The sequence below is a fragment of the Eubalaena glacialis genome, chromosome 2 (assembly GCF_028564815.1).
Source record: "Eubalaena glacialis isolate mEubGla1 chromosome 2, mEubGla1.1.hap2.+ XY, whole genome shotgun sequence".
NCBI lineage: Eukaryota > Metazoa > Chordata > Mammalia > Artiodactyla > Balaenidae > Eubalaena > Eubalaena glacialis.
Window position 1 is genome coordinate 110,820,922 of NC_083717.1, and position 243,793 is coordinate 111,064,714.

A 243,793-nucleotide genomic window follows, 5' to 3' on the forward strand; every position below is an offset into this window, starting at 1 on the left:
TTCCATCCCACCCCCAATCTCTACCGCTTCCCCTTACTATCTGAAATTTATTTTTGTTTACATACTTGTCTACTGGCTCTCAGCCCCTTTAGACCTCTGTAGGGTGGAGATCTTTGTCCTGTTCACGTTTGTATCCTTAGCACCTTGGGCGGTGCAGGATGCGAAGTTGGGGTTTGACATTTACTGCACAAATGATTGGGTGATGCTTCTGGAAGTCCCGCTGAGGAGTTTCCACAATTCCTTTCACCACCTAAAGCAGGGTGAGACACCTTCAAAGTTACAAGTTCTTTCCTAGATCTAATGAAAATCCACTGTGTTATAGTTTGCATTCATTTTTTTTTTCTGCTGGGTATCGTGGTCCTTACTCAAAGACCACCCACCCCGTTCACCAGCTGAGCTCTCTTGCCTCAGGCTCTCCTCATAGATTCTCTTCCTGGAGTCCCTTGCTCCTCTAGGGAAGGGTACCCCAATTGTCAGCTGTGACGGTTGCGGCTCGAACACAAATGAAACAACATGGCCTGGACCACACAGTCCTCAGCTATCCGTGTACCCTCACTGGCCAAGCTAAGTGCTCTGGGCTTCCGCTCTGGACTTGGCCTTCTCCATCCCTCGCTTCTTTGGAGCCCTGACATTGCCTCCTTGCCTTCTCTTTAAAAATCTCAGCCTGGTGGGAAAACAGGCTTTTTCATACATTGCTGATGGGAATGAATACGGCACAACCTCTATGTAAGACAGTTTGCAAGGTGTCTCTAAATTACAAATGCCCCAACCCTTGGACCCTGTGCACCTGTGCGCATCTGGAAGGACAGATCCCGCACTGTCTGACAGCAAAAGATTAGAGACTGACCACCTAGTGCCATCAACAGAGGACTGGTTTAGAACAAGGAACACTTCGCAGCTGTAAGAGAAAATGGACAACCCTCTATGTGTGGATATGGAACAATCCCCAGCACATAGTGTCAAGAAAAACCATGATTATAGTAAACTATCTATAGAATAATAATGAGGAAAACCAAGAAAATATACTTACATAAAGAAATACTGGAAGGATATAAAAATTTTTTTTTTTTTATATCGGGGATGAGAACTGTTAGGAAAAAATTAGGAGGAAGAGTTCTCACTGAGATCTTTATGTCGTTTTTGTATTTGAACCATGTGACTGTAATTACATATTTAAAATAAAATAACAAAATATATTGAAAGATCACAGTCCTATTTGGGGGGTTCTTGCCTTCTAAGGACTCTAAGATTTTTCTTTCAGGAAACTGAAAGTGCTCAGCAGTCATGGTTGGGTACAGATAGTAACCCCCTGTGATGCTGGCTGTGACGTCTGGGGTGTGGCCAAGGACGGGCCTTGTTTTATTCATCAGGGTGTCCCCAACACCAGCACAATGAATCACTCAGAGCAGGCACTCACTAAGTATTCGTTGACTGAAATACAGATAAAAGCATGAATAGAAAGATTCCTAACTCAATAATGGAGCATTTCAATCTTGGTGAAGGGTCCATACTGTTATAAAATTGTCGAGATGGGTGAATCTGAGCAAGGAGGAAAAGGACAATGCTGTTTAAGTCAGAAATGAGAAGGTGGCATTCTGGACACGGGCTGTAGCTCTCCCAGACACAGATTTACTGGAATTTTCTTGACACATGGGGTCTGGACAACCGCAATGAGTAAATGCCCGCGATAGTGTAAGAACAGCAATAAAGCAAAAATACGTAAATCAGTAGCCCAGTGTAGGCAGGCTCACCTCATCACGGGCTTCCTCCCCTAGGCCCCTCTTCTCAGGAGCTCAAAGTTCTTTCACGGGGCTTTGCCTCCGTACACCTGAGGGCAAACGGAATCAGCAGTGACTCCCAGCCAGAGCTCTGTGCTTGCAGCCACAAGGCACCGCTGCAAACCAGCCAAGCACAAGTCTGGAGTTCACAGTGGACTCCTGGCACTGGCCAGGGTGGCTGGGATCGGCCCTACCCGCCTAGGGGTATCAGGTTAGGCAGGAGCGAGGACCGAAGCTTGCCCGGTGCCCTCCCAGCGTGCACCCTCCCCTCCTCCAGGCCTGGCTGCCACCCTGCAGTTGTCCTCGTCCTGAGCCAGAGGAGCGAGGACGGAATCTGTGGCTTTTGCTGGGTCCTCTCTCTCCCTCCTCCCCACATCTGACGCAGGGGTTTCTGCAGATGGGTAGCTCTGTTTCCTTTCAAGCCTCCTTTGCCAGATCGCCCTCCCTCTTCTTATCCTGGGTAGGGGAGTTGACTCTGAGTGGTAGCTGGGCTTTTTCTGCAGACTGGAGGCCACAGAAGCCCTGAGCCTGAGGCCATAAGGCCTCACAGGGAAAGTGTTGAACTGAAGCAATTTGCCTGGAGCTGGACGTGAGATAAGCCAGAGCCCTGGGCCCTGTCACCGCCTGTACCTGTCAGACCCCGACCTTCCCATCCCTCCATCTACCAAGCCTCTGGACCCAACTGAACCTCCCTCGGCTGGGACTCGGGCGGAGCACCTCGTGTGGCACCAGCCAGATGTCCCCCTGGGATCTGGGTGCAAGCCCAGCGGCCGAGGGCGGCGCAGCGGGCAGGCTGCTAGCCATGGGCTGATCCTCTGGACCTCGCTCACTGGTCCTGGGGAAGTGTCTCAGCAGGAAAGCTTCCACATTTTTTTGCTTCATTGCCTGAGAGTGAGTAGTGTTCCGAGGTGTCCCTTGAGCACATTTGGCCCAGAGGGCAACTGGGTATCCACCCAGGCTCTGTAGCAACCTGCTCTTTTCTAGGTGAGACAGAGAACAGAGCCTGCCAGAGTCTAGCGTTGTGGGTTCAAGGCTGCCTTGACCAGCAGCGGCCTGGCCCTGCCAAGTCTCACTTCCCCCTCTTCCTTCCCATCCATCCCACTCACCTCTCACACTCAACTCACCCTCTGCTTCAGGAACTCCCCTCCCTCCCCTCCCCCGGGGGGATGCCGAGCCCACCCTAAAGACCCCACCAGCTTCTTCCAGAAGTCAGTGGAGTGGAGCCGGGGAAGAGCTGAGAGGCTCTGTGGAGAGGGTGTGTGGTCATCTCCAAAACGGCAGCCCCTGCCTTTGGCTTCAGGGGGAAGCCGGCAGTCCTCTCCCAGGTTTGGTCAGTCAGCCAGAGCGCTCCCTGTGGCAGGTCCAGGTCAAAGGACTTGTAAGACCCTCCTGTGTGAGGCTGAGGAGCCCCTCCCAGGAGCCTCAGGCCTGGGGCCTCTCAGGTTCCCTCTGAGGGAGGGAGGGAGCTGCCACAGGGCCAGCTGCATCTGTGGGAAACCACACACCGCAGCCTGCAGGTGCAAGGGGCCTGGGGGAAGGGGAGAGGATTAATTAACCATTTCTTGGAAGCAGGCCTTCTCCATTCCTTCCATTCCCAAACTGTGGCTTCCCTAAGACGCCAGGTACCACACTCGGTGGTGTAGAGTGGGTCCGGGGCCAAAGAAAAATCAAAGGACTTGTGACCCAGGGATGCAAGAGACAGGTCTCCGCCCGAGAGGCCCTGAAGCCTGCAGAGAGAGGCCAGGGGACCGTCACTGACTCTCGGCCGGCTTTGGAGGCCACTGAGAAACCTTGGGTGTCATGTCCCTTTTCATGGCTGGTGACCGGTTCCCTGGGACAATTCCACGTCATGGGACACTGCCTGGGGGGAGGTGGTCAGGAGCCCCCTCCTCACGGATGGCACTCATCCCTGCCCGGTCTGTCCACTGAGGACCCCTCAGAGGGCTGCCTCAGGGGGCAGTAGGCCTGGCCTTGGAGGAAGGACTGATGGCCGAGCAGGCCTGCTCCCACTCAGCCAGGGGCCTTGGGGTGGTAACCATTAGTGTCAAGTAAACTGTGGCTTGGACATTGCTCTGGGGTTTCCAGGGGCTGGAAGCCATTCAAGCGGAAAGCTTTCACACAGTCCCCGGAAAGGGCTCCTTTCTGCTAGACTTGCCCCCAGAGGTTAGTGTTGTTCTTACGGCTGCCCATCTGCCCACCTGCCTGCCCAGGTTGTTCTGACTTCTCATCCTGCCCGTCCACCTGCCTGCCGTGGAGCACCCACCAAGAGCAGTCTTCTGGGCAGGAGGCCTGGAAAGTGCAGGACCCTGTGGAAAAGGGCAGCCTTGCCCTTGTTTTAGCGCACCCCACTCATTCTTCCCAGTATAAGTCATAAATCGTCCCCCTACTCTCCTGATCTTTCCTAAATGTGAGAAAGGTTACATTTTCTAGGAGGAACTGAGTTCATTCTGCACATGTCTGAGCACCCACTGCTTGGCAGGCTGTGTGAACGCTTGGAATATAGAGACATGTCCTTGTCCTGGAGGAGCTCACAGTCTGGCGGGATAGACATTCACACTCTATTCAGAGAGATAGGACTCTTCAAGGGAAGGCACCACATTCTTCAGGGACAGGAGGGGCCGATGATAATCATGGATGTCTGCAGAGAGCTCACAAACGTTATACAAAATGTTACACACAGTGCTGGTTGTTCGAATGAAGCAGAAAGGGGTAAGGCAAGGAGCTTCGGACCAAACTGGGGAGATAAGAATATGAGTCACAACACAGGGCAAGAGTGAACTGACTGACCCAAAGGGCTTTTGGAATTCAGAGCAGAATAACTTCCCACTGGGGTAATCAGGGAAGGCTTCCAGAAGGAAGTGGTATTTGAGCTGGGGGAATGTCAATAGATAGACCTGAATCAGGGGGGCCTTGGTGCCAAAGCAGAGACTGGGGGGTGCCTCCTCCTTCTGGATGAAACACCTGGGGGAAAAGTGAACAAACAGGATGAAAGATTCTACCAAGATACCAAAGTGAGGGAGTTGTCTCTACTACTTTTCCTCTGCCTCCACTTCCTTGGGAGGGAGGGGGTGATTGCCTATCAGTTTCTGACCTTATAAATTAGCCCCATCCTATCTTTCCATCCTCAGCTCCCTCCTTTTTGCCATACAGGGAACATCCATTACAACTGTGGTATAATACAAAAATCTATTTGGCCTTTGTCCCCCTTACCTGGTACAGAGCTTTAAAAAATGCATTTTATTTCCTAAGTAATAGGAATGTCTTTTGTTATTCACAACCAGCCCTTTCTGCCACAACTGAGTTTATGCTAATGAGGTGACCAGTGGTAGGTCCTTAGGTGGTTTGAAGGGGGGCAAGGGGGTGAGGCGGGACTGGCCCTGCTAGAAAGAAGGTGGGAAACTTCATCCCCACCCCACTTCCAACCTCTGTGGAGAGGTGGATGACTGGAGATGGAGTTCAAGCACGTGGTCAGTGGTTTAATCAACTGTGCCTATTGTGTGAAACCCCACATAAAAATTCTGGACACTGAAGCTCGGAGGAACTTCCTCACCTGAACACACCAGGTGAGGTGACACCCCTGATCTGTGAGGAGAGGGCACGGAATCTCTGCACTTTGCCCCCCAGACCTTCCCTATTATGGATCTTCCCTTTGTTCTAGAATTATATTTTATAATAAAACTCTAAGTATAGCACATTTAGTGAGTTCTATGAGTCATTCTAGCAAATTATTGAACCTGAAGCGGGGTAGTGCGAACTATTGTATGAATTTGTAGCCAAGTCAGACAGAAGTATGGGTAGCCTGGGGACTCCATCTGCACCTGTCATCTGAAGTAAGGGCAGTCTTCTGGGGGAATCTGCCCTTTAACTTGTGGGATCTGAAGCTAAGCCTGAGGAGTTAGTGTCAGAACTGACCCTGAACTGAATTGCGGGACTCCCGGTTGGTGTCAGAGATGTGTCAGAAGTACAACCAAAGAGGCTTCCTTACAACCTTCCCTATAAATCACACGCATTCCTAACCTGTCCTCCTGTCTGAAATGTCTCTCTAGCCTCCCACGCTCACTAGTCCACTAGTTTCAGCTTTTCCAAATCCTTCCCGTCCTTCAAAGCCCACTGCCTTTACAACTTGGTACTATAAGGGCTGTCCTGAAGCCTTTCCTCATATGCAGAAATCTGGCCCTCCTGCCAGGTAGCATGTTTGGAGGAAAGGGATCTGGCGGTAGGAGGGTGCCCCAGGCAAAGGAGCTGCCCATTAAATGCTCCTGGACAAATAGAAGGAGAGGGCTGCATTGCAGCGAGGAGGGCTGCTGGCCTGGCTGAACTCTCCTTGAAGAAGCAGCCTCTGCTGCAGGCCTCTCCACCTCTCTCCTTCCTCTGTTCCTGCGAGAAGCAATGTCTTGGGGTAGGCAGGGGCTGGGGCGTTGTGGCTCTGCAGGTCCCAGCCCCACTGGCCCTGATGGTAAACACAGAGTTTTGGCATCTTCTCTGTAGTGATGGGCAGTGTTCACCCAGGCCAACAAACACACACCTTCTTGGGCATGTACATTTGTGTGTGTGCATACACACACACACACACACACACACACAGAGGCAGGAGCATGCCAAGCCCATGTCTGCATTACTCTGGGCTGCAGTTGGGAAGTGCCCCACATCGGCGTGTTCTGGCCGATGGTCTGGTCCTCTCCCCCTTTGTTTTTTGCCAACACTGGTCTTGGCAGCGTGCGGTCCTGCAGACTAAAGGCCAACAGAGACAAGCGTGTTCCCCTCTCCCGCACCCTCTAGGCTCCCTTCCACCCCACACACTCTGTCCCGTGCTGAAGCTGCCTCCAAGAGCCTAGGGTTGTGGCTCCTTTTTAAACAACTCAGACAGCGTCTAAGCCACGTGGGTGACCTGGTGGGAGGCCAGAGAGCAGCGTCACCCCGCCCCCCACACCACTGGACGATGAGCAGGTAGTAGATGGATGGGAGCTAAACTGGACTCCTCCCTCAGGGGTTGCTGAGGCCTGTGAGGCAAACATGGAGGGTTGCAGAAAGTGACCCAGAAGGCATTTAGGAAGCCCAAGGCCTTCTGCCACATCATTGCCCACAGGGAACTGGTCTGAGCTACCAGGCCTAGATCAGGCTTCAGAAAAAGCACAGCTCCTGTGATATCCAGATTGCCCCTTTCTCTCCCTTTTCCAGTCCCCTTTCCCTCCGAAAGCCTCTCCCAGTATACCCTAGGTCCTAGGAAGGCAGAATCTTAGCCGTTTATTTTTAGCTTAACTGTGGCCTGAAAGGCTTGGTCCCCAGGTAAAGGCATTTTAAGGAGCAGCTTATATGGGGAAGAGCATTTGGAGGGCTGGGCTCTTTCTTTCCTTGCATTACTGCACCCCACTCTCTGCTCTCAGGCGTGTCCCTTCTCCCAGCTCATTGCAAATTGGGGGTGGGCAGCTGTGACTGAGGGATGACCTCAAACTATTTAGAAGGATTATAGCTCTTCACCAAGCGTTGGGGAACCTTCTATAAAATTAGCTCCTCTTGAGGTGTTCTCAGTCCGACAGACCCAATTCTATTTATCATGGGGATCTGGGGAAATAAAACCCTACCATCTCAGGTCCTAAATTGAATCCCATTCCATTTTATCTAGCCCTCAATCATACGCTCATCCTAATTTCTCTCCCAGCTACCTGAGCACCAGTTACCACAGCAACCCCAAAGCTCCCTCAGAGGACTGGACTCTCACATTTTAAACTGGAAGTCACCCTAGAGCTCATCAGTCCCAACTTCCCATGTTACAAGGAAGGAGACTGAAGTCCACCCATGGGAAGTGACTTGTCCAAGGTCACACAGCTTTTTAGTGGCAGAATTAAGATGAAAACGCTGCACTTTGACTTCCAATCCAGTGCTCTTTCTGCAAAGCCACACCACTTAGCATCCCCACTGAGCTCAGAGTTTAGGTCCTATTTCTAGAGACATCGTGGGAAATTCTAGGATGAGGTCTGCATGAAGAGTCAGCACCTGTTTTCCCCCTGAAGCTCTTGTCTTGTGTTACATTGCCTCAGGCAAGGCGGGGATGAGGGGGGCTGCTGGGCCATGGTGCGCCTCTGCTGGGCTCCCGGCTTGTCCAAACCGACCTGGGGAGCAGGTGTGGGCCCTCTGTCCCCAGAGCTTCTTGAAGAACAGTTTGTTCTGCAGGGGCTGCAGCCGGGGTAGAAGGAGAGTGACAGACACCAGCACAGCCCTGGAACCTGCTACAGCTGCTTCCTGTTGTCAGATGGCTCTCCGGCTGAGGGGCTGAGCTCCCTGGCACCCCGCTCGCCCCTGCCTAGCTCTCCACCGGGACCACCTGCCTGCCTAGGCCAGCGACCTCCCGCAGATACAGAGGAAGACCAAGTTCAAGGAGTGAGAGGTCAGAGGAAGGAAGCAGCCCAGGGCCAGGCACACTTCCAGCCTCATTCTGTGCAAACGGGATCCCGTCCCCTGAATGTGCATGTTCACTCCTGCCTCGCCTCCCCTTCCCCATCGGGAAGACTTTCCCACCATGCCCGTAAACCTTCTCCCTGTTCTCCGGGCCCCCTCGTCCTTGTGCATGGTGACACCCCTGCCCCCTCGATTGGCCATACTGGACCGTCCAGTATGAGTGTGTGGGCCCCAACCTCACACTGCCTTGTTTTGTGGTTTGACAGTTCACCTGGGTTTGTTTTGTCTCCTCTTTAAGACTTAAAGACGGGAGAACTTGGGTCCCTAACCACTGCCTCCTATTTCAGACAAGATCCCTTACAGAGCTCAGCTCAGAGCTGACCCTGTGGTAGGGACACAATAAATCCTCGTTGAATGTCCCAACGTCTCTGTCCTGGTTCCTGTGTGAACTGCAGTCACCCCAGACTGGGGCATGTGGGGAGGAGAAGGAGAACAACTTGGGCTTCCCTGCCCGGAATTTTCTGCCTGGTAGTCATGATGCCTCATTATGGGAAGCTGTTCAAGGCCTTGCCCCTCTCCAAGCTTCCTTCCAGATTTCCCTCTGACTAATAATGAGACTATTATGGGGCTGGCCTGAGTGGACCCCCTCCCGTCTACACAGGATTCCCCCAGTGTGAACGCTTGCAGGTAGATGGCCAGGGAAAGGGGAGAGTGGTGGGCGCCTGCAAGGAGGCCGCTATCCACCCCAGGGCACCGCTCAGAACACTCCCAGTATGGGCTCTCCAGCCTCCATCTCCCTAGGGACTAGCTCATTGTCCCCAGGGGGTCTTAGAGGGTCTGGGGTAGAGGTGGAGGGAACACTAACCTCGCACTCTCAGCCCAGCGCTCTTCCCCCCATTGTGAAATGGCCTTGGATGAGGGCCAAGCAGGAAGCCGCCTCCTATAGGCTCTTAACTCAATTCCTGGCACCTGGGGTGTGAAGATGGGCCCCAGGCTCTTCCCTTCCCAAGGGAGGCCTGAGCTTGACACTGAGCCTGCCTGCTAGGAGACAGCCTGAGCTGCCCTTGGCTCATCGAGAGGGCCCTATGCCTCCCCGACAGCTATGTGGGACATTCAGAGGGGTGTGAAGGGCAGTGGAAAGTGCATGGGCCTGGAGCTCAGGGTTTCCAGCCTCTACTCTGCCATTATGAGCTTTGTGACCTTGGGCAAGTCACTTTCCCTCTCTGGGCCTCACTCAGTTTTCTTACTTGTGACTAACTAGAAGGTAAAGCATCAGGCTAGAAAGATCTTGCAGGCCTCTCGAAGCTTGATATAATGACTCACTGAAGTCAGTGCTTCATTGATGTTATTACCAGGACTTGGCTCTGGTCTGGCAGGGAGTCTGTTCACTATGTCTGTCTAGGTTTCCCCATATAAATCTGCAACGGCTGGTCTCTCAGAGCCGTGGAGTGGGCTTCCCTGGACAATCAAGGATGAATGATGACAGAGGCCAAGAGATGAAGAGCATCTGTTACTTTGGGGAGTTAGGACACCTGGGTAATTTGTACAGAAACTCTGGCTACATAATTTCCTGTCCTTCAATTCCAGGCAGGAAATTTAAAAATTTGGGATCCCTAATCATCATGAATAAAGGGACCCCTTCTCCCACGCACTAAACTCTTTTTTTTTTTAACATCTTTATTGAAGTATAATTGCTTTACAATGGTGTGTTAGTTTCTGTTTTATAACAAAGTGAATCAGTTATACATATACATATGTCCCCAAATCTCTTCGCTCTTGCGTCTCCCTCCCTCCCACCCTCCCTATCCCACCCTCTAGGTGGTCACAAAGCACCAAGCTGATCTCCCTGTACTATGAGACTGCTTCCCACTAGCTATCTATTTTACATTTGGTAGTGTATATATGTCCATGCCACTCTCTCACTTTGTCACAGCTTACCCTTCCCCCTCCCCATATCCTCAAGTCCATTCTCTAGTAGGTCTGTGTCTTTATTCCCATCTTGCCACTAGGCTCTTCATGACCTCTTTTTTTTTTTTTTTTTTTCCCTTAGATTCCATATATATGTGTTAGCATACTGTATTTGTTTTTCTCTTTCTGACTTACTTCACTCTGTATGACAGACTCTAACTCCATCCACCTCACTACAAATAACTCAATTTCGTTTCTTTTTATGGCTGAGTAATATTCCATTGTATATATGTGCCACATCTTCTTTATCCATTCATCCGATGATGGACACTTAGGTTGCTTCCATGTCCTGGCTATTGTAAATAGAGCTGCAATGAACATTTTGGTACATGACTCTTTTTGAATTATGGTTTAAAAGTAGGGGGAGGAGGAAGGCAGGAAGAGGACAGCGGTCTTCACACTCCAGACCTCTAGCCAGCCTGGGACGACTTGAGCGATAACCACGCCTGCTTTTCTTGGTCTCAGTTTCTCCTCGTACAACCTGGGGTGTGGTGGCCCTCCCCTTCCTGAGCTTCAGCAAGGAAGGAAGCCATCGATGAGAAGGGGAGACCCTGTTAAAGCTCACACGTGTTTCATGAGTGCCGCCACCCCAATTCTACACACAGCTGACCTTCCAGGCGAGGGGGGCCAAGGTGCCCGTGGGGTGTAGTCTGTGGGGTACTGGGAATTTCTTTGAAGTTCCCCAGAGCCACAGCACCTGAAATCCCACCATTAGAGTCTTTTCTTTGTTTAATATTGCCTAAGTTGCCTCCAAAAATGGAGTGAGTGTGACGTATCTAACCATCTGTCATGAACATATTAGCATGATTTAGCTACCAGATGGGTGGCCTCTGCACACCTAGCTGAGGTTAGTGAGAGATTGGGGTTTGGTGGAGGTGGAGCGGAAGGTGTTTCGGAGGACTGAGAGCTTGTACTCAGGGCACTGCTTGAGTAGGAGGGGAAAAGAACAATGAAACCCGGCCTTTCTGCCGTGCTTTCTCACGTACCACTCCACCAAAGCAGTGTGAGCAGAATATTCCCATTTTACAGTTGAGGAAATGGAGGCTCACAGGGATTAAAGAAGTGACTTTTCAAAAAAAAAAAAAAAAAAAAAAAGAAGTGACTTTTCTTCAGAAACACAGCCAGAAGGTGCTGAATTGGGCCTAGAGTCCAAGAATTGAGAACCCAGGAGGCAGGATTTTGCCTGTGTTGGGGGATGGAGGTGGGGTGGGGGAACAGGGGCTTGGGAGGGAGGAGGGGAAAGATGCCAGGTGGAGAGCAGAGCCCCAGGTTTTTCGACTGTGCCCAGAGCTGGCCTCTCTTCTGACTTCCCTCCCTTCTCACCGTCTCCTACCCCTTTCCCACCACCTTTTTGGACACCTGAAAGCCCTGCCTCCAGTCTGGGCTGCCCTCAGCCTGAGCCATTTGCCTGTTCTCCCCGTCAGGGACAGCGCAGCATGGCGGTTGGCTCTGAAGTCCGTGGGCCCAGGTTCAGATCTCCACTCCACCTCTTACTGGGGGTGTGACCAAAGCACATCTTTCCACCTCTTGGTGCCTCAGCGTCTTCCGCCAGAAAGTGGACGTCAAACAACATTCACCTCACAAGACTACTAGGAGGTTTTAACTGTATAGTTAAAACCAGAAAATGGTTAAAGCAACCAGAAATGAGCCTGGCACTAGTCATTTCTCAATAAATATAAGCCAGGTATTCTTTGAGAAAAAAGGAGTCTCTCCTCTAACACAGAACTTGGTCCACTTCCCGTGACCCCAGCACCTCGAACAGTGCCGGCATGAGTGGGTGCTCGTTTAGTCTATGCTCAGTGATTGAATGAATGATAATGTCCATTACAGAGAAACTCCTGGCCTCAGCAGAAGTGATTCTGAAAAATGATGTTAACAATCTTGGATATTTTTATGGTCTAAGGTCATGGGACAAGACCTGGGAAGGCTAGGGCTGCCTGCGGCCGCACTTGTCTGACAAGGTCAGGGCGTCCCCTGCCGGCCCCAAGTAATGCTGCAGGCAGGGCCCAGCGGGGCGCTCTCACTCCTGAGGTGCCTGCCTGGAGGGGGGCCTAGTGGCACTGCCTACTTTCCCTACCTCGCCGCGAGCAAAGGGAAGGCCAGTGCTAACCACTGGCACTCATGGGCTCTGGACATTTCCCTAGGACTCTCAAGTGGGGCTGGGGGGAGAGAAGCAGTAGCTCATAAATTTGTTCGTGGGAGAGACTTCGGCAATCTAGTCCAAGTCCTTAACATAATGATGAAAAAAAAATTAAATACATCTATTGGGCACTTACTGTGACCGCTTTACATGGATTAGCTCATTGAAACCTGAAAACAACCCTTCGAGGTAGGTACTACACAGAGGAAACTATAGATAGGTGCCTCTATCAAGGTCCCACACAAAGTAAGGGACCAGCGGCAAACCCAGGGCCCCTGACACCCAGTCCAGTGCTCTCGTGCTGTCTCTCCAGGACACTGAATCCAGGACTACATCCTGGGGGCACAGGCAGGGGCAGAAGTCCCTGGAGGCTTGAGTCTCCCAAGAAGACACACAGTGAACATTTGTTGATTGACTGACAGAAAGAATAAAGGAACTGGTAGTTCCAAGCGTCTGGTTGTATTCAGCCCAGGGAATGTGTTGCCATGGCGATCAGGAGGTTATTCTCTCTCTCTGGGGACCCAGACTTCTAGAACACTTCTAGGATATGTGTGGCCACCTCCCTCTGGCCATCCCTCTGCCTTCTCTCAGATGTCTCCACCCGACCTAACCACCTCCCAAGACTCAGGAGGGCTCCCCGGCCTTAGGACCTCACTCCTGTCACCCTGAACCCAAACCCACCCAACACCATTTTCTGCTGCGTTTTGCTGATACCTTCCCTCCTTCCTTCATCCTTAGCTGATCTTAAAGTCAGCACACTGGGCTACATACAGTGAGGCAGGTCAGAACCTGAGGTGTGGTCCCCCTCAGAAACTGGAAACCGTCAAACCAGCACAATATCTGACAAGATGGGCACTGATCCATGCTTGTTGTCATGATCTGCTTCTGTAGAATAAATCTATTATACCTTGACAAACAGCAAAGGGGAACAGCCAACTGCAGTCCAGTGACTAAGGTGCAGTAATGCACACCTTAGCTCATTTCCTCCTTCCCATGACACAGTGAGGGAGGCGCTTGGATGACATCTCCATTTTATGAGGAAATTGAGGCACAGAAGGATTTAAGTAGATTTGCAATAAGCAAAAAAAGATTAGTGGGTGTTTCCAATGGAAAACTTGGCAGTGTTTAGAGCACATCCTCTGTGTTATCTGATTAGAGCCTTTCATTGCCTTTTTTTAAAAAAATCAATCAATTAATTAATTAATTAATTTTTGGCTGTGTTGGGTCTTCGTTTCTGTGCGAGGGCTTTCTCTAGTTGCGGCGAGCGGGGGCCACTCTTCATCGCGGTGCACGGGCCTCTCACTGTCGCGGCCTCTCTTGTTGCGGAGCACAGGCTCCAGACGCGCAGGCTCAGTAGTTGTGGCTCACGGGCCTAGTTGCTCCGCGGCATGTGGGATCCTCCCAGACCAGGGCTCGAACCTGTGTCCCCCGCATTGGCAGGCAGATTCTCAACCACTGCGCCACCAGGGAAGCCCCCCCCTTTCATTGCCTTTGAGCTTGTTTGCAACTCTGCACTGTACAGAACAGACGGCAGTGCAGTGATCCTGTCTATGGATACTCAAATTCTGTTTGTTCGAGGGACAACAGTCTCCTCTTGTGGAAAAGTCATTTGCTTCTGTTTACAAGTTGATCTCAATATTCCTGTTCTATATATGTGTCTGTTCTTTGGAGTCTCCTTTGAATGACTTGTAGCATCTACCTGGTTCCCTCATTAATGATAAGGTAAATAGATCTTGAATATGTGTATGAGAGTCATGATTTAACCTTTTAATGTTTTTAATTATCTTTTAACAGGGGTAACAGGTAATTTGCCTCCGGTTGCTTAGACAAGGAGAGGTAGACCTGGGGTTCGAACCCAGGCAGCTAGGATGCAGCATCTGTGTTTATAACCATCACCCTATGTTCCAGGTACTGCATAGCTTGATTGCATTAGAGTGGCTGCAGCTGTAAATAAATTAGACCCTTGATCCTACTTCAAACCCTATAGCTCTAATTAAAAGCTAATAAACTAAATGGTGGACACGTGTGACCACAGCATTTGGGAGCGAGAGCTTTGGGTGGTATAAGCAGGACACTCCTCCAGGCCCTTGGGCCACTACGGCTGAGGAGCGCTGGGTGTTTCTTTCTCCCAGGCCTTCCGGTGGTGGCCCTGCACTTGGGCTCAAGTAGATGCCGGTGCTGTGGGCTGAGGGGCTCTGTGTTGCCCTTGGTTCTGCGCAGCCCTTTGCTGAAGGCCCAGATGAGGGAGGAGATTTGGGGGCCATTTTCCATTCCCCAGGTCTCCTGGGGTGAGGGAGAAGGAGCCGGGAGCCGTGTGGGCCGCGTGGCTGGGAGACAGTGACCCAGCTGCCTGCTGCACGTACTCCTCTGCTCCAGGCACCAAAAGGTAAGATTTCAGGTGCTTGACAACATTAGAATTTAACCACATCTTGGGGACTTCCCTGGTGGCGCAGTGGTTAAGAATCCGCCTGCCAATGCAGGGCACACGGGTTCGAGCCCTGGTCCGCGAAGATCCCACATGCCGCGGAGCAACTAAGCCCGTGCGCGCAACTACTGAGCCTGTGCTCTAGAGCCCGCGAGCCACAACTACTGAAGCCCGCGCTCGTAGAGCCCGTGCTCCGCAACAAGAGAAGCCACTACAACGAGAAGCCCGCGCACCACAGCAAAGAGTAGCCCCCGCTTACTACAGCTAGAGAAAGCCTGTGTGCAGCAACGAAGACCCAACACAGCTAAAAATAAATAAATAAATAAATAAATTAATTAAAAAAAAAAGAATTTAACCACATCTTATTGACAGAGACTTTCAATATCTTTGTTCACTGAGCTACCTTTACTCCTGACTGATCATAAACAATTCCACTTTTTCTTATCGGGGAATTTATTTTCAGATGTATATTTTTATAAACTGATTCACTTCCTTGTTGCTTTTATTCATTGTTTTTAATTTTTAAATCTAAAATTTTAAAATGTAGCCACATTAATTTGTTTCATAGTACTTCTTTTTATCATTCTTTTATTTATGGCAGAAATACTGGTTTTCCATTTATGATAATGATATTAAATAAACTTGTTTAAGTATAAAACGAGTCAACTTAAAACTGTTAACTGATAGTGCAGGTGGTATTTGGATAATGGCAGAAATCAAGATGGTGGTGTCCAAATGATGGAATTTATATATTATTATAAATGATAGCACTGTTTCTCTTTATTGAGCACTTATTACTTGTCAGCCTCAATGCCATCCACATAATGCTGTCCAATAGAATCTGTGCTAATGGAAATGCTCTATATCTGCACTATCCAAGCCACACGGGGTTACTGGGTCCTTGAAATGTGGCTAGTGAAACTAAATAATTGAATGTTTTCTTTTATCTAATTTTAATTAATTTAAATTTAAGTATCCATGTTTACCATATTTGAGCAAGCGTAAGGGTCTTAAATATAAACTCTTTATAACATCTGTGAACTATTATTATTGCCATTTTGCTGATGAAGAGATTTAGACTTTGAGAGGTTGCCTGAGGTCACATAAGTAGCAGAGGTGGCATCTGAACCCAGACCCACTGAACTACAGTACAGGTGCTCTTAATCACTTCCCACAGAAAAAGCCCAAAGAACATTCTGTCAGTAGTTGAATTGTACTGGGCCATGTGTGACGCTAAAACTGGCAGACTTGTGTATTTCTTTTACTAGAGTGGCTTGTTCTGTCATGGGATGGTCTTGAGGTATCACACAGGGTGGCTGGCATGACTGTTGATTTTTGAGTGGAACTGAGGTGTGACTGAGACCGTGGGAAGCAGTGAGATGTGTCCACATTGAGGGCTAATCCTGACAAGGCCCCAGATGAATCATGGCCTCCAGGCTCTGTGCTCCTCGAGCCCAGGGCCATTTCCTTCACCCTACTGTCGCCAGTACCAAGCCCATGGCTCTAAAGAACATTGGTCAACGTTCAATGAATAATAGAGGCTTAGAGCACAACGGTCATCATTTAGGCCAACCTTTGGATCACACAACTCTGTAACTGGTTTCACTTAAATTCATGACCATAAATATCAAGTGAGCCCTCACATTCCCTGGCAGTCTGACAACACATCTTAAATATGTTCAGTCTCTGATGATTTCACACTTTCTTCCAAATGTCCAGCACCATGATTATCTTGTGGCTTTTGGTTCTCCAGGATCTGTACCTGTTTGTGATCCTCCGTTGTGTGGGTCTTGGTGAAAGGCAAGGAATATAAAAGGGTCAGAGGGTCACTCCCTCACCTACCCCAGGACTTGGGCTCAAGCATATGATCTAGGATTGGCCAATCTGGGGCTTGCAACTAGGACTCTGACTGCTGAGCTAGTGAGACCAAGGCCCAGGGCTCTTTAGAGGCTATTCATAGTGGTAGTCATTGCAGGGTGGTCTTGTGCTGGCAGCCCTATAGGAGGAGTTTTCACCAGACCGTTCCAGTCTGTGCTAGTTCCATGGGCATATGAAGATGACGCCCCAGTTTGTAGTTATAACTTTTACCTCTCCTCTGAGCTCCAAACTTGTATATGCACTTGCTTACTTAATAGTTCCACTTGGATATGTAATAGGCATCTCAGATATTACAAGACCAAAAAAACTCTTTTCATCTTCTTATAAAACTATTTACTTCTCATGTCTTTCCTATCTTAGTAAATGGCACCACCATCCACCCAACTGCTCAAATTCAAAAACCTGTGAGTCATCCCCGATTTCTCTTTTCCTCTTAATGTCCACAGTCAGTTGAGTACGAGTCCTGTTGACTCTACCTTCAAAGTATACACTAACCTGATCGCAAATGTTGCTAGCACCTGGACTTTTGCAATAACCTCTGCGGTAGCCCCCAACCCTGCACCAAGATATCTATGTTGCAATACCTGGAACCTGTGACTATGTTACCTTACATGTTTAAAGGACTTTGTGATTAAATTAAGGATCTTGAGATGGGGAGATTATCCTGGATTATCCAGGAAGGTCCAATATAACCACAAGGTTCTTATAAGAGGGAGGCAGGAGGATCAAAGTCAGTAGTAGGAGATGTGACAATGGAAGCAAGAGGTGGTAATGATGTGAGGAAGGGGTCATAAGCCAAGGAATGCAGGTGGCTTCTAGAAGGGCAAGGAAACAGATTTTTCCCCTGAAGCTTGCAGATGGAATGCAGCCCTGCAGACACATTGATTTTAGACTTCTGACCTCCAGACCTGTAAAAGAATAAATTCATGTTTTTTTAAGCCACTAAGTGTGTGCAGATTTGTTACAGCAGCAATAGGAAACTAATACAACCCTCTAATTGGTCTCCCCATTTCCCGCCCTGTCTCTACAATGCCTTATCTACACCACAGACTGAGGATCTCTAAAAAAGCTAAATTGGATTGTCACCGTTCTGTTTAAAACTTCCTTACCAAGAAGCTTTTCTTTGTATTTGAAACAAAATCCAAATTTACCAGGGCCGTCGGCCCTATATGAGCTGGTCAGTGGATACCTCTCCAAGCTCTCCATACTCCTTCACCCCTCCTTCCACATGCTGCCTCCACCCCACCCCCCAAGGCTTGTGGACATCGGGCAACTTGTTTCCCCATTGGGGCCCTTGTTCTAGCCATTCCCTGTGTCTGGAACACTCTGTCCCCAGATATTTGAATGGCTAGTCCCTTTAGCTTTCAGCTCAAAGTTCTCCTCTTCAGAGGGATTTCCCTGACCCCAACCTAAAGTAGTCCCCCTGTCACTCTCATTTGTATCATCCTGTTTAGTTGTCCGCACAGCACTCTTTATCTGAAGCTATATTTACTAGTTGACTGTTTATTTCCTCACTACTCCTTTAACCCAAGTTTCAGGAAACCAGAAACTTGTATCCTGCTGTAGCCCCCTCTCCTACAACAGTGCCTGGCATAGGCTAAGAGACCCTCAGTGAAAACCATTGCATGATTTCATGCTTGACTTTTCCAAGACCTAGGGTTCAAGTTGGCTACTGGCAGAGCAGGGCCTACACCCCAGGTCTCCAGACTGAACCCAGAGGTGAAACTGAGACCTGGCTCCAGGCCCTCTTACTAGAGCGGGGGCCACCCAGCCTGGTCAGAGAAGAGGGAGAGTTCAGAGGGAACTCATGGAGAGTTCCCGCCATGGGAACTTATTACAATGACAGTGGTAATGAAAACAGCTAACGTTATGGAGCACCCTCTATGAGCCAGACACTGTTGTAGGTGTTTAATATAAGTTCATTTCCTCTTCACAACCACACAGTGAAGTGGATACTATTATTATAGGTTGAGGAAATTGAAGCACGGAACAACAGTACAGCTGAATATACACAACTATAGGTTTCCATCAGATCCTTCCGGTGCTCTCTCACTCTCTCCCACTGCTTGGGTGAGAGTATTTGCTTGTCTATGAAACTGCGCACAGCCCAAGGTCCTCGGGGTCGTTGCCTTCCCGGGACTGGAGGGGGCGCCCCAGAGCGCAGGCGCGGGGCGGGGCGGGCGGGCAGAGGGCGGAAGCAGGGATTGGGTGGAAGAGAGCTGAAACCTAATAGCGGAAGTCCCGCGCAGCCCGGGTGAAACTTCCGGCTGCAACTTCCGGCTGCAACGGCTTGGGGCTTATGCTGACGGAGCGGAGCCAGCAGCGCTAGGATGGTGCTGCTGGAGAGTGAGCAGGTATAGCCAGAGCTGGCCGGCTGAGGGACCGATACTGTTTGGGGCTTAGCTCGGGACCTCTGTCTCCTTCTGCGGGAGGGACTGGGGCTTGACGAGGCGGGGGGCGGGGTGGGGGTTTGGAGTTGCCTAACGGGGTCGGGCTTCTTGTGTTCCAGTTCCTGACGGAGCTGACCAGGCTCTTCCAGAAGTGCCGGTTGTCGGGCAGCGTGTTCATCACCCTGAAGAAGTGTAAGCAGCTGTGGATGCAGCAAGGCCGGAAGGGAGCTGGGAGGCCGAGCGATGCCTCGGCCCGGGTGCCCAGTGACTGGGAGCCACAGGCAGAGTCTGTCTGCCGCGCATCCCCGCCTTCCCGTACTTTCCTCCACCTGGTACTGGCACATTCAGGGCTGAGGGGCCGGAGAGTATTGGGGATTGTGGCTGGTGCGGCCCCCAGCACTTAGCCACCTAAGTCAGTTCCGGTTCCAGTGGGCCCCAAGCATGTCAGGGCTCGTATTTTTGTCAAGGATCCCCAACCGCGCCGTGATTGGTGAGATTTAGTCTGCTTTGATATTACAGTGTTCCCATCGTGGAAGTGGCAAGTAGGTTCCCAAAGTGTGGGCAAGGCGTAATAGCAGATAATGTGGTTAACAGAACTAGATCAGTGGAGGTGGATTAGGTATCCTCTTGGAATCTTTCTCCTACTTTTTAACTCTTCGTCTACCTGTTAACCACGTCTGTGGCTGTGTTCACCAGGATGTATTTTTCATGCAGATGATGGTCGAACTAAACCCATTCCAAGGAAGGGTTCTGTGGAGGGCTTTGAGCCCTCAGACAACAAGTGTCTGTTAAGAGCTACTGACGGGAAAAAGAAGATCAGCACTGTGGTGAGTTGGATTCCTAATACTCTTAATTTTGGAGTTTAAAGACTTGAATTTAACTTGAGGGGTATATCTGAACCAGTTTTTTTTTTTTTTTTTTTTTTAAGTTATTAAATAAAGCCTAGTGTGTAGCTCCCCATCTGTTTTGGGATCAGGGTCTTCTTTTATTACCTTAGTAATAGAAAACCCAAAAGCAAAATTAAAACGAAGAAGGTAGAAGCCAAACACTTGTTAGAAATAAAATTAGCATATTGGTCCTTACTCAGAGTAGCACGGTAAGGAGCAGTTGGCATATTTGATTCCTTATTCCTTTACTGTGCTGGGCCTTCAGTGAACAGTTTCTTGGTATCAGATGCTTTTACTTTTAAGCTGATTGTTCACTTATCTTTGTGGTTCATGTACCAAACATGTATTATATTAGGCTTTGTATTTGAGAGCATATGATTTAGTCAAGAGTCCTAGTATTATTCCCTTTCAAAGTGGAGGTTGAATATGGCAAAGCAAGAGACTGCTTGGATTCCAAATGAATACTTCTTTATTCTGCTGGGGCAGAACCAGACTGCCCTCTAATCACATCAGCATAGGATATTCATGAGAATGTATGCCGTAATTAGTTGATGTCTCCCATTACCAGTTATCTTGAGAAGACTTTTACAGTAAAGCAAGCTTATGTGGCTTTTAAAAATAAAGTTGGGTGTCATGAAATACGGAAAACTAAGGAGTCTTCAGAGGTAGAATTTCTTTTGTTGTGGTAGCTTGCATTTTGCTTAAATGCGCCTGAATTAATGGTAGGTTTAAAATAAGATGGGGAGGGAGTAATTTAAAAGTATCTTGCACAAAAGATTAAATCCTTTGACGTCTCTCAGAACCCTGAGAAAAAGTCAGTGCCATGTGTGTAAGAGATTTCAACAGAGGCAAGAAGCATAGCTTCTTAAGGAGCCCACTTCTGCCTCTTTCCCATCTTGGTACAATTCTCAAAGTGCAGAGCTACTTTGCTTGTTCCTCAGGCAGAGCAAAGTGGAGTAGAAAAATAGCTTTTAGTGTATTATGACCCCTGCAATTGGGAAGAAATATTTTTAAAGATTAGGATGTTGTCTTCACGAGGCTTTTGAGTTGTTATTGGGTGAGGCAGATGATTCCTATGTGGATAACAGGGGTGACCTTTTCCCCAATCTTTTCCAGGTGAGCTCCAAAGAAGTGAATAAGTTTCAGATGGTGAGTGTCTGGTGTTCTCTGCGTCTCATTTCTCAGGGCAAGAGTCAGCATAATAATTAACACTGGCCTAAGATTGCTATTTAGGTTCACTGCTCTCCTGTGATGTCTTACCAGTAGTTTACAAGTAAAAGCTGCCAGGCTGTGAAGTCTACTTTCAACGCTGATAGTCTTTTTTAGCTAGATTTTGTTGTCTTAGGCTTCAGATATGCTCTATGTATAGCATAGCTGAATAAGAAGTTGCCTGTAGTTTTCCATTTTTGCTTAAAAAAGAAGTAAAAAACGTGCAACTCACTAGTGGGTGTTGCAGAAGCTGCTATGACGTGAGGGTGTTTTCCTTACACCATTTTCCTTAGGATACAAGTATCCCCATGGTATTATATGCTTTATCAGATAGGCTTTCTGATTTTGGCTACCCTAAATCCATTATGGAAGCACAGCAGATGCTCCACCAATGTGCAACTCTTCCCACTAAGGTCATGCTCTTTGTCTTTTAGGCTTACTCAAACCTACTGAGAGCTAACATGGATGGGCTGAAGAAGAGGGACAAAAAGAGCAAGAGTAAGAAGAGCAAAGCAGCGCAGTGAAGGGCACCAGCTTCCCGCATTCACCAGTTAACCACTGAATTGCTATTTTTCCTTTGGTTTTTCCTTTTGGCCACAAAGCTGGGTTTCTGATTCCCCTACAATAACTGTTTTCATGTGAGATTAGGGTCATTTTTGGATGGAAGAAGGGCTGCAGTGTTTACAGGGTAGTTACAAGAAGCCAGTTTATTTTATATCTGGCTAAGTGGTCTGTGTTGTGTGGTTGTATGTTTCTGGATAATAGTTTACAGTCTCTGTAGCCGTCTGTGAAGAGCACTGTATCATTAAACTTGTATTTATCAGTACTGACCATCTTTTATTCCTTTTCCCATCCCATAAGAAGTTTCTGGCAATAGCGCCTCATTCTGGAATGACTGATTATGAATAGGCTTTAAGCCCTGTCTTATGAGTTACTGGAATTGAAACCTGACAATTTTATAAAAAGTTGTGTTATTTCATGGGTATTTTTCCCAACTTGGCTGTATAATTTTATCATCATAGTTCCTTTAGCAAATTTGAATGAGTGAGTTCTCATAGCCAAATGAGAGTTTGCTTAACCAAACTAAGGATAAGCCTATTACAAAATCATCAAGAATAAAGATTCCAAGTTAATGATGATATTTGATTTCTTTATGCCCTTTATTTTGGACATTTTCATGTGCTCCAGTATATAGGGCTGAGAAGAACAAGGCTGTTTTCTTGTGTTCTAGCTCCACAAAACCTTTAGTGCTAATAGATTTGCAACTAAAAAGCAAGAGATATATGAAAACATTTATTATATTCAAAAGATAAATTTATTTATAATATATTACACATGAAAAACCTACAAAGCTCAACTCTGTAGGACAGCTTCTTAGAACGTAAAGCTAATTTAAAATTACAGTGAATGTACAACATTTTATAGTATAAGCTCCTGTCTGTTTGAACAATGTAATGATCGTTCTTTAGGATTAAAATAAGATTCTGTAGTAGTCATCTCTGTAGCTATACAGGAATAGCACAGACACCCTGCAAAAGAAGGGAGAAGACAGGATCAGTATAATGGTAGAGAACAGAGTTGATAAATTATTTTTAGAACACTTAACCGTAGGAGTTTTGTGTAATCAACAACAATATGGAAGGCCAGTCACTAAAAACATTACATAAGTTTTACAGAAGCTGTGACTGGCAAGGGTCCAGTTTAGACAGTATAAGGGTCTACACAAGGAGCCCACCATTCACCTCACAGGCTTTGTTGTTTCCTTTTAAGTGGATGATAACATGAACAACTGGCAAGGGGACATAAAACAAAGTAGTCACACTTGTTTTCGTTCATTTAAATGTTTCTAGGAGTTACCTGGGTGATTAAAAATTATAACTGGTGCAGAAAAAGCATTTGAAAAAACTCATACCCATTCGTAATTGTAAAAAAAGAAAAAAAAAAACCCTTCAGAAAATGAGTAATTAAAAAAAAAATTATAACTGGGATAGCTGCTACTGGGACCACTGCGTTTTGTTATTGACAAGATCATGACTGTGATTCACAGTCCTGATTACCAGTTGCAGTTCTAATGTAGCAGCTTATTAGCCATCTGACCTCAACATGACAATAAGATATTTGTCAGTCACTTTAAAACCCCTCCTTGGGAAAAAGACCGAAAAAAACAAAAAAACCCTCTTTGAGTTTTAACCCATGTTGAAACCTGCAATGCCTAAGTGATAACTTACTTTTTTTCTACTTTGATGTTATAAATTTCATCACAGACTAATTTGAGGTATCTTTGCTTTGGCAGGCGTGACAGCAGCTGCTTCACAGTTGTGTTAAATGCCTGTTCATCAGCGTCCCACTAGGAAAAAAATAGATAAACCCTAGTATCTGTTAAGTCTTATTAAAACTGGTTTTTTCTGGGTGACTGATGGAATGTCAATGCCATTCCCCCCTTTAAGTATACTGAAGAGATCAGTTACAGGGAGAGAGAACTAATGGGGAGACTGCTAGGGTTCTTCCTTTGAAGCATCGAGTTTCTTTACAAGACCAGTTTACTAGATCCTGACTAACAATGCTGCAGCCCCAGTGTGCTCATGTGACTATACCAGTTATTTCTGCCAACTGTTGACTTTCTGTGAAATGGAGATACCACCTCTGATATACAGCCATTTGAGTGGCTCATAAAGCACTAAATTCCCAGTATATGCTTATTTACCAGACAACAGAATACTAGTGGTGAGGGGAAACAGGGAAGGGGGAAGTCAGCTTATAAAAGAAGCTACAAGGATATATTGTACAGCACAGGGAATACAGCCAATATTTTATATAAATGGAGAATAACCTTTTAAAAAAAAAACCAAAATGTAGTATGAGATTGTTAGCTCTGGGGCAAAGTTCATTTTTCATCTAACTTAATCTGTGACTAAACACTCTGGATAGACAAAAGCATTCTTTGGTATAACGTTGCAGAAATCACCTGTAGTTATTCTTACAGTTGAACATTCTTATAGCAAAGGTAAGTATTTACATTTTTTTGAAGTTCAATTAGGCTATTCGATAATAAGGGTATGTACCTGTTAAAAAAAAAAGCATATGAAAAAGGACCTAAATTTAATTTTTATGAAAAGATCTTCCATGTAGTTCTAGTTCTGCAAATGAGCTTCCCTAGTTGGAATGAAGGTTTGTAGAAGCGGCATAGTATAGTGGGTAAGAACATAGATTCTACTAGTCTGCCTAAGTTCATATCCTGGCTCTGCAACTTCCTAGTTAGGTGAATTTGAGTAAGATATCTAACCTGTCTGCCTCCCATTCTCCATAAAATGTAAAATGATTCCATTTGTCTGTAAAATGGGGATCTGTAAGAAGGTAACGTATGTATCCCTTGGGGCTGTTGTGATTAAATGAGTTAATATTTGTAAAGTGCTTAGAACAAGGCCTGCCAGAGCCTGACACACAGTAAAAGCACTAGATGTTTGTTAAAATCATCTCTGAAATTTAAAAGAAAGTCACTAGAAAAGTGTGATTCCCTCAAAATTTGATTTAGTAATAAATACATATGTCACATAAAAGGAACAATGTTACCAAATTCCTGGAACTGCCAGAAAAATACCTAATATCACTAAGAAAATAATGCCATTTTCAACTTTCTTTTGGTAACTCAACAGCTTTGGGATTTTAAAGGCCATAATGCAGAAGAGTTCATCTTGCTTACCTCTAATGATAGAAACTGTAAGATTGTTTCTTTGGGTAGATCCACCTGTTGATACACAAAAATGTACGTCATGTCAGGGAACCTAGGCAGCACATACTGACTTGTGCCTATGGTGTCACTTTGGATGGAGCAACATGAATGGGATGCTCCCGTGCTTATTGAACTGGGCAGTGATGCGATCTCAGCACTGGTGAACTAATACTCCCAGGCCCCACACATCACACCCCAAAGGTTTGACACTGCTATCTGCGAAGGCCTGAAACATTTAGAAAAATGATGATTTTCGTGTTCAGTCCCCTTCCCCCCAATCTTTCAGAGGAAGAAACTAGGAGAAACGGGCCTGCATCCCAATGCTGCTAACACTGAGCAAAAAAAAAGCCCTGACCTCTGAGGAAACTACTTTGACAGTACAGACAAAAGCCATCCTCAAAAAGTTAAAGAAAGTGACTTACAGCCAAAATTTCAATTTCACTGCTTTTCTGATGCAAGTTAGCAAGGGAGGTCTGAAGTCGGGTTTGTACCTAACAAGAAGAAAGCGTGTTAGAATTCAGAACCTGTCAAACCAAGCCATCTTTCTTGCCATTTCATTTCTTATTCTAGGAAACAATCACAGGTGACAAACCAAAGCCTAGAAGGGATCCCAAATATTATATAAGGACTTGCTCTTAATCCACCTCAGTAAGATGAGTGTCTAACCTATTATAATCTCAGGGGAAATGAGATTTTTATAGTCTATCTTGATCATTTGCTTACTCATCCATCTAGCTGCTTATTTCTTTATAATTTTGAAACGAACCTAATAAAAGCTCAGTACTGTGAAATAGTGCATGTGGAAGCAGGGAGATTTTAGTATTAAGCTAAATTTAGAAAAAGGGGACAGTGACAGCAATGAGAACGTGGAACTTAAATATGGTAGAAAGATAGGAAAAACAAGTTTCTACCCAACATCCTGAGAAACAGCCAGGAAAGCTAACAAAATGGGGTAACGTGATCTTTTGTATTTCAATCTAATTACATTCCCAGATAATGACTGCTCTCTTCATACCCTCTTCCCAGATGAGGCCAGTGTGCCACCCGTGCTCATTAGCCTTGTCCTGCTCTTCCCTTCCCACCGTCCCTCCCATTTGGAACACCCTCACCTTCCCTCCCCGCCTATTTAAATCCTTCCGGGATCACCTCCACGAAGCCTTTCTTGATCCATGCAAACACTGATCTTTGTCTCTCCCCCATGTCTGTAGCACACTCTGACACTCATTCAGTGTACTTATTAATTCAGCATCCTATTACTGATTTCCTTCTATTTTCCAACTATATAATACATATGCTTCGGAGGTTATAAACTCTTCAAGGACTGGGGCCCTGTCACGTCTTTTCTATTTTACCTGGCACTTAGCACAGAATCAGGCAAAGAGCAGATATCAAAAACATGTATGCAGTGAGAAACCTGCCCTAAGTCTTGTGGTAGATCTCTTCTGCTTTGTTATTTACAACAAAACCAAACAAACCCCATCTGCTATTAGAGCCGGATCAGAAAGTTTTTGTTTGGATCCAGTAATTCTGACAACAGCTGCATCTAGGTGCCCACAGTGTACACTGACGCCTCTTTGGAGGACAAATGGGGCAGAATCCTGGCACCAGAGATGCTTTGTGTTGATGGAATTTTCAGAAGTCACCAAGTTCAGGAAGTGGGAAGAAAAACATTTCCAGGAAACTGTTTCTTTTCCTCTTCTGTTCTCTTCCTCCTTTGTAGCTCACATTAGAAAGCCAAGGAAACGCTGACCATATACCTGAGTTTCATACCGCCTCCTAGCACTGGCTGACAGCTTCTCTGGGGCTACCACGCTCACAATGGGAACAACTGTTGTTCCATGGATTTCAAACAAACCTGAAACAGAGAGTTTTAGCTGTTATGGCCTCATCTGGTCCCACTTTCTATAACACACCACAGAGACGGCGGAGATGATTAGAATCCACTCGGGAGTGATTCTATGGACTGGATTGTGTCTGAGCTTTGTGTTCTATCTTGCAACTGCCTGCACTTGACCAGAAGGAGTCCAGAACCCCACCCAACCCCCAGCAGTTCTGATACTTCTGTCAAGATCACCAGCCTTCTCTCCTCAGGTGGGAGGTGACAAAGGCATAGAGAGGCAGTATGAGCCAAACCTCATGAACCTAAGAAAAAAATCAAACTGTATTTCCCAAACTCTAATACTTCTTTAAATTCCTCAAAGCATTTGAAATCTGATGGTGGCACAAAGTCTGCTAACAGAAATGAACCCAGAAGACCCAATTCTGTTAGAAGCCAAGTATGTCTTCTCGTGGACTTCACTGGGACATTTCTTTTTCAGTCAGGTTGACGGATGTGGTGAAACTAAAGGCGTAACTATCACCACTGTTCCCTCTCGGCTTTCATGAAAACAAATGTATATAGTGTCTTTCTCCAAGGCATTTCAAAATGCTTTTCTTCAATCTTCCATATGGGGAAAATGTATCCACATTTGACCTATATAATAAACTGAATCAAAAGAAGATTAAACCACTTGTAAAAATAAGACAGAGATATATCAGGACCAAAAGAGTCACCAAACTCCCAGTGGTTTTATCATTTTCTAGAATGTGGGTTTCAAAGGGATAAATTCCATTTGGTATAACTAACTGTGTATATGTTACTTTAAGAGTATATTTCTGATGCAGTGAGTTAGCCACAGTCATAGTGTTTAGAGCAAACACATACACACACACACACACACACACACACACACAAGCATTATTATGTTTAGGTTACAATTAGTAATTATACCTGAAGCATTAGAAAATGACCCCTTCAGATTTTGTACTGCAAGATTATCGGAAGCTTCTCTAAAAACAAGCAAACAAAAACAATTAGAATAAACAGTCATTAAGACAAAACAACACATAATTTACAGTGAGCTATACTTAGAGGGAGGCTTTTTTCTACTAAATATAAAAATATTTAATAAATATTGGTTATTAGTGGAGGAAAAACAAAAACAAAAAAATTTGTACTTAATTATGCTTTTGGTTCAGAGCAAATAAAAATTATCAAGGCTGTCACTTCAAATTAACATTCTAGAGACAACATTCTGATTTATTCAGCTGGGTGTGAAGTACTGGCTCAACGTAAGAAGCTAATTTCAATGAAATATAATGGGTGTTCTTTCTGCTCCCCTCACAATACAAGGAAACATTAGCAATGCCCCGCCTTCATTATGGCAGCAACCTTGGTGATCACCCACAGGAGAACATTTAGTAAATGAGATTCTTTCAAAAGCTGTTGAATGGATGTTCTTTCAAAGACTGAATTAATTTATAGCCTTTGAGAGACATAATAGCACTCTATCTTGGGAAAACAGGGAAATAAACATTCACATGGAGGAAAGATTTTAAACCTTTCCCTGCTAAAACTAAATCCCATCTGGCCTGTTAAGCGTCTTAATGATGTTTGCCTGTACTATTACTAATAGTCACTATTAATTAGTTGACTATTTTTTGTTTTTCCTTCTAAACCTCTGCCTTTGATTTGGATTCTTAATCCTAATACCTAGTGACTTCAAGAATATTATATTCTCTTAGAAAAAGCTTGATGGTGAATGTAGTCAAGCTAGGTGCATATGGGCAGGGTCAGGGGCCGGGGACAGAGAAGCAAGCAGGAACATTTATTTTATATAAGCCAGGATTTCTCTGTCTTGGCACTATTGACATTTTGGGCCAGGTAACTCTTTGTTGGGGTGGGGGCGTCAGTCCTCTGCACTACAGGATGTTTAACAGCATCCCTGGTCCCTGCTAGATACCAGCAGCACCTCCCGTTTAACAACCAAAAATGCTGTCTCCAAACATGGCCAAATGTCCCCTGAAGGGCAAAACTGCTGCTGGTTGAGAATCACGGATATAAGCCAAAAAAAGTAGAGTACTGTATTTTCTGATTATGAGCATAAATACAGGAGTTACAAATATATAGAAAAGCTTAAGGGAAATTAAGATCCCTTGTTATCCCACTAACCAGAAATAACTATAATTTAAAAATTTGGTCCATCATTCCACACATTTTTCTATGTATGGGCTATATATTTTGGTTGAAACAAAAATGGGATCATATCATACATCTTATTTGTGGACATCCTTCCTTGTAATAAACTCAGCTTTACCATAATAATCATTTTTAAAGGCTGCACAGTATTTCACTGTATTTACTGTAATTGGAACAGTCTTCTATAATATTGTGATATTATAAGTGAGATTCTCAAAGTGTGGTCCGGAGACCCCTGGAAGCCCCTGAGATCCTTTCACAGGGTATCTGCAACGTCAAAACTATTTTCGCAATAATCCTAAAATGTTAACTATCCTTTTTATTCTTATCCTCTCATTAATGTGTGATGGACTTTTCCAGAGACTACAGGATGTGTGATATCACAACAGACTGAATGCAGAAACAGACAAGACAATATAGTTTCTTCTACTAAAGCATTAGAGATTACAAAAATGTAAAACAATGCATTAACAACATCTGCAAAAATGTGAAACAATGCCACTCTTTCTTACATTTATTTTGTTTTGGAAAACAGTTATTTTCCATTAAAAAATGTTATGTAGGTTTGCATGTAATGAGTTAGTTATTTTAAAATAAGTTTTTAAAATGTTTACATTTTAATTTCTAACATAGAAATTATTGATATAATCCACATAAACAAAGCTCTTTGGGGTCCTCAAATAATTTTTAAGGGTATAAAGGGGTTCTGAAACCAAAAAGTTTGAGAACTGCTATTATAAACAGTGCCTTGATAGACATCTTTGCACATATCCCTATGGAATAATTTTACTATAAATTCCTAAAGTGGAATTGCTGGGTCAATTTTTTTTTTTTAAGTTTTAGTTTTTAGGCTTTTAACTTTGTTAAATTCCTATCCAGAGAGTTGAACCAATTTGCATTCCTATGATGAGTATGTGAGATCTTTTCCTAGAATATTATAATTTCCCAGAATATTAGATCTTTCAAAACCACTGACAAAACACTACTGAAATTCACTGATTAACAGACCAAATAAGATAATGGCAGATAGATTTTGGTTCCTTAGGCTTTTCAAAATGATAAAATTTTTTTTGACATGTTATGAAGGACAAACGAAAGTCAGTTATGACTAGTCTTACGTAGGGGGTCATATACTTAAACTGCTGAGTTATTCAGAAGCAATAGAATGGTTCAATAAAAGTTATCCTGACCCATCTTTATTTCCCAAAAGGATCAAACTGACTTTTAAAATAAATGTATGGTAATTCTAGATAGGCAGTTGCAGCTGGTTTTCTGGGCTTTTGTTTACTAAGTTACCTGATAGTCCTCTCATCACTGACTTTAGTCCTCAGTTTCTGCACAACATGGTCCACGAGATCAGACTCCAGCACACGTTTCTCTGTTTGCCTTTCCTTCTCAAAAGACTTAACCTTAAAAAGAATGAAACAGATCCATCATTTCTGAAGCCAACAGGCTGAAGAGTACTATAGTAAGTCTACTAAGTCAACAGTTTAGGTTGATGGCTCTTAACCAGGGGTGATTTTGCTCCCCACAGGACATCTGGCAATGATTAGAGACACCTGTGGTTGTGACAGCTGAGGGGGGCGCTACTGGCATCTAGTGGGTAGACGCTAGGGATGCTGCTAAACATCCTACAATGCACAAGACAGGAGCCCCAAAAAGAAGTATCTAGCCCCAAATGTCAAAATGTGGCTGCTGAGGAACCCTGGTCTAGATCAGAATAGCTTATTATAGATGACAGAATAAAAAAAAAAAAAAAAAAAAAAAGGCCAAGACGAACCAGCTCCTATTTCATTTGATTCTTTCACATATTTTCCCTCTTAAACATCCTCGGGTCAGTCACCAAGGTTTCTACAACCGCTTGCCCCCTCCTTTCCAAACCCTAGTCCAGTCATCCCACTTTTACAGTGCCTATCTTTTCATCTTCACTCCCATGGCCAACACCCTGCCTTGGCTTGGGATAGCCTGATATTCTGCCCTCAGCTACCCCATCTCCAATTTTCCCTCACTCCATTCCATGCTACATATCCCTGCAGATGAATTTTTCTCACATACACCCTGATGTCCCCTTCTGTCCAAAAACATACACTGGCTCCCCCACTAACTGCTAAATCAAGTCCAAATTCCTTGGTTGGGCATTTTGGCTCTCCTTGATCTAGCTAGAACCATTCTCTCCTGCTGAAGTGCCCTCCTCCACAATCCTGCTTCACCCCAAATGCTTCACCCCTTCACTAATCAGGGTAATAACAGAAGAGTTCTCTGCTGGCCTGCCTCTATCTTTGGGACAATTCTACTGAAAGAACTACCATTACCATTGCTATTCCTTTGCTTAAAAGGCCTTTTTAGCACGTACCTATATCCTGCCCATCCATGAGGGTCCAGCATTAATCCCACCTCCATTCTGAAGACTTCCCTGCTACCTCTGTAGTAACCTCTCAGGCTGATGAAACCTCAGAGAACTTTCTTGTTGGACTCTCATGGCATTGAGCATTTTTGAGCTCACAATCGTGCATGAATGTCTTCTGTTCCCTGCTGGATTATAGGAGCCTTGACAGCAGGGCCTGTGGCTTAAATGTCCCTGCATCCATGGTGGCCCTAAATTCAATCCCTCCTACACTGTGAATGCTTAATAATGCACTTGCTAAGTGGGTGAATGAAGTGGTGTCTTTCTCTTCAAATATGAAGATGATGCTATTGACCCACCACTAACAGAGGCAGAAGAGTCAAAAAAGAGCTGGATGGGCTGGAACAATGTACTAAAATGAACAACATCACATTTAACAGCGATAAATATGAAGTCCTGTCATCAAGCCTCATTGTAGAAGGCTGGTCAGACATGGTGAGGACTGTGAAAAGGCCAGTGGGTTTTAGCTGATGATAAATTCAGGATGAGCCAAAAGAACTGCAGGGTTGCTAAAGTTAGTCCGCTTGTAGGCTGTATTAGGAGAAATATGTTATCTAGATTGAGGGAGGGCACAGACCCTCCTCATGTAGTCAGAACATGCTTAGAGCACTCTGTAGAGCTCTAGTATCACATTTAAGGACAGACATTGCCAAAGTTAAGTGTGTCTAGAGGAGGTTAACTAGGAGGGTCAAGGATTTGGAAATCACATTATGAGGAATGGCTTAAGTAACTGGAATGTTTAAACCAGAAAAGAGGACACTTAAAGTGGCATGGCAGTGGTCTCCTAAAATTTATGTGATGGTAGTAAGAGAAGGAGGAAGAATTAGACTTGCTATTTTGACCATTCTGGAGGGCAGAACTAGGACCAGTGAATGTAAATTTGGGGAAGCAGATTCTGATTCAAGTTTTTAAAATTTGCTAATCATTATAGCAGTGGGTTACGATGCTGGAATTATCCAGCAGAGGCTAGACGATCATCTATTGGTAATATTACAGGAACAATCACTGCTCTGGAAGGGGCTTGATCGGTAGGACTTAGGGTCATTTATGATTTTGTGACTAACAAGCAGACTAGTAGTAGGGACTTAACAAATCTTCCCATGAAGAAGTAACTACTGTAACAACTGCCTTTCTGCCTTAAACAACTAGAAAACCAGACAAAATATATAAACAATGTTTTTCAGACATTGGACAACAGTGGAGGACTGTTATCCCGAGAGGAGGGAAACAAACAAAGTGAGTCTGCAAGTGCCCCAGATTACCGTGCTGAGGAAGTCTGCAGATGGCAGGGCAGGGAGGAGGAAGCTAAACAGAGGCCAGGAGTCTTGCCGAGCTGGGGAGACTGTAGTTTAGGGAGGCCACGATGGCCAGAAACTGTGGGGCAGAGGACTGAAGAGGAGAGAGCTACACACAGAGAAAGAAAGATTTCTGAAGCTCTGCAGAGAAGTCCACTCACATCTTTGAAAGAGAAGTGATCTGTGCATGGGTGAGAGGGAACTATCCAAGGCTGGGGAAACAACCAGCAGACATGAGTAGGCATAATAATTTCTGAAATTCACAGGGCCAGGAATAGATCTTGTTCTTACCAGAGCAGAGAAACCTCATAACACATGGGGCCTCAGGCAGAATCCTCCAAAGGGCACTGCCTTAGGAGTGGGGCTAAATTAGACCTAGACTAAAGGCTGCCCAGGCCCTGCCCTAACAAAACTTAAAGTCAAGCCTAGAAAGGGTCAAACAGAATCCAAGGATCTTAACTACATCCCAGAACAGAGTCCAACAGTATTTACAGGAACATAAGAAAACCCAGCACCAAAAAATGTAAAATTCATAATGTCCAACAACCAACCAAAAATTACTGGGCATACAAAGTAGAAGGAAAATACAACTCATAACCAGGAGAAACATCAATAGACAGAAACAGACCAGAAATGTCAAGATGATGGAATTAAAAATGACTATTATAAATCTTATAAAGAATATAAAGGAAACCAGAACCATGATGAGGAAAGAAATGGAAGACATTAAAAAAAAAAAAAGACACAGGGCTTCCCTGGTGGCGCAGTGGTTGAGAATCTGCCTGCTAATGCAGGGGACATGGGTTCGAGCCCTGGTCTGGGAAGATCCCACATGCCACGGAGCAACTAGGCCCGTGAGCCACAACTACTGAGCCTGCGCGTCTGGAGCCTATGCTCCGCAACAAGAGAGGCCACAATAGCGAGAGGCCCGCGCACCGCGATGAAGAGTGGCCCCCGCTTGCCACAACTAGAGAAAGCCCTCACACAGAAACGAGGACCCAACACAGCCAAAAATAATAAATAAATTAATTAATTTTAAAAAAAAAGACACAAATGTAACTTGTACAGATGAAAAAACTACAATATCTGAAATAAGAAATGCACTGGATGGGATTAATAGCAGATAAGATACTGCAGAAAACATAAGTGAATGATCCAGAATAAAGCATAGAGAGCGAGAAAAAACAAACAAAACCCACCAAAAATGGAGCCTCAATGAGGTGTGGGGCAAGAGCAAATGATTAACATACTGTAATCAGAGTCCCAGAAGGAAAAGGGACAGAACAATATTTGAAGAAATAATGTCTGAAAAGTTTCCAAATTTGATGAAAACTATAAATCTACAGTTCAAATCTACAGTTCTAATACCAAGTATTAGAACATAAAGAGTATCACACTGAGGCACGTCATATTCAAATTGCAGTAAACCAGTGACAAAAGAAAATCTTAAAAAGGTGCCAGAAAATAAAAAGAAACATTATATACAGAGATCAAAGCAGACTTTTAAACTATCAGGTCAGAAAACAATAAAACCCGTGTTCAAAGTGCAAAAAGAAAAAAATGTAAATTGTGAATTCTATACACAGAAAAATTACCTCTCAAAAATGAAGGTAAAATGAAGACTTTCTCAGACCAGTAACAGTTGAGAGAATTCACTACCAGCACTAATCAGAAATATTAGGAAATTCTTCAGGCATAAAGAAAATGAAATCAGAATATCTGGCTGAACACAAAGGAATAAACAGTTCTAGAAATGGTAAATATAAAGGACATTCCTCCCTTATTTTAAAACCTCTTTAAAAGATAACTGACTAATTAAAAGCAAAATACTTACAATGTACTATGAAGTTAATAACATATGTAGAAAAATATTGGCAACAATAGCACAAAGGATGAGAGAGGGGAAATGGAAATATTGTTTTAAGGGTCTTACAACAATATATGAAGGCATATAATATTTTTGAAGGTAGAATGTGATATGTTAAAGATGTATACTATAAACCCTAGAGAAGTCTCTAAAAAAAATCCCACCAAAAATAAGAGTTATAGTTAGTAAACCAATAGTAGAGATAAAATGGAATAAAAGCTATTCAATCTAAAAAGAAGGCATGAAAAGAGAAAAAAATGGAAAAAAAGAACAGTTGGAACAAACAGAAAACAAATAGTAAAATGGTAGATTTAAACCCAACCATTTCAATAACTGCACCTCATATTAATGGTCTAACCACTTCAATTAAAAGGCAGGATTGTCAGAGTGGATACAAAGCAAACTTCAATTAGTGACTGTCTCTAAATCCAAATTTAGCAGATTGAAGAAAAAAAAAAAAAGAATGGAAATCAATAAAATAGGAAACGAATGAACAAAAAATAGAGAAAAGTCAATGACATCAAAAGCTAGTTTTCTGAAAAGACAAAATTGATAAATCTCTAGCCAGAGTGATCAGGGGAGAAAAAGGGAAGACATAAATTACCAATATCAGGAATGAAAGAGGGGATATCACTATAGATCCTACAGATAGTGAAAGGGAATATCTGACAATTTAGGTGAAATGGAAACATTCTGAGAAAGATACAAACTACCAAAACTCATTTAAGGAGAAAGAGGCAATCTGATAGCTCTTTATCTAGGCCCCTGTGGTTTTACCAAATATTCGAGGAACTCTACCAAATATTTGAGGATGAAATAATGCCAATTCTACACAAAGTTATCCAGAGAACAGAAGATCCTACTAATTTATGAAGCCAACATCACTCTGCTATAAAAACCAGACAAAGACGTTATAAGAGAAAAACAAGGGGAAAATATGTTGATTTTTTTCCTTTAAAAATAGAAATAAAGGTTATGAGGTGATATATTTATGAGCACTTTTATTTATTTATTTATTTTTGGTTGGGTATTTTTTTTTTAACATCTTTATTGGAGTATAATTGCTTTATAATGGTGTGTTAGCTTCTGCTGTATAACAAAGTGAATCAGCTATATGTATACATATATCCCCATATCCCCTCCCTTTTGCATCTCCCTCCCACCCTCCGTATCCCACCCCTCTAGGTGGTCACAAAGCACCAAGCTGATCTCCCTGTGCTATGTGGCTCCTTCCCACTAGCTATCTATTTTACATTTGGTAGTGTATATATGTCCATGCCACTCTCTCACTTCGTCCCAGCTTACCCTTCTCCCTCCCTGTGTCCTCAAGTCCATTCTCTACATCTGCGTCTTTATTCCTGTCCTGCCCCTAGATTCGTCAGAACCTTTTTTTTTTTTTTAGATTCCATATATATGTGTTAGCACATGGTATCTGTTTTTCTTTCTGACTTCCCTCTGTATGACAGACTCTAGGTCCATCCACCTCACTACAAACAACTCAATTTCGTTTCTTTTTATGGCTGAGTAATATTCCATTGTATATATGTGCCACATCTTCTTTATCCATTCATCTGTCAATGGACACTTAGGTTGCTTCCATGTCCTGGCTATTGTAAATAGTGCTGCAATGAACATTGTGGCACATGACTCTTTTTGAATTATGGTTTTCTCAGGGTATATGCCCAGTAGTGGGATGAGCATTTTTAAATGCAACATAGTAGAACTGGTTAGGAAGTAGCCAGAGGATATGCCAACCAGCAGGTATCAGCTATAGTTATTATTATTATTTTCTTAGATGGTCAAAGGGAACAAGGGGGAAAAAGTAGGGAAAAAACCTAGCCATAGTTTTTTAATTTTTATTTTTTTTGAGTTCAAAGAAAAGTGTTTAGATTCAGATCCTCTCTTCCTTATTTTATACACGTTCTCCAAAAACAGGCCTAGCAATTCAAAAGGAGAATGAAATAATGTAATTCCACCCCACAACCAAGGGCAGGACCTCAGTGGGAAGGTCGGGTGTTCCACGGTTAATACTGTTTGGGAAATCTGACTGTTGAATTGTGAAAGATTTCCTCTGGTCTTTACCTTGACATGGTTTCCTTCTTTATCTGAGACAAGGGCCACATAGGTGATTTCATGATGTCTGCAGTACTCCTGTAATTCCTCTTGGGACTGAAACAAATAAACACAGAGCAGCTAGAACAGCTTCAAGTAATTAACGAGAATGAAAACACTGTGTTCAGTGGATTCTCCAAGTGAATAACTAAACATGCTGATTTCAGGGCTTATATAAATATTAAATATATAAATATTAAGCAAGAAGACTACAGAATTCAAACGAGGAATAAGATTTCTTTTGCTTTCCTTGCTTTCACTGTTGTTCTAAGGGGCCATGCCATTCAACGTGGTCAGGACACAGTAAGAGGTTTTCAGAAGCTTCATATCTTGATAGAAGGTGCCAAAAATTACACACACACACACACACACACACACAGAGTGAAAAGGCCTTTGGGGAAAGCAAAGGCAACAAAAGAAATAGTAGAAGGTGAAAAGCAGAACTGAAGCATAAAGCAAAGAAGCATCAGAGCAGAGAAGCCTGCAGGGGATGCCCCTGTGCAGGGCTGAAGTCACCATTACTGAGCTTATAATTTTACTTTAGGACAGAACACTTCTCTAACAATTTATGAAACAAGTAAACAAATGGCATAGGATACTGTTCTGTCAAATGACTATAATTTATTGCTCCGCATACCTCTGATATCAATTTTTACGTAACACACACAAAAATGGACAGCAGCAGCTCTTGGCAGGTAATGTGGAAGAAGCAGGTGGGAAGGTGGGGTTCTGTTTCCCTGGGCATATCTTCACTCTCTGGGGCACCACGAGTGTGGGTGAACATGTGTACAACTCGGAGGACCACCTGGGAGTGCAGCCCCTTCTGTGATCTGCTTGTACAAAAGTTAGTCATCTAAAGGCCCCCCTTTCTAAAGGGTAGGCAGGTGCTCAGTGGTGCCATTTTCCTCACCTCCACACCCAGAGCAAGTGTTAGGCCTGCTGTGGGAGGTCTGAAGATATAAAGCTACAAATACACTAAACACTGAATGCCTTTGGGAAGTGTGCTAGGCTGGATAATGGCCCCACAAAGATGTCCACATCCTAATCCCTGGGAACCTGTGACTATGTTACCTTATATGGTAAAAGGGACTTTGCAGATTGATTAAAGTTAAAGATCTTGAGATGGGGAGATTATCCTGGGTTATCTGGATGGGCCCAGTATAATCAAGGGTCCTGGTAAAAGGGAGACAGGAGGGTCAGTTAGAGATGGAAGGACAGAAGCATAGCGTAGAGAGGAAAGAAGATGCTACCCTGCTGAGTTTGAAGATGGAGGAAGGGGCCATGAGCAGGAATGCAGGAGGCTTCTAGGAGCTGGAAAAGGCAAGGAAGTGGATTCTCCTCCTAAAGCCTTCAGGAGGAACCAGCCTTATCAGACACCTTGATTTTAACCCAGTGAAACTGATTTCAGCCTTCTGAATTCCAGAAATGTAACATAATAAATAAGTGTTGTTTTAGACCACTAAGTTTATGGTAATTTGTTACGGCAACAATCAGAAACTCATAGAGGAAGCAACTGAAACCACAGAGATAAAGAGTTTGGTAGAAACTAAAGCCGTGGAGGATGATTTGCTATTGAAGCCATGACTATGTGCACTCCACTCACAGGTGCTTTTTGTCTCATTACCTGTGACCAGTCATACATGATTTCTGCTGTGATTCCTGCTGACCAGAGTTTCTGGGTTAGGTTGATGGCCCTGGACATGGACATCTGGCCAACACTTACAACAAGGAGGTCACAAGAGCTTACTGTAACCTGCATCAGAAACAGAGTGATTACATTGAGAGGAGGGAGACTGTGGGCATGTATGTGAGGCCAAGGAGGCAGCGCTCATGTGAAAACAGGCATCTTAAAATTGTGTACAGCTACATAAATGCAAAAGTCTTCGCTTCAAATGACATGGTTAAAAAAAAGACACAGTCAAAAAACTTTTATATTAGTCTTTTAAGATAGGGTAGTTGAAATTATTTCTAAGTCATCAGAAAGACATTCTTTTTCTCTGGGAAAACTAATCTTGCCTGAAACATAGGGAAAAAACCATTTCTAGCTTTGTAGAGTACAGCAGTATTTATGAACAAAGGGCTTTGATATGAGTCTGCTAACAAGTGTAATATCTCACATTTACATAGCATATTACAGATGAGGAGAGTAAGGCTAGTGGACTAAGGTCCCCCAGCTAAAAGCAGAGGCTAAGTACTCACACCAAGATTTAGGCTTGTCTCTCACGGCAAAGGTAATCTCCCAAAACCTCAGTCTATAGCTACCACATCTGAGGCTCCATGTGAATGACTACAAAATTAAAGACATCTCAAAGCACACTGGAAAGCAAAGCTGGAACTTACAGGTTCTTCCATGTTGAGGACAGCAGCAGTTATCTTGTCTATGGCTATGCTGACCCCAATGGCAGTAGGAACTGGCCCCAGAGCCTGTGGTCCTCTAAACAGGGGAATCTGTGGAGAGAGACACACAGCTCTGGTTATGAAATGGAGACGAAAGTGTGATTATAGGAAAAGCAATGATTTGCACTCTAACAGCAACTTATCAAAGGGTTCAACAAAATAAAGTGTGTGTGTGTGTAGCAAGAGAGAAGAGCAAGCACACATGTCACTTCATGAATGCTGATAAATGTTGCATCTAGCTCTGCACTGTTCAATCTGGCAGCCACTAACCACATGGGGCTTGAGCATTTGAAATGTCTAATCCGAATTCACATGTGCTGTATATGTAAAACATACTGGTTGCAAAGACTCAGAATGGAAGTAAATTAGCTCCTTAATAATTTTTAAATGTTTGATTACACGTTGAAATAGTATTTTGGGTATACTGGGTTAAATAAATGCTAATTATAAAGATGTAGAAAAAAATGTAAAATAATTCCTTAATAATTAAAAGAATTTTGATTACATGCTTACATATTATTTTGGATATATTGGGTTAAATAAAATATATTATTACAATTAATTCCACCTTTTTCTTTTTACTTACTTTATGTTACTAGACAATTTAAAGTTGCATACATAGGTTCTAGACCAAGATGGGTAGGTACATTTCTCCCTATTCCTCCTGCTAAGCTAAAGCCCCTGGACATTACATATAAAACAAACATAAGACAACTCTGAAAGTGGAGAGAAGATGGCAGGCTGACCGGGGACCATGGGATCTGAGGAACGACATGTGGTGAGTTCCCTGGGTTTGGCTTTTGCCTCATATACTCTGGACTGGGTGCTGGAGAAACTGTCAACCCAGAAATGCCAAGGAGAACAAACAAGAGAGCCCCAAGGAAAACCTGCTGTCTCTGGTCAAAAGACCCAGAAAGGGGCAACCCAGCAAGACAGAAAACTTTTAGACAAGATCTGCCCTGCTCCAGTCAAACATCACAGCAAAAGCACAGACACTCCCACTCACAAAGGCTGAGTGAGGGCCAACACATTCACCCTTTCCCAGATATAAGGAGGCCCCCGCCAAGTCCCAGCAGGGCGGCATCTGAGAAAACTAAATGGGGAGCCAGGGCTTTCGTATCTGCCTGGGAGTAGTGCTTCCCCCAGCGGTGTCAGTGGAGACCAGGACCCCTAGGATCCCCGACTTCCACCCACACCCAAGCAGTAACAAGGCCCTCCTCCCCTCTGGGGTGGTGCCGGAGGAGGCTGAGTGGGAAGCTGAACCTTCACCACTATCCAGCGGTAGCAAGGCCACCTGCCAACTCCCCCATCCCTCCACCCCTCCACTATACTCTCAGTGGAGGCGTGTGGGAAGTGGTAACAAGGCACCCGTCCCACGCTCTGGATGTAGAGGAAGGCTGAGTGAGAAACATGGATCTTCATCCCCAACCGACATCAGCAAAGTGCCTCCCCCCGCCCCCGCCCCGGTACAGTGTCAGAGGAGGCCTCCTAAACCAGAAGATCTAGGGAAGTTCCAGAATCTCATAACATAAGACTCAAAATGTCCAGAATACAACTGAAAATCACGTATCATAACAGGAACCAGGATCTCAAAGTGAATGAGAAAATCAACAGGCACTAACAAGATGACATAGATGTTGGAGTTATCTGGCAAGGATTTTAAAGCGACCAGCATAAAAATGCTACAACAAGCATTATAAATAGGCTCGAAACAAATAAAAAAAATGGAAAGTCTCAGCAAAGAAGCAGAAGACAAAAAATTCACTGGATTGGCCCAATAGCATAAATGCAGATAACAGTGGAAACAGAGAAATTGAAGGTAAAAATCAATCTAAACAACAGAGAAAACAGACTGTAAAGCAGAATGTCCCAGAACCACAGGAGCATAACATTTGTGTCATCAGAGTCCTAGAAGGAGAGAAAAAAGAAGGTAAAGCTGAAAAAATTGTAAAAGAAATAATGCCTGCAACACTTCTCCTCTGATACTATGCTGGATAGTGGTCTAAGTTCCAGCTTCCCACTCAGCCTCCTCCGGCACCACCCCAGCAGGGAGGGGGACCTTGTTTCTGCTTGGGTGCGGGTAGAAGTCGGGGATCCTGGCCTCCACTGACTCTGCTGGTGGGGGCGTGGGGGGCACTGCCCCCAGGCAGATATGAAAATCCTGGCTCCCCATTTAGCCTTCTCTGATACCTGCTGGGGCTTGGTGGGGGACCCACATTAGCAAAAGACAAACCTATAGATTCAAGAAGTTGAGAAAATCCAAAACAAGACAAATCCAAAGAAAGTCATGCCAAGATACATCATAATTAAACTTCAAACTTAAGACAGACAAAAAAAAAAATCTTAAAAGCATCGAGTGAGAATCATCTTTCCTATACGGGAAAAATAATTCAAATAACAGCAGATTTCTCATCACAACCCAAAAATTTTGGGTAAATACAGTAGACTTTCTTGAGTTCCTCAGAGTTTGACATTGGAAGCAAAAAGCGCAACACTGTCTGATGTGGACCTCAATGTATGCTGAGGAAATATTTAAGACACTTACAAATGGGGGATGGGGTAAGGGACACAGAGGGAGGAAAGGTTCTATATTCCATTTGTACTGTATCTCAGTTGTGGTGGTGGTTATGGGAATCTACACATGTGATAAAAATGGCACAGAATTAGACACATACAGTGTATGGATGTCCACTTCCTGGGTTTGGTATTTTATTATGGTTATGCCAGCTTTTTGGAAGCAACTGGGTAAAATGTATACAAGACCTCTCCGTACTATCTTTGCAACATCCTGTAAACCTATAGTTATTTACATGAAAGTTGAAAACATTACAAATGTAGTTCACAAGACATTTCTATTCCTAGGTGAAATATATATAGGTGTTCAATTATACCAGTGGTTCAATTTTTCTGTGGTTTTGAAAAATTTCAAAATAACGAGTCGAGGAGGAAATGAAATCAAGTCAGAACAAATCAACAAACACAGGGCAAGCCCTCACCAGCAGGTCATATCTGCCACCAGCTGCAAGGATTTCAGATACAGCCCTTTGCCTCCGTCTGATGAATGCCACAAACTGGAAGATGATTCCGCTGTGCTGCTGCACTTTGTAAACCAAGCCCAAATTGATCAAGACCTGTCAAGGGAAATGCCATACAAACGTGTCAGGGGCTCGAGATTTAGAATGTGCAATGCTGAAGACACCATTTTCCATCATCGGCATCAGAACAATCTATTTAGTATAAACAAAATATTCAGTAAGATCTGGCACACGGTCTGTTTAAACTATAGCCTGCCAAGTAAGAGAAGCTCTGTTCTCTTCAAGAATAACCACTTCTCTGAGGCTGACGTAATAAGGATTGCCGCACAATAGGAATTGTGATGCTTGCAAAGAAATTCTGATCCAAGCCAAAATTATTACCAGATATCAAATGTTCCAAAATGTAGAAAGCAGCGTTCTTCTGGAAAAATAAAACTTACTAGCAATTACAAAATAAAACCCATTTCCTCCTTGTGCTATTATTAATGCTACAAATCTGTGCTGCCAGAATCAAACAGTTGCCAAACCTGTAACTTTATGCCAAGTTTCTTCAACAGTCCCACAACCTCCTCTAGATCCTTTAAGCCATACTGCACCAACTGGGCAACACCCGTTTTCTGTTTTATTAATGAATTTATTGTTGGTGTCAGATCTTGCAGCTCTCCCTTCTGCTCAATAAATTTGTAGAGTCGACACAGCTGGAAAGCAAAGAGGCACAGTTAGCTTCCAAAATCCACGGCAAGAAAGACTCACTTTGCAGTGTGTTTCCTACGCACAGGGGAGCATGGCAGAGCTTTTGCACCTCCGAAAGGGTGGATTTTGTGGTCAAGGGTAATTTTAATCTTTCCCACAATCCCGACTAAGGATTGTCCTTTTCCAACAACTCTAAAGCACCTCGCAGAAGTGCTTTAGGTACCTACTCACAGTTAATTTTTAGTCACACACACTTATAGCAAATGCTGACCCCAGCAGAGCAGACCCTGGTACTAGCAGATCCTCCATTACATATTTCTAGGCTAGTATGCTCCGCTTTGTCTTCCTCATGCTCATGAATTTCCATTACCACAGGCACGTCAATGGGGGACAGGAAGGCAAAGTCTGACTCGTTCTAATACTACACTGAATTAGCCAGGAATTCCCTGTCCTCGCTTTGAATAATTCCTATTTGTAGCCTTGAGATGCAATTTGGATACTGTCTCCTAGAGGCAGCCCCTGATTCTTCCTTCTCTCTGGCTCAGAGCTCACCCCAGATCCCAGCTCTCACCAGCTGTACTCCTCGTCTTCCCCAGGAGGGGGCAGTGGCTAATAATGACCCTGGCGCACAGCAGGTGAAAGAGGAAATAACTATGATCATAAAACCAGAAAAAAAGAATCCCAGGGGCTAAAGTAGAAACTAAGAAACAAAATTATAGCTACTTTGAGACTACAGGCAGGCAGAACCTAGTTCATCTATAAGTTGGCACGTGGAACCAAAGAGCTGAATGAAGACTTTGTTTAATAATCATAAATCACTTGTATTTTAAAAAAATCTGAAAGTGTTAAAATCTATAATTTCTTTACTATATTAAAGATAAAAATTTTTAATTTTAAAATTACATCTTTGATTTTAAATTATTTTTTTCTTCTTAATAAAAAATTGTTTCTTTTCAATAAATGTTAACATTATATCACCCCATTAATAAACTACCAGAAGGGCTTCCCTGGTGGCGCAGTGGTTGAGAATCTGCCTGCCAATGCAGGGGACACGGGTTCGAGCCCTGGTCTGGGAAGATCCCACATGCCACAGAGCAAATGGGCCCGTGAGCCACAACTACTGAGCCTGCGCGTATGGAGCCTGTGCTCCGCAACAAGAGGCCGTGACAGTGAGAGGCCCGCGCACCGTGATGAAGAGTGGCCCCCGCTTGCCGCAACTAGAGAAAGCCCTCGCACAGAAACGAAGACCCAACACACCCAAAAATAAATAAATAAATAAATAAATAAAAATTTTTTAAAAAAATAAATAAATAAACTACCAGAAGCACTAGAGTTAACACCCCCAGATTCTGGTTCTCACCCTATCGTCAACTAACTCCATGTGACTTGGGATAAGTCACACATCTCTTTGGACCTTAGGTGCCTCATCTGTAAAATACGAAGACTGGGCCAGATATTTGAAACTCTCCTGCAATATTTCTCCTCCCTTTTCTAGTATCCTTAGAGTTCCCTTTTAAAATAATGAGAGTACCAAATGCCTATATTAGATACTAATTTTTCCATTTTGAACTAATCACACACACAACTTCAAATTAATGCTTAATATCAAATGACTAGTGGGTAGAGATTTAGCAAAAAGCAAAGAAGCTGACATTTTAGCAACCAATGCAGCTATCATGAGCAAGTGTGAAATATTTTGAAATGTGACATTAGTTCAAAGAACCTTTTGGGCTTGAACCTTTGGTTGGGCAAGGAGTCACTGAACTGGGCAGTTTCTTGGGCAGATCCTTTGTGTCATTTATACACAGGACTATTTCTGCACAGGCTATGTGCTGTGTACACATCTAGGGTATTATGTAAATACTGTTCTTCATATTAGAATATTATACCATTGGGTCACTTTGTAATTGTTAAGATCTCCTCTAATATTTAACATTTAAAATGTAATCTGGTTTAATTTCTAGAGCTCCTAGTGCTATGTATCTGGTTTACTTTCCCAACCTGCAAACTATCTGAGTGATTTCTTTAAACCACGGTGCCTGTGAAAGTTGTTTTAAAGAGCTGAGGGTAGACACATGCTGTATGGGTCCCCTCATGGCTTTTAAAGGCCAATATGAATGAAGAAGTTGAAAGCAGTCTGTGGACTCTTCAACTGACTCCTCTTTATATCCCTAGCACTGTGCCTGACACACTGTAGGTGTCCCAAAATCTGAATGACTCTGCCTGGCCTGCGTACGATAATGTATATATATATTTTTAAGTCTTTATTGAATTTGTTACAATATTGTTTCTGTTTTATGTTTTTGGTTTTTTGGCCACAAGGCATGTGGGACCCTAGCTCCCCGACCAGGGATCGAACCCTCACCCAACCCCCGCCCCCACATTGGAAGGCAAAGTCCTAACCACTGGACCACCAGGGAAGTCCCCATACGATCATATTTTAATCTACCCCATAAGTGAATTTTGCTCATCACCACAGGATTATGTAATTGAGTGTCAGACCAAGGTCTAGAAGGGTTCTGGGAAAGCAAAAAAAAAAAAAAAAAAAAATCTTCTCTTATATAAATATTCAGGAAAATGTAAGAAATCCCTGTTGTCTTCTGCTTTTCAGGGACTGAGTTAAGTGTGGGTGACTGTGTCAAAGATCTGGGCCCAACCTGATGCCTATAGAGAGAAATGACAAATCTGTTTACCCCATGAGATTTTCCTCATTGCCAATGAGAGCAAATGAACAATTTTAGGAGTAGGAAATGCCCAGAAAAGCAAGAGCTTTAATGCAGCTCTGAGGTGTTAGAAGACCAGGGGGCGGGGGGGAAGCATGGGAGGTGGACAACCAAATGACTTGGCAGAGCTCTGTGCCTCAAACTAGTCCTGAAGCATCTGTTTCAGAAGAGGCCAAGCAGTATGAGGTCTCCTCAGCAGGAGGCTCCACCAAGCACGGCCTTTACGAGGGGTGTGAGAAAGAAGGGTCTGGTGATCATGGAGAAACAGGGTGATTACAGCACATTAAGGGGCAGCATGGAGAGGCATTCTTTGATCATGACGCTGGCTTCTCTTCCCCTAATCCCAGACGTTGCCATGGCACTTATCAACACTCAAGGGGAAAACTGTCTGAGGCAGTCGGGGGCACTGCTGCCTTACTGCAGCGAGAATTTGGTGGCATTTTCTGGTACCACAAAATTACAGAGAGAGCTGTAATCACATTGTTAAAATGTACTTACACTATTCGATGACAAAGACAGATTACAAAATTTAGCTTCCACTTCTCTCCTCGTCAGCTTTTCGGTCTAATGGGGCAGAAAAAGGTACCAATGAGAGTCCCAAATTTGGCGCTGAACAAGATACAATTTCCAGGCTAATTCTGACAGCTGTATCCTTCATTTTGGACAAATGGCTCCTCATCATGAAGGATGGATTAACTCTGATTAAAAAACATTTTTTCCCTCCACAATTCACATAAACTATAACTAACATTGTTTTAAAATGTGAATACCCCTGACATAAAAGAATTAATAAGGGGAGAGCTGCACTTGCTGAATGGTGAGGTGACCCAGAGGTGGACAGGCTTAACCAGGGTGCTTATGTTGGGCTGGGAGGGAGTCAACTGATCCACGTCCCCTAATGAAAGCCATGTGCGGACAGGCTCTGCACGCCATCCCACGCTGGCAAGCAGGCTGCAGGATATGAACAAGAGTGATGGGAAGCCCTCTGCACCATCCCCGGGGGTTTCCGCCAGCGTCTCTCTGACACTATGTTGTATCTGTCCCTGCCAAACAGCAGCAGCACTTTGGGAGGAGAAAAGAACCACGAAGAAGCAAACAGTAAAGTTAGGGCCCTTGATGTGTCCCTGGCAGACGAAAGAAAAGCGAGTTGAGCTTTTGAGTGTACAAAAAACAGTAAGCCGTTATGGACTTCCCCTGCTCGTCCTGCCTTAAGCATAGGCTGTCTGGCACTGTTAGCTATTGAATCTCCTGGATGTTCTTATTTTATAATAAATAGGATAATAATAAATAATATTTAACATGAAAAGAAATTAGAAAAGATAAGAAGGATTCAATTCCATCCAGGTGCCATAATATATAATAATGTTTAAGCTTTTCACTGTTTCCCCTCCAGGCTTTGCACACATACTAGAGAGTAACGAACACTGCGATGTGGCTAAATGAGGAAGAGTAACAGGAGGTGATGCTGCCCTAGTCCCACAGGAAGGAGGTGATAAACGAGGCCCCAAGAGAGGTCTAAACCAGTCTCCCCCAGTTCAACCAATCCAAATCTATAAATGACTTTACTGATAAGCTCAGACAGGTTGGAAGAAATAAGGGCAGGGCATAAGTCTTTTACTCTCAAAACTAACACTTCCCTTTCTTGGTCTCTCTAAAGGACAGTAACAGTGCTTGTGAGATTAGAGCGAGTTAATCCATGTAAAGGGCTTAGAACAATGCTTGGCACATAAATATTGAGCATGGCATATGTTCAATAAAGGTTAACTCTTTTTAAAAATTATTACTGGCAAGTTTCGGGACCAACTACTGAGTGATTTTTTTGCCTCAAGAAGTAGGTTAGTGAAGAACTCTATTATATTTTAAATTAAATAAGATAATTCAATCTTCAGAAGTTACCCTTAAAAAAACACCCTGGAGGTCACTAGTAGCACAAGACTTAGTACAGTATAAAAGCTCAACCAACGCTTGTTAACTGTTGACAGAATCAAAGCCAGTCGGTTCTTTTACCTTAGAGCAATAAGGGAAGGAGATAAAAGTCCCAGTTCAGTTTCATGGTTACATCACTAAGAAAATACCCATGAACTATTATTATTATCCTTCAATATCAACTCAAAGTAATTAAATGCTTACCACAGCATCATACAGAATAACATAGACTTGACTGAGTTTATCTTCTGGGATCCCACAGTGTAAGAGTATTGCTTTCAGTAACATGGTATGGTTCAAGTAAATACTGTAGTTTCTTTCCTAGGATAGAGAAATTATTATTATTTTCATTATAAAAGCAATACATTCACATGACCAAATCTAGAATCTTATCACCAATTTACCAACCTGACACAATGGAAGGACTGAATTTTAGCATATTGCCTTCTAGTTTACTTTTTCATATACATTCTTCTTGCACTGCTGTGGTCAGAGTATAATATAATTTAATACTTTATTATACGCATCAGAAATACTTTGGTCTCCAGCTATGTTCAAAAGCCTGAGCGAGCCGACACAGATTTCAAAGAGGGAGAGGACCTGGTTCAATAGTGACTGACCTATAAGCCCGGCTGGTGGAATATAAGCACACAAGTCAATCAATGAGCATCTGCAGGGTGGCGAGCCGTGTGCTGAGCCAGGTGCAGTGGGAGAAAGGGCCCCAACCGCAGCTGGATGGAGAGGTCCTTCTGGACAGGGGCACACCGTGACTGACAGGTGTTCACGGTGGCGGGGTGAACAGGGCGTGTGTGCGGGATGGAGAGGAAAGGCGGAGGAGAGCCACCACTTGCTCACAGCAGCCTCCACTGGCTGGGTAGTCCACAGAGACTATGCAAAGTGAAGCTGCTTGTTAAGAGCCTGGGTGTAGGAGGGAGCTGAGGGGTCTCAACATGCTCAAAGCATCCTAGGAATCTTAGGCTAATTCCTCAAATTTTGGAAGAATGGATGGAGAAACAACACCCTCCCCCCAACCAAAGAGACAAAAACAAAACCCGTTCTGGTCAAGGCAGAGGTAAGAGCCTGAGACAAGTCTCAAAAGCTACATCAGACTTTCCCGGGGACTTGAGTAACAATGTGATTCACCGCCAGCACCATCTGAGGGGCAGTCCTGCGGTCGTGGCTTTCCCACGGCACTCGGCAGAGGACTCTATCTAGCGGGATAACCTTGGGATGTTAGGATACGGGAAGGAACCTGAAGTGCTGGAAACTCCTGGATGATTTCATAGATGGTGTAGATGATTTCAGCGGTGGGCAGAGAGCTGTTGGTGGTAGAGGTGACGATATCAAACGCACATTCCAGAAGTTCTTTGGGATGAAATCGGTCTAATTTGCGAGGTCTGAACACGCGTTCTATGCAGTATCTGGAGAGAGAAACCCACATTTCTAAGGTCATTGCTTACCGCAGGGGTCCCCAGCCGGGCGGCACAGCAGCAGGTGAGGAGCCGGTGAGTGAGCAAAGCTTCATCGGCCGCTCCCCGTCGCTCCCGTTACCGCCTGAATCATCCCCCCCATCACCCACCCCCTGTCCGTGGAAAAACTGTCTTCTATGAGACAGGCTCCTGGTGCCAAAAAGGTTGGGGACTGCTGGTTTACTGCAATTAAATATGTGTAAGACATTGTTGAATAAGATAAAATAAACAAATGTGAAAAAATTAATCAGTAGTATGATTAAGAAAACATAAAGATAGATGTGCCCAGAATAGTCTTGCCTTGTGATCTAGGTTCCAATTCCCGGTGTTGCCACTATTAAACTACTTAATTTTTTTTTTTTTTAAATGTCTGAAATAGAGATGAAATTACAAACAAAAATAATTTTATCTAAGTGTTTGCTTTCTACACAGTGATCCCCACACCTTAGGACTTACGAATATTAACTGTTCACTTGGAACTGAGAATAGAAGCATGTAAAGAGCTTTGATTTTGTTTAGGAAAGGAGCTGCAAAGTCGGCTGCCTCGTTGACAGGAATATTGCTCCAATTTATGAAGCTCTTGGTGTTTGACTCCTGTGGTATTTGAATGTACACCAAACCTTTCCCCAGCAGTAAGTGCCTGGAGGTCCTTGGTGTTCAGCATTCCCGCTGGGTTTACTCTACTTCTCCAGAAGCAGCTTTCATGCAGTTACCTTTGTAGGCAGTTTTCACACAGAGACCATTGGCCACTTGTCCCTTCAATTAAATTTTAAAAGGGGCCATCTGCGATCAAGAACAGCCAGATGTTTTTCCAAGCAACTGGTTGTGAAAATAATTAGTCATGTGACTTGGGGACATTTAGAAGGCACAGAATAGACTGTGGGAGCTTCAGGTACCTACCCAACTGCTACATTCCTTCAAAGGGGAGGCTGCCGGTCCTGATCATAGAAAGGGGGTACTGGGGCTGGGCTTTTTGACCATTTTCCAAGCTCAGTACTTTAAACTCCAAATTCTTTACTGTGTAAGGATCACAGAAGATGAAACATTCTTCCTTGGTTTCTTTCCCACATCCACCAAATGAACCCCCATTGTTTCTTACCGTTTTAAATTCAATATATTATTTCTTGCCACGTATCTTGCAAAAGGAACCTGAAAAATAAAGTTTCAAAGGTCAATGTCAACATGTGCCAACCACCTTTTGTTTTTTTAATAACAGCTTTGAGTTGTAACTCACATACCACAGAGTTCTCCCTTCTAAAGTTTACAATTCAGTGGTTTGTAGAATATTCACAAAGTTGTGCACTGCTTGCCATTCACACCCCTTGGAATGTTCCTGAGTTGGTCAGTCAGCAGCCGACTGCACTGCTGGATGTACCGCCAACCTTATTCACTGTGCATTTCTTAGGTTTTTGAATTTGAGAAAAATTCTCTATTAAACACACTCTAAATTTTTTATCATGCCAAATTAAAATCAGTGCAAGTTATTTGATTGTGAATTTTTTAAGTGTCACTTATAATAATGCAATCAACATGGGTATTACCTCTTTTTTTTTTAAAAATAAATTTATTTATTTATTTATTTTTGGCTGAGTCTGGTCTTTGTTGCTGCGCATGGGCTTTCTCCAGTTGTGGTGAGCGGGGGCTACTCTTTGTCGCAGCACGCAGGCTTCTCATTGCGGTGGCTTCTCTTGTTGCGAAGCACGGGCTCTAGGCATGCGGGCTTCAGTAGTTGTGGCACGCGGGCTCTAGAGTGCAGGCTCAGTAGTTGTGGCGCACGGGCTTAGTTGCTCCGCGGCATGTGGGATCTTCCTGGACTAGGGCTTGAATCCGTGTCCCCTGCATTGGCAGGCAGATTCTTAACCACTGCGCCACCAGGGAAGCCCGGGTATTACCTCTTATGGTGAATTTACTGACTTTCCTGTAGATCTTACAGAAGAAATTCTTTTTTTTTTTTTAAAACATCTTTATTGAAGTATAATTGCTTTACAATGGTGTGCTAGCTTCTGCTTTACAACAAAGTGAATCAGTTACACATATACATATGTTGCCATATCTCTTCCCTCTTGCATCTCCCTCCCAGAAGAAATTCTTAATAACCACTCACTAATAATCACCACAACTTATAAAACCATTATCAGATTGCCTCAAGAGATCTGACATGGTATCATTAATCAATGGGTCAAATTCTCAAAGGGCAATTACTTTTTATTTTGGGGGACTGAATATATCAGCTCACAGAAAGAGAGCTGATGTTGAAAAATCTGCATTTTAGTGTCCTAATGTCTAGAGAAGAAGAAGCCAGTTTTAAGTATAGCTATGTAAAGGTTTGCCCTTCTATCCTTTCTTCAACAGAGCCCAAGTGTCTGATATGCTACCTACTTACCTCTCACTCAAAATAATCCCAAATCACTTGACTTACTATAAAAGAAAAACTAAATCTGAGGGTATGGAAGGAATTTCTTCTTAAACCATAAAACAAAACACAGATATGCAAAAAAGACAATGCCCTGATTCCAGACCTCCCTCCAGAGAAATACAGTCAAAAGTTCGAGTCTTTGACACTTCACTCTGGTGATACAAACAAGCTGGTATGTGTCATTGTTCACACGCATGTGGGAACATGTATTTACCTCACACATACTGGGTACACGCAAACACACAGTGCACCTTATGCACACGCTCAGTTGTGCTTTTTTAAACTTTTTTCTTTCTCTATATAATAAAAATGGAATCATATTAGAGTTCCTTTGAAACATACTTCTTTTCAGCTAACAATATACCATGGACATTTCTACAGATCAAATATAGATATGGATCTATCTAAATATATATGTATTTTGATCTTTTACTTCCTTAATATTCCATAATAAATTATTCAACCATTTTCCTATTGGTGAACATGCAGTTTTCAGTTTTTGAGCACTATGATAAATTGTCAATGGACGTCCTTTTAAGGTTCGTATACTGATGTGTTATTTCTTTAAGTAAATCTCTCAAAGTGGGATTGCTAGCTCAAAGGGTATAGTATGTGCATGTATTTTATTAAATACTTTCAGATTATTTTTCTAAAGGTTTAGCAACTTACATTCCCATCAGCAACATATGAAAGTACCCATTTTCCTAAACCCTTGTCATCTGTGGACAATTAAACATTTTTAACAGTCTGATGGGTGAAGTTCAGATACCTTTGCTTTGCATTTCCTTATTAGTGAGGCTGAACATCCTTCAGAAGTTTATCAGCCCTGTGCATTTTCTCTTCGGAGAACTGCCTGGTTATAGCCTTTGCTCATCTCTCTACCTGTAAGTGCTTTCTGTACATTAGGGATATTAACCTCTTGTCTGTTACATGCATGTACAGTACAGATGGGCTTGTTAGCAGCCAACACCATGTGAGTGAGCAACTGGTAAGAGTATGGCTGTCAAAAGGGAACCCTGGGGATAAGAAAGCAAGCATGAGCAAAATTCAGCACACATAATTAACAGAGATGCTTGCTGTTACAAGAATTTAATTGTTCTAGACATTAGCATGTTAGAAAGCTACTGAAGACCTAGCCAAGAAATAAAGAAAAAAACTCCATTTATGTGTCTAAGTTGGCCAGGTTAGCCTGCTGTGGTCACCTGGCGAAGCTCAACACTGACATGCAGACGTGACACCTGCAATACAGGGCTCAGGTTTCTAGGGTCATAAGCACAAAGGTGGATGTACACAGGGTCAAATGTTTACCAAGTTCCCATAATGCTCTCACCCTGATAACTCCTTTAAGATTATGTTTCCTAAAGGTGACGTTAAGAATATAAGCCTAGGGGGAGATGGTGGGGGTCATCCTTTAATACAGGTGCCACCCCTGGGACCAGGCATGGCACACGCACTGACAGCAGAGTGTTCCCAGCCTCACCCGCAGGTCGAAAGGAAGCATCACCAGCATCCCGCTGTGGTCCATGAATAAGGCAGCTTCATTGTGCTCGTATATTTGCTTATTTCGGGGAAGCAGCAGTGGGGTACACAACTGGACAGCTCCTACAGCAAATGAGAAAAAATAACTAATCATCAGGTTCTCATTCTTTCCAGACGCAACTTAAAATGAACACAGACCTGACAGTTGAGTAATCTGCTACTGGGACTGTTGAAAGCAGTTTATCTTCAATTCTCTAAATGGAAAGCTCACCTAAGGTTAAGTTTGTTAATTCAGTCCTATTTCTGACTCCACAAACCAACTGTATTTTAGCGGCAAGGTTGTAATATTCAAATTTGTTTCTCCTCAGCAAGCTGAATAATAAAAATAAGCTTAAATTTCACAGGTGTCAACAACTTAGAACTGAATATAAAAGTAAAATATGGTTGCACCCAAATCCATTCATAGTACTTTCTGATGAGGAAACAAAACATCTTTTGAGAAGGCATATAATTTTTTAAAAAGGACATACCATGTCTTTTGAAGATGCGGATAATGGTTTCACCCACGTGTTGCTGTATCTTGGCTGTACGGATGGAGAAGCTGCCCTAAGATATGACCAATTGAAATGTCATCAAAGCCTAATCAAGGGATCCCCTACCATACTTTTCTGTGGCTTGCAGTAGGCATTACATTGCTTATTCCCAAGATCAAAAAGAGGTCTCAACAAGTCATTCCCCTTTTCAACATATTCAGGAGAGAAGAAACCACATGTCTTGCAACACGTCCTACTTTAGGAAGGCTGCCTAGGTTTAAAGTCCAAGCTCTTACGTTGATGTATGCCTTTCAGAGAGAGCCAGGCATATAGTACTACACAGTTCTCTCCGAGGACTTTCAGGGATACTGCAGCAGTCAAACACCTAACAGCGTCAAACCCCCTCCCATATTCTAAGGTAATTCATAGTGGGTCTCTTGAAAGCTTCAAGGCCTTTGTGTATTTTGTAAATAACTGTCTTTTTCATTTGTTTCGTATTATAAAAGTAGTACTATTTCACTATAGAAAATTTAGAAATAATAGATAAGCAAAAAACCCAAAAATTAAAAAGTCAGCCATAATCCTGCAAATGTCTAATATTGCCAGCAAAGAAAAACTGGCCCCTGAAATCTATACTGATTTTTCCACAAACCTTACCACTGCTTTCTCTACTACTCTTTTAAATTCTATTTTAAGCATACAGAAACAGAGAGAGAATATAACAAATATATGTTATTCACTCACCCACCTTTATCAAATTTTAACATTTTGCTATACTGTTTCAGACCGTTTTTGTTTTTAAACAAGAAAATGTTGAAGGCATTTGAATGTTATGTTGAACATAGATGTTGAATGTTAAACCTGCCTGTGCTTCAGAAACCACCTGGGAGCTCTGAGATTCTTGAAGTGCCTCACACTTAGATTCCAAGTCACTAGATCGGATGTAGGGCCTGAGCCTCTGTATCGTCAAAGGGCCTCACAGGTGACTTTGACGTGCAGCCAGCATTGGGAGCTATTGGCTACCGGATCTGGATCTGAGCTGGTTGGGTATTTTTGGCACTGGGCAGCTGGGCCAGGGCTCAGTCTCTAAAAGCACCGCTTCTTAATCTCTTTAGTAGGCGGTGGGTCAGGAACTCCTTCAAGTTAAGTGATTAAAAAAAGTGTGGCTCTTCCTGGAATAATGCATATGCACACATTTTGCATATACAGACCTCAGATTAAGAGCTTACGTTGGAGAAGGACCTACTGTAGAGCACAGGGAACTACATTCAATATCTTGTAATAACCCATAATGGAAAAGAATCTGAAAAAAAGAATCATATATATCCATATGAATCACTTTGCAGTACACCTGACACTAACACAACTTTGTACATCAACTGCAGTTCAATTAGAAAAAAAAAAAGAACTTATGTTGGAGACATTAAAGGACTGCATGAAAATCGAGGAAGTGACTCCACCCTTTTGTGGACCAGGTGAAGCTCTCTCGAGGCGCGGCTCAGGCCCACCTTCAGTATGTCGCTGTCGTAGGTGTAATCGACGGCGGGGGAGATGCGCTGGGAGAAGGTCTGGGCCATCACGGTGCGGTAGGCCTTCCCGCCCACGTTGGCCAGGGTGCGCTGCAGCACCTCGTGCAGCTCCGACTCCTCCATCTGGGGCGGAGGCAGCAGTTCGCTCCTGAGCAGCTCTGTGGCCGTGGGCCGCTCTGCCGGGTCGTGGTTCAACAGCCAGGAGATGACAGATTTCTACAACGAAACCCAGGCACCCCGGGGACGGGTGCAGTGGAAGGTGCTCAGGGATTCTCCTGACAAGCGGTGGTTGGTTCAGGTCCAAAAGAGACACACTTCTTCCACTTAGTTGGTGCATGTTAACTGGTATTTCTGAAATCTCTGAATTCGTCATTCTCCCCCTGTAGTTCACTATGGTCACAGAATTGTGCAACAATGTAATATGAGTCTTTCTTAAAAGAGGCCCTTCTTATACTTCCCTGCCATAAAGGACCAAAATACCCTCAACTCAACAACTACATAGAAGCAGAAGTTAGACCTTCTAAACACTGTATCTAAACTACTGTATCAAAAACGATACAAGAATATAAAGCAAGTATTTTTAGGTGCTTAATTTTAGTATAAACTATAACGCGTAGGAGCTTCTAGAATCTCTAAAGCAGTATAAAACAGCTTTTCATTTTTCATTCTCCATTTATGTTATCTGTATTGATACCACTCCCTTGAATTCTCTTATGTTACTGGTTTATTATACCTTCACAGCTATTACCTGATTAAGCAGGGAACTATTTGAAGGCAATGTAAACCTTTGAAAGGCTCCATAATGATTCTGTAACTCTTTTGTTTATAATGAAGATTTATAAGGAGTTAGAGGAATACCTGAGATCAGAAAATCTCAATTTTTAATGAACCTCATTAAGCATTTTCTAATCACGTAACTTTAAAATACCCTCCCCCAAATCCCTACCCTTGGTTTTAGGCTAAAATAAAAACACAGGTAATTATTTTTCACATAAAGAAGGGAACTGACATGATATAACTTTATGAAAATTTATGTTAAATTAAACTGGTAAAAATAATATCCTATTCAGCAAAACAGACTGTATGTAATACTGCTTAATTTCTGTATGTGGCAACAACTGTGTTATACTCAGTCTACAAGCATTTTCTATGCTGCCCCCTTTCAGATAAAAAGCAACAATGTGACATGGGAGGTGGCTGTGGCACTGCTTGTGGTGCTAAGTTTATACAGCCCAAATGCAAATGCTCAAGGGTGCCCGGTAAGTCCCTGTGACAGGAGGGCAATCACTGTCGTGACAAATGGTGTGTATAGTTGCACTTGTGTCTGTGGTTTAAGTTCCTACACCACCACAGCTGCCAACATGAGGAAATAATGAATAAGACTGACCTTGTTACAGGGAAAGGCTGGGATATGAATATTTACTTATGACACCCCAAAACATGGGGAACAATTCAGTTCGAATCAATGGTAACAGCTAACAAAAGAAGTAGAAACACAACTCAATGTATTTTCTAATGGTTCTTTACTAATTCAATAGTTGAGGCAGAATGGGTCCCTCGAGCCATAAACAAATGTCACATTAAACGCTACTGAATTACAGGATGTTAGTGCTAATATAAATAAAGGGTACTTAATACCTTTATTTTACAGGGGAGGAAAATTAAAGTCTAGAAAAGTTAAGTGACTTGTCCATCCAGATACATAACCAATAATCAAGAAACAGCAAATTAATGCAATGTTCTAGCTAGGTTTCTGTTCTCAACATTAATAATTTAAATAAGGGATTTTGCCTTGATTATAATTGTTAAGAAGTCAGTTTAAGGAATAAACTTCTACATGACAAGAGTATTAACCATGGAAGGCTTCACTAAGACAAAAAGCCAGCATTAAGAAGAAAGGTACACCAGAAGCACTATAATAAATTCACTAATGATTCTTTCATATTAGCCAGATGCCAATATTTACTATGACATGAGTTATACACACACACACACACACACACACACACACACACACTTGCAGTATGGAAGAGAAATTATTTTGTTTTAAATTACTGTAACGTCTGGCTGTCTAGTCTTCCCCTTTACAATTTGAGCTACTTTACCATAAGACAGAACAAAATTGTAGTTTTAAGATATATTCTTCTTTTCTTAAAGTTCCAAGCTTTATCTAAAACAATGAGCTGTAAGAGCATTCTCTTTTTTTCAGTAGCTAAGCCAAGGGTCCAAACAGTACTTCAAAAGCATCATGAATCACAAAAAAGAACCCTGTAGTTTGTTAATTTTCTATGTCAGCCCTTGGCATTTTTATGGTGTATTTCAAGTCTAAATACATTTTAAGTACTCCATCTTTCGATATTTTTTCCCCACGTTGTTCCCATGACACAAGAGAATGAGTGGCAGAAGATTACTAATTGAAGAAGAAGAAAAAGAGTAATTAAAACCCAAGAGTGAGAACACAGTAATTAAAGCATCAGAAAATTACCTGCTTTGTATGCTCTCCATCATCGAAGTCTTCTGGAAACTTAGGCGAAGTAGGCTAAAAAAAATATTATATTCAAATCAGCAAGTGCTTGGCAGACTGCCACAGTGCCACATTTTATTCACCAGAGGTAAGAAAATCAAATACAGAATGAAAATTTGCTAACAAGGGAAGACGGATGTGAAACTCATCATGAAACCCAACGCCCATCCTTCCAAGGACATTCGTATTATCTTAATACTTACTTCACCCAAATGACAGCCTAGGTGACAGAAAGCACCTCATTTGAGGACAAAGTATTTAAAATCGAATGGCTTCAGGGAAAGACAAAGTAGCTTTATTAAACAAACAGATTAAAAAAGGGTTGAAATACCAAACCATCAATACCGAGTAAGAGAAAAACAACACAAAAACCTCTAGCCCCAAATTTCTCACCTTTCTGGTAAATAAGACCTCAGTCGTAACATTAACTTGGCAGCTGAGATATTCTTGAAATGAGGGAACAAACATGAATTTTAGACTAAGGAAAGGCACTCCACCAAGGACATAGTCCATGAAGAGCATTCCAAGTCAAGGCAAGGACACAGTAATCACTTCATTTCCTCTGATACATTTTGATACATTATGAACACAGCTGCCCTCTGATACATTATGAACACAGCTGCCCACGCTGTTCTGGCAGTTAAACCATTAAACTCTTTTCCAAGATATCTAGTGGAGTATTCTTAGTTACGCTGTATGTGATTTACCCTAACAGACATGCCTGCTTGGCTCTGCTCAGAAAGGAAGAGGAAGACTCTCCGTATCTCTTGCTCATGAATATGTGAATCTAAATCACCCTCACTCAAACCTTATTCTCCACTGTCATCTTAATGCCATTTCCAATAGGCATCCTGGACCTCGCACACTAACATGAGTCCCTTTTAGTTTGGGCAATGACAGTTTAGTTTGGGCCAATTGATCCTTTGGGCAAGGATCAATCCCAAGAACACAAATGGAGATCTCACTGGGAAAAAAATTCAAGTGGCTGACATTTTCCCCAGACCCCGTTTACCTTCTGGTCATGGTGGTATTCTTTAGGCATTACTACACCAGGTCCATTCAGCTGGAACCTTTAATTTCTAGAGCTAAATATCCATTATCCTTATAACCCATTCCCACTGCTGTAACTATATTGATATTATGCAAAATTTTTGGATTCCTCCTTTGCTTTAAAATCAAGAGTAGAGATAGCCTCATCCACCAGAGGGCAGACAGCAGAAGCAAGAAGAACTACAGTCCTGCAGCCTGTGGAACAAAAACCACATTCACAGAAAGACAGACAAGATGAAAAGGCAGAGGGCTATGTACCAGAGGAAGGAACAAGATAAAACCCCAGAAAAACAACTAAATGAAGTGGAGATAGGCAACCTTCCAGAAAAAGAATTCAGAATAATGATAGTGAAGATGATCCAGGACCTCGGAAAAAGAATGGAGGCAAAGATCGAGAAGATGCAAGAAATGTTTAACAAAGACCTAGACGAATTAAAGAACAAACAGAGAATTAAAGAACAAACAGAGATGAATACAATAACTGAAATGAAACCTACACTAGAAGGAATCAACAGCAGAATAACTGAGGCAGAAGAACGGATAAGTGACCTGGAAGACAGAATGGTGGAATTCACTATAAAGGAGACAAGCATATACAATGGAGAAAAGACAGTCTCTTCAATAAGTCATGCTGGGAAAACTGGACAGCTACATGTAAAAGAATGAAATTAGAACACTCCCTAACACCATACACAAAAATAAACTCAAAATGGATTCGAGACCTAAATGTAAGACTGGACACTATCAAACTCTTAGAGGAAAATATAGGAAGAACACTCTTTGACATAAATCACAGCAAGATCTTTTTTGATCCACCTCCTAGAGTAATGGAAACAAAAACAAAAATAAACAAATGGGACCTAATGAAACTTAAAAGCTTTTGCACAGCAAAGGAAACCATAAACAAGACGAAAAGACAACCCCCAGAATGGGAGAAAATATTTGCAAACGAATCAACGGAAAAAGAATTAATCCCCAAAATATATAAACAGCTCATGCAGCTCAATATTAAAGAAACAAACAACCCAATCCAAAAATGGGCAAAAGACCTAAATAGACATTTCTCCAAAGAAGACATAGAGATGGCCAAGAAGCACATGAAAAGCTGCTCAACATCACTAATTATTAGAGAAACGCAAATCAAAACTACAATGAGGTATCACCTCACACCAGTTAGAATGGGCATCATCAGAAAATCTACAAACAACAAATGCTGGAGAGGGTGTGGAGAAAAGGGAACCCTCTTGCACTGTCGGTGGGAATGTAAATTGATACAGCCACTATGGAGAATAGTATGGAAGTGTCTTAAAAAACTAAAAAGAGAATTACCATATGACCCAGCAATCCCACTACTGGGCATATACCCAGAGAAAACCATAATTCAAAAAGACACATGCACCCCAATGTTCACTGCAGCGCTATAGCCAGCGCTATAGCCAGCGCTATAGCCAGCGCTATAGCCAGGTCGTGGAAGCAACCTAAATGCCCATCGACAGATGAATGGATAAAGAAGTTGTGGTACATATATACAATGGAATATTACTCAGCCATAAAAAGGAACGAAATTGAGTCATTTGTTGAGACGTGGATGGATCTAGAGACTGTCATACAGAGTGAAGTAAGTCAGAAGGAGAAAAACAGATACCGTATATTAACGCATGTATGTGGAACCTAGAAAAATGGTAGAGATGAACTGGTCTCCAGGGCAGAAGTTGAGACACAGATGTAGAGAACAAACGTATGGACACCAAGGGGGAAAAAAGCGGAGGGGTGGGGATGGTGGTGTGCTGAATTGGGCGATTGGGATTGACATGTATACACTGATGTGTATAAAATTGATGACTGATAAGAACCTGCTGTATAAAAAAATAAATTAAATAAAATTAAAAAATTAAAAAAAAAATCAAGAGTAATCTCAAAATATTTTTAAAAAGGATAACCTAGCAATATCTTCAAGTATGATTCCAAAAATAAATAAAACTGGGGTAAGTTTCTTATCATTGTAAGTGCATAAGCAGAGGTGGATTTCCATTTACTAGAAATATAGAAAATTATAGTAGGACCACTTCTTTCTATATTATAAATACCAGAAAAATACCCTGCATCAAATTCTAATGTCCATGCTAAGATTCAGGTTATTGGAAACTGAGGCATTAAAACATCTGATACATACATCTCTGAGTTGGTTGAGAACAAAGATCCTTTCTGAGGCTGTGATCATGGGATGATAGCACATCTCAAAGAAGATAATTCCCAGGCTGAAGAGATCCACTTTCTGAGGAGGAAAAAGAATTTTATTTAGAGCCTAGATATGAAAGCATAATCCACTAGGGAATTATAGGATGAGCACTGTTAGTTGGGATGTTTGCATAAGTGAAAATAAGCCACACTAGAAAAAATTCGCTTTGTTCTAAAAAAAAAAATTATAGGTGTAAAATATAGATGAGAGACATATTTACTTTTAGATGATAAAATATTTGGCATGACTTCAATGTTTTTCTTAAAAATTAATTGTAACCGGTTTAGCTATACACATAGACATAGATAACCACTGGCCACACGCTGAGGATAATCACTACAGAGCAAGGACAACCGAGATCTGTTGAAAGAATTTGCTTTGCATCTTTACTAATCATTGCAAAAGAGAAACACAGACCGCACTCTGCAGCTGATAGCAAAGGTCAGCTACTGATTGCAAAGCCATACCAACAAGGTCAGAAGCACAGCACAACAGAAATATCGTGACGACTCCTAACAAAATATGGAAGTGTAAGTAAAGAAGGTAAAAGGGCAAGTCAGTGCAGAGTCTCAAGTAGGGAGCTGTCGAGGGGAAGAAGGAGGTCAGAAGGCCCTGTGCCTGCGGCAGCTGAGCACAAGCCGGCTGAACAGGAGACTGCTCGTGGTAAACTGCACACAGGCACAGGAGCCACTTTCAAGGAAAACGTCAATGAATTTGGACTCAAGGATTAGTAGGAGAGCCTCTGCAACCAGTGACCTCCAAAGTCTTAAAAACAAACATTCATTGTGTCATTTCCTACACACGTTAGCGGTAGAAAAATGTACATACTGAACGGAACATACCGAAAAGCACCAAGAATACAATAGCAACCACCCATAATCCCACTGCTTAAGGATATTTACAATTGATGGCTAAGATACGCTCTTTCGGTGGGTTTTTTTAAATGTCTACACGCACACACACACTATAAAACTAGAACCACACTGTCGTTTGTAACTTTTATTCCCTTAATATAGCAAGAATATTTTTATACTATAATGTCATTTTTCTAAAACCGGCCTCTGATATTTTAATGACATATTCAATTACATGGATGTCCCATAATTTATTTAACCAGTTCCCTATTTTTTAAATGCTTGTTATTTTTCATTGTTATAAACAACGCTGTGACAAACCCCTTTTACACCAATCTTTTTGAATGTCCCTGGTTGTTTCCTTACGATACGTTTCAAAAGGTGGACGTGCTGGGCCAAAGGGTAAGGTCCTTTTAAGGATTTCATTATACTCTTACAAACCAAACGCAGAAAGATGACACTAAAGGTGCCTCCCCCTCCCTCAGGGTGGGCGTGTCCATCTCCACACACCCTCACCCTCACCGGGTATTTGGAGGTCTGCTTCAACTCTGTCACTACCAAGTGCTCCCTGTCAGAACCAAAACCCAGGCTTCAGTTGCCACTGCTAGCTTGAAAATATGCTTTAATGTGAATTCCCTGCCTCATGTATTTTAAAAATTTAGCTCTACAGTCTTGCCTGAAGTGATCTCATCCAGTCTCATGGCTTTAAATCCCATCTGTGTGCTAGTGGCTCTCAAATTTATACCTCTGACTCTGATCTTTCTTCTGAACTCAAGTCTTGAGTCCCTAACAGCTGACTGGAGCTCTCTAATCGGATTTCTCATCAGGCATTTCAAATTAAACATGCCCTAGACGGAATATTCCTGCCGTCTTCTCCTCCATCTCCCAGGTCTTTCCTCATGGTTCCTTAGCTCAGTCAACTTCCCTTCCCCCAGCCACTCCAGGCAGAAACCTGAGCACTGTCCTGTTTTCCTTTCTTTTCCTCACCCAACACCCACTCCATTAGGAAAACCTGTCAATTCCCCCCCAACATGTATTTCATATCTGCACACTTCTCCCCGTCTCTACTGCCACCACTCTGGTCCCAGCTCAGCCGCCCCACCTGGACTCCTGCCAAGCCTCCGGCAGCAGCTAGAGTGAACTCTCTCGCTCAACATCCTTCAGGCGCTGCCCGTGCACATCGCTTCTCATGGCTAAGCTGGCCCTGCATCATCTGACCCTGGCCTTCCCTTCAGCTTCGCTTCGTGCCTCTCGCCCTCATAGCTCTCACCACGCTGCAGCCACATTGACCTTCTCTCTGACTGTCCTAAGTGCGCCACGCTACCTCTCAGCCACAGTCTTCTCTCTGTGCATGCTATTTCCTCTGCTTACCCCTCTTCTCTCCCAGCCAAGCTCCAGCCCCCAACTTTGCATGGCTTCTCCCCCCTTTCCTCCTTTATCCTGAAACCCATCCTCTTGGGGAGGCTTTCTCTAGTCAGTCGACCTAAAGATGATGTCTTTCACTGTTCTCTGGTCACTGGACTCCATTTCTTTTCTTCTTAGTTCCTACAGAGTTTGTGATTTAAAATTTTTTTATTTGTTTACTGTCTGTTTCATCCACCATCATCCACCAATGGACAAGCTCCTGGAGGGCTGGAATAAGATGTCTTATTACTTGATTGCCTTGTTCCCTGTGTTCCTGGGGCCTGGCCCAGGACCAGTTAGTTCAAATCTTCTTTAGATGGATGGAGGGACTGTAAGCTCCTTGGCAAGAACAGTGCCAGCTTCAGACACTGTCCTTGGGCGTCACGTGTCCTATTTGGAGCAGTTGCTCAATAGACACGTGGATATATATTGAGTGCATGAATGTTCCTGACTATTTCAGCTGGTAACTAAACCCCAAATGCTGTAATCTTGATATTCTTACTATTACCTCTCTCTTGAGATCTTTCCTTTTCCCCAAAAGCCTTCCTCTTTACCTGGTTGTATGCAGATTTGGTGCTGCCTTGGACCTCTGGGCTTACATATAAAGCAGTGCCAACCATCCCAGTCAAATGACCTGCATGGAAGAAGGAAGAGGGAAGGATTTCCAATAACAGGACTTAGAGATAAGGCAAATTTTTAACAAAACAAAACAAAAAAAGTTTCTTAAGAGTGAGATATGGTCTGTTAATTGTTTACACTATTCACAGGAAGAAGCAGCATGCATTTCACCAAGCTATTAACCCTAAATCGTGGATGGCCGCACACTTTGTTCCACACAGGATGGCTTTGCTGTGGTAAAGGGGCAGTGCCAGGCAGGAAGACCCCAGATGGCCCAGGTCATGAGGTAACCTCCTATTACCACCTGGGGTCAAAGTATAACTGCCTACCCAGAGGAGTAAATTATTCTAATTGAAAGTCTAATTTCTTAGAGTTCTGAAGAACAATCTATATAGAGAAAAGGGAAAAAAATGAAAGCATTTTCATAATTTTGTTAATTTAATGAATAATTATAATTTGCTTTAGAATAAAATCTTCACAAATGAAAAAAAGGTTTCACTTTGAGAAATTTTATTCTGTACTGCATATTTAAAATTTTCCTGGACTTCCCTGGCGGTCCAGTGGTTAAGACTCTGCACTTCCACTGCAGGGGGCACGGGTTTGAACCCTGGTCAGGGAACTAAGATCCCTACATGCTGCATGGCGTGCTCCCCCCCAAAAAAATAATAATAAAATGAAATTTTCCTAAGAGGGTAGATCTTATGCTAAGTGTTCTTATCACAAAATTAATAATAATAGTAATAATAAATAAGAGGGCAGGAAGAAACTTGGAGGTGATGGATATGTTTATGGCATAGATTGTGGTGATGCTTTCTTAGGTGTGTATGTACCTCTAAACTCCTCAGGTTGTATACATTACATATGTAAAGTTTTTGTATGTTAAAAAAAGATAAAAGAGAAAAAAAGAAATTTTGTGGATTGCTTGTTAACACACTAATTAAATATACAGTCTTCTGGATTTACCTGAAGGGTCTGATTTAATCAAGTGATCTCCTGATGTATCCTCTTGTTTGCCGTCAGCCTAAAAATTCAAGTAAGCCAAATAACAAATTAAAATGTTATATTATTCCACAGGAATGGATTATCATTTCTAAATGAAGACTGACTGAAAAATATTACGCAGAAACCAGAATAACTATAATAATGCTTTTTTGAGCTTTAAATTTTTTTTAGTTTAGTTAGCCTACTAATGCAGGGCTCACTGGAAACCCCAATGAGATCAAGGAGAAGGGCAATTCACCGCAGAACTCCTTCATGGCAGAACCCCCTGAAAACTTACCTAAACTAATTTATTTTCATATTTCAAATGCCAAAACAATCTATTTACTGGGAAGAGTAAAGGTATATTAATAACAACAAACTCACTTTCTAACTTTTCTAATTTTCCCACTGGGTCAATTTTTACTCTTTTTTCCAAGAGGCTGGTCACCAAATATGTTCCACTGTCACTGCTAATACCTCTTAGGTAGCCTCACTTCTTCCACTGTATCTGTGACAGCCCTGTTTCCTGCATTCCCCCAAATCACTATTTTTTGGACATCTCTCCACAGATTCCTATCACGAGCACTGCCATCAATAACAAGAGCTCTAATATTCGTAGAGCCAGGCAATGTTCCAGGGCTTTACCTATATTCTTATTTTATCCTGGTGACAACTTTGAAGCTGGTACTTGTATTAGGCACATTTTATGGAAAGAATATTAAGAGGTTAAGTAACGTGCCCAAGGATTCTAGCCCAGGGCAGTGGGCCTCCAGAGTCTGTGCTCTTATCTACCTCCTTACTATTACAGCCTACAGATATCAAGTTACATTTGTTAGTTTGGGGATCAAATCCCCATAGAGCCCTTCCTTGGTCTTAGCACTCTTCAAATTCCCCAGTGCTCTGGTCAGGACCATGTCCTTACTGTCCCCCTTCCATTTCCTCCCTCTCTGCTCCTTCTAACCTCACCTTCTACTTTAACCCCTGAGGTTTTTCTCACCATTAATCCAAATCCTAGTTTCTTTTTTTGACCACCCTTATAATTAACTGCATTTACCACAGATTTTGGTGCCTAATCTCTGGCTTATGATGTTAAGTAAAACTCTTCCCCCAGCACTCAAGGCCTGACACCTCCAAGAATCCCCAACCTTCAAGCATCTTCTCTCACTGCTCCCCTACACCTCATAGTTTCAACCAACCAGACAACATGCTGGCCTTCAACAATCATGTCTGCTTACCCCAGGGCCTTTGCTTATGCTGTTCTTTCTCTCGGGAACCCCCTACCCTGGCGTCACCAAGCCCTGCCCTCAGTCTCAGCCTACTGGACTCCCACCATCCTTTAAGGCTCATCTGAAATACTGTTTTCTTTATACAGCCCTTCTTGATCCTCATAACCAAATGCAAATTTTCTCCTGTTTTTAAGTCTTATATGACAATTTCTCTCACCTCACATTATTTTAGCTTTGTATGTTTAACAACTACTCTACAGTGTTGTGAAGAAGAGCATCAATACTTTCCGATTTATGTTGTCTAGAATTCATTCTTCTGATGTTTTACGGTTTTTGAGCCTTATTTCCTTAAGCTAACTAAAAGCCCATTGAGTGTAAAGCATCTAGCCCAGTGCCTGGCATGGTAGACCAAAACACCAAATTGTTTCATAAAGTATTTCATGCCTTTGACCTAAATATCACCCACAAACTAATAATTGTATGTCTCTCAAGTGGAACGCACTCACTAAAACGTATTCACAATTTCAAAGCCTGCAGGATCATTTGCAGCTGCTCCTTCAGACTTGTATACTTTCCTGGGGATTACACAGCAGAGTTCAGGGAACTCATAGTCATGAGAATGTTAGAAGACAGGATAATTAAGGCACATGGGTCCATTTTCAGGCACACTTGAATTAAAAAAATACTCACAGCAAAGGCTAGATGGTCTGTCGCCAAACCAAAATCACCTATTTTTACATGGTCATCAGAATCCAAAAAAATGTTGACAGGCTTCAAATCTCGGTGAATCATTCCCTGATGGAAAAGAGCAAAGAAACCAACAATTTTTTCCCAAACATAACTTATATCATACCTGTTTCCTCATTTGAAAGGCCAACCTAGTGATGAAAACTGGATGAGGTCTTCTCATGCAGACCATGCTAGTCCAGGCTGTCTGACCTCCGCAATGTCTCCCAAATGTCCTGCCAATGACCTTGCCACCCTCTCCCAATCTACCTGCTGGTGGTCCTGATCAGGTCCAATCCAAATGGTTCCCTTTGGCATCCAAGACCACTGTCTATCAGGTTCACCGTGATCTTTCTCTCTATTGTATCACAAAACCCTTGCTCTGGTCAGGGAGACACACACCATTTTCATTCCTTCTTCTACTCCTTTCTTCAGGCTACCCGCCCTGCCCAGGCTTTTCTCCACTCATTGGAACTGTATCAATATTTACAAGTGCCAACTCATTCATGAAGACTTCCACAGTAATTCTAATAATTCAACTTTGCATTCCCAGCACACCAGGTAAGTGCTCAATGATTACTTGTTACGTGAACACTACTTTCTCCCCTTCCTAATAGCATCCTCATCATGCTTACTGTTTCCGGTACTATAATACAGGAAATAAATGTAATAAAAACACTTTATGGTGTGATCTCTCTCACTGTTACATGAAGGTAAATTTCGGCTCCCTCAAAAAAACAGGAAGTCCCTCTCAAGTATGGGGTTTGTCATACACTTGTGCCTTTCTCTATTTCTAGGTTTGGCACAGTGTTAGACACCCAACAAATGGTTGGCAGGTACTGAGCAGATTAGATGGCAAGGAAGACAGTGCACGGAGCACGGTTCTAGGACCCCAGGATGCTAGCACAGTAATAGAGCTCTAATGACCTTCATTAGAGCTCATTTTTATGTCCAACCTTGCAAATTCCACTTCCATCAAATCATTTATAAACTAGACATCTGTAAATTATAGTCCTGGCTTTTTAGTACAAATATGGTACAGTATAAATATTTTAAGGTTAAAGAAAATTGAGGCAAAGGAAAAAACGTATTTACACTAACACATTAGACAATCCCATTTTTAAAATGTAAGAAGTGTTTCATCTTGAAGCTAGGTCCATTAGCATTTACATCGTGATGACAATTTCTAGCTCTACAGTGACATTTTATACATGTGGCAAACTATGTTAGTCTCATCTCTACCCTTGCTAGATGACTTTCTAATTTTCCCATGTTCCTAGGAAAGGTAGCACTGAGTCAGAATCACATATCTTGGCAGGTATTAATCACACTCTCACTTTATCTAAACCACTCAAGGAATCATCCCCATGTTCCATACATGTTCAATTATTTCCACCTAACCTGGAGGCTGGCAAACTTTTTCTGTAAAGGGCCAGACAGTAAATCTTTTAGGCTTTATGGGCCACACAGTCTCTGCCACAACTACTCAACTCCACAGTGGCAGCACAAGAACAGCCACAGGCAACACATAAACTGGTATGGCCCTGTTCCAATACAACGTTATTTATGGACACATTTGAATTTCATAGAATGTTCAGGTATCATGAAATATTACCCTTCTTTCAATTTTTTACAACCATTTAAAAATGTAAAGGCCAGTCTTAGCTCACAGGCTGAACAGAAGCAGGTAGGGAGTTAGATTTGACCCATGGGCTATAGTTTGCTGACCCCTCTTCTATCCTTCAATGCTTTCTTTGAACTTTGATGCTTTATACTATTTTCTCGTCTTTTGATATGTTCTATTTCCTATAAAAATAGATTATTTCAACATACCCATAATTTTCCCTCTATTTTAGGTTTTCTCAAATCTCACAATATTTGATTTTGTCATAAATTTTATGTAAACGTAAGTTTTTCAGATATAAAATGTGGCAAAGTTTACTTTTTCATGGATATAAGCCAATCCATCCAGAATCTCTCGGAAAAGCCTCCAGAGCCTGACGGTGTCTCGATATAGTCCCTGGTCAATGGTGTCACGTAAAGTGCTCTTTTCACAGTACTCCATCTATGGACAAGAACAAACCAGGCAGGATTTGATGGTGTAGAGTTTCAATTAAGGAGGACAATGGCAATTAATGTAATCCCCAATTTTAAAACGTGTACCACGGATTTTAAATACTTATGGAAAAGGCTTATTTTTTTTTAATTAAAAAAAGAAACCAACGGTATTAAAAAAAATTGGGAAGAAATATGCATAATCTTAGCACCCCAACAAAATCATTTTTATTTTTTATATTATTGTTCATTAAAAAAATAAGACTTTAAAATCCTTGTCACATATAATATGAAAACACTTAGAATTAAGTAAAATTTTATTTTTTGTTTTACAAGATTGTTTCCAAACCCAAATTTCCAAGAAGGGCTAATTAATAATCCAATGATGTCATTAGCCTTTCTCATTTGCATGTTAAATTAATGACAATGACCTTCAAGTCTAGAGCAAAACATTGTAAATATCAAAACATTTAAGAAAGGGCTCTATCTCATCCTTCTCAAGTGTATTTATCTATCAGAAAACAATGCAATATCATTTAAACCTTAGAGCAACAGGCATTTGATTTATGAAACTAGCCTATGTTTCAAACCAGTGCCACAGTTGAGATTTCTCATGAAGAAGGACGTTCTTGTTTTCAAAGAGGGGAACATGTCATTTTAAATGAGAGGAATATCCTCTCATGCTCAGAATAACATCTACAAACTCTGACTCATCCTCCAGGCCTCCCTCCCACACCAAGATCCTACCACACCTCACGTACCTCTGCTAGGTACTTCTGTCTCACTGTAACTGTTTACAGCGTAATGGCATGTAGTAGATACTCAACAGTTAGCGGTTTGGGGGACAAATGCTTTATCATGTGTATGAGTGGTTTATGTTTAGGGAAAACCTAAAACCCGCTGCAACCCCAGGAAAGCAACCACCTAACTAGACTCTTTTGAAACGTTACATTTGTCTGAGGGCTCCTTCTTGGGCATAGAACTGTATCTCACATTTAAAGATCTGCCTCCATGCAGATGTGACTGAAAACACTAATAATGACTCACGGTCCTGTTCACTTGGGCCAGAGGCAAGTTTTCCGCTTCGGTTTGTGGCTGTCCCTCTGACCACTGTCCAGAATGCGTCCCTCGGGAGCATGAGCAGGACAAAGCCTATAAGCTTCCCTTTAGCAATGCCTCACTGGAGCTGGTTCTCCTGTCCCTCAGGGGTTCCAGGACAAGCCACCTTCCTAAAACCAGGTTGGTGTTTCTTCTGTACACACGAGGATGTATGTGCCTCGTACCTTGCTTGTCCAGATTTAACTTGTTAGACAAAGTAGAGTTTCTGTACGTGCACAGTCTAGTGCTTATGGAACTCAGGTGGGTTCTAATTACTTCGCATATGTTATTTCGTTTATTCTGCACAAGCCATTGAGGTAACTGCTACTGTTTAATTTACAGGTGGGGAACCTGGGACATAGAATGCTGAAGAACCGTGCCTGAGCTCACAAAGCTGTGACCGGTGGATCCAGGATGTGAACTTACACAGCGTAAGTAAGTCCAGAGCTGGAACCACTGCCCTGTGCCATCTCCTGCTACGGTACAGGAGAGCATGGGTTAAAGGCAGGGGGAAAGGGCCTCCATGCTATAATCCTCTCTGGCCAATTAATCTCTGGCAGTGCGGTGAGCCCTCTTTGCTCGCTCTCTTGCTCTCATCTCCCGAAACCTACCCACCAGCAACTACTGGGAGTTGCCGTGTCACTGAGCTGCATGCCAGGGCCTCACCTGGATGTAGAGGTAGTGCACAGCCTCAGTGGCTGCCGGTGGCTCCCTTTCATGGCAACTGTTCTTTCCATTGCAATCTTCATCCTAACCCAAGAGGAACACACGAGAGCTCAAAATGAGGCTGAATGAAACAAGATCATCACCACCACCAAGTCGTTTGTTCCTGCCCCTACCACATACATAGTTATCCTGCTGCCTTAGAGGGAAGGTGAGAGAGCAGAATAACAACCACTGTCCTTTAGATGCTTACAGCATTTAAAAGGCAATTCTACCAATACCAGAATCTAATGCACAGTTTACAGGTCTGTTACTGTACAGAACAATGATGGGGACAATAGGAAACAGGTGGGTATTAAAGGTAATCCACAGAAAGGCTCTCAGTCAATTCCTTCTCACCACTTGCTATCTTTCTATGGATAAGAAGGGTAGAATGTATACAGGCTAATATTTTAAGGCTTCAGTTTTATTGGAATGCCTACCTTTGATGGTAGGCTTACTTTGGAAACAGAAGATGAGAAATCCATCTTTAGCTAAAACAATTTAAATGCGATCACATTACCAGACGGCACACTGCCCTCGGCTACAGCACTGAAGAACCACCACCCAGCTGCCACTTAGGGTGACCGATCCTCTACACTACTTTTCCACGTGGTTAGTCTGCTAGACCCCTACAGCTGTTTTTCTAACTCATGTCCCTTAAAAAAAAATTCTTTCTTCTTCTAATAGACATATTTAAATACTCCCTCCTACCCCCAAGTATGGGAAAGCATTAGGTAGCATTTGACTGTTTCTGATCTGCACTTTTTGTGTGGAAACATTTTTTCAACATTTTATCTTTATTGAAGGAAAAAAACTGCTCTGGAAACAACCAAATTCTACTCTTTTTTTTGGCCACACAGCGCGGCTTGTGGGATCTTAGTTCCCCGAACAGGGATTGAACCCGGGCCCTCCGTAGTGGAACCTCGGAGTCCTAACCACTGGACAGCCAAGGAATTCCCTCAATTCTACTCTTGAATCATTTATTTATTCTGGGGATTATCTGTACAAGATTGTTAATCTCTTAGAGGCTTCTACCATCAATTAGAATGTCCATGGGATAGCTCCCTTAATTGAGAAAAACCAGAATTGTAAATTTGGTGCCCCCATAATAATTATATGCATAACTAATGCTAAAACCAAAGCAGTTGGTTTAGACTACTTATGCTATTATTCCTTAAACTTCCTCAGGGGTTAAGGGGATTTTAATAGAAGAGGGAAGTACTTTTAAAAAATGCTGGGACTTCCCTGGCAATCCAATGGTTAAGACTCCGTGTTTCCACTGCAGGGGGCACAGATTCGATGTCTGGTTGGGGAACTAAGATCCTGCATACTGCGCAGCGCAGCCAAAAAAAAAAGTGCTGGCTAAAGCATTCAAACCTCATTCAAACCAATTTAACTGCTTATCTAAGAGAGTCTATGTGTAGACTTTTTTTTATCTGCTATGAATGCACCCTGCTTGTAATTATATTTTTATTCCTGGTAATAAAGTCACTGCATCCAATCCCCAGCTGCAGAAGGTTTCTCTAGCATTAACTGACAGCCCTGGAAATTACAAAGTTTCACACTGAACTCCAAGCCATCAGCACTGAGGGGCTCTGCTGGCCTGGATGCAGGAAGATACAGAATTGAGTGGGGTCCAAGGCTTAGAGCAGTGTTTCTCAAATCTTTCAGACCATGTTGTATTTTATATTACACCTAATACATATACTCATAAGAGACAAGTTCTACGAACAGAGTTTACCTTTACTAGTGTGATACATTTTGGTATTCTTTACTCTTTTCTACAGCATTAAAAATAAAATGAAGCTGGTTGTAACCCTTGAAACTGATTTCATAACCCATTACAGGATCATAACCCACAGTGTTAAAACACTGTTCCAGAGGATGGTTTATGAGAGTAAGTCATCAAGATTAATTGATGTGAGAAAGACCTACATAACTCCACAATTAGGTTGTTTAGTTACTCAATTAATTTGCATTCAACCCTCATCCCCAACCACATAATGTTTCCTAAAATCCTCTAGGAAGTGGTTTTCACTAAAAGCAAAACAAAACAAAAAAACCCAGCATGTCAATTTATTCTTCTCTTTTTATTATGTGGATAAATTAAGACCTATAAGTAACCATATGAGTAGCATATTTTAAAAAATCATGTTTTAAAATCATGTTTCTATATCTGCATATTAGATTAAGGCTTTACTATTTTACCTGAGGTTTATAACATCAAACATTTGCTTAGGTACCCATCCCATGATGAATAAAAAGGTGTAACTTCTATTTATATATTTACCTGATTCTGACTTTTACTGTTCTCATCTTCATTGTCAAAGATGATATCACTGTCAGAATCTGAAGCAGGTCTTAAAAAGAGAAATAGAGAAAGACTAAAGAAACCAAATTCCTGTTATAATTCAATAGCTCAGAGTTATGATAAACTGTATCCAAATGGATACAATGAAACAAAACCATGAATGTAAATGACCAGGGTGGATTCTGAGATGCGTTAAACTTTAAACTTTATTTTAGGATCATAATTATTGGTTTGGTAACCCTTTTTAGAACTGCAGTAGGTCCTATGTCAAGACTCCAAATTAGTTCCTTTATGTTCCACAGAGTCGGAAGCCCTTATCTAAAAAGAATGCTCTTTTAAAAATCCTATTAAATGTATTAAGAGGAGGGACTGGAAAAAGTTTCTATTTTTCCTTCCTCCAGGGCTTGGATTTTGGAGATCTCTTGAAGATATCAAAGGGAAAAAACTCTTGGACTGAATGAATTTGGTTACTCTCTAAAAATGAGTTGCATATACATGTATTTCATCATGGTCCACAGGACTGGATTTCTAACCAAGTCCCTCCCCTTCCCCGGCCTGGGCTTGGCGGGGACGAGCCAGCAGCGCCCGGGAACTCTTACAGGAAGGACTGTGAGAAGACGCCGTCGTGTTCCTCGTCGTCATCCTCGTCGCTGCTGGAGTCCGGGCCGGCGGCGGGGAAGCGGGCGCTGGCCGAGCGCTCACCCGATGTGCTCCACTCCACCGAGCTGCTGAGGATGGGCGGCGGCGCGGCCGCCTCCACGCTGCCCGGGCCGTCCGTGTCGCTATCGCTGACGGGCGGCCGGGGCAAGGCTCGCCAGTCCAGGGCCTGGGGCCCCGCGTCCGGGGGCGGCGTCGTGGGGCCCGCCGGCCGCTCGTGCCTCTCGATCCAGGCGTTGTAGTAGCGCACGATGTTCTCGTGGTGCAGGCGCGACAGCAGCGTCACCTCGCCCTTGATCCTGCGGAAGTGCCTGCTGGCCGGGTTGATGGGGATGCGCTTCACCGCGTAGCAGCAGCCGTCCAGCTTGTTCTGCACCTGCCGCGAGAAAGGAGAGGGGTCCGGCAGGTCAGCCACTCCAAACCCTGTACCGACTGGCATTCCTACTGTGTCAGCCCATCCCCTCCCAAGGAGAACCCCGAGTTCTGAGTCAGAACCCACAGCTACAGTCGAGGACCACGTGTCTGAAGTTCTTAAGGTGAAGAAAGTCGTGACTGCCAAAAACAGAAAACATTTCACCCCAAGCTAAATGTATAGAGCCTGCTAAGAGACTCTGGGGAAAACATAATCTCCATTTTAATCATTCATTTTATTGACAATTACATCCCTGCTTTTCCAATATCACATCTGCTATCTACATTTCCAAGTAAACCTTGTTGCTTTTTTAACCTTGTTTTTAAAAAATTACTTTCCAAACTCAGTGTAAATTTTTAGAAGGTGATTTTAGTTTCTCTCCACTTGTTTTTTTTAAACTTAAAGTCACTAAACATAAACTAAGCAACAGTTTTAACAGACCTGCATGCAAATTCTAATTCTCAACTTACAAAGAACTTGGGCAAATGACTTAATTTCCTTGAAACTCGATTTTTTAATCTATAAAATGGCATTTATGCCACTTCCCTTACCTCAAAGGTGACTGTGAGGATTAAATGAAATGATGTGAGTAAAGCACCTGTATCAAGGTGTCACAGAGAAAGGTGTTCAGTAAATAAAAGGGATTGGCATTAACACAATTACTGCCCATCGATTTTATTACTAAGATTGAAGATTTACAATTGATGTTATGTAAGGAAACTAGAACAATACAATTAAGAATAAAAGAAAAACACAAGAAAAATACAAGAAAATGTTTCAAAGGCCAAATCTCCATATCTTACATAGAGGCATCCTTATCCCAGGCAGTCTTGCTATGCAATTGGGTTGACTGAAGTATTTTTTATAAAACTTTGTTTTATGAACCTTCCAGTCCCAACCATGCAGGGCAACTGAAGTGACGGAAACTAACAACTTGCCCATCGCAGAGGGAGAAACTAGTTGGTTACAAAAGAGAGCATCATTCTCTTATTTGGCTCATAGGCTTCTATGCCAAAAACTACTTTTAGGAATGAGAAAGGAATACTATAAGAATGAGTTTCAGATTTTCTTTTTGGGGGTACAGAAATAGTGGTACAAAGTACGTTTTTGAGTAAAACAGGTGTCAGTCTGAATGCTGGTTGAAATGTCTTAGTGATGTATGTGACCTCAGGCAAATGACATAACTTCTCTGAGCATCAGTTCCCTCTCCTGCGAAATGGGATAATACCTATTTCATAAGAATGTTGTGAGATTAAAAGACAAGGTTCATGAGCCACTTGGCACACAGCCTCAACTAGGAAATGTGCTCCAAAAAAATGACAGCGCTGTGTTCTTTTACTGCCACGTTAATAGAGTGGAGGACTGTGGGAAGTTTTGGCACTGTCTTTCAACCTCATGTCTCAGTACATATCACATACGCTATTGTAACCAAGCAGGACCCTATGGGGCCTTCCCGGGACAAATCACCCACCATGTCCTCTGCCTGTGTCTTGTTTGTAGAAAAGCTTTAGTCTCCCAGGCCTCCCGAGTCATAAAAGGCTGCTCAATAATGACTGAAAGAATGTGAACATGTAGTGACAAAAAAATAGCAGTTGGGCCAGGAGAATTGGTAACAATTTAAAAAGTGAATCAGCCATACAACAGTCACAGAATCTTTAGTTTTTTCCTGAAGGACATAGATAACATGTCTGATGCACATTCCTGAGTTGTTTTACAGATACTAAAACTAAAACCTCCACCAGATAGAAGAATCTAACTGCATGATGAGCATAAGCATGTAGCCCCCAGACCAGCTGGAACCCAAGGACTGATGATGTTAACCCCTGTGACACCACCCTCTTACCTCACTGTCACCCAATCAGAGAATGGTACATGAGCTGATCATGCATCCTGCAACTCTCTCCCTCGCCTTGCCTTTAAAAATGCTTCCCTGGAATCCACTGGGGAGTTTGAGTCTCTTGGTTATTAGCTGCCCTTACTCCTTGCTTGGTGCCTGCAATAAATGCTGCACTTTCCTCTACCAAATCCTAGTGTCAGTAAGTTGGCTTTACTGTGAGTGGGTGAGCTGACCCAATTTTGGTTTGGTAACACTATGTGTCACTGACTGGGGTGTGGGGCTTGCTACACTAGAACTCCTAGGAATTCATTTATTAAAATGCAAAGGTGCATTAACAGTAATGGGTCCAATTGCTAATGAAATTCCAGATCTCTGAGGAGATGGCCCTACCTTAACCTGAAAATAGATATGGGGTGTGAGGGCTGTTGGGTTCTTATAGGGAGAAACCACAGGAAAAACATGGGGGATTAAGTTACTAAGATGTTTTTGTTATATGAGCTTACTAATCATTTTTAAGTAATTGTAAGGAAATGAAGTTTGATCATGTTTGGAATTCAAGAATCTAAAATATAAAGAAGTTAAAGGAGTTGATCAAAATTACAGTGTGAGTTAAAGGGATAATATAAACTTCAATCATCCACTCCTCTTAAAGATAACCATGATTACCTAATCAGGATATCTGTCTGCCCAAAGTAGAACTATTTAATCACCTAAACGTAATATCTATACTTTCAAGAAGAAAGTTGAAAATTTCCCATGATATTACGACTTTCTTTTGGAAAACCTGCTTAAGTTTGTCTTTCTGTAGAAAAACTAATGTAATTCTTTTTTCAGTGTAAAAGGGCTTCCACAGTGATACAGGTAATGCTTCCTAATAATACTCTCAGAATCCTAAACAGACTCATGCCCTATTGATGGTGGGCTACCGTCTTATGGGTAAGATGACATATCTCATATGGATTTGATAACAGTAATCTGGGACTCTTAAAATCAAACAAAATACTTAAATTACACAAAAAGAGTTGAAAACTCTCTCTTAAGGGGCAGATGATAATAAAAGTTGCCCAAATAGCCTGGAATAAGGAAGGGAAGACCTAACAGCAGCACACCTTAATAATGCATCACAGAGGAGCTTCAAGATGGCAGAAGAGTAAGACGTGGAGATCACCTTCCTCCCCACAAATACATCAGAAATACATCTACATGTGGAACAACTCCTACAGAACACCTACTGAATGCTGGCAGAAGACCTCAGACCTCCCAAAAGGCAAGAAACTCCCCACGTACCTGGGTAGGGCAAAAGAAAAAAGAAAAAACAGAGACAAAAGTATAGGGACGGGACCTGCACCAGTGGGAGGGAGCTGTGAAGGAGGAAAGGTTTCCACACACTAGGAAGCCCCTTCGCGGGCAGAGACTGTGGGTGGCGGAGGGGAGAAGCTTCGGAGCCACGGAGGAGAGCACAGCAACAGGGGTGCAGAGGGCAAAGAGGAGAGATTCCCGCACGGAGGATGGGTGCCGACCAGCACTCACCATCCCGAGAGGCTTGTCTGCTCACCCACTGGGGCGGGTGGGGGCTGGGAGCTGAGGCTCGGGCTTTGTTCGGATCCCAGGGAGAGGACTGGGGTTGGCTGCGTGAACACAGCCTGAAGGGGGCTAGTGCACCACAGCTAGCCGGGAGGGAGTCCAGGAAAAAGTCTGGAGCTGTGGAAGAGGCAAGAGACTTTTTCTTGCCTCTGTTTCCTGGTACGCAAGGAGAAGGGATTCAGAGCACTGCTTAAAGGAGCTCCAGAGACGGGCGCGAGCCGCGGCTATCAGCGTGGACCCCAGAGACGGGCATGAGATGCTAAGGCTGCTGCTGCTGCCACCAAGAAGCCTGTGTGCAAGCACAGGTCACTATCTACAACTCCCCTTCCGGGAGCCTGTGCAGCCCGCCACTGCCAGGGTCCTGTGATCCAGGGCCAACTTCCCTGGGAGAACACATGGTGCGCCTCAGGCTGGTGCAATATCATACTGGCCTCTGCTGACGCAGGCTCACCCCGCACTCCATAACCCTCCCTCCCCCCGGCCTGAGTGAGCCAGAGCCCCCAAATCAGCTGCTCCTTTAACCCCGTCCTGTCTGAGTGAAGAACAGACGCCCTCAGGCGACCTACCCACACAGGCGGGGCCAAATCCAAAGCTGAACCCCAGGAGCTGTGCGAACAAGGAAGAGAAAGGGAAATCTCTCCCAGCAGCCTCAGGAGCAGCGGAGTAAATCCTCACAATCAACTTGATGTACCCTGCATCTGTGGAATACCTGAATAGACAACGAATCATCCCAAATTGAGGAGGTGGACTTTGGGAGCAATGATATATATATCTTTTTCCCGTTTTCTCTTTTTGTGAGTGTGTATGTGTATGCGTCTGTGTATGATTTTGTCTGTATAGCTTTGCTTTTACCATTTGTCCTAGGGTTCAATCTGTCCTTTGTTTTTTTTTTTTTTTTTTTCAGTATAGTTTTTAGTGCTTGTTATCATTGGTGGATTTGTTTTGTGGTTTGGTTGCTCTCTTCTTTCTTTCTTTTTTGTTTCGTATTACTTAAAAAGATTTTTTTTAAATAATTATTTTTTATTTTAATAACTTTTTAATTTAATTTAATTTAATTTTATTTTATCTTCCTCTTTCTTTCTTTCTTTTTTTTCCTCCCTTTTATTCTGAGCCGGGTGGATGACAGGCTCTTGGTGCTCCAGCCAGGCGTCAGGGCTGTGCCTCTGAGGTGGGAGAGCCAAGTTCAGGACACTGGTCCACAAGAGACCTCCCAGCTCCACGTAATACCAAACGGCAAAAATCTCTCAGAGATCTCCATCTCAACATCAAGACCCAGCTTCACACAATGACGAGCAAGCTTCAGCGCTGGACACCCCATGCCAAACAACTAGCAACAGAGGAACACAACCCCACCCATTAGCAGAGAAGCTGCCTAAAATCATAATAAGGCCACACACACCCCAAAACACACCACCAGATGTGGACCTGCCCACCAGAAAGACAAGATCCAGCCTCATCCACCAGAACACAGGCACTAGTCCCCTCCACCAGGAAGCCTACACAACACACTGAACCAACCTTAATCACTGGGGACAGACACCAAAAACAATGGGAACTACGAACCTGCAGCCTGCAAAAAGAAGACCCCAAACACAGTAAGTTAAGCAAAATGAGAAGACAGTGAAACACACAGAAGATGAAGGAGGAAGGTAAAAACCCACCAGACCTAACAAATGAAGAGGAAATAGGCAGTCTACCTGAAAAAGAATTCAGAATAATGATAGTAAAGATGATCCAAAATCTTGGAAATAGAATGGAGAAAATACAAGAAAGGTTTAACAAGGACCTAGAAGAACTAAAGAGCAAACAAACAGTGATGAACAACACAATAAATGAAATTAAAAATTCTCTAGAAGGGATCAATAGCAGAATAACTGAGGCAGAAGAACGGATAAGTGACCTGGAAGATAAAATAGTGGAAATAACTACTGCAGAGCAGAATAAAGAAAAAAGAATGAAAAGAATTGAGGACAGTCTCAGAGACCTCTGGGACAATATTAAATGCACCAACATTCGAATTATAGGGGTCCCAGAAGAAGAGAAAAAGAAAGGGACTGAGAAAATATTTGAAGAGATTATAGTTGAAAACTTCCCTAATATGGGAAAGGAAATAGTTAAGTCCAGGAAGCACAGAGAGTCCCATACAGGATAAGTCCAAGGAGAAACAAGCAAAGACACATATTAATCAAACTATAAAAAATTAAATACACAGAAAAAATATTAAAAGCAGCAAGGGAAAAACAACAAATAACATATAAGGGAATTCCCATAAGGTCAACAGCTGATCTTTCAGCAGAAACTCTGCAAGCCAGAAGGGAGTGGCAGGACATATTTAAAGTGATGGGGAAAAACCTACAACCAAGATTACTCTACCCAGCAAGGATCTCATTCAGATTTGACAGAGAAATTAAAACCTTTACAGACAAGCAAAAGCTAAGAGAATTTGGCACCACCAAACCGGCTTTACAACAAATGCTAAAGGAACTTCTCTAGGCAGGAAACACAAGAGAAGGAAAAGACCTACAATAACAAACCCAAAACAATTAAGAAAATGGAAATAGGAACATACATATCGATAATTACCTTAAATGTAAATGGGTTAAATGCTCCAACCAAAAGACACAGACTGGCTGAATGGATACAAAAACAAGACCCGTATATATGCTGTCTACAAGAGACCCACTTCAGACCTAGGGACACATACAGACTGAAAGTGAGGGGATGGAAAAAGATATTCCATGCAAATGGAAATCAAAAGAAAGCTGGAGTAGCAATTCTCATATCAGACAAAACAGACTTTAAAATAAAGACTATTACAAGAGACAAAGAAGGACACTACATAATGATCAAGGGATTGATTCAAGAAGAAGATATAACAATTGTAAATATTTATGCACCCAACATAGGAGCACCTCAATACATAAGGCAAATACTAACAGCCATAAAAGGGGAAATCGACAGCAACACAATCATAGTAGGGGACTTTAACACCCCACTTTCACCAATGGACAAATCATCCAAAATGAAAATAAATAAGGAAACACAAGCTTTAAATGATACGTTAAACAAGATGGACTTAATTGATATTTATAGGACATTCCACCCAAAAACAACAGAATACACATTTTTCTCAAGTGCTCATGGAACATTCTCCAGGATAGATCATATCGTGGGTCACAAATCAAGCCTTGGTAAATTTAAGAAAATTGAAATCGTATCAAGTATCTTTTCCAACCACAATGCTATGAGACTAGATATCAATTACAGGAAAAGATCTGTAAAAAATACAAACACATGGAGGCTACACAATACACTACTTAATAACGAAGTGATCACTGAAGAAATCAAAGGGGAAATCAAAAAATACCTAGAAACAAATGACAATGGAGACACGACAACCCAAAACCTATGGGATGCAGCAAAACCAGTTCTAAGAGGGAAGTTTATAGCAATACAAGCCTACCTCAAGAAACAGGAAACATCTCGAATAAACAACCTAACCTTGCACCTAAAGCAATTAGAGAAAGAAGAACAAAAAAACCCCAAAGTTAGCAGAAGGAAAGAAATCATAAAGATCAGATCAGAAATAAATGAAAAAGAAATGAAGGAAACAATAGCAAAGATCAATAAAACTAAAAGCTGGTTCTTTGAGACGATAAACAAAATTGATAAACCATTAGCCAGACTCATCAAGAAAAAAAGGGAGAAGACTCAAATCAATAGAATTAGAAATGAAAAAGGAGAAGTAACAACTGACACTGTAGAAATACAAACAATCATGAGAGATTACTACAAGCAACTCTATGCCAATAAAATGGACAACCTGGAAGAAATGGACAAATTCTTAGAAATGCACAACCTGCCGAGACTGAACCAGGAAGAAATAGAAAATATGAACAGACCAATCACAAGCACTGAAATTGAAACTGTGATTCAAAATCTTCCAACACACAAAAGCCCAGGACCAGATGGCTTCACAGGCGAATTCTATCAAACATTTAGAGAAGAGCTAACACCTATCCTTCTCAAACTCTTCCAAAATATTGCAGAGGGAGGAACACTCCCCAACTCATTCTACGAGGCCACCATCACCCTGATACCAGAAACAGACAAAGATGTCACAAGGAAAGAAAACTACGGGCCAATATCACTGATGAACATAGATGCAAAAATCCTCAACAAAATACTAGCAAACAGAATCCAACAGCACATTAAAAGGATCATACACCATGGTCAAGTGGGATTTATCCCAGGAATGTAAGGATTCTTCAGTATACGCAAATCAATCAATGTGATACACCGTGTTAACAAATTGAAGGAGAAAAACCATATGATCATCTCAATAGACAGAGAAAGCTTTCGACAAAATTCAACACCCATTTTTGATAAAAACCCTCCAGAAAGTAGGCATAAAGGGAACTTACCTCAACATAATAAAGGCCATATATGACAAACCCACAGCCAACATTGTCCTCAATGGTGAAAAAGTGAAACCATTTCCACTAAGATCAGGAACAAGACAAGGTTGCCCACTCTCACCACTATTATTCAACATAGTTTTTGAAGTTTTAGGCACGGCGATCAGAGAAGAAAAAGAAATAAAAGGAATCCAAAACAGAAAAGAAGATGACATGATACTATACATAGAGAATCCTAAAGATGCTACCAGAAAACTACTAGAGCTAATCAATGAATTTGGTAAAGTAGCAGGATACAAAATTAATGCACAGAAATCTCTTGCATTCCTATACACTAATGATGAAAAATCTCAAAGTGAAATTAAGAAAACACTCTCATTTACCACTGCAACAAAATAAAATATCTAGGAATAAACCTACCTAAGGAGACAAAAGACCTGTATGCAGAAAATTATAAGACATTGATGAAAGAAATTAAAGATGATACAAAAAGATGGAGAGATATACCATGTTCTTGGATTGGAAGAATCAACAGTGTGAAAATGACTATACTACCCAAAGCAATCTACAGATTCAATGCAATCCCTATCAAAGTACCACTGGCATTTTCACAGAACTAGAACAAAAAATTTCACAATTTGTATGGAAACACAAAAGACCCCGAATAGCCAAAGCAATCTTGAGAAAGAAAAACGGAGCTGGAGGAATCAGGCTCCTGGACTTCAGACTATACTACAAAGCTACAGTAATCAAGACAGTATGGTACTGGCACAAAAACAGAAATATAGATCAATGGAACAGGATAGAAAGCTCAGAGATAAACCCACGCACATATGGTCGCCTTATCTTTGATAAAGGAGGCAAGAATATACAGTGGAGAAAAGACAGCCTCTTCAATAAGTGGTGCTGGGAAAAATGGACAGCTACATGTAAAAGAATGAAATTAGAACACTCCCTAACCGCATACACAAAAATAAACTCAAAATGGATTAAAGACCTAAATGTAAGGTCAGACACTATCAAACTCTTAGAGGAAAACATAGGCAGAACACTCTATGACATAAATCACAGCAAGATCCTTTTTGACCCACCTCCTAGAGAAATGGAAATAAAAACACAAATAAACAAATGGGACCTAATGAAACTTAAAAGCTTTTGCACAACAAAGGAAACCATAAACAAGACGAAAAGACAACCCTCAGAATGGGAGAAAATATTTGCAAATGAAGCAACTGACAAAGGATTAATCTCCAAAATTTACAAGCAGTTCATGCAGCTCAATGTCAAAAAAACAAACAACCCAATCCAAAAATGGGCAGAAGACCTAAATAGACATTTCTCCAAAGAAGATATACAGATTGCCAACAAACACATGAAAGAATGCTCAACATCATTAATCATTAGAGAAATGCAAATCAAAACTACAATGAGATATCATCTCACACCGGTCAGAATGGCCATCATCAAAAAATCTACAAACAATAAATGCTGGAGAGGGTGTGGAGAAAAGGGAACCCTCTTGCACTGTTGGTGGGAATGTAAATTGATACAGCCACTATGGAGAACAGTATGGAGGTTCCTTAAAAAACTAAAAATAGAACTACCATATGACCCAGCAATCCCACTACTGGGCATATACCCTGAGAAAACTATAATTCAAAAAGAGTCATGTACCACAATGTTCACTGCAGCTCTATTTACAATAGCCAGGACATGGAAGCAACCTAAGTGCCCATCAACAGATGAATGGATAAAGAAGATGTGGCACATATATAAATGGAATATTACTCAGCCATAAAAAGAAATGAAATTGAGTTATTTGTAGTGAGGTGGTGGACCTAGAGTCTGTCATACAGAGTGAAGTAAGTCAGAAAGATAAAAACAAATACCGTATGCTAACACATATACATGGAATCTAAAAAACAAAAAAAAAAATGGTCATAAAGAACCTAGGGGCAAGATGGGAATAAAGACGCAGACCTACTAGAGAACGGACTTGAGGATATGGGGAGGGGGAAGGGTAAGATGGGACAAAGTGAGAGAGTGGCATGGACATATATACACTACCAAATGTAAAATAGATAGCTAGTGGGAAGCAGCCGCATAGCACAGGGAGATCAGCTCGGTGCTTTGTGACCACCTAGAGGGGTGGGATAGAGAGAGTGGGAGGGAGGGAGATGCAAGAGGGAAGAGATATGGGGATATATGTATATGTATAACTGATTCACTCTGTTATAAAGCAGAAACTAACACACCATTGTAAAGCAATTATACTCCAATAAAGATGTTAAAAAAAAAAGTTTAAAAAAAATCCTTACAAAGAAACAAACAACAACAAAATAACGCATCACTAGTTTTCCATCTCAGTAATAGCTGGAAAATAAAAGCCATCAAGACCATCTGGGGCCATTTCCCGTTTGAATTCCATCTCAATTCTAACCCTGTAACCCTCTTAGCTACAGCAACTCTAAAAGCAAATGGGAGAAAAAGAGAACAATTTTCTTTCTAAACCAAAGCACACAAAAACGTTCTTCATGCAGAGGTCTTGACTCAACTTGAAGTGCAGTTATAATCATGTGGTTTTCACGTTAACGCACTACATCAAGCAAAGGAAGAGCAATGATGTGTTCTCAATGTGTCTAGTGTAACTTTAAATAAAGCCTTTAACTCCACGAAGGGGAAGATGATTATTGTTTCAAATGGTCATATTCACTTCCTTCCCTACTCTCAAAATAGAAGTCCTTAAGTATGCAGAAATGGAACAGGGAAAGAGCTTTAAAAGGGACTGGGGACAACTCTATCGCACCTTGATGACAGCTCCAAAAGCTCCTTTGCCGAGAAGCTGTAATTCTTCAAACTCAATGAAGTAGCGGGAAAACTGTCTCTGGGTCTCACTGAAGAATGCAGCACTGGGTAGCTGGTTGCTAGGAATAACAGTCTCCACGTAATCTTGTCCTCCAGAATCTGAGATAAAACAAAAGGTAAGAGGCAACTGAGGCTTTAAAAACAGAGGAAGAGCTGCAACATCCAACGACAATGCAAGCACGGAAGGAAAGGGCCCCAACCAAGGAGTTTTAAAAAGTACCTTTTACCTGGCAGACCCTTTAATACTTTCCTCACCTTGTCCTCCTTAAAGTAGGTAGAAATATACAGTTAGCCCAAGTTTACAGGTAGGGGTAACTGAGAGTAAACAAATGATCGAACGACAGAGCCAGAAGCCAAACCCAGGTCTCTTGATCATCCCAGTCTCTGTTGAGGCTCCTGCATCTGCTACTTGAGTAACAGCAGGGAAATCTAGTTCCAAGGCAGTAATAAGGGTGACATGATGAGCCGGGTTACCCCACACTAAGAGGCTCCACCACCAGACACTCCATCAGAAGAGGCGGGAAAAACCAGGATGGCAAAACACCTCCACGTAGACAGGACACACTGAATGAATGGATTTATGTATAGCTTAGCATAAAACAGATAAAATAAATGACCCATGCAGTCCTTTCCAGTCTTAGGTTTATGTATACCTTCAAAATAATTTACGTTAAATAGGCTATCAGAAAAGAGCAGTAACAGACTCACCTTCGGGACTTTGCTCCAGTAAAGGTATTTTTGGCTGAGGATTTATAAAGCTGTGTTTTAACAACTGCTGAGGACTCCATCTTTCCTTGTCATCTAAGCAGACACACCTCAGTGAGAGGAAAAAAGAATCTCAGTGATGCACAAAATAAATGCTAAACTAATTAATCCAAGGCTTTTAACTATGGGTTTATTTTTAAAAAATACACATTAGAGAATTCATGTTACTATGGGCCAAAATGTGCTCATAAGTGAATTTAATTTAATAAACATGCTTGCAGGATTTACATGCTGAGCACCAGGCTGCATATAAGTGGGGGAATTAAAAAAAAAAAAGTACAGTCTCTAGAGGCAAGAAGACTGATGCTCATGGAACAATATATTTTTTTTTTTATTTTTTTATTTTTTTTGGAACAATATTTTTTAAAGTCTAGGATAAGATAGCACAAGTAGGTCATGAATTTTCACTCCCACTAACAGCTTAATGAATTGCCATGCTAAGCTAAGCATTTCTGGGGAACAGTCATAAATAAAAGTTCCCAAAGGAAAAGCAAATCAGATAGCTGATGCAGGGCTGGGGCCCAATATGATAAACTTTAGATGAAGCCTGTTCATCACAGTTTGAAGTACATTGGTAACAATTAAGAACAACCTTTTAAAAGCCCCACATTTTATCACCTAGTTTCTTTTAATTATCATTCCTTGAGCCTACTAACTTTCTGTTTAATCTTCTAACAAACAATTTGTTTAATGAATGAAAACAAGCCATACCTTTAACCCAGTGTTTTTCAAAGTGGGGTCGCAGACCAGCAGCATCAGTTATCACCTGAGAATTTGTTAGAAATACAAATTCTCCACCCCAGTCCTAGTAAATCAGCAACTCTGGGGTTTTTTGCAGTAATCTGTGCTTTAACAAGCTCTCCAGGTGGTTTCAATACACAAGAAAGTCTGAGAATCACTGTTCTAACTAATCTAATAAGCTGGTTGGCTTTCGTAACAATGACCCAAGTAGCACCTGACCCTAATTATAAAAAAGTATTTAAAACAATCAACCATCACTGTGAATTATGGACTTAAATCTACACCTATAAATTGGTGACAGCAACTATCATAAAGGGTAACATTTAATTTTTTCATGTCACAGCACTAAAAAGTAAAGCACTCCTAATTTCATACTTGGAGAGGGCAAGACTGCAATAAAAGCATTTGTATAAGATACTGTATTTTCCCCTAAATTGAAAATTAATTTTTATTTATTTATTTTAACATCTTTATTGGAGTATAATTGCTTTACAATGGTGTGTTAGTTTCTGCTTTATAACAAAGTGAATCAGCTATACATATACATATATCCCCATATCTCCTCCCTCTTGCGTCTCCCTCCCACCCTCCCTATCACACCCCTCTAGGTGGTCACAAACCACCGAGCTGATCTCCCTGTGCTATGCCTTTTTGGCTTTTAATGGAGGCTTCACTACAAAGGCATGATTGATTAACTCACTGGCCACTGGTGATCATTCAATCTCCAGCCCCTCCCCTCTCCACAGAGGCTGGGGGTGGGACTGACAGTTCCAAACCCCTAAATCATGTGGTTGGTTCTCTTGGCAACCAGCCCCGCCCTTAGGTACTTTCCAAAGCCACCCCATTAACATAACAAGAGACAACTTTGCTGTTATCTCCATTTTTCAGAGGAGGAAACTCAGGGTAGGGAGTTTAAGTCACTCGCCAGAAGGGATAAAGGTGGGATATGAACCCAGCTGTTTGGCTCCGAGTCTGGGCTCTTTTCCATCACAGAGACTGATGTGAAACAAACCTTTCTCCAAAGGATGTTCACCAATAAGTAAAAATATAACTACAAATGAAATGCTGCTATACTTGTCTGGGAATGATTTTTTTTTCCTTTGTTAACTGGGGCTGGACAGCAAAGGTAGTAAAACAATACTGTACAGCTGCTTCTAAACCAAGCACAGTCTATCAAACCACTCTATGAAGAGAGAAATATGCGAATCAATCTAAAGGCAACCATATTATTAACAGAATAAAAAATAGTGCTGATCTCAAGTTCAAAACTGACAGAGCAGGCTTCCCTGGTGGCACAGTGGTTAAGAATCCGCCTGTCAATGCAGGGGACACAGGTTCAAGCCCTGGTCCAGGAAGGTCCCACATGCCGTGGAGCAACTAAGCCCATGTGGCACAACTACTGAGCCCACGTGCCACAACTACTGAAGCCCGCGTGCCTAGAGCCCGTGCTCCACAACAAGAGAAGCCACCGCAATGAGAAGCCTGCGCACCGCAACGAAGAGTAGCCCCCACTCGCCGCAACCAGAGAAAAGCCCGTGCGCAGCAACAAAGACCCAACGCAGCCAAAAATAAATGAATAAATAAATAATAAAATAAATAAATTAAAAAAAAACCTGACAGCACAGAGCTATTCTCTAAGAGGAAAACTAGGAAAGTTTTACCTACTGAGTCCTTCCTTTTACTGTTAAATGTGAAGAGATAGGTTCTACTTAAAGTTTGCAGTGTTGTTTGTGAAAATACATAATGCTACTGCTAACCTTTACTAAGTTATTCTTGACCAATGAGGAAGGGCAGAAAGCTAAAGGTGACATTTTGAAGAATGAAATCAGGGAATTCCCTGGCAGTCCATTGGTTAGGACTCCGCACTTCTACTGCTGAGAGCCCGGGTTCAATCCCTGGTTGGGGAACTAAGATCCCACAAGCCAGGGGTCCCTAACCCCCGGTACCCATCCGTGGCCTGTTAGGAACTGGGCTGCACAGCAGGAGATGAACAGAGGGCGAGCAAGCGAAGCTTCATCTTCATTTACAGCCGCTCCCTACTGCTCACATTAATGCCCCTTAAGCTGTTTTCTAAATGGGAGGCCTTGTCTTTGACCCCTTAGGAACCAGCAGCAAAGGTGGACAGAGAGGTATTCCATTTGGAATACCTGGGGCATTTCTCCTCCTAGCAATCCCTACTGACTTCCTAGGGTATAACAGGCAGTCCCCAAAAAGTAGTTTGAAAATCTATTATTAAGAGCCCAGGTGAATTTAGAAGAATGTAGGAGTTACGGGAATGATAAATATAAGTGAGAAAACAGAACATATGTGGGTGGAAAAGGATTGGGAGAACAAAGAATTAACTCTAATCCTGTTCTTCACCCTTCAGCTTATACACATGACTTAGATATTTAGCACATTCAAGCACAACCAAAAGTATAGGAGTAAAGTGCAATTAGAGAGAAATCCCAATGATACTCACTTCTTTAGAAAATCTTGAAAGTCAGCTGGTAAGTCACTAGGGATGGTCACGGGGTACTCTTCACACTCTTGTCCTTGGCTGAGGGAGAGCAGCAGAAGGCCAAAACGCCAAACATCCCCTTTCTTCCCCGTTTTATAAGGTAGGGCACTGTCACTAAAACGAACCCGGGTTTGCTCAAACACGTCCTCCTTGCAAATGTCTGCTAGGCGCTTAGAAATGCTGTAGTCCGTAATCTTGATGGTGCCCTCTGCGTCCACTAAGACATTCGATGCACTCAGAACCTTGTGCACCACGGAATTGCTGTGCAAATAATCAAGGCCTGACAAGAGCTGAGTCGCGTACCTGCGAAGCTGATGCCCGGGGATGGGGCCCGAGTGGCTTAGGTGGGCCAAGAGGGAGACCCCATTAGTGTGCTCCACTAAAATGTCCACCACAATGGAATCGTCTTGCTCTTTGAGATTCATTGCAAAGTAGCGTACTATGTTTGGATGGCTCAATTTTACCAGTGAGTTGAATTCCGTTTCTGCCCCTTGAATCTGGTATGGAAAAAACCAGTAAGATGATAACTGGGTTGGTAGGCATTAACTAATGTTTCACTTTAAAAGTGAAATATTTAATAGAAAATGTACTTTCAAAGGAGAGGAGAAGGAATATGCCCTGAACTGAGTCATCTCCTAAACCACATGGTCAACCTACAAGTTCATAAAGATGGACAAGTTTCAAAAGCAACTTCTTTTGTGATACGCCCACCAGAAAAAAGAAACATTAATTTAAAAATAAGTTTTCCTGATTATAAAGATTCACTGTCAAAACTTTAATAAGTACTAATACAAAAGAAAAACCCCACAATTTATCTATATGGTCACTACCCAAAGACAACTGTTAAGATTGCAGTGTCTTTACTTCCAGTTTTTTTTTTTTTGGGTCATAAATACACATACATTTCCAAACACAACGCTTTACCTACTGTTTTATAACCTTTGTTTATTATGTAACACTGCAATATGCAATATTAAATGTTCTCCTTAAGCTCAGTATTATAAAGAACTATAAAATTCTCCAGTCCCCGAAAATTCAGTTGTGAAGCAGCATTTCAAAAAACTGAGAAAATGCAAATGATTGCAAATAGCACAGTTATGAAGTACTCTTTAATCCCAGTTGGAGAGACAGCTATTAATGGAATAATAAGGGCTGAGAAAGGAGGTTGAGAAGCAGCTGCAAAAGTTTTGACCGTGTTGTGAAAGTTCTGAAAGAGGCAGCAGGGGCTGAGAAAACCTATGGTCTTCCACCATCCCCTCTGGTTAAACAGATCTCATAGCATTTTGGGTCATCTTTGGTGGCCAATCAAATGCAGAGCTATTTTGTTTTGTCATCGCCTTAAGCTTGAGATTAGTCCTTTTGCTCAGTGAGCCATCTTGGATGCCTACCTGCTTTTTGCACTTATCAATCTTCTCTTTTTCTTGACTGGTAAGGAATGGACCCATTTTTTTCTGCCATTGAAGAACCCACTCATACAACAAGACAAAGCTGCCAGTGGCTGTTTCCAAAGCATTGTAAACTAATTTTCCAAGCTGCTCATCACTGCCTGCACATTGAAAGAAAATATAATTAAATCTCACTGGTACATTTTCTGTGGGCATTAAAAAAAAAAAAGAGGGAATAGACAATCATTCGTTCAACAATGGATACCATGTACTAACTATGAAAAATGTGATTTCATGTAATACATGCTCTTTTGTAACCAATTTTTTGTATTTAACAATATACTCTGAACTCTAAAATATTAAATTTTACAAAGGGACAAGATTCAACAGTGAGGTCTTAGTATCGGACTAATGTTTTCTTCTACTGGCCGTTATTCACACTGTTACTTTCATAACCAGTCCACCTCTGATGACCGTGCCTACTGGTGTGGTAGAGTAACCCTCACACAGCTAAATACCAACTAATGTAATAGAAGGAGTTTGGAACTAGGAACACTCCATCAATGCAGATTAGTGTACACAGTGAGAACAGGTTTTAGTAACTTGGAAATTTGAATACATCAATGATTTTCTAAACACAAAATGTGAATATGCTCAGTAAATACAAACTGGCCAATGGCTTCAAGGGAAGGAACCAGTCGTGACAGTTTACATTTGAAGCGCATGAGAGAGACACATTCATTTAGTGATAGGCATATGGTTTCGACCTATACCTGGGAGAGCTAAATTTTTGTAACACCAAAACTTTTCTTACAAAAATCTAAATTTTTATTAAAGACTATAATAGAAAATCACCAAAAAATTGGAAGTGGAGAAAAATATCACCCACAATATCACCATTTTGTTTTACTTCTCTTCTAGCTCCCTCTACCCATTTTTTTTCCTAATTTACCAAATCGTAGCATATATAACAGGGTTTCTCACCCTTGACACTATTGACATTTGGGACCAGATAATCCTTTGTTGAAGGGGGCTGTCTTGTGTACTGTAAGATGTTCAGCAGTATCCCTGGCCTCTATCCACAAGATGCCAGTAGCACCCCTTACCCTAGTCTTAATCATCAAAAATATCTCTAGATGTCACCTAATGTCCCCTAGGGAACAAAATCGCCCCAATTGAGAACCACTGATATTCTTTTCTTTTTCTCGTATTCTTTTTCTCTTACTATACAAATAATATTGATAGTTCTCCATGATGCTACATTATCTTCATAATGAAAAGTGAAGTAACCTGTATACATAAGACAAAGTGGTCTTGGCAAAAATACTTCGGAGAAATGTAGCTGAACTAACTCACCTAGAGAAGCAGTTTTACTTCATAGAAATGCTGACCATTTAAGAGATTTTATTTTAAATGATCTGTTATGCTAGTCATAACTCCTGACATTCTTAGCCAAGGGGAAAAAAAAAACCCTAATGTTTGAAAATGTGTCAATCAAAGGAAGCAACCTGTGGAATGTTGGATCTATGCAGCACACGCTGGAGACACATGATAGTAAACGTTTATGGGACGGAATGTGATGTGATTTACATAAAGCCTAATTAAATTCGTGAATTATATGGCACAATGTCTTGCAATATTTATCTCCCCAACTGGGACTAAGTGGGTATTTCATAATTGCTGGTTGGGTTTTTATTTTGTATTATAGTTCTATCATTGCCACCCTCCTTTTGTCACTTTTGTGTGATGGGGATAATAAAAGGGACAAAAGAACACACTGCAGTGAGGCTGAAGGAAAATGTTACCAAAAGAGCTCAGACTGATACTCTACTATGTGCTAACAATGATCATTTATACAGAAGCCTCTATAATGCTTTAATATATAAGGAATAATATCTAGGGAAGTTCTTGATTCCCTCTAGTTCCAACAGCTTTAAAGCAAATGTTAATTCATTGATCTTTTACAAAAACATTTCTTAGAAAATTAGGACATATTTTAAAAACTAGACCTGTCCTGAGAAAACAAAATAAATAATTTACTTGGTGGTTTTATAAAAAAAAAGTTCAGGCTGCAAATGTGTCTCCTAATGAGGGTATTAAGTAAGGTGAATCTGTCTAATGAGTACCAGTGAGACTAGGAGACAAAGGTAAGGTAATGAGCAGTTGGATTAATTTGCCTTCCTGATTTCCCCAGATTATTAGTAAAAGTAGTGAGTTTTATGTTGCCAATTCATGAGTCGGAAATGCCTCAGAGTCAAGGACAGTCTCAGGACCAAAGCCAAGCATCTCTATCAAGGTCTTAAACCTGCCCAAACAGTTGCTATGTCTGAACAGGGCAGGCTCTGCGTATGTGCAGAATCCTGCATGGTCCAGGCTGCCTCAGTCAGCCCAGGTTGAGTGTCCAGATCACAGACTCTTCAGATGCTTGATTTCTTCTCCCTCCACCTGCTGCCCTCTCCCCGGCAACTCCCCTGTTTATTTATACCTCCTCAAAGAGGAAGGGAAAAGATAACAAAAGAAAGCAAACTTGATATAGGTAATTTAGCTACCTGTTAGCTCTGGTAAGAATACTCATGGGATTGAAAGTTGAACTTAATTGTCAAATTCACCATATGCAAGTGATCCCTACACCAATTAGTGGCTGTATCTGTATGACTGATAAAAGATCATGTAGATTTAGGGCAAAGGAAGTAGATACTGAAAACTTGATTTTAATATAAACAATTCAAATAGCAAATTGCTGAATGAGATTCACTCCATATAGCCACCTGCTAAATAAGATGGCTAAACTGCTAAATAAAACACATAGAAAATAAAGTGGTTTTCCTGGTCTAGTACAGTATGCCAAGCAGGAAAACGCTAAGCAGGTGGACAGCAAATTAAGAAAATGAGACTTGACCATTAAAGATCATAGGCATTAGAACTCATTTTGTTACACATATTTTATCAGCAACAGATGCACAAGATGCAAAATTCTACTGATTCATAATATTTCAACCATTTTGGTTTTGAAAAGCTTGGCTAATTCTAACGACGGCAAATTTTAAATTACCTTTCTGCTAACAATATTGCCAAGAGCCTGGGTTTTTATTTCCATTTTACAGAAGGGGAAACCTGAGTGACTTCTCCTTCTCATTAAACATTAGGAACAGAAGGTAGAATGACTATCAGCTTAAAGAGTCTTCCTTGGACTGCGCTGGTCTAGACGACGCGGCATCTATTCTACCCCATTCCTTCATGATTAACTTTCGTCATTAGAATAATTTAAATGAGTTTAGCTAGTTTACTCACCAATACATTTCCCTTTGTGCACCATGAGCTGATCAGGACTACCCATAGAGAAATACAGGATTTCACAAGAGCCAGGAGAATCTTCACTACTACACACAGAATACTGACGTTCTCGCCTTAAAAATAAATTTGGACAACGATTTTTTTTCTTTAAGATTAACACAGGAAATTCTTGCCCCTCCATTTTTTCCTGCTTGCTAGCCCACTCACTGTCCAACATCTGCCTCTGCTGGGAACTGAGCTGAAGGTGCTAATGGGAAAGCTGTCCAACCCCCCACCCGCCATTGAGTCTTCCCCACACGAACTCTACAAACCCCTGCTCTACACCTGTGCTGCCCAGAATGGTAGCCACTAGCCACATGTGGCTACTTAAATTCAATTCAAACTCAATTAAATGAAAAATTCAGTTCTTCAACTGCAATAGGCACGCTTAAGTACAGGGATACCTCATTTTATTGTACTTGGCTTTACTGAACTTCAAAGATTCTGTGGCTTTTTTTTTTTTTTAGATTGAAGGTTTGCGGCAACCTTGCATTAAGCAAGTCTATCAGCTCCATTTTTCCAACAGCATTTGCTTACTTCATGTCTCTGTGTCACGTTGTGGTAATTCTTGTAATATTTCAAACTTTTTCATTATTATTATATTTGCTTTGGTGATCTGTCATCAGTTACTACTATGACTCACTGAAGGCTCAGATGCTGTTTAGCATCTTTTAGCAATAAAGTATTTTTAAATTAAGGTACGTACGTTGTTTTTAAAAAATATAATGCAATTGCACACTTAATAGACCACAGCATAGTGTAAACATGACTTTTATATGTACTGGGAAACCAAAAATTCATGTGACTTGCTTTATTTATTGTGATACTTTATTGTGGTGGTCTGTTCCCACAACATCTCTGAGGTATGTTTGTACTCAGCCCCAAGTGGCTAGTGGCTACCATATTGGGCAGCATTGACCGAGAACATTTCCATCATCACAGAAGTTCTACAGCAGTGATTTAGCTCTATTCCATATTGACCCCACATCTCGTGTACACACACATCTGGAGAAAGCTGCAAAATGGTGGCTTGGAGCACTACAAATTCCTGATCACCAACTGGGCCCCCCACTATTGAATGCTCATTCATTCTCTTTCTGGTCTCTGCTATTCCCCTTCACAACTTCTTCAAAACACTCAAAGCCCAACCCCTCTTCTTCTCTTTCCCTTTTTCTACTTTCTTTTCTGAGTGGGAAGCAATAGCTGGGAAGCTAGGTTATAATGCAAATATAATGAGTAAATCGGGAGAGCTTTGCAGGGATGAGGCAAGGGAGAGAGCTCTTGATGGTCAGGATTGGACACTTGGAAGAAATGCTTTGATCTCTAGGAAGCAGCCCTCTCACTCTGGGCATGATATTGACCTCCACTTTCACTGAGAACACGAAGAAATGAGCAGTGAAGCCCACACGTTCTGTGGGTCCACCTAGAAAGTTACTTGGCATCTGCCCCATTTTTTCTTTTTCCCAGACTGTGAGGAAGGACAGCTGCCCTGTCCTCAGTTCCATCCCTACAGTCTCCTCTGGGGTCCTGCTCCATCAATTAGTACCTCTCTCCTGTATGTTCAATCTGTTCCTCTATATTGGCTCCTTCCTTACCCTATATATCTTTCCCATGTCCATTCTCCTCTCCCTCAATCCCACGCCCCACCTTGTTTTTCATTTTCAAACTTCTACACTTGCTGTCTCCATGTCTGCCCCTTCTATTTACTCTTCATGGCACTGCGAAGTCAATAAAACTGCCACCTCCCTCCTACCCACTTTCAATCTGATTTTTCCCCTTGGTTCTTTTTTTTTGGTGGTTGGTGGCATAGTCATCCATTCTGTCTCACTAGTCAAAAATGTGCACGTGGGCTTCCCTAGTGGCGCAGTGGTTGAGAATCTGCCTGCCAGTGCAGGGGACACGGGTTCGAGCCCTGGTCTGGGAAGATCCCACATGCCGCGGAGCAACTAAGCCCGTGTGCCACGACTACTGAGCCTGCGCGTCTGGAGCCTGTGCTCCGCAACAAGAGAGGCCGCGATAGTGAGAGGCCCGCGCACCGCGATGAAGAGTGGCCCCCACTTGCCGCAACTAGAGAAAGACCTCGCACAGAAACGAAGACCCAACACAGCCAAATAAATAAATAAATGAGTGAAATTCTTTAAAAAAAAAAAAAAAAAAATGTGCACGTCTCCTTGAGCTCCTAGATCTCCTGCATCTAATTGATCCCCAAGTATCAACCTCTCTTCTCCAATTCCCCTGCCCTGTTCAGGACATCACCAAATTTCTCCTGGATACAAGAAATACCCCATTATTAACTGGTCTCGTCACCTTCAATCCTATATACCTTCCCCCCCAGCACCTGCCCACAATGCTGATAAGACCTGTTATGACTTGAGTCTCTCATACCACATGTGTGTCCACAAATTCCAAATACCAGGGTATGACTAATACACTGTAGCTCTGTTTAAATTTCGACTTCTCAAGTTATTTGTGCAACCCTGGGCATACTGAAATTTATAGAGAAAAGGATAAGAGTGAGGGTTTAAAATGATGTGCTAGACTCATTAACATATAATAAATGATCCAGAAGCACCTCTGCATGAGCTTTGCCCCCTCCAACAGATGGTGCTAATAGTCATTTTAGTCTAACTCCTCTATGTTCTTTAGTTTACAGTGCGTAAATGCTTGATTTTAAGGCGTTTTAGAATATTAATCACCCCATCATGACTGTTAAGTACAAACCCAATGAGAATGTTAAGAGTTCTAGTAAGAAAAGATGTATCATTAGGATTGAAAAAAAACCCAGAGATCATTTTAAAAGTGAAAGCGTCAAGAAAAGGACAAATGTGGTACATGCCACGTGGGACAGATTGACAGCAGGAACAATTCTTAAGGATAAAAAGTAAATCACAGAGAGTTTGAAGAGAAGGAACAAAGAAGAAATCCAATGTCACTGGCGTTTCCTGTTTTCACCCAAAAATGTGTACATATTGGAGGCTCATACTGTCTACTTTGGACTCATCAGAATTGGGTTCGGAACAACCTTCTGGAACCTAATCCATTAATAAGTAAAACAGCTCCTAATCTCCAGCAGAAATAGCCATCCCAATGCAAGCAAATGGTATTTAGAAGCAATTAACACTGGTGTCATTGCCAATGATTTTTTTTTTTTTTAAGGTTTATTTATTATTTATTTTTGGCTGCATCAGGTCTTAGTTGCGGCACACGGGCTTCTCTCTAGTTGTGGCGCGAAGGCTCCAGGGCACATGGGCTCTGTAGTTTGTGGCACGCGGGCTCTCTAGTTAAGGTGTGTGGGCTCAGTAGTTGTGGTGTGTGGGCTTAGTTGCCCCGCAGCATGTGGGATCTTAGTTCCCTAACCATGGATGGAACCCGCATCCCCTGCATTGGAAGGTGGATTCTTTACCACTGGACTACCAGGGAAGTCCCGTCATTGCCAATGATTAACTCTAGATTATGGAATGTTCATAGGGGTTTGCAATATCATTAGAAATATCACCCATGTTATCAGTTTTTCCCAGTAGCTGTGGCAGTACACAGGAAAAAGGGTGTTTTAAACAAAATTGCCAAATAACATTAATTGGGTTTTATAAAGAACAGATAATTAGACACAGTTCAATTTTAGAAGACTAAATTAGGCATCTAGGACCTTGATACGTCAAATAAGAGGAAAATATGATTTTTTTAAAAGCCAAGTAGCAAGAAAAGAGGCGGCAATTTGTCTACTAGGGACTTGAGAATCAGACTCCCACCCAAAAGACTGCTCTGCCAACATGGTCAATGGTGTAGATGGTTGGGATGGGACGGAAAAAGGAAGATGTCATATGAGACACAGGGGGCTAGGGTAGTCTCACCTTCCCGCCTAACTCACCAAGATGCCACAGAAAACTCTAGCTCTTGGTCCCCCAATTTGAAACTCCAGGCAGCTCTGTGGACATAAAGTTAGTAAGAATTGCTGACATTGCTTAATTTGAAGTGAACCAGTCTATGCCTCCATGGAGCCAACTGGAGAGACTGTGAACAATGGAGGCTCACAAGTGTGGAGAGATGTATCAAGGATTCCCTCTTCCCCTACCCACATCCTTAATACTTCAGCAGTTCCCCAGCCCATGTCTTATACTTAGGAGACAGGCTGGGACCTGGGACCCTTTGTTGCAGTGCTTTCACCTGGACAAACGTCTCCTAGAGCAACAGAATACAAAGAAACTATAAGGGACTAAAAACAGCTGCGTGCATGCCCCATTGGGGCAAATTATGAACAAGATACAAAAAGACCAAAAACCCAACTGCCACTTCCGAGGTGTCAGGAGCAAAGCAGGGTACTGAGCATGCACCCTGCACACAGCACCACCAAGGGGGTGGGGCCAACCACCCAAGCCACCCCTCTGGCCCGACCCAGGGTCTGTCCCTACCCTCACCCCATTTAAGGCATCAGCTTGCCCGCCCCCCACCTCAGAGAGAGAGCAAGGGCACCTGTTATTTGTTTTCGCTCCCATGTGCTACAGCACGAGTCCCAATAAAGCCTTGCCTGAATTTCTCATCTGGCCTCTTATCAATTTCTATTGATTAAAGAGTCCAAGAACCCAGCTGGGTAACACTTATACCCTTAATTATCTCTTCTCTGTAAGGAGGAATAGCCAGCAGTTACCACACCTGGTGTCAAAATCGGGAAAACAAACTACAAGACAACCTGATGCTGTTTCCTGGTGAAAATGGGTGATGTATCCTAGATTCTGGGCTACACTTTAGTAACCTGCACAGAAGGCAAGTCTGAAACTGTGAAAATAATTCTCTACTATGAACTACTTTATAGAATTTTTTTTTCTTTTTTTGCTTCTCCTAAAAAGTTCAAAGTGCCCATTTATGAGATACAACATCCCTGGGAAGAAGGCAGGAGAGAACTATGTCTGCACTTTACAAAAGACAGCTTGACACTGAATGGTTAGTTTAAACTGACACTTTAAAATGGTTAGTTTTATATTATTTGAATTTTACCTCAATTTGAAAAAAAATAAAAGGTAAATCCTTCAAGGGGGAAAAAAGACAACCTTAAGGACACAGAAAATAAAGTTGTTCAACAAAGACAAAAACACATCCGTGAAAAGCTGGGCCAAGGGGCCAGGCCCTTGAGTATCAGGTCTTTAAGCTCTTTCCACTAGAACAGTGAGTGGTTTTCTGTTCTCTTTCTCTTGTTTTACACAGTGGAAACCTTTCATTAAATAAAGCCTTACTGATTTTTGATACGCCCACATAAAAAGAAAAGCTGAGTCACCCTGGTTGAAGAGGCTGCAGACCCTACAAGTGCCAAAAAGACAGTCTGTCCCTTTCTATCATCCTTCCTGACTCCCTCCCTCCCTTCATCAGACGTTTACTGAGCATCTACTCTGTCTCTCCCAGGCACTGTTCCAGGCCCTGAGGGAAACACAGATGAGGTTCTTGCTCGCATGAACTTGACACTGTCATGAAAGCAGAAAGACAATAAAAAAGCAAACAGGTGAATATGAAGTTCAGTTAGCAGTAACTGCTATGGAGAAACTTAAAACAGGGAACTAGAGAACAAGTGACTAAGCAGGGGAGCGGGGTCGGGGGGTGCTCAGGGAAGGCGTCTGAGGTCACTTGTGAGCGGAGAACTGAAAGATAAGGAGCCGGCCATGCAAAGTGCCCCAGGGAGAGCGTCGCAGGCAAGAGTGACTGGCAGAGGCCCCGAGATGGGAACGAGCTTGGTGTGCACGAAGGACTGCAAGATGAGCGTGGCTGCCGTGCAGAGGCTAAGGGAGGGGGAGAGTAGTATGAAGCGTGATGTGCAAACCGTTCCTCTACTGTTGCTCTCCTGTTCTCCACTCTCCACTGGCAGCCAGGAAGAACTTCACTCAGTGTGGATCAGATGCTATCTTATTCCTCTTTAAAACCCGGAATGGCTGCTCATTACACCTAAACTCCTGACCCGACCAACAAAGCCCTCCGTGACACACCCCTGCCGCCCCCTTGAACCACTCTCTCCGTGCCTGCTCATTGCAGCCACACTGCCCTGTTTGATGAGCTCTGGGCAGGACAAGGCCAGGCTGGCTTCGGGCCTTCTGCACCGCCTGTTCTTTACCCAAGCAGCTGGCTCCATTCCATCATCCAGATCCAGTATCCGTGCCCTGCCCCCGTCGAAAGCCACTGTCCTTCTGTCACTCAGGATCCAATCCTTGGACTCCTTCCTCCAAACACCCAATCTAAAGTAGCCATCCGGTCTTTCTTCAAGACAGCCTACTTAAATTCTCTGCAGAGCGCTAGTCACTATCTGACATTTTCTTGCTTGCTTATGGACGGTCTCCTCCAACTAGAATATAAGCTCCATGAAACCAGAGTCCTTCTTGATCTTGTTTATTGAATCCCCAGGACTCAGAAAGGTGTCTGACCTTTAGTAAGTGCTCATTAAGTATCTGGTTCTAGATTGTATTGTTTTTAGTCACAGCCAATTCGAATAATGCCTGCTGACAATAGTGATGACAAGGCCATCTCTACTAACCCTATCAAATGTATCTACTAACTGAAAGAATAAAATGGAACACTCTGCTTCTTTCCTTTGGCTTTCCAACTCAAAGACTAGTGAATAGCAAGGAAGAAAAAGAATCAAGAGTATGCCCTGAGGTACTTCAGTATATCAAGGACTTTTTATTTCTTAACTGAAGAAGCATGTGAACTATACTTTAAGAAAGATTTATTCTTTTCTAGTCGGTAGCCAACATAGTGCCAGAGTTCATGCAGGTTTGTGCAACAATGTTGGCAAACAATACATAGAAATGATTTCTTCTTGGATGCTCATGGAATGTCACATTCTATCCAAGACATACAAATGGCCCTCTACAAGCACTACATGAAAAGTTCTACCTATGTCAAGGAGGGAGAGAAGTTCCCATCCTTCCTTGAATAAACTTGCTAATAATCTCTGATCTCAAAAGCCAAGTCTAATCTTGGACCCACTGTTTACAGTTAGCCGCAAAAACGGAAATGTTTAAACTAAAAAAAATTGTTTTTTATACATCCTTATTCATGGCATTGATTTATTTCCACTGTTTCTAACACAGTAGGAATCTGTCAATTATTTCCTACTGAAATATTCTGACAACTTCAAACTATGTTGCCTAATGGAAGCCCAGTTGCAAAAACAATCTAAATTGGTGCAAGGAGTTATAACCTTAAAAAGGAATTGTTACCAGAAACTGCATTCAAGAAAAGACTTAGTTTACCTTAACAGTAGGTGGTTAAATGTTAATATCAAAATGATTTCTGAGCTGATTTTTTTAAAAAGTAGATAATTAGGGAAAGAACTGAAATGATTCCTTCATATAAACAAACTGTAACCCAAAAGATTATATAAGCTTTTAGTTTGGTACCTAAAATGTTTTTTATAGAAGAAAATGTTGGTTTTAAGTGCTGCTTAGATTCTCACAAGAGATAGTTTAAACACATAAAGAAGCTGAATTATAATACCTATACTACTTAATCACCCACCTACTCACAAATGGATTCTGTACTAAAATTCCTTTCTGGTCCACAGGGGGTCACAGCAAAGTCTCAATTCTTTAGTGGAAAAGGATGTGGAGGAAGAGATAGTATCTTTCATATCATCTCTGGTGACAGGGAACAACCCAGGAGCCCACCTGCAGTAACAGGTAAGCCCAGTGTCCTCAGTAGCAACAGGGAGAGGAGCCCTGACAGCCCTGACAGCAAACTGGGGCTCCCGTCCTCATGTAAAGGATCTCCCACACCCGTGCCCGTTTTGGAGTATTCCCCACATCTGTGGTGGGACCTAGGGAGTTACCTAGGGAGTTACAGACTGAAAACACACACAGTGTGAAATCTGACTGGATGATGATTCTGACAGAGAAAAGTTCTTAAATCACTTACTGAATAATTAGATCATTAAAAGTCAGATCAAACTGCACTGGAGGCAAGACTGTGAAGTGCTGTAACTGTTATAAAAGGGAATGAACCCTAAAACTGGTTTCATGAAAGATACTTGGAAAGTGTTAAATGAAACTTTTATTTCATATTGCTAACTAATATATTAAGATATACAGGCTCTGCAAAAGTTATTAGAACTATCATGTGACAATTCCACCAAATTTCGCTATAAGTTGTTTTAGTTCTTCTACATCTTTCATCCTTCCAGATCAGAAACCTCAGGGACTTACCTAGACCTTCCAGAGGAGTTGGTCCGATGTTTACCATTTCCTATAAAGTCAGGAGAGCCTCCATGTAGAATGGCAGCTGTTCTGTGTCCTCCTGGGTCTTTCCTAGAGGTATGATCTTGGTTTGACAAACTAGCTATTTCTAAACGTTCCTTAAAAAAAGAAAAGTAAAACCTACTTTAGACGTAAGTCATAAGTGGAAGACAATCATGGTACATAATTATAAATATGTAGAGAATGCAAATCTTATTTAAGCTGAATGTTTTCAAGTGCAATAAAGTTGAACTCAACTTTTAAAAGTTTAATGTCCAAATATGTACTGGTTCAAGAACCGAAGGCCAGAGAATGTGAATTTTATAAACGAAAATGCTTAGAATCATGGAATATACATGAAAATTTAGGAAGAACAAGAGATGAACAGAAGGAGGCATTCAAAGAGAGAGCAGATTCAATATCCTGTAATAAACCATAATAGAAAAGAAAAAAAATGTTCTAGTACCGTTTGCTGAAAAGGCTATCCTTTCTCCAGAATTATCTTTGTACCTTAGTCAAAAAATCAGTTATATATACATGGGGTGGAGGGAGTCTATGTTTGGATTATGTCTTCTGTCTATTGATAGAATTAGTATTGTTCTGTTATCTATCTTGACTCCAATATTAAACTATTTTGAACACTGTAAAAAACAAACAGACCAGGAGAGACCAGAGTGAGTGACAGGAAGGCAGATCAGATGTAAGATAGGAGAGTTGGTGGGAACAGTAGTATCACCTTAAATTTGTATACAGCTTTGTACGTTCACAAAGGGCAGTACATTTATCTGTGGGAATAATTACATAAGACAGAAAGGAAGGCGTTATCTGTGCCGTCTTAAGGGGTGAGGAAAATGAGCCTCAGAGAGTGTCATCTGTCAAGGTCGCAGAGCCAGGCAGTAAAAAAGCCAAAGCTTTCAGCCAGGTGCTGCTTACCTGTTCATCAGTGCCTCCTCCCACAGCACCTCATTGCTTCCCTTAAGTTTAATGCCATACTTCTCTAAAAGAGAATGAGCAAAATTGTCTCTGGATCTCTCCAAACATGTGTAGCTGGTTTTTGATTGAGTTGGACTCAGAAAAATATAGGAAAAAGGACTTTATCGTTTTCCACCCCTGCTTTTTAAACCAGCTCTGTTGAATCCTTCTTTTCCATCACTGAATGAAATCTCAGGGAGATCCATGTGGTTTCCATTCACTCTTCTGTATGAACAAATAGTTTTGTTTTCCAAGTATTAATAATTCCAGTCTGGGTTGATTATCAAAACTTCAATCTCCTCTCTCCTTCAACTCTTTTGATAAACTACTGTAGTTACGTAAGCCTAAGTCATCTACAGATAACATACAACTCTAAATTTTGCTACTTATTTGGAGAATCTAAAATATATAATGAATGATATTTGGGGGACTTTTTAGTGTTTCATTTTAAGCTTTACTACTGATACTAACAAAGGAGGGGAAAAAGAATAATGAAGGAAAAAGAATAATGAAGAAGGAAGGACAGGGGTCCTGACTTCTCAGATATTCAAACATTATAAAGATACAATAATTCAAATATCATCAATGGAAATAAAAAGATTTTATGTTTAGCAAAATGTAAACTATTTGAGTATGGCAGAATTGCTAGAGTACCTGTTTAGCCATTTCTTTCCTTTTTTTCTCTTCTTTTATCTCTTCTTTCCTTCTCTGAATCTCATGAAGGATTTCACGTTGCTGAAATAAATCATACTGCCATCAAATGCTGATCTCTGAAACCCATACAACATACGAATTCTGAAATCACAAAAAATCTTTTGAATTTCAGTAATTCAAGCTCTCATCTCCTAAGAGATCTGAATATCTAGAACCTTAGTACAAACTGTAGTTACGTCAGTTTTATCAGAGTTCTTATGCAATAGGCTTCCCACTTAAATGGGTGTGAAGACTGTGTGGGGAGGGACACTTACTCCCCATTTCTATGTGGAGGGACTTTTTTTGGAAGCACGGAGTCCTAAGCACTGGACCGCCAGGGGATTCCCAATGTGGAGGGAATTTAACTGCAGCAACACCATGGGCCGCTCACTTCTCCCCACACTTGACTGAGCCCCTCCTCTTTGATACCTGCCTGTCTGCAGAGAACACGCACTTGCGCCTACTGTCGGCCAGGCCGCCGGGTGGAGGTGGGCTGAGCTGGGTGCACACCCACAAGCCACAGACCTTCAGGTGCATTCCCCAATCAGTTTTCTCAGTATTAAAAGTGGCATTTTGATCTCTATCCATTTGACTCATGTAGCTATTACTCAAATGATTCTGAATTTAGGTAGAGAAAAATAGTGTTTTTTATGAGCTCCCTAAAATTCCAGGTTATAAATATCAAAACCATTGAGAAACTCACCAAAAACTATTACAGCAATAATATAAAATGTAAAAGCATACCCAAAACTTACAGGTAGTTATAGTAGGACACCAAAACAAGACTGTTAAATATCTTTATCTTCTAGTAAAAATGTGTCTGCCTAAGAACAATGACAACAGGGAACTTTAAACCCTAAATGATAATTAGGCTACGCAGTTAAATAGGAGATAAGCAGTAACAAAATGAATGGAACCAGGATTTCCCTGGTGGTCCAGTGGTTAAGACTCCGTGCTCCCAGTGCAGGGGGCCCAGGTTCGATCCCTAGTCAGGGAACTAGATCCCGCATGCCGCAACCAAAAAAAAAAAAAAAAAAAAAAAAAAAAATCCCTCGTGCCACAACTAAGACCTGGCACAGCCAAATAAATAAATATTGAGAAAAAAATGAACGGAACTCACAAAGTTTTAACATAAGTAAAGGATGAACAAAATGAAGCAGGAAAAAAGAACCAGGACTAAGAACCTAAGAAAAGCAGGAAAAACAAAACCCTACAAGTAATTGCAACACCTAAGGGAAGAAAACTAAAAAGCCTCACTGAGAGATAAAAATAAATGGAAAAACATTCCTGGATAGGAAGTCTGAATACTGTCATAATGTTAATTCTTCCTAAATGAATACATAAGTTTAGTGCAATTTTACTCAAAATCCCACAGGCTTTGTTTTGTTTTGATTTTGAGAAAGCAATCCTATAACTTATCTGTGAGAATAGCCGAGGGGAAAAAAAAAAAGAAGAATGAAGGATGAAGGGACAGGGGTCCTGACTTAGACAGTCAAATGTTATAAAGATACAAATAATTCAAGAGTGCGGTAGAGACTCAAGAAAAAAACAGATGAATTGAACACAAGAGATAATTCACAAGTAGAACTTAGTATAAATGAGTAGGTAAAATACACTTTAAAGGAATTATTACAAATCACTTAAGAATGAATGATTACTTAATAAATGGGTTAGGAAAATGACTGCGGAAAAAAAAAAAGAAAAACTCAGACCCTCATTTTCACAACCCACACCAAAATAAGTTCTAGATAAGTTTATTAAAAGACTAAATAGAAGGAAAAAAAAAACTTAAAAATCAGGAAGGAAATTTAGATACATGTATTAACTTTGATTAAAGGATTTTTAAAATAACACAGCAGTATACATCCGTATGCAAATAAAGAAAAAGTACAAATGGTTAGTGAACAAAAAAACGTTCAGTCTCTGGCTTTGGCTACTCATTTGGGCATGAGATACTTGTCCCACAGAGGGAAGAAGATAATAGCCTCTGAACTCCTGCACAGCTTTACAAGCACAGAAAGAGCACCAGAAGTTTGGTTAAACCGACTTCCTTTTTCTTTTATTTAAAGACCTGGACTAAGGGTTCTAGGGGTAGCATTGATATTTGTTGGGAGGGAATCACTCATAGTATTTATTTCTTGGTTACTCTTAGGGCCTCCTTTCACATGAATCCATGGTTCTTGGATCAAATGCTGAGCAAAACTTAAAGAAATACCAGTAAGTGAGTAGGTAGAGACGGAGGAAAACCTATAGGAGCTCGCAGACCTCCGGGCTGGACACCGCGGTGACAAGGGTCTCACCTCCTCTTCCTCTTTCCGCTTGGCCTCTAACTGTCTCCGTTGCTCCTCCTGAGCCCGCCTTTCCAGCATTTCTTCATGAAAAGACTTGGGAGGGGGCTTGTTGTGCTCGCAGAGAAATGACTGCACATGGTAAGCCAGTTCAAATATCATCACCTAAACACATGGATGGAAATCAACCACAAATGGTCAAGTGACGCAAAGCAGGGCCCAAAGGTAAGACTACAGAAAAACATGCAGGCCATCCGAGACCCACTCACAATGGTGATATTCATTTTGATGTGACACGTTCTAAATTAGGTCTAGGATGCAACCACAGGAGGAAAAAGCTTTTATAGCACTCACCTCATTGTGTTGCTATCAAGAAAAATCACTATCTAGATAAATAAAAAGCTTCACTTTTCTTTTGCAATCCTATTCAATTTATTAGCATTTTCTGTATAATAAATCCGATAAAATATTTTTCTGTATAAATAAACCTGGTAAAATATTTAAGACTGCATAAAAGTAAAGACTACCTTCCCAACTAGAAAACCTGCCTACATAATGACAGTTGAGCAGAGAATAATCATTGCTAACATGAGAGCTTTCATCCATCCATACAGCATACTGAAAACATCCTACTGGGGTACAGAGGCAAACGCTTAAAGGCCTCACTCTCTCCCTCCTAGTAATGGGCCAGTAGGAGGCTAATTAATACTTAGAGAGCATTTCATTTCCACTTAGGGAAGCATTCACAGTATCAGAAGGAAAAAGGCTCCCCTCTCAGACATCCTATGTGAATGTAGGAAGCCACTTTCCCCAACCCCTAAATCATAAACCATAGCTTGGTTGGTAAATCAACAGAACAAGGGTTTCTGGGACCCCACACTGACCAACTATTCCAACCCCAAAGAGGTCAAGAGTGCTGAGCTCCTTCTGCAGATGAGGACCACCACTCTGAAATTTCTTTTTCCTCAATTACAATGAAGCAGATTAAAAATTATTGTTTCTAAAAGGACTTAGGGTGGTAAAAAGTAACAGAATTCACTGTACACAAGAATAAATAGTTTGCCTGGTGTTCACCTTTCTCTTAGGGAGAAACCACAGCTATTGTTGGGGGAAGCTGTATTTTTTATTGTACTAGAAGCTGTGGCTTTCACTGGATATACTTCGATTTACAGTTGAGAAACACTAGTCTAGAGTCTAAGAAGCAACCTGTTCTGTGAAAAGCTCTTTTAAGGAAAGCTGGTTAAAGAAGGCAGTTTCCATCACGTCAAAGAGAAACCATTTCTACACCAGAAAGGAGCCAGGAGCCAAGCGGTGGATGGTTTTTCTTTTGCTAATCTATTTAATTTACTAGCATTTTCTGTATAAATCTGATAAAACATACAAGACTGGATGTAAATAAGAGCTAGTCTCCAAACTGGCTCTTGTCCCCCTCTCTCCCAAATCTACACAGTCCATCGTCTTGCTTCTCTCAGCCTCTGCTCACATGTCACCTGGTGGGGCCTCTCCTGACCTCCTTATTTACAGCAGCCGCTCTGCCTCACCTCTCAGTATGCATCTGTATCAGTCAGGGTTCTCCCGAGAGACAGAACCAAATAGAAGGGGTATGTGTCCACATATATATACGGTATAGTATCTGCACATAACCTGTGCGCATCTTCCCACAGTATACTTTAAATCATCTCTAGATTACTTACAATACCTAAAAGAACGAAAATACTATGTAAATAGCTGTAAATACTATGTAAATGCTATGTAAATAGTTGTTGGCAGGCAGCAAATTCAAGTTCTGCTTTTTGGAACTTCCTGGATTGTTTTTCTGAATATTTTCGATCTATGGTTGCCTGAATACACGGATGTAGTACCCACAGATACGGAGAGCCGACTGTGTATGGAGAGAGACAGAGAGAGAGAGAGAGAGAGAGAGAGAAGGGAGGAGGGAGAGGGAAAAATTGATTGAGATTGATTTTAAGGAATTGGTTCATGTGATTATAGATGCTGATAAGTCCAAATTCTGCAGGGTAGGCCAGCAGGCTGGTGACCCAGGGCAGAGTTGATGTTGCAGTTCAAGTCCCAAGGGCATTTCCTGGCAATTCCTTCTTCCAGGGAGGCCAGTCTTCTTCTTTTAAAGCCCTCAACTGACTGGGTGAGGCCCCCCCACCTTATGGAGAGTAATCTGCTTAACTCAAAGTATACTGATTTAAATGTTAATTTCATCTAAAAAATACCTTCCCAGAAACATATAGAATAATGTTTGGCCAAATATCCAGGTACCATGGCCTAGCCAACAGACGCATAAAATTAACCATCACAACTTGTATTAGAATAGATAAAATAGAAAACTGACAACATCAAATGCTGACACCGATGTGGAGAAACTGGACCACTCACATTGCTGATGGTAATATAAAGTGGTCAGCTAATCTAGAAAATTTTGGCAGTTTCTTAAAAAACTGAACACACAGTACCATACAGCCACAACTGCACTCCTGAGCATTTATTCCAGAGAAATGAACTTATGTTCACACAAAAAGCTGTACATAAATGTTTACAGCAGCTTTATTTTTAATAGCCTCAAACTGGAAATAATTCCGATGTCTTTCACCTGGTGGATGGCGAAGCAAACAGTGGTGCACCTATAAGATGGAATACTACTCAGCAATAAAAAGTAACAACTATTGATACATGTGACAATCTGATGAGTCTCCACAGAATCATGCTGCAGTGGTGGGGGGAGGGGGAGTAAATCCCAAAGGTCACATACTGTGACTCTACTTATATAACATCCTTGAAATGAGACAATTACGGAAATGGAGAACAGATTAGTGGTTGTCAGGTATCAAGGAGGGCATAGGGGTGTAAGGAGGTGGCAACATTAGGGATCTTGTGGTGATGAAACTATTCTGTATCTTGACTGTATCAATGTCAATGTCCTGGTTATGATATTACACTACAGGTTTGCAAAAATGTTACTATTGGGGCAAACTGAGTAAAGGGTACTTGGGCTCTCCTGGTATTATTTCTTACAATTGCATGTGAATCTATAATTATCTCAAAATAAAAAGTATAATTTACAATAAAGCCAAAAAAGGCAGGGGGGTGGGGGGGACAACAAAAGCAGAAATAAACAAGTGGGACTACATCAAATTAAAAAGTTTCTGCACAGCAAAGGAAACCATCAACAAATGAAAAGGTAACCTACAGAATGGGAGAAGATATTTGCAAATCATATATCTGATAAGGAGTCAATATTTAAATACATAAAGAACTCATACAACTCAGTAGCAAAAAAAAAGAAACCAAACAATCTGGGACTTCCCTGGTGGTGCAGTGCTTAAGAGTCCGCCTGCCAGTGCAGGGGACACAGGTTCGAGCCCTGGTCCAGGAAGATCCTGCATGCCACGGAGCAACTAAGCCCGTGCGCCACAACTACTGAGCCTGCGCTCTAGAGCCCATAAGCCACAACTACTGAGCCTGCATGCCACAACTACTGAGCCTGCATGCCACAACTACTGCGCTCTAGAGCCCATAAGCCACAACTACTGAAGCCCACGTGCCTAGAGCCCACACCCCACAACAAGAGAAGCCACTGCAGTGAGAAGCCCACACACCGCAAAGAGATGCCCCCACTCGCCACGACTAGAGAAAGCCTGCGTGCAGCAACAAAGGCCCAGCGCAGCCAAAAAAACCCCAAAAAAGCAAAACAAAAAACCCCCAAAAAACTCACAAACAATCCAATTAAAAAACGGGCAAAGGAACACAATAGACATTTTTCCAAAGAAGACATACAAATTGCCAATAGGCACATGAAAAGATACTCGACATCACTAATCATCAGGGAAATGCAAATCAAAGCCACAATGTGTTATCACCTCATACCTGTTAAAATGGCTATCAACAAAAAGACAGCAAATAACAAGTGTTGACGAGGATGTGGAGAAAAAGGAACCCAGGTACACTCTTGTTGAGAATGTAAATTGGTGCAGCCACTATGGAAAACAGTATGTAGGTTCCTCAAAAACTTAAAAATAGAACTACCATATGATCCAGCAATCCCACTTCTGAGTATATATTCAAAGGAAATGAAAACAAAGGATCTTGAAGAGATATCTGTACTCCCATGTTACTGCAGCATTATTCACGATAGCCAAGCTAGGGAAACAACCTAAGTGTCAACGAATAAGTGAATAAAGAAGATGTGATACACACACACACCAGAATATTGTTCAGCCATGAAAAAGGACATCCTCCTGTTTGCAAAACACAGATGGACCTTGAGGCATTATGTTAAGTGAAACAAGTCAGACAAAGACAAATACTGCATGATATCACTTACAGGTGGAATATAAAAAAGCTGAACTCACAGAAACAAAGACTAAAAGTGCTATTGTTTTAAGCTGCTACATTTTAGGAAAATTTGTTAGACAGTAATAGATAACTGATAGAGAACCTTACGAATACTGAACACTTCCTTACTTGAACTTATAAATAATACTAAAGTATTTATACATAATTATTAGTTTTTCAAAGTAGAACAGCTTTGTGGTATTTGTCGTCTGCATGGCCTAGGAGCCAGAGGTAGTAACTAGAGTGTTAGCGACCCCTAACTTTCAATTTTGGCTCAAGTTCCAAGAAAACATGTACTCTTGAGATATTATTCGGTGGTTTGATATTTTGGTTTTTCTACCTGTAAGACAGCATTGACATACATTAATTCATTTGTTAAATTTAAAAAGTATTAAACTAATATAAATAGAATAAAATATAATAACTTAAAAAAAAAAAGAAACAGAGACTAGAATGGTGGTTACCAGGGGTCGGGGGCGAGGGGGTGGGAGAAAAGGGGAGATATGTTGGTCAAGGAGTACAAACTTCCAGTTATAAGATAAATAAGTTCTGGGGATCTAATGTACAGCATAGTGATTACAGTTAATAATACTGCATTGTAAAAATAAAATAAAATAAAATACAGCAAAAAATTTTTCAAAAAAATCACAAATCATGAATCCAAGAAACCAGAGGATTATGTAGCTGAATTTTCAATATAACTCCATATTATTTTTCAGCTAGACATTAGACTACACTAGAAACGACTTAAACTAGAAAGAACTTTGGAATAATTCCCAAGGCCTATTTTTTTGTCCAGACTGTGCTACAATCACTTTCTTTCTTTCTTTCTTTTTTAACATCTTTATTGGAGTATAATTGCTTTACAATGGTGTGTTAGTTTCTGCTTTATAACAAAGTGAATCAGCTATACATATACATATATCCCCATATCTCCTCCCTCTTGCGTCTCCCTCCCACCCTCCCTATCCCACCCCTCTAGGTGGTCACAAAGCATCGAGCTGATCTCCCTGTGCTATGTGGCTGCTTCCCACTAGCTATCTATTTTACGTTTGGTAGTGTATATATGTCCATGCCACTCTCTCACTTCGCCCCAGCTTACCCTTCCCCATCCCCGTGTCCTCAAGTCCATTCTCTACCTCTCTGTCTTTATTCCTGTCCTGCCCCTAGGCTGTTCAGAACCTTTTTTTTGGTTTTTAGATTCCATATATATGTGTTAGCATACGGTGTTTGTTTTTCTCTTTCTGACTTACTTCACTCTGTATGACAGACTCTAGGTCCATCCACCTCACTACAAATAATTCAATTTCATTTCTTTTTATGGCTGAGTAATATTCCATTGTATATATGTGCCACATCTTCTTTATCCATTCATCTGTCGATGGACACTTAGGTTGCTTCCATGTCCTGGCTATTGTAAATAGAGCTGCAATGAACATTGTGGTACATGACTCTATTTGAGTTATGGTTTTCTCAGGGTATATGCCCAGTAGTGTTATTGCTGGGTCATATGGTAGTTCTATTTTTAGTTTTTTAAAGAACCTCCATACTGTTCTCCATAGTGGCTGTATCAATTTACATTCCTACCAACAGTGCAAGAGGGTTCCCTTTTCTCCACACCCCTTCCAGCATTTATTGTTTGTAGATTTTTTGATGACGGCCATTCTGACTGGTGTGAGGTGATACCTCATTGTAGTTTTGATTTGCATTTCTCTGATGATTAGTGATGTTGAGCATCCTTTCACGTGTTTGCTGGCAATCTGTATTCTTCTTTGGAGAAATGTCTATTTAGGTCTTCTGCCCATTTTTGGATTGGGTTGTTTGTTTTTTTAATATTGAGCTGCATGAGCTGCTTGTAAATTTTGTAGAGTAGTCCTTTGTCAGTTGCTTCATTTGCAAATATTTTCTCCCATTCTGAGGGTTGTCTTTTCGTCTTGTTTAAGTTTTCCTTTGCTGTGCAAAAGCTTTTAAGTTTCATTAGGTCCCATTTGTTTATTTTTGTTTTTATTTCCATTTCTCTAGGAGGTGGGCCAGAAAGGATCTTGCTGTGATTTATGTCATAGAGTGTTCTGCCTATGTGTTCCTCTAAGAGTTTTATAGTGTCTGGCCTTACATTTAGGTCTTTAATCCATTTTGAGTTTATTTTTGTGTATGGGGTTAGGGAGTGTTCTAATTTCATTCTTTTACATGTAGCTGTCCAGTTTTCCCAGCACCACTTATTGAAGAGGCTGTCTTTTCTCTATTGCATATCCTTGTCTCCTTTATCAAAAATAAGGTGACCATATGTGCATGGGTTTATCTCTGGGCTTTCTATCCTGTTTCATTGATCTATATTTCTGTTTTTGGGCCAGTACCATATTGTCTTGATTACTTAGCTTTTTAGTAGAGTCTGAAGTCTGGGAGCCTGATTCCTCCAGCTCTGTTTTTCTTTCTCAAGATTGCTTTGGGTATTCAGGGTCTTTTGTGTTTCCATACAAATTGTGAAATTTTTTGTTCTAGTTCTGTGAAAAATGCCATTGTACTTTGATAGGGATTGCACTGAATCTGTAGATTGCTTTGGGTAGTAGAGTCATTTTCACAATGTTGATTCTTCCAATCCAAGAACATGGTATATCTCTCCATCTATTTGTATCATCTTTAATTTCTTTCATCAGTGTCTTATAGTTTTCTGCATAAAGGTCTTTTGTCTCCCTAGGTAGGTTTATTCCTAGGTATTTTATTCTTTTTGTTGCAGTGGTAAATGGGTGTGTTTCCTTAACTTCTCTTTCAGATTTTTCATCATTAGTGTATAGGAATGTGAGAGATTTCTGTGCATTAATTTTGTATCCTGGTACTTTACCAAATTCATTGATTAGCTCTAGTAGTTTTCTGGTAGCATCTTTAGGATTCTCTATGTATAGTATCATGTCATCTGCAAACAGCGACAGCTTTACTTCTTTTCCGATTTGGATTCCTTTTATTTCTTTTTGTTCTCTGACTGCTGTGGCTAAAACTTCCAAAACTATGTTGAAAAATAGTGGTGAGAGTGGACAACCTTGTCTTGTTCCTGATCTTAGAGGAAACGGTTTCAGTTTTTCATATAATCACTTTTTTTTTTTAAATTTTAGAATTTTATTTATTTTTATATATAGTAGGTTCTTATTATTTATCCATTTTATACATATTAGTGTATACATGTCAATCCCAATCTCCCAATTCATCACACCACCCCCACCCCCTGCCACTTTCCCCCCTTGGTGTCCATACGTTTGTCTTCTATATCTGTGTCTCCATTTCTGCCCTGCAAACCGGTTCATCTGTACCATTTTTCTAGGTTCCACATATATGCATTAATATACAATATTTGTTTTTCTCTTTCTGACTTACTTCACCCTGTATGACAGTCTCTAGATCCATCCACGTCTCCACAAATGACCCAATTTTGTTCCTTTTTATGGCTGAGTAATATTCCATTGTATATACGTACCACATCTTCTTTATCCATTCATCTGTCGATGGGCATTTAGGTTGCTTTCATGACCTGGCTATCATACAGTCACTTTCTATACTACAACAATCACTGAAGTTCTTGGAAACGCAACTTAGATGGCTGTGACTCAATGTGTTATAGAATCCAAGTAAAAAACTGTCCAGGCACTTTCCTAGCGGTCCAGCATAGACATGGAGGCCTAGGGTTAGCCCTTACTTAGCTCTTCTTACTTTTTATAGGATGGGATAGTTAAGCATGAGCTAGCTAGGCAAAAACACTGAGTGATCTTATACAAAAGTGAGGAAATAGATTATATTTAAGAGATAATAATACTCTCAGTAATTATACACACAGTATACACAGAGTTAATACACACAGTAATACTCTGCCCTAAGAAGTCACCTAGCTTAGCCCTCCAGAGAGAGTTCTGCCACCCAAGGGGGAGCTCATGTAGACTCTTATGTCACAGAAATAAAAAAGAATCAGTACTGAACTAGGTGCAAATGCTCAGGTATAAAAGGGACATTGATGGAGGAGAGTGTATTGTTAATTGTTGAGAAGGAAAACAGTCTTTCTGATATGAAAAGTGGAGAGGTGGCAAAGTTTGGTGAGAAATCACTTGTCTGCAAACATTTTCCAACATAAAGGTTGAAGTCAAGATGAGGTCATGATGTCAGGTCCAAAGTGTGCAAAAAGAGTGGCCAGGTTCATATAAAGTGCTTCCAGAAGAATTCTTAAGCAACAGTACTATCTATATACACTCTACAATTTGTAATTCATAAATACCGTTAATTAAAAAAATACAAACAGCAATGTTCCCCTTTGCAGATACCAATAAAAACCAAAACATCCTAGTGAAATTTAGATTTGAGGTGAAACGGGAAAGCCTTTAACCCAAAGAAAAGGCCAGAAGGCAAACACTGTTGAACATGACGAGAGTTTTACCATCCTCTCATAATTCCAGTTTAACAAATCATACCTCGCCACAGTGTTTTTTGGCCACTTCTTCTAGGCGGGACTTTAACAAATTAACAGTTTCATTTGACAGACCTTTGGCATTCATTAATGCTATTTCAGGGACTCTGGAAAAGAAAAAAACAAAAAGCAGTTACTCTAGGAAGTACAGATTATTTGCATTAATATTTGCTAAGTTCCAAGCTCGGGGCCTGGGGATTTCATAAGGGCCTCATTTGTGAATCTCTCTGTACCCCCAGCAACATTTCTTTTCATCTCAAAAGCATTTTAACTTTACCCCAGCAACTCTGTTGACACGGTACTCAACATGGAGGCACCTGCAGCCTGTGGGGGCAGGAGTGGGCTGGCTAGTCGTCAGTGTGGGCAGTCAGGTGCCCTGATCCCCCAGAGGACCAGACATACTGGGGCTCGATCAGGGGTCTCCCCAACTCCTCTGTGTGATTTCACCTTTACAACCTGATTTAAATTTTTAACATCAATTACTATCTATTGCCTTTTAAAAAATCACTCGAGCTCTGTGTGTGATTCTAGGCTAGTAACTTCACTATGAGCTCCCTTGTATGGCAGCGCTCCATCCTGGCTTGCCCCTCAATGTCAGTTTACTCAGACGGCTCACCTGCCAGAGTCCAGATGCTCTGTGCTCGTTAGTGCACTCTGGCATAAAGCAGGACAAGAATACTAGGCGAGATGGAGCCACAGTGATCTATCTAGTATTCCTACAACATGCTGTGTCCCAGGCACTCATTCTGCTGTAAACGAGCTCACTTACTCATGCATAAATCTAGTCATGCACACTCTGCAAACTCTGCTCTTCCAAGGATGCCTACCACACTCTCCTCTTCATCCCTATAGAGCACAACTAAGAGTTAACACTTTCTACCCAAGGAAAGTACAACCAGCCCTTGGGGTCCTTCTTATTTCCAACCAATACACATCTAATAACAACTCTGAGATTAAGTAGGCTTCATTTGAAGAGAAGATGATTCATCACTTCCCACCAAGCATTTCTGAGTAATTCATGGCGTTTTACCTTCGCAAAGCCTCTACTATTCACTTACCTATGGATTCTCTCAATGCTTCAGTATGATAGATTGCTACAATCATCAATCTAGTTGGATAGATGGAAATCTGAGAGAGACTACTGAGTCTATGTGTGGTCCAGCCAATCCAGGATTCTCTCTCTCACAGTGGCATCACGGACTATTTTGCAGAAAAGGAAAGTTTTCCTGCCCCATATCATCTCAAAAGATAGGAATGTTTCCCCAAGTCAAGACTTACATAATTTTTTTTAAAAAAATCAAGCAGTCATTATATAGCAATATTAACAGAATGGTGAAAAATTCATCTGCAACACTAATTAAACTTGCTTTAAAATTTCCAGTGTTCTCTTTATGCCTTTGCTACATAATTCATAATTTTATGTAGCTGATATTATAATGTTTACTTTTTAACTTTTTGTTAAGCATTTGCATGCTGTTTCTTAAATAATATTTTTACCAAGTGGACACATCAAGATTTACCTGACGAGTTCTCTAAAGTAGTGGTTCTCAACCAGGGGTGACTGTGTCCCCCCCAGAGGACATCAGTCAATGTCAAGAGGGCAAAGAAGCTCTGCGCCCCTCCCCACATTCCTGGCCTAAGCATCTCTTCCATCTGGCTGGTCCTGAGTTGTATCCTATATAATAAACTGGTAATAGTAAGTGAAGTGCCTTCCTGAGTTCTGTGAGCCATTCTAGGAAATTATCGAACATGGGCATTATGGGAACCTGTAAATTTATAGCCAGTTGATCAGAAGTACTGGGACTTGCAACTGGCATCTGAAGTCTTGTTGTGGGACTGAGCCTCTAACCCAGCTATCAATTTTAGTGTCACAATTGAATTGAATTGTCTGGACACCCTGTTGGTGTCAGAAAAGATACCACCTATACGGTGTCAGGAAAACTAAAACCTAGAGAGGCACTGTCTTATCTTTCTTTCATAAAATTAATCACCCTTCAATTAATGCATAAATTAACTTTCTGAATACCTACTATATCTACTCTAGGCATACAGGTTGGGCTAAAAGTGGGTTACTAACTTTGAGGAACTCAACTTGACCTATCTGTATTTTCATATCCTCTATCACCTCTTAAGATAACAAGTCCCAAACATTTACCACCCACTGTGTAAGGCAGGACTTCCTTTTATTTGTCACTTTCCTTCACTGGCTTCCTACACAACAAGCTCAAACCACAAAACATCATCCAGGCCAATCTGCTTTTCCACATGGAATGTCTGGGGAAAGATTACATGGAATATGCATGGTACTTTAAAAAAAGAATACTCAAGTCCTGATAGCTAATGCTTTTGTTTTACGAGTGAATCTCAGCCAGAGAGAGTATCACCTTCAGCGGGAGTTTAGAAATACGTGAGGTTTTCGGCTGTCTCACTGACTGGGGAACTCTCTTGGCATTAGTGGGTAGAGGCCAGTTTTGTTACACGCCCTGCAGGGTGTGGGACTGCCCGGTGAAGACTCGTTAGCAGTCCCCCCACAGAAACAGGGCAACTCTAAATCCTCCTTTACTCTAGGAAGTAAAGGTCCCATTGGCCTGGAAGGCTACTCTAAGTCCTAATGCCTATCATACTTTAAAACTAAGTCCACAAGGCTTTTATAGTCACTGCACCATTATCTTTTTCTTCTAGATTGTTCCTCTTACTTGTTTATGAAGAATTAAACAAACAAAAGTTAACATATCAGAGAAAGCAAACATTAGTCATGGAGCAAATATTACCATCCATCTTAGAGACTACTAACTATAAGTTGACTTAACAGCAGACAGGTTTCACGAAAATGTCTATTGCTGATGTAGTTTTGATGAAATGCAAGTGATAGGAAATAAAATTTTAAATGGAATAGGGGCCAGAAGGAGAAAACACCATTAACTTCAACCTGTTCCTATGTTTTCAAAACAGAGAACTGAAATCACATCAAAGCTATTTCTAAACTGTACTCACACATCTGGATAGGTGGGTGGGCATTTCACTCTCAAATCCACTTTCACGTATACTTCTTCACCAGTCAAGCCCTGAGGGTATAGAACTAAATTGATTTCAGGAGGCTCTTGGACCTAAAAGAGAAAAAGAAAATCCTTTTTTCTCTAGAGAGCCAATCATTAAAGATTAAGATAAGAATTATTAATATTTTAGCCAAAAGTTCTACTTTTTAAATATTACACATAATTTTATTTTATATACGTGTTGGTCACATTTTCCTAAAGCATGGTTTAAAAACAAAACCTGGAGGGCAGACAGCAGAAGCAAGAAGAATTACAATCCTGCAGCCTGTGGATCAAAAACCACATTCACAGAAAGACAGACAAGATGAAAAGGCAGAGGGCTATGTACCAGATGAAGGAACAAGATAAAACCCCAGAAAAACAACTAAATGAAGTGGAGATAGGCAACCTTCCAGAAAAAGAATTCAGAATAATGATAGTGAAGATGATCCAGGACCTCGGAAAAAGAATGGAGGCAAAGATCGAGAAGATGCAAGAAATGTTTAACAAAGAACTAGACGAATTAAAGAACAAACAAACAGAGATAAATACAATAACTGAAATGAAAACTACACTAGAAGGAATCAATAGCAGAATAACTGAGGCAGAAAAACGGATAAGTGACCTGGAAGACAGAATGGTGGAATTCACTGCTGCGGAACAGAATAAAGAAAAAAGAATGAAAAGAAATGAAGACAGCCTAAGAGACCTCTGGGACAACATTAAATGCAACAACATTCGCATTATAGGGGTCCCAGAAGGAGAACAGACAGAGAAATGACCCGAGAAAATATTTGAAGAGATTATAGTCGAAAACTTCCCTAACCTGGGAAAGGAAATAGCCACCCAAGTCCAGAAAGTGCAGCGAGTCCCATACAGGATAAACCCAAGGAGAAACATGCCGAGACACACAGTAATCAAATTGGCAAAAATTAAAGACAAAGAAAAATTATTGAAAGCAGCAAGGGAAAAACGACAAATAACATACAAGGGAACTCCCATAAGGTTAACAGCTGATTTCTCAGCAGAAACTCTATAAGCCAGAAAGGAGCGGCATGATATATTTAAAGTGATGAAAGGGAAGAACCTACAACCAAGATTAATGTACCTGGCAAGGATCACATTCAGATTCAATACAGAAATCAAAAGCTTTACAGACAAGCAAAAGCTAAGAAAATTCAGCACCACCAAACCAGCTCTACAACAAATGCTAAAGGAACTTCTCTAAGTGGGAAACACAAGAGGAGAAAAGGAAGTACAAAAACAAACCCAAAACCATTAAGAAAATGGTCATAGGAACATAAATATTGATAATTACCTTAAACGTGAATGGATTAAATGTTCCAACCAAAAGACACAGGCTTTCTGAATGGATACAAAAACAAGACCCATATATATGCTGTCTACAAGAGACCCACTTCAGACCTGGGGACACATTCAGACTGAAAGTGAGGGGATGGAAAAAGATATTCCATGCAAATGGAAATCAAAAGAAAGCTGAAGTAGCTATACTCATATCAGATAAAATAGACTTTAAAATAAAGAATGTTACAAGAGACAAGGAAGGACACTACATAATGATCAAGGGATCAATCCAAAAAGAAGATATAACAATTATAAATATATATTCATTCAACATAGGAGCACCTCAATACATAAGGCAACTGCTAACAGCTATAAAAGAGGAAATCGACAGTAACACAATAATAGTAGAGGACTTTAACACCTCACTTACACCAATGGACAGATCTTCCAAACAGAAAATTAATAAGGAAACACAAGCTTTAAATGACAAAATAGACCAGATAGATTTAATTGATATTTATAGGACATTCCATCCAAAAACAGCAGATTACACTTTCTTCTAAAGTGGGCACAGAACATTCTCCAGGATAGATCACATCTTGGGTCACAAATCAAGCCTCAGTAAATTTAAGAAAATTTAAATCATATCAAGCATCTTTTCTGACCACAACGCTATGAGACTAGAAATGAACTACAGGGAAAAAAACGTAAAAAACATAAACACATGGAAGCTAAACAATATGTTACTAAATAACCAAGAGATCACTGAAGAAATCAAAGGGAAAATCAAAAAATACCTAGAGACAAATGATAATGAAAACACAACGATCCAAAACCTATGGGATGCAGCAAAAGCAGTTCTAAGAGGGGAGTTTATAGCTATACAAGCCTACCTCAAGAAACAAGAAAAATCTCAAATAAACAATCTAAACTTACAGCTAAATGAACTAGAGAAAGAAGAACAAACAAAACCCAATGTTAGCAGAAGGAAAGAAATCATAAAGATCAGAGCAGAAATAAATGAAATAGAAACAAAGAAAACAATAGCAAAGATCAATAAAACTAAAAGCTGGTTCTTTGAGAAGATAAACAAAATTGATAAACCATTAGCCAGACTCATCAAGAAAAAGAGGGAGAGGACTCAAATCAATAAAATTAGAAATGAAAAAGGAGAAGTTACAACAGACACCGCAGAAATACAAAGCATCCTAAGAGACTACTACAAGCAACCCTATGTAAAGAAATTGAAGTAATGAAATTGAAACTGTGATTAAAAATCTTCCAACAAACAAAAGTCCAGGACCAGATGGCTTCACAGGTGAATTCTATCGAACATTTAGAGAAGAGCTAACACCCATCCTTCTCAAACTCTTCCAAAAAACTGCAGAGGAAGGAACACCCCCAAACTCATTCTATGAGGCCACCATCACCCTGAGAGCAAAACCAGACAAAGATACTACAAAAAAAGAAAATTACAGACCAATATCACTGATGAATATAGATGCAAAAGTCCTTAACAAAATACTAGCAAACAGAATCCAACAACACATTAAAAAGATCATACACCATGATCAAGTGGGATTTATCCCAGGGATGCAAGGATTCTTCAATATATGCAAATCAATCATTGTGATACACCATATTAACAAACTGAAGAATACAAACCATATGATCATCTCAATAGATGCAGAAAAAAGCTTCTGACAAAATTCAACACCCATTTATGATAAAAACTCTCCAGAAAGTAGGTATAGAGGGAAACTACCTCAAAAACTACCTCAACATAATAAAGGCCATATACAAGAAACCCACAGCAAACATCATTCTCAACAGTGAAAAACTGAAAGCATTTCCTCTAAGATCAGGAACAAGACAAAGATGTCCACTCTCACCACCAGTATTCAACATAGTTTTGGACGTCCTAGCCACGGCAATCAGAGAAGAAAAAGAAATAAAAGGAATACAAATTGGAAAAGAAGAAGTAAAACTGTCACTGTTTGCAGCTGACATGATACTATACATAGAGAATCCTAAAGATGCAACCAGAAAACTACTAGAGCTAATCAATGAATTTGGTAAAGTTGCAGGATACAAAATTAATGCACAGATATCTCTTGCATTCCTATACACTAATGATGAAAAATCTGAAAGAGAAATTAAGGAAACACTCCCATTTACCATTGCAACAAAAAGAATAAAATACCTAGGAATAAACCTACCTAGGGAGACAAAAGACCTGTATGCAGAAAACTATAAGACACTGATGAAAGAAATTAAAGATAATACAAATAGATGGAGAGATATACCATGTTCTTGGATTGGAATAATCAACATTGTGAAAATGACTATACCACCCAAAGCAATCTACAGATTCAGTGCAATCCCTATCAAACTACCAATGGCATTTTTCACAGAACTAGAACAAAAAATTTCACAATTTGTATGGAAACACAAAAGACCCTGAATACCCAAAGCAATCTTGAGAAAGAAAAACAGAGCTGGAGGAATCAGGCTCCCGGACTTCAGACTCTACTAAAAAGCTACAGTAATCAAGACAGTATGGTACTGGCCCAAAAACAGAAATATAGATCAATGAAACAGGATAGAAAGCCCAGAGATAAACCCATGCACATATGGTCACCTTATTTTTGATAAAGGAGACAAGAATATACAATGGAGAAAAGACAGCCTCTTCAATAAGTGGTGCTGGGAAAACTGGACAGGTACATGTAAAAGAATGAAATTAGAACAGTTCCTAACACCATACACAAAAATAAACTTAAAATGGATTAGAGACCTAAATGTAAGACCAGACACTATAAAACTCTTAGAGGAAAACATAGGAAGAACATTCTTTGACATAAATCACAGCAAGATCTTTTTTGATCCGCCTCCTAGAGTAATGGAAATAAAAACAAAAATAAACAAATGGGACCTAATGAAACTTAAAAGCTTTTGCACAGCAAAGGAAACCATAAACAAGACGAAAAGACAACCCTCAGTATGGGAGAAAATATTTGCAAACGAATCAACGGACAAAGGATTAATCTCCAAAATATATAAACAGCTCATGCAGTTCAATATTAAAAAAACAAACAACCCAATCAAAAAATGGGCAGAAGACCTAAATAGACATTTCTCCAAAGAGGACATACAGATGGCCAGGAAGCACATGAAAAGCTGCTCAACATCACTAATTATTAGAGAAATGCAAATCAAAACTACAATGAGGTATCACCTGACACCAGTTAGAAGGGCCATCATCAGAAAATCTACAAACAACAAATGCTAGAGAGGGTGTAGAGAAAAGGGAACCCTCTTGCACTGTTGGTGGGAATGTAAATTGATACAGCCACTATGGAGAACAGTATGGAGGTTCCTTAAAAAACTAAAAATAGAATTACCATATGACCCAGCAATCCCACTACTGAGCATATACCCAGAGAAAACCATAATTCAAAAAGACACATGCACCCCAACGTTCAATGCTGCGCTATTTACAATAGCCAGGTCATGGAAGCAACCTAAATGCCCATAGACAGACGAATGGATAAAGAAGATGTGGTACATATATACAATGGAATATTATTCAGCCATAAAAAGGAACGAAATTGGGTCATTTGTAGAGACGTGGATGGATCTAGAGACTGTCATACAGAGTGAACTAAGTCAGAAAGAGAAAAACAAATATCGTATATTAACGCATATATGTGGAACCTAGAAAAATGGTACAGATGAACCGGTTTGCAGGGCAGAAATTGAGACACAGAAGTAGAGAACAAACGTATGGACACCAAGGGGGGGAAGTGGCGGTGGGGTGGGGGTGGTGGTGTGATGAATTGGGTGCTTGGGATTGACATGTATACACTGATGTGTATAAAATGGATGACTAATAAGGACCTGCTGTATAAAAAAATAAATAAAATAAAATTCAAAAAAAATCCAAAAACCTGCAAGAGAGAGTACATATTCCTTTTCAAAGTTCTCTAAGGAGTGACCTGAAATGTCCCATGTGGCCTCCATTCATTCAAATGTCACTGAGTGCTGATGACCTTCTGAATGCTGCCCTAGAGACTGGGAGTTCAGAGGCAAATCTCCACAGACACGAACCCAACTAGCTGGCACAGACTAGAAGACAAATGAATGCTTTCAAAAAGTGATGAGTGCTGTAAAGAAGACAAAGCCGAGTCATGGAACATAGTGGTGGAGGAGGAGAAGGTACGCAGACAGGCGGGTCAGGGAAGGCCTCTTGAGCAGGAAATATTCGATATTTCGAATATTGAGATAACAAGTGAAAACCTTGACATAAAGAAATCTGATAGCTCTTCTAAAATTGTGTATGCTTTCAACCAACTGCTTTTCACCAAATACTCCATTCTTCTTTATTTATGTATGCTTTTTCCAAAAAGGATTTGAGGCAGTTTATATTATCTACATATCATGAGAAAGGGGAGGTTGAGGGAACATCTACGCATGTGGTCCAGACACTTGACCAACTTTGCAAGGTAGGTGCAATCTCCTTTGTACAGACATTTTACAGACAAGGAGGCTCAGGCTCAGACTTTCAGTTTCTTGCCCAACAACACACAGCAACAAGTCTGGACTTCAAATCCAATTCTGACTCCCAAACCGGTCTTTTCCATCAGCCCTCCCTTGTTAATGCCAACCCTGGGTTGCTGTGACTGAGCCTTGACTTTCCCTTGGAATGTCCAGGCAGCCAGGGCAAAAAGAGAAATGCGGCATTATCAGAAAAGAGAAAAGATAAAAATTCTTCTAAGGGTAATAAGGTACTTAGCAACATTAAATTCTAATAGAAATTTATAACATGAACCTTACATGTGGCACCATGAATTACACAATCAACTATGTATATAAAATACGTAAGCTTGGTTTTTATTTCTTTTTAATAGAATCCCTGATTTTTTAGCTGGATAAAATTCCCAGACGCCTTTGCAGCTCAGTGTGGCTACTGGATTAATTTCTGGCCAGTAAGATGAAAGAACTATAATACGCAATTTCCAGGAAGTGAACTTTATCAAAGGAAAGGGATGAAACTTCTTCATCCCCTTCTCATTCCAGCTGGCTGGAATGCAGATGTGATGACTGGAGGTCAGACAGCCATTTTAGACCACAAAGGGCACATTAAGGATGGTAGAACAGCAATTCAGAAAAAGCCGTAGACTCCAGACTTTTACATGTAAAAAAATAAACTTTGTTATTTTAAGTTTTCTGTCATATGTAGCTAAACTTAATCCTAACCAGTACAGGCTCACTGGAAAAAAAAAAAAAAAGACAAGGAACAGTGCTTTCAGAGGTAAGAACAGAATATTTGCCAGGCTGCTCTCAAGCGAACTGAGAGGCTTCCCAACATGTGAAGATGCTTTTATGCAAAACATGTTTAGGATACCAAGTGTTAGCTCATATTAGGGCATTCAAGGACTCCTGGAGCTGAAGAGGACTTGATTAAAAAGTTCAACAATCAAGATGTTCTAAAGATTAGGATTGGGTAAGACCTCCTTCATGCCTTTAGAAGATAAATGGTCATTAGAATTCAATGTTGATAAAATCTTTGATTTAACCTGCACAAGGAAATAATGAATTCCTGGAATATTTGTAGGTTAAAAAACTCAAAGTAATGGGTAACCAAAATTTTTTGAGAGCACCTAATGAGAGGAAAACACAATGCAGAATGTATAGTTACAAAGTATACAAAATTCTACATGAGAAAAAAGATTTGTTTTGAAGACTGAAAATGCAAGTGACATGAAAGCAGCATAATAAGTAGTCATGGAGAGAAGGGCAGGCTACAATGAGAGATGAGTTAAATTTGCTTCTCAATGAGATCATGAAGTTGGAGACTCTCCTGAAGTACTATCAAATAACCAAACAAATCTTCAAGGTATAAAAAGTGAAAGAGTAACACAAACTCAGTCCTAAAACATGAGAGGTAATGCTCATTTGGACTAATCCTCCCCAGAATTAAAAAAATTAAAAACATTAGCTCTTCAAGAAACAAAACCCAAGGACCTTAATACACCCCACAGGATGAGGAACACTGACCCAGGGGACCCTCTTTTCAGCCCAGTGCACAACACCTGGAAGAGCGCCCGGCCAACACTGGCAGAAACCCCCGTTTCTCAGTCTGAATGTGGTTTTCTTGGGCACTTCCTCACACTCAGGTCCCCCAAAATAAACTGATGTAGCATGTGTCTATTTCTGTTAAAAGTACTGGAGTGAAGGATAAGACTATAAAAAAACTGAGAATTTTATCAGCCATTCCACATAGGAGCAAATCTTTTGGTTCCAAGGCATGAGGGTTAATGACAGCCTGCGATTAAACTTTACTGGTTTACAAGATGAGCAGCAGAGTGACGACGAGGTTTGGGAAATTAATTAAAAATAGTAACACAAGGGCTTCCCTGGTGGCGCAGTGGTTGAGAGTCTGCCTGCCAATGCAGGGGACACGGGTTCGAGCCCTGGTCTGGGAAGATCCCACATGCCGCGGAGCAACTGGGCCCGTGAGCCACAATTGCTGAGCCTGCGCGTCTGGAGCCTGTGCTCCGCAACAAGAGAGGCCGCGATAGTGAGACGCCCGCGCACCGCGATGAAGAGTGGCCCCCACTTGCCGCAACTGGAGAAAGCCCTCGCACAGAAACGAAGACCCAACACAGCCATAAATAAATAAATAAACTAAAAAAAAAAAAACTAACACAAGAGGGAGAGGGATGGACTGGGAGTCTGGGGTTGGTAAATGCAAACAATTACATTTAGAATGGCTGAACAACAAGGTCCTACTGTATAGCACAGGGAACTATATCCACTCTCCTGGGATAAACCATAATGGAAAAGAATATTAAAAAAAGAATGTATCTATGTGTAAAACTGAGTCAATTTGCTGTACAGCAGAGACTGCCACAACACTGTAAATCAACTATGCTTCAATTAGAAAAAAAATACTAACAATTTTTCCATTACACAACCATGTAAATATACTTGACACTACTGAACTATACACTTAAAAATTGTTAAGCTAGTATACTTTATGCCATGTGTTTTTAACCACAGCACATAAAAGAAAAAGTTACACAATTCAAACCACTTTCAGGTGTTTGGTCTAGGATTGTTACCTAGATTCTGCTCATCACATCCCCCTTAAATTTTGATGGCAAGACTTGGCTCAGCATGGCCTCTTGTTTCTTACCTGCCTCTGTTCTCATATGCTGTAATGTGGGGAAGGAACTAGTCTGTGTGAAAAAACAACAAATCTAGAAATAAAGTAACATGTGCAAGCTAGATAATCTGGCCAAGTCTTTGGTTTTAAGTCTGTGAAGATGCCCCTCCCCCCCCAAATGATGATAGTAAAATCTAAGAAATTAGATTTTATGTCAAATGCCTTAATCACTGACTTCCCTCCATATCTCTTTTTCTAAATAGACCCCAATACATTTGGGAATTATTTCAGTCAATAAAAAAATTTTGAGAGCTTTTTACCAGGCACTAGGCATGTAGGTGTGAACAAATACAGAGACTCTGCCCTTATGAAGCCAGCCTACTCTCATACAATGTAAAGGTGGCATTTCAAATTAGTGGAAAAGACTGAAAAAAATCATCTGTGTTAGTCTAACTGGCTAGTTGGGGGTGAAAGTGGGCAGCCTAGATTCATACTCAGACAGAGGTAAGAACTTTAAAAAATAAAAAGCTATTTCTATATTTATTTGATGGAAGTTTAAAAACAAAGTCATGAAAGAATTAAAAGACAGTCTTGAAGAATTCATTTTTTTGGTAACACTGGAGCAGGGAAAAAAACAAACCACAGGGACCATGTAACAACAATAAAATGAAAAAAAAAAGGTCATTTTGACTATATTAAAGTTTTAAAAAATTGCATAAATTACCTAAATATCAAAATGCATAATGGTTAATTAGGGGAAAATATCTGCAATATATGACCCAAAATGCTAATTTTCTTAACATACATATTAACATATAAATAGCTCTGACATATGAATAAGAAAGTAGACAATAGAGTGTAAAAATAAACCAAACAACATTGAACAGTTCACAGAAAAAAATCCATGGCTTACAGACAAAGGTAGTCCTCATAATTTACAACTAAGGAAGTAAAAATGTTTCATCTATCTACTGGCAAAGATGAAAAAGTCTGACACTACAGTGTTGGTGAAGATGTAGGAAAAGAAGCACTCATACACTACCGGTGGGCCCAGAGACAAAAGCAAGGCTTTAGGAGGGAGGTTTGCAATAGCTATCAAATTATAAATGAGCAGACCTTTGGTCGACAGAAAATTAGCCAAGATAATTAAGTTAACAATAAATTTATAACTCTAGAGGAAATTATATTTTCAACTAGTGATGTCCAAACTTTAGTATGTAAAAGAATTTTTAGCATGTACTCCCAAAATGTTATTTATAAATAACATACATATGCTACTAAACCAAAATCTACATTATAACACATCCCCCAAAAAGAAGTTTAAAAAACTTCAGATGTTTAAAAAACCTAAAGTTTACTCAGGTCAATAATTCTGAGCTGAACTTACTGGCAACAAATTTGGCCTGAACTGACATGAGGCTATTAATAGTCTTTATCCATCCCACTGAGTGTGAATATTTGCATATCCACATGGTTTGTTGTGTTTGATTCTGCATGCTGCTCCAGACACTGAGTGAGGTATTAGGTAAGTATGGAATGTGCACATGTGGCCATGAACACAAACACTTCTGAATTCTGAAACTTATCAGGCCTCAGGTTTTTGCATAAAGGATTGTGGGCTTGCATAACCTTTCCCTAAAGACTGGCAAATAATAAGTATTTGTTGAATGACTACATTTTCTTAAAACTTTTTTAAACTTTTTTTTTATTGAAGTATAGTTGATTTACAGTGTTAATTTCTGCTGCACAGCAAAGTGACTCAGTTATACACATACATTCAATCTTATATATTCCTTTCCAATATGGTTTATCCCAGGATATTGAATATAGTTCCTTGTGCTATACATAGGACCTTGTTGCTTATCCATTCTACATGTAATAGTTTGCATCTATTAATCCCAAACTCCAAGTCCATCCCTCCCCCACCCACCCCCGCCCCCCCCTTGGCAACCACAAGTCTGTTCTCTATGTTGAATGACTACATTCTGATTCATCCTTATGACCATCAATTATTTGCCTAGCAAAGTGTTAAGGCTATTTGCCCGTGTACCTCAGGGTACAGCTATCTGAATCCTTCTACCTGCCTATTACAATTTTTGATTTTGTTTGCTCTATCTTGTTATAAAGACCACCAACTATAAATTCTGAGATTATCAGTATCCCTACCTACAGCAGTACCTTTTTCTTTTGTTTTCTTGCAGTCTTAGGACCAGATAATTAAGCTGTGTAAAGTAAATAAACTGTCTCTGAATGAAGTCTTAGGAGCTTTGTATTGAGTCACCGTGTAAACTTTGCAACACATATTTTGGCTTCATGAGCCGACTTCTTGGTACTCAATGTTTGGGAACAGAGAAGTTACCAGATAACCAGAAAGTTACATTGTTATTTTATTATAAGCTTGTATAAGGGGAATATTTACATTTTTACTATTTCAGCTTAAAAATAACTCTTGAAATTAAGCACTAGAAAAGTAAGCTCCCTGAGGGAAGGGGGTTTGGTTTGGTTTGTGCTGGACTGTATTCCCAATACCTAGAACAATAAATAGTTAATGAAGGAAGGAAAACGTTGGGTGAGAAGGAAAATGTTTTGCCCTGACAGCTCCCGAAGATCCTATTTCTTGAGAAAATCCCGGATGTGCTGATAAGGCACATGTAAAATGCCAGAATTAAAGGTAGATGAAGGGGGCTTCCCTGGTGGCGCAGTGGTTAAGTATCCACCTGCCAATGCAGGGGACACGGGTTCAAGCCCTGGTCCAGGAAGAGCCCACATGCTGTGGAGCAACTAAGCCCCTGTGCCACAACTACTGAGCCCGCGCTCTAGCGCCCACGTGCCACAACTACGGAGCCCACGTGCTGCAACTACTGAAGCCAGTGCGCCTAGAGCCCGTGCTCCGCAACAAGAGAAGCCACCACAATGAGTAGCCCCCACTCGCCATAACTAGGGAAAGCCCGCGTGCAGCAGCGAAGACCCAACACAGCCAAAAATAAATAAAATAAATAAATTTAAAGGTCGATGAAGGAAGGTACTACTTTTAAAATAATACTATAAAGATAAGAGTTTGGTAGATAATTCTTCAAGGATGATGAGGGAAAGACTGTCAGTATCAGCAGCTTATAATGTGCCTTAACTTACTTCCAGACAAAAAGGAAAATAATATTTTAAGTCAAATGCCATTTTAAAAGGGTGGACTCAGCACACTCCCTCTCCATTACAGCTAAGACGACTGTATTCCATACTCTCTAAGCGCCTTGGAGAAAGGTACAGAGGAAAGTTCCTCCACACAGCACAATACAGGGAGGATGCCTGAGGAGTACAATGGGATTACATGGTTAATAGTTTTGAACACATACGGGAGGGTGAGACTTCTGATTGAAGGCATCAGTAAGATCTGCGCAAGAGCCCCCAAAGCGTTCCCAAAGTTGCAGTGGGTCCCTATGAATGCGCTGTTGTATCAAACTCAAGGGCTTTCAGGGAGGAAAAAAGGCAGAACAGTAAGGAGGCAGGGAAGTTATGGAACGTCAGTGGGAATAAGAAACAGGGTGAGGTAAGACTGGAGCCGACGTGGGGAAAAGGGTGTAAGAGAATTCGGCCCAGTTGGGGGTTCTGGAGACCCGCCAAGCGGCTGCGGGCGCAAGGACAGAAAGTGAGCGTGGGTGGAATCGCGAGAGATGAAAGGACTCCAGAATCCTAAGTGGGGGTCGGCGGTTCGGCTCCAGCAGGGCCGGGCGGGCCTGGCCGGGGTAGATCGAGCCAGGGGAGCTGGGCCGCAGCACGCCAGCCCCGACCAGACAAGCCACGTTCCTACCCGTCCGCACGCGTCCGGCCGCAGGTCCTGGAAGTCGGAGCCGTAGATGGCCTCCAGGGCCTGCAGCTCGTGGTCCTGTCGCTGTGGGTAGCTCTCCGGCGGCTCGTCCCGGCCACGCCCGTGGGCCCCGCGGCCCCCAGCCATGGTAGTGCGGTGGGCAAGGCAAGGCAAAGCAGCCTTGCGGAGGTGGGTGGGCCCTAGGCGGGCTCCGCTCCGGGGGCGGGACCGGGGGGCGGGGCTCCAAGCCGGAGGCGGGGTCAGGGATGGGGAGAGCTCCGCGCTTGGGGGAAGGATCACATCCGGAGCTCCACGCCGGGAGGGGGCATGTGGGCGGGGCGTCGCGCCGGGGGCGGGGTCAGGGTTGGGGTGGGGCTCGGCGCCCAGCAGGATCCCCGCCGGAACTCCGCGCCCCGGGCCGGCTCTTGGGTGCGAAGCGGCGTCACGAACGCTATTAGCGCGTGAGCAGCGTAGGCATGGGAGCGAGGCTGGGGGAAGGTTTAGCCCACGTTCTGCTGGGGGAACTGAGCGGAGGAACCTGCAGGGGCGTGGGAGATCAAATCCATCAGAATGGAATGCCAAGGGGTATGGTTTTCACGAAATAAGTCTCTTTCACAGAAGTGCCTGCTGGAACTCCTTCGCTCTGGCATGGGTAGGAGACGGAGCTCTGAAGGGCAGACTTTGATGGGTTTTCCAGCCGCTTTGACTCACCTTAAGCCTTCCCAGAAGACGACCAGGAGTAAAAATCGTGACCACTACTCCCCTCCCCGCCAGTTTTTTACCTTCGAACTCGTCCCCTTAACCACAGATTCAACATCCCAGTGCATGTTCTCTGTTCCTACATGCCTACGCTAGGGGTCAACAGTACCACCATGCAATTTCAACTGAAAAATGTCTTTCCACTCAGGCATCTTATGAGCAACATTCCCATGAAGAGAATTATGTTGCATGCCCAGTTTACTTAATGTGAATTGAGGAGGTCTTTCTGTTATATCCTGTCTCCAACCAATGTTGATTTAGAATAATCATATCGTATTACCTCAAGTTAAGTTTAAGTGACATTTCCTTCTGTCTGCCTTGCTTACCCCTATACTATTTGCTAAATAATGATTATTTATACTATTTGCTAAATAATGATTATTTAAGTATCTTGCCGTCATCTATCTACTCAGTTGTGGCCAGATAACACAAAGGCACTAGTTTGACCCGAGGCCCCTTCAAACCATCTTCTCCTTCCCTCCCCTAGGGACCTGTTCTTTTTCCAGTGATGCCTGTCTAGGTAGATGGCACCACCCCCTCCCCATTGGCCCAAGCCAACTAAGAGTAATCCTGGATTCCCTCTCTCTCATCTCTCACATCCAGATAGTTACAATTTCTTCCATTCATCCACTTCACTCCATCCCACTGCCACTAACTTGGTTCAGGTCACCATCATCTCTTCCCTGGATGACTTCAACAGCTGGGAAACTAGTCACTGCTTTCATTCTTGCTCCACTTTAAGCCATTCTTCCTATTGCAGCCAGAGTAATGTTTCTAAATAAAAAATATGATCATATCACCCCAGTTCTTAAAATCCTTCCATTTCTCCATTTTTTAAAATTAAAATACTCTAGTTATGGAAAAATTTCACACATACATTAAAGTAGGGGAAATATTACAATACCCCCCTGTACTCAGCTTCAACAAATTTAGAATCTTATTCAATCTTATTTCATTTCTCCCCTCTTCCCACCCCTCAACACAGACACACACACACACACCCCTCCCTAGGAGTGAATCTTAAAGAAAATCTCAGATACCATATCATTCTTTTTATAAACACTTAAGTACATATCTCTAACAGATAAGGACATTTTATGAACATAATACTGTCCTTATACCTTAAAAATATAACAGTTGCTTAACATTATTTAATACCCAATTTATGTTCAAAATTCTCCATCTGTCTAAAATTAGAATCTGTAGTGGATGCTGGACCTATAAAGGATATAATCAAAACAATCAGCAAAATTTGAAGGGAGTCTTGTGGATTAGACAGCATTATTATATCAGTGTTAACTTCCTGAGTTTAATGATTTTGTGGTCAAATAGAAAGTGTCCTTGCTATTAGGAAATTTCCACTCAAACCGTAAGGGGTAATAGGGTATTACATATACAATTAGCTCCCAAGTGATTCAGAAAATAAAGAGAGAGATGATAAGTCAAACATAGATGTCGACCATTGGGGGGAATTTAGGTGAAGGATATATGAGAGTTCTTTGGATAATTCTTACAACTTTTATGTAAGTCTGAAATTATTTCAAAGTCAAAATTTCACAACAAAAACCCTGGCAAACTGTTCTCCAAAGTGTTGTACTATATTATATTCCCACCAGTTTAGGATGGTTCTAGTTACTCTGCATCTTTGTCAGTAATTGTTATTGTCAATCTTTTAAATTTTAAACATTGTAATTGGTGTGTAGTAGTATCTCATTGTGCCTTAATTTACATCTCCCTAATGATTAATAATGTTAATCAGCTTTTCATGTGCTTATTTGTCATTCATATATCTTCTGTCTGTTCATATCTTTTGCCCATTTTAAAAATTGTATTTTTTATATTATTATTGAGTTTTGAGAATTCTTTATATATTCTGAAGTCAGTCCTTTATCAGATATGTAATTGGCAAAAATTTTCTCCCAGTCTGTGGCTTGCCTTTTCATTCTCTTAACAGTGTTTTACAAAGAGCATAGTTCTTACTTTTGAGGGGGTTCAATTTATCAGTTTTTATCTTTTATGAATCATGTTTTGTCATCCTATCCAAGAAATTTTTGCCTAACTCAAAGTCACAAAGATTTTCCTCCATGTTTTCATCTAGAAGTTTTATAGTTTTCAGTTTTACATTTAGGCCTATCATGAGTTTTAGTTAAAAAGTTAAACATATACCTACCCTATGACACAACTATTCACTGCTAGATATTTATTTACCCAAGAGAAATGAAAACATATGTCCATGAACAGACTTGTAAATGAATGTTCATAAACCCTTAATCGCCAAACTGAAAACAACCCAAATGCTCATCAAAAGTGATGGACAAACTTGTTTCTTGGTAAAAACAAATTGAGATGTATCAATACAATCAGTGGAACACTATTCAGAAATAAAAAGAAATATGCTATCTATATAATAATATGGATAAATCTCAAAATAATTATGCTGAGTGAGAGAAGCCAGACAAAAGAGTACATATTATATGATTCCATTTATATAAAATTCTAAAAATACAAACTTAGTAATAGAAGATAAGCGATTGCCTGGTGTCAGGATGACAGAGATGAGCCACAGGGAGGGATTCCAGAGGGACAAGAAGAAACTCCTGGGAGTGATGGATATATTCATTATCTTGATTGTGGTGATAGTTTCACAGGTGTCTGCATATATTAAAACTGATCAAACTGTAGAATATATGCAATTTATTGTATGTCAATTATACTCTAATAATCTGTTAAAAGGAAAAGGTGGTTGTTGTTGCTTTGTTTTGTTTTACAGTGCTTTGTTTGTATTAGGATCCAACCAAGGTCCACACATTGCATTTGGTTGCCCTACGTGAAATAACTCAGCAGTCCTGGGATCATTCGAAAGTAAAGACTGGTACTTGACTGGCTTCCAGCAGATAACCTCTAAACTCTTGGAGCACCCAGACTGGTAAGATTGTTTTTGTGTAACTGGGGTTCACAATTTGTCAGGACACCCCAAGATTTCCTTATTCTCCAGGCCCTCCCTAAACCCTTAGATCAGTTCTCCAAGGAAGAGACTCTACTTCCTCATGCCCTCCCCGCTCCCCAAAAGTACATCTCCTGGTCTTGCTGTTTACCCTCAACTTCCCAAAGAAAAACTTCCAGACTGTTGGTCGTTGTGCCCAAATTTTAAAACTACATTCCCTTTCATTCCTGAAGGATATTTTCACTGGATATAGAATTTGGGGTCAGTGGTTCTTTTCTTTCAGCCCTTGAAAATGTTATGCCACTTCTTTCTGGCCTTTGTGGTTTCAATTAGATCTCTGCTATCATTCACATTGTTTTTCCCCTATAGGTAAAGTGGCATTTCTCTATGGCTACTTTTAAAGTTTTTTTTCTTTGTCAGTGTCCAGAAGTTTGATTATGATGTGTCTTGGTATAGATTTCTTTGGGTTTATCATGTTTAGAGCTCACTCAGCTTCTTGAATCTGTAGGCTTATGATTTTTGCCAAATATGGGAAATTTTCAGCCATTACCTCTTTGAATACTTTTTTGGACCTGCCCTCTTTCCTGTCTCCTTGTAGGAGGTAAAAGCACTTAATTGTTGTTAAAGCTCTCTGTGGCCTGGCAGGAGTAGGAGAGGCAAGGTGGCTCCTGCTGTTCAAGAAATTATGAAATAAAAATTGCTTTTTTTTTTTTTTGCGTCAGTTTGTGGGTATTTGTATGCATTTACATATTTATATACCCAAATGAATCTTGTCCTTTAAATTCTGGAATAAATTAAGTATATATTTTTCTTCCAAAGCTGTGCCATTACTTACAAGTCAGACTGTGAGTCGTAGTATAGTAGTGATAGTACATATCTCATCTTTTAGCAAAGAAGATACGGTCTTGATCACTTAATTCACCAGAATTGGTCCTAGATAACTTTTGGCTCTATCAAAAAATTCAAATTTATTCTTAAAGGACATATTTGTTACCATCAGCAAAAGAATGTTTCCTTTTATGATACAGGAAAGAATATTCCAACTTCTGAAGTTAGTTATAAAAGAGAATCCCAAATACGTGTTAAGAAATCATGATATTCTTCAACAGTTAAACAGCTTCCCAGGGTGACTCCTTTAAAGGTGATAATATTCATGGATATTTTAGTTTTGGCATACTTGCTATTAAAAAATTAGTCAGGTTGCTTTATAATCACTACGTGTATATGTGTGTGTGCATGTGTCTATGCGTCTGTGTATATGAAATTGCTGAGGCTTTCTGGGGGAAGGGGTATTCAATCTCTCACCTTCCAGATATTCTTGATGAATGTAATAGCAATCTATAGGTGCAAGGACTATTACAAATTGGGAAACTGCATTAGGAGTTATAGATTCATATCAGTAGAAAACCATTTCCCAGTCCACATATTGAGATAATTTAGAATATGCAAATTATTAGTATTAGTAAATATAATTAGTAAATTATTATACTAATTACATTATTTACTATAATTAGTAAATTATTAGTATTAGCTTTTTTAAACAGATAATTTCTTTGATGGTAATGTAACATACCCCAAACTAAGAACCATAAAGTAAACGTATTTAGCCCAATAGTGTAAAGGCTAAATTGTGGACTTCTAAATCTTTAACCAAAAGCCATTTTGTCCTTTGTTAATTGCAAAGTAAGTGGTTCTTCCATTTTTTGAAATACAGGACTTGTTAGGCAGTGCTTTATTTATATCTACAAAGAGAGAATTCTTTAAAATGTTGAAAGATGATGCTTTTTTTCCCTTTTGATATTTGTTGTCTTTAAGCATCAGTAAACAGGAATCAATCTTATATAGTTACGTTTCATTGATTTCCTATGATGTGTCAGGTACTGTTAGAGATTTTCATTAATTTGGTATTTTATTGTCCTCTAAACAGCCTTGCAATATAGGCATTTTTATTGCTATTTGGTAGAGGAGGAAACTGAGCTTAGAGAGGTCATGTAACTGTCCAGTGTCACAAGTGGAAATAGAGGAGCAGGCATTCAAACCCAGGTCAAACTGACACCAACATCATACTGCCCCCCTTCCCCCCGCCCCAGATACTAGACTCTTTATCTTGAGGGAGTGGTAGGTTTGCCTGTGTAAAGTGACAATCTGAGTATACTAAGCTTAAGTACTCCCCCCAAAAAGTTATTTAAATGACATAAATTTATTGGAGACCAGTATGTTTTTGGACATGAAATATTCCAGTAGTTCAATTCAAAGATGCCCAGAGATTTTATTATCAGCTACCACTTTCATTTTACAAGGACCTAGGATATCCTTATTGCCACCAATATACACAGAGATTTTTTTTTAAGCCTTAACTCAATATCTTCCATTCCCAGGAAATAAAGTCTATGCTCTCTTAAACATGCAGGCCCCAGTTTTCATGACTCTATCTGCCAGGCTAGGCTGGGTTATACTGTGATAATGAGCAGCTCCAAAAATCTTGGTTGTTTAGTATAATAAAGGTTTATTCCTTGCTTATATAAAATTTGTTATGTCTGGGTGGTCTCTAGGGCGTCCGCAACCCCCCCCCCCCCCACACACACACACAATATGGTGACTCAGAAACACAGGCTGCATCAATATTTCAGCTCTTCAACACAAGTCCCCTTCCACAATCACAATGGCAGGGCAGCAGAGAGACTTGAAAATCACAACAAGCTTTTCACTGCCGCAGCTCAGAAATGACTCGTCACTTCTGCTCACATATCATTAGTCATTATAGTCACATGGCCCTGCCCATTTGCAAGGACAGCCGAGAAAAATAGTCTTCTGTGTACCTGGAAGAAGAGGAGAATGAGATACCAGTGAACACTAGTAATGTTTACATAATAACCTGCATTGTTTGTGTCTTTTGTATAGGTATAGAATTAGCCATTTAGAAATAGAACTACTTATTCCAGACGGGTAGCCAGGGGCCATAAGGAGCCCTCTTTCCTCAGCACACTGCTGCTTGGGCTTACCGACTCAAAACACTTCCAGCTTTTCTCTTCTCTCCATCTTTAGCGAGAGGCCATGCAGGGACATGTGAGAGTGTAGTGTTGGGGACAGGAGGCAGGAGGAAGAGACCTTCAATGATGAAAAGGAAGAAGGAAGGGGAAATAAACCCATAGGCTCCTCCTCACTTCCCCCCACCTTCCCCTTGGGCTTTGCAATTATCCCAAGTCCTATTCCATCTCTTCTTTCCCCTACCCAGCTCCCTTCCTGCTCTTCAATAAATGCCCAAGAAAGTTGGAATCCAGGAATTCTATGGAACATAAATGGATCCTATTTCATTCTATAGGTATGGAAAGATGTTATTAGCACTTACACGTAAATTTTGCCTATCACCACACCACGGGAGTGTAAGAGCAAAAACAGAGAAGGAAATAGGCTTTTAAAAATTACCACAGAGATTTATCATAAGGAACTGGCTCATGCAGTTTTGGAGGCTAAGTCCCAAGATCGGCAGTTGGCAAGCTGGAGACCCAGGACTGTCGATGGTGTTGTTCTAGTCCCGTCTAAAGGCCTGAGAAACAAGAGAGCTGATGGTGTCCTTCCAGTCTGAAGGCCACCAGCCTTAACACTCGGAAGAGCCAAGGTTTCAAGTCTGAAGGCAGGGAAAAGCTTATATACCAGCTCGAAGGTTGTCAGGCAGAGGATATCCTCTCTTACTCAGCTTTTATGTTCTAGCCAGATCTTCAGCTGATTAGATGAGGCTCACCCACAATAAGGAGGGCAATCCCTTTACTCAGTCTACAAATTCAAATGTTAATCTCATCCAGAAATATCCTCATAGACGCACCCAGAATAATGTTTGGCCAAATATCTGGGCAACCGTGGCCCTGTCAAGTTGACACATTAGATTAACCATCATGCCTATTTTCCCATGGTTATAAGAGGTAAAAATCCCTAAGCAAATCCCAGGAGGTATATGATTAAGGAAGAGGTGATTGGAGAAAGCTTCGAGAATCTGTTCTATTCCACATTTCTGTGTTCCTGCCTTCCCAGCACAGGGCATTAACATTAGTTAAATGAGTGGACTCCTGGCACAAGGAGAAGAGTAATTCTTGTAAACACTGTGAAGAAAGTAGACCTTTGGAGAGCTAGGTAGACCTACAGACTGAGTAGGACCTCCCTGGGAGTCCTTAATCCCCAGAGCCTCTCCTTCTTTTTGCCCCACTCTGCCTGGGAACCCTATCATCCTGTTTATTATTTCTATAGGGAAATGGATCCTGAGCGCTACACAACTAACTTTAAAACTTTGGGAACACAAAGTGTTTTTAAGCTGGGAGAATGCCTTCTTATACTATTCATTATGGGAGAAAAATGTAAGGAAAAATTACTACGCATTATCTAAGAGCCAGAGGTTGCCTATTTTTTTATTCCATTTTCTATTATCTGCTTTTAGTGCAGCTCCAGAAAGTTTTGGATGAAAATTAGCTAGCACATAAATGTGTAGGCTGGTGGTCCTAATCACCTGCCTTCAGCTATGGCTGTGTACCAGTTTGCTGCCAGGTGTTAATATTGGCTAGCTCATATCCCTGTAATACCTGTACATGGTAACTGAAGAGGACTGTAATTAATTTATGTGGTTTTTGACCTCTTCCGGTTTCATTCCAGAAAAAAATATCTAAAAACGAGACCTTTGGAAGGATTTTTTTGATAAAAGGAAAATAGATATTATGGCAGATTTTATTTTCCTTAAATGACTGCAACAATCTCTCTCATTCCACCTGCTGTTCTTACAATATGATGGACACTCCCTCCACTGAGAGGTGTAGTCTCTGTCCTTTCCCCTTATATGTGGCGGCTTTTGACTGCTTCAACAAATAGAGTACAGTGGAAGTGATGTTCTGTGACTTCTGAGATGAGTCATAAAAGTCGGCCACCTTCCCGTCTTGTCCTCTTGGGACTCTTATCTTGAAATGCTCACTTTTGGAACATAGCTGCCACGCTGTAAGAAAGCCAAGCAGCCACAGGGAGAGGCCACATATAAGCATTCCAGCTGACAGGCCCAGCTGAGGTCCCAACAACAGCCAGCATCAACTGCCAGACATGTTAGTTAACAAGCCTTCAGATTCCATACCCTGGCTTTGAGCTGCCCCAGTTGATATCATGTGGAGCAGAGATAAGCAGTCCCAACGGGTCTTGCCAGAATTGCATATTTATGAGCAAAATAAGTGATTGCTGTTGTAATTTAGGCCACTAAGTTTGTGATGAGCAGACAGGTATAAATAACACTACTATAGACATTTGACATATATTTAAATCATGTCCAATCGCTTACATCAATCTTATTTTTTATTAGAATATAGTTGCTTTACAATACTGTGTTACTTTATACTATACAGCCAAGTGAATCAGCTATAAGTATACATATATCCCCTTTTTTGGATTTCCTTCTCATTTTGGTTACCACAGAGCACTGAGTAGAGTTCCATGTGCTATACAGTAGGTTCTCATTAGTTATCTACTTTATACATAGTATCAATAGTGTATATATGTCAATCCCAATCTCCCAATTCATCCCACCCCCCCTTTCCCCCTTCTTACATCAATATTAAATTATCTCGTAATCAGTGAAAATTTCATATAGCCCATGGCTATAAGAAGTATACCACTCTGATCTCATCCTTGGTCCTATATTGTCACAAGGCAATCCTTCCTCAAGTCTGAGAATCACGGTGACCCCTCAGTTTATCAGGTTATTTCTTTTTTTTTTTTTGGCTGCGTTGGGTCTTCATTGCTATGCGCGGGCCCTCTCCAGTTGCAGGGAGCTGGGGCTGCTCCTCGCTGCGGTGCATGGGCTCCAGGTGCGCAGGGATCAATAGTTGTGGCTCTCAGGCTCAGTAGTTGTGGCTCGCGGGTTGCAGAGCACAGGCTCAGTAGTTCAGGCGCACAGGCTTAGCTGCTCTGTGGCATGTGGTATCTTCCCGGACCAGGGCTTGAACCTGTGTCCCCTGCATTGGCAGGCAGATTCTTAACCACTGTGCCACCAGGGAAGCCCCTATCAGGTTATTTCTTGACTCAACTAACCCCATACCCTAACACCAGTTTATGGGCTGGAGAGAATTTACTGGTATCTTCTCGGAATACAAAATGAGAGGTTTCTTGCTTTATTAAACACTCTTTACATCTGAAAAATTGAAAAATGTTTTCTACACATTTATCCCAATCCTTTTTAGTAGTTTTGAATAGGGATGGCAGGTGACGGTGGGTAAAGGGGTATTTTTACAACTGTCACTACACAACTCATTTACACATCTTCCCTAACCTTTCCTAAGGAGTGTGCTGGATATTGCTGAATTACTATTATAAATTATGTTTTGTAATGACTACAGTGTAAGGGGTTTCATCGTGAAAAATATGTTTGGACTCCCGGAACAAATTTTAACTGCTGGAAATGACTTATTTTTTCGAAAATACAGTTTATCATTAATTTTCCTTCCATTTCTCTCTTTATCTTTTTTTTTGTCTCCAAAATGTTCAAAATACCTGCTTACATAGAGAATTATTTGCAGGTATTTTGAGAATCCAAAGATGTACAAGACATGAACCTTCGCCCTTTCAAGAAGAATAAGTAATAAGGGTTAATAGGGAAAGTGAAGTAGCCCTATGGTAGCACGATCAGCCTTGAGATAACCAAGAAATAACTCTGTAATTTTAATCAATTCGTAAAAGTTATTGTCGTGGGACCTAGTCCTACCAGTCCATTTGTCAAAGCCCTCTACCGTGTCCTTCACTCCTGAAAAAGAAACAGTTCTCATAGGTCAAACCAGGCAAAATTTTAGTTGTCTTTTCTTCTCATTTCTCCTTTTCTCTTTTCCCCTGATCCTCCCTCTGGATGCCATCCATACCCGTTCCTTTTCCCATTTGGCTTCTCTTTACCATTTTCTCTTGTTTACTCGCTCATCCCAGCTTCCCAGCCGTTTGCACCAGCCCGCAGGAAGTTGCTCCCTCAACTCTTCATTCCCAGAATCCACCCGACCAGGTTGTATTGTGTACATTTTAGAAATGAGACTCAATGAAAAGGCCCAGGAAACCGGGCACTGTATTTCTAAATCCCATCTTTCTTAAATGCTTCAGCTACACCCAAGGCCCGATGGAGGAGACTGGGCTTCTTGCCCAGCTGCCAACGACGTGGAATTATCAGCCTCAGGCAGCCCCAGCTGACGAGATAAGGAGCAGTAAGTACAGCAGTAAACGACGCGAAGCCCCGGAGGAGCCGTGAGCTTCTCCACGGCAGCCAGACGTGAATCCTCCACCCCTCCCACGCTCCCCGCCTTGGCTATCACGATCGTGGGGTGGGGGGACCCAAGATGGCGCCGTCCCCCCCCCCCGCCCACGGCAGCCTGGGCGTAGGGGCGGGGCCACGCGTGTCACGTGATCACCCCGCGGGCCGCGCGCCCCCAGCCGCCTCAAGCGCGCGCAGGCAGTTTGGCGATCTCGCAGATGGTGCTTTTGCCGTTCTAGGGGCGTCTTCTCGTGTCCTCGCAAAGTCTGGAGGCTCTCTGCCTGCAGCCGAGGGCCGGAGCGGGGCCAGGAAAGGGGGCACTGGGCCGTGCAGAGGCAAAGGGTCTGCGGAACGAGGTCCCTGCAGCCCGCGCCGAGGCAGGAGGTCGGAACCCCCAGCGAGGGGCCGGGCCGGAGAAGCCCTCGCGGGCGTCTTGGGGGACTGTCGGGCGCTGACGGCGAGGCTATTGGGGAGGTTCGGGGCATTCCACCCTGGCCATGGGCGGCGTGGGGACCCGCAGGTCCCCTCGGGGCTCCGAGCATTTGACTTGGGCATTTTCCGGGTTTCCCATCGCCACGTAGCCTCGAAGCCAGCAGGACTGAAAAAAGGCTGCAGTCCAATGTTCTCTTCCTTCTGAGGAGAGGGGCTGAGCCCGTCCGCCGGAGGGGACTCGAGAGGGCTGCCCCGGGGGTGGCCAAAAGCAGAGGTTGAAGAGGGCGGCGGGAGCGGAGAGCGCCCTCCTTGACCATCAAATGCCTCTTGTGTTTCTCTCTCTGCTGAGTGGGCTTGGACGCGCTGACCACGCGGGAGGAGGGACGGACGACGCTCGGCGGGCTCTGACCGTGCCGCCTTCATGTGGCTGCTGACGGGGACCCCGGAGGGAACGGGCATGGGGCGAAGCCTCGCCCTCTCCGCTCCCCGCCTCCCGGGCGCCGGGGCTGGCGATGTGGAGACGTGAGGGGACCCGCGGCTGCTCCGGCTTCTCCAGGTCTCCACCAGGCACCCGCGTGTTCCTTCGCGCCCGAGGCAGGAGAGAGTGGCGCGGAGGTCCGAGGCGGGCGCACGGGCGGGCTAAGACGGAGCTGGAGCTCCAGCCTCGCCATGGGGCATAACGGCAGCTGGATCTCCCGAAACGCCAGCGAGCCGCGCAACGCGTCGGGCGCCGGGGCGGAGGGCGCCAACCGCAGCGCGCTCGGGGAGTTCGGCGAGGCGCAGCTGTACCGTCAGTTCACCACCACCGTGCAGGTCGTCATCTTCATAGGCTCGCTGCTCGGTAAGCCGCCCGCGGGGGCGCCTCCCGGGTGGGCTTCCCCGAGGGCGCAGGCTCAGAGAGCCGGGATCGGGGGTCGCCAGAGCCGCCGTGGGTTTCGGGGTGCCTGGCAAAAGTGCAGATAGTTGAAGGAGGTTTAAGAATGTCAGGGTATCTGCAGGGAAGTTAAGCAGGGAGGGTCGACTCCAGCCCCCAAGCTGGAAGCAGAAGAATTCCGGTAGGGCTTGGTCCCGGCTGGAGGGTGGGTTGCCTGGTCCTGGGCTCCAGGCGGCCCTTGCGGAACGCTTCGGGATGGGCACGGGGTTGTGCCTATCACATGCCTTACCTCCCGGGTACCAGGGCGGAGCTCTGGCCCGACCTCTTGTTTACAAATAGCGAGCAACAAAGCTTCTGTTTTGTTGCTGGTGACTGATGTGTTTTGCGTTCCCATCTATTCCCTGTATATAATTTTTTTTTTTTTTTTTTTTTTTTTGCGAGAGCCTTATTTTGCGCGTTTTTTAAATGGCTGGCTTCTTCGGAACAGCAACCTGCTGGTAAACAAACCTGTGGAGTTAAACTCTATGTTGCCTTAGATATTTTTAAACCCCTAAACGAAACAAATCCCAATCTACTTCTTTCCCTATTTTTTTTTTTTTCTGAAGTACAGCATAAAGACAGGATAAAAAACACAAAACGCCACACACAACAAATTTAGGAATACTTGTTAGGGAAAGAAAAGATCAACGAACTGAAATGAGTGGTTAGTAAAAATGTCCACTAGTGTGAGAATTACTTGTACTTCTGGTAGCTACTCTTTAAATGATAAATGATACAGTGAATATTCATTTTTGTTGAGATTTGTTGAACATGGTGCATATTAATTGTAAATATGTGGCTTCCTTTAAAATATTAATTCTCTGATGTACCATTTATAAGGATGTAAAAAGATTGTTCGTAATTATGTGTGATATTATGGCCAAGAGCAGTCCTAAAGTTTCAAAGTAGGAATAGATTACTTTTTTGTAGACACCTGTGAATTATCATGGAAACGAAGATAACTGACATCAAAAAGACTATGAAACATCAACTATACTTCAATTTTAAGAAAGAGAAAAAGAAAGAACACAATGTAATAAAAGAAAGACTATGGAAGAATTGTGTTTGGAATTTTCCTTTCGCAGCTTCTCTAATTGTCATCATCCTGTCCCACTCTAGCATAATATTTATCTTCCATTTTTTGTCATGAGGGCATTTTCAGGAGTTGACATCAGTGGGGCTATGTGTAGATTTGTGTGTGTATGTTACGATGTGTTTTTATGAGTGGAATGTAAATGCACATTAACAAAACGAAAGCTTGTGTCCCAAATATTTTCAGTATTCATTTAACAAACAAACACTGAACACCTACTGGGTACCAGGCACAGTGCACCATAGATTTTTGAGTTAAATTCTAGTATTGTCACATTTACTTAAAGAGTAGATTATTGGGGAGGCAGTAGAAGTGGCTGCATTTTTATGTCTGCATTTATTCTGCATATATATAGAGAAAGAGAGGGAGAGAGAGAGAGAGAGAGAAAGTTTGGTTGTTTTGTTTTGTTTTTCCCATTGGTAACTTTAACCCTGAAGAACGATGGTGCCAGGAGAAATTTTCTCGTAGTTTGACTCTAAAAATTTGAGTACTATTGAAATAGAAGAGCATGTGTATACTGGACAGAGTAAATAGTGCACATTTAACAAATGTTCTGCTTCCCATGTACTTTCAATTCTGGTAACTTGCATTGGATTCAGGAATTCCTGGGTAAATCTGCCCTTAATTCAACTCTTTTTCCACACAGCACTTTAATTGACAGGCAAATACTGCTTCTGTGGATGTCTTCAAAGAGGAGACTGATTTTTGCCCTTGATCTTTGGTTATGCTTGACTTGGCTTAGCCAGGAGTCCCCCTTACACATGACTTAGGCCCTCCTAAGAGACTTCCATTTGCTCCTTTTTATTTTCAGAAAAAGTATAAATATGGTTAAATTTCTAGAAATCAAAAGAGAACTTGTGCAAAAGTGAAAGGCATTTCTGGTTTTCTTAAAAGCTTAACTACATAACATTGCACTGTGCACTTGTTTCTGGTATTCTTGATTCATTGTTCTCTGAGGATTTGACCCATACAGACATATCTATGTCATCAAATCCTGGTAATGCCAATTGAGGCTCAGAGCTTAAGTTTCAAAGCCATGTGCAGTCAGTTGCAAGGCAAGTAAACTTGGGAAGCCTAGTTTCATGAAGCCCAAAAATAGAGAAAAATTATCCCAGAAGAATCTAGAAGGCTGAAAAGTAAATGGAGGATGGAATAGTGTCTAGAATAGCATATGACACTGGTTTAATCTACTTGTTTCCTCTGTGCCCAAACATGGACAAATGAGTTTTTTCCTTTTACATAAATTCAAACATACTTCCCATATTCTCTACATAGAATTTTTCATTGGGATTTCCAGAGGCCTACTATTATGTGAAAATAATTTCCTTGTACTGTTGACATCTTACAGCTCTTTTTGAAAAGTGTTTTAGTGCCCTGTATGAGGGAAAATCCCCAACAACTTTTAATAACTATAATTTATCCAACCATAGGGAACGTTATTTGCTGTGTTGAAAATGAACTCGAGAATTGTATATAATATTGTTCAAATAATGCCTTTTGAAGGTTTGTGTGAGCTAGTGTCTCAGCCTTCTTTATGCAGCATCTTGGGATATCTTCATATATACCATAGATTTTGAAAGAGAGTCAAATAATTTAGATTGCGCTTTGATAAATATATGGCACACACCACTTTTAGTAGTGAACAATGTGAAATCAAGGACTCAAAAAGAATTGGAACCATCATTTCCAATAAATGCTTTGCATTTAACTCCTCAGAGTTGATCTTTCTCTTTCTTTTTCCCCACTGTCTTTGGATTCACAATCCAAGTGCCTGGAAAGCTGGACCCCTCTCTGGTGCTTTGACTTGAAAAAGGTCAGTGGTTGTGACCTAGTCTGTTACCTCTAAGCTCCTTCTGGACAAATTGCCTGTTATCTGTTGTTATCATCTTTGGAGGCCTTTAGGAGATTTTTATAAATGCATTTGCTCTTATTTAAAGAAAATCAGCACTGTAGACAACAGCCAAGAAGTATGTCTCCTACCCTGAAATTTATTTTAAAATAGAGAAATCAGCCTGCCTTCCTCTTGCCAAACCACTGTATGTATGGGTCCTGTGTTTAACCTGTGTCCCCTTTCCTTAGCAATAGTCTGTAGTGAACCTTTGGGAAGTTGATGACCCCAAGTAAAGGTCCAAGTTGTCTGTTGTCTGATTCCTTGCGGTGGTTATTGAAGTAATCATTTCAAAGGAAAGGGGGGAGGGTGGTTACTTGTTGAATTGATTTCACAGGTGACGTGGAGAAACACCATTTTTGCTCATGGTAGTCTATAATATTTCAACTAAATTATATTGGGCACCAGCAGTGTTCATGGTACTCGTTTGACAGAGAAATATACTTGTGCTTTTGATACTAGTTGAAATTAATCAGATAACAGCTGGATAATTCTTGGAGTTCCTTAGTTAAATGTTTGATAGAAACAATGTTACTACCAGTTTGTGCTCATAATTCATAATTACGAGGATGATTTTTCATAATTATATAAATAATATGTTAGCCATAATTATAGCCAATAATAATAATGTAATGTCAACAGTCTATATATATATAACAATGTATGATAACAAATATATTGGCCGTGATTATAGCCAATAATAATGTAATTATCAACAGCCTTATTATACCTGCTTTTTCTGTTTCTGGTGTGCCTAGAAACGTAGTAGACTACATCAAGAATAAGGTGTCCTGAATTGACCTAAGGAGTTTGAAATGGTGAGGTCAATAGTTATCAGCCTGGGTAGATGAACTCCTAATATACTGACTCAAACTGCCTCATGTTGCCATTGATTTCCATACGCTGTATGCATTCTGCCACCCCACTCTTTTATAATGTAATACGTTAAGCACAGGAAAGCAGTCTGGCCTCCATCTGAATGAAATACTTTCGGTAACCCTTTGCTTCTCCTTTCTAGGCCTTCAATGGACAGCTTCTACTTTCCAATTCTTCTGGAAATTAAATTCTGTGAAAACTTAAAAAACTTTATCGAGATTAAAATTCATATATTACACATTTCAGCCAATTATAGTATACAGGTCAATGGTTTTTAGTATATTCACAGAGTTATGTAACCATCACCACTATGGAATCCCAGGAAATTTTTATCACCCCCTCCAAAGAAATCACATTCGCATTAGTAGTTGCTTCCCATTTTCCCTAAGTACCCTGAGCCCCAGCCAACCACTAATCTACTTTCTGTCTCAGTGGATTTGCCTGTACTGGACATTTCTTATGTATGGAGTCATAAAATCAGTGGTTCTTTGTAATTGGCTTCTTTCACTTAGCATAATGTTTTCAAGGTTCATTCATGTTGTAGCAGATACTTCATTCCTTTTCTGTGGCTGAATAATATTCCATTGTATGGATATACCACCTTTTCTTTATCCATTCACCAATTGATGGACATTTGGGTTGTTTCCACTTTTTGGCTATTATTAGTAATGCTGCTCTGAACATTTGTGTAGTTTTCGTGTGGACATAATATTTTCAATTCTCTTGGGTATTTAGCAAGAGTGAAACTTCTGGGTCATATGGTAACTCTAAGTTTATCTTTTTTTAGGAACTGCCAGACTGCTTTCCAAAGTGGCTGTGTCATTTTCCATTGCTACCAACACTGTATCAGGGTTCTAATTTCTCCACATCCTCGCCAACGTTTGTTATTATTTGTCTTTTTGGTTATAGCCATCTTAGTGGGTGTTAAGTGGTGTCTCGTGGTTTTGATTTGCATTTTCCTAGTGACTAATGATGTTGAGCATCTTTTCATGCTCTTATTGGCCATTTGCATATCTTCTTTGGAAAAATGTTTATTTAGATCTTTTGCCCATTTTTAACTTGGGTTGTCTTCCTGTCAGTGAGTTGTAAGAGTTTCTTCTACAGCCGACCCTTCAGCAATGCGGGGGATAGGGCCATCGACCTCTGGGCAGTCAAAAATCCAAGTATAACTTTAGTCAGCCCTCTGTACTCATGGTTCCAGCACCCGTGGAATTAACCAACCGTGGATCATGTAGTACTGTAGTACGTATTTAGTGTAAAAAAAATCTGCATATAAGTGGACCCACGTAGTTCACACCTGTGTTGTTCAAGGGTCAACTGTATATTCTGGGTACTAGACCCTTATTGATACATGATTTCCAAGTATTTTCTCCCATTTTGTGGGTTGTCTTTTCATTTTCTTACTGGTGTCCTTTGAGGCACAAAAGTTTTAAATTCTGATGAAGTCCAGTTTATCTAAAATTTTTTGCTGTTGCTTGTGCTTTTGGTGTCATTTCTAAGACACCATTGCCTAATCAAAAGTCATGAATATTTACTCTTATGCTTTCTTCTAAGAGATTTACGGTTTTAGCTCTTACATTTAGGTCTTTGGTCCATGTACATTAATTTTTGTACATACTGTGAACTAGGAGTCCAAATTCATTCTTTTACTTGTGAGTATACAGGTGTCCCAGCACCATTTGTTGAAAAGATGCTTCTTTTCCCATCGAATTATCTTGGCACTCTTGTTGATCCTGTGAAAACTTTTGTTACCATTGTCCCACTGAAGGATTTTCATAAACCTTTGACAAGGAATAAGTAAGAGGAAAATAAATCTTTTCCCCCACTGGCAATTTACTTTAAGTGCTTTAAAAACATGATCTAGGGACTTCTCTGGCGGTCCAGTGGTTAAGACTCCGTGCTTCCAATGCAGGGGGCACGGGTGCCATCCCTGTTCAGGGAACTGAGATCCCACATGCTATGCAGCGTGGCCAAAAAAAAAAAAAACCAAACAAACCAAAATCTAGAAACAGTCTTTCCCAGAGGCATGGAGATGAATGACCTATCCAGTGTATTAATAGAGACATAGTTAAATATAATCAGTTAATTGCTTTTTTTCTGTGTTTCCTGGATTCTTCTACCTAGTCTAGCAATTAGGCCCCTTTTCATGTGTGCTAATGTGCCTTGTCTCTGTTAGGGCTCAGTCATTTGTAACTGCTAGGATGTTAATAAATGATCTGGCTACATCATAACTCTGCTACATTAACATTGTTTCTAACAGGAACTGCTGTCATCTAAAGCAGCTAACTCCAAGAATAATTGCAACAATTTCACCTTTACAAAGTTTTCTACCGCAGTGAGCTCATTGGAGCAGAAAGACGTATTTAAAGTTTGGTCCACTGTTTTGTTTTTCTTTTATCTGATCCTGTTTTGTTCTGGACCTTAGTCTGTGGTCATGTGCTAAGGAAATACAGAGCTCCTTTGTTTAGGATTAGAAATGTAACCCTCCCCAATCAGAGCAGTGTTTATATCATGTTATAATATTCTTTTACAGGTATACCTTGTTCTATTGTGCTTCACTTTATTATGCTTCAAAGATAATAGAGTTTTTTTTTTACAAACTGAATGTTGTGGCAACCCTGTGTTGAGCAAGTCTTTTGGTGCCATTTTTCCAACAGCATTTGTTCACTTTGTGTCTGTGTGTTACATTTTGGTAATTCTTGCAATATTTCAAACTTTTTCATTATTATTATAATATTTGTTGTGGTGATCAGCGATCTTTGATGTTACTGTTTTAATTGTTTGGGGATGCCACGAACTGTGCCCATGTAAGTCTGCAAACTTAATCCATAATGTTGTGTGTGTCCTGACCACTATACTGCCTGGCCATTCCCGTCTCTCCCCCTCTCCTCGGGCCTCCCTATTCCCTGAGACACAGCAATACTGAAATTAGGCCAGTTAATAATCCTGCATTGGCCTCTAAGTGTTCCAGTGAAAGGAAGAGTTGCATGTCTCTCAGTTTAAATCAAAAGCTAGATGATTAAGCTTAGTGAGGAAGGCATGCCGAATGCTGAAATCGGCCAAAAAAAAAAAAAAAGGCTCTTGTGCCAAACAGTTAGCCAAGTTGTAAATGCAAAGGAAAAGTTTTTGAAGGAAATTAGAAGTGCTACCCTAGTGAACACACAGATGGTAAGAAAGAGAAGCAGCCTTATTGCTGACATGGAGAAAGTTTTGTTTGGATAGAAGATCTTACCAGCCACAACATTCTCTTAAGCCAAAGCCTAATCCAGAGCAAGGCCCTAACTTTATTCAATTCTGTGAAGGCTGAGAGAGGTAAGGTAGCTGCAAAAGAAAAGTTTGAAGCTAGCAGAGGTTGGTTCATGAGGTTTAAGGAAAGAAGCCATCTCTATAACATAGAAGTGCAATGCGAAGCAGCAAGGGCTGATGTAGAAGCTGCAGTAAGTTATGCAGAAGATCTAGCTAAGATAATGAATGAAAGTGGCTACACTAAACTACAGATTTTCAATGTAGAAAAAACAGCCTTCTGTTGGAAGAAGATGCCATTTAGGACTTTCACAGCTAGAGAGGAGAAGTCAATGCCGGGCTTCAAGCTTCAAAGAACAGGCTGACTCTCTTGTTAGGGGTTAATACAGCTGATGACTTGAGGTTGAAGCCAATACTCATTTACCATTCTGAAAATCCTAGCGCCCTTAGGAATTATGCCAAATCTATTCTACCTGTGCTCTGTAAATGGAACAACAAATCCTGAATGACAGCACATCTATTTACAACATGGTTTACTGAATATTTTTTGGGGGGGGGGAGCTATCTTTTTATTTATTTATTTTATTTTTTAAATTTTTATTGGAGTATAATTGCTTTACACTGTTGTGTTAGTTTCTGCTGTACAACAAAGTGAAGCAGCTATAATTTACTGAATATTTTAAGCCCACTGTTGAGATCTACTGCTCAGAAGAAAAGATTCCTTTTAAAATATTACTGCTCATTGACAATGAGATCTTGGGCACCTACTCGCCCAAGAGCTCTGTTGGAGATGTACAATGAGATTCATGTTGTTTTCATGCCTGCAAACACAACATCCATTCTGCAGCCCATGGATCAAGAAATACTTTAGACTTTCAAGTCTTATTCTTTAAGAAATACATTTTGTAGGGTTATAGCTGTCATGGATTGTGATTCCTCTGATGAATCTGGGCAAAGTAAATTGAAACCTTCTGGAAAGGATTCACCATTCTAGATGCCATTAAGAACATTTGTGATTAATGAGAAGTCAAAATAACAACAATTAACAGAAGTTTAGAAGGAGTTGATTCCAAGCCTCATGGATGGCTTTGAGGGGTTCAAGACTTCAGTGGAGGAAGTGATTGCATTTGTGGTGGAAATAGCAAGAGAACTAGAATTAGAAGTGGAGCCTGAAGATGTGATTGAATTGCTGTGATCTCATGATAAAACTTTAATGAATGAAGAGTTGCTTCTTATGTATGAGCAAAGGAAGTGGTTACCTGAGATGGAAGTTACTCCTGGTGAAGATTCTAGGAAGACTGTTGAAATGACAACAAAGGATTTAGAATATCACACAAACTTAGTTGGTAAAGCAGTGGCAGGGTTTGAGAGGATTGATTCCAGCTTTGAAAGAAGTTCTGTGGGTAAAATCCTATCAAACGGTATTACATGCTACAAAGAACTCATTCATGAAAGGAGGAGTCAATCGATGTGGCCAACTTCACTGTTGTCTTGTTTTAAGAAATTGCTGCAGCCCCCTCAGCCTTCAGCAACCACCACCCGGATCAGTCAGCAGCCATCGACATGGAGGCAAGACCTTCACCAGCAAAAAGATTATGGCTTGCTGAAGGCTCAGGTGATGGTTAGAATTTTTTAGCAATAAAGTAGTTTTTTAATATATCTGAACACCTATTAAATAGATTTTCTCTTTTAGACACTCTATTTTACAAACACCATTAGGTATAATTAGTAAAGTAGTATGAACAATAAAGTTTGTAGATATTTTTAAAAAGAGTTTGGAATAAAATGTACCTATTGAAAAATTTTGAAATATGGCAATAAAGTATTTTTTAAATTAAGGTATGTACATTGTTTTTCTAGACATGCTATTGCATACTGAATAGTCTACAGTATAGTATAAACATAACTTTTATATGCACTGGGAAACCAAAAAATCCATGTGACTCACTTTACTGCAGTATTCCCTTGATTGCATTGGCCCAGAACTGAACCCACAGTATCTCTGGGGTATGTCTGGCTATGTTGACAGTTAAGGTATAGTAGAACATTTTTGATGCTGGTAGACAAAGCAACTAATTTATTGTCTGGAATTTTCATCTTTAATTAATTTTTTTTTTTTTTTTTGGTCCTAAAGTCTCAACTCCAAATATTCACGGTTCTGCAAGAAATATCCTTTTACTTTATTGGGTGGAATTTTTTAGAAAGGGAGGAAATTTGTCTCAAAATGGGAACAAACAGATGTGGCTTTGATTTTCTCTGGGGTATCCAAGTCTCTGAAATTATCTCTTCTGCAGAGTTTGCCAAAGAGTTTCTCTACTTGTCATTTTTCTGAACACGCCATTTAGATTGGTTGTGACTGGAAGCTATTGTGAAAACCGTTTTATTGTCAAGGAACTTCCAGATTGGCTGGGCGGAAAATCTTTATCAGTCATAAAGTGTAAAAACTTAGAGGAGTTTTTGGCTAGGCTGAAAGGCATGAGTGACTCTAGGTGAAATTTAGAAGTAAGGATTTACCCTAGGCAAAACTAAAAAGTAAGAAAACTATCTTCAGAGAATCAACACCCATTTTCAGAGTTTTTATGTTCTCGTGTTCACTCCATCTCTTTTCAGATACCTCTTGTTTTCTTGTTGTCCTTTTGGGTGCCCAGTGACCTTGTCCTGAATTGCTTACTTGTCCTCTCTCTTCCAAACTTAACAGAAATTGAATTCCATTCCCTCATGGTGGCATGCTAAATAAATAAACCACTTTAGATGTACATGTTAACAGATGTTATTGCATTAATACATTGACCATTAAGGGTACTTAAAAAAAAAGAAGTTTACTGTCTTAAGCAAAAAGGGTGACTAAGTTGAGCATTTCATATATTTGACAGGTGTTGAGAAATGGGTGGAGTGGATCTTTTTGGAGCCTCTAGTGACATCATCATATAGGTAAGCCTGTTATGGATGTAGGGCGTTTAGAAAAGTTGAGGGTATAAGCATACACCTGGCGTGTAAAGGAGCAGGAGGGTATCAGTTGATACTAGTGTCTTATTCTTTTTTTTTTATAGTTTTAATTCCCTCTTTTATAATTTCAAATGTATTATTTCAGATTGTTATCTTGGGATGCTTATTGTGTCTGCTGATTCTCTCTTATGGTGCATCATTTCCTTGAATGTTTGTAAGTTTTTGATTGTGAGTCCATCTCCTTTTTCTGAAAGGAACTGTGAAGTCTTGGCTGCAGAAGTGGCCTCCAGAACAGTTTCACGTTTGCTCCTGCCAGGTGTTATAGGGTTGTCACTAGCCCAAGATCTCAACCACAGGAAAAGGCACATTTCCTTGCCATCTCTCTGAGGTAGAGGATACAATTTTCACTCTCTCTTTCACTGAGGTGGCCACTCTTTGAGGATTCTGGATTTATGCAGGGCTTTCCATTCCAACTACCTGCTTCAGGGGGGTCCAGGCTCATTCAGTCTGTGTGTGGGTGTTGAAACCCAAAGTTAGCTGTGAGGGCCTAGTTCCTGGTCTGAAAATCACCCCTCAGTGCAAGCTCTCTGGTCTCTCTTTTAGGCAACTGGGGATTTCCTTTTATTTCTTATAAACTCAGCTATGAATTTAAAGATGTCTTTTGTTTTATCCAACACTTCTAGTTGTTTGTAGCAGTGTTCTAAGTTCTGCCACGTTGCCAGAATCGGAAGTTGGCGAATAAGCAAAACATATTAAAACAGAAGGTGGGATGATTGCTAGATTTGATTCTAGGAGATATGCCACCATCAAATGGGGTGGTGGCATCAGGTCAGAATAAGAATACCTTGAAAGATTAAGGAAAATAAGTTAGAAAGTGGATGAGGGAAGAGAGCTCAAGTAAGTTTAGGAATCTAGTCTAAAGAACATTAAGAGTATGTCAGCCATAAAAAGGAACGAAATTGGGTCATTTGTAGAGACGTGGATGGATCTAGAGACTGTCATACAGAGTGAAGTAAGTCAGAAAGAGGAAAACAAATATCGTATATTAACGCATATATGTGGAACCTAGAAAAATGATACAGATGAACCAATTTGCAGGGCAGAAATAGAGACACAGATGTAGAGAACAAACGTATGGCTACCAAGGGGGGAAAGTGGTGGGGGGAGGGTAGTGGTGGGATGAATTGGGAGATTGGGATTGACATATATACACTAATATGTATAAAATAGATAACTAATAAGAACCTGCTGTATAAAAAAAATAAAATTCAAAAATTCAAAAAAAATGCAAGTAAGATAAAGACTAGAGAAAAATATAACAAAATATTAATAATGTGGATGGGCTTTATGGGTAACTGAACATGTACTATATTCATATTCATAATAAAAAATGATAATGTATGGAAAAAACATTAAGAATATGTATATTTGTTTATATATTGCTGATATTTGACAATTTGTTTTTAGTACAATTTCGTATGGTTCAAACTGAGTTTTTTTCCTAAACAAACATTTGGGTCAACATAAATTAGGGTTAATAGTAGCATATTTTTAAAAATTTATTTATGGAAGAACTACCTGATTACAAAATATTAGAATAGAATATTTATGATATACAAATTCAAGTTGGATATGAAGAATGGAATCCCTGTTTTGTTGTGGGGGGGGTACCTGGGGAGTGTAAAGCAGTCTAAAGTTAAGTGGGAGTTTTTGAAATAAGAGTGTTGAAACCCATGTATATTAAAGTACCTGTTTCTGATGAACAGTGTGGGACTTCCATAAATTTTTACTGAACGGATGAGTGAGTAAAATTTGTGTTTTTGTTACTTTACACTCATAAAACATTAAAGTTGTTTCTCTTTCCTTTTAATCCTATAGTTCCTGGGTGTCTGAGAATGTAGCTCCTAGGTCAAATGCAGAGCCCACAACTTTGAGGGTTAATAAGATAGAGGTTGGGGGCACACTTGGGATTTTTAACCAAAATAGTCTTAAACCATTTTAACCATTATACTTGAACTAGTGCTATACCTGTTGTGTAACTGACTATCTCCTGGGTGACTCCTTTTCCTAGACTTAGGTCAATTAGTAATTGCAGGACTTAATTAATTATGCAGTTTTGATTTGCATTAGTTTAATTCTACTAAAATTCTACCATGAGGCTAGGGCATTATAAAGGATTACTGACAAAGGGAAAATAAGCAAAATAAAGCTTCCTTTAACACACTGTAAGGCATGAACAAGACTGAATAAGCCAAGGGTGTAGCCCTGAACCCTCTTAATTAACATCCCCCTCCCTCCAATATGTACACACACACACACACACACACACACACACACACACACAGGATTTCTTTCAGGAGGCCTCTAGAACCAAAAACTCTTGAATGTTCCTGCTCAGCAATTTTGTTGTTTTCTTTTGCTTTTGCATTTACAAGCAATTTCCAGGGAAATGCCTTCAAATGGACTCAAGCAATATTTTCATTGGTGGCCACACTTGATTCTAAGGAATCTTGGGAAACTTGGGCCTACGTTGAAAACTTGCTTCACCAAATCTGAGACACCTGAAAAACTTTTCAGGTTAATCTGAACCACTAATGTCTAGGCACCTTAGCACTTCAAATAAATTTCTAGTAATGGTTTAACATCAGTTTTAGAACTCAGTTTTTTTAAAAAAATTACTATTATTTCTGATGAAAGGTTTCTCCTGAGGGGCAAAATTATAGAGGTAGAGGCAAAGCATGCAACCTATAAGGTTTCTCTTTTGGGCTTCTCTTTCTCCTTTTTTTTTTTTTTTTTTTTTTGAGAGGTTTTAAAATTGTAGAAAAAATATTAACAAATTATAAGCCCACCTTCAGAAATAACAAATGGCAACATTTTGTCATATTTGTTTCCTATATTTTTTATTTTATAAAAATAAAATGTTATAGGTACATTTGAATCTCCCCTCATGCCTCTCCCTAGTCCAGTTGCCTCCTTCTCTTCCAGCGCTGATGGCTACACTGAATTGGGTATCCAGTGTAAACTTCCTCTGTGTCTGCGTCCTGGTGGTGCTGCCTGATGCTGGCCTGTGATCACGTTTTTGCCAGTTGATGCTTAGTCGGCACCTGTGGCAGGGATAGATGACTCCATGTGCATTGTTGATTTCCAAGTGATGGTCACCTTATCTAGGAAGACAATATATGTGGGCAGTTTAGGACTTTCATAGAGGGTCTTTAATAGGGAAAGACAAGGAGAGTTTTGCTAATGGGAGATGGATGCTTCCTGTGCAATGCAGGTACCCTTGACTCACCTGCCAAATGGTAACTACCAATCAGAATACTGCTTTAGCCTTACATTTACATTGGGTTTTGTAGTTTATAACAATACCACATTATTCCAGTCAATCATAATATGAATTATGAAATAATGTAGGCACAATTTTCTGTTTTTATTTTCTCAACGCATCCTTTTCCTCTAACAGCACTGCTCTCCCTCAACAACTCGTGTTCGTACACTGGGGAGCCTCCCTTCCAGTATTTATCAGGGCTCTTAATTGCAAACAACAGAGCCTATTGTCAAAAGAAGGCACAGCTATAAAAGCATTCAGGAAAGGAAAACATTTTATTTACGAAGATGGATTGCAAGGGAGTTCAGGTTTTTGAAGGACTGGCTTGACAAATGAAATATACAACAAACAGTTATTTTAAAAGAAAGCAACCACAAGATTACCACGTTTACAGTTCCTATGTTCAGTGTGGGGGAAAAAAGCAGTTATCTCACGGGAGTGTTGTAACCTCAAAGATTGTGTCATGTCTTTGGATGGCAGCACTGTAAAAGTCAATAAAGCTGCAAAACAAAGTTGTTTTTATCAGGAGTCAGTAAGTTACAGGAAAGGTTCACTATTTCAGTAATTTTGGGGACCAGAGCTAGATAGTGTGATCCTGGGTCTTTTTACTGTTTTTATTTTGGGGGAGGGGTGGGGCTCAGGGAGCAGGCGTATGTTTGTTTTCTCCTGACCAGGGAACATAATGTGCACATTTTTGCATAATGTAGCAGGGCAAGGTGTTAGTTTTACTTCTACACCAAACTAGCCAGTTGATGAAGAAAGAAATTTCTTTCAGGGTATTAGGTTGCTTACAGAATTTATGGGATTCAGGGAACCAAGCCTGGATGCTACAGAGCTAGGGGCACAGTTAGGAAATATGCGCAGCCATACCACTAGTTCTAGCAGAAATGAAGCTGTTGTCATGTACCACCAGGGATGTAGGGATTAGACACTAGAACCCTACGACATAGCTGGCCCCAAAGAACAAAAGGTATCTGTAATCCTCCTGTACTTACGAGAAAACCTGATGACTGCACCAGCCACCACCTCACATTAATCATGTCTGCTTCTCTTGGGAACATGTGCTGGGCAGAACTTGGATATAAGCCTGCGCTCTAACTGCAAGACAGTCTGCGAAGTAGTATTTTTAGCTTTCTAGCCTTTGTAGCAGAGGGTAGCAGATGGTTGGAAGATTATGGAATGAATATTTAGTGAACCAAACTGTAGTATTTACTGCTTTCTACTTTGTGTGGTTCTTTATATGACTGCCTCTCACAATACTCTGCTTAGCCCCACACCTACCCTGGGAGATAGTGGTGGGCACATGACCCAGGCCTTGCTGGTCCCAGGATCCTATTTACCTGTCTTCAGTGATTAGTCCAGGGATGGGTCATGGGAATCTAAGCTTGGTCAAAGCCCTTGACATAGAGATGCTGGTAGAGAAGCCCTCTTTTCCAAAGGGGCTGCTAATAAGCAGGGATAAAGGAAGCCCCGAACCATCTGATCAGTAGAGAATGAGGGCAGAGGTGAGGGTGAGAGGGGGGTGAAGGGTGGAGGGAGACAGAGAAAGTATCCTGATGATACTGTGTGAGTCCCTCGAGGTCCTGAACCTGTGTTGTCCAATTACATGAAGCAAAAAAAACCAACATCTCCCTTTTTGCTTAAACTTTCGTGAGTTGGCTTCCTGTCATGCACAACAGAAATATCCTGACTGATTTCTACAGTATTGTTGTCACCATTCATATCCTGCATTTGTGTAAACAAGTTCAGAGGGGGGAGTGACTTGCTCGTGAGCACACTCCCACAGCCAGGCAGGGCCTGATGCCATGAACGTCTGATGCCCAGGAAAGAAGAGTGGCCGAAACCCAGAGCCCTGAGTTGCCCAGGAACCAGAGACGGGCTGGCAGCTGGAGAGATGCTCATGGACACTGAGGGTGACTATAAGTCTGGCAGTGCAAGAGGTCAGGAGTGGAAAGTCGTCCAGGAACGTAGAGGAGGCTGGAAGCTGCATGTGCACGTGCAGGGGCAGAAGCCCAGAGGAGACTCTACTGGACCAGGAAATCAGTGACATTGGTCCTGAATCAGCACAGAGCTTCTAATGCTTTTTCTCTCTCAGTTAAACATTGTTTTAAAAAAATCAAGTTACTTACACATAAACAGTTGTTAATAGTTAATTAATATAAAAATTTAGGGACCAGAAAAAAAAATCTAGCTGTGTTAGAAAAGGGAAAAACTGCCATTGTTAGATGCAGCATCCCAGGAGATGATGAGCTCACCAGGCTCTGGGTCATAAGCTGGCTTCTGCTTCCAGAGTGTTTATAGAGCTTCTGGGGAGGTCAGCGGGCAAGGCTGTGGCTGAGTCCTGGGAAACACAACCCTTATCACAGTCAGTTGTGGGGTGTGGATGACGTCCACAGACGCCTGGCAGGTATATGGTTGGGGAAATGAGCTGCTCCCCGTTTTCTGCTTTGAATTTCACCATGGCCAGTGTCCAGCTCTCAGGATGGTTGAAGCAGATCACTTTTGTGAGAGGTGAAATGCATATCCTCAGTTGATCCAAGCCCAGGGCATGGGTGGGACAGCAGGAGATTTGTCAGCACAAAGTCCAGGCATTCAAGTGCAGGGAAGAACCTGGGCCAGACTCATGTGGGCATTGTCAAGTTAAACAAACAATTCATAAGTTCGTTCCCGAAGTCTGTGAGTCTGTTTCTGTTTTGTAAATAAGCTCATTAGTATCATTCTTTTAGACTCTGTATGTAAGCTATATCATATGATATTTGTCTTTGTCTGCCTTACTTCACTTCGTATGATAATCTCCAGGTCCGTCCATGTCATTGCAAATGGCATTATTTCATTCTTTTAAAAAATAATAATAATAAATAAATAAATAAATGATTTATTTATTTATGGCTGTGTTGGGTCTTTGTTGCTGCACACGGGCTTCCTCTAGTTGTGGCGAGTGGGGGCTACTCTTCGTTGTGGAGCGTGGGCCTCTCACTGCAGCGACTTCTGCCGCCGCGGAGCACAGGCTCCAGGTGTGCGGGCCCCAGCAGCCGTGGCTCGTGGGATCTAGAGCACAGTCTCAGCAGCTGTGGCACATGGGCTCAGCCGCTCCTCAGCATGTAGGACCCTCCTGGACCAGGGCTCGAACCCGTGTCCCCTGCATTGGCGGCAGATTCTCAACCACTGCACCACCAGGGAAGCCCTATTTCATTCTTTTTAATGGCTGAGTAATATTCCATTGTATGTATGTACCACATCTTCTTTATCCATTCATCTGTTGATGGACATTTAGGTTGCTTCCATGTCTTGGCTATTGTAAACAGTGCTGCAATATACATTGGGGTGCATGTATCCTTTCAAATCGTGTTTTTTCCCCAGAAATATGCCCAGGAGTGGGATTGCTGGATCATATGGTAGCTCTATTTTTAGTTTTTAAAGGAACCTCCATACTGTTCTCCATAGTGGCTGTACAAATTTATATTCCCACCAACAGTGTAGGAAGGTTTCCTTTTCTCCACACCCTCTCCAACATTTATTGTTTGTAGATATTTTGATGATGGCCATTCTGACAGGTGTGAGGTGATATCTCATTGTAGTTTGATTTGCATTTCTCTAATAATTAGCGATGTTGAGCATCTTTTCATGGTTACAGGGTGGGGGGGAGGGATAGACTGGGAGTTTGGGATTGACATATAAACACTACTATATTTAAAATAGATAACCAACAAGGACCTACTGTATACCACAGGGAACTCTGCTCAATATTCTGTAATAACCTAAATGGGAAAAGAATTTGAAAAAGAATAGGTACATGTATATGTATAACTGAATCACTTTGCTGTACGCCTGAAACTAACACAACATTGTTAATCAACTATGATCCAATATAAAATAAAAATTAAAAAAAGAAGACAATACAAAGGCAGAAGGCACGCAGCAAGTGGCAGAAGGTGGAAAGGAGCAAAGCAGAGAGGTCCACATATTTTCTAAATCACCTTTCAGTTGAACATGTCAAGTTCAATACTTGTAAAGGCCATTGTCCTTGCTGTTCTCTCTGCCCTGGAATGTTCTTCCGTAGACACATCCTGTGGCTGGCTTGTGTTCATCCTTTAAATTGCAGCTCAGATGTCCCCTCTCCACTTTTATCACATCATCCTGTTTATTTCCTTTACAGCAGTTACAACCCCAGAGATTGTCTTGTTTGTTCAGTGTTCTCTCTCTCTCCATTAGAATGCAGAGCCACGAGGATAGAGAATTTGTTTAATGCACTGCTGTGTCCCCAGCATCGAGAAGAGTGCCTGGCATATAGTTGGTGCTCAATAAGTATTTATTGAATGAGATGCTTGGGGACAATTAAACAGAACAATTAATTAAATAGCTACTATCTTGATTTACATGCCTAGGAGCTTTCTGACCTTGAATTTTGCCCGCAGCCAGGACTCAGATACACACAGTCATATCCAGTGGCTGGGAGCAGTGCTCATAAAAGCTAGATATCTGGAGGGACAGCAGGTCTCTTGATAGGAAATCCACAAGGACATAAGTTATAGCCTGATTTAATTTAGAGCGAGCCTGTGAAATAAGACAGGCAGCCTTTTGAACCTGGCGGCATAATGTGTATGAAGATGTCACTATAGCTTTCAGAGGCTTTTGGATCCTAGACAAAGAGTGATTGCTGAAGCAGCCTGGGGGCATGATGCTCCCTGTGGGAGAGTGGCTGAGAGGCAGTGTTGCCATCAGGGAGCTACAGGTGGCATTTGGCTGCCTATACTGAGACAGGTGGCTCCTAGGTGTGTGAGATCAGAGTGGTGTGCTGGAGTTTCTATCAACTGTTAGGGAACCACCGTCCATCCTTCCACCTGTCCATCTGGGAAGCTCCGTGGTGGGAATGGGGTTGTGAATAAGGTCTGAAAACAACAAACAGAATATTTTGACTCTAGCCAAGTGTTATGGGTTGTGCACCCCTATCCCCCCAAAAAGATATGTAGGAGTCCTGACCCACAGTACCTCAAGGTGTGACCTTATGTGGCAGTAGGGTCATTGCAGATGTAAGTACTTTCAATGGGGTCATACTGGAGTAGGGTGGGCCTTTAATCCAACATGACTGGTGTCCTTAAAAGAAGGCTAAGTGAAGACAGACACACAGGGGGAACAGAGAAAGAGGGGAAGGCAGAGATTGAGTTATGCATCTGTAAGCCAGGGAACACCAAAGGTTGCTGGCAAGCCATCGGAAGCTAGGAAGAGGCAAGGAAGGATTCCCCTACAGGTTTCAGAGGGAGCATGGCCCAGCTAACACCTTGATTTCAGACTTCTAGCTTCCATAACTGTGAGACAATAAATTTCTGTTGTTTTAAGCCACCTGGTATGTGGTACTTTATTTTGGCAGCCATAGTAAACTAATACACCAAGGCAACCAGCGAATATTAAGTTGAAAACCCTGATTTTTGCACAACTAAAAGCAGCGGGTTTTATAAATGAGTCAGACCAAGTATCTTCAGCTGTCAGAATTGAATCAGTGTAATAAAGGCTCGTCATCACCTCTTCAACTGGTGTACACACAGCTTTCAGCACCTTTTTAAAAATTAAACCTTTTATTTTGAGGTAATTGTAGATTCACATGCAGTTTAAGAAATAATACAGAGAGAAGCTAGGTACCTGTTACCCAGTTTCCCCCAGTAGTACCTGTGTGGCCCGTGTGTATGGTGGCTACAATATCATAAGTGGGATGTTGATGTCAATACAGTCAAGATACAGAACATTTCCATCACAGCAAGGATTCCTCTTGTTGCCCTTTTGTAACCACATCCACTTTCCTCTTGCTCCCACCCCTTCTTACTCGGCAACCACTAATTTGATCTCAATTTCTATAATTTTGTCATTTCAAGAGCATTATATAAATGCAATAATATAGTGTATAACCCTTTGGGATTGGTTTCTTCACTCCATATAATTCCCTGAAGACTCATCTAAATTGTGTGTGTCAATGGTTTGTTCCTTTTAATTTCAATTCCATTTATATGACTTCTTAAATGAAAGCATGGGCAACTCTGCAACGTTTCTGGTTATTCTTAAGTCTCCAAACACCCTCAATTTAGTACATAATGTGCGAAAGTCTGATGAAAGAGGTAAAACACAAAACTTGATTGAAAATGAAAAACTCCCCCCCACGATCCCCAGTCCAGGCCTGTTGCCTGGGAGAAACTTGAAGTTGAGTAAAGGAGTCTGGTTGGCTTCCTTCCCCATCTTGAGCTTCTGGGCCAAGGTTTCTTGACCTTCCAGGACTGCAGCTGAGGTGGGGCTTGGTGGTATAAAGGTGGAGTGGGGAGATGTAGCAGGGACAGAAAAGGCCAGAAAGACTAATCCTGTTGTAAGTGGCTTCATGCTCTCTGGACTGTCACCTGTCCCTTGATGGTTGTGATGCCCTCCTGTACTCTTGGTTGGTAGGTTCCTCTGTCCTCAGCCCCTGTGAATGCTGCTGGACCTCCAGCTTCTTTTTTCTGAGGGCTGTTTGCCCCTGCAGGTGACCCTCTTGGACAAGCCATGACCTGACCCTATGCCATTGCTCGTACACTGTGGCCCACATCTGATCCAATGGAACACACATGGATTCTTGGCCCCAACAAATTCTGGAAGTGCAGGCTGCCTGCTCTAGCCTCTTCTTTGAGCAGCTCATCAGCCCATCTCTTGCCCTGTAGGTTTCTCAGACAGGAGCCAGTCACAGTTCTCTGTGAACCTCAGTTGCAGGGGACACACATCAAGCTGTCTGCATGGGCTTGTTGAAGCCCCTTACTAGGGTTGAGGGGAGAGATGGTCACCCCTCCCCTTCTCGCCTGGGTGGATAGGACTCTGCCCGCCCACAGCTCTCTGTCTATTCTTTTATATTCTCCAGGTGGGTGAGGATTCAAGTATTATAACCACTTGACCATAACTTCGAAAAATTTGCATCTTGATCTGACACCTTACTTTGGTATTCTCTATCTGTTGTATCTTGATGCCTTGATAGAATTTTCCAATTCCAATGAGAAAATAGTATGTTAATTTAGAAATGCTGTTTTTCCTACTTAAAATTCATGAAACAACTTTGTTCAAATTCTCCACATACCTCTTTGATATCAGCAACTGCTTTTGCGGGAAGCATTTTAGAGCCACCTCATACAGTTTTTCAGGGCCCATCATCACTTCCAAGCTGTGTAAGAGAGACACAGCCTCATTGTTTTTTTTTGTTTTTGTTTTTTGGCTTGCACTGAAATTTCAACGTAAGCCACTAGTAACCATTCTTATTTATTTATTTATTTATGGCTGCGTTGGGTCTTCAATGCTGCGTGCAGGCTTTCTCTAGTTGTGGCGAGCGGGGGCCACTCTTCATTGCAGTGCGCGGGCTTCTCATTGTGGTGGCTTCTCTTGTTGTGGAGCACGGGCTCTAGGTGTGTGGGCTTCAGTAGCTGTGGCACTCAGGCTCAGTAGTTGTGGCTTGTGGGCTCTATAACACAGGCTCAGTAGTTGTGGCGCACGGGCTTAGTTGCTCCGCAGCATGTGGGATCTTCCCGGACCAGGGCTCGAACCCATGTCTCCTGCATTGGCAGGTGGATTCTTAACCACTGTGCCACCAGGGAAGCCCCATTCTGATTTCTTCCGGGCATTTTTTTCTCCCTATTTGTCTGGTTGCCATTCACAAACTCCATGACATAGACATATGTGGCTTTTTTTTTTTTCCAAAAGTAGACTCTTTTTTTTTTTTTTTTAAACCTAGCCATATACATCTGGGTTTTCTTAACACTTTAATTTTCCTTCCCGTTTAAATTTATTTATTTATGTATTTTTGGCTGTGTTGGGTCTTCGTTTCTGTGCGAGGGCTTTCTCTAGTTGCGGCAAGCGGGGGCCACTCTTCATCGCGGTGCACGGGCCTCTCACTATCGCGGCCTCTCTTGTTGCGGAGCACAGGCTCCAGACGCGCAGGCTCAGTAGTTGTGGCTCACGGGCCTAGTCGCTCCGCGGCATGTGGGATCTTCCCAGACCAGGGCTCGAACCCGTGTCCCCTGCATTAGCAGGCAGATTCTCAACCACTGAGCCACCAGGGAAGCCCCATATGTGGCTTTTTAATGAGAGCTTATAAAACTTGCAGTTGTGTGTTCACACTCCCAGGAATGATGAATGATACCGTTGTCTCCTTTAAAAATTATTTCATCAGATGGCCTTTACAAGAAGCCTAAAGTAACATTGACTGGGGTAATTTCAGGTCATTATGAAAGTCCAGATAAAGTAATGTATTACTTGTTCCAAATAAAGTAATTGAGAAAGTGCCTTGTATTACGAGTGACTTCGTATTTTCTGAGCGAGAATGTTTGAGGACACCTCTGCCTCGTATTAGAGGGTTTGTGATATTTACTGCCTGGCTCCCTGAGCATCCCTGTGTGTGCTCATTTACACCTTTAATTACAGCTACTTTTTCTGGGGGCTACCTGTGCAGTGTCTTAGGACAAAGACAAAGAATAACTCTCTGAAGTCAACCTGAGTGTGAATGTAATTTCCAGGAACACAGAGTTCAAGAGAGACTCAAGCAGAGACAAAATAATCAAATTTCAGTTTCCAGACCCTCTCACTGATTGATGAAAATAGCACCTTTTGTATTTGTCCTGTTGTTTCCGTGGCCTTCTCCCAAGGCTGCAAATCTTTAGCAGCGATGATTCTACAAATTATCAGAAGCCCTAAAATGAAGCTTTCTGCCTCTGCCATGTGAAAGGCAGAATTAAGGACTAGAGGGCTATTTCTCTGTGGGATGCTGTTATTGTTAAGATTGGATGGGACTTTCTCTGTAGAGCACCAAATCGTTTTTCTTGTTAGTAACAAGTCAATGGGCTCTAGTTGGTGAGGCTCACACCAGGTGCTCAGGAAGGGTGGGTTCTAGCCTGGCCCTGCTGTTGAGCGATGGGTTGACTTGGTAAATCACTTTGCCTCTCTTTGTGATTGTCATTGTGAGGCAGAGATTCTTAAACCTAGTATGCATAAAAATCACTTGTTAAAAAATGCAGGTTCCTGAGTTCCACCATCAGAAATTCTGTTTCAGTGGGTTTGGCCTGGGGTCTTAGAGTCTGTATTTTTAATAAGTGCTCTATATGATTTTGATGCAGGTGCTTCACACTTTAACATTCATCTAAGAGATGCCCAGCCAACTTCTTAGTGTCTGTGGGGATGACAGTAGGGCATCATGCAGGTTAACTCCCAGGTTGTAGCCCTGGGAGCCGACCAATGAGAGTAGATGTTAGGAGGATGAAGGGGGAAGACTGGTTATTTAAAGTAAGTGCTTGGGTCATTAGAAGACTTGTTTTTCTCCTCCTAGGGGAGTAGTAGCATTGCCTTCAGCCAACTTATTCTTGCAAAGAGAGTGGTTGGGATGGGGAGGAAGTAGGAATTTAACTTTGGAGTTATTGGTACCAGTTCTATCCATCTTTTAATAGCTAGTGTTGCTTAAGGTCTGAGGGTAATATGGAAAAAATAGATACTCTAGATATGAATAGGCAGAGCCCCTTCTCAAATCTGACATAGATAAAGAAACTTACCTGAAAATTTTATGAATAAGATAGTCTAATTTCCTAATTCTGCCCCTGCATCTCCATCTCAATCCGTATCCTATAAGTAATAACTAAATTTTTTATTCAAAAAGGCAGGAGGTTGGTTGCCTTTTGAGGTATATCTTTTTATAAAAGTAGTGGTGGGGTTATGTGAGTACTTCCCCTTATCTTTAGGTGCTCCTTCTCTGTCTCTTAACCTAATATCTCCATCTGGAGGTTCAGCTGGAATAGTTGGCAGTCGGAAACATGATAGAACTGTCTGAAGTTACCTAAACTGGAAAACACTAAATCATCCTTCTATTTGTACTATGCAGAATTAAAAAAAAAAAATCACAAAACTTTGAGATTGAAATAAAAAATTTAGACAATATGTACCATCTTATGGGGATGTGTCATATGCCATCCCTAGTGTTTTGGGCTTTTGCTTTCAGCCCTTTTATTCATGCTGGGCTCCATCTTTTTCTGGGACTTCTTATTTGATACCTCAATAATTAAGGCCTTGAAATTCCACCCACCTGTCACCAGTCTGGACTTCTCAGTCCACCAGTGTCCCTGAGATGTTTTCTTTTTTTAAATTTTTTTAAAATTTATTTATTTTATTTATTTTTGGCTGCATTGGGTCTTCATTGCTGCGCACGGGCTTTCTCTAGTTGCAGCGAGCAGGGGCTACTCTTCGTTTCAGTGCGCGGGCTTCTCACCGCGGTGGCTTCTCTTGTTGCGGAGCACGGGCTCTAGGTGTGCGGGCTTAATTAGTTGTGGCACACGGGCTCAGTAGTTGTGGCTCGAGGGCTCTAGGGCTCAGGCTCAGTAGTTGTGGCGCACGGGCTTAGTTGCTCCGTGGCATGTGGGATCTTCCCGGACCAGGGCTCGAACCCATGTCCCCTGCATTGGCAGGCGGATTCTTAACCACTGTGCCACCAAGGAAGCCCCCTGAGATGTTTTAAGCCTAAGTGTGCCCTCTAAATATCCACTATGTATGCAGCAATGATCCCAAACTGGGAAACTAAGTCTTTATAAAAAGCCACAAGCACTGTAGTTATGGGAACACACATAGTCAAGGGTCATGTTAAGCTTGGCACAAAGGAGAACAGAGGGGGCAAGTGGGTGATCGAAAGGACCAATTAAGGACTGTTTGGCTTTGGGGAGAATTATGACTGATTTAGCATGCAAATCTCTTGTTAGAATATGAACAACAAGGGAGCATGTGGGCAGCTCTAAAGTACACTCCACTTCAATTTGATCTGCTTATTAGGACTTCTTATTGTTAATATCAGGCATCTTTAATTTTGACTATGGGATCTTTGTGTACTATCTCAGTTACAGAATGCAAAAGCTAGTTTAAATCTCTGCTGCCCCCTTTTAATCTTAAAATCAGTTGTGTTGTTGGGGAGTTTGGCAGGTAGGTTGAACTGAACTCACATCCTATTGACTTCATGTTAATGTCAGTATATTGACTCATATTGAATTTAGCATCTCTGAAACTCCCAAGCCTTTATTTCACGTACTGCTATTATGCTTCTTTTTATCATCCTGTCTTTACTGTTTAGGAGCCCGGATTAGCAGTTTAATTTCATCATCGTTTTAATTCATCTAAATATAACTAAAATGTTTTAGTTCTTTGTATCAACCTGTTAATTTTGTGGGGGAGGGGGGTGGATCCTGATTATGCCAAGTAACATTATCGCTCTCAGTGATACCCGCTATGTATCTTTGGTATCTCCATCTAAATTATCAATTTTTTAAAAAAAGTGTTGAATGGTCTAGGGAGAGAAGGTTGGAAGTCTTGTCACTAGAGATCTGGTAATCTAGGTAAATTTTAATGTACTAGTCAAAATCCTTTTAGAATAATTATTAAACCAATTATGAAAGCATTGAATAGAACTATCACCCAGCCCATATTTTTTTTTCTTTTTTTTTAATAGATCTTTACTGGAGCATAATTACTTCACAATACTGTGTTAGTTTCTGTTACACAACAAAGTGAATCAGCCATATGCATACACATGTCCCCATATCCCCTCCCTCTTGAGCCTCCCTCCCATCCTCCCTATCCCACCCCTCTAGGTCATTGCAAAGCACCAAGACTACCCAGCCCATATTTTTTTTATCTTGTTTACAAAAGTATTTTGAGACATTTTATCAGATACTTTACTGAAAGCCAAGTATGTCTACTGCATCTCCTCGGCTTACTGATAGAAAGTAAGGAGAATCTGGCATGATTTATTCTTTTTTAATTGAGGTATAGTTGATTTACAATGTTGTGTTAATTTCTGCTGTACAGCAAAGTGATTCAGTTATATATATGTATATATATGTACATATATATTCTTTTCCATCATGGTTTATCACAGGATATTGCATGTAGTTCACTGTACTATACAGTAGGACCTTGTTGTTTATCCATTCTATATATACTAGCTTACATCTGCTAACCCCAGCCTCCCACTCCATCCCTTCTCCAGCCCCCCTCCCTTTGGCAACCATAAGTCTGTTCTCTATGGCATGATTTATTCTTAGTGCATCCATGCTGGCTCCTAGTGATTACTTCTGGCCATCCTGTCAATAATTCATACTAGTGTCAGGTTGACCAATATGAATATTGCTGTATTTTTCTTCTCCCCTTTTCCCTGTCTCCCGTCTTCTGGTTCCTTTCCTACTCTCCATAATTCCTTAAAGTTCTCCAGAGTTGGTCTGTAATTGTGCTTCTCAAACTTCAATGTGTAAGTGAATCTGCTAGGAATTTTGTTACACTGGAGGTTCTGATTCAGGAGGTCTGGAATGGAGCCTGAGATTCTGCATTTCTAACAAACTTCTAGATGCTGTTGATGTTATTGGTCCTCAGACTACACTCTGAGTAGCTTGGAACCAGAAGACTTGGTGTTCTGGATAAGAGATCTAGATTTGAGTGTTCCTCTAGAGCAGGAAGGAGGTCTCTGGTGGGTAAAGCTCTCAAGTTCTTATTTCAACACTTACAAACTCATCAGCATCTATGTCCTCCAACAGTAATCTCTCTCATTCCTTTATCTTTAATGTCTCTTACTCCCACTGGCTCCTTTGCCTAATGCTTTTTGCATTTCTCCCCCTTTAGTGCCTTTTTTCCTTCTTTTGTTCAGTCAGGCTTCTTGGGAGAACAGCCTTAAATTTTACACTTCCATTTTATCCTGTCCTGATTATCTCTCAGTAAACAACTCTGATCATGTCACTTTCCTCTTTGGAACCCTTCCCTGGCCCCCTACTCCCTCTAGCTCCTTATAGTGACATTCTGCAATCTAGGCCCTGTTTCCCTATCCAGCTCACCTCTTACACTACAGGAATTCCAAACCACCCATGGTTGCCAGGACACATTATTTTCTTCCCAGTCTCCTCACCTTAGCTTCTGTTGTTCCTTCATCCATAAAAGCTCTTCGCTGGCTAACTCCTCTCATTCTTCAGATATTCCTTTCACTCTGTGTCTCCTCTTAGAAACGTAAGCTCATATCTCTGCTTATATTTATTACTTGCATCATTCAAGAATGATTGAAAGGAGGGGTACCTGTGCTTTCCCACTCTGGCCTGCAGTTTTAACTGTAGAATTATTGTAAGGAGGTGTTATCTTGCCATGATGGTGGTCATTCTTACTGAAGGATTTTAAGGATACCAAGTCACTTGGTAAAGTCACCATAATCTTACTTTTAAAAAAGGGAAGACTTAACTATCACTCTGTAAATGAAGAGGGAAAAGAGTATTTTTAATTAGTTTATCATTGTGTGAATTAGTCTATTATATAAATATAATATTTATTGACATTATAGCTTCATGGGAATGAAGCAATAAAATAAAAATATTTTATCAGATGAAAATATTTTCACTAATGTGGTCCACAGAGACCGTGATGAATGGTAAGGTTTTCAGATGATAATTTAGAACTTTGACAACACCTTGCATTGGCCACTCTTGGGAGCAGAGTGACAGGCAGAATCTCTTGCTGGCTTAGAGAGTGGCCTCATGCAAATCACCAAATGAATTGCGGTTTCTTGACAGTAACAGGGAATGGAGATGGAGGGCCGCCTGAAAAGATGCAGACACTGAGGATGGATTATTAGCTGCTTATTCAAGCTATAGAGGCTCAGAACTTGAAATAAATTAAATTAAGTCCAAAAGAAACTAGGCTATGGCCAAATAAAAATTTTTAATAAAATTTTAAAATGTTTTCCATAACTATGGTCATGATCTCGCAGGCAACAAATGCAATTTGCTGTCAGATGCATTGTTGCCATGGCACTTGCAGATATGGGAAGAGATGGGGAAAGGTGGAAGTTGAAAGGCTAATAGACTTAAAACCTGATTTGCAAAATGGTCTTAATGTGTTTGTTTCAGAGATAAGTCTTAATCTTTTGTACACAACAGGTATTCTGTAAATGTGTGTGGAGTGTATATAAAATAAATGAAGGAAATACCTTTGCTTTTATTAAGGTGCCGTTCTTGGTAGTGTAGTTTTCTGCCTGCTGGATCACGTTGTGTTCTAGATTCCCAAGGAATCCTAGAGGAAGGCATGCAAAAGAGAACAAGGATTGTCAGCTTCATTAAGGATAGAACATGTGCTGATATAATTTCCTTTTTGCCAGGGATATGGAACTGTTGATGAATTACTTTCCAGCTGAAATGCCTGGAGTGGGAGCTCTGGTCTCCATTCTTTGCACTGACCTCCTGGCTAATCTATCTCTGGGTAAATGACTCACTTGGTTTATGTTGCCTTTCAGTGTAATACATTTATTCAAACTGAACTCTGCCTCTGGTAGGTTGCACCAGAAAACCAAGAAACCACAACCAGAACTGGAGGCAATATTTTGAATTATGAAAGCTCATAGTCATAATAGTCTATTTTGTGAAGAAGTAAGTCATACCAAACTTGTTCCTCTTTTGAGGATAATGTTCCTGGGATAAATATAGGACTTCAGATGGGATCAGTGTTGGATAGTGGGCCCAAGGGCTCTAGAATCAGATAGTTCTGGGTGTCCTGGTTCTGCCACTTGCTAGCATTTTATCCTTGGGCCAGCTTTTATTATTATTTTTTTTTTTAAGTTTTTTTTTTATTTGGACCATTTTTAAAGTCTTTATTGAATTTGTTACAATACTGCTTCTGTTCTATGTTTTGGTTTTTTGGCTGCGAGGCATGTGGGATTTTAGCTCCTGACCAGGGATTGAACCCACACCTCTGTATTGGAAGGTGAAGTCTTAACCACTAGACCTCCAAGGAAGTCCCTTTCATTTTTAAAGTAACATTTGTCTCATTGTAAAATAGTAGAGAATTTAGAAAACATAGAAAGTTGTGAAGAAAAGAATATTCATGAGTGTTTTCTCAGGTCAGTGAACGTTTGTTGAAAGCACCATTTTATACATTTGTGTGGTATTCAATTATTTAATCATTTAACTGTTCTTATATTTTTGGACATGGAGGATGTTTCTTTTTTAAAACCATGATGAATAGCGCTGTGGTGAATATCTTTTACTTAAAAAAAATCTTTGTCCAAGTTTCTTTTTCAATGGGATGATTTCCTAGGAAAGGTGTTACAGAGTTTTGTTTGTACATTTTTAATATTTGCTTTTGAAGTTCTTGATAACCAAAAGCAGAGTAAAGGCAATTTAACTGAGAGCCAGTTTCCTTATTTATCTGTATTATAACGCTGGAAGGATATGTGCTAAAATCTGCAAAGCACCTAGCACAATGACGGGCAAATACTGTTAATGTTTCAGTCTTTGCTTTAATAGCGCCATCATCCATACTGTCAATTTTTATAATTAACAGCTAGCTATTTTACCAGCAAAAGCGAGTTTATTCAGGAATAGCCAGAGGAATTGCAACTCTCCGTGCGTGAACTACTGCAGACCATAGGCAAATCCAGAGAACAAGTCCGGGGAAACTTGCTTTTATAGGGAAAAGGAGGGGGGGGAAGGGGCGGGGCTGTAATAACCAAAGAGTCCATTGGAGGAAGCTGGGAGTCCAAAGTATGGAGGCTTCTCATTGGTTGGACTGCTACAGTCTGTGATTGGCTGGGCTGTTGTCGGGGGGGGGGGGGTTGGGGGGGAGGGGGGATTTTCTTCTTCCTGATGGGTAGTGAAGTAGGCATCACTTTTCTGTTAGAGGTGAAGGTGTGCATCTCTTCCTGTTTGGAGTAATTGACTATCACGGTGAGACATGAGAGCTTCGCCTACAGGCCTATCCCCACTGCAGTTTTTCTTTAATTCCACAATACCACATCACTAAGTGCCCAACCACCCCCGTTATCTGTTTTAAAGAAAAGGAAAAAAAAAACTTTTACTGAATTGTATGTTTTTGTTGTGATATAGCATTCATCTGTGTGAAAATCTAGCCCAGTGCTCTTTTTTTGAAAATTGCCTTTAAGAATGTGTATGGAGGTGAAAGGTCGAGGGGAAAGACAGTACCTGGCTTATTAAAAGTATTTCTTTTGAGTTAAAAAACAAACAGGAAATTGTTGTAGTCCATTGAAAGCTTGGCACAACTGGCTGTTTTATCTAGCTTGGTTTAATGTATTGTCATAGTTGTAATTTACAGCTGTGTGAATTTAATGTGTATTTTAGTTATGCGTATTGGCTAGTGGGAGAAGCAAGAGAGGAGGATCAACATTCTTGATACCCCAAATTGCCAATATAAATTAATATATTTTGAGGGCTGTGAGTCACCTCAAAAGATGGCCTAAAATGGTAATTATAATAAATGAATCAGGAAATAATGAAACCTCATACCTGATTTTTTACATTTTCACACGTTTACTGCACAGGCATGTCTACATTACAGATTACTACAAACCTAGGGGTTCAAAACAACAGAAATTTATTCTCTCACAGTTCAGGAGGCCAGAAGTCTAAAATCAAGGTGTTGTCAGGGTTGGCTCCTTCTGGAGGCTCTGAGGGAGAATCTGTTCCATGCCTCTTCCTAGTGCCCGGTGGCTGCTCACAATCCTTGGTGTTCCTTGGTTTGCAGCTGCATCACTCCAATTTCTACCTCTATCTTCATATGGCCTTCTTCCTTGTATCTCTTCTATCTCCGTGTGTCCTCTCCTCTTCTCATAAATCCGCTAGTCATTGGATTAAGGGCCCACTCTAATCCAACATGACCTCGTTTTATCTGGATTACATCTGCAAAGATCCTATTTCTCAATAAGGTCACATTCACAGCTGGGGGGATGGGGGTTAAGATTTGAACATACCTTTTCAGGGGACACAGTTTAACCCAGTACAATGGCAAACGTGCTAGGTTCAAATGGAAACTCACAGTCTCTCCGTCCTCCCCATACCCTGCTATCTTCTGTAAGCACAACTTCATTAAGTCGTGTTACTTCACTCAGTTTCCCCTCACCATCTGGATCTGGTTTACATTTTCTGCTTTTCTCTACCCTATCTACCCAAGGTGATTTCTTTCTGCAGGAGATTGCTCTCCTTAACCTTAATCTTACTCTTCTCTCTTTGTGTTGTTACCCCTGCAGGGATGGCTTTCTCTCTCTCTCTCTTCATCTAAGTAAATCTTCTCATTCCTAAGGGTAGGGATTGTGCTTTGTACTTTCTTTTTTCCTGTAGCACCTAGCCCAGTGCTGGCATAAAATATGTACTGAGTAAATATTTTTATTAACTTTCTGATAAAGTAGAAGGATATAGACTATAGCTTGGAAAGAAAATTAAACAATGGTTTTATGTGCTTGATTTCCAAAATTCAAGCTGCTTGAGAATTGGTCCATCTTGATAGCTTAAATTATTCAAGTAGACTATTGTTTTCTCTTTGATTTAAAACTTCTGACTAGAGTATCAGTATTATATTTTAGTCTCATTCTGGGGCTCTAGCCTATTTTGGCTCAAAAATAGCATAGGGAGATGCTCCTGGCATATCATTTACTCTATAAGGAGATTTTGTTAACTATTGTCGAATACTGTTCAGGGTCTGGGAGATAATTTCTTATCGGTGGTGTAATATCTGAACAGGTAAATAGAACCAGCTTTATAGTTTGTTTATTTATGTATTTATTTTTAAAATAAATTAATTTATTTATTTATGGCTGTGTTGGGTCTTCGTTGCTGCGCGCGGGCTTTCTCTAGTTGCGGCGAGCGGGGGCTACTCTTCGTTGCGGTGCGCGGGCTTCTCACTGCGGTGGCTTCTCTTGTTGCAGAGCACGGGCTCTAGGCGCACGGGCTTCAGTAGTTGTGGCTCGCGGGCTCTAGAGCGCAGGCTCAGTAGTTGTGGCGCACGGGCTTAGTTGCTCCGCGGCATGTGGGATCTTCCCGGACCAGGGATCCAACCCGTGTCCCCTGCATTGGCAGGCAGATTCTTAACCACTGTGCCACCAAGGAAGTCCTTGTAGTTTGTTTTATCTTTATTATCATCATTGTTACATAGCTGGAAAAGATTTAAGAGGCTTCCTAATATAGTCTTCTACCTCTTCAAAAAAGGAGAAGGCCTACAGCAACAGTGACTGCTTCCTCCTCCTTGGCTTCTGTCTTTTTCCACTAAACTCCACAGTTGTAAAATTGAAGGGACATATACCACGGTGCCAAATTTAATCTATGGCCCCTAAGAAAATCCATTCAAACCCAACTCATCCATGGTCAGTTGGACCTAAGCTCCAGGTTTCTTACCATGAACAAGCCCAGAGCCATTAAGTGGGTGGTGAGTAGATGTGTGTTTCTGCTTTTTCATGAGCTTTAGGGTGAGAGTCAGAAGAGTTTCTTTTGTCTGGGTGATAGTGAACACTTATGTGTGGTACTTGCAGCTAAAATCATGAGTAAACATTCGCTAAGCAAACTGACTAGTGCCTGGCACATAGTAAATGCTGTAAACATGTTTGAAAATATAATAGAAAGCATAATTTAGAGTCCAAATCAGTGTCTATGATTCCATACTGCTCAGCTCAGAAGAGCTTTATGTTCGGCGTCTCCATAGGTTTTCAGTGGGCTGGGCCCGAGGCTCAACTCCTGTCTTCCCTTCACCCCTGTTGTCAGAATTTTTCTTTGCTCAATTAACTCTCATTAACTGTAACCTTCTGCAGATGGGAAACGGCCTCACAGAGGAGCCCCTTCAGTTTTCAGTGCAGTTTCTTCTATAGAGACCCACAAGGAACCCGAATCAGGGACTGGTGTGAATTGATTCTTTTACAAAATATGTTGACAAATACTGCTTTATTTTCTAGACTGGAGCTGCCAAAAACTGAGCTTCATTTTTTCTGGCCTTTATATTCACCGACAAGAGATGTTGTAGGTCTTAAGGGCAGTGGTATGCTGGTAAATGTTTAACGACCAGCTCTCTCTAGGAAAAAAGCCTTGATTTGTTGTATTTGCCAATTTTCATGATGTAGATATTCCCACCACGGTGAATTTCAAGCTACCAATGTAACCTCACTGAAGTGGAACTGGGAAGAAATGTGTACTTTCAGCTCTCCTGAGCTGGGAGCAGGCTCCTGCTTGCCACTGTAAATGCAGGACTGAGGGGATGTGTCTTAGGCCCAGCCCATGGAAGGTCTATGGAGATATTGAGGGCAGCTCTTTTTAGTGTTATTTGTCCACCTGCTGTATGGCATGCGGTGCTGTAGGTACTGGGGATGTAAGCATGAACCAAATGAAGTCCCTGCCTTTATGGAACTTATATCCCAGTGAAATGTTTTCAGAAGTTTCCAATTTCAACTTTTTGAGACCCTAGCATTTTCATATTTGGGGACAATTTGAGTCAAGGTCCCATAACACTTATTTATTAAATGAGGAAAATAGAATGGGCTCATTTTATTTTTCCTGGGTGTGAGGCAGGGATTGTGACGGAGGTAGAATTGCTCTCTGAATCGTCTCTTCCTTGGAGTGGGAGACCCTAAACATCGCAACGCCAGGAGCGTTAGCAGTGTGCCACAAGGGGTGGGAATTAAAGGGCAGAGAAGATAAGGGTCTTGCTTAGAGTTCCAGTTCCCTAACTAATCCAGAGGAGGTGACTTAATTACAAGCCATTACCTCCCTCATTAAAAATTAATGAGCTCGGGGGACTTCCCTGGTGGTCCAGTGGTTAGGACTCTGCGCTTCCAGTGCAGGGAGCATGGGTTCGATCCCTGGTCAGGGAACTAAGATCCCACATGCCGCATGGCGTGGCCAAAGGAAAAAAAAAAAAGTTAATGAGCTGGAAGCTTATACAGTGGACAAGATTCTGGCAACTGAAATCTTGTCAAAGAATTGCAAAGGTCTACATCCTCATGAGGGGTAAGAAAGGCACTGGAGAAGCTACTGATGGCAGAGCTCAGAGAGAAGCATGACATACATGCTCCTTTGGAAAAGGAGTTAGGATTCTTGGAGAAGAACCTCAAATCTTTCCTATTGAGAATCATTGAGCCAGGCTTACTAATAGGCGCTGAGATTTGAGGGAGTGAGATTTTTATCTAGGAAGGTAGGTCCTCGGGAAACACAAAAACTTTAGATAAGCAAAAGCAGAAAGAAAAGAGACAAACTTTTTAGGAAATTAACTGTATGATGCTGTGTAAGTCCTGCTCGGGTTGCAGGGCTCTCCAGGACTTCTGCCCATGCTGTTTTTCACCTGTTGAATGAATGATTCACTCACACACAGTGTCTAATGATGCTGCTGTCTTAGCGTCATCATTCCAGCAAAGGTAGGTTGTGGACCAGTCACCTCTCTTGTGTTTGTCTGGAATATGCATTGTTCCGTTCATGGCCAGGCCATGTCCATCTTCCTTAGAAGCAAGGAGCTACATATTCTTCATGCTGGTTTGGAATTTAATTCTTGACTGTGTGATTTTTAGCCAAGCAAAAGAAACTCAGGCCCTTTTCTAGTACAAGGACCCTTCCCAGCTATTTTGGAATGACCAGAGTGTCTTCAACTATGGGTTTTGGATTACCTATATCACAGTTGCCTTCTGGTGCTTCTTTAAAATACTCATTCCTGTGATGATGTGCCCCAAATCTACTGAACCAGAGTCTCTGGAGTGGGACTTAGGAATTTGCATTTTTAATAAGTTTCTCAGGTGACTCATAGGTACACTAAAGTTTGAGAACCACTGGTTTAGACTCAGAGACTGTTAAGAAATAACCTCGGAGTTTCCCTGGGGTCCAACCTGTATCCCATTGGAACAAAAGCTGCAGGTAAGCCTGGGAAAGGTTTGGAGCCTTATTTTTCTGTTTAAATTAGGATACCCACACCATTTGGTAGGCCAGTAGGGACAAAGCCCCTTCCCAAGGATCACCATTATGTGACACGCTGCTGCTAGCATGCCCAGGTCAATTAGCCATTACAGCTGAAGGTGAACATAATTATCTTGTTTTCAGCTGCTAAAGTTTAATTCTGCTAACATTATGTTATGGACATTTGCATGATGGTTGACAAAAAGGAGATCAGTGTGAGTAAAGACATTTTGTGCCCTTGACCCATGCTCTGTCATTCTAATGTTTGTGTGCCAAGTATGGCTTCTCTCAACTCAGTAACATTTAAAAAATCATTCATCCCCATGCTTCGATGTTTCTGACCCTTTGGCCTGCTGCTGAGGGAAAACAACACAGATATCTTTAATTGTGTCCAATGCCATCATTTTATAGACGTGAAAATCAAGATGTGGGGAGATGAGGTGACTTATCCAGGCGTGTCGGGCTGCAGCAAGCCCCCAGGTCTTGTCACTTCTCGGTGAGTGTTCTTTCTTTCACTGGGCTGCTTCCCAGCAGGAGGGAAGTGTTCCTGTCAAGTTCTGTGCTGTCTCACAGTTCTTGGCAGACAAGATTCCCATTTCTAAAGACACATTATTTAGCATTCCCCCGTGAAAGCAGGGGCGTTGTGTTGAATTATGTACTCAGTCTGAGACTTGGAGCAATTGTGTCTTCCTCTCAGCGTCTTGTTCTATATCACTGAGCACTCGTTTCCTAGAAGATAGGGACAGTGCTTGGCTGATAATGTAGGCCAGGGGACCGCCCTCAGTGCCTGGGAGGGCAGGTGTTGTAATTACCAAGTCCTGTGATAGTTGTGCCATAGTTAATGAATTGGAAGCCTTGTCTCTAATTTACTTTGGATGCCGACAGGTGATTCAATTAATGGGCAGGAGCAGCTGCCTTGGAGCAAGGAGGTGGAGGCAGCTTTGCTTTTTGTTTTTTTTTTAACATCTTTATTGGAGTATAATTGATTTACAATGGTGTGTTAGTTTCTGCTTTATAACAAAGTGAATCAGTTATACATATACATATGTCCCCATAGCTCCTCCCTCTTGCGTCTCCCTCCCACCCTCCCTATCCCACCCCTCTAGGTGGTCACAAAGCACCGAGCTGATCTCCCTGTACTATGCGGCTGCTTCCCGCTAGCTATCTATTTTACGTCTGGTAGTGTATATATGTCCATGCCACTCTCTCACTTTGTCCCAGCTTACCCTTCCTCCTCCCCCTATCCTCAAGTCCATTCTCTAGTAGGTTTGCATCTTTATTCCTGTCTTTATTCCTGCCCCTAGGTTCTTCATGACCATTTTTTTTTTTTTTTTTTTTGCATTCCCATTCCTTCTCCTTACTCCTCTTTACCTGATTTGCTTTGGAGACATCCTGGCTTTAAAAAAGGGCACAGACCCATTCTTACTGTGGAATCAGCAAGAAAGAACATACAACAAACAGAGCAAGGCTAGAGGGTTTACTCAGTTCCTTCAGAGGGTGCTGATGAGCCAGTGAATCTTTGTGATTGTTACTAATGTGATGTATTCTAGAGTGTGGTCAATCTCTTTGGGGGAGCACCGTAACAAATCAGTCATGAAGAGTAAATTTGATAGTAAAGGATCAGGAACTTAGAACTGTTTCTTGGAGGAGAAAAATATCTGTAGTTAATAGTCAGTTTGAGGTTTGAGTCAATGGCTTTTGACCTGTGAAACTTGAGCAAAACATAAAGTGTTCTTGATCAGGTGGCAGCCACTGCCTGTTCCCTATTCAGTATCTATGCTTTTATTATTTATTCCTTTCTTAAAAGACCCTGATTTTGTTTAGGGCAACAGAGTGCCCAGCTAAAAATACCTTCCAGATTCCCTTGCAGGTAGAGGTGCCCAGGTAACCCAGGTCTGACCAGCGAGTGCATGTTTACTGGATGGAGCTCTGGGAATTTTTTTTTTTTTTCTGGTGAAAAGGGACAGGTTAAGCTGGAACATGCCTTTGCCCTTGGCCTAGGCCTTTCTCCCTTTCTATCTAGAGTATGAGTGACACACCTGGGGAGGGAATAATCGTCTTACAGCTCTGGTGACATAAGCCACATGCTAAGAATGGCAGAGTAGGAAGTTAGAAGCTGGGCCCTTGCCTTGATGACTTCTTTGAGCAGCCACCCCATCCTCTTCTGGACTTTGGGTTACATGAGAAAAACAATCCTTTCTTAGTTTAAGCTGTTGTGGTTGGATTTCTGTTACATAAAGTCCTGTAAAACGTTGGGAAACTGCTGGTTAGGTGGTCCTTACACACGGTATATATATATATATATATATATATATATATATATATATATTTTTTTTTTTTTTAATTACAGATGGGGCCAAGGAAATCAGGGTTTATTTATTTATTTAGACCATGCCACGTGGCTTGCGGGATCTTAGTTCCCCAACCAGGGATCGAACCTGTGTCCCCTGCAATGGAAACGTGGAGTCCTAACCACTGGACCGCCAGGGAATTCCCACTATACACGGTATTTGTAATTATGGTCTAAGCTAATGGACAGTTCACATTATTATGTAGGGTTGGAAATTTTAGTTGTGGAGAGACTGCAATCTCTGCTAGGGTTACTTTGGTGGAAGTTGCAGGGCACCAAGATACAAAAACTTACCAAACGTTGCTCTACCTAAGGCAGTGCCTAGCAACAGTCAGGTGTTATCCACACTGTTTACAGCTCTTTGCTGAAGGAAGATTACATCAAAGTCAGAGCAGTCAGGAACCAACACTTAGTGTGACTTCCTTGTCTTAAGGGGGTGGACCATGAGGGGTTTGCATATGACCCTCGAGTAAACTCTGTGCACATGACCTGGTGACTGCTTCCAAGAGTGGGAGGTATTTGGACCTCTTTTATTTCCTACTCTGGGGCTCAGAAGGTGGTCCAGGAGGGTATTCGAGCACAGATCTGATACCTTATTTGAGGCAGTTCCAATGAGCAGGTTGTCACCAATGGACCCATTAAATAGCAAATAACCATATTTGTGAACAAAGATTCATCATAGGAACTTTGCAGCCATGACACATTCTCTTTTCTTGTCATTATGTGTATAATATATCTTCTGGATCTTACTGTTATTTACATAAGAAAAATAAATGAGAATTATAGACTGCTAATTCCATTTGTTTAGGACAAGAAAGGAAAATAATTACATGGTGAGGGACTTCCCTGGTGGCACAGTGGTTAAGAATCCACCTGCCAACTTAGGGGACACGGGTTCGAGCCCTGGTCCGGGAAGATCCCACATGCCGCAGAGCAACTAAGCCTGTGCGCCACAACTACTGAGCCTACGCTCTAGAGCCTGTGAGCCACAACTACTGAGCCCACGTGCCCCAACAACTGAAGCCCACACGCCTAGAGCCTGTGCTCCGCAACAAGACAAGCCACCACAATGAGAAGCCCATGCACCACAACAAAGAGTAGCCCCCGCTCACTGCAACTAGAGAAAGCCCGCGAGCAGCAACAAAGACCCAACGCAGCCAAAAATAAATAAATAAATAAATTAATTAATTAAAAAAAAATAATTACATGGTGAATGTTTCAAGACCTTTAGGCTTATGAAGAGGAAAATTTCCCAAGAATCACAAAAAATGTTGTCCATGGTATTTATTTATATGCCAACGTGATGGTTCTCAAACTTTTAGTGACTATAGACCATGTAGAGGGTGCTTTGAGAATGAGTGAACCATAATTTGAGGTAAATTGAAAAAAAAAGTTCAAAAATATTTAATAATAGAAACTGTTTCACAAAAACAGACACATAGATCAATAGAAGAGACTAGAGACCCCAGAGATAAACCCATGCACTTGTGATCGATGAATCTACAACAAAGGAGGCAAGAATATACATTGGAGAAAAGACAGTCTCTTCAAAGCAGTGCTGGGAGAACTGGACAGCTACATGTAAATAAATGAAATTAGAACACTCCCTAACACCATATACAAAAATAAACTAAAAATGGATTAAAGGCCTAAATGCAAGACCAGAAACCATAAAATTCCTAGAGGAAAACATTGGCAGAACACTCTTGGACATAAATCATAGCAATATTTTTTTGGATCTGTCTCCTAAAGTAAATAAAAGCAAAAATAAACAAATGGGACCTAATTAAACTTAGAAGCTTTTGACATCCAAGGAAACCATCAACAAAACAAAAAGACAACCTACTGAATGGGAGAAAATATTTGCAAATTATATGACCAAAAGATAAGGGGTTAATATCCAAAATATATAAACAGCTCATACAACTCAACATCAAAAAAAAAAAAAATACAACCCAATTAAAAAATGGGCAGAAGGGAATTCCCTGGCAGTCCAGTGGTTAGGACTCCATGCTTTCACAGCCGAGGGCTTGGGTTCAATCCCTGGTCGGGGAACTAAAATCCCACAAGCCACGGGGCACAGCCAAAAAAAAAAAAAGGGCAGAAGACCTGAATAGACATTTTTCCAAAGAGGACATTCAGATGACCAACAGGCACATGAAAATATGCTCAACATCATTAATCATCAGAGAAATGTAAATTAAAAGCACAATGAGATATTGCCTCACACCTGTCAGAAAGGCTCTCATGAAAAAGAACACAAATAACAAATGTTGGCAAGGATGTGGAGAAAAGGGAACCCTCCTACACTGTTGGTGGTAATGTAAACTGGTGCAGCCACTGTGGGAAACAGTATGGAGGTTCCTCACAAAACTAAAAATAGAGCTACCATATGATCCAACAATTCCACTACTGGGTATATATCCGAAAAAAATGAAAACACTAATTTGAAAAGATACATGCACCCCAATGTTCATAGCAGCATCATTTATGATTGCCAAGATAGGGAAGCAACCTAAGTGTCCATCAACAGATGAATGGACAAAGAAGATGTGCCATATACATATAAATATATGGAATATTACTCCGCCATAGAAAAGAATGAAATATTGCCATTTGGAACAACATGGATGGAGTTGGAAGTTATTATGCTAAGTGAAATAAGTCAGACAGAGAAAGATAATTACTGTATGATATCACTTATATGTGGACTCTAAAAAATAAAACAAACTAGTGAATATAACAAAAAAGAAACAGACTCAGATACAGAGAACAAGCTAGTGGTTACCAGCGGGGAGAGGGAAGGGAGGAGAGGCAAGGCAGGGTTAGAGGATTATGAGGTACAGACTATTATGTATAAAATAAATAAGCTATGAGGATATATTGTACAACACAGGGAATATAGCCAATATTTTATAATAACTATAAATGGAGTATAATCTTTAAAATTGTGAATCACTATGCTGTACACCTGTAACTCATATAATATTGTACATCAACTATACTTCAATTAAAAAAATTTTTTAAACTTAAAATAATCCCCAAAGAACAACAACAAAAAAATCCCATGCTTCTTAGAAGATAAGTAATAAATGTCTGTTAAGCTGACCAAAAAAGCTTGAAAAATTAATAGTAAATGTTTTCCTTATATCAGTGAAAGATATTATTTGCCATTTAATATCTAATATTTAGCAAGATGATTGGTTTCATATCCAGTGATTTTTGTTCTTTCTCCTTATTTTACTAAAATATAAAATACTTCATAATTAGAGTTTGTCAGGAGTGGCAGCAAGCGTGTGATAACTGTCAGTTTAGAAAGTTGGATGATTCAAACTGAACCTATGTCCAGAAATGACGGTGTGATTTTTCACCTGAAGAGTAGAGCCAGTGTTTCATCAGATGCTAAGTCTACAAGTCTACGAGGACATTTTCCTCAAATTTGCCCTTCAGTCTTCTCAAAGAATCTCTAAAGTTTATTCTCAGTATTCAAAATAAACATGTTTTGTTACTGAATGAGAGGATCAGGAAAATCAAATAACTAACTACACTGCTGACATTTGCCACTTGAAACCATGGAGCTGCTCCTTGCTGACGTTATCTGCATGGAACAGGAATGCTTTAGTTTCGTTCCTCAGTTCACAAGGTGGTGTGAGTGCCCTTGACAGCCAGAGTACTTCTGGGGGGAACAACTAGTCTAGGGTTCTCTGCCCATTTCTTTGCAGAACATGCTGAGAAGACAAATGCACAGTGGCTGTCATTTGATTATACTCACATTTTAAACTATTGATATTTGCTACAACCCTGGGTTAAGATGAGGAGGCATATTGTTGTGTGTCATCCTTTATAGTGAATAAAGCTGAGGGTGTTTTGGCATAAAGGTAAAACTTCTTTTATTTGTGTAGCACTTTTATTTATGTCCCTCACTGGAAACATAGCTGTTTATTCTATCAGTACTGATCCTAAGGCACCTTTTCCAATGTTCATAACAGCTTGCAAAAATAAATGTTAATTAAATGAAAAACTCTTCTATTGATGGGGCTTTTGGTAAGAGACAGAACCAAGAGTTTTCAAGTACTTCTTTCTCAAATATGTTCTACTCATGTGCTAATTGATATGCCTACTCTGTGCATCATTGATTTCACCTGTGAAACAAAATACATACTAGTGTGCATGTGATTAAAATTATTCTTCCGTGTTGCATGCCATTGGTGTGTGGTGCCCAACAGAGGCATTAATAAATTTGCCAATACTTGCATAGTCCAATTTTCCTCTGAGCATTTTATTTGTCATTAACCTGGTGGCTGGTTTATGGGTTTTTTGAAAATAGAGTAATCTTCGTTTGTTTTGTATGAGGAATGCAACTTGGAGTAATGCTTCTGTAGTTTTGGGCTATTTTCTGTCCTTAGTGACAGAATGAGCCAATTTCATACTGGAAAGCATTATTTTGTACTTGTTTTGGAAAAATGTAGGATGTTTAGTAGGGAGGTTGCTGTGCAATTTTTGAAATTCAGTTTGAAATGATGTGAAAGCTTTGACTACTTCAAGCCACTCTTTGATAAGGGTTTATGACAGGAACACACTTAGAAATGGAATAATTGTCCAATATAATCTAATTCTTAGCTATTCCTTGGCAGTTGACTGGACCTCCTTCACTTGTGTGAAATCATCCTCATTGTATATTCATACTTCTATAGTAGAATGAGGTTCACTGTTTGTATTTAAAATATTATTGTGAATTCTAGTATGTTTGTTGCTGTTTTCATTACACATTTATGACTTAATGAGCACTTTTTAAAAAATTGAAGTATAGTTGATTTACAATATTTTGTTAGTTTCAGGTGTACAGCACAGTGATAATTTTTGTTCAGATTATTTTCCATTATAGGTTATTACAAGATCTTGAGTATTGTTCCCTGTGTTTTTTTTTTTAACATCTTTATTGGAGTATAATTGCTTTACAATGGTATGTTAGTTTCTGCTGTATAACAAAGTGAATCAGCTATACATATACATATATCCCCGTATCTCCTCCCTCTTGCATCTCCCTCCCACCCTCCCTACCCCACCCCTCTAGGTGGACACAAATGTTCCCTGTGTTACACAGTAAATTTTTAAAAAATTTATTTTATTGAAGCATAGTTAATTAACAATGTTGTGTTAATTTCTGCTCTACAGCAAAGTGATTCAGTTATACATATATACAATCTTTTTTATATCCTTTTCCATTATGGTTTATCACAGGATATTGAATATAGTTCCCTGTGCTGTACAGTAGGACCTTGTTGTTTATCCAGTCTATATATAATAGTTTGCATCTGCTAATCCCCAAACTCCCAATCCATCCCTCTCCCCAACTTTGGCAACCAGAAGTCTGTTCTCTATGTCTGTGTGTCTGTTTCTGTTTCATAGATAAGTTCATTTGTGTCACATTTTAAATTCCACATATAAGTGATATCATATGGTATTTGTCTTTCTCTTTCTGACTTACTTCACTTAGTATGATAATCTCTAGGTCCATCCATGTTGCTGTAAATGGCATTATTTCATTCTTTTTAATGCCCGAGTAGTATTTAATTTTATATATGTACCACATCTTCTTTATCCATTCATCTGGCGATGGACATTTAGGTTGTTTGCATGTCTTGGCTATTGTGAATAGTGCTGCTGTGAACATTGGGGTGCATGTATCTTTTCTAATTAGAGTTTTTGTCTTTTCTGGATATATGTCCAGGAATGGGCTTGCTGGACCATATGGTAACTCTATTTTTAGTTTTTTAAGGAACCTCCATAGTGTTTTCAATAGTGGTTGCACCAATTTAAATTCCCACCAACAGTGTAGGAGGGTTCCCTTTTCTCCACATCTTCTTAATGAGCACTTTTGAACCATCTATTCATTTGTATGAACTGGGGATAAAACACAACGCATTAGTAATAGTGAAAAATGCAAATTTTATTAACAAACAGCAACACACAAAGGTGTTAAAATACATTAGCAGGGACCAGCTGCACCAAGTACTACCTTTAATAGTGTGGAACATAGCACTATTAAGTTATTAAGAACCTAACAGCCAAACCGATCATGCAGAATAAGAAACAGTTAAGATGATAGTCTGTACTAGACCAGTTGCCTTTGTTAATGATATATAGTTCAATTAGAAAATTTAATTAAGTCCCTATGAATGTTAATAACAGTTTGAATCTAACAGTGAATTGTTTTTTACATATGATGATGATGATGATAATAATAAAAATAGTAATAATAACAACAAAATAGAATATAATAGGATTGTTGTAAAAAATCCAAATTGGTTTTGCATTTCAAATTTGTAAGGTATATGGGTATAAAACTATTTCTCCCAAACTGCCAAATCACCACTGGACCACTTGACTGATTGATTGCCTAAAAACCCAATACTATTAGGTCCTTTAATGGCATCGTAGGTTATGTTGTGCCTTTTAAATGGAAGATTTTAAAGATTCATTCTTTAACATTGAGTACTAACCACATGCCAACCACTTTGTTAGATACTGGAGATATAAAGATGAACAAGATACAGTCCCTCCCCTTAGGGAATCAGCTCACAGTCTACCGGAGAAGACAGAAATATAAACAAATAGTTATAATTCATTGTGCTAAGTGCAGTGCTGGAGATACCCAGTGAGAGCACACTATGGTCCATGGAAACCATAAGCAGTTGAGAGTGGCTGGAGCATAAATCATAAGGCAGAGAGTGGTGAAAGGTGAGGCTGGAGGAGTGGGAAGAAACCAGATCCCACAAGGCTGAACATGGCTGGTGAGGAAGCTTGGAATTTGTCCTTTGAGCCTCAGGGATCCACAGAGTGGTTCTAAACAGGGCAGGACAAGGTCAGGTTTATATTTTAGGAAGATCATTCTGTTGGTTGTGTGAAGGATGGACTTGATGGAGACAAGCTTAGAAGCAGGGGGACCAATTAGGAGGTAAGGTATAATGAATGCTTAGACCAGGCGTGGCAATAAGTGTGACGAGCTGGTGACAAATTCAAGAAATATAGGAGTTAAGATTATCAGGGCTTGGTGACTGAGCAGATATGGGGGTGAAGGTTGGGTTAAGGAAGAGTTGAGTGTGTTGATTAGTTTTCTAGATTGGCTATCTGTGGTGGTACCATCAATAAAGAGAGGGATTGAGTTCACGGGGAGGAGCAGGTAGGACAGAGTAGGGTGTGAGGAGAAAAGGTTTTAAGTTTGGTACAAGTTGAATTTGAGTGCCTGTGGAATACCTAGTTAGATATAAGAATCAAAGCTTGAGGGTATAAATGTAGAAGTCAGCAGAGTAGATGACTAAACCATGAGAGTGTGGATGAGTTCACCTAATGAGAGGATGTTGAAAGGGCATTTTAAAAAGCAAGTTAAAGAAGAGGAGTCCTGTGAAGGAGACAGTGAAGGGATGGTCCCAGAGGTGGGGTGAGGACTGTGGTAGTGAAGTGCTCCAGAAACAAAGGGAGCAGAGAGTTTCCAGGAGAGAGTGATCGATGGTATCAAACCCAGCAGAGAAAAACTAAACAATGTCCTTTGGATTGACAAGATGAATGCATGATGACCTTGTGACAGAATAGTTTCAGAAGAGTGGTGGGGGTAGATTACTGTGGTTCTAGAAGTAAGTGGAGGGGAAAAAGTAGAGAGAGAGTTTCTCCCTTAAGCCATTGTGGTCACTATTAGATTTCCTAGCCAGAGAAGTTGAGAGTTAACAAGTTTGAGGGTATTCACTGTGTGAGTGAGTGAAGCGAAGAGAGGTCAAGTTCATTGGAGTTGACAGGTACAGGAATTGTGGGTCTGGTCACCTACATGGGACTTTGAAATTATCCTAGATAAAGGTGAGGCCTGGGGAGGACAGAGGCTATGAATCAGGGGCTAAAATCTTCAGCAAATAAGGAGTAACCCGGAAGCTTGCAGGTTACAGAAACAAAGAGGAAGTAGAAGGAGACATAGCCAGATGGCATGAGCTTTACAGGAGCTCATTCATGGTTTACATGAATATGGAAGAACAGTGTTCTAGACGTAGGAATAGGGAGTGAGGAATCTGATGACCCAATGCCCAGCCCTGAGGTGGAGTGTGCAGGAGAGTGATAGTAGTACCCAGTGGGGAAGCAGGATACTTGGATTTTAGTTAAGGCCCAAGGCTACAGGGAATACTCTGCAAAGTAGGCAGGATATTGTCAAGTGTTGGTCTTAATCATGGAATAGAAGTTCCAGAGGGTACCGTGAGTGGTAAGAGAAGAAAGATAGTAGAGGAAAGCAAGGGCAGGGAGAGGAAGCCCTGGGCAATGTGGGGATTAGAATGTAAAAGAGAGTACAATTTTGGGTATGTGACAAGGATGTGAAGTGTGGTGGAATTCACTGGCCTCAAGATTTCAGTAGATCTTTGGGATAAAGTTGCTTTAGGTGTTCCACAGGCACCTAAAAAATCAACTGATAACCACTGGCTGGTTCCAGTCAGGGATGTGTGGCTCCTGTGACCATATTTTTCCAGCATCACAGAATGAGGTTAGGTGGGCTTTTCCATGAAGCAACACCATAATTGTTCAAGATTTTAGCATTGGACAGAGAGTTAAAGATTGAGTTTTAGTCCTAGCTCTGCCTTTGACTTCCTTTGTGGTCTTGGGCAGATCACCTACCCTTTTAAGACCTTATTGTCTTCATTTTTAAAGTGAAGGGGTAAAGAGATAGTTTCTGAAATGGTAGGTTGATCCCATTTGTTCTCTGGTTTTCTTCCACTAGATGTGGTGCTTCTGGTGCCATTGTGGTACCATTACAGCGCTCAATAACCTTTCACTGTAATCTCCACCAGGATGGACCACCTTTCAGGCAAAGCCACCCACATGTGCATCAAGTATGGCCTATCACGTATGACATTCAGGAAGGACTGTGTCCTCAGAACCTAAACACATAGGGACTTTTGAGTGTTCTGCCCACCTGACTTCAAAGGATGGCCCTTCAGCCAGCCAGCCAGCCCTCCCTGACTGTCATTCTGGCCATTTCTTTTTGTCTCATTTTCTTCTTTTGTGTAATGATGAGCTTTATAATCCAAAGGGCTTTAAAGGAGTTTTGTAACTAAAAGCAAGAAATATTTGTAGTGAAGGAAAATGCACGTGCCTCATTTTTTTGAACACTCCTATCAGGGAATATTGCATGTGTAGTAGAAAGAGCATGGAATTGGGAACCGGGAGGCCTGGGTTTAATGTACTTGTGACCTAGTTCAGAGGTGGATGCTAATTGTATAAAGGGTAATGATATTTAGAACAGTATTTGCTCGAATTTGATGGGGGCATCTGTTGTGTTTACAACTTACATTTGGATATGGATGGCTCTGGGTGAACGTGATTTTAGATGAGTGTGTGTTCGGGGACGTCTACTTGAACATATTTGTGTGGATAGGGAGGGGAGAAGGTAAACCTATTGTGCTCGTAGCTTTTGTTCTCCATCTTGTTATTACGTTTCCTGGCAGCAGTAACTTTGATAAAAGAGATCTCCCCGAGCCTAAAGAGGCAACAAACTAAAGAATGAAAGAGGAGAGAATATAAATAGCACTGGGGATCAACATGGATTTGCATTAGGTGTTTTCAGAGCTGCTAGACTCAGTAATTGGATTTTTTTGTGTGAGGCTTTTAATTGATTTATTAAGAAAAATAGGATAAAATAAAATTAAACAGATAAGGCAGCCAAGCTCTGGAAATGGAGAGATGACTCTATTTGTAAGTTGAATAAGTAACCATTTTTCCCCCTGATTCTAAGACCACCTCGAAGGAACAAAAGATATTGTAGACCACATATTCTTAGAGCAACTACCTGGCCACTGCGAAAATTTCCCACCAGAATATAAGCTAAGAAAAATGCTAGTTTTCATGAGCTATTGAATAAGCCATCCCCTAATAACAGCAATAGAAATGAAAGTATAAAAATCATTAATATAAGCATAAACATTCTTAACATACCTCTTGCATTAGAACATGCAAACTGGTAGGACACCAGTTTGAGAACGGCAGCCCACACTGATCTAGGATTCTAGAAGATGAGAGAGAAGGTATGGGAAATCCAGTCTTATTGGGCCTGAATTCCCTGTGTACAAGAGGATGCTAGCAATGAGATTTCCTAAGTGCAAAGGGAAAAGAGATTCCTGCAATTCCCCCTTAATGGAGTGTGGCATCTGTTATTTGTTTTATTTGTTTAATATCAATTTTAAATGCATGTTACTGGGACCTTGAAAGGGGTTACGGGTGTATGAATGCTGAAGCAATTTTTAAAATTCTACTGTCCAATACTCTTCTTCTTTTTAAAAATATTCTTTTAAAAACAGTAAACTTTGGGAGGAATATAGAATAGATTCAAATATCTGCAAAAAATACACACCAGATAAATCAGTTGAAGTTGATTATGAGCATATGTGTATGTGTGAGAAACTTCTTTGAGTTAAGCAAAATGATAATGAGACTATTTTAAATGTTTATCATACTTTGTAGTTTTCAAAACATTTTCATATATATTTTTTTCATTTTTTTGACAGGTAAAGAGGATTGGCATTATAATCCCATTTTATACGTGAAGAAATTGAGTGTATTTGACCTACCTCCTAGAACAAAGCTCATAGATTTGACCAAGCTATTAGAGTGGCAGATTGGATGAGAATCTGGCTGTTGACTCTCAGTCTAGTGGTCTTCCTAATACTTTAAACTGTCTACAAAAATAGCATTGAAAAACTCAATATTTATGAATGAGTCAACTTTGCTTGTGTACGAACATATGCGTTTATCCAGGAATGCCTTTAAAATGTCAACTCTAAGAGTGATATGAAAATATTTGTCCATCTAGTGCAGATTCTGCAAAGACAAATATTTCTCTGAAAACAAATCTTACCAAACAAATTATGATACCTTTGCAGTTAAATAAACAATAGACATTTACGTTCGTATTGTCATAATAATCTAAGATGTTTTCAGAAATGGTTGCTTTTACTTTTACCATGCTCAGAAAACAAGATAACACCTCCTATATTTAGGAATTAAAACAAACAAACAAACAAAACAACCCAACTTGGATAGTTAGAAACAAAGCAACCTTCCCTAACAAAGGGGAATCAACTCTGCCTGCCAGCAACAGATGTGGTATTGGTTGTGGACTGGCTTCCCTTTTCTATTAGTCTATGCTGGACTCATGTTTGCTGGCCTTTTACCTAATTTTGAGGGGTTTCCTGAACATCATTAACCTCATATAATGTCTATGAAAGTGATGAGAAGGAGCATTCTATTATGCTAATTTTTTTAAACATCTTTATTGGAGTATAATTGATTTACAATGGTGTGTTAGTTTCTGCTGTACAACAAAGTGAATCAGCTATACATATACATATATCCCCATATCTCCTCCCTCTTGCATTTGCCTCCCACCCTCCCTATCCCACCCCTCTAGGTGGTCACAAAGCACCGAGCTGATCTCCCCGTGCTATGTGGCTGCTTCCCACTAGCTCCCTATTTTACATTTGGTAGTGTATATATGTCCATGCCACTCTCTCACTTTGCCCCAGCTTACCCTTCCCCCTCCCCGTGTGCTCAAGTCCATTCTCTACATCTGCGTCTTTATTCCTGTCCTGCCCCTAGGTTTTTCAGAACCAATGTTCTTTTTTATAGATTCCATATATATGTGATAGCATACAGTATTTGTTTTTCTCTTTCTGACTTACTTCACTCTGTATGACAGACTCTAGGTCCATCCACCTCACTACAAATAACTCAATTTCGTTTCTTTTTATGGCTCAGTAATATTCCATTGTATATATGTGCCACATCTTCTTTATCCATTCATTTGTCGATGGACACTTAGGTTGCTTCCATGTCCTGGCTATTGTAAATAGAGCTATGGTGAACATTGTGGTACATGACTCTTTATGAATTATGGTTTTCTCAGGATATATGCCCAGTAGTGGGATTGCTGGGTCATATGGTAGTTCTATTTTTAGTTTTTTAAGGAACCTCCATACTGTTCTCCATAGTGGCTGTATCAATTTACATTCCTACCAACAGTGCAAGAGGGTTCCCTTTTCTTCACACCCCTTCCAGCATTTATTGTTTGTAGATTTTTTGATGATGGCCATTCTGACTGGTGTGAGGTGATACCTCATTGTAGTTTTGATTTGCATTTCTCTGATGATTAGTGATGTTGAGCATCCTTACATGTGTTTGTTGGCAATCTGCATATCTTCTTTGGAGAAATGTCTATTTAGGTCTTTTGCCCATTTTTGGATTGGGTTGTTTGTTTTTTTGATATTGAGCTGCATGAGCTGCTTGTAAATCTTGGAGATTAATCCTTTGTCAGTTGCTTCATTTGCAAATATTTTCTCCCATTCTGAGGGCTGCCTTTTCATCTTGTTTATGGTTTCCTTTGCTGTGCAAAAGCTTTTAAGTTTCATCAGGTTGCATTTGTTTATTTTTGTTTTTATTTCCATTTCTCTAGGAAGTGGGTCAAAAAGGATCTTGCTGTGATTTATGTCATAGAGTATTCTGCCTATGTTTTCCTCTAAGAGTTTTATAGTATCTGGCCTTACATTTAGGTCATTAATGCATTTTGAGTTTATTTTTGTGTATGGTGTTAGGGATTGTTCTAATTTCATTCTTTCACACGTAGCTGTCCAGTTTTCCCAGCACCACTTATTGAAGGGGCTGTCTTTCTCCATTGTATATTCTTGCCTCCTCTATCAAAAATAAGGTGACCATATTTGCGTGGGTTTATCTCTGGGCTTTCTACCCTGTTCCATTGATCTATATTTCTGTTTTTGTGCCAGTACCATACTGTCTTGATTACTGTAGCTTCACTGTATAGTCTGAAGTCCAGGAGGCTGATTCCTCCAGCTCCGTTTATTACTCTAATTCTTACTGGCTCTGAAGAAAGTAAAGATGATCAAAGGTGAAGAGATAATGTTGAATTCTTCAAGTTTGCAAGATGACTCATTTAACACCAGGAAGTTTCTGAAGGATGAACTGCAAATCATGTAGTGCATGCAAACCACCATCCCTATGCAGTTAACAATACACAGCAAGAATGAAAGAAAAGTGATTGAAGATGTGGAAAAACTTTGGGGTTTATTCTTTAAGAAGGGATCAGTATTAAAAATGGATACCAATTAGCCTAATATTAATTTAGGAGAAGGTGAGGAGAAGGCTTGGTCTGGTGAAAATTGATGGTTTCACAGACTTTAGGACTGTTCTCATCAGCAAATCATCCACGTGAGGAGTCATTGGTGAGTGTCTGATGGATTGTCAACTCCTGGGGAGTCATTAAGGAGGGGGTTTTACCTACCACTACAGCTATGTGTCTTAGAAAAAGATGCCCAATTCTAAGAAATATCAGTGAAAAGAAGAGGAAGATGACTGGTACCAAAGCTTTGAAGTATCACCTATCTATCCCATTTGGTGGAAACACAGAGAGAGACTGCAACCTTAAACAAGTCACTTGGACTTATAACCAGCCTCTTGGTACCTAACTTTTATATAATACATTTTGAGTTCTTCATATTGTTAGGTTTTAGGCAAAACATGGCAAGTTGATTTCACAGATTTCATTTTACCCAGTAATTTTAACATCTAGCCTGGAAAATCTTTAATCAGAACAATTAATGGGGGTAAATTCTATTAGTCTGAACTTCATCATCTGGCTTTGCACATTTCTGCTTGGTGATAAAGACATGGTTAATGAATAGATTGGCCAAAAGGAGGACCAAGAAGAGAATAAGATGAAAAGTAAGTGATCTAATGACCTGAATAGCAATTGTGGCGGTTGACTGGCTGGTGGTAGTGGGGCAGGTGCCAAGTGCCAATACATGTTCCATTCCACTTGGTTGGTCTACTTAGAGGTAGACCTTCCATTAAATATCCATTAATGAGAAGAACTTTAGTGCATGACTAGTTAGTTTCTCATAGAGTGAGGTTGTAATGTGAAAGCCAAGGTTACCCATTACATTCACAGATTCAGTAGCTCTGCGTTTTCTCAGCCAGTGTTGGAGTTTTCAGTCCTATTTTGTCATCTCCATGGTGGTGACACCCTCTCCTGCAGATACTCGGACCGGAAATCTTTCAGTCATATTTGATTTCTCTCTCTCTTCTCCATTCCAAAATCTAATCTGGCATCAAGTCCAATTGATTCTACACCCGAAATATTTCCTATATCACCTTCTACTGCCCCAGTCCAAATCTTGTCATCTGAGGTATAAGGGAGGAAAAACTTGGGCTTAGGAGTCAGACCTGATTTTGGAACCTGGTACCGGCACCCACCAGCTTTATGAACTTGAGCAGTTACTTAACTTCTCTAAGCCTCATCTTTCTCACCCAGAAAATGGCGTTAGTACTAGTATCAACTTTGTGAGGTTGTCTCGAAGATTAAATGAGATAACACAAGTATAGTGCTTAGTGTTGGATCAGAGTTAGCTATCCGAACCTGCATCATTCTAATGGATTCCTAACGGGTTTTCATTTCTCTGATCTTTTTGTCCTACAAACCATTTTTATTATTGTTAGACTTATTTTCTTAAAACACTGTTTGGATTCTATTACCCTCATGGTTAAACACACACACACACACACACACAAGCATGCACACTCACAAGAGCAGCAACAACAACAACACAATAAGAGTCCTTTCCTGGCACTTTATTACCTATATGAAGTTTGTCTATTATGACCTCTTACAGTCAAGTTCCCTCCTGCCTTGCCAACTTCATGTCCTATTGTGCCTAGTTGTCAGCCTACGCTCCTTCTCCTCATACTCCTCACTCTCTCTGTGTACAGCATGCACTTTTAGCTTTCTCTCTGTCTTTTATTGCATCCTCTTTCAGTCTGGAAGGCGCTTTCCATCTGTCCTTACCTACTCATTCTTCAAGGCCCACTAAGTCAGACATTGTACTTTCTCCTTTTCCCCACAATGTTGTTTGTATCTCTATTATACAACTCGTTTCTTCCTGCCTTAAAAAGAGTTTACTGAGTTGTTTTCATGCCTCTGCCACCATCACATTCTAACCTTGTGAATGTAAGGAACTTGTTTTAAGAATCTTTGAGGGACTTCCCTGGTGGCACAGTGGTTAAGAATCTGTCTGCCAACGCAGGGGACATGGGTTTGAGCCCTGGTCCGGGAAGATCCCACATGCCGCAGAGCAGCTAAGCCCGTGCACCACAACTACTGAGCCTGTGCTCTAGAGCCCGTGAGCCACAACTACTGAGCCCATGTGCCACAACTACTGAAGCCCACGCACCTAGAACCCATGCTCCACAACAAGAGAAGCCACCGCAATGAGAAGCCCGCGCGCCGCAACAAAGAGTAGCCCCCACGCGCCACAACTAGTGAAAGCCCGCATGCAGCAACAAAGACCCAATGCAGCCAAAAATAAATAAATAAATAAATTTATTTTTAAAAAAAAGAGAGAATCTTTGAATTCTCCATAGAGCCTAACTCAGTGGACTGCATATTTGCAAGTGCTCAGGAAATAAATGCTGAATTGGATAAAATAATTATAGCTTCATTAGCCCTTGTCTATTTAACAGCAGTCTCATTTACAGTACTATTCCAGGGTTTATTTTTGAGTGTCTTTCCATTTTAGCTTTTGGGTCACTCAGTAAGGATCAGTACATAGCATGGTGTTGACATGTAGGTGCTTTGAATTCAAAGCACTATAGGTTAGATTCCCAGTAGGTTGACATTTTTGGTTACTAGGAAATGATGTAATAAAAAAGTGTCACCCCACCAGGCATTGGACATCTAAATGGGTAGAAAAGAGTGTGGAGATACTCTTGAGATGAAGGGAGAGGACTCTGAGTTCATTCAGGGAAGCTTGGAGAAGGGTTTTGAAGCATTTATCCATATAGCCGTGAAGAATCACGGTAGAATGTTAGTGAAGGGGGCATGAGATCAGGGTGACAATTGAGGAAGGTAACTTCAGCATGTGGTGGGCACTGCCTATTGTTTCCTCGTACTGTTAAAGGCTGTGAGACCTGCATTGGGGGAGGGAGGTTGTACTGCATTTCTCTCTACAAAAATACTTTGCAGTGAAATATACTCCTACATCTCCACTCTCCACCTTCCCCTGTGTGGTAAGAGATGGAAGGATATTAACAAAGAATGGTTTATTAGTCCCTACTTTTTCTTTATATAATCTCTCTACTCTCTGATATCATGCCAGATGGAGACCTCAAATGAAACATCTCAATAAATTATTTTTTGACTGCTCCATTAGAACCCTAATTTAGTGTTCTCCATTTGTATGGGCCACTGGCTTGTTAAGAATCGGATGCAAGTTATGGAGCCATTCCTTAGTTAAGTACACATGTGTGTGGGCCCTCTAAGATTTTCATGTAATTTCAGATAGTTCATTGACCCGCCCAAAGTCTATCCATGTAAGTCCCTGTTCAAATTCCATATTTGCCAACTGTATTAGTTTTCTATGACTGCATAACAGATCACCACAAACTTAGTTGCTTAAAACAGCACAATTTTTTTTTTTATCTCATAGTTTTTTGCGAGTCAGGAGTCTGGGCCCAGGTCAGCTGGGTCCTCTCCTCAGGGTCTCATCAGGCTGAAATCAAGAGGTCAGCGGCAGCTGCGATCTCATCTGAGGCTGGGGGGGGGGGGGTCCTCATCCAAACTCATTCAGGTTGTTGGCAAAATTAATTTTCCTGCAGTTCTAGGACAGGGCTTAGAGCCATTTTCTTGCTGGTATCACCAGGAGTCACTCTCAGCTCCTAGAGGCCACCCTCAGGTTGTAGTGACATGGCCCTCTCATAACACAGCAGCTTGCTTCTTCAGGATCATCAGGAGAACCTCAGTCTAGTCAGCTATGACGGAGTCTCACGTATCATGTAGTGCAATCAAGAGAGTGACATTTCATCATAATCACAGGTCCCACCCACACTCAAGGGCAGAAGATTATACAGCATGCATACACCAGGGTAGGGAATGTTGGGGTCATTTTAGAATTCTGCCTACCACACCAACTCTCCACTTTATTAGTTTTCCTGATTATGGTGTTAGGACATACTGATAAGTTGTGAGATGTCACAAATAATATGTTATTAATAAAGTACTGGAATTTACCATTTTCTCCTAAAAAGGAGCAGATTTATGGTTATCCCTGAATGATGTCACTCCCTTTCACTGGCTCTCCTGAAAGAAACAGAAATGGATGGAGTTACTTAAGTCCCCTGTGGTAGGCTGAATAATGGCCTCTCAAGATATCCACATCCTAATCCTTGGAGTCTATGACTATTACCTTATATGACAAAAGGGATTTTGCAGATGTCATTAAGTTAGGATTTTAAGATGAGATTTTCTAGAATTAGCTGGGTGGGATTTAAGTGTAATCAACAATGTAGGAAGCCAGAGGGAGATTTAACTATAGAAGGAGATGTGACAAGCGGGAGGTTGGAGTGATCAGAGGAAGGGGTCACGAGCCATAGAATGTAGGTAACCTCCAGAAGCTAGAGAGGCAGGGAGACAGATTCTCCCCTTGAGTTTCTAAAGGAACCATCCCTACTAACACCTTAACTTTAGCCCAGGGAAACTGATTTTGGACCTCTGACCTCCAGAACTGTGAGAAAATAAATTTGTATTGTTTTAAGCCACTAAATTTGTGGTCATTTGTTACAGCAGTCCTACGAGGCTAATATGCCCCCTAGTAACTCCACAAAATTCTAGATACGTCGTCACCCCACATGTTTGTTGATGAGACAGCTATGATGTCTACTTTTTTTTTTCACCATGCACTGAGACTATTTGGAGACACAGCTGGAAGAGATGGGGGATATCGCTAAGAATCAAATGTGACTAGGGTGAAGGATTAATATTGTGCTATTGCAGGGAGGCAGTAGGCCTTTGAACAAGAATTGGTCATGATAATCGAAAGGAAAATGAAAGCAGGAAGGGATTAAAAAGAAAAAAGATTAAAAAGAGGAGATGAAGATGAGGGGAAAAGAGAAAAGAGGAAAGAAGTGACTGAGAAGTACAATTTGGCCGGGGAGACTCACTCTGTAAATAGCTGTGACAAGTTGCCTCCATCTGGAGGACTGGTGGCTCAAGACTGGACCTCTGGGAGCCAAGAGACCTGCCCGAGGTCAGCATCATGAAGAGCCCTTCCTTCTCCAGGGCTCAGTGGGGATGTCACAGGAGCAGCTTGCCACAGCTTCCCATGGCTTCACCTGCTGGGCGTCTGGAACCCCAGATCTAAGGATCCCTACTTTCCCTTTAATCAGTTTCATGGAGGAAAAAGTATTGAGAACTTTTAATTTCACCAAACCTAAGTAGTTTTCAAAATACCTACAATAGAGTCCTTCACAGGGACTCTATTGTAAAATTATGGGCTGTAAAATTGCAAAACAAAAAGCTCACCAAAGGGTTCTCTACATTTTTTTTTTTTTTAACTTGCAAAAACAAACAGATGTGTGAAGTGAAGGGCAGTGCTGCCACTTGAATGAAATGAAGAGAGGAGTGTATATACAGTGTTTTTGGAACCTTAGATGTCTCAGGGAATTTCTGTAGGGCTAAGGTGCTGACTTGAGGAACACTTATTTCCTCAAGCCTATTCTTCTTCCCGGTGTAGTCAGGCCCTCTTATGAAGCTGAACCTGCTACCTTGCTGAAGACAGGTCACTCAGGTGAAGGTCAAGTGTCCGAAGAGGGAGAGACCCTGGGCTGGCCCCTCTTGCTTCTTCCTGTGGGCACAAACACCGTCCAGGCAGCCCCTGCATTTAACGGGCTGCACAGAAGACTGTCAAGCTGATTGGTTACTGAAATTTTGGTGTAGTCCCACATTTAATTGTAACCACTGGGTTAATGTGCTTATATTAGCACTAATTAAGGATATATTTCCTAGATAAAGCCTCTATCTTGAGAGCCCACAAAAGCACAGCAAGCCTTTGGAAAAGTAGTTTTTAAAATTGGCTGTAAGCATAAAGCATTACTCTGTCTTGGGGTGACCTCCTTGACTGCCCCACATAAGATGCCTACTTAGTCAGCTCTTATTTGGTTATAACAAAAAGACCACATACTGGGTGTCTTAAACAACAAATATTTATTTCTCACAGTTATGGAGGCTGAGAAATCCAAGATCAGGGTGCCAGCAGATTCGATTCCTTGTGAGGATCCTCTTCCTGGCTTGCAGACAGCCACTTTCTTGCTGGGTGCTCACATGGCCTTTCCTCAGGGTGTGCACATGGGAAGAGACTTCTCTCTCTTCCTCTTCTTATAAGGGCACTAATTCCACCACGAGTGTTCCACACTCATGATCTGATCTAAAGCTAATTACCTCCCAAAGGCCCCACCTCTTAATAGCATCACATTGGGGTTAGGGCTTCAACATATGAATTTGGGGGGACACAAACATTCAGTCAACAGCACTTAGCAATGTGCCCATCCTGGTGAAGAAGTGCCAAAGTTGTTAATTCCTATTTTGTGTCTCATTGTATGTTCTACTAAAATCCTCTGACCCTACCTGCCCCACTGCTTTCATTTAGAAGCTCCCCTACACCCACTGTTGGCACTGGGGCCTGTTTGTTCTTAGCCTGGTGTACAGATTGGTTTTGCTGAGAAAAAACCTGTATTTTCCTACAGCCTGTGTTCTGGTCGCCTCATCGATCACTTACTCCTAACCAACAGCCAGATGTGTCAAAAAAGTGATAAAGACTCCAAGAGTCTGAAGAAATCAATTGGTGGGTGGCTGTTCATGATCCTAGACTTACTTTCTGTTCGTATCTTCCCTCTCCTGCTTTCTCCTTGGGCCAGCATAAACTTCAACTCATTCATTTCTGCTTCCCTTCTCACTTAGCAGTTATAGGTGATGGTGGAAGGTCCTCACAGCCCAACCCACTTCTCTAGTGATATGTCATTTATTGACTCTGAGGGAAGCGTCATGACCTACATTTGGTTGGGTCAGCCTGAGCAAATAGCTAGAATCCAGTTAACATTCAGATTGGAATAGACTTCAAAGTTTCTATAAACTCTTGCCCCCCAGGTACCCAAATTGTCTCTTATTCCAGAACTACTTGAGCAAGGATGCCACAGTTCCAATCACTCATTGTAAAGGGTGGTCAGGACACGCCACGCTCCTCCCTCCGCCTTAGCCCTGCTTCCACTCCTCACTCTGAATCTTATCCCTCTGTCAGTCGGACCTCATGCTTATTCCTTTAGAATCTTATCTCTCTCTGCTGAGAACTATGTTTCTGTGCTGTCTATGTGTCTGTCTCACTCTCCTCCAATTGCTCTAAAATCCGTATCTGCTCATTTCACTCAGCTGTGTGAAATCCTTCAGTGGCCTTCCGTAGCCTCAGGGTGCAGTTCAAACTCCTAAGCTGCTTTCACAACTGGTCCACCCCTTGCCGCCCCTCTGAACAGCTGTTTCCCAACAAGTCATGCATTTCCAGACCTCCATGTCTGGGCACATGGTGTCAATTCTCCCCATCCTTCTCTGCCTCATTCTCATCCTCAAAATCTGGAGCCTGAACCCCAGCTTGAGTCTGCTGCCCAGTTCTGTGGTGCCATCGCACCTTCCAGCAGAGCCCTGAGCCCCACTCAGCGTGCTGGTGGCAGGTTCACGTGGCTTTGGCCCCACTAGGCTTCTAGCCCTTATATTATGGGACTAACTGGGGTCAGCTGGCACGAGCACCTTCAGATAAGTTCTGTACTTTCCATCTTTACCTTAGGATATCACCTGCCACCTTGCTCTCCATTCTCAGAGTGAGAACCATCTTTCTAAAATTAATCACGTACCTGGATTCTGGGCTCTTTGTGACCCTGTTCTATAGGTTGTTTATATTCATATTTGTTCCCTCTCTCCTCTCTGTTTCTGTCTTTCTCAGGTTTCCATTCTTTCCTTCCCTTCAGTCCTAAAACGCATCCTGTCTCCTTTGCCTTATCTGCTGTTCCTTCTGTTTCCTCAGTTTTAGAATATGGGTTATCCTACTCTTTCTACTCTCACCCTACCCCACCCCCGTCTCATGCTGCTTTACAGTCTGATTTCCAGACTAACCACCTTCCTCAAATGTTTCCGTGTTTTGTTTCTTGACACATTTACGGTATCCTTGAAAAAGTGCATTTTAGAAAAAGAAAACACATTTTTCAGAATAAGAATCAGAATCAAAGTTCTGATTTTGTATTTTTATTTTATATTTTTATCTCTTTCTCTTATGACATTAATACGTTTACTTATTTTCTTCATTCTAGAATATACTTAAATTAGCTTCAAACTTGGCACAGACAATAAATATGCCAGTGACGTTTAAGATTTTCTGGCGGTTCTTTTTGTCCTCAGACTGTATACTGCCCAGGATGTACAGAGTAGTGCGTTCAAACGTTGCTTGAAATTATTCTTCTCTCTGTGTGGTTATGGTATTAATCTGAGATAAAATTATGTTCAGTCATTTATGTTTTGTTCAATTATAGCATTTGCTTTTCCCCTTTTAAGATTATCTGTTAAATACGTAAAACATTTACCATGTTCAAAATTGAGAACCATATAGAAAGGGGTAACTAGAAAATCCCAGCCCTGTCCTTTACAATCATCCCCTTCCACTTTATAGGTATGCATTTTCATAAGCTTTAGGTTTATCCTTCTGGCACTGCTTTTGCAAAAAGAAGCAAATATCTTATTTCCCACCCTTTCTTATACAAAAGGTAGCATACCCTGTATATTGTTCTACACTTTGCATTTTCATTTAACAAAATATCTTGGAAAACGTCTTTCCATATCATATAAATCTTTCTCATCCTTTTTTATGATTTACAGTACTCCATGGTATGGACATAGTTTATTCAGTTGGTCCCTTATTGGTGGACATTTGTTCTGTTTCCAGTCTTTTACAAATAATGCTGCAATGAATAACTGTTTTATATGTTGTTTTGTATTAGTGGAAGGAAATCTTCTAAATGGATTCATAGAAGTGGAATTGCTGGGTCAAAAGGTAAAGCGTATGTAATTTTGTTAGATGTTGCCAATGCATATGGAAATTTGTTACATATTCCTTCCATAGTGTTTAAAGCATTTTACATTCCCACCAGCAATGTACAAAATTACCTATTTCTCCAAAGCCTTGCCAACACAATGTGTTGTCAATATGATAGCTGAGAAATGGCATCCAAATGTAGTTGTTTTTTGTTTTTGTTTTTATAAATTTATTATTTTTTTGGCTGCATTGGGTCTTCATTTCTGCATCGGGCTTTTCTCGTTGCGGCGAGTGGGGGCTACTCTTTGTTGCGGTGCGCAGGTGTCTCATTGCGGTGGCTTCTTTTGTTGCGGAGCACGGCTTCTAGGCATGTGGGCTTCAGTAGTTGTGGCACACGGGCTCAGTAGTTGTGGCTCGCGGGCTCTAGAGCACAGGCTCAGTAGTTGTGGCGCACAGGCTTAGTTGCTCTGCGGCATGTGGGATCTTCCCGGACCAGGGATCGAACCCGTGTCTCCTGCATTGGCAGGCAGATTCTTAACCACTGTGCCACCAGGGAAGGCCCCAAATGTAGTTTTAATTTCTTATTGTGAGAGTAAGCATTTTCCCCATATTTTTAAGGGCTATTTGCCTTTCTTATTCTATGAACTGCCTGCCCCTTTTTGGGGGAAGAGGGAGAGTGCACTTTTTCTATTGGGTTTTGGTCTTTCTCCTTCTCAGTTTTTTAGAGCTCTTTATACATTAGGGAGATTAGTCTTTTGTATAAATTGCATATATTTTCTCCCAATTTGTGATTTGTCTTTTGACTTTACTTACAGTTTTTCTTTTTGTCATAAAGATGTTTCTTTAAAAAAATTATTTTAAGTAGTCAAATTCATCAATCTTATCTTTAATTGCTTCTGGATTTTAAGTCATAGTTAGAAAACTGTTTCCTACTTCTAAATTATGAAAGAACTCACTATCTTTTCTTCTAGTACTTGTATGCTTTTATTTTTTACATTTAAATCTGAATAATTCTAAATGGTTAGAATTATTCTAGTGTATGTTATGAAGTTTGGAACTAAAATGATCTTTTCTAAATGTTATCTAGTTGATCCAGCCTTATTATTATAAACTCTCTCTTTTTTTTGCCCAGTGAGTTGTGATGCCATCTTTATCATATTCTAAATTTCCAGATGTACTTGGTGTATTTTTTCTATCCTGTTCCATTTTTTTTCATCTGTTCATGCTTAGTACCACTGCTTTAATCAAAGAAGCATCGTGGGTTGTTTTAATAGCAATAGAACTATTTCCTCCACATTGCTCTTCTTTTTCAGGGTTTTCCTAATTGTTTTAGATTGATCATTTTTTATATGAAATTTAAAATCAATGTATCAAATTCCAGAGTAAAATAAACTTGCTGGTTTTATTATTGGATTCATATAAAAGTTATACGTTAACTTGAGAAAGTTGATATCTTTATAATGTTGAATAGTCTTAGGTAAGATCAAGCAGTGTCTCTTCATTTGCTGAAGTTTTGGTTTCAAATTTTGGGAGCTCTTTGGAAGTTTAAACAGAGTGGCAGCATTTTCAATGGTTAAAAATACATTTTGGCAGTTGAGACTTTGTTCATATTATTTCAAGAGCAGACGTAGATATCAGAAATCTTATTAAAATATGGCAAAACTTATCATTTCTCATTTGATGATCACTAAATGATTTCAGAACCTTAATTTGTACTGAATAAATGTAAACAAATGTGAATGATTTTCCCACAAGAGCTGCTACATCTACTTGAGGATCAGATAGGTTATTTATAGAATTGTTGCAAATATGTGACTTGTAACTAATTGTAGTGGTCCATTGACTTTTGGAAAGGATTCTTTGAATCTGTATGATTTTCAACGCTGTGGTTTTTTATTTATATGAACCAGCTCACAGGCCAGCAAACTCATCAGTGAGCTTGCTTTTCCTAACAGGGAGAATCTTGTCACTTATTTCATCAGGTAGGATATCATGTTTAAAAGTTCTTACCTATTATTTCCATAGGAAAGCTTTGTACATTTTAGTGAAATGACTGGTAAAACATGACGTTTTGACCAATTCTGAGTTTTTAGTTTCTTGAGCTCTGGTTTTAGATTGTGCTAGTGAAAATTTATGTTCAAACAATATGGAACAAAACCCCCAACCAAGCACAAAAAACAGTATGGAAATTTGGAAGTAAGTTTAGTTTCAGATTTTGTGTGTGTGTGTGTTTGGAGTAGGTTAGCTTCTCTATTTCTAAGAACAGGGGTGTGTTTCCCAAAGAACTAGGGACAAGGCATGCTGAAGCCAGGGGACAAGGACAATGCAAACACTGAAAGTCAAACCAGGAGAAGTAAATTCTCACCCCAAGGGAGGAGGCAGGGTCAGAAATGGGGACTAAACCAAGAGGGTCAGCAGTCAACCAGATAGCCTGTTTTAGTCTATTTAGGCCACTATAACAGAATACCATAGACTGCGTGACTTCTAAACAACAAGAATTTATTTCTTACAGTTCTGGAGGCTGGGAAGTCCAAGATCAAATCACTGGCAGATTTGGCGTCTGGTGAGAGCCCACTTCCTGGTTCACAGACAGGCATCTTCTCGCTGCATCCTCACACTGTGGAAGGGCCCAGGTAGCTCTCAGAGTCTCTTCTATAAGGGCCCTAATCCCATTCATGAGGGCTCCATCCTCATAACCTAATCACCCCAAAGGCCCCACCTCCAATTACTATCACAGTAGGAATTAGGTTTCAACATGTGAATTTCAGTGGGGGACACAAACATTCATTCTGTAGAACTGCCACTGGAATGGAAGTTCCTAAAGGGCCCCAAGGAAGAAAAGGGTCCTAAATAATTGTGTGGAACAGAGGGAGAATAAACATGTTAAAAGGCACAGGGTTTGGGCTGATAGTTCAACATTCAATCTAAAGGTCTGAAACAGTCATCTGGTTAAGGTGTGACATGAAGTTACCGCTTCCTTTGTGAAACATGACTTTAACATTTTTTATGAAAAAATTTTGAATTGAAATACTAAAAGCTCTCCAGTTGACAGCTAACTGATGTCTCTCTGACGTGAACTGATGTCAGGTTTCCTGCTGGGTGCACTGTTTATCTCACTCATAAAGTGTGTAGAGTGTTAAATGGGGATTGTCACAATCTTTTTAAAATAAATAAATTTATTTATTTATTTATTTTTGGCTGCATTGGGTCTTCGTTGCTGGGTGCAGGCTTTCTCTAGTTGCGGTGAGCAGGGGCTACTCTTCATTGCAGTGCGCAGGCTTCTCATTACAGTGGCTTCTCTTTGTTGCAGAGCACGGGCTCTAGGCATGTGGGCTTCTGTAGTTGTGGCACGGATGCTCAGTAGTTGTGGCGCATGGGCTTAGTTGCTCTGCGGCATGTGGGATCTTCCCGGACCAGGGCTCGAACCCGTGTCCCCTGCATTGGCAGGCGGATTCTTAACCACTGTGCCACCAGGGAAGTCCCTGTCACAATCTTTTTAAAAACAGATTTCTTTTTCAAAGCCTTGGTAAAGGTACAGTTTCTTAGTCATGTTGATACTAAAATAGAGTTTTATAATTAAATTATTCAAACACTTTTCATACTACAGGTAAAGTAACTTATACTATATAATTCCTGAAAATATTTACTGCCATGGCTACATTTTATCATGGTTGATAAGCTTTGCAAGCTATCACGATTGTGTGAAAATTTTTTTTTCTTAGATAAGGAGGGTGTTTGGAGGCTTGCCATCTAGAGGTTATTAACTTCATTCTGTCACAGTTTGCCAAAACATTGAAATCCTGGGACATGTCAGGGATTTATTGGGGCCATGATGAACAGAATGCTCACAATCAGGACTGTCTCAGAACCTCCTTAGCAGAGTTTCTCTTCTTCAGAGTAATGAATTGGTGCTAATTCCCTTAGTTGGTCCACCTGGTTCCTGCTTTCTAAATGGAACTAGTTTCTGGATATTCCAAAGTGCCCAGCATCGTAATAATTAAGAACAGAATTTATGTTTCATTTTCAGGTGGGCTTTAGCATTGGGAAATGTAAATACATACAGGAGAGTAAAGTCAGCCAGGCTTCTCCTGACACAGAGGAGCATCATCCTGAAATCCCTGTCAGCAAGCCGGTGGAAGTCGGCTTCTCTTGTCCATTCTGGGGCCAGCCTGTGTTCTGAGCCCTCTGATCTCTTAGATCCCTTTCTTCTTTATTGCCCAGCTTTAGCCAACTACAAGAGGTGTAGCCAATGCCTGGAAAAAGATGGTAAATTAAGTCATTTTCTAATGAACATTCCAAAATTACAGATCCCAAAGGGGGTGAAATCTGTAGGAAAACACACCACATTGGGAATATTTGACCCTGTGTGTGTTTCAAACAGGCCATCTAACTCTCCTGTGTATATACTTGTAGCACAGCTATTTAGAGTTAAGGACATAATCCCTGTTTGGGCAAGAGGAAAAAGCTAACATGCTCTCTAAACTAACATAGGGTATTCCCCTATGACCTTGTTTGCATTAGCAAACCATTTCTAAAAAATCCATAGGGCAAAGATGGAGTCTCAAGGTAAATCAAAAAATATGTTTGATTTTTAACTGCCTGAATTGATAACTGACTGGTTGACTTTGCAAGTGAGTGACTTTGCAAGCAAGTAACAGACTAGTTTTCAGCTTGTTTTGCAAAATCTTAGGATTATTTTTTGACTGCTACAGTCAAACAGTGTGCTGGACTTCATTTTTGAAACATTGGCTAAGATTCTAGTCCCAGATAGCAAGTAGGTGTCAGTGCTCTTACCATTTCCAGTTGATTGGTAACAGCTGCCTGGAATGCAGTGTTGAGAAGGATTCCGAGGTCTTGTACTGGGCTCAGAGGCAAAGAGGGCCGTGGTGGATTTTCAGTGTTTGCTATGGTGAGAGTGGGGGAGTGGTAGTATATGTGCTTTATATGCGCTCTAGGGCCATTTGGAAACTGTTCTCGAACAAGAAACCATTGCCTTCAGGATTCTTTTCCCTATTTATCATAATATTAAAGTTGAGCAACCACATTGTTCTTTTTTCTTTTCTGGGCTGGCAAGAAATATTAGACCAGAAGAATAAGAACAGCATGAAATAAAGGAGTAAGTAGGTCCTTTCCTTGAGAATATATCAGTAGTTTATGGTTGCCTGGCGGGCAGAATCTGATTATGTGGCCTTATGATACCCTTGGACCACGATACCAAAAGGAGACTGTTCAAGGGCAGATACAGCCAAGGGAGCAATTACGATCAAAAGTCTAATTAAGGGAGAAATCTGGAAATCCTTTTTTGGTCTTGGTCTTCAGTCACTGTGACATTTTAGAAGAGAAACATATTCGAGATGGAAGAGATGACTGGAAATGGCATCAAATCCTTCCTGTGCTAAAATACATGCTCAAAAAAAAAAAAAAAAGTGCTACTCTGAGTCTGTGTTCTGAGCAAAACATTTCTGTGTGTGAAATTGCAGTTGCTATGACAACCAGGGGCTGCAGCCCACTGACCCCTGTTCCCAAGGAAAACAAGAGTTGATGTTTATGGATGAGAATCCAGCACCGCCTTAGAGAAAGAGTGAGCCCAGCATGTGTTTAAGTGCCAGGTCTTCATCTTGTGCCTTGGAGGAAATGAGTCCTCTGATGCTCCATGATCGTCTGCCTTTTGCGTTAGGCCCTCCAATTATCTTTAACTAGGTGAAGCATGGGGAAGAAAACACCTCAACTAGAACATCAGTTTGAGTGGAAAAAAATAAAATTTTAAGTAGACAGTTCACCTGAAAGAGTTGATTTACAACTTCAGGGTGAGGAACCCTGTCTTACTCTCTCTCTTGCTCTGGTATTCCAATTCTTGAAGAAATGGTGGAAACAAGGATTTCTGACTTAGCAGTGCTTTCTTGTTTCTGGTCTTTTCAGGCTTATGTTTTCTTCATTGGTTTCATTCAAAGCAACATAACCTGTGTTGAACCTTGGAAGCTCTTGTAGGGGCAAATATTTACACCCAAAATGTGAATGTTGTTCAAGAGGAGGATAAACTAACTGAACAGTAGTCTCAAATCCCAAATGTCTGTGAACAGACGCTTCTTCCTCATCTCAGTTTGTGACACCATTATCTAGTCAGTTGTTCAAGTAGGAAATCTAGGAGTCATTTTTCACTTTTCTCTTTCTTTCACGCTCCACAGGTAACCCATCAGCAAATACTATTGATTATACCTCCACAATATATGGTAGTTTTAGGACAGTCATCTCCTGCCTGGATGACTTCATGTTCTCCTAACTGGGCTCACTCTCACTACGCCTGCTTTTTACCATTCATTCTCCCCACAGCTGACAGGGTGAGATATATATATATTTGAAATTAAACATTTTATTTTGAGATAACTGTTGACTGACATGTAGTTCTAAGAAATAATACAGAGATCCTACGTACCCAGTTTTCCCAAATGGTAACATCTTTCATGATTTTAGTATAATATCACAACTAGGATATTGACATCTCTACATCAAGATACAGAACATTTTCATCACCACAAGGACTTTTATAATGACAACTACTTCCCTTCCACCACAGGCCTCACCTTAGCCCCTAGCAACAACTGATCCAGTCTTCATTTCCATAATTTTTGTCTTTTCAAAGATGTTATATAGATGGAATCATACTATTGATATATAGTATGTATGTCTAGAACTTTTAGCATTATTTTGAAGAGTGGTAATAGTGGACATGCTTTAATTGCTTCTGATCTTAGGGGGAAAGCGTTCAGTCTTTCACCATTAACTGTAATGTAAGCTGTAGATTTTTGGTAAGTGTTCTTTATCAAGTTGAGAAAGTTCCTCTCTATTCCTATTTTTGTGAGACTTATTATCTTTAATGGGTGTTGAAAGTTGTTACATGCCTTTTCTTCACTGACTGATATAATCATGATCTTTCTTCTTTAGTGTGTTAATATAGGAGATTACATTGATTTTCAAATGCTGAAGTAGTCTTGGGAATGATGCATAATTATTTTTATATATTGCTGAATTCTGTTTGCTAATATTTGTTAAGGATTTTTGTGTATATATTCAGGAGGGATGTTGCTCTGTAATTCTCTCTCTCTCTGTCTCTCTTCCCCTCCCTTCCTCCCTCTCTCCCTTCCTTCCTTTCTTTTTGTACTTTCTTTGGTTTTTTTGTTTGTTTGTTTGTTTGTTTAAATTTATTTATTTATCTATTTATTTGTTGGCTGTGTTGGGTCTTCGTTTCTGTGCGAGGGCTTTCTCTAGTTGTGGCAAGCGGGGGCCAATCCTCATCGCAGTGCGCGGGCCTCTCACTATTGCGGCCTCTCTTGGTGCGGAGCACAGGCTCCAGACGCGCAAGCTCAGCAATTGTGGCTCACCAGCCTAGCTACTCCGCGGCACGTGGGATCTTCCCAGACCAGGGCTCGAACCCCTGTCCCCTGCATTGGCAGGCAGACTCTCAACCACTGCGCCACCAGGGAAGCCCATTCTTTGGTTTTTGATATCAGCATAATACTAGCTTCGTAAAATGAATTGGGAAGTGTTCCTTCCTCTTCTATTGAAGATTCTACAAGAGACTGTGTAGAATTGATGTTAAATTTTAAGCGTTTGGTAAAATTCTCCAGTGACACTGACTGGGCCTGGAGATTTCTTTTTGGGGAAGTTTTTAAAGTACAAGCTAAATTTCCTTATTAGTTATAAGACTGTTCAGATGATCTGTTCCATATTGTATAAACTGTTGTTATTTTTGTTTCTTGAGGAGTTGGCCCATTCCATCTAAGTTGTCAGTTTTATGTGTATGGAGAAATTTCCGTACTATGCTTTTGATGTCTGCACAGTCTGTATTGATATCCCCTGTTTAATTCCTGGTATTGGTAATGTGTGTCTTCTCTTTTTCCTTTGTTATTCTTTTTTTTTTTTTTTTTTTTTTTTTTAATTTATTTTTAGTTGCCTTGGGTCTTTTTTTTTTTTAAACATCTTTATTGGAGTATAATTGCTTTACAATGGTGTGTTAGTTTCTGCTGTAAAACAAAGTGATTCAGCTATACATATACATACATCCCCATATCTCCTTCCTCTTGCGTCTCCCTCCCACCCTCCCTATCCCACCCCTCTAGGTAGACACAAAGCACCGAGCTGATCTCCCTGTGCTATGCAGCTGCTTCCCACTAGCTATCTGTTTTACATTTGGTAGTGTATATATGTCCGTGCCACTCTCTCATTTCGTGCCAGCTTACCCTTCCCCCTCCCCGTGTCCTCAAGTCCGTTCTCTATGTCTGCATCTTTATTCCTGTCCTGCCCCTAGGTTCATTAGAACCAGTTTTTTTTTTTGCTTTTTTTTAGATTCCATATATATGTGTTAGCATATGGTATTTGTTTTTCTCTTTCTGACTTACTTTACTCTGTATGACAGTCTCTAGGTCCATCCACCTAACTACAAATAACTCAATTTCACTTCTTTTTATGGCTGAGTAATATTCCATTGTATATATGTGCTACATCTTCTTTATCCATTCATCTGTCAATGGACACTTAGGTTGCTTCCATGTCCTGGCTATTGTAAATAGAGCTGCAATGAACATTGTGGTACATTACTCTTTTTGAATTATGGTTTTCTCAGGGTATATGCCCAGTAGTGGGATTGCTGGGTGGCAGGTGGATTCTTAACCACTGCGCCACCAGGAAAGTCCCTGCTTTGTTATTCTTGTTAGAGGTTTGTCAATTTTATTGATGTTTTCAAAGAACCAGCTCTTCATTTCATTGATTTTCTGTGTTGTTTTTCTGTTTTAAATGTCACTGATTGCTACTCATCTTTATTTCCTTTCTTCTTCTTGTTTTGTGTTTATTTTGCTTCTCTTTTTATAGGTTCTTGAGTTGGGAGCTAAGATTACCAATCTGAGACTTTTCGTCTTTTCTAATGTAAACTCTTAGTGCTATGAATTTCTGTCTCAGCACTGCTTTAGCTGTGTCCTACAACTTTTGATATGTTGTATTTTTTTTTAATATGTGTGTTTTCATTTTCATTTAGTTCAACATATCCTTTGATTTACCTTGGGACTCCCTCTTTGACCCAGGGATTATTCAGAAATGTATTATTTAGTTTGCAAGTGTTTGGAGATTTTTGTTTTATTTCTCTTATTAATATCTAGTTTGATTCCATTGTGGTCAGAGAATACACTCTACAATTTAAAAATAAATTTTTAATTTAGTTTTTAAATTTATTTGGCTGTGTTGGGTCTTAGTTGCAGCACACAGGGATCTTTGTCGTGGCATGCGGGATCTTTCGTGGTGGTGCGCGGGCTCTTTGTTGCAGCGCGTGGGCTTCTCTCTAGTTGTGGCGCATGGGCTCCAGAGCACGCGGGCTTAATAGTTGCAGCGCGTGGGCTTAGTTGCCCTGCGGCATGTGGGATCCTAGCTCTCCAACCAGGGATCAAACCCGTGTCCCCTGCATTGGAAGGTGGATTCTTAACCACTGGACCACCAGGGAAGTCCCTATAATTTCAATTTTTAAAGAATTATTGAAGGTTTTTTTTTATGGCTATGGCTATGGTCTATCTTGATATATGTTCCATTAGCACTTGAAAAGAATGTGTATTCTGCTATTGTTGGACAGAGTGTTCTATAAATGTTGATTAGATCCTGTTGATCGATGGTAGTATTGAATTCTTCTATATCCTCACAGATTTTTCTGTCTAGTTGTTCTATCAGTTGCTTGAAAGAGAGGTGTTGAAGTCTCCAACTATAACTGTGGATTTGTCCATTGCTGCTTTCAGCTCTGGAAGTTTTTGATTCACATATTTTGTTCTTTGATGCATATTCATTTACGATCACTATGTCTTCTTGCTGGATTTACTCTTTCATCATTATATGGTGTTCCTCTCTGTCTCTGGTAATTTTTGTTGTTGTAGTTCTGAAGTCTACTTTATATGATATTAATATAGCCACTCCTGTTTTCTTTGATGTTTGCATGTTATGTATTTTCCCTTCCTTTTACTTTCAACCCATGTATATCATTATATTTGAAATGAGTTTCTTGAAGATAGTGTGTAGTTGGGTCATATTTTTTTATTCTGTTTGCCAGTCTCTGTCTTTTAATTGGTTTATTTGGACCATTTGCATTTAATATAATTATTGATATGTTAGGGCTTAAGTCTGACATTTTATTTTTTTGTTTTCTTTTTGTTCTCTCAGTTTTTTCTTTCTCTCTTTTTCCTGCTTTCCTGTGGATTTCTTGGTCATTTTTTAGAATTCCATTTATATTTATCTATAGTGTTTTTGAATGTATCTCTTTGTATAGCTTTTTTAGTGGTTGCTGTAGGCATTATATTACATACATATAACTTATCACAGTCTATTGGTGCCATCATTTTACCAGTTCATGGTATAGAAACTTTATCTCCTTTGCCGTTCCCCATTTATAGTATAATCCTTGTGAATATTTCCTCTATATACATTTAGAACCACATTAGTGTTATAATTTTTTATCTCAACCATCAAACACAATTTTGAAATCTTGAGAAGAAAAATGTATTGTATTTTCCTATATTTTACTGTTTCCATTTTTTTCTTTCTTCCTGAAAATCCAAGATTCCACCCTTTATCATTTCCTTTCTATTTAAGAGAAATTTCTTTAGTCATCCTTTTAGGGTAGGTCTGCTTGCCATTCATTCTTAAAGGATATTTTCACTAGATATATGATTCTGGTTTGACAGTTCTTTTCTTTCAGCACTGGAAAGTGTTGTGCCACTTGTTTCTGGCCTCCATGATTTCTGGTGAAAAAATCTGCTATTATTCTAATCGTTTTTTCACTATAGGTAATAAGGTTTCATTTTTCTCTTGTTTACTGTTTCCAAGATTTTTGTCCCTGTCTGTAGTGTTCAGAAATTTGACTATGATGTGTCTTGGTGTGGACTTCCTTGAGATTATCTTCTTTTGGGTTTACTCTACTTGAATCTGTATATTTATGTCTTTTGCAAAATATGGGACATTTTTAGCCATTATTTCTTCAAGTACTTTTTCAGCCTCGCTATCTTTTGCCTCTGCTTCCGGAATTCCAATGACATGAATGTTAGATCTTTTATTATAGTTACACAGATCCCTGAGCCTTGGATCACTTTTTTCAATCTACTTTCTCTCTTATTTCAGATTGGGTATTTTCTATTTTATGTTATTTTATTTTATTTTTTTTTGATGTGGGCCATTTTTAATGTCTTTATTGAATTTGTTACATGAGGACCACCCTGAAATGGTGTAGAGATCCAGTTCTGTTTCCAATAATTGGCTTCCGGCCAGAGAATGAGTTATGTTTAAAGTAGTTCCAAACCGGGTGAGGATGGAGAAATTATCTGTGTCAAGTAGGGGCAGGTCAGCATGACTGGTGACAAGTTGTGACCCCTGTTTACAACTGAAGTCAGATATCTCATCTCAGTTTGCCCTGGATTTTCCTAGTTTCAGCAGGGGAAGTCCTGCATCCCGCAAACTCCCTCTGTCCTGAGAAAACGAGGATGGTTGGTCACCCTAGGAGAGTCTGAGAGTTATCTCAGCACGTTTTCTGGTTGGATCTGAGGAGGGAAGAGGTTGAGAGGGCATTGGAGTGGTTTGAGATCATTGCTGGGCTGTCCAAGTTCCGATTCTTCAAAGCCTTGTACAGTTGAGGGCTTGCTAATGTATGTTCTCCTTAAGGCAGCAAACCAAGGAAAAAGATGGGTACTCCCTGGGCCAGGATCTATGTGCCCTATTGGTTCTTGCTCCAAATTCTCACCCAATCTATTTTTTTTTCAGTCAGGGGTAGGTGAGGTGGAGGAGCTCCCATTGGGTTACTAGGACCAGTTTGAAAGAAGATTCCTTGATCTCTGTTCATTGCCCTCTGCCCCCACCCACCTTGTCTGACCCTGTGTCAGTGGTAGAACCATGAACACTGTCTAGTTATGATTTGGATACTAGGGTAGGTAAAAAGCTAAACTGACAGCTATGTAATGTGGGTTGAGGTAAAATACACATTTTATAGCAGGGTTTCCCAAAGTGTGGTCTGAAATTACCTTTCCAAGATCACCTGGGGGCTTATTAAATACAGATTCCTAGGCCCAATGCCATAGACTATGAATCAGCAGGTTCGGGGAGAGGACAAGGAAAGTACATTTTTACAAGCACCCCATGTCATATTCATGAATCCTGACATTAGAGGACCACTTTTCACTTGTTCTATACTATTTAGATGATGTCCAGAGGATATCGGGGGAAATCTGTACCCGATTTTACTTCTAGTTGGAAGGGCTGTGAAAAAAATATTTGGGACTTTGAAGGGCTTTATCATATATTATCATTCTGTTAATTGTGTGACATTAAGGTTTGGGTAAAATTTAGAAGAGCAATAGTAGCAATCCCCCTGATACTTTACTGATGCTATTCTTTCTACTTTCAGCAGTGGAAAGAGAACTTGAGTGGAAAAATGACAGAATAATATCTTCATAGCAGTTTAACAGCTTTTGCTCTCAGCTTTACAGGCCTCCCCTAGGATTGAAGGGAAAATTAAATGAGGGAAGGGAGTCAAAATCACATAGAAGAGAGTACTTGCTACCCTATATTCTGAAACAGGGCTAAATTCCCAGATCTTTAAGCTATTTTTTTGTTGTTGTTGAAGTCAGCATTTTCTTTCCTGTTAACTGCACCTGCTGCCATCGGATGTCTGGTATTTTAAAAATCATATCTACTCTAGAAAGAGATTTATTGCATTTTAAATCCAGATGACATCTTAGCTGGGAATTAGGCTTTTTTCCCACCTCAGGCAGAGCTACGCTTATATAATAATCTTTTGCACAAGCAGAGAGTGCAACTGCTCTGTCAGTCGGCTGGTAAGTTCAAACTCCAGATGTGGGCTAACATGCAAAATGTGATTCTGGGAATGGTGGTTTGATTCACTGTCACTGGGGCTGATCTGGAGCTCTGCTTCAGTTGGCAGCAGTTTTCATGGTGGTGGTGGTGGTTATGGTGGTGGGAGTGGCTGGACAGTAGGGCCTCTTAATATTCAGGATTAAATTGAATGCCTAGTTAGTCTAACAATGGCCCAAACTAAGGATAATAAAAGTAATGATTTAGAAGTATAAATTTTTTCTTGTTTATAAATTACCTTTTAAATACATACCAGTGAGGCCATTTTGTGCTGGTTTTCATCCCCTACTTGCAGGGCACCAGCCCTCTTCAGATTCAAATGGGACATTTCACACATGCTTTCCAAAGTCTGGATGCCCATGTGAGAGCCACACTTATTTCCTTTTCCATTTCAACCATCAGGCTCTGATTGCACATCTGACAGTGTCTTGAGATTATCTCCTTCTTCCCCCAAATTCCCAGAAATTTGTCTCTTTTCATCTCCCTGGGTTCAAGGCACTGGCTAAAATTTCTCATAAAGTCTCCGAATTCTTCTTTCTTGAACAAAGGGGGTCAGGGAGGGGCTATGGGACCAGAGTCCTCCTGATACAGAGTGGTCCAAGGTCCTATATTATATGGTGAGTCAGGAACACCATATTTCAATCAGATGATAAGAGGGTGAACTTACACATAGCAATGGAAGAGATAACACGGAGAGGTAAAAATGTGTTGTGGAAGTATTGTGATCTGGTGGGGATCTGACAGCTCTGATTATCACCCTTCCAGCACAGAATGGCAGATGAGTGTGCATTGTCATAATTAGCCTGTGCAATTAGGATGACTTCACAGATATTTGCTTTAATTGACTTTAGTAATAAACTAAATGATAATCTTCTCAGATAAAAATAATTCCACAATGACTGTCTAGGTATCATGATATATCATTGTTTAAAGTAGTGTGTACTTTCTAAAAAGAAAATCTGTATATGTCTCTAGGGCCAAGTATTTATTACATCCTTATTATTGTTATTAATTATTAATAAATAAAATCTATTTGTTAAGACAATAAATTATTATATATCCGTATTTATAGTTATATACATATACATATATATAAAGCACTTTATACATTATTTAAAACAGCGTAATTTAAACCAAAGTTTACTCATCTAAAACCGACAGAGGTCATGAACAGTCCACTTTCTCCACTGTTCTGGAGATTGATAGTCTGGACCTACATGAGTTACTGCAAATAAAAGCATCATCTCTAAGAGCTGGTTCTGCCCAAGGAGTTCAGCTGGAACCTACCAGATTCAGCAGTGTAGCCCATTTAAGTGGTTGTTCTGTGTTTTTTTTTTTCCATTTATTTATTTATTTTATTTATTTTTGGCTGTGTTGGGTCTTCGTTTCTGTGCGAGGGCTTTCCCTAGCTGCAGCAAGCGGGGGCCGCTCTTCATCGCTGTGCGCGGGCCTCTCACCATCGCGGCCTCTCTCGTTGCGGAGCACAGGCTCCAGACGCGCAGGCTCAGTAGTTGTGGCTCACGGGCCTAGTCGCTCCGCGGCATGTGGGATCCTCCCAGACCAGGGCTCGAACCCGTGTCCCCTGCATTGGCAGGCAGACTCTCAACCACTGCGCCACCAGGGAAGCCCCTAAGTGGTTGTTTGATGTCACACGTGGACTGCCTCAGGTGTGCATTAAGTGTAAGGTCTTGACAATAAAGATTTTTTGGTTGGTTCATTTTTTTGCTTATTTATTTAATTTTTATAGTTTTATTTATTGATTATTTATCCTGTACTTACTTGATAATATTCTGACTATTTTGGGGCTAGGATAATTGCATCCCTTCTCAAACCTAAAGCAGAAGAACAAAGGTAAAAATTTATCCCAAAGTGTAGATAATAGGGAGGTACTTAAATGTCTCTGAGTATACAAAGTGTGAAAAATTCCTTCCTCTCTCTCTCAGTCTCTGTATACTTTTTATAAAAAGAAAAGCCTTTTGAAGTAACTGCTCAAAGTAAAAGAGATGAGTGTTGAAGACAGTGGCAGAGACTGTGCGGTGTTCTCTAGCAGCCTTTCCCGCTCTTTCCATAACAATGGAAACCCTGATTTTTAGATAGGCACACGGCTGCTCAGAGTAAAGACAGGCTCCATGGCAACCAGTGTGGTCCTGTAACCAGTGCAAAGCATCACATGATAGCTTCCTGAAATTTTCCTTAAAGACAGTTGATACATGCTGTCATTTTCCCAGCTTCATCCCTTCTTCCACCCTGCTGCCTGAAATACTGATGTGTTTCACGGAGTTTTAGTTGCTACCTTGGACTATGAGAAATGGGGCCCCCCTATTTGGGATGGTGGAATGGTGAACTGGAAAGATGTTGAAGATTTTGTTGGGCAGAGCCTCTGTAAGCAGCCCTGGACAGTCTCTGGATTTTTATGTGAGACAGAAACACTTTTTTGCCTTGCTTATGCTACTATTTCTTGTTTAGCCAAATCTAACCTTAAGTGATAACAATGATACAACCCTAAAGGAAGGGAGATTTCATAGCCTTTCCATGAAGTTTATTCAAGGGCTTAAGCATCCTTAAGGACAAAATATTACTTTTTATTTTTAAAAAAGTATCTTTGATGCAATCGATTCCTGTTTTCTCTTGTTCAAGCCTCTGAAAATGGAGAACAGTTGGTTGACTTCTTTCTCATAATAAATCTTTGTGGAATGTAAGGTTCTTGTTTTCACCTTAATTTTATAGCTTTTTGCCCATCAGTGGATTTAGAACTCTAAGTAATTATCCTTTAATTTGATGAAAAATATTCATAACCAGACTCTTTTTTAGTAAGAGAATTAGCTATGCTAGGCTTGGGGTTCTAATTATGCCTGTGATTTGTTATTAGTGGGTTGCAACAAATTTGCTCTTATGAAATGAATAAGCTGTTTGCTGAACTATGAAAGGAGGAGACAGAGAGAGGATACTTCTACTATAACATCTGGGGAGAAGTAGTAGAAAATGGGCTTTCCCTGTGTGTGCGAGTGAGCGGGTTAGTGAGAGAAAGAGAGAGAGAGAGAGAGAGAGAGAGAGAGAGAGAGAGAGGGAATATCTTCAAAGCAAAACATTTCGTATGTTTAATTGCTGCCCTGTTTTGTGGCTTCCTGGGGAGCAGGAGGCTCACCCAGTGAGGGAGCAATGTCAGATTCCTCTGGTGCATGAAATTGGAGCCCATGTCTGAGATGCCAGACACATTTCTGTGCCAGCTGTCTTTATATTCTGACTGATTCAGGAGACCACATTCCCTGCAAAACAGTCACTCAAAGCAACCTTTAAGGGACATGTAATTAAATCCATATTAAGACTTCCCTCATTTCTGTGCCCCATACCTTCAGGCACACGCTGACTGAGGCTTTTTTTTTCTTTTTCAATAACAGCTTTATTGAGACATAATTCACTTACCAGACAATTCACCTTTTTAGAGTGTACAAGGCAACGGTTTTTAGCATATTCACAGAGTTGGGCAACCATCACCACAATCAATTTTGGAACATTTTCTTCAGCCCGGAAAGAAACCCCATACTCATTAGCAGTCGCTCCCCATTGTCTCTTAACCCCCAGCCCTAGGCAACCAGTAATCTACTTTCTGTCTCTATGAACTTGCCTATTGCGGACATATCATACAGATGGACTCATATAATATGTGGTCTTTTGTGACTGGCTTTTTCACTTAGCATATGTTTTTGAGTTCATGAGTGTTGTAGCATGTGTCAGAACTTTATTCCTTTTTATGGCTGAATAATACTCTGTTGTATGGATATACCACATTATCTTTGTTCGTCAGTTGATGAACATTTGGGTTGTTTCCACTTTGGGGCTGTTATGAATAGTGCTGCTATGAACACTTGTGTACAAATTTTTCTGTGGACCTGTGCTTTCATTTCTCTTGGTTATATGCTTAGGAGTAGAGTTGCTGGATGTGGTAGGCAGCAGAGTGGTTCCTGCTCAGAGAGAAGAGATGGGGACTCAGAAAGGGGCCAACTTTGTCCTTGAGGGAGATGTTTAAAGTCTGTGCGTTGGAGCTGTAAAACCAGGTTGCCAAGTTTTCAGGTGAGGTGAGGGCAGTGCCAATAAAGTCAAAGAAATAAGTGAATACTCAGTATAACAGGGAAAGTAGTCTAAACAAATTCTACCATATAGGTTTGGCTTACTAGCAGCTATTCTCATTTTAATTTTTGACCAGTCCATCAAGCAACTTATACTTTCAGGTCCCTTCTGGGTGTGTCCTAAGCTCACCCTGCCATCCCAGGGTGAGTTACTTTTCCCTGCAGACAGCTGCAACCTCACTCTACAGGAGCTTCCTAGATTCCACCCCAGAGCACTGGTTATGCTTGTGAACTCCTTGTTTCCTGCACGCACATCTCACCTGGAATTTTGGCATGTTTTTCTCATCTCGTAGCTTCCTTCGTTAAGCCAAGGTTTTTCATAAATCCGTTCCACCAGAGGCGAGATAATTTTCAGGAATGAATCTTTGGTCCTTGTTCTCAGCATCCAGGGTAGCAGTATCAGGTCTTGTCTCTTCCTACGGAGGCAGTTTGGTGCGGTGGTTTCATCCTAGACTTTGGAGTCTGACTGCTTGGGACTAAATTCCAGCTCCACCACTTCTTATTTCTATAAACTTGGGCAAATGACATAACCGCTCAGTGCCTTAGTTTCTTTATCTGTAAAGTGGGATTAAATAGAACCTATCTCAGGGGGTTCTTATAAAGTGCGCGTGGTGCACGTAAAGCCTTAGGGGGAAGTGCTCGCTGAATGCTGGTGAGCCGTCATTCTTCCCAACATCAGCACCCTCTGCTTCCATTCCAGTTACTCCAGCCTGGACGAACAGGCCCACAGGCGATGTGGGGGGAGGGCAGTTTTGCTGTATTCTCATCCAGGCTGAAGCGTCTCTGCCCTCAGTTTCGCATCAGGGTGGAAGCAGTGGTTTGTTTGCCCGTGGGGCATGCCGATGTCTCCTCAAGCTCCTTTTTGAGTCTCCTGGTTCTTCACAACAAAGGCAGGCATTTTCATTTTACTGGAGCTGAGGAAAATCACACTTTCATGATTACTTGTCCTGCTCCCCGAATTGACTGCAAGAAACCACGTCTGGCACCTTTGATCCCTGTTACTGTCTCAGTGGATGCTTAGTCTGCGTCTCCCCGGACCCCCTCGAGGTCCCCGTCCGTCCGCTGCCCTTCCAGCTGGCAGAGGGCCAACTCCACCCCCAGTGAACCAGGAAGGAAGCCTGAGCAGCATCCAAAGTCACAGTGGCCTCAGGCAAAGGTGGGAAACGCCGGCCCCATCCACCTCTCCTCTCAGTGTCTCTGCCTCAGTGTCAGCAACGTGCATGTCTGTCAGGCTAGGAGCCAGGGAGTGCCTTTGCCCCTCTCTTCCCCACATAGGTGCCTACCTGTCCTAGGAAAGGAAGTTCCCCTCAGCCTGCTGTCACTGCCGGAAAGCGAGCAAAACATCATTTCCCCAGGTGGTAAGGGCCAAAAAACCCAGAAATACCTGTATTTTAACAATAGACTTTTGGAAATAGAAAAATTAACCCCTAAAGCTGACGTTTTCAGCATCTTACCAGGCTGGCTAGACATAGAGAGGTGTGTGTGAGCAAACATATTTTCCCTTTCACTTCTTTAGTTTAGAAACAAATTAAGTTACACACATGTATTATGCCATTCCCCCCATTCCACTTTGCTTCAGGTAATCAATGTTGACAGCCTGGGATGTATCTTTCTATGTATTTCTCTATCTTCCTATAGGGACATGCCACAGTTTATCCTAATGATGGGCATTCAGGTTGTTTTCAATTTTGAGGTCATGGTCAGCAATCCTTCAGCAAACATAGCTCAGTGTACAGCCTTATATATTGATTCTTTTATTTGTAGGATAGTTTCACAAAAGTAGGACTGGTCAAGGTACATGCATTTAGTAGATACTGCCAGGTTACTTTTCATTCACTATAGCGATCTACTTGCCCACCAAAAACATATAAAATGTTTATATCCCCATACCCTTTAATACTTGATCTTATAAATTTTATTTTCGCTAACTAGTGGTGGGAAATGTTTTCTCCTTTTTATTTTAATTTGTATTTTTGCCATTCTCTGAGGATACCCTGTGTCAGTGGTCAGAGTTCTTTCTTGGAGGCTGACCCTGCTGGCCTAGTTGCAACTGCTTTCAGGCCTCCACAGGCTTCAGTTTTCTCCAGGCAAGAGCTGAAGAAGCAGCTTTAATGAGCATGATGGATTTTAATCATAGAAGCTCATTGCACCGTATGAATTAACAACCATCGAAAAGATGGATTTCATGTAAATGCCATTTGGAAAGGTTACAGGAACAAGAAGGAAACAGACAAAGTGTGTGCACAGATGCTGTGGGTGTTCTGGCTTTGCCGCAGCTCTGCGGTGGTCACGCTGTGGGCGTGCTGCCTTGCTCTACCCTGCTCTCTGCAGAACCTGTAGAAGCCCCCTGCAGAAGGGGAGGACCTTCCAGTGGCCAGCATGTCGGGCTTAGAGAGAGGAGCACCTGGAGAGTTAAGGACTCCTAGGGCCCAGCAGCTTCTGAGACTTTCTTCCACCTTCCTTGCTAAAACTAGGTCCATCTTCCTGTGTGGTCCCCCTTTCCTGAGGTTTTTCTAGCTTTCAAGCATCCCTGGGTCCTGTCTTTACTCCAGCTATGGAAATTTTTTCCAGAAGTATACTCCCTCTCAATGTCCTTTGCTGAATAGTAAGTTTTTCTAGAAGTGACTTCCCACTTCTCCTTCTAGCCGGTACCCTCAATTCCTCATTCCTTGTTCTGCTGTGGCTTGCTCAGACTGGATGTTTCTTGGATCAGAGTTGTACCCCAATTCTGGGGACTGATTTGTTGTGGATTGCAGCTCTCCTCTGAGGCCTAAGGTTTTTCTCTTTTTTCCTCTTCTGCCACTCTGTCCTCCTTATCTGGCGGGTGAAGTAGGCACCCCAGCGCAATGCATGCTAACAGTCTTGGGGGTGCTTGCCCCCCACAGAGGCAGTGTATGTGATCTGGGAGACAGAGCATGATGTAGGAAGGTCTGCCTGACCCAAGTAGATCTGTTACTGAGCTTATGGTGGACTACAGCGGTGTTCAACCCCAAACTGGCTGAAGTGCTTTCCAGAAATGTTAACAGTCATCCGTTCTGAAAAGTATATGCCCTACCAGTGACGCCTCATCCATGACGCCTAGGGCACTGGGCACAGGGACTACCCCTTCTGGATCTTCATATAACTGCTCACCCACTGATTAGCAAAAATCCATGAGAAGTGATTGCACCTGCTACAGGCAAAAATTTTGGAGGAAAAGGTTCTGTACACATTGCTGATGGAAAGGAGAAATCAATGTCACAGAATATAAACACCAGAAAATAAGCATATATGTACAGTATTTATTGCAATATTATTTATAATGGCAAAAACTCATTAACAAAGTGAATGCCCATCTAGAGGACAAAGGGTGAATAATAAACTGTGATATATTCATATATGTCTAAATACAGTGTATAAATTTACGAATAAATAGTGAGAAAATCACACTAGTGTCCACAAAGAAGAACAGCATGTACAAATGGTATACCATTTACATAAAATTGTGTTTATACACATATAGAGATGTATTAAAAGATGATGACCAGAATATTAATCATGTTTATCTTAAGGTGGTGGGATTCCAGGTGATTTTTCTTTTTTCCTATACTTTTCTGAACCATTTGAATTTATAATAGTGAACGTGTGTTAGTTTAAAAAAAAAAAAACACTCAGAAATAAACTAAAGCTGGGACTTCCCTGGTGGTCCAGTGGTAAAGAATCCACCTTGCAGTGCAGGGGATGCAGGTTCGATCCCTGGTCAGGGAACTAAGATCCCACATGCCACAGGGCAACTAAGCCCGCGTGCCACAACTACTGAGCTCATGTGCCTCAACTGGAGAGCCTGTGTGCCGCAAACTACAGAGCCCATGCACTCTGGAGCTTGCACGCCACAACTAGTGAAGAGAAAACCCACACACCACAACTAGCGAGAAGCCCACGGACCACAACGAAGAGCCCGCACGCTGCAACAAAAGATCCTGCATGCCTCAACAAAGATCCCGCGTGCCGCAGCTAAGACCGGTTGCAGCCAAAGATAAATAAAGTAAAATAAAAAAATAATAAATAAATCTTAAAAAAAAAGAAATAAACTAAAGCTCTTTTCATTGTGAAAAAGCTGAGAGGTAGAGGAAGGAAACGCAGAGCTTGTAATTAGTAGCCAGAATCTTCTGGCTTTTCCCAAGGCACGTGATTCAAGAGATTAAGACAATGTCTTTTATGGCAATGTCTTTTATGACCTTGGAAGTCTCACTGTCGTTTTGCTACATCCCATTGTTTACCTATTCAGTTGTGGGAGAAGCCTACATGGGGACATGAAAACCAGGAGGCAGGGATCACTGGCCATCTTGGAAGCTGATTACCATAGGGGGCCTGAAGGTATTGTTTTTCCCAGAAGTCTTAACAGTTAGCAAAAATATCTTTTCTCTGCACAAGATTTACATAGTCTTATGTGGAAACAAGGAGGTATAGATGACTCTTCCAGGTTCCTTCCATTCATGTGAGTATATAAAGTCAATTTAATGTTGTAGATTACCTTCTTATTCCTATTAAAGCATTATAGAGTTTCTAATTGGAAAAATGACAATTTAAAATGTTGTAGCATGTCACTGTTTCCTTGACCATTGTATATATGCTCACTTTTATTTCCTTACTTGGGGTAATATTAAAATTTGTTGGCTAATATTTATTAGCCAATGTTCTGCCTTCGGCCATGGTGTTTGCATGCTTAAACCTTTATAAGAATAATGTCAGAGGCAAGACTAATGGAAACTGGAGCTTAATGAAAGTGAACAGATTTTATATTTTATCTTATTTACTTCATTCACGTTGAATCAGTGACATTGACTACACTCTGAAAGCCAGTAATTTACAAACACGCAAAGAGGAAAATCGATATCTCACAAGATAAAAAATGCTTCCCCTGGCCTTTTGTTTTATAATGGGGAAATAAGAGGTCACATCTCTTCATTGATCTTAGTGCTTTACACAAGCTAATGGTATTTCATGCTGATTTTATTTTGAACCAGCAGGAAAATTACATGGTAAATGACCCAGTGTTATTCAAATCAACAAATATTAGAGGAAAAATACAGGAATTGGAAGCTGCTTATTCATGAAATGCTAAAATATTAGGAGAATTCTCCTTCTCTGTTTATCTGTATCACTGTGGTTACCATAATCATGAATCCTGGATTCTTGGAACGTGATACAAAGAAAAGAAACCTTTTGTCCAGTTTTCAGCAATGTGACTAATGAATATTCAGGCACAGAAGGCCTTGGTTGCCTTAAATAGTCACTGGGAAATGCACGTACAAAATAGGTCTTGGTGTGGAGATAAATGGAATTGAAATTATTCTCCCTATTATTTTGCTCTCAATTTTTGTCATCTTCTCTTCTCCATCCTCTGCTACTACTTGAAGGAGAAAAAGGGGAAAAGAGAGAAAGAGAAATGTTAAGAATCTGCTTTCTGAAAGGTGTTATTCCTGCCCATCCACATGCCCTTCATTACAGGTGTTTCCAAAATTGTGTTACACCTGCAAGGTCCCTAAATATATCTTATTGGTTCAGTTCTTGCCTCACAAAGAGTCATATCCAAGTTCAGAGTCTAGACTGAGGCTGTCTCAATTATCAGGCTCCTTCCTTGTTACCCATGTGCCAATCCCCCCTTCTTACAGAGCTCTTGGCTCCTAGTATTTTATCTGAGCATTTATTTCATTTTCTTATGTTGTTGGTGGGCCTTGATGGGCTGTGTGCTGTAACTCATCTTTTCAATGTCTCTTGTGTTCTATTCCCCACTGAGCTCTGACTTTCAGATCCATCACTTCCTTCCAGAGCCTTCCCTGCCTTGACCATGTGTCTCTGGCCCTGGCCTGGATCTGGCTTCCTCCAGCTCTTATACTATCTGCTGCTCTGGCTCTCCTGGTCCCAGCTCCTCACTCTACAAACACCCCTCTGCTGCTGGCCTCCTCTTTCCTTGCCGGAATTGGAGAAAGTGGTGAAGGACACATGGGAAAGTCTATTCTACAGCAGATGGAACCTCCCCAATAGTGAGGGAGTGGCCCGAAATCTGTTAGGAGAAGTTTTAGAATGCCATTTCTTGCTCCTCACCCTCCAGCCTCTCCCCTTCTCCTGCTTCTACTTCCAAACTCAGCTAAAAAAAAAAAAGCAATGGAGTTTTCAACTCTGAATTAATGTCATTGTCAGATTGTGCCAGATCATAAGGAATAAGAGACGCTCATTTCCAAAATCTTATTCCTCCACCTCGCATCAGCCGCGCTGGGTCCCCGTGGACTGAAGCAGGATTGGGCTCACTTTCCTTTCTTAGCCCTCTAATTATCTTACCCTTGTGTTCTTTGGAAATATTTCCAACATAATTTTCCCTTTCAGACTGCATAATTGTAGTTACTGGAACTGAGGGAGTAGGAGAATAGAATGCATGTGTATTCTGTGCACGTTCACTAGACTAATTATAGTATAGTGTGATGTATCATTGAATACATCACTCTCAAGCTGCTCTGACACTGTGCGCTGGCGATGGGGAGATAGTAAACATTCAGCTTGTTGATCAATGGCAGTTGGCATCAATAGATGTACCTGCAAAACTGAGTACACAGATAAAACATTCTGATAATTCTGATAGAGTCATATTGAACTTCAAGCTATTATTCATTCATTTATCTGGGTATTTATGAAGCAATTCCTAGATACCAAACCATGGTTTGTGCTCATGAGGGTCAACAGAATTTCCAGATAAGGTTCTTCTCAGGCTTCGTAATCTCACAATATTTTATGGGAGAAATAACCCCTCTAGGCTAATGCTATATGAATGGTGCAGAAGATACAGACTCTGCCTTCAAAGACTACATAAGCAATTTAATATAGACAAGAACCTCTTAGGATGGCCTGTGGAGTAGACATTTAAGGCAGTGAACTACTTCACCTCCACTTAATCAGGAATATCTTGTTAGCGTGCAGATCCAAGGGGAGCATGTGTAATGAGAGAGAGAGTTTGATAACTGGTTTCCTCCTTTTCCCTGGAAGCTATATAGTCTGCCTTACCTTTGGGGATACCATTGTTGCTAAAACATATGCACATGTGTTGCAGACTCACCGAAAATTCTTTGTGCAACCTCGCAGGAGCTGATTGGAAGAGGCTATTGTTGGAGTCTCTTTCTATATTCTTATGTATTACAAAACTGAATCCTGTTAATATTTTATCTGAATTATTCATTGGGAACACGTATTCTAAGGGGAAACCATCCAAGGTTAGATTGGGGATATGTATTTCATAAGATGCTTTTCATTCACAGCAATTATTTGAAATTCACCATGAATTTTAATAAACTTACTACATAGCTTCTTCCTGTTAATCCAATTCCTGCTTAATTGGAACCTTCTGTATCATCTCAGAACAACCTCTGGAATCAGATTAATTGTAACTAAAGTAATAGTTTTCTCACGCTAATAATGATCAGTTTAAAAAGAGTTGGGCAGATATTAGATAGTTTAATCACAAGTTACAGCAAATTGACTCTTCATTAGTGGGGGAGAGGCTCAAACTTTTAGACTCCGAGGAAGAGCAAATTGTATTGAAAACCACCAGGCACAGTGCTCTGGCTACAAGCTTGTTTTCCTCCACATTCTTGCTGAGGCCATAATTCATAATAATACTGGTGGCAAAAAGCTATTTATCACCTTGCCAGTGCTGACTCTCTGGGTAGCTGGGAAATTTACCCACATAGATCAACGGGAGAAAGATTTTTTAAAAGTCAGAATAAGATAGAATCATTTTTAGAACTAGTTAAGCTTTCCTTTGGAAGTGTGAACTTTGTAACTCAGTTTTAATATTTGTGTCCCCAGGTTCACAGAGCTTAACAGTGTCTTTTTTTTTTTTTTTTTTGAACTTGTCAGGTACAATTTGCCTTCTCTACACTGAGGAGTTCTTTATTCCTATCTTGTCTTACCCTCGCTTTCTCTTTCCCTTGCTTGCTCTCTCTCTCTCTCTCACTCTTGCTAATGAAAGGGAGTTTCCTTTGAGGGTTTTGCTTAGGCAGCAGGTTTAAGGGTTCAGAGAAAAACGTGGATTTGCCCTTTAGATTTCCAGGGTTATTTCATTCTATCATGATGCTGCAACTTTGGGTAGTAAGCTTGGGAGCAGCTAGGGGTCGTATCTTAAAGGGTATTATATGATGTTGAGAAGTTTGCATTTGTTTTTTTCCTAGTGGCAGTAGGGAACTACTGAATGCTTTGGTAGAATTAATCAAGTTACTTTTGTACCTCTGCTCTTCTTCAAAATGGGTTTAATTAGTCAATCTTGCATTTTTTTCCCCTCTGGCATTCTTTTTTTTTTTTTTTTTTATAAATTTATAAATTTAATTTATTTTTTTTTGGCTGCCCTGGGTCTTCGTTGCTGCACGCAGGCTTTCTCTAGTTGCGGCGAGCGGGGGCTACTCTTCGTTGTGGTGCGCGGGCTTCTCATTGCGGTGGCTTCTCTTGTTGCAGAGCACAGGCTCTAGGCACGCAGGCTGCAGTAGTTGCAGCATGTGAGCTTCAGTAGTTGTGGCATGCGGGCTCAGTAGTTGTGGCTTGCGGGCTCTAGAGCTCAGTAGTTGTGGTGCACAGGGTTAGCTGCTCCACAGCATGTGGGATCTTCCCGGACCAGGGCTCAAACCCATGTCCCCTGCATTGGCAGGCAGATTCTTAACCACTGCGCCACCAGGGAAGCCCTGGCATTCTTTTAAAACTAACTCTTTGCAAAAATCAGTGTCATAATGAAACTACCTCTGAACCATACCTAAATAAAATGGAGAAATGCCCTCAGATATTCAGGGACACCTTTACTTTCTAGAAAGGTGGTAAGAAACTGAATACAGCTGACCCTTGAACAACATGGGTTTGAACTGCGTGGGTCCACTTATATGCAGATATTTTTCAATAGTAAATATTTACTATAGTACTACACATTCCATGGTTGGTTGAATCCATGGATGTGGAGGAACTGTGGAGGGCTGACTATAGGTTATATGCAGATCAACCCATGCCTTGTTCAAGGGCCAACTGAAGTTTTTTTTTGTTTTTTTTTCAAATAATTTTGAATAGAATTTTTTCAAAATTTATATTCTGATTAAAATTCTTAATTGCTCAACCTGTGTGTCTAAATGCACAAGAGTGCTTAGTGGCTACCTATTGGGAAGATGGTGGGTAATTATTAATGTTTTAAAAAGTTTTTTAAACAAATAATAAAGTATAGTTATAATCATTGTTTTATTACTTGTACCATTATCGTTGGCCAGATAGCATTTTTAAAACTTTTCCCATAATGATACAAATAATCTCTTGATGGTTTCAAGCTGTTTAGATTATTGAATTGAAAACATTAGGAAGTCATCATTACTTTGAGATTTTTCATTTTTCTTAATGAAACCATGTCAAGATCACTGATTCCTTTTTTGATTTTTTTTGACCCTTTGGGTTTTTAATTCACTCTGGGGATTTATTAAGATGTATCATGTTTGTGTTCTCTGCAAGATTTCTGTAAGGTGTTTGGAATGTCTTATGATAGGCTTGATGGATTCTAGGAGCAGGACTCCATCTGGAGAAGAGATGTCCTTGGTCTGAGACCTGTCATGTGCGATTCAAATGGAAGCTGGACATTCTAGGAGGGAGCAGATCTTGCAGCGGCCCCTGCCCCCCCTGCCAGGGAGACAAGGCTTTAGTGAAGTCACTGAATCCAGACAACAGTGAGGGGGGGAGAGACAAGTTGTGTGTGTGCCACAGGCCTGAGGACGGAGCTCTGAAGTTGTCACAACTACTCAAACACCATAGTCCCAGGCACCCATCATGACCCCACGGGACAGTCTGCTGTGAGTTTGCCAGCACCACCCAAGGGACCTCCACGGGGTAAACCTAGGAGTTTCTTCCTTGTCAGACCCCAGTGTTCCATGTGGAACCTGCAGGCCAGTCAGTCCTACCTTGTCTCTTCTTCCTGATTGCTTCCAAGTCCTTCTAGGGACCTGTCGTCTTCTATCTTCTCTATATACAGCTCCAGGTTTCTTTTCCTCTGGCCCAGCCTCTCACTGTTTCTCTCTCTGTCAGACCTTTCCTTGGTGCCCTCTGGAAACTTTTGCAACTAATTACAACAGTGACATATCTACTTACATAGCATGTATTAGGCACAAGAAGCTGTTCTAAGTGCTGTGCTTATATTACTTGTATGCGCTCATTAAATCCTCACAATGCCCCTGGGACATAGGCATTGTTATTATGTCCACTTTACAGATGGTGAAACTGAGGCACAGAGAAGTTAATTCACCCATGATCACACAGCTAGTAAATGGTGGAGCTGGGACTTGAATCTGGGAGTAAGGCTTCAGGGTCTGTGCTCTTAGTCATTAAAATATCCTGCGTCTCCCTAGGGTAAAAATTTCCCTACACACTAAACCTTTCTCAGAATGGTCCTTCAACTGCATTGTCTTTGATTTGCACATGAAAGTGCAACAAACTACTAATATGTGCTTGGCTAGCCACTTGAAACATTTCCACAACCAGGGTCTGTAGCCTGCCACAGAAAAACAACCCCCATATACTATGAGCTCATAACTGAACATTAAAAACCATATGAGGAAAACCATAAAAGGAGGGCCAGGAGAACCAACAAATGGCAAAATTAACACGTCTAGAACTAGAAACAATAGAATAATCTAAAAGAAAGTATAAGCATTTAAAAAACATGATTACAGGGGCTTCCCTGGTGGCGCAGTGGTTAAGAATCCGCCTGCCAGTGCAGGGGACACTGGTTCTAGCCCTAGTCCAGGAAGATCCCACATGCCGTGGAGCAACTAAGCCCGTGCGCCACAACTACTGAGCCTGTGCTCTAGAGCCCATGAGCCACAGCTACAGAAGCCCGGGCACCCTAGAGCCCGTGTTCCACAACAAGAGAAGTCACCTCAGTGAGAAGCCCGTGCACCGCAACGAAGAGTAGCCCCCCGCTCACCGCCAACTAGATAAAGCCGCGCGCAGCAACAAAGACCCAACACAGCCAAAAAAAAGAAAAACGTGATTACAGATTAAAGAAGGAAAAGAGCCATAGTAAAATAACTAGACACTAGGAATAAAGAGTAAGCAGTTTGAAGTAGACCCAAATACAAATTTCAAAAAGTTTAATACCCAAGAAGCTAAAAGAAAGAAAGAAAGGTGGTTTGATTACTTCCAGATGAATTGAGAATTGATAAAATGGAAGGAAGACATGAGAAATAGTATTCAGTTTGCAGAAGACAATAAATTGATGGAAAATATGAATGAGAGGTTAAGAGACTAGAATGAGGTCTAACGTAAATCTAATAAGAATTCCAGAAGAAGAAAATAAGGAGAAAGGGTAGGGCAAAATTCAGAGGCAATGGATGAAAATTTTCTGGAAATAAGGAAAACATGAATCGTAGGATTGAGGAAGTATGCAAAATTCCAAATATTTTAGTGAGACAGCAGAACTTTTAGTGAGCATATCGGGAAACCACCTCTCTCATATGACTTTTGCGGAGGGTCATTTTGCAATATATTTAAAAAATGTGTAAGCTCTTTGACCCGGAAATTCTGCTTCTAGAAATTTATCTTCAGTAAATAATCAGTTCACTTCCTCCAAACTTAAATATATAAGGATGTTGATCTCAACATTGTATAATAGAGATGTATTGAAAAGAGCTTTAAAAAAAACTCATCAATGTGCAATAGACAAAATACATTAGGGTATAACCAGAGAAGCACTGTTGCTTTTATGAAGCTGTTAAAATGACGATATAGATCTATTTTTATTTACTGTATAGAAAGGTGGTTGTTATGGAAAAAGATCTAAAAAAGCAGTGTGAGTAGTTGGTCCCACTGGCATAATTAAAAAGTCCGTATATATAAAAAGAAGTTTGGAAGGATAAATACATAAAGTTTACAGTTAGTTATCACTGGGTGGATAATTTTTACTTTCTTTTTTGGCCTTTTATGCATTGTCTGATATCAAATTATACTGTGTAAAGAGAAATCTTGATTTGTATTTTAGATGAAGAGTAATGATAGAGTAATAGTCCCAGGGAGAGTAGGTTGGTATTACCAGCGCCATCATGCTCTACCTCTTATTCCCCTTTTGGTTGTGTGTGCTGTGAGTGTGTACTAATTGTGTTGCTGTGCCCACAGCCCTGGCACTGAATGTTGTCATGGAATCCAGCATTAGAAAATATAATGGGAATATGTAGCGAGGAAGAATGGGTACCGAACTTGAATCATTTCTAAAGGGGGTTGGGTGATTTAGACCATGATGTCTAAACTAAAAAGTATCTCAAGGTTGAATACTGTGTTATTTAAAATATATGCTGAGTTATCCTTGATGTACCTTGTAAAGCTAAGAAGAATCTAAAGTGCTCATGAGATTAAATGATCAAATATGTAATTATTTTGTTTTGTTGTGTGTATATTTGTGTGCTTGCACGTGTATGTGTGTACTCATGTGTACACACACACACTTTTTTTTTTAATGTGTGGCCCATCAGATCTTGAGTGTGGGTGCTCCTCTCCTGATACTTTTTTCTAATTTGGCTTCTTAGAGCCAAATGAGTCAGTTTTAAAGTGAAGATAGAGAGAGGTGGTTTAAAGAAGGGAAAGAACATAGAGGATTCTTTAGCTTCAGGTTCTTAGGAAAAGGGATTAAGCTTCAGATGCCTCGTAGAGTTTTATAAGTAAGTGGAGATACAATGTGATTATAGCCATCTCGGGTTTTTCAATAATAACTCATTGAAAACAAGTTTCCTCATTCGCAAGCGTGGACATACTAATAAAATGTATGATTTAAGAAAAAAACAATAAAAAAGTGTGCCTGACATAATTGGGAGGGAGAGAGAAAGATAAGAGAGTTAGAGTATGAGGGTAATGATGGAGATTAGTTTCAAAGAAATCTACTGTGTGCATGAGAGACCTTGGCACACAGCCTGTCCTCTCCTTTGCAATGAATTTTCCTGTTTGTTATGCAAAATGTTTTATTCAGTGTAACCTACCAAGCAACAAAGATTAACAGTGATAGAGACATAGAAAATCCTACGGGTCTTGATTTATAAAGCAGAAGGATGGTCTTTATAGGAAGTCCCCTAGTGTACTGGAGACAGCCCCGATATTAACAACTGAAGATACTATGACACTCTCCTCACGGCAGATTTCTTTTTTTTAAAAAATAAATTTATTTATTTATTTATTTTTGGCTGTGTCGGGTCTTCGTTGCTGTGTGCGGGCTTTCTCTAGCTGCGGCGAGCGGGGGCTACTCTTCGTTGCGGTGCGCGAGCTTCTCATTGCAGTGGCTTCTCTTGTTGCGGAGCACGGGCTCGCAGGCTTCAGTAGTTGTGGCATGTGGGCTCAGTAGTTGTGGCTTGTGGGCTCTAGAGCTCAGGCTCAGTAGTTGTGGTGCACGGGTTTAGTTGCTCCGCGGCATGTGGGATCTTCCCAGGCCAGGGCTTGAACCCGTGTCCCTAGCATTGGCAGGCAGATTCTTAACCACTGCACCACCAGGGAAGCCCTACGGCAGATTTCTTTAAGTGGGCAATTTCATTATTAGATGGTTACCAGATTTTAAGTCCTATCTGTAAAACTAAAGTGAGGAAAGATGCTTCAGCCAGATCCTAATCTGCATTTCAGTGGGAAAGGCCAGAAAAAAAAAAAAAATCCCCCTATATTTGGAGCTTCAAATACATCATTATTGCTCAGTCTGTAACCTTGGTGACAGGAAAGCTTGAGGGGGCCTGAGGTGGTAACATTAGTATAAACAGCTTTTCTATTGAACAAACGTGTGTATATATTCACACTGTGAATTTCATCTCACTGAGTCAGCATATTTATGTAAGGAAAGTTTGGTAGAGAATTTCCTGGAAGCAGCTGGCCTACTTACCTAAATGCAGTGCCTATTTTTTTTCTGGCAGATAAGAAGTAGCTGTAGACTACTGTGTCTGAAAAGAGACTCTTGACATTAAGTTATGTCAGCATCTGAGGCAGTGAGGCAGCCCCTGGTGGTGACTTCGGCTGCAGCCCTGAGCCCTGAGCTCCCCTTCCCTGGCACCATGCTGTCCTTCCGCATGAGGCTGAGCTGTGCCTCAGTCATTAGAGGGCGTTCTCTGTGCCTGTGCCCAGGAGAGAGCAGTGTCCTTGGGTCATGACTGACTGGCCATGTGGACCTGGATCTCTCACCAGGTAAAGTCTCCCCTGGTAACGTAGGCTGCCCCACATACCTGACGACTTGGGCCCTGTGAGACTCTGGGGATGAAGGCTACAGTCTCTGTCTAGATGTGGCATTTCTGAAACTTCAGTCTGGGGGCCAGCTCTCTCTGAAGTGCTTGTTACAAATGCAGGTTCCCAGTTCTATACCTATAACTATGATTCAGGATGTCTGGTATAGTAATTCTGATGCATAGTGAGGTTTGGGAACTATTGACTCAGAATAGCCTCTCATGACCTTCCTACTACGAAACAGGTTATCTTACTGCAGGGACTTTTGATTACTGTTTGTCCTCTTTCAAATTCATTCATCTAAATAGTTACTGTATGCCTGTTCTGTGCCAGATACTGAACTAGGCCGTAGAGTTATAATAGTAAACAAGACTGACATGTTTTTTTATCCTCATGAAATGAAGGGAAAATGAGTAAACAAATTAATAATTATGATAAGAGCTGAGAAGGCCACAACAGGATATTATAAGAGAGTATGCTGGAGGGAGGAGCAGTGAGTATTTAAAATAAAAATATGGTTAGCGGAGGCCTCTTTGAGGAGGCAGCAATTATACTAAGACCTGGATTAAAAGGAATCAGACACATGAGGACCATGCTAGGCAGTATAAAAAACTTGTGCACGGGCGTGGAGACCGGATCAGCCTCGTTGTGTTTCAAGAACAGAAAAAAAGGGCAGCGTGGCCAGTGCCCAGCAAGCCAGGGGCAGCGTGGCGTGAGATTAGGCAGGTTGGCCGTGGATTGTGTAGGCTCTGGAGGACAATGGGTGGGCAGAACAGACCAAGAGGGGGTGGAGAATCAGACGTTTAGTGGGACAGGATTCTGGAGTTGAGAGGAGAGGCCTAGTCTGGGCCATGAATGTGGGAGTCACCAGCAGCTCAGTGGAGAACCACCTGAATGGGTGATTTAACCTAGGGAGAAGCTGGAGAGAGAGGATGGGGAAGGGCCTGGTGAAGAAGACTGGGAGCAGCCAGGGCCTGGGAGAGGTGGGAGGAACACCAGGAGGCTGTAGGCCTGTGGAAGCCACAGGAAGAAGATGCTCAGAGAGGGACAGGCAAGTGTGTTATTGACGCTAAAGGTCTAGAACAGTGCAGGCCTGTCCAGTGGCCGCCAGCTGCATGTGGCTATGGAGCCCTTGAAATGTGACGAGTGTGAACTGAAAATGTGTTGTAAGTGTAAAATGAAATACACACCATGCACACCTAAAAAGAATAGAATGTTATATATTAATTATATTTCAATTTAAAAAACGCACGCCAGGGGCTTCCCTGGTGGCGCAGTGGTTGAGAATCTGCCTGCCAAGGCAGGGCACATGGGTTCGAGCCCTGGTCCGGGAAGATCCCACATGCCGCGGAGCAACTAAGCCCGTGCACCACAGCTACTGAGTCTGCGCTCTAGAGCCCGTGGTCCGCAACAAGAGAAGCCACCACAATGAGAAGCCCACGCACCACAACGAAGAGTAGCCCCCGCTCGCTGCAACTAGAGAAAGCCTGCGCGCAGCAACGAAGACCCAACACAGCCAAAAATAAATAAATAAATAAAAAACAAAACAAACAAACAAAAAAACGCACGCCACATTTCAAAGATGTAGCACAAAAATAAGAATGAATATATTACTTTAATACTTTTTAAAGTAATGACGTTGAAATGATAATGTTTGGCATAGATTGGGTTCAATAATATACACTATTAAAATTTCACCTGCTTCTTTTTACTTTTTAAAAATATCACTACTAGGAAATTTTAAGCCACACGTGTGGCTTTTGTCCTGTTTCTGTTACAGAGTTTGGTAAGGCGGAGGTCATTTGCAAACTTGGTCAGAGTAGACTGGCTGAGGTTAAGTAATCCCTAGCCAGCTGTTTATACTCAGGTGAGACAGAATCATCCTCATAATACTATTATGCCTAAAATTAAATAACAAAACTCACCACTAAAATATTCTTCTAGACTTTTTGATACTTATGAAAGTGATTTAATAATTTCACATAAATTGACAATATCATATGCCTTTAAGTTCTTTGAAATGAACTCTCAGATATGGTTTTTCAATCTCTTTTTTAACCTGTATTTTCTTTCTTTCTTTTTTGTCTTCTTTCTTTTTATTTAAACTTTTTTTTTTGGTTTTTATTTTTGCCTATCTGGCCAGGAAACTTCATGGTGTTATGGTCGACTTGCCGCACAACCGTGTTCAAATCTGTTACCAACAGGTTCATTAAAAACCTGGCCTGCTCGGGGATTTGTGCCAGCCTGGTCTGCGTGCCCTTCGACATCATCCTCAGCACCAGTCCTCACTGTTGCTGGTGGATCTACACCATGCTCTTCTGCAAGGTCGTTAAGTTTTTGCACAAAGTCTTCTGCTCTGTGACTATCCTCAGCTTCCCTGCCATTGCCTTGGACAGGTAAGATCAGGTAGCCAAGGGTGCAACTTTTTTTTTTTTTTTTAAGTGTATTGAAAAATTAGCATCATGAAGCAAATAGTGAATAGTCAGTGTTCCAAATACTGCTTTTTAGTCTGCTTGTTGTCAACAGAAAGATGTGGCATTGGGGAGGTTACATCATGACGATGCTGGGGCAGAGCTGCATCATGACATAGTTTCAGCTGGGTTGGAATTAGCGGTATTTGCGTTGCAATTTGCAGTAGATTGCTCATCAGATTGCTAACTCTGCAATTAGGGGCTTTTGATGCAGGATGAAAACATTTCTGGAAGAACAAGAGAACAATTCAGTGGCTATTTAACAAATGATTAGACAGTCCTGTTGGACCTGGCCAGATAGCACCAGAATTCCTTTGGAGGATTTACTTCCAAGGTTTTATATTGTGATGGTGTTTGTTTTCTCTTCCTGTCCTTTTTTAAAGGATGTTCATTTGGAAATAAATCTTACATCCTAGCTACTGCTGTCATACATAATTTGATCAAATTTATCAAAGTGAAGTGTGAAGTTCTCAGTAATCAACAGCTTCCTGTCTTTTCTCTTTGTTGCTAGCACTTCATGAATACAATTGAGATAATAATACATTTTAGAGAATAGAATTAAATAAGCAAAGAAGAATTGAAAAATATTTTGTGTCCACAAGAACTTTTGATTTCAAGATTTACAGAGAGGAAAAGTTGCTGAAGGGAAAGTGCTGGCTCTTCTGGCTTTATACCCTGTGATAAATTTAACGACGTTTTAGATGAATTTAGAATTTTAAAACTCTTTGTCCATTTAAAACATACTCAATACCTTAATGACCTATAAGGGTATGGATTGCAGAATCCATCTATGGAGTCACTTCAGCCTCTCTGGCTTGGAACCCTGATTTCATTAGCTGCCCAGTGTTGTCTGCGCAGAGGACGCAGAGCCACACAAAGCCCCCTACATACTAGGAGAAGTCATTGACTTTGTGCTTAAGAAAGAGGACTCTGGAACCAGAAGTCTGGCTTTAAGTCCTACCTATGCTGCTTTCTCGCTGGTGGCTTTGGGCAAAGTGGCTTAACCTCTCTAAGTCTCAGTTTCCTCAGGGGTAAAACGAACTAAATGAATTATTTGTGGCCTGTGTTTGGCCACAATATTTATCTCTCTTTCTCTAGTCTTCCGTTCTGGTTGGCACATTCTTCCTTAGATATATTGTCTGCAATCATTTTACCATCAGATCTTGCAGGGAACCACTCCAGCTCCTTGACAGTTTCTCCCTAGAAACTCACCATCCACAGAGGCAAACGAGGCAGGTGACAAAACCAAGTGACACAGGCCAGGTTGGGGTTGTGTGTCTGCATTCCTGTTCATAGGGGCCATCACTCAGCAGATGCAGCTAATGGTTGCTTTGTGGGTATCACGACTCAGTGGGCCGGACTTTCTATTTCTTAGAAGAGAAATCAGAAATCTAGAATTCGATCATTTTTAAATGTTGGCAATTAATTTGCATTCAGAAACTTAGTATGTGGGCCACTGGAATCCCTTCAGCAAGCTGAATGTGCACCAGGTGGTGCCAGTTTGCCACACCCACTTTTTGGTTACCTTGCATGTCTCTTCCATGCTCAACCAGAGGTCTGTGAACACCTGGGAAGTGCCATTGCACAGAACTGGAATATAACTGTGAAAAGTCAGAGTGAAAAGTCTGTTTACTTCCCGGTGGGCACCCTAATGCTTTTTGTGTTGATCCATTCTGTGTTCATGGCAGGTGTGTCTTTTCGGCGGCCCCTTCCTACCTGCTTGGTGAGGTCTTATGTCTGCAGTCCACATGGTGGACTTTTCTTTCCTGAAGGTTTTTTTTTTTTAATAGTTTTATTGAGACATAATTTACATATCATAAAATTCATTTAAAATGTACAAGTCAATGAATTTTCGTATATGTACAGTTGTGCAGCCATGACCACAATTGAACTTTAGAATATTTCCGTCACCCTAAAAAGAAACCTTGTGTTCCTTTACAGTTATTCCCCATTCCCACCCCCAGACCTAGGCCACCACGAATCTACTTTCTGTCTCTGTATGGGGGGACATTTCATATAAGTGGAATCATACAATATGTGTTCTTTTGTGCCTGGCTACTTTTACTCAGCATAATGTTTTCAGGGTTCATCCATGTTATAGCAGGTATCAGTACTTCTTTTTTTCTCTTTCCAGCTTTATTGAGTTATAGTTGACATACAGCACTGTACAAGTTTAAGGTATATGGCATAATGACTTCTCTTACACATATTGTGAAACGATTCACTATAAATTTAGTTAACATCCATCATCTCATATAGATACCAAAAAATGTTCATTTTCCTTGTAATGAGAACTCACGATCTACTCTCTTAACAACTTACTTCATTCCTTTTTATTGCCGAATAATATTCCCATTGTATGCATATACCACATTTTGTTTATCCATTTACTAGTTGATGGACATTTGGGTTGTTTCCATTTTTTGGCTATTATAAATAATGCTGCTATGAATCCTGAAGGTTTTTTAAGAATAGGATTCAACAAGAGTGGGAACACATTATTCTGGACAGTTTTCTATTCTACCTGGAAGCAATGCAATAATCCCTGTGGGTTATTTTGAGCCTTTGGTTTTAGGCAAGAAAATACACAAATAATAAGAAATCCTTATTTTCTTTCCAGCAGAAAATCTACTGTATTTTTGCCATCATTTTTTTTCAGTGTGTCTTTTATTTTTAGTTTTTTTAATTGAAGTATAGTTGATTTACAATGTTTCAGGTGTACAGCAAAGTGATTCAGTTATACACATATATGTGTGTGTGTGTGTATATATATATATATATATTCTTTTTAAGATTCTTTTCCATTATAGATTATTACAAGATATTGAATATAGTTCCCTGTGCTACACAGTAGGTCCTTGTTTATCTATTTTATATATTGTAGTGTATATCTATTAATCCCAAATTCCTAATTTTTTAAAAAGATAAGCAAGTTCTTTTAGTAGAAAAGCAAGTTTGGTAAATTCCTATTTCATTATTCAGAGATGCAGATTACTGGAAAGCATAGGTTCGTTGTGCACGAAGACAAAGGGAAAGCAGTCCTTTCTCTCACTTCTTTCCCAGATATTTGTTTCATGGCACCGAGTCAGCAAGTGAATTGGGAGGCCACCTACACTTCCTGCATCATCCTCTAGAGACGCACACACTAACAAAATGATGTATAGTGAGCCTGTGTGCTTGTGCTGCAGTCTATTTCCCAACCTAGAATGGAATCAAAAATGACGGGAAGCCTGGTTTTGTTACCTGTCACTTAGCAAATGGGAATCAGAGACAGTGGACGTGTATTCATGCATGGGCGTGGGGCCATCACACTGGATTTACTGAGCGGTGGTTAGAAAAGCTTCTCCGTATTCAGAGAAAAACAGTTGAGAGTGTGCATAACTTATACATTTCTTTCTCTTTTTTTCCCTTCCCAGAAAGTGATCTAGAACACATTTTACCGCACTCCATCCATCTCTGGTCATCCGTGGTCGTGTTGTGTTTGCATCGTCTCTCCCCCAGCTTGTCCCCTGCCAGACTCCACCACAGGGCCGCTTCTCTTGACATTTTCCCAGGTGCCCCCTTTCCCTATCTCCTTTGTGCGTCCCTCCAGTAGAGCCATCATCTGCTCGGTTATAATTGTTTGTTTACATGCCCCCTTTCCCCATTTAGTTTAGAAACGTTCCCGTGCCTCCTTCCATCTTTGCAGTCCAGTGCCTGGCACAATACCTAGCACATAGGTGGTGCTCAGAAATCCTTGTGACAGAAGGCACACCTGCTCAGCTGGCCCCATGAGGGAATGCATGTTAATAGGGTTGGAAGGTCAACTCCAGCATTAGCTGACTGCACAGATGTGGGCCGAGCTAAGGTGAAGAAACTCGCCATAGCTCTGAGGGCTGCTGGTTGCCCTTTCAGGACAGATGTGGTTCTAGAGTCTAACAAATTACTCGGTTTCCCCCAGTCATAGGTGATATTGAAACAAGGTGCTTTTGGAATTCTGATTCGGTGGTTATAGAATAATCAAGTCAAGCTTGAAGTAAAAATGTCTTCCCTGATTTTAACAAAAATCTAATCATGCAGGCATTTAAGGTCTATTAATTGCTCTTAGGGGTACTGAGCGATTATCATGGGAACAATGGCGATTGAGCAGGCATGATTTTTTTCAGTCAAATTGATTTTGTGGAAGGATTTTGTCAGAGACCCTCCCTCACACTGGCTTCTTCTGCCCCAGGTGGCTGTAAATGCTAGTGATATCCATGCATATCCACTGTGGCACGAGTCTCCTTTGGATTTGTGTGCAGACACATTTTCTTTCTCTTAGTGGCTTTGAAAATTGCCCTCAAGCTCCTCTAGCCCAGGTAAAAATTTTTTTTACAAATTATCCTTTACCCTTAAATTGAAAAAGAGGTGTCTTTCCAGCAGATGGAGATATCCTTTACATTGAGGGCACTCTTTTGGATTTAGTCCTGGTGGCAATAATTATAAAGCTAACTGTGAATTGTACAGCAAAATCCTCAAAACTTAAGGTCTAGCTTCCTAATTCCCCCAGTGGTTTCCTCTGTCTTAGGCAGAATAGAAGAAATTGACTCTTTCTTTCCTCTCTCCTACTTTTAGTAATATAGATTCCCCTAATTAAAGTGTATCTTCTGTGAAATGAATTTTGCTTGTGCGTTTGGCAGGTACTACTCAGTCCTCTATCCGCTGGAGAGAAAAATATCTGATGCAAAGTCCCGAGAACTAGTGATATACATCTGGGCCCATGCCGTGGTGGCCAGCGTCCCTGTGTTTGCGGTGACCAACGTGGCTGACATCTATGCCATGTCCACCTGCACGGAAGTCTGGAGCAACTCGTTGGGCCACCTGGTGTACGTTCTGGTCTACAACGTCACCACGGTCATCGTGCCTGTGGCTGTGGTATTCCTCTTCTTGATACTGATCCGCCGGGCCCTGAGTGCCAGCCAGAAGAAGAAGGTCATCATAGCAGCGCTGCGGACCCCGCAGAACACCATCTCTATCCCCTATGCCTCCCAGCGGGAGGCCGAGCTGCACGCCACCCTGCTGTCCATGGTGATGGTCTTCATCTTGTGCAGCGTGCCCTATGCCACACTGGTCGTCTACCAGACTGTGCTCAATGTCCCCGACACTTCTGTCTTCTTGCTGCTCACGGCCATTTGGCTGCCCAAAGTCTCTCTGCTGGCGAACCCTGTGCTCTTTCTTACCGTGAACAAATCGATCCGCAAGTGCTTGGTAGGGACCTTGGTACAACTGCACCACCGCTACAGTCGCCGGAATGTGGTGGGCACAGGGAGCGGGATGGCCGATGCCAGCCTGGAGCCCAGCATGCGCTCAGGCAGCCAGCTCCTGGAGATGTTCCACATTGGGCAGCAGCAGATCTTTAAGCCCACCGATGACGAGGAAGAGAGTGAAGCCAAGTATGCCGGCTCAGCTGACCTCCAGGCCAGAGAGCTACTTCCCACCTGCCTGGAGGCAGAGCAGGGGCCGCGGTTTGCTACCCCCGCACCACCCCCGGGCACGGTGGACTCTATATCCCAGGTGGCACCAGCAGTCCCCGTGGAACCTGAGACATTCCCTGACAGGTATTCCCTGCAATTCGGCTTTGGGCCATTTGAGTTGCCTCCCCAGTGGCTCTCGGAGACCCGAAATAGCAAGAAGAGGCTGCTTCCCCCCTTGGGCAACACCCCAGAAGAGCTGATCCAGCCAAAGATGCCCAAGGTAGGCAGGGTGGAGCGGAAGATGAGCAGAAACAATAAAGTGAGCATCTTCCCAAAGGTGGATTCCTAGCAGGTCTTGTAAATCCCTGGAAGCAACAGACCTTCCACATTCCTGCTCTCCCTTCACCGGGCCTATGATTTGTCTGATCTCCTTGCAACCCAGTATGCGTTGATTCCTCCTCTATGGGCCAGATGCTTTTGAATGAGAGGGAAATCTATATAAAATCGAATGTCCTCTTTATTGAGGGCGTATATATATATTTATACATATATATATATGTATATATATATATACACATATATATATTTATCTCAGTGATCCTCAGTAAAGTCCACATTCCTCTCTGTGGAGACGAAAGCTGGGTAGTGGGAAACGGGTCTTGGGTGGGTTCTCTGTGTGCATTTTCTGGGGATATCTCAGTTCCGGGCCCTTCAGAGAATACACGGAGAGAAGAATGTCTATGAGTTCAAAGGAAGCAGGGGCACTCTAAGAGAAGCCCAAGATAATTATGGAGCCATGTGGCCACAAGAAAATGCCTATTTGATTGATTTTAAAATGACAAATATTCAAAATGGTTTATATTGATCTGTATCTTTAGGGAAGATAGAACCTTGGCATTTGATACCTTTTTTCTGGACAGCCTGATCACATGACTCACAGTTTCTCCCGATGCCCTTCATCTCCTTCGCTGGGATGTAGGTGAGGGATGAATGAATATTGCACCCCCATTTGACAGACATGGCAATAGATGTGCCCAGGGATTAGGAAGATATTCTGCCCTTGATTATCCTGACCATCTCCTGGCATCACTAAGGCCTCAGAAAGAGAAGTTCGCAGTGTTGGTTGGAAAACACTGCAAGCTTTTATCATGTCTTTCCCCCTTAAGTTGTGTTTTTTTCAACAAATGAGAGAGAAGCTTGGAAGTGGAGAAGAAAGACTGAGAAATATCCACACTCTGTAGAGTTTTCTCTTCCCACATGGTCTCATGTGAAAGATTTTATGCAGCAATCGGCAGGGGTAAAGTGTATTGAAAAAGATTTGTGCCAACTTCTGGAATTAAAGGTCATTTAAAAAGGCAAAGTTAGGGTAAACGGGGTCCTCTGGAAACGTCAAGCTAAAAATACTTGATTAGGAAAAGTGAGTCTGCCCAAAAGAGTGGGAAGAGTTGGTTCCCTTCCAAGGAGGACCGCAGACCCCATGCGTCGCCAGTCTCATTTTCAGTCTCTTTGTACTACTGTGGTTCTCCCTTCATTTTGGGCACAAAGGAGGAACAGAACGTGGAGAAGGAATTCATCACTGTACAATGCCAAGGCAATACCTAGCCCAGGTGAGCTCTCCTCTTACTCCTTCCCAGTGAAGTTGTAGCAGGAGCCAGACAGGATAGAAGAGGGGGGACAGTGTCCTCAATCGATCAGTCGCCTTGGGGCTCTCACAGCAATTCGAGTCTACTTTGGGGTGGGCTTCACCAGGTTGAATCCAAACCACAAAGGAAACTTCACTCTTAAGGAGAGCAAATCAAGCTCCAGGTCTCCTCCTTCTCTGGAGGGCGTTTTGTTCTTGTTCATAGTATGGAAGGGAGCCAATCCAGTGCCTTGAGCAAGCTTCAAGGGAGGGGGCATCCTCAGCGGCAAAGAACACATCCCAACGGCAGGGGTCCTCACGGATCTTCTCCTTGAACCACACAGGCCCTTGTCCCTCGTAGGAAGGTCAGACTATGTGTAGGGAGTTTCCTTTTCCTGTCCTTTCCTGGGTGTGCTGTCTTGTGATTCCCGAATGTGAACCCAAAGACCCTTGTCCGGAGGAGGGAGTGCCTTCCTCTTTGTGTTCGTCTCTTTGAAGCATTGTGTGCTCACAGCGGAAACAGGGGCCTGCCACCAACTCTCCCGGGGCCCCTGTGTGCCCTCTGGAGCTCCTTGCCCTGATGCTTCCCGTTGTGGCCCTTCAAGCTTATCTTTCAAACCGTCACACTTGTTACAGCGTTCATCAAGAGGAAACATAACCTGTCAGAAACTTGTGTCCACTTTAGAAGAATCTGTCAAATGTAGCCACGTTGGTGTCATTCTGATAACGTATATGTACAACTTAATAAATTCTGGTGAGCCGGAATTTGATAGATGTTTCTTATGTATGTTTGAAGCAGTTGGTTGACTTCTAACAGGTCATGGCCAGGTGTATTTCTATACTCTTTGAAGAATTATGTTTTAATAAAAAATTGAAAAGCAGTTTCTGAACTCAAAAAAGGTTGTCTGAGTGATTTTTTGTTTGTTTGTTTGTTTTCTTTTTTTCCCCCTCTCAAGTGGTATACTATCTGAACCTCTCTCTTCCTGTGTGATCTCAAAAGAAAGGTGTTTATTTTCCTCCCAACATGCAGATGCAGCATTCTAGTAGCATTTTCTTTTGTTGTTGCAACTTGAAAAATGAATTCCCAAAGAAGAAACTGCAATGTTTGAATAAATGTCCCAAACGGAATTGGTGGATGGTCTGCTCAAACCTGTAGGTGGAGCTACACGGGGAAGAGTGTAGTGCAACCGTCATTACCCCTTATGGTTGGGGCCATGGCCTTGAGGTCAGATGGCCCATATTTGAATCCTGACTCTACCACTGACCCACCTTGTGACCTTGAGCAGGTGAGGTAAACTCCATGTATCTTGGTTTCCTCTCTATAAAATGGGGAGGTAATAACTGTGTCAAAGGCTTCTGTTGCCCTGACTCACATATTTCACCTCTGATTTTAGCCGTGTCTGCAGTGGGCCATTGTTGGCTGCATCTCCTCACTTCCCTGAGTGCCATCAAGGCCTAGTTTCTCTGCTGTCTGCCCTGGGAGAGCTCCCTAGCTCTTGGGGGTAACCCTTGATCAGTGGGACATGGGAACCAGTGGATAAATGCCCCTGTCCTTCTGCTGGACAATTGTGGGAGGCGTCTTTCCACTTCTCAGGAAGTCCAGCAAATTGAGTCCCTGTTGCCCACCACGGTGTCCAAATAATGCATCCTTTTATTGACTCTTCTTCCTCCTTCCCTGTCTGGCTTTCTCTACCCTCATTCATGCCCTCAAGGATCACCTCCCCAAAACCAACTGAACAAAGCCCTTGTCTTAAGCTCTGTTTTCAGGGGAATCCAAGTGAGACAATAGTATACCTCATGGGGCAGTTGTGAGGATCAAATGGCATGGTCTATTTAACACAAAGTGTGGCACACAGTAACACTATATCAATATTAGTGCTTACATGTATGTGTTGGGCATGAACAATAATCCTTTTGTCAGCTGTATTGATCAGAATTTAGTGGTTAAATCCCTTTCTGCCCCCTCTTAAATTTCTTTCTATATGCATATTCACTGCAGTCCATATACAAAAGGTAATATACACACAAAGGAGGTGCTAGAATGACATGTGGTGTACCTTTTAAGGCAACAGGTGAGAAAGTACAGCACAGATGGGATAACGCTTTTGAAATATTAACCATATTACCTGATGCATCTAATTTCTCTTCCCTCCTTTTCCTTGCTTGATACATTCACATGTATTGCCTCTGGGAAGGTGCGGGGAAGGCGTTCATTGCCTCAAAGGAAAGCAAATAGACTGTGAGTCTCTTTCCAGTTTTTGTGTATCAAAGCCTAGGTTTTAGGAGAACAGGGGGGACTCTTGGGATAAGCCCACTGGATATTTGGTAATGATTTTCAAGAATTGGGGGTTGCAACTGGCACCTAGTGAGTCAAGGCCAGGGATGCTGCTAAACGCCCTATAATGCACAGGACAGCCCATACAGCAAAGACGTATCTGGTCCAAAATACCAATAATGCCAATGTTGAGAAATCTTGGGTTAGCCAAGCACTGAGAAACACTGGGTTAGCCAAAGGTTTGAGATGGTTTGAGGAAGGGGAACCATCCCCCCTCAGTGGAAAAAGCTTCCCTGGACTTGAGGATAGTAGAGAAGAGAAGTCAGGGGTAAGTGATAATGTAGACATCTGTACCTTCTGGATAAGGGGCCTAATGCTGCCTCCTAGGCAAAGCCCCAAGAGAGCAAACAAAGAAACAGCAAAACAGCAAAACAAAGAAAGATTTGGGCAATTGCAAAGGGAACCAGTGTGTGCCCTGCTCCCCAGGGCGTGGACCCCTGTGGAGAGTTTGGTAGTGAGTCCAGGAGCCAGGGCCTCACTCAGATATTTACATGAGTGTCTTGAAAGAAAGAGAGAGCTTCAAGCCCAAAGGAGCAGGTGGCCGGGAAGGATGGATCATAAGATCAAATGGGGCAAGGGATGACCATGTAGGCAATGACACAGAGGACAGATGTCATTTCACACTCCACAGAACCCATGGTGTCATGTGAGAGGGAAGGAAACCTTGAATGTGAGATTATATCTATTATCCCAGGATCTCACGATGAAAATTAAGCTATAGCAAAACCATAAAGAAAATTATGTATTGTTCCACACTTTTTTGAGACT

The 243,793-nt window shown here is 41.3% G+C and overlaps 3 protein-coding genes across 5 annotated transcripts; 2 read left to right on the forward strand and 1 right to left on the reverse strand.

The window, feature by feature from the left end:
• Positions 1–18,806: 18,806 nt before the first annotated feature.
• On the forward strand, positions 18,807–22,176 carry SRP14 (signal recognition particle 14). 2 transcript variants are annotated; one of them, XM_061182256.1, is made up of 5 exons: positions 18,807–18,939; positions 19,095–19,167; positions 19,690–19,802; positions 20,979–21,011; positions 21,506–22,172. In XM_061182256.1, the coding sequence occupies exons 1-5, from the start codon at positions 18,916–18,918 to the stop codon at positions 21,593–21,595; spliced, it is 333 nt and encodes a 110-aa protein (XP_061038239.1). In that variant the 5' UTR covers positions 18,807–18,915; the 3' UTR covers positions 21,596–22,172. The 2 variants fall into 2 exon arrangements, with proteins under 2 accessions (XP_061038239.1, XP_061038240.1); XM_061182257.1 differs by lacking the exons at positions 18,807–18,939; positions 19,095–19,167 and adding an exon at positions 19,379–19,465 and having other exon boundaries at positions 19,672–19,802; positions 21,506–22,176.
• A 236-nt stretch (positions 22,177–22,412) lies between these two features.
• EIF2AK4 (eukaryotic translation initiation factor 2 alpha kinase 4) lies at positions 22,413–129,425 on the reverse strand. 2 transcript variants are annotated; one of them, XM_061180527.1, is made up of 39 exons: positions 129,253–129,425; positions 116,931–117,043; positions 113,941–114,043; positions 105,161–105,313; positions 102,822–102,902; positions 101,166–101,314; positions 92,944–93,059; positions 89,656–89,813; positions 88,229–88,764; positions 84,970–85,076; positions 84,203–84,360; positions 73,088–73,521; positions 72,468–72,537; positions 70,139–70,222; positions 68,262–68,384; positions 66,284–66,388; positions 64,350–64,407; positions 63,323–63,402; positions 60,445–60,546; positions 57,183–57,236; positions 54,677–54,913; positions 53,166–53,241; positions 52,637–52,758; positions 49,840–49,889; positions 48,524–48,692; positions 47,476–47,592; positions 45,844–45,909; positions 42,457–42,627; positions 41,891–42,025; positions 38,838–38,945; positions 38,122–38,250; positions 36,468–36,554; positions 30,116–30,228; positions 27,572–27,630; positions 26,559–26,656; positions 25,224–25,292; positions 24,772–24,816; positions 23,300–23,418; positions 22,413–22,600 (listed from the first exon to the last, which is right to left on the reverse strand). In XM_061180527.1, exons 1-39 carry the CDS (start codon positions 129,394–129,396, stop codon positions 22,543–22,545), a joined length of 4,956 nt encoding a protein of 1,651 aa, XP_061036510.1. In that variant the 5' UTR covers positions 129,397–129,425; the 3' UTR covers positions 22,413–22,542. The 2 variants fall into 2 exon arrangements, with proteins under 2 accessions (XP_061036510.1, XP_061036511.1); XM_061180528.1 differs by lacking the exons at positions 22,413–22,600; positions 23,300–23,418; positions 24,772–24,816; ... (4 more) ...; positions 36,468–36,554; positions 38,122–38,250 and adding an exon at positions 38,267–38,343.
• Positions 129,426–140,412: 10,987 nt separating this feature from the next.
• Positions 140,413–239,551, forward strand: GPR176 (G protein-coupled receptor 176). The gene is made up of 3 exons (XM_061182259.1): positions 140,413–141,480; positions 233,310–233,562; positions 238,296–239,551. Exons 1-3 carry the CDS (start codon positions 141,309–141,311, stop codon positions 239,416–239,418), a joined length of 1,548 nt encoding a protein of 515 aa, XP_061038242.1. The 5' UTR covers positions 140,413–141,308; the 3' UTR covers positions 239,419–239,551.
• The last annotated feature ends 4,242 nt before the right edge of the window (positions 239,552–243,793 follow it).

Excerpts from the sequence above, each read along its gene's own strand:
- GPR176 (XM_061182259.1), top strand. The coding sequence starts at position 141,309 with ATGGGGCATAACGGCAGCTGGATCTCCCGAAACGCCAGCGAGCCGCGC. Across the intron at positions 141,481-233,309 it reads CTTCATAGGCTCGCTGCTCG|GAAACTTCATGGTGTTATGG; the intron begins GTAAGCCGCCCG and ends CTATCTGGCCAG. Across the intron at positions 233,563-238,295 it reads CCTGCCATTGCCTTGGACAG|GTACTACTCAGTCCTCTATC; the intron begins GTAAGATCAGGT and ends TGCGTTTGGCAG.
- EIF2AK4 (XM_061180527.1), bottom strand. The coding sequence starts at position 129,396 with ATGGCTGGGGGCCGCGGGGCCCACGGGCGTGGCCGGGACGAGCCGCCG. Across the intron at positions 84,361-84,969 it reads ACTGGAGCAAAGTCCCGAAG|ATTCTGGAGGACAAGATTAC; the intron begins GTGAGTCTGTTA and ends GTTTTATCTCAG. Across the intron at positions 64,408-66,283 it reads CAGACCATCTAGCCTTTGCT|GCTGACGGCAAACAAGAGGA; the intron begins GTGAGTATTTTT and ends TTGAATTTTTAG.
- SRP14 (XM_061182256.1), top strand. The coding sequence starts at position 18,916 with ATGGTGCTGCTGGAGAGTGAGCAG. Across the intron at positions 18,940-19,094 it reads TGCTGCTGGAGAGTGAGCAG|TTCCTGACGGAGCTGACCAG; the intron begins GTATAGCCAGAG and ends CTTGTGTTCCAG. Across the intron at positions 19,168-19,689 it reads GTTCATCACCCTGAAGAAGT|ATGATGGTCGAACTAAACCC; the intron begins GTAAGCAGCTGT and ends TTTTTCATGCAG.